Source organism: Budorcas taxicolor, chromosome 12 (assembly GCF_023091745.1).
Source record: "Budorcas taxicolor isolate Tak-1 chromosome 12, Takin1.1, whole genome shotgun sequence".
NCBI classification, from domain to species: domain Eukaryota; kingdom Metazoa; phylum Chordata; class Mammalia; order Artiodactyla; family Bovidae; genus Budorcas; species Budorcas taxicolor.
In genome coordinates, this window is record NC_068921.1 from 72,310,039 (window position 1) to 72,550,397 (window position 240,359).

The window sequence follows — 240,359 nt, forward strand, 5'->3', positions numbered from 1 at the left end:
ATCTTATTCCGCAATGGCATGTGTAAAATATCCTTTTGCATTGTTATATGGGAATTGGACCTAAAATGATACTGTGGGGTCTGTGTCAAGTAACTATTGTAATTTAACTCAATGTATAAATGTCTTGGTGGGAAAAATTTAAAAGACAAGCCTTTAACTCCAATTTCTCGCTAGTAATTGTTAAAGCTCGGACAGAAGTATGGTTGTCTATAAATCTGACTCAGCCATGGTCAGATCCTTTTGCTGCTTCTCATCTAGTAACCGCTGTACAGATTTTGCTACACCGATCTCGACGTATGCTTGCTGTGGTCATTGCTTCGATTCTCGCAGTCACATCAGTAACTGCAACAGCAGCTGTAGCAGGCCTTGCATTACACCAAGGAATTCAAACAGCTGATTTTGTTCGGGACTGGCAAAAAGACTCTCATTTGTTATGGCAACAACAGCGAGATTTAGATGCACAATGCTACCGACGTGCTTAATCTTCAAACACACCGTTTCCTGACTTGGAGATCAATTGGCTGTTTTATCTACACGAAGTGTGTTAAAATGTGATTGGAATTCTTCTGTTTTGTATAACATCTGTACCATTTAACATGAGCCCTTCAAGAGATTAACCGAGACATATAAATAAAAAGTTCTAGATGCCCATCATCTAGAGAGATACCGCCTAGCCCCCAAGAGGTGGCTAGATAGCCAATGACAGATAAGACCCTCAGAGGAGGGCAACCTAAGACAGGCACAACCGCAAGAGGGGCTGGCGAGGCTGGAGGTTGGCCGCCTACAGCTTTACGCCTTGCTCTACAAAACATCAATACAAATGTCTCGAGGGCTTAAATAAAATAAAAAAGGGGGAGATGAAGGGTTAATAGGGTAGCAGAGATGTGCCTGCAAACGGGTCTCTCTGCTCAGGCTGAGCGTCCTTGCATATGAGGCATTCTGCCAAAGAGTCTGGATACAGCCTTGAGTTTAATGGTCCCTTGCAAACGAGGGAGCATTCCCTTCTTGAGATAAGAGGGAGATGAGGGCTTTGTGCAGACTCTGCAGTAGACAGAGATTTCACTCCCCTTTGCTGTACGATAACATGTATGCACCTGCACTGTACTGAAAAGGCTTATTCTTACAGTCTGGAATTCTGCCTAAGGAGGGCTTTATAATAATAAATGGCAATTAGTTTGCCCAGTTCTGTTCCTCTGGCCAGAGTGGTGTCCTGTCTGTCTCTTGTGTGTCTTGTATGTTCTGTGTCATTTCACTCGTAGTAACCAACATGTTCCAATGATCACTGCTTCCTTTTCTAAATCATCACAAGCCAATGGTTTAATACTGCAGGTGGGCTTCCCTTGTGGCTCAGCTGGTAAAGAATCCACCTGCCATGCGGGAGACCTGGGTTCAATCCCTGGGTTGGGAAGATCTCCTGGAGAAGGGAAAGGCTACCCACTCAAGTACTCTGACCTAGAGAATTCAATGGACTATATCCATGGAGTCCCAAAGAGCCCGACATGACTGAGCCACTTTCACTTTCTTTCACACTTTCTTTGGAATTTTACATGAGGGCAGTTTCTGGAATGATTTATTTCTTCCCTTTGAAACACTGGATAAAGAGCTTCAGTCTTTTCTTGATGCCACTCCTTTTCTTTTGTCATTATTATGCAATAAGCTAATGAGATAATTTTCCACCCAACAAATGGAGTCAGATAATAAACATCAGTTTGAGGGTTTCCCTGTGGTTCAGATGGTTAAGAATCTGCCTTCAATGTGGGAGACCTGGGTTTGATCCCTGGGATTGGGAAGATCCCTTGGAAAAGGTAATGACGACCCACTCTAGTCTTCTTTCCTGGAGAATCCATGGACAGAGAAGCGTGGCAGGCTACAGTCCATGGGGTCACAAAGAGTAGGACATGACTGAGTGACTAATACTTTTACTTTCACTTTGAGGAGAGATAAGAACATACCAAAGACCTGCAGTATATTGGGAGGGGCTGCCAGTGACAGGGAGGTCAGGGGCCAACAAAGGTACATTTTCCTCCCTGTCACAGGTGTAGGGGATCTGCTTCTGATGAAATACTGTGATGTTTGCCTTTTCTGTGTGTTAAGTGCCCCACACCCTAGTTTAAAAGTGAGATAAGAAACTAAGCAACACCTCAGACCCTCCTGCCTTTTCCATACTCCCTGTTCTCCCCTTGTCCTCCTGAGTGAAGTCACTCAACTATCTAGGGATAAGCTTTTAAACAACAAAGAAGATGGCTTAAGAAAATTTCAGCTCTGAGACAGAACTCTGGGGAGCCCTGAATGCATATGAGAGGAAATCCAAGGGCAAGTACAAGAGCAGAGGGAATGGAAGGGTGGAGGTGCTGGGGGCAGGGCAGGAGGAGGACTGGCTGTGGGACCAGAGGACACTCATTCATCTCACCCTCCTCCCCACCTCTCAGTCACGGGCTCACTCAGCAGTCATGGGGCTGGGGATGGAGACACGATAAACCTTCTCCTCCTCTCAGTTCAATTCAGTCACTCAGTCCTGTCTGACTCTTTGCAACCCCATGAATCGCAGCATTCCAGGCCTCCCTGTCCATCACCAACTCCCGGAGTTCACTCAAACTCATGTCCGTCGATTCGGTGATGCCATCCCACCATCTCATCCTCGGTCGTCCCCTTTTCCTCCTGACCCCAACCCCTCCCACCATCAGAGTCTTTTCCAATGAGTCAACTGTTCACATGAGGTGACCAAAGTACTGGAGTTTCAGCTTTAGCATCATTCCTTCCAAAGAACACCCTGGGCTGATCTCCTTCAGAATGGACTGGTTGGATCTCCTTGCAGTCCAAGGGACTCTCAAGAGTCTTCTCCAACACCACAGTTCAAAAGCATCAATTCTTTGGCACTCAGCTGTCTTCACAGTCCAACTCTCACATCCATACATGACCACTGGAAAAACCATAGCCTTGACTAGATGGACCTTTGTTGGCAAAGTAATGTCTCTGCTTTTGAATATGCTATCTAGGTTGGTCATAACTTTCCTTCCAAGGAGTAAGTGTCTTTTAATATCATGGCTGCAATCACCATCTGCAGTGATTTTAGAGGCAAAAAAAAAAAAAAAACTCTGACACTGTTTCCCCATCTATTTCCCATGGAGTGATGGGACCAGATGCCATGATCTTCGTTTTCTGAATGTTGAGCTTTAAGCCAACTTTTTCACTCTCCTCTTTCACTTTCATCAAGAGGCTTTTTAGTTCCTTTTCACTTTCTGACATAAGGGTGGTGTCATCTGCATATCTGAGGTTATTGATATTTCTCCCAGCAATCTTGATTCCAGCTTGTGCTCTTCCAGCCCAACGTTTCTCATGATGTACTCTGCATAAAAGTTAAATAAGCAAGGTCACAATATATAGCCTTGACATAATTCTTTTCCCATTTGGAACCAGTCTGTTGTTCCATGTCCAGTTCTAACTGTTGCTTCCTGATCTGCATACAGGTTTCTCAAGAGGCAGGTCAGGTGGTCTGGTATTCCCATCTCTTTCAGAATTTTCCACAGTTTATTGTTGATCCACACAGTCAAAGGCTTGGCATAGTCAATAAAGCAGAAGTAGATGTTTTTCTGGAACTCTCTTGCTTTTTCCATGATCCAGCAGATGTTGGCAATTTGATCTCTGGTTCCTCTGCCTTTTCTAAAACCAGCTTGAACATCTGGAAGTTCACGGTTCACATATTGCTGAAGCCTGGCTTGGAGAATTCTGAGCATTTTCTCTACTAGAGTGTGAGATGTGTGCAATTGTGCAGTAGTATGAACATTCTTTAGCATTGCCTTTCTTTGGGATTGGAATCAAAACTGACCTTTTCCAGTCCTGAGGCCACTTCTGAGTTCTCCAAATTTGCTGGCATATTGAGTGCAGCACTTTCACAGCATCATCTTTCAGGATTTGAAATAGCTAGACTGGAATTCCATCACCTCCACTAGCTTTGTTCCTAGTGATGCTATCTAAGGCCCACTTGACTTCACATTCCAGGATGTCTGGCTCTAGGTGGGTGATCATACCATCGTGATTATCTTGGTCATGAAGATCTTTTTTGTACAGTTCTTTTGTGTATTCTTGCCACCTCTTCTTAATATCTTCTGCTTCTCTTAGGTTCATATCATTTCTGTCCTTTATTGAGCCCATCTTTGCATGAAATGTTCCCTTGATATCTCTAATTTTCTTGAAGAGATCTCTAGTCTTTCCCATTCTGTTGTTTTCTTTTATCTCTTTGCATTGATCGCTGAGGAAGGCTTTCTTATCTCTTCTTGCTATTCTTTGGAACTCTGCATTCAGATGCTTATATCTTTCCTTTTCTCCCTTGCTTTTCACTTCTCGTCTTTTCTCGGGTATTTGTAAGGCCTCCCCAGCCAGCCATTTTGCTTTTTTGCATTTCTTTTCCATGGGGATGGTCTTGATCCTTGTCTCCTGTACAATGTCACAAACCTCCGTCCATAGTTCATCAGGCACTCTATCTATCAGATCTAGTCCCTTAAATCTATTTCTCACTTCCACTGTATAATCATAAGGGATTTGATTTAGGTCATACCTGAATGGTCTAGTGGTTTTCCCTACTTTCTTCAGTTTAAGTCTGCATTTGGCAATAAGGAGCTCATGATCTGAGCCATGGAAAGTGAATGAAGAGTTCTCAGAGGTTGAAGGGTAGGACCAGGGATAACCAGTCCTTCTTACCTTGGGAGTGGATGAGAGATTTGGACACTGTAAAATGTGTGATGTCCCTATTTAAGTGGCTTGTTTGTGGGTGCAGAGTAGCAACCATTTATACAAAGAGACGCAGCACGTGTTTCCCTTAAGTTGAGCTTCCATTCACAGTCTTGACCGCAGAGCCTCAGCATATTAGAGAACCACCCAGAGTGAGCCCTCAGGGAACGTCTCCATGGTACGTTCATCCTGGGAGCCTCTTTCACAAACACACGACAGGCTTTGTGCGAATCATGGCAACTGGCTATCGGCCATGCTCTTCCTGAACTTCCCAGTTCTTTTCTCCCTTCTCTCTCCAACTATCTTCTATTTAAATCATGCAGGTGTCCTTACCCTCCCCCCAAACACCTGGAGTTTATTAGCCACTAAGTCCTAAGTCCAAGGGGAAAAGAGAAACAAGTGGACACATTTGAGACTTGGAAAGTTGTTCATCTACCGCCTGGGTGCTTTCAAAGTCAGCCACCAAATACTGAGCCCTCCTGTGCCCAGGCTCCCAGACAAGTGCTGGGGCCCCTAGAGGAGACACAGCTGCCACTCTTCCAGGCTAAAGGAGAGGAGAAAGGAGCCAACACAGGGGAGTCAGGAGGGGGGGCGGGGGGACAGGGAAGGGGGGGTGCCTCATCTCAGGGAGAAGGAGTCCTGCTGGGTATAGCCATGTCTCACTTGTGACCTGAGAGGAGAGTAAGAGTCAGTCAATAAAAAAATGCAGCGGGGGGTGGGTGTTCCTTGGTAGAAAAAGATAGGTCCAAAGGTCCAGAGCAAAGGAGAGGTTAGTGGATTTGAGAAACTAAAACAGTTAAGACATGTTGGAGTTCAGGCTAGAGTGAGAGAAATTCTGGAGATGAAGCAGGAGAAGAGGCAGAACTCAGCTGGTGGAGGCCTGTCCTTCTGGACAGACTAGAGTCCCTCCCACTTCCTCCTGTGGACACAGTCTTCTGCCCTAAAGGAGTCCTTCCCTAACTTCTTACAGTCCCCATTAGGGTTTTTCACTGAGTAGTTAAAATCCAACCTTCCTCAGCACCTACTAGGGCAGGCCTGGGACTAGACCTGGAGGAAAACAGTGATAACACTCAGTCCTCCTAATAAGGGGGCCATGTAATTATGTTCTTTTTGTAACACCAAATATTAACCACAACGAATATACCTAAGACATAGAAAAAATTAAAGACTACAAAAAATAAATTAAAAACCCCAAATAATCAACTCCTTTCAGTTCAGTCACTCAGTCGTGATCAACTATTTGCAACTCCATGGACTGCAGCACGCCAGGCCTCCAAGTCCATCACCAACTCCCAGAGCTTACTCAAACTCATATCCATAGAGTAGGTGATGCCATCTAACCGTCTCATCCTCTGTCGACCCCTTCTCCTCCTGCCTTCAATCTTTGCCAGCATCAGGGTCTTTTGAAATGAGTTGGTTCTTTGCATCAGATGACCAAATTGTGAGTCATTCCAATGAATATTCAGGACTGATTTCCTTTAGGATGGACTGGTTGGGTCTCTTTGCAGTCCAAGGGACTCTGAAGAGTCTTCTCCAACACTACAGTTCAAAAGCATTAATTCTTCGGTGCTCAGCTTTCTTTATAGTCCAACTCTCACATCCACACATGACTACTGGAAAAATTATAGCTTTGACTAGACGGACCTTTGTTGGCAAAGTAATGTCTCTACTTTTTAATATACTGTCTAGGTAGGGCATAACTCTTCTTCCAAGGAGCAAGTGTCTTGTAATTTCATGACTGCAGTTACCATCTGCAGTGATTTTGGAGTTCCCCAAAATAAAGTCTGTCACTGTTTCCATTGTTTCCCCATCTATTTGCCATGAAGTGATAGGACCAGAAGCCATGATCTTCATTTTTTGAGTGCTGATTTTCTTTTTTTTTTAATTGCCTTTTTTTTAAATTTTTATTTTTACTTTATTTTACTTTACAATACTGTATTGGTTTCGCCATACATTGACATGAATCCACTACGGGTGTATACAAGCTCCCAATCCTGAATCCCCCTCCCACTTCCCACCCCATATCATCTCTCTGGATCATCCCCGTGCACCAGCCCCAAGCATCCTTTATCTTGTATCGAACATAGACTGGCGCTTCGTTTCTTACATGACAGTATACATGTTTCAATGCCATTATCCCAAATCATCCCACCCTCTTCCTCTCCCTCACAGTCCAAAAGTCTGTTCTATACATCTGTGTCTCTTTTGCTGTCTTGCATACAGGGTCATTACTATCTTTCTAAATTCCATATTTATGTGTCAGTATACTGTATTGGTGTTTTTCTTTCTGGCTTACTTCACTCTGTATAATTGGCTGCAGTTTCATCCATCTCATTAGAACTGATTCAAATGTATTCTTTTTAATGGCTGAGTAATACTCCATTGTGTATATGTACCACTGCTTTCTTATCCATTCATCTGCTGATGGACATCTACGTTGTCTTCATGTCCTGGCTATTATAAACAGTGCTGCAATGAACATTGGGGTACATGTGTCTCTTTCAATTCTGGTTTCCTCGGTGTGTATGCACAGCAGTGGGATTGCTGGGTCATAAGGCAGTTATATTTGCAATTTTTTAAGGAATCTCCACACTGTTTTCCATAGTGGCTGTACTAGTTTGCATTCCCACCAACAGTGTAAAAGGGTTCCCTTTTCTCCACATCCTCTCCAGGATTTATTGCTTGCAGGCTTTTGGATCACAGCCATTCTGACTGGTGTGAAATGGTACTTCATTGTGGTCTTGATTTGCATTTCTCTGATAATCAGTGATGTTAAGCATCTTTTCATGTGTTTGTTAGCCATCCATATGTCTTCTTTGGAGAAATGCCTATTTAGTTCTTTGGCCCATTTTTTGATTGGGTCGTTTATTTTTCTGGAGTTGAGCTGCATAAGTTGCTTGTATATTTTTCAGATTAGTTGTTTGTCAGTTGCTTCATTTGCTATTGTTTTCTTCCATTCAGAAGGCGGTCTTTTCACCTTACTTATAGTTTCCTTTGTTGTGCAGAAGCTTTTAATTTTAATTAGATCCCATTTGTTTATTTTTGCTTTAACTTCCAGTATTCTGGGAGGTGGATCATAGGGGATCCTGCTGTGATTTATGTCTGAGAGTGTTTTGCCTATGTTCTCCTCTAGGAGTTTTATAGTTTCTGGTCTTACGTGTAAGGCAGTTTTTTCACTCTCCTCTTTCACTTTCATCAAAAGGCTCTTTAGTTTCTCTTCATTTTCTGCCATAAGCATGGTACCATCTGCATATCTGAGGTTACTAATATTTCTCCCAGCAATCTTGATTCCAGTTTGTGCATCTTCCAGCCTGGGATTTAGCATGATGTACTCTGCATATAAAATAAATAAGCAGGGTGACAATATACAACCTTAATGTACTCCTTTACCAATTTGGTACAAGTCCGTGTTTCCATGTCTGGTTCTAACTGTTGCTTCTGCCCTGCATACAGGTTTCTCAAGAGGCAGGTTAGGTGGTCTGGTATTCCCACTTCTTGAAGAATTCTACACAGTTTGTTGTGATTCACACAGTCAAATGCTTTGGCATAGTCAATAAACCCAAAGTAGATGTTTTTCTGGAATTCTCCTTTTTCTATGATCCAATGGATGTTGGCAGTTTGATATCTCATTCCTCTGCCTTTTTTTAAAGCCAGCTTGGACATCTGGAAGTTCTTAGTTTACGTACTGATGAAACCTCTCTTGGAGAATTTTAAGCATTACTTTACTAGTGTGTGAGATGAGTGGAAATTGTGCAGTAGTTTAAGCATTCTTTGGCATTGCCTTTCATTGGGATTGGAATGAAAACTGACCTTTTTCCAGCCCTGTGGCCACTGCTGAGCTTTCCAAGCAGTGGAAAGGAATGCAGCACTTTCACAGTATCATTTTAGGATTTGAAATAGAGCAACTAGAATTCCATCAGCTCCACTAGCTTTGTTCATAGTGATGCTTACTAGGGTCCACTTGACATCACATTCCAGGTTGTGTGACTCTAACTGAGTGATCACACCATTGTAGTTATCTGGGTCTTTAAGATCTTTTTTGCATAGTTCTTTGTATTCTTGCCCCCTTTTCTTAATATCTTTTGCTTCTGTTAAGTCCATAACTCTTCTGTTCTATATTGTTTCCCTCTTTGTTTGAAATATTACCTTGGTATCTCTAATTTTCATGAAGAGATCTCTAGTCTTCCCCATTCTGTTGTTTTCCTCTATTTCTTTGCACTGATCACTGAGGAAGGCTTTCTTTTTGCTCCTTGCTCTTCTTTGGAACTCTGCATTCAGATGGGTATATCTTTCCTTTTCTCCTTTGCCTTTAGCTTCTCCTCTTTTCACAATTATTTGTAAGGCCTCCTCAGACAGCCATTTTGTCTGTTTGCATTTCTTCTTCTTGGGGGTGACTTTGATCATGGCCTTCTGCACCATGTTACGAACTTCCATGCATGGTTCTTCAGGCACTCTGTCTATCAGATCTAATCACGTGAATCTATTTGTTACTTCTACTGTATTTGAATTAGGTCATTGGGATTTGATTTAGGTCATACCTTAATGGTTTTCCCTACTTTTATGAATTCAAGTCTGAATTTTGCAATAAGGAGTTCATGATCTGAACCACAGTCACCTCCCGGTCTTATTTTTGCTCACTGTATAGAGCTTCTTATCTTTGGCTGAAAAGAATATAATCAATCTGATTTCAGTATTGACCATCTGGTGATGTCCACGTGTAGAGTTGTCTTTTGTATTGCTTTGAAAAGGGTGTTTGCTATAACCAGTATGTTCTCTGGGCAAAACTCTGTTATCCTTTGCCCTGCTTCTTTTTGTACTCCAAGGCCAAATGTGCCTGTTACTCCAGGTATCTCTTGACTTCCTACTTTGCATTCCAGTCCCCTATGATGAAAAGGACATCTTTCTTTGGTGTTAGATCTAGAAGGTCTTCTAGGTCTTCATAGAACCATTTAACTTCAGCTTTAGTGGTTGGAGCATAGACTTGGATTACTGTGATATTGAATGGTTTTCCTTGGAAATGAACGAGATCATCCTGTCGTGTTTGAGACTGTGCCCAAGTACCTGCATTTCAGGCTCTTTTGTTGACTATGAGGGCTACTACATTTCTTCTAAGGGATTCTTGCCCACATAGTAGAAGTAATGGTCATCTGAATTAAATTCACCCATTCCGGTCTATTTTAGTTCACTGATATCCCAAAGTGTCGATGTTCACTCTTGCCATCTCCTGTTTGATTACTTCCCAATAACTCTGATTCATGGACCTAACATTCCAGGTTTCTATGCAATATTGTTCTTTACAACATCAGAGTTTACTTCCATCACCAGTCACATCCACAGCTGGGCATTGTTTTCTCTTTGGTTCTTCATTCTTTCTGGAGTTATTTCTCGGCTCTTCTCCAGTAGCGTATTGGGCAGCTATTCATCTTTCAGTGTCCTATCTTTTTGCCTTTTCATACTGTTCATGGGGTTCTCAAGGCAAGAATACTGAAGTGGTTTACCATTCCCTTCTCCAGTGGACAACGTTTTTTCAGAAATATGAATGAAAGTGTTTGCCATTTGGGAAGAAATGAGATCTTTTGCCTCCAACAGTGGTTCTCAGTTAGCTGCAGGGTGGAATCACCTGTGGGGTTTTATTAATAAAAAGTGTTGACTCCTGCCTCCCCTCCCCAAGATTCTGATTTAGCTGAGATGAGGGTTTTATACAGTTCTCCTGGTGATTCGAATTTGCAGCTAAGTTTACAAACCACCAGCCTTTGCCATAATGAGGATATAAAGGACTGTACCTGGAGGAGATAACTGAATATACAGGGATCAGGTGATTCTGCAGGAGCAGGAGTGTGTGTTTCTGTGTGTGGAAGGTGGCGTGAATGAGGGTGAGGCAATGCTAGAGGCCCCACCCCTCTTGCCTGCTGTGAGGCCTTCCTGACCCTTCACTCATTCCCTGGCCTTTCCACTCTCCTCACCTGGACTCGTGGATTCTGCTGCCCCCTGGTGGTGATTTTCAGTATGGTACCGTTGCCCCTGGAGGTTTCATTCAAGCCCAGCCTCGGTTCATCACAAACCTATGAGCAGGATTCCCAAGATGTGGTTTGCCAGGAGGGAAATCCTGGGAACCATACATAAGGAGCAGCTTGGCAGTAACTTAAGGAGTCGCTCTTGCACAGGGAAGCTCAGGGAGCTCTAGGTCACTGGCCAAGCATGGGTCTGACACATGCCTGTGACTGGAGCCTTCCTGTGCCTGTGGTCTGAGGAAATTGGTCTTCTCAGCCAGAGACAAGTGCATATGATATCAAGCATCAGGAAGTGCAGATGTGTAAGGTGACAAGCTTCACAGTAAACAGCAACCACCCTGCTGTATATTCTGCCCTCCTGTATAGCAAAGTTTGTTTTTACTTAATGACCATGTTGACCTGTAACGGAAGCCAAAAGGATGTTAGGATCCCCATCTCACAGACAAGGAAACAAGCCTACAGAGCTTAAGGAAATTGCTCAAGGTCATACAACTCGTAACTGACAGATGCGGCCTCTGAGCCCAGGCAGGTGGGACCTCACAGTCTGTCCCCGCTCCTCCCATGTCCTGGCAGGACCCGGAGTTCTCTCCTGTCCAACGATCTTCCCAGCCCTTCAGCCCAACTCCCTGGGTAGGTCTGGGTGGTGCCTCCAGGCTCCCACAGCCCCTTTGCTCCTATTGCCCCTGATTTGGATCTCTCCTTCTGCAGGGCAACCCCACCCACCCAACCAACGAGAGCCCCACAGTTGGCAGGAAGACACACTTGCCCTGTTCTAGCAGCTTCTCCCTACAGCCAACTCCTGGGGGTGGAGTCAGGCCAGGTTGTGAGGAAAATCATGAGAGAAGCAGGAAGGTGTGAGCTGGTGGTCAGCGCCTTCCTCTGACCTGGGACCTCCATCACTTGTGGCAGCTCCCCTCTACATCCTCCTCCCACATTACAAGTGTTCCTACAGCTCTGCTGTGGATCAGTCACCAGGGGAGGGATCAGAATGCAGGTTACTGGGCTCCAGCCCCAAAGATGTAATCCAGTGGGTTACACAAGTGGGGCCTGAGAATTTGAATTTTTAACCAACAACCCAGTCGGTTTTCATGCAGGGGGTACTCTGAACACATGCTGAGAAACATTTAACAGACCTGCCACTCACATCTGTGAGCCCTGGATCAAGACTGCAAATATTTAAAAGTTATAAATCAATTAAACAAAACTGTCAAGTACACCTACATAACTATTAAAACCTGGCAGACTAGGATTTTGGATACTGAGCTCTAAGCCAGAAGGCAGGACAGCAGAGGGAGGGGCCGACCCCAGCCCCCAGCCCTCCCCCTGCTCTTCCCATCTCCGGCTCTGACTCTCTCTGTGCCCTGAGGAATCTGCTGCTCAAGCAAGAGCGCCCCTAGCCTTCAAGTCCAAGCTTAGGCCACTCTCTTCTCACCCATAAACAGCTATATCTTGACCACCTGTTGGGCTGGGACATGGGCTCCGAGAAGGAGGCCTGCAGTGGCGCTGGGAGCAGGGATGCTAGGGTCCAGGTGCTCAGAGCAGGGCCTGGAGGGGCGGGGCTCCAGGTGGCCACACCCCCTTGTCCTCTCTGGCTGCCTGCACCTGGGCCGGCGGGGGTGGGGGGTGTGGGGTGTGGGGGTTGGGGCATGCAACCATGGGATGACCAGAGTAGGGCCTCTAAACCAGTGTTTCTCTAACTGTACTGTGGGCAGGACTCACCTGAGATCTGGAGATTCTGAGTCAGTGGGTCTGGGGTAGAAACAAGATTCCGTGTTCTAAAGGCCCCCCAGGCCAGCCGATGCTGCTGGTCCGCAGGCCACACTTAGAACAGCAGGGCTCTGGGGCAGGGTGGGCAGAGTTTTCCTGTAAAGGACCAGGAAGTACATTCCCAGGCTTTGAAGGCCTTATGGTTTCTGCTCAGAAAAACATCTACTTCTGCTTCATTGACTACGCTAAAGCTTTTGACTCCACAGATCACAACAAACTGGAAAACTTAAAGAGACAGGAATCCCAGACCACCTTTCCTGTCTCCTGAGAAACCTGTACGCGAGTGGAGAAGCAACAGTTAGAACTGTACATGGAACAACCGCCTGGGTCAAAACTGGGAATGGAATATGACCTGCATATTGTCACCCTACTTATTTAACTTATATGAAAAAAATGTATGTATATGTATAACTGAATCACTGCTGTTGAGCAGAAATTAACAACAGCATTGTAAATTTAATGATACTTAAATTTTTAAAGCAACAAGAAAAAAAGTTAAGGGTGTCAGCAGGTTCACTATTAATAATATTTACTATGGTTACTTGCTTAGCCATGTATTTGCCAGATATTTCTACTTTGAAAATATAATTCTTTCCTAAAGAATTAATTTGAGAAGATACTTAGAGTCCATGAAAATGCTGTCTCCTCCAACCCCCAAAATTTCACTGTACATTCAATGATGAATTTTGTCTGAATTATTTACGACAAAGAAGGTTGCTACTTTTCTGTCAATCTGTCTACATTTGTTAATTGACCTTCTACTACAAAAAAGGGCTTTCCCTTCCTACTATCTATTTTATGTCTTATAGAAATCAGTATAAACATGGATTTTTAAAATTTTTAGCGTTGTAAAATGTAGGGTTTAAAAGCCATCAGTCCTCTGTTTATCATTATTTACTTATGACACTTCTAATGTGAGATAAACTCCATCTCAGAGACTCATTTTTTGTCTGGGTAGTCTGTAAAATTTAATTTTAAAAATGTTTTCCATGTAATGTCCTCCAGAATTAAATATGATAAGCTTTAGGATCAAACAGTGTTTTGGAATACCCAAGGCTTCCACCTATTGGGATGGACACTTGTGAGCATGGTTGCTGAGTAAAAGAGTGAATTTAGTCAGAACCATCCAATGTGAACTTCTTGTAAACATTCCCAGTGTGTCTAAGTCTTAACCTTGGTTCTTCTTAAAAAAATAAATAAATAAATGACACAATCCCAGTTTGACTCCTAAGGCAAGTCAGATCGACCTGGAGTGCAGATGGAGGTCTCACAGGGCTGGGGCGTGTGATTCCTACTAGTAGTGTTATTTTTTAGGTCTAAATTCAAATAAATATATATTTCTCCCTGTTTTTAACACATATTGCTGTTTTAGTTTTTGAAAAAAATAAATAAATAAACACTTTTATTAGAACATTAGGTTTAAAAAACAAAAGCTCAGTTAATTCGTAGTCTTTCTGCGTTTAAAGGAAAATTAATAGCTTACACTTAAAACCTTGTATTTTAAAAATCTCTGAAGGTTTAAAAGTGGTCTATTCTGCTTCCAGGGACCTTCTTCAACCTTAGGACCATGCTGTTGATTCAAGAATAGAATCGGTAAAAATACATGCACAGTTTTTAGACTTGAAACAAACCCTTTACACTTAAATAGAAGTTTACTTATTTCTCACTTTTTAATGCTATTAAAAATCTGATCATGTGGACCACAGTCTTGTCTAACTCAATGAAATGAAGCCATGCCTTGTGGGGCTTCCCAATGGATGGGTCATGGTGGAGAGGTCTGACAGAATGTGGTCCACTGGAAAAGAGAACGGCAAACCACTTCAATATTCTTGCCTTGAGAACTTCAAAACAATATGAAAAGGGAAAAAGATAGGACACTGAAAGATGAACTCTCCAGGTTGGTAGGTGCCCAATGAGCTACTGGAAATTAGTGGAGAAATAACTCTAGAAAGAATGAAGGGATGGGGTTAAAGCAAAACAAACAAAACAACAACAACAACAACAAAAAACAGCCAGTTGTGGATGGGACTGGTGATAGAAGCAAGGTCTGATGCTGTAAAGAGCAACATTGCATAGGAACCTGGAATGTTAGGTCCATGAATAAAGGCACATTGGAAGTGGTCAAACAGGAGATGGCAAGAGTGAACGTCGACGTTCTAGGAATCAGCAAACTAAGATGGTCTGCAATGGGTGGATTTAACTCAGATGACCATTATATCTACTACTTGGGCAGGAACCCCTTAGAAGTAATGGAGGAGCCCTCATAGTCAACAAAAGAGTCCGAAATGCAGTACTTGGATGTAATCTCAAAAACAACAGAATGATCTTTGTTCATTTCCAAGGCAAACCATTCAATATCATCGTAATCCAAGTCTATGCCCCAATCAGTAACATTCAACAAGCTCTGAAGTTGAATGGTTTTATGAAGACCTACAAGACCTTTTAGAACTAACATCCAAAAAAGATGTCCTCTTCATTACAGAGGACTGGAATGCAAAACTAGGAAGTCAAGAAACATCTGGAGTAACAGGCAGATTTGGCCTCGGAGTACAGAATGAAGAAGAGCAAAGGCTAATAGAGTTTTGCCAAGAGAATGCACTGGTCATAGCACACACCCTCTTCAAACAGCACAAGAGAAAACTCTACAAATGGACACCACCAGATGGTTAACATAGAAATCAGATTGATTATATTCTTTGCAGCCAAAGATGGAGAAGCTCTATACTGTCAGCAAAATCAAGACTGGGAGTTGACTGTGGCTCAGATCATGAACTCCTTATTGCCAAATTCAGACTTAAATTGAATAAAGTGGAGAAAACCACTAGATCATTCAGGTATGATCTAAATCAAATCCCTTATGACTATAGAGTGAAAGTGAGAAATAGATTTAAGGGACTAGATCTGATAGACAGAGTGCCTGATGAACTATGGACAGAAGTTCATGACATTGTACACGAGACAGGAATCAAGACCATCCCCAAGAAAAAGAAATGCAAAAAATCAAAATGGCTCTCTGAGGAGGCTTTACAAATAGCTGTGAAAAGAAGTGAAGTGAAAAGCAAAGGAGAAAAGGAAAGATATACCCATTTGAATACAGAATTCCAAAGAAAAGCAAGGAGAGATAAGAAAGCCTTCCTCAGTGATCAATGCAAAGAAATAGAGGAAAACAATAAAATGGGAAAGACTAGAGATCTCTTCAAGAAATTAGAGACACCAGGGAATATTTCATGCAAAGATGGATTCAATAAAGGACAGAAATGGCATGGACCTAACAGAAATAGAAGATATTAAGAAGAGGTGGCAAGAATACACGGAAGAACTGTACAGAAACGATCTTCATGACCCAGATAATCACAATAGTGTGACCACTCACACTCACCTAGAGCTAGACATCCTGGAATGTGAAGTCAAGTAGCCCTTAGGAAGCATCACTATGAACAAAGCTAGTGGAGGTGATGGAATTCCAGCTGAGCTATTTCAAATCCTAAAGAAGAGGCTGTAAAAGTGCTGCATTCAACATGTCAGCAAATTTGGAAAACTCAGCAGTGGCCACAGGACTGGAAAAGATCAGTGTTCATTCCATTCCCAAAGAAAGGCAATGCCAAAGAATGCTCAAACTACTGCACAATTGCGCTCATCTCACATCCTAGTAAAGTAATGCTCAAAATTCTCCAAGCCAGGCTTCAGCAATACATGAACCGTGAACTTTCAGATGTTCAAGCTGGTTTTAGAAAAGTCAGAGGAACCAGAGATCAAATTGCCATCATTCGCTAGATCATCAAAAAAGTAAGACAGTTCCAGAAAAAAACATCTATTTCTACTTTATTGACTATGACAAAGCCTTTGACTGTGTGGATCACAATAAACTGTGGAAAATTCTGAAAGAGATGGGAATATCAGACCACCTGACATGCTTCTTGAGAAACCTGTATGCAGGTCAGGAAGCAACAGTTAGAATTGGACATGGAACAACAGACTGGTTCCAAATAGGAAAAGGAGTACGTTAAGGATGTATATTGTCACCTTGCTTATTTAACTTTTATGCAGAGTACATCATGCGAAATGCTAGGCTGGAGGAAGCACAAGCTGGAATCAAGATTTCTGTGAGAAATATCAATAACCTCAGATATGCAGATGACACCACCCTTGTGGCAGAAAGTGAAGAGGAACTAAAGAGCCTCTTGATGAAAGTGAAAGAGGAGAGTGAAAAAGTTCGCTTAAAGCTCAACATTCAGAAAACTATGATCATGGCATCTGGTCCCATCACTTCATGGCAAATAGATGGGGAAACAGTGGCTGACTTTAGTTTTTTGGGCTCCAAAATCACTGTAGATGGTGATTGCAGCCATGAAATTAAAAGACACTTACTCCTTGAAAGGAAAGTTATGACCAACCTAGACAGCATATTAAAAAGCAGAGACATTACTTTCCCAACAAAGGTCCGTCTAGTCAAGGCTATGGTTTTTCCAGTGGTCATGTATGGATGTGAGAGTTGGACTGTAAAGAAAGCTGAGCACTGAATAATTGATGCTTTTGAACTGTGGTGTTGGAGAAGACTCTTGAGAGTCCCTTGGACTGTGAGGAGATCCAACCAATCCATCCTAAACTTACTTGAAAAAATAAAGTCACATCCAATGGTACATCAAAATAAATAAATAAATAAAATAAAGGACATCAGTCCTGGGTGTTCATTGGAAAGACTGATGTTGACGCTGAAACTCCAATACTTTGGCCACTGGATGCAGAGATGACTCATTTGAAAAGACCCTGATGCTGGGAAAGATTGAGGGCAGGAGGAGAAGGGGACGACAGAGGATGAGATGGTTGGATGGCATCACCGACTCAATGGACATGGGTTTGAGTTAAACTCCAGGAGTTGGTGATGGACTGGGAGGCTTGGCGTGCTGCAGATCATGGGGTCGGAAAGAATTGGACATGACTGAGTGACTGAACTGAAATGAGAATATTGATAATGTATAGTAGGGCCTTTTGGAAGCCTGTGTGCTCTAATTTTAAGTTAAATATGATGGTAATAATTAATAAAGAGGATAATGCTAGAGAGGATAGTACTGATTGACAGCTTATCACATATACAGCATTGTTCAAGAGCATTGAACATATCCAGCATTGTTTCTTACCTGTCTGGGATTAAATATCAGTTTTATCTAATTTTATATTTTCAGCCCATTGCTACCTAATCAATGATCCATTGTGCATGGCTAGTGTGCAGCCCAGCCACGTGCCCTTCTCCCCCATAGTGCAACCCTCACACTGGTCCCCAGGGTGTTCAGGATCCCACCCATCCTGAGGGTGGATGTCACAGCAATACAGATGGTTGTGCATTTCTAGCTTTCTTGAATTTCCTGTACTTACTTCTAACTGGGTTACAAACAGGTCAGGGACTGACACTAGTGCACAGACCACACTGGCAGTATCATTCTCATAGTTAATCTTTGCAGTAGCCCTCTGAGAATCATACTATATCCACCTCAACTTTCAAAGCCACTGAACCACAGTGGGCTTCCCAACCCTAAGAGCCCACACTTACCAGCTAGCAGAACTTTAATCCAAAGCCAGCTAGTGTCCAGAGGAGCCAGTATTTGTCCCGACTCCAGAGCTTGTGTTTCTCCCCGTGTGCTTGTGTCATTTTAACTACACGTGGAGGAGGAACAGTCTGGTTTAGGCCATCAGATGAGGACCTCCTCAAGTACACCTTCTACAGCCTACAAACCTCCTTCATCCACACCCATCTTGTACCCCTCTCCTGGTGATAAGAATCTCCAAGGTCAGTGATTCCACCCTGTGTCTTTGGATGCTCTTAGTTCATCCATCATCCCAACCAAAGCAATGGTTCAAGAGCAGAAACTATATTCATTTTTCAGACAAAGAAGCTGAGATTCAGAGGTTGAGAGGCTTACCCGAGCATGTAACTAAGACTACATGACTATAAGTGTCCAGAGCCTATTTTGTAAAGGATGGTGCCATTCTAATGTCCTGGCACCTTGGGTGATTACTGCTTGCCCACACCCACACTGCTAGTGAGTAGTAGAGAAAGAACCGACAGATCAGTGTGACTGACTCCAAAACCAGGGCTTTCTGTTATACCAGGCTACCTCTTAAAATCTCAAAATTATAACACTGAGAAGGAAGGCTTGCTCTCAGTCATCATTTATTCATTCAACAAACATTTACTGAGCACCCTCTGTGCACAGACCCTCTGCTGGAAGCCATAATCAAACAGTGAATACGGTGCAGTTTCAAGTCTTTTTCTCACTTAGTTTAGTGAGAAAATAGACCACGTGTTAACACTCACAGTCAGGGCAGGCTACACGCACAACAGAAAGAACAGGCCCCTTGTTTAAAAATCAAGTATCTCAAGATGGTGAGAACAGGACACTAACCTAGTATGGTTCAGTTTACCATGAGAGGTGCTCAGGGTAACACACAAATCCGAGTTACCTAGGATGATGACTGATCTTAACGTGACTTCCTAGAAGAGGCGACAACTGGGCTGACCCTGGACAAGGATGATATCTCCCCTACATGGACCTTCTCCTCTATTTTTTAGACCAGAGGGTGTTCAGGAGAATCACTGAGTCATCATTTTGACTTAAACATCAGTCATCAAGAGTTTCCCCCAGAGTACACCCTCATCACCGACCTCTGGAGCTGTGATACATGCCGAGCAGGGACACGGAGATGTGCTGTCCTGACCTCCCTTCAAGGACTCATTGTCCAGCAGCTGTAAGTGCTGCCAGTGGGCAACCTTAAACTACCAGCCCCTCTGGGGGCAGCCTGCATGCAATGACCCATCCAGGTGGAGGTTTACAGGCCTGGTCATTGGATGTGTCAGGGCAACCTTGAAAGGCCAACGTCACTCCAAACTCCCATGGAGTCAGCTCAGGTCGTCTGGCCAGTGATCCAGCTTGATCCTTTCCGCTGCCTTACCCTGTTTCTTCCCTCCTGATTCCACAGTGTGGACCCCTGGGGCAACCCCGATACACATCCAAGCACTAAACTCCATCTGAGTCTGCATCCCAGAGAGCCAGCCTGCAACACGTATCAGAAAACATTCCAGTATTTGGGGAGGATTATTATTGAAAATTACTGGTTACACATGTACTTATAACATTTTAAAACCCTTCCAATAAAATACAAAACAGTAGAAACAAGAACCTTTAGTGTGAATGTGGTTACCTTTGGTTTAACCTTCACAATCTAATGTTGTCTGACCAAATGAAATTAAGTTATATATTAAAAACAAAAGAAAACTATATGTTAAACCATGTGAACCTGCCACTTTATAGCTTATAAAAAAACTGAATGTTAGCAGTTCCACATGGCTGAATCTAATTTTAAAAAGTCCATTAGCATTTGAAATTTAGAGAACATTATACTTATGAATAACTCATGGTTTAAAGATATATTAATGAATTAAATTAGTAATTAGAAAATACATAGTACTATGGCTATTGATGGTGGTGCGTACCAAAACTTGCAGGTTGCAGCTCAAGTGGATCTTAGGGAAAAAATTCAGCTTTCTTTATTTATATTAGAAAAATAAGGACATTGATAATCTCTTTTCAATTTAAGAATTTAGAGGAAAAACCTCAAAGTTAAGGAAAAGTTGAAGGAAAGAATCATATGATGAACTAAGGGAAAAAGAGAGCATCAATCAAGCAGAAAGGTGATTCTTTGAAAACAGGAAGAAATTATGCAAGATTATTCATAAAAAAGAAGGCTAAAAGAAAATTAAAAAGCCAAAAGAACACAGTTAGAGATGCTGCAGATATTAAACATATAAGATACTGTGAATAAATTTATGCCAATCAAGCTCAAAACTCACAGGAAACAGATTCCTTCTAGAAAAATGAAACTTATCAAAATGACTCTGCAGAAATAACACACTGAAGAGGAAGCATATAATTACCAAAAGTTCCCCAGAGAGTGCGGCTGCACAACACTGTGAATGTAATTAATGCCACTGGATTGTGTGACTAGAAACGGTTATACAGTAAATTTTATGTTACATATACTTTACCACAATTTGTAATGTAAAAAAAAATAAAATAAAATCCTCTCTCTAGAAGACAGTCTAGCACACATCTGTCCTTCATTAGCAAACCCCCTAGAAGGGCTCCTATTTTGAGAAAGCATATTTTCTCTTCCTTCTCTTTCAGAACATATTGTCCTTCTGTATTTATATCCTTTTTTTTTTCTTTTTTTTTTTTTTTCTTTTTTTTGGTTACTTAAACTATAGTATATTATATGTTTTTCCTATCAGTTTTCTCTGTAGCATTTTAACCAGAGGTGTTTCGGTGGAAAAATGGATCCTAGTCATGTTAAAGGAAGTGGACACAAAACAGTAACTTTACACAGTCTTCAAGTATACAGAATCCCTGATATAACTGGAAAGTAATAGTTAATTCTGGGGACAGTAAAAATACATCTGTGACAACTTTGTCTCAAATCTTAGAAAATGAGTTTGGCTCTGGAGTCTCTCAAGACACAATTGTTGGTGGCCTGAACCTCTGATTTGGATAAGAAAGCAAGTAATATAACATTTAAATAAACATAATAAATCCTTTTTCAAGAGCTTGAAGTCATTGAGGTGGGAGAACTCACATTTTGTAATGTGTAAATATTTGTTACTGGTATAAAAAAAAAGTAGAATATAGTTTATGCAGTGCAAAACCTATTGGAAAAAAAGCCTTTGGAATAGACATAAACTCATGGTAGAATCACAGTGTTGACGCAAAAATTGTGAAGGCTGAGGGCTGTCCACTGGAAACATTCATAACCACAAGGTCACTGTGGGTAACATCTGGCTGTCTCCTTTTGAAGTACACCTGAGGGAGAAAAAGACAAAAACATGTTTAAGAGTTTTAAAGTCCTCCTCCTAAGGCAACACATTTCTAGGTTTCCTTCTTCATGTGAGGCAATCATATTACTATTGGAGACATAGTTTTAGAAAACCAGGGCTGTATTTATTCTATGGAGGAAGTAGCCCCATTAAAAACCCCCAGTGGGGCTGGATGTAATGCCAAATAACCTATAGATCTCCTAGATATCTGATCATTCTGATTCAGAGATATGCTTTATCACTACAGTAAATTGATACACAAAATCATTTTATTCCCTGAAATAAATTAAAAACAGGGTAACAAAGAGGATAGGAAAACTAGCATCGGAACAGGGTTTGTCATTTTCACATGTAAAAGGAGCACAACAGATTTGGATGTTAATATCGGGTTATTACCTTTATATGTTATAAACTCTGATTGGCAAGCACTGAAACACTGGCATATATGTATGAAATATCCTGGTATTTAATTTGTGTGGCAAAGCAGTTATAGGTCCTATAGAAATGTGATCTGTGGATAGTGGGTCCCAAGAATGAAAAGAAAATCAAATGCTTTAACAATCACTCAACCAAGAGACTTCTCTAAAATGTAAGATGATACCCAATAACAGGACAGATCTCTGCCAGATGTTTGAGCTCTTGAATTCTACCAAATTCTAGCTGAACTGGAAGAGATACAGCTATATCAGTATTTTTCAGTATATCAGGTATATCAGTATTTTTTCAGTGTATAATCAGAACACAGAAGAAAGGAAGTGCTGTCAAGTTCCACAATCATCAGTTTTTAGTAGCTGTATTGTATCTCAGTTCCTTACAGATGCATGTAACAAAATAAAATAATGTCAGGGCTTGTGAAGCCTTATCTCTGAACATGTTTGGGCAAAAAACAACTTCAAGTGTAACTCTTTTTCCTCAAAGAAGAATGTGAAAAGTTCCCTTTGAGTCTTTAATACAGAAAATTTATAGTCTATCAGAGGCTAACTCATGTCACAAACTGGGCTGCTTAGACACATGATTACAGATCTCTTTCATAGAACCTGACTGCAAGTGCATTTGTGGGTGCTGTAAACAGAATTATCATGAGAGAGAATGAACTTCACACATGAAACAGAAAAGCACTAGGACACCTACCTTCGCAGTAAGTGCACTTCCTTACTCTCTTGTTGCTAACATATCCTGCTACCCCCAAACAGCTCTGCATACAAAATGCTATATATTTAAATGTAACTTAAGGAGAAAAATAAACTCTCCAAGAATGCTTGGGCCCAATGGCTGAAATCTGAGACTATTTCCACTGTAATGGAAGCACTTAAGAATAAAGCCTTTGGTGGGAGTGGAGGGGGAGTTGATTACACATCATCACCCTCCTCCATTTTCTTAAGCTAGACATATTTTGTGATTATATATGTATGTACTCTTTTGGTGAAACTAAAAAGAGTTAAAGGAACAAAAGAAAATTCATTTTCTACTGCTTAACATTCTTTCCAAAATCATCTGGTTCCTTTCTCTACAACTCTTCTCCATACAATTTTTTATAAAGACAATATTATTTTTAGCAACTTTTAACTGAAAAGGACTTTGCTTCATGGTCTGAAATACCTGAACTGAATACTGCAAAGGATATTCATCAGTTGGGGGCCCCTGATTTCGAGTCTCAAAAGTGACCTAGAAGAACTATGGGTATATTTGTTTTATTATTGGGAGGCAAGGTTTCTATCCACAGCCTTTTACAAAATGACCCCACTTTTATACTGTAAAATTCTCTATATTCTCAAAGCACTTAAGCATCTGCTCTCTCATTTGATCCCTGGGATAAGTGTGAAGAAGACAGCAGGGCTGTCATCCTGCTCTACACACAGGTGAGGACCAGAGTCTCAGAGGCCCTGGGGGACACAAGGCCACATGGATGCTAAGTGCCTCCTCCATCTATCCAATTGGACCAGGCTCCTAGAGCTAGGATATGAGAACTTCATAACTGCTGGGCTGTATTAGGTGATTTCACGAATAGACAAAATGACACCTCTGTTACACCCTGCGAACAAAGAAACTTCAAAAAACCTCAACCAGGTCTGCTTAATCACAGAACAGAATGGATGGCAGGCATTTATTCCTGGAGGTGAACTGTGTCCCCTCTGAAAGGCTGTTGCTGAACCATGAAAGATGCCATGATTCTTGGCCTCCACAGAAGAATTCAATTTGGGGCCAGTGATGAGGCTTGATCACTCAGAGCTTTTGTGTAATAAAGTTTTATTAAAGTATAAAAGAGATAAAGAAAGCTTCTGACACAGACATCAGAAGGGGACGGAAAGAGTGCCCCTGCTAGTCTTTAGGCCGATGTTATATGGCTACTAGTAGTAGCAGTGTTAGTCGCTCAGTTGTGTCCGACTCTTTGAGACCACATGGACTGTGGCCCACCAGGTTCCTCTGTCCATGGGATTCTCCAGGCAAGAATACTGGAGTGGATGGTCATTCCCTTCTCCAGAGGATCTTTCCGACCCAGGGATCTAACGCAGGTCTCCTTCATTGCAGGCAGATTCTTTACCGTCTGAGCTACAGGGAAGATCCATATAGCTACTAGCAGTCTGCTAATTAGAGAAAGGAAATGTCTCAAAACTCAGAGACTGGTATCAGGCCCCTCACACAACATGCATTTTAAGATAACATTGGCACAAGGTGAACTGTCCCTGGACCTAAAATGATTGACATAAATCTTGAGGAAACTCAGGTTTCCAAGCAAATATAGTCTCACTGACTTAGCTTAAGAGAATATTTGCATGAATAAAACATACTCATTGTCAAGTCTGTTCTGAATCTTAGGGAGAACTGACTTGAAGACAGAGTCTAGGGTAAATACATAGTTCATTAACATAGCTTTTAAGACAAAGATTTCAATAAGAAAAATGCATTGATTAGCTCAAAGTTTGAGAAAAGTTAAGTTCAGATGGAACCAGGTATCTTCATGGTAAACAGAATTTTAAAAGAAAACTCTTTTCAAATTTGCATCAGTTAAGTTCAGTCCCTCAGTCCTTCATACTCTTTGCGACCCCACGGACTGCAGTATACCAGGCTTCCCTGTCACCAACTCCCAGAGCTTACACAAACTCATGTCCATTGAGTTGGTGATGCCATCCAACCATCTCATCCTCTGCCATCCCCTTCTCCTCCCATCTTTAATCATTCCCAGCACCAGGGCCTTTTCAAATGAGTCAGTTCTTTGCATCAGGTGGCCAAAGTATTGGAGTTTCAGCTTCAACGTCAGTCCTTCCAATGAATATTCAGGACTGATTTCCTTTAGAATGGACTGGTTGGATCTCCTTGCTGTCCAAGGGACTCTCAAGAGTCTTCTCCAACACCACAGTTCAAAAGCATCAATTCTTCAGTGCTCAGCTTTCTTTACAGTCCAACTCTCATATCCATACATGACTACAGGAAAAACCATAGCCTTGACTAGACGGATCTTTGTTGACAAAGTAATGTCTCTGCTTTTTAACATGCTGTCTATGTTGGTCATAATTTTTCTTCAAAGGAGCAAGCGTCTTTCAATTTCATGGTTGCAGTCACCATCTGCAGTGATTTTGGAGCCCAAGAAAATAAAGTCTGCCACTGTTTCCATTGTTTCCCCATTTATTTGCCATGAGGTGATGGGACCAGATGCCATGATCTTCGTTTTCTGAGTGTTGAGTTTTAAGCCAACTTTTTCACTCTTGTTTCACTTTCATCAAGAAACTCTTTAGTTCTTTGCTTTCTGCCATAAGGGTAGTATCATCTGCATATCTGAGGTTATTGAAATTTCTCCCAGCAATCTTGAATCCAGGTTGTGCTTCATCCAGCCCAACATTTCTCATGATGTACTCTGCATGTAAGTTGAATAAGCAGGGTGAAAATATACAGCCTTGATGTACTCCTTTCCAGATTTGAAACCAGTCTGTTGTTCCATGTTAAGTTTTAACTGTTGCTTTCTGACCTATATACAGATTTCCCAGGAGGCAGGTAAGGTGCTCTGGCATTCCCATCACTTGAAGAATTTACCACAGTTTGTTGTGATCCACAGAGTCAAAGGTTTTGGCATAGTCAATACAGCAGAAATTGATGTTTTTCTGGAACTCTCTCGCTTTTTAGATGATCCAGCAGATGTTGGCAATTTGATCTCTGGTTCCTCTGCCTTCTGTAAATGTAGTTTGAACATTTGGAAGTTCACAGTTCATGTACTGTTGAAACCTGGCTTGGAGAATTTTAAGCATTACTTTGCTAGCATGTGAGATGGGTGCAATTATGTGGTAGTTTGGGCATTCTTTGCAATTGCCTTTCTCTGGGATTGAAATGAAAACTGACTTTTCCTGTCCTGTGGCCACTGTTGAGTTTTCCAAATTTGCTGGCATATTGAGTGCAGCACTTTCACAGCATCATCTTTTAGGATTTCAAATAGCTCAACTGGAATTCCACCACCTCCACTAGCTTTTTTTGTAGTGATGCCTCCTAAGGCCCACTCGACTTCGCATTCCAGAATGTCTGGCTCTAGGTTAGTGATCACACCGTCGTGATTATCTGGATCATGAAGATCTTTTTTGTATAGTTCTTCTGTGTATTCTTGCCACCTCTTCTTAATATCTTCTGCTTCTGTTAGGTCCATACCATTTCTGTCCTTTATTGTACCCATCTTTGCATGAAATGTTCCCTTGATAGCTCTAATTTTCTTGAAGAGATCTCTATTCTTTCCCACTCTACTGCTTTCCTCTATTTCTTAGCATTGATCACTGAGGAAGGCTTCTTAGCTCTTCTTGCTGTTCTTTGGATCTCTGCATTCAAATAGATACATCTTTCCTTTTCTCCTTTGCCTTTAGCTTCTCTTCTTTTCTCAGGTATTTGTAAGGCCTCCTTAGACAATCATTTTGCCTTTTTGCATTTCTTTTTCAGTGGATATAAATTTGTATAGAGAAGGGGGAAAAGTATATCACTAGTAGTTTGTTTCCTCCTGCAGCTTAAGAGAGAGATAAAAGATGTCTGGCACTTGCAGCCTACTCCCTCCATTTGGAGACCCCTGGCCTTCCTTCCTCCAATTTTACATGTTGAAATCCTAAACCCTCCAGTACCATAGAATGTGACTGTACTTGGAGACAGTGTCTTTAAAGAGGCAAGAAAGTTAAAATGAAATCATACAGGTGTGTCCTAATCTAACAGACTGGAGTTCTCATATGAAGAGACCAGGACACAGGCTCACACAGAGGGAAGAGCATGTGAGACACAGAGGGAAAATGGAGTCTACAAGACAAGGAGAGAGACCTCAGAGGAAACCAACCCTGCTGACACCTTGACCTCAGACTTCCAACCTCCAGGGCTGTGAGGATATAAGTTTGTGCTGTTTAAGTCACCTACTCTTTGGTCTTTGTATGGCAGCCCTAGCAAACTACAGCCCCATTTAGCTTTATGTATCTAAGTGGTATTTGCTCTACTATTTCATGGATCATCCATAAAGGGTCAATCAGACAGTGATCTGCTCACCTGAGCTAGGAGTTCAAGAAAATGTGATGTGGAAGCATTTCTCCCAGATGTTGGGTTTTCTTTTCAGATGAATGAATTTTGTTCCATTAGAGTGAAAACCTTGTGACTTAGGCTAATCCTCCTGGTGTTATATCTCTGAACAATACATTGATACCTGATGCTTGCACATTCAAAAAGCTGATAATCTGACAGTTTATCCTCCTAAGAGGATGCAGAATATGCAGAAATAATGTCAAGATGGGATGAGAATTAAGAAAAATATTTCTTTCTGTACAGGTGACCTGAGCCAGTGGTAGGACTGAAATCCAAGAGTGAGGTTCTGTCACCCTGTGAACTTTGGTGACTGGCCCTACCTTAGCTACCACGTGACAAGAGCAGTGTTCTCAGGCTCGACACAGGACACAGTACCTAGGACCGCACCCAGCCTCCCCAGCAATGCCTACTCTGTGCTTCCTGGACCAGCCCTGTGACCTTGGGTGAGCCCTGTAACCACTCTCCTCATCCATGACATGGGATAAAAATGGACCTTCATGAGATTACATGAAATCATACATGTGAGAACTGTATAAAATAAATTATAAAGAACTACACAAATATAACCTACCATTAATATTGTTAGAGTATGTGCAGGGTTACTAGACCTGGAATCACATGATTTCTAATTCTATGACCTATGTCTGCTTCAGTATATGTTACACTTGATTTAAAATATTTACTAAAAGACCAAATTTCTCATTCTGTGTCTGCTGCAAACTAGCTTAACACCAGTTATATACATAGGACCACCTTCCTTCTAAAGTACCTTAGTTTCCTCACCTGTACAAAGAGAGCCTTGAGTCCTATTATCTTATTATCTGGACCAATCTAAAATTCTGTGTTCCTTTTCTGATTACTCAATGTCATGATAATATAGTTTTAAAATGAAGACTTTGACATACAGGTGGGAACACCTCTTTTTGATGTGAAATGCCTAAGGTCAAAAGAGCAAAACGGTTTGGGAGATTCCTGGCTCTCGAGTTATCAGGAGGGATGGTCTGACTGGGAGACACTCTGTGAATTTCAGGCATAAAAAAATACAAAGTTCCTTGTTCAGCTTGTCAACATTTGCACACAATGTGAGTACTCATGAAAAGTTCAGAACAGAGACTTCCTTGTCTGTAAGCCTAAGCATGAACTCTAGCTCTGTCAACTCTTCAGCCAGCTCTGGGACCCAGGAAGTCTCCTACCTGATGAGCAGCGGAAGGTTCTGCTCTGCATTTCCTCATTTCTAGAGAGGACTGAGAAGAGACAGTGATGAACTAAGGCTACATTTTATATAAATCTTTCATATACAAGTACTTAAGATACTGGGCCATGTTTACTTTAAGACATTTTAAATACAACACAAATAATCTTATTCTATTTACAAGTGAAAATCTGGGAAAGGCAGAAAAGTATGAAGAATGGAAAATACATCCATAATTTAACAGGCAGAGATAAATTTTCAATGGGGAAGCCACATCCCACCCTGAGCCACACATGTTAAGGGGTAAGAACACCAGACCTTCCTTCCCTCCCTCTATCTTCCTATCAACCCCAATCCTACTCCCATCTGGTTCCAGAAAGACTTACAGATGGCATGATAATGGCTAAGCCTCTTAAACCAGACCTTGGCTACCACTACACCTCTGTTAGGAAGATACCATGTGACCTGAATGTTACTCACTGAGCCCCTTCCTCACACCACACACAGTGCTTAGTGTCTCAGACATCTCATCTCTGTGAAAGTGCTGTGTAAACCTTCAGGCACCATTCAGACTACAGTGTGAAGCTATTGTGAGTTCTTGATTTGTACTGATGACAATTTCATTGTCTAGAAGGTAGAGGAAGCTGGGGGTGGTGGGGGGGGGGGGGGGGGCGGCGGTCGGGGAGGGAGGTGGCAAATGGACCTAATTCTAAACAACAAAGAATTAGGGAGAAAGTGATAATTTCAGTTAAGAGTTTTCTTTACAGGTTAGGAAACAGAAGAGACCTACACCTTTCTCTGGAAGATCTTCCAAGAATCGAAATATTCCAAGTTGGGTTTTTTTTCCCCCTTAAACTCTCAAATTTCCTGGATATTATTTGATGGAACTTGTATCACAAATGTAATGAGCACCAATCAGAATGAATGTAAAGGGTCTGCAAAATGAAAATATTCTATGTTCCATGAGAATCTGAACCCAGAGTCCAAACATGTGGGAAGTCGAATCCAAAATCTCTGTCTCAGGCACCGGTGCACGCACACAGAAGGGTTCACACATCCTGACCCCACCTCCAGCACCGCTGCAGATTCTCAGCAGACCTGCCTTCCACCTGCCCTGTGTTGTTAAAGACCCAGTCATGACGCTTCCTCTATGGAGGCTTCTACTGAAAAGAACACAGAGTGCTTGTTCCTAGACCGTTGGTGGTGATCCTGTGAAGAGTGAATCCTGGAGGTGGATTTTAATTACAGCTTCCCGCAATAGCCTCACCTATTTTGCCCTTTTAGCAAGGACAGCAGCCTCTTCCTTGCCCAGTTCTTGCACCATCTTGTAAAATTGGCTGTTTCTATCTTGCAGCAAATTATTTGGCTGATTATGTTCTTTCCGTTTCCCTGAATCCAAAACCTGTTAACAGCAGAAAGGAACCCATTAGCACAAAATGTCTCCCAGTAACACTTAATTCAGACAATACTTCAAAAAGGGGCAGGACAGGGAGAATTTGGGCAGTAGGACTGGTGATATTTACATGGTTCGATTCCCCTGTTTCACTGGGAGACAAGGGCCCAGCCCAGCCTTTCATCATTGTATGGTTGTAGCAAAGGAAGAAAACGAAAGTTCTTTCATTTTCAGAAAACAAAAGTTCTTTCATTTTCAGAAAACGAAAGTTTTAATCATGACTATGATTACTGGAACTGAACAGTCTGTAGCATTTTATATTCTGCCCAGGGCCTTTGGGGTTGTTATCATTAGTTAGTGCTTTGAGCTCTCAGACTCTGAGCTTTGAGGGCTATTTATAAGATACACAGCGTTGGGAAATGTCTTGATTCAAGAAAATCAAACATCTGTCACTTCCTCAGCCGCTCCTCCAGGCTGGCCACCTGCCCTCTGGAACATTAGACTTTGTAGTAGATTGACCTGTCTGTATGTCCTTAAAGCTTTCAGAACACACAATCACTTGCCTTCCAGAAAGGAAACAGGTACAGTCATCCCTCAGAGCTATTGTGGGTTCAGTTTCAGAATACCAGAATATAATGAACATCATAGTAAAGTGAGTCACATGAATTTTCTGGTTTCCCAGGGCACATAGAAGCTATGTTTACATTATACTGTACCCAAGCATGTGTGCAATAGCATTATTGCACAATAATGAAAAACAATGAGAAAAACAATGTATGTATATATGTCTGTATATATATATATATATATATATATATATATATATAAAGTATTGCTAAAAAATCTTATCATAAGAGACTTCAGTAAGTCATAGTAGTAATATCAAAGATCATTGATGTTACAGATCACCAGAGCAACTTCAATGATAGTGAAAATGTATGATATATTGTGAGAATTATCAAAAGGTGACACAGAGACACAAAATGAGTAAATGCTGTTGGAAAAAATGGCACCCATAGACGTGCTTAATGTAGGTTTTTGACAAACTCTCAATTTGTAAAAATAAAACAGTATCTGGGAAACACAATAAAACAAGGTATGTCTATATTTCTAAAGCAAGCAATAAAAATAACATTGCCTCAAAAATTAAAGTTTTGAGAAAGAACATTCCTGGTGATGTTTTTGCTGAATTGAAAGCCAACTGGTAATCAGAAGCTCTAGAAAAATATACAAGCTTTATACTTGGGGTGAATGGAGCACAGAGGACAATCCTCAACTCTAACTGAGGAATGCAGAGGTCCCCTGAGGTCTAATCCTGCCATTCCTACCAGAGGAGTCAGCAACCACAACCAGTTCAGAACAATATATAAACAAGTAGCCGAGTTTACATCTCCTGGTGGGATCTGCCTGTGACATCACTGATGAACGCAACCAGGGAGCCCTACCTTGAAGGTCTCCCAACACAGGAGTGAGAAGGGAAGCTTCACAGTGAAGGGTAAGATCCTTTCCTAGAAACAAGGTCATTCATCACAAAGGTGACAGGCTCCAAAGAGAACCCTAGCATCTCCCTTCTCCCTCTGTCTTCCCTACTCACCCAGATGCTCAGTCTCTGTACCCAGAAACCAACATCAACTTCTTTCTCTGCCCTCAGATCCCATGTTCAATCCATCATGCAGTCCATTTGGCTTCACTTCCTTATCTACCCCAAGTCCCACCATCTCACCATTGCCATCACAGGCACCTTAGACTAATCCAAAAGTCTAGAGAGGGCACACTGTAAGACAGTGAATACTGAATTTGCAGAACTGAAAGACCATCAGTGTGATTTTGGCTGTAAAGGAAGGAGGGAGAGCAGAGTGGGACAAAACTAGAAAGTTGGGGAGGGACTGGCCAGACATTGCTTCATAAAAGTTCTTTAAAGATTTGTTCATAGACATTGATCAAGAGAGAAAATTTGAGATTATAGAAATTTACCAGGAGATATTGGTAAGTAAAAGACACTTGCTCTTTGGAAGAAAAGCTATAACAAACCTAGATCGTGTATTAAAAAGCAGAGACATTGCTTTGCTGACAAAGGTCCGTCTAGTCAAAGCTATGATTTTTCCAGAAGTCATGTATAGATGTGAGAGTTGGACCATAAAGAAGGCTGAGCACTGAATACTTTCGAACTGTGGTGCTGGAGAAGACTCTTGAGAGTTCCTGGACTGCAAAGAAGACCAAACAAGTCAATCCTAAAGGAAATCAACCTTGAATATTTATTGAACAGACTGATGCTGAAGCTGAAGTCCAATACTTTGGCCACCTGATGTGAAGAGCTGACTCACTAGAAAAGACCCTGATTCTGGGAAAGATTGAAAGCAGAAGGAGAAGGGACAACAGAGGATGAGCTGGTTGGATGGCATCACTGACTCAGTGGACGTGAGTTTGAGCAAGCTCTAGAAGATAGTGAAGGACATGGAAGCCTGGTGTGCTACAGTCCATGGGGTCACAAAGAGGTGGACAGGACTGAGACTAAACAACAAATCGGTAAGTAAAGCATTAAACAAATGAGCATATTTTGATAATAGCAACAAAGCTGCTTTGTTCAGAGGAAACAGATGTTCACATCTGCAGATCAGGTGCTGAGTGATAACACTTTAGGACTGACCAGGTGACAGTTCAGCTCAGTTCAGTCACTCAGTCGTGTCTGACTCTTTTCAACCCCATGGACTGTAGCATGCCAGGCCTCTCTGTTCATTACCAACTCCCAGAGCTTGCTCAAACTCATGTCCATCAAGTCAGTGATGCCATCAAATCATCTCATCCTCTGTCATCCCCTTCTCCTCCTGCCTTCAATCTTTCCCAGCATCAGGGCCTTTTCAAATGAGTCAGGTCTTCGTATCAGGTGGCCACAGTATTGGAGTTTCAGCTTCAGCATCAGTCCTTCCCATGAATATTCAGGAATGATTTCCTTTAGGATGGACTGGTTTGATCTCCTTGCAGTCCAAGGGACTCTCAAAAGTCTTCTCCAACACTACAGTTTAAAAGCATCAATTCTTTGACACTCAGCTTTCTTTATGGTCCAACTTTCACATCCATACATGACTACTGGAAAAACTCTGCTTTTTAATATGGTGTCTAGGTTGGTCATAGTTTTTATTTCAAGGAGCAAGTGTCTTTTAATTTCATGGCTGCAGTCACTATCTGCAGTGATTTTGGAGTCCAAGAAAATAAAGTCTGTCACTATTTCCATTGTATTCCCATCTTTTGCCACAAAGAGATGGGACTGGATGCCATGATCTTAGTTTTTTGAATGCTGAGTTTTAAGTCAGCTTTTCACTCTCCTCTTTCACATTCATGAAGAAGTTAGTTCTTCAGTTCCTCTTTGCTTTCTGCCACAAGGGTGGTGTCATCTGCATATCTGAGGTTATTTAAATAGCTGATAAATGAAGAGAAGCTAAAGGAGAAAAGTAAAGATATACTTATCTGAATGCAGAGTCCCAAAGAAAAGCAAGGAGAGATAAGAAAGCCTTCCTCAGTGATCAATGCCAAGAAATAGAGGAAAACAATAGAATAGGAAAGACTAGAGACCAGGTGACATGTCCAAATTCTGTCCTTCCTCAGTTTCCCTAACCAACCACACATTCCAAGGTGACAGTATTTCTAAGAATTAGATAATAAAAAGAATCTGCTACCATTAATGACATTAATGCTATAATACCAAAAACCAAAACTAAATCTTCAGGGTACATTTAGGAGCAAGGAATTTAATTGAACAGACCCTTAACTGAGCTGGAGATCAAGCCATCTTTCTGCTGCTACGTCTAAAGCCTGACAAAGGGCTTGAAATAGGTCAGCATCATTTATTTATAATGGAAGAATGGTGCTTTAGGGGATAATCTCCGAAATGCAATGTTGAGGGGTAAGAACAAAGAGACAGGTAAAATCTAGCAATAAAAGGTTACTTTGTCAATTAGCATCAAGAACACAAAATGAACGACTAAGGATGCCTGACACAAAACATTTCTAGAAATTAAGAGTCAGTGTTGGGCAATCTTGAATGTAACCCTATTCCTCATGAAAGTCTGCATGTAGAGCCCACTTCCTGCTGTGATGTCTAGTCCAGGAAAACAGATGCACTGTTTGGAGCCTAGAGCATCCCTTTGGTTGGGGATGCCCCACTCCCATCATCTGCCTCCCCAGAGCTCACTCCTGTGCACGTCCAGCTCAGGGAGTGAGGCTACAGGCACTGCCTCAGTGCTGACAGGCTGGTATCTACTCATTGTCCCCACTGATGTCCCATCTGACAATGCATGTGAGGTAGGGTGGGAGGTGATATTCCAGGAACTGCCCAAGTCAAAAGAGACAGTTCTATTATCATCAGACATGAAGAACTGCGGGTACTACTGACCACTCATTAGTGATTATTGCCCGTTTTGTATGGACCATCAAAATACCTCAAAGTATCTTGCATTCCTTGAGATTATTTGCTGCCAAAGTTTATCTATGAGGAATGCTTTTCTTGTTTTATAAAGCCACATCCTAACATGTATTGAAACTGAGCAAGCAACAGAGGAAAAGGACAAAGAAAGAGAGAAAATGAAAAAGAGAGAGAAAAGGAATAGACACAGGAAGGAAATCAAGCTAAGGAAGGAAATATTAAATTACTAAGAAAGAAAGAGCCAACCAAACCTGGAAGGAATATACTAGACAGATATCCAGAGACAAAAGCCTGGAGCTTGCCATGTGTGCAGAACAAAGCTATTGTTAAGAGACTCGCTGATTGTTTATTTAGTCTCTCATCCCTGATTGGCCTTTCTTTCCAAACTCTCACCTGTGAAGCAGAAGTCACTGCAACAGTTCAGAGACCCTGTTGCCAGGTGGCCTTTGTTAGGTTCTGCCAGTAGGGGGCACTAAAGGGAGACTGAAGGTGGAAACAACGCTAATGCTCTACCTGATCCTGCTACTACCGGCATCTCAGCACTGGGACCTGACTCCAGCTCCCGGCTATTAGCACCTGGAGAACCAGCCCCATCCTGCCCCCTCACAAATATGACCACAACCGAGCAGTGACCTCTCCTTGGAGGTCTTAGCATCAATTCCTTAGGGCCTCTTTTCTGAGATTTCAGGTCTGGAGATCTGTCCTAGGATATGGTAGCTGCTTTCTAAAATCGTTACCCCAGTGTTTCAGTTTTCTAGCCCTCTAATCCCTATGTAATAAATTCCTTATATTAAATCCTTTCAGTTAAAATACTGTTTTTCTCACTAGGCCTTTTCTTCTCGTGGACTCCTGAGAAAATCTGCAACTTTAGCCATAAACCTCCTGTCTAAACTAGAGGCTAATTTTTTTATAAGGGAATCCAAAAATGCTGAAACAACTATGACACAGTGAAAATGACTGTGTTCTACCCCACTAAAATATGGAGCTAAAACTTGGGTTTGGAATATTTTAATGGTTGGCCATTATAAAAAAGACAATTCAAATAAACTTTTAATATGAAAATATAAGATTATTGGATATATTATTTAATAATGCATTCTAAAAGTATAGTTAAGTACTTTAGTAACTTCCAGGAATGAGAAAAGAAACTAACAGAAAAATTAATAGAGGTTCCTATCAAATTTTACACAGAAGGATACATTGAAAATTGAACATAAATGGAAACAACTACAATGGAGAGGGTCTTACCAGTATCCATTCACAGTCAATAATGTTGCTCAACCTGTGTGCAATGGTCAGCACAGTGCACTGGGCAAATCTCTCACGAATTCTTTTTTGTATGAACTTATCAGTTCTAGAAACAAAGAAGTTGATTTAATTCAGTAAAGACAGGAAAAGCAGACTTAAGACTTAAAAACATCCTATGATATTTTTACAATGTTTTTTAAAATCAATACTTTAACGTATAGTCTTATTCCTAAAAAAACTATAAAAAGTCTACTTAGAAATTTACTATTTTTCATAAAATGAGGGAAAGTTAGTCTTTCCTCAAAATTGCTTGAAACTATCAGGAGCTGGATTTAGGAATTCAGCTTTCTTAGGGTTCCTCATAACAACATTAACACCACATAACATGTCTTGGTTTTTTCCTTTGTTTTCTGGAATTAATATTATCAACAGATATCCATGAGGCCAAACGAGCACTTAGAAACATTTTGAAGATTCACTAAATGTTTTCCATTTACCACATTTACAAGTCAGTTCAAGATTTCCTGGGGCTCAGCTCCACACCTTGGATCCACATATGATGTGGCTTTGTCAAGAATCAATATCTGATTCTTCCTGAGAAGAGCCCTGGCAAGGCACACCAGTTGTTTCTGACCAGCACTCAAGTTCAATCCAGATTCTACTAATTCAGTATTCATTTTAGCAGGAAGACCTTCAATGGATTCTTTGAGTTGTACCTGTGGATACAGAAAGAATGACATTTTTCTAAGCAAACTGCTACCGAAGTAGACAAGCGTCTTAGACATTAGAGTTTTGACATCCTCAGGACTTCTTACGTATCTTACATGTACAGTCAGGTAATGGGGAGAGCCCCTTCCAATGAGTGTTCACTGAGAAAGATGGTGTAGTCAACTCAGTACAAAAAGATCTCAGTGTCCCCCTTTCCCACCACAGGACATCCACCAGAAACTCTGCCCCCCAGGGGTTAGTTAAGGAAGTTTCTCAAAATGTGAAGCTATTTCTCCCAATATGATTGAAACAGAAAAGTTAAAAGGATCTTTATGGTTGAGTCAAGTTTCCCAAAGTACATTTTGCATAGGAATTGGTACACTAGAGAAAAGCTTTCAAAAATTTTACAGAAAATCTGGTTCTCTGAAGATATAAGCTTATTGGCCCTTTACTATTTTCTAAAGTTTAATATATGCAAGTTCAAGCAATAGCAAACTGCCACTTATACATTAGTATTCCTGGAGCCCATTCTGATGATGGTTCTTTCCCAAGTTTAATCCTACAAATAGTGGACCAATCAAATGCATTTTCTTCAGTGTCTTCAATGCATTGTTTGTGAATGAAAATGCACGAAAAAGAAAACACAACATCTTATTTCTCCCAGCATATGGATATAGGTTGTTGTTGTTCAGTCACTGAGTCATGCCCAACACTTTGCAACCCCATGGACAGCAGCATACCAGTGTTCCTAGTCCTTCACTATTGCTTGGAGTTTGCTCAAACTCAAATCCATTAAGTTGGGGATGGTATCCAACCATCTTGTCCTCTTTCATACCCTTCTTCACATGCCTTCCATCTTTCCCAGCATCAGGGTCTTTTCTAATGCGTCATCTCTTCACATCAGGTGGCCAAAGTATTGGAGCTTCAGCTTCATCATCAGTCCGTCCAAAGAAAATTTGGGTTGATTTCCTTTAGGATTGACTGGTTTGATCTCCTTGCTGTCCAAATGACTCTCAACAATCTTCTACAGAACCACAGTTCTAAAGCATCAGTTCTTCAGCGCTCAGCCTTCTTTGTGGTCCAACTCTCACATTGGTACATGACTACTGGGAAAACCATAAGTTTGACTACATGGACTTTGTAGGCAAAGTCATGTCTCAGCTTTTTAATATTCTGTCTAGGTTTGTTATAGCTCCTCTTCCCAGGAGCAAGCATCTTTTAATTTCATGGCTGCAGTCACCATCTGCAATGATTTTGGAAATAATGTCTGTCATTGTTTCCACTATTTCCCCATCTATTGCAATGAAGTGATGAGACAGGATGCCATGATCTTAGCTTCTTGAATGTTGAGGTTTTTTTTTTTTTTTTTAATATAAAAGAGACACAGATGTATAGAACTGTCTTTTGAATGTTGAGTTTTAAGCCAGCTATTTCACACCCCTCTTTCACTTTGATCAAGAGGTTCTTTAGTTCCTCTTCACTTTCTATGATTAGGGTGGTGCATAGACCTGGATTACTGTGATACTGAATGGTTTCCCTTGGAAATGAACCGAGATCATTCTGTCATTTTGGAGACGGCACCAAAGTACGGCATTTTAGGTTCTTTTGTTGACCTTTTTTTTTTTTTTTTTCTTGAAGCCAAACAAAAATAAATTGGAGACTTGAAGCCAGGCAGCCTGGGGATTAAGTCTTGCCTAGCTGTACCAACTGGGCAAGTTCCTGAACCTACTCTATCTTAGCTTCCTAAACTCTAAGACTATAATACCATAATTATAAAGGTGTGTGCCTCCTAACATTGTTAAGAATATTAAATGAGTCAGTACATGCAGAATTTGTAACAGACCAATATATATTGCCCATTATTAATAATGCTATCAGCTCGCCCCTCCTCAAGTTCTGCTTCACTTTTCTCCTTTGCACGTATCAGCACTGAGATTTTGTTACATATGTACATTTTGTTACATATGATTGGCTTGATTTTCAACTTCTCCAGGAGAATTGCAGCTCCAGAAGGACAGGCATTTTGTCTCTTGATGACTGTGACAGCCCCAGAATCTGCAGCATTGCCTAACAAGCTCTTAGTAGACATTTGTTGGCTGGATGAAGGTGGGCTTCCCTGGTGGCTCAGTGGTAAAGAATCCACCTGCCAAACAGGAGACTTGGGTTCGATCCTGGGTGAGATCCCCTGGCTAAGGAAATCGCAACCTACTCCAGTATACTTGACTGAGAAATCCTATAGACAGAGGAGCATGGCAGGCTACAGTTCATGGGGTTGCAGAAGAGTCAGACGTGACAAACAGCAACAACGTGAATGAAGGCATAAGTGACTCTAATTGCATGACATATCTGTTTCTATAAATTAGAAACTAAATTCATATGGATAATTAATTTATATATAACACTGTTTTCTTATAAGTGTAATTCTAAAAAGATATATTTTTATAACAATTAACTGGCTCCAAAATATCATATCACACTTTAAATAAAGGAAAGCTCTGAAAAAGTTATAATTTAAGGAAAATAGAACAAATAACTACTATTCAAAACTATACATTTCAGTATAGAATACTTTAGATTGTTTTTGAGCTTGGGAGAATAATAGAATACAGAAAAACTGAAGAATAATACACTGGACTTTAAGGCGCCCTGCCTCCATCATCGCTGTGTGCGCTCTGTGTAGTGGGTACTGACGCCCCTCACAGGAGGGGAACACAGAGGTCAGGTGGTTTCCACATTTTGTGGAACTTTCTTACTTTTCAAGAAGAAAATCTGGTGTAGATCAGAAGGAGACACTGAAATGCAATCAACAGATGGGGAAGAGCTTTTACCAGAGCAGGGCCAGCAGTAAAGGAAGTTCACCTAACACAAGGCCCCGGGAAATGGACATGTGACCTGTCTCCACCGCAAGGACTGAACCATGTGGTTCCTGATGCACAGGCTGCTGATGCCCAGGTTTCTGTATCTTTGTTTCCTGTGTGATAAGACACATTTGTGTCCTAAAAGAGACACTATCAATGTCAGACATTTAACTATACAATTTCTTCCCAGTTTCAACAGGACATTTCTGTTATTGTTTAGTTGCTAAGTCATGGACCTTACAGACTGTAGCCTGCCAGGTTCCTCTGTCCATGGGATTTCCCATGCAAGAATATTGGAGTGGGTTACCATTTCCTCCTCCAGGGAATCTTCCCAACTCAGGGATCAATCCCATTTCTCTCCATTGCAGGCAGACTCTTCATCACTCAGCAACTGGGGAAACCCCCATACTATACTCTTAATTCCAAATCTTAGTATCTAAGGTGTTTTGTTTTTGCTTTTTGATGGAAACAACACATCAATGATTCACTTCCAGAGTTTTATCTACTATGACCTTTAAACCTCTGAGTGATAAAGTGCTTCATCTTCAGGCACTACTCATGTTATATTTTTGGAGCTGCCTTTGCTTTTTAGCACCCCAATAGCACTAATTTCTGATGACCTTTTATCAGTTTACAGTAAGTTGGAAGTTTTCAGTACATGAAAAATGTATTTTAGGCATATTTAGGAAAATAACAAAAATGAGACAGGCAGCATCCATAGGACTGTCTTCCTTCTGCGTGTCCACCTCTGCCATGGAAAAAGAAAGAAACAGAACTAGAGGACCTTAAAATTTTTTTATGCCATCTTTTCCTTTTAATTGAAGTTCATAGAGGAAACTAGTGGTTTCCTCCTACTCATTCTCAGGTTAACTCGGTAAGTTTGGGTTCACATATCCAGTTAGGCATCATTTACAAATTAATAACTAAGGGTTTTGGTTCATTTAAAAACTGACTTCATTGATTTAGTGATACCTCTTGATGAGGGTGAAGGAGGAGAGTGAAAAAGCTGGCTTAAAACTCAACATTAAGAAAACTAAGATCATGGCATCTTGTCCCATCATTTCATGGCAAATGGAAGGGGAAAAGATAGAAGCAGTGACAGACTTCCTCTTCTTGGGCTCTAAAATCCGTACAGATGGTGACAGTAGCCTTGAAGTTAGAAGATGATTGCTTCTTGGCAGGAAAGCTATGACAAAACTAGACAATGCGTTAAAAAGCAAAGATATCACTTTGCTGACAAAGGTCCATATAATCAAACCTATGGTCTTTCCAGTAGTCATGTACAGATGTGAGAGCTGGACAATAAAAGAGCACTGAAGAATTGATGCTTTTGAACTGTGGTACTGGAGAACACTATTGAGAGTCCCTTGGAAAACAAGGGATCAAACTGGTCAATCTTAAAGGAAATCAACCCTGAATATTCTCTGGAAGGACTGATGTTGAAGCTGAAGCTCCAATATTTTGGCCACCTGCTGTAAACTCATTGGAAAAGACCCTGATGCTGTGAAAGATTGAAGGCAGAAGGAGAAGAGGGAGACGGAGGATGAGATGGCTGGATGACATCACCTATTCAATGGACATGAACTTGGGCAAACTCCAGGAGATGGTGAGGGACAGGGAAGCCTGGTGTGCTTTAGTCCATGAGGTCACATAGAGTCAGAGGTGACTTAGCAACTGAACAACAATAACTTAGACTGATAAATCATCCCTTTATCCAGATTCTCTATGAATTATTTATCACATTTGTATGTTTTTCAATGAATGATTTCATAAGTTTTTATTTAAAACAGTCATAAGGAATCAATTCCTAGAGAAACACAATGATGGGATGATTTCTCTAAGTGATATCACCAAAGTTAACAGGGTTAATTCCAGAAGCATCACATGGAAACCACATACTTCACTTTGTGAAATAAACTCACATTTCTTTCTTTTTATAGAAAGTTCCAAATGTAGTTTAAATAGAAGTAGATCTTAGTATTATCTACCACTTCAGTATTTTTATAATTTAGATTAATATTGCTTCTCTGTCCATGGAAAAATATATTCTAAAATTCTAGAGTAATGCTATCTGAGAATCTGTGCAAAAAGGTCTAAATCTGGGAAACAAATAGGAAAAATAATTTACCAGTACTTCCAGTTATTTTTTAAATATGTGTCCCAATTTCACCGTTAAATTTGTCCTATGAATTCAAGAGTAGTGGATCATCCTATCGTTCTTTATATTTAATGGTTAAATGCTCTACACACCTCTTCTCTTTCAGAATTTGTAAAAGACTCACAGACTTAAATGAAATCAGAGGTGCACAGGCAGGAGAAGGTGAAGCAATCAACCCAATTTAAGAAAACAAAACCCACATGTTGCTGAAAAGCAGGGTAGATGTATAAAGACTCAGTGGTGATATCCTTCAGAAACCAGAATTACTGACTGGAAATGGTCATACCTCCAAATCTGCCTGCTCACAGTCAAGGCTCATCTGTATATTACAGATTTCAGAGCTTCCATGAAAGGGTGACACTAAATGACAAACATACCAATTCAAACCAACATGAACAATCAATCTCTCAGATTTGTGTAACAACAAAACAAACAAAAAAAAAAGATTTTTAAAAATATGCCACACTTCTCTGAAATCAAAAGATCAGTCAAACATTTAGTAGTTATTTATGTAGAGTGTTTTCCCTGTGTTTTCCTCTAAGAGACTTATAGTATCTGGTCTTACATTTAGGTTTTCAATCCACTTTGAGTTTATTTTTGTATACAGTATTAGGGAGTGTTCTACTTTTCTTCTTTTAAACATAGCTGTCCAGTTTTCCCAGCACCACTTACTAAAGAGACCACCTCTTCTCCATCATATATTCTCACCTCATTTGTCACAGAATAGGTGACCACAGGTGTGTGAGTTCATCTCTAGGCTCTCTAGCCTGTTCCATTGATCTATATTTCTGTTTTTGTGCCAGTGCCACACCATCTTGATTACTCTAGATCTGTATTGAACTGGTCAAAAAGTTCATCTAAGTTTTTCCATAAAATCTTATGTAACAAATTTTTGGCCAACTCAGTAATATATTATGAAGTCAGGGAACCTAATTTCTCAAGCCTCATTTTTCTTTCTTAAAACTGCTTTAGCAACTTGGGGTCTTTTGTGTTTCCATTAAAACTGTAAAATTTTTCGCTCTAATTCTATGAAAAATGCCATTGGTAATTTGACGGGGATTGTATTTAATCTGAAGATTCTTTGGGTAGTATAGTCATTTTCACAATATTGTTTCTTCCAATCTAAGAACATGGTATATCCCTCCATCTGTTTTGCATCATCTTTTATTTCTTTTATCAGTACCTTGTAGTTTTATGAGTACAAGTCTTTTGCCTCCTTAGGTAGGTTTATTCCTAGGTATTTTATTGTTTTTGTTGCAATGGTAAATGAGACTGTTTTCTCAATTTCTCTTTCTGATCTTTCGTCGTTAATGCATAGGAATACTCATTCTTACTTTGTAAAAGCAAAAGACTGAGCTAGATCCTAGGAGAAATTAGAAGTCTATCTATGGCTTAGAAGTCTAGGGTTTCTTCCAACAGTAGAACTGATCTGTAAAATGAGTGCAAATACACAAAATAATTTGTATTAAAATACAAACTGACAGCAACTTAATAGTCAAAATTATTTTCATGCAAGGGTGAGGAAATTCAAAGAAGTGGGGCAAGGGAAAACATGACACAAATAACAGAAAATTCTCTAGAAATGAACCTATTCCTATAACAACTGAGCAGATGTTCCAGGGTTCTGTTATCTGCATTAATGCTAGAGCATTAAAATGATATAATTGCCAATAAATAATCATTATCAATTCCTACTATATAATTTACCTTTATAAACACTTTCCTATGGAACTTCTACACTTTATTAGTGTGATCTTGTTTATATTTTTTAGTCAATAAGGAAAAACTACTATTGTCTCCACTTAATAGATGTTTCCTAAGACCAGAGGAATTGATGCTTTTGAACTGTGGTGTTGGAGAAGACTCTTGAGAGTCCCTTGAACTGCAAGGAGATCCAACCAGTCCATTCTGAAGGAGATCAGCCCTGGGATTTATTTGGAGGGAATGATGCTGAAACTGAAACTCCAGTACTTTGGCCACCTCATGCAAAGAGTTGACTCATTGGAAAAGACTCTGATGCTGGGCAGGAGGAGAAGGGGACGACAGAGGATGAGATGGCTGATGGCATCACTGACTCGATGGACGTGAGTCTGAGTGAACTGCGGGAGTTGGTGATGGACAGGGAGGCCTGGAGTTCTGTGATTCATGGGGTCGCAAAGAGTCGGACACGACTGAGCGACTGAACTGAAGATCAGAGGAATAAAATGAATATTGGAGTGTAATGGAGTAATTAATTCACTGCTGCTACTGCTGCTAAGTCGCTTCAGTCGTGTCCAACTCTGTGTGACCCCATAGACGGCAGCCCACCAGGCTCCCCCGTCCCTGGGATTCTCCAGGCAAGAACACTGGAGTGGGTTGCCATTTCCTTCTCCAATGCATGAAAGTGAAAAGTGAAAGTGAAGTCACTCAATCGTGTCCAACTCTTAGTGACCCCATGGACTGCAGCCCACCAGGCTCCTCCATCCATGGGATTTTCCAAGCAAGAGTATCGGAGTTGGGTGCCATTGCCTTCTCCGAATTAATTCACTAGGTCACTAATAGAATTTGATCCCGGAGTTTTAACGTCTAATTGAGTACTCTAGGAAAAGATAATGTATCTGTTTGTTCAGGGTTCTAGGGAAATAGATAAAATGAAGACGTGTCACATTATATTGTTGATTTTTCATCATCATCAATACATACTTTTTTTTCTTTTTTTAAATATAAATTTATTTATTTTAATTGGAGGCTAATTACTTTACAATAGTGTATTGGTTTTGCCATACATCAACATGAATCCACCATGGGTGTACACATGTTCCCCATCCTGAACTCCCCTCCCTCCTCCCTCCCCATACCATCCCTCAGGGTCATCCCAGTGCACCAGCCCCGAGCATCCTGTATCATGCATCGAACCTGGACTGGCGATTCATTTCACATATGATATTATACATGTTTCAGTGCCATTCTCCCAAATCATCCCACCCTCGCCCTCTCCCACAGAGTCCAAAAGACTGTTCTATACATCTGTGTCTCTTTTGCTATCTCGCATACAGGGTTATTGTTATCATCTTTCTAAATTCCATATATATGCATTAGTATACTGTATTGGTGTTTTTCTTTCTGGCTTACTTCACTGTATAATAGGCTCTTTTCATCCACCTCATTAGAACTGATTCAAATGTATTCTTTTTAATGGCAGAGTAATACTCCATTGTGTATATGTACCACAGCTTTCTTATCCATTCATCTGCTGATGGACATCAAGGTTGCTTCCACATCCTGGCTATTATAAACAGTGCTGCAATAAACATTAGGGTACATGTGTCTCTTTCAGTTCTGGTTTCCTCGGTGTGTATGCCCAGCAGTGGGATTGCTGGATCATATGGCAGTTCTATTTCCAGTTTTTTAAGGACTCTCCACACTGTTCTCCATAGTGGTACTAGTTTGCATTCCCACCAACAGTGTAAGAGGGTTCCCTTTTCTCCACACCCTCTCCAGCATTTATTGCTTGTTGACTTTTGGATAGCAGTCATTCTGACTGGCGTGAAATGGTACCTCATTGTGGTTTTCATTTGCATTTCTCTGATAATGAGTGATGTTAAGCATCTTTTCATGTGTTTGTTAGCCATCTGTATGTCTTCTTTGGAGAAATGTCTGTTTAGTTTTTTGGCCCATTTTTTTTATTAGGTCATTTATTTTTCTGGAATTGAGCTGCATAAGTTGCTTGTGTATTTTTGAAATTAATTCTTTGTCAGTTGCTTCATTTGCAATTATTTTCTCCCATTCTGAAGGCTATATTTTCACCTTGCTTATAGTTTCCTTTGTTGTGCAGAGTTTTTAATTTTAATTGGGTCCCATTTGTTTATTTTTGCTTTTATTTCCAGTATTCTGGGGGGTGGATCATAGAGGATCCTGCTGTGATTTATGTCAGAGTGTTTTTGCCTATGTTCTCCTCTAGGAGTTTTATAGTTTCTGGTCTTATGTTTAGATCTTTAATCGATTTTGAGTTTACTTTTGTGTATGGTGTTAGAAATTGATCTAGTTTCATTCTTTTACAAGTGGTTGACCAGTTTTCCCAGCACCACTTCTTAAAGAGATTGTCTTTTCTCCATTGTATATTCTTGCCTCTGTTGTCAAAGATAAGGTGTCCATATGTGCATAGATTTATCCCTGGGCTTTCTATTTTGTTCCATTGATCTATATTTCTGTCTTTGTGCCACTACCATACTGTCTTGATGACTGTGGCTTTGTAGTAGAGCCTGAAGTCAAGCAGGTTGATTCCTCCAGTTCCATTCTTCTTTCTCAAGATTGCTTTGGCTATTCGAGGTTTTTTGTATTTCCATACAAATTGTGAAATTATTTATTTTAGCTCTGTGAAAAATACCGTTCATTGGTAGCTTGATAGGGATTGCATTGAATCTATAGATTGCTTTGGGTAGTATACTCATTTTCACTATATTGATTCTTCTGATCCATGAACACAGTATATTTCTCCATCTATTAGTGTCTTCTTTGATTTCTTTCAACAGTGTTTTATAGTTTTCTATATATAGGTTTTTTCTTTCTTTAGGTAGATATATTCCTAAGTAATACACACATTTTTAAGTGCACACATGTCATCAGTGTTTTCCTAGGAGGTAAATGAAGTCAGTGAAACTGATATGCTCCCCTTAATTATCTGCAATGCTCTAAATGTAAACACACAGATACTGATGCTAACAAGTTACTATTAATAAATTACCTCTTCTAAGGCATTCCACAGTTCGTTATCCATATGCTCATTAAAGGGATCCAGATTTTTCCTCATTGTTCCAGTGAATAAAGCAGGTTCCTAAATACCCCAAAATAGTGAATGTTATTACCTTAACCTTTTTTCGTTTTATTCCAATGTGTACAGAATGTCAAAATTAAAATGCAAAAACATCTAAATTCATTAATTATTCATAATAAAGTTGAAAACGTATGTTTACAAAACAGTATCTCTAAAATAATTTTCCATTGTACATAATGTGCTATAAAATATCTTCTGGACTACTGAACACTAACAGAAGAAAGTGTTGAAAGTGTTTTCATCTTAAGGAAAAAACTGAAGACAAAGGAAGATTTGATTTTTTTTTTTTTAATACTACCCTGGCAATAAATATCTGCTTAAACACTCACACAAACTGAGGAAATAATTACACGAGAAACTTAACATCAAGATCTACATAAATTAACTGTCAATGCTGGTATGACTGGGAAATACCAACAGCATGATTAGTAGAGGTTTATGCCTCAAAGCAAACCATTAAATATTTACACATTAGCACTGAAGAATAAACTAGGCTATTTTCCCCACTGGTCAGACTGTCTTCTAGGATCTGGAATCTCTCCACATGTGTGAAATGAACATCCCCACATGTGTAAGGGGAACGTCAGCTCCTAGGGTCTGCAGCACCTCTGTCCATGGAGAGATCATCTCTGATTTTGGCATCAGCTGGTCCCCACGTTCTCTCACCTGTGTGTCAGGGAGACCTGCCTCACAGAACCTCGTTACTAACTGCAAGGCCAGGAGGACCTGAAACCCACCGTGACCTGTGTCATGATACTTTAAATCATTCTTCCTATTCATCTGCTTCAGGAGGAGCCATAAGCAAATCACTCTAGAAATATATGAGTCCTCAGGTTCAAGAGAGAATCCTGTACATAAGCTCATGTAAGCCATTTACATTTTCTTCTGGAAGGCTCTAGTAAGCCAGATCATAAGAATATGGGCAGCAGTGAAGCGCCCAATAAGCTCCTTTCAGTGAAGAGGACAGGACAAGGGAATGCACTCATGTGGGAACAAGAGGAGACCTGACTCTTCCACAAGTGCCTGGAACTTCTCCGAATCACCACATTCAAATCCCACCTGGCCTTGGGGCTGGACTTTCCTCCTCACTTCACAAAAGCCTGAGAGGAAAGATGAAGACAGATATTTCTTTCCCCTAATCATGAGGAAGAATGATACTCAGGAAGCCTTCCAAACCTTCCTTTAATATGGTCTCAGTTTTAAGTCTGGTGAGAGAGAAAAGAAGACAGAAAACTCAGGGTGTGCCACCAAAAAAGAGGTATCTCTGAGCAAATCCATAATTAAAAAAACATAAAGGGAGATTTATGCACACAAAGTTGATTAAGTGGCCCATATGCCTCCAAAGCAGTGATGGGATGAGCCTGGGAGGAAGAGAGACCACCATGGAAGCTCTGTGCTGCTTCCAGGATCACAGGGACCAGGGATCCAGGGAAGATGGTGTGGGCCTGGCTCAGCTAAGAGAGGCAACTCAAAGAAACAGCACTGGACTCACCCCCCGCAAAGTCTGCTCTCAGCTTCCTAAGTTCCCTACATTGGGGTGTTAAGACACAAGCATCGATGCTTCCTACTCATTTGGAGGGGAGAGGAATGTAAGATTTGCACTTAGACAAGTAAATTCTAGTAACCAAACTAACAGAATTTCTCCACCTCTGCAGCTAGCAAGACACTGTAAAGACAAAGGGCTCTTGGTTGGGGAGGGATAAGATTTTGAGTATCTTCTCCTAAAACATATTAGCCCATGACATATAAGTGCATAAACCCATTTCTAAATTGATATTTCCAAATGAGGGACAGAGCAAGAGGAGTAGTATCTTCTGGCTTTGTTCTATACTTATTCACTCTTGCTATGGTTTGGGGAGTCCTTTCAAGTGGGATGGTAGGAAAAATGGGGAAAATATATAATGAGTACAATACAGCTGAAGAATTGAAGCTTTTGAATTGTGGTGTTGGAGAAGATTCTTGAGTCCCTTGAACAGAAATGAGAGATACAGGCCCTGTCCTCAAAGAGAGAAAGAAAATAGTCAAGAGTGTGGGGAGGGCTGAGAAAAAGGCTAGAGGTCTTGGTGAGGGATTGGAAAGAGTTTGTACAAGGTGATAGTCAGGAAAGAAGCTAGTGGGAGGAAAGCCAGAAGTCAAAATACAAAAAAATTTTAGTCTGATTTCTTGCTCTTGGTGGAAAACGTTATATACAGTTCTCTGTTATGCCTTTCCCAAAAATTCCTATTGTGTTTTTTTGTTTGTTTGTTTGCTTTCATTTTCTGTTTCTTGGCTTTACTATTCATATTTATGTAAACAATTAAGTTTTTATTATTAGACAATAAATATAAAGAAAATCACCAAAGACCATGAACACATAAACAGAAATTAAAGAGTAAAGTCATTTCAGAAGGTGTTACTCTCTTACTTAAGTAGAAATAATGCCCAAAAGGCCAGTGCCCTGATTCTTATGAATAATAACAGTTCCTGATGACTGAGCATTCCTAAGAATGAGACATGGAAACAAACATTATCTCACTAAGTTACATCTTCACAACAAATCTGTGGGGCAATGATTTCCAGGCTGGGTTTAAGAATGAGGACGTTGAAGCTTGGCAGCCAAGTGACATTATCAAGGCCCCACAGTTGATGAGGAAGAGCAGGAATAAACTCCGGGTCACTGACACCTGGTCTACACTCTCAAACATTCTAGCCCTCTCTGCCTCCTGAATGGCTTCCTGGGAATCTTTACACATTCCAAGCTCTCTCCAGATTATTTCTCTTTAATCAACCAACACTGCACCTTGGAGACAAAGGCATATAAATTGGAATCTTCATGGATACAAAGCTAGCACTAATTTGTAAACATGCTCTCTGGAGAGAGTACCTAGAACATGCTCAAAGGAAGGATAGAAACCAACAGAAGAGAACTACAACATGCTGATGTCAAGGTATGTTTAGTCTTTGCTCAGATGTGCTTCCAAATATTATTGGCAGAGCCAAGAATCATCTAATGTTATTTATTTACAGAGTTATTTTATGTACACAAGCATACAACTTTTTCCTATTAAGAAACATTAAAAAGAATGCAGGGCATGTTTCGAAAGCTTTGTATCCAAAGATATGAAAGGACTTTATAGACATGCCCTTTATTTCTACTAACTAATCTCACATGGCCATTTCAGAGATGAGTACCATCAAAACATAAAACTTGGGAATCTAAGCTCATTTATTTTCTATTGTAACCACAAGTAATAAATCTAATAGCCACAGGAAATCTTTAAATATGGGGACTATCCATTTTTCCTGAAAGGGATACTTTTGGGAAAAAAATTTTTTAATTGTGATAAAATACACCTAATTTTGCTAGATTAACCACTTTAAGTGCACAGTTCAGTGGTGTTAAATACTTTCACATTGTTGTACAGCCATCACCATCATCCAGCTGCAGATCTCCTTTCATCTTGAAGAACTGAAACTCTGTACCCATTAAACAACAACTCCCCTCTCCTGGCCACTCCTGGTACCTACCATTCTATATCCTGTATCCATGAATTTACTATTCTAGGTAACTCCTATTAGTAGAATCATACAGTATTTGTCCTTTGTAAATGACTTATTTCACTTAGCTTAATTTTTTCAAGGTTCATCTGTGCTATAGCATGTGTCAGAATTTTCTTCTTTATTAAGGCTGAGTAATATTCTACTGTATGTATGCGCACCACATTTTGTTTGTCGATTCATCTCTCAATGGACACTTGGGCGCCTCCACCTTTTTGCTGTTGAGAATAATACTGCTATAACATGCATGTTCCAGTATCTCTTCAAGACCTTTCTTCCAATTCTTTTGGGTTTATACTATAAAGTAGAATTGCTAGGTCATATGATAATTCCATCATTAACTTTTCAGAGCAACCAACAAGTTGATTTCCATAGTGGTTGCATTATTTCACATTTCTATCAGCAATGAACAAGGGTTCTAATTTCTCTACATCCTTGCCAACACTTGTCATTTTCTTTTTTTCTCTCTCTTTTCTTTGATAGCAGACATCTTAAGGGGTGTGAGGTGGCATTTCACTAGAGTCTGAAAAGAGTATCTTGGTTTAAAAATTCCTTAGAGTAATTCCAAGTATTTTCGAGGTCACGGGTAGGTAGCAACAGCTGCACCCAACTCCACATTCACCTTCCTTTGGGTGCCATGTTGTACATGCTTCCTGATAAACAGGTATTTCAAGACACACTGCACCCACATTCCAGGAAGCCCATTTGCCTGGCTCATTCTGTCTCATCTCCTCTCTGTTTCTCATCTCAAGAGGATATTTTTCTGAGCTTCCTTTGACAGGCAGATGATTACTAAGTATATAAATAAAAACTCGATTTTTTTTTAAATCAGCAAGCCTGTCAAAGCAGAGGGCAGGATGATAGATGAGGACACAGGGCCTATGTTCCCCTTGGCTCTATACCTGGAGGATAGTAATTTCTCAGTAAATTTCACAGAATTATGTTGAGTGAATGAACCACAGGAATGATAGGAGTGTCTACCATGCATATAATCCAGTCTCCAAAACTCTCCCTGAAAGTTATACTGCTTTATGAAGAAGAAGAAAAGAAAACAGAATCAGAGCCCAGGAAGAGATGGCCAACTCAACACTCCACCATCACAGCAGGCACATATGGGTCTACATGAAACGCTTCATACTCATTGACCTATTTTATCCTCACAACAGATTGAGGGGGTGATACTGTTATCTGCCTTGTAAGACAGAGAAAACCAAGGCACAGAGACAGAATTCTGAGTCCCCTGCTCTTCCTCACTATTCTGTATTGCCTCCAAATTGTCAAAGTCTCCCCAAAGCATCTGTATATCCTATAATTCTCAAAGCCCTGCAATTTCATGGAAAGTTCTCCAAGGAGATAATCACTTTTTAAAAGATGTCCTGGTTTCCCACAACAAAATTACATCTGTAAGACAAGACAAGGAGCTGACTGTGGCTCATCATGAACTCCTTATTACCAAATTCAGACTTAAACTGAAGAAAGTAGGGAAAACCGATAGACCATTCAGATATGACCTAAATCAAATTCCTTATGATTATACAGTGGAAGTGAGAAATAGATTTAAGGGTCTAGATCTGATAGATAGAGTGCCTGATGAACTATGGAATAAGGTTCATGACATTGTACAGGAGACAGGGATCAAGACCATCCCCATGAAAAAGAAATGCAAAAAGGAAAATGGCTGTCTGGGGAGGCCTTACAAATAGCTGTGAAAAGAAGAGAGGATAAAAGCAAAGGAGAAAAGCAAAGATATAGGCATCTGAATGCAGAGTTCCAAAGAATAGCAAGAAGAGATAAGAAAGCCTTCTTCAGCGATCAATGCAAAGAAATAGAGGAAAAGAACAGAATGGGAAAGACTAGAGATCTCTTCAAGAAAATTAGAGATACCAAGGGAACATTTCATGCAAAGATGGGCTTGATAAAGGACAGAAATGGTCTGGACCTAACAGAAGCAGAAGATATTAAGAAGAGGTGGCAAGAATACACAGAAGAACTGTACAAAAATGATCTTCATGACCCAGATAATCATAATGATGTGATCACTAATCTAGAGGCAGACATCTTGGAATGTGAAGTCAAGTGGGCCTTAGAAAGCATCACTATGAACAAAGCTAGTGGAGGTGATGGAATTCCAGTTGAGCTATTTCAAATCCTGAAAGATGATGCTGTAAAAGTGCTGCACTCAATATGCCAGCAAATTTGGAAAACTCAGCAGTGGCCACAGGACTGGAAAAGGTCAGTTTTCATTCCAATTCCAAAGAAAGGCAATGCCAAAGAATGCTCAAACTACCGCACAATTGCACTCATCTCACACGCTAGTAAGGTAATGCTCAAAATTCTCCAAGCCAGACTTCAGCAATACATGAACCGTGAACTCCCTGATGTTCAAGCTGGTTCTAGAAAAGGCAGAGGAACCAGAGATCAAATTGCCAACATCCGCTGGAACATGGAAAAAGCAAGAGAGTTCCAGAAAAACATCTACTTCTGCTTTATTGACCATGCCAAAGCCTTTGACTGTGTGGATCACAATAAACTGCGGAAAATTCTGAAAGAGATGGGAATACCAGACCACCTGACCTGCCTCTTGAGAAATCTGTATGCAGGTCAGGAAGCAACAGTTAGAACTGGATATGGAACAACAGACTGGTTCCAAATAGGAAAAGGAGTACATCAAGGCTGCATATTGTCACCCTGCTTATTTAACTTATATGCAGAGTACATCATGAGAAACGCTGGACTGGAAGAAACACAAGCTGGAATCAAGATTGCCGGGAGAAATATCAATAACCTCAGACATGCAGATGACACCACCCTTATGGCAGAAAGTGAAGAGGAGCTAAAAAAGCCTCTTGAAGAAAGTGAAAGAGGAGAGTGAAAAAGTTGGCTTAAAGCTCAACATTCAGAACATGAAGATCATGGCATCTGGTCCCATCACTTCATGGCAAATAGATGGGGAAACAGTGGAAACAGAGTCAGACTTTATTTTGGGGGGCTCCAAAATCACTGCAGATGGTGACTGCAGCCATGAAATCAAAAGACGCTTACTCCTTGTAAGAAAAGTTATGACCAACCTAGATAGCATATTAAAAAGCAGAGACATTACTTTGCTGATTAAGGTCCGTCTAGCCAAGGCTATGATTTTTCCTGTGGTCATGTATGGATATGAGAGTTGGACTGTGAAGAAGGCTGAGTGCCGAAGAATTGATGCATTTGAACTGTGGTGTTGGAGAAGACTCTTGAGAGTCCCCTGGACTGCAAGGAGATCCAACCAGTCCATTCTGAAGGAGATCAACCCTGGGATTTCCTTGGAAGGAATGATGCTAAAGCTGAAGCTCCAGTACTTTGGCCACCTCATGTGAAGAGTTGACTCATTGGAAAAGACTCTGATGTTGGGAGGGATTGGGGGCAGGAGGAGAAGGGGACGACGGAGGATGAGACGGCTGGATGGCATCACAGACTCGATGGACATGAGTCTGAGTGAACTCCAGGAGTTGGTGATGGACAGGGAGGCCTGGCGTGCTGCGATTAATGGGGTCGCAAAGAGTTGGACACAGCTGAGCGATTGAACTGAACTGACTAAAGACACTTATTAATAAAATTCATGTTTCCCTATAGGAACCTCTCCAGCAATAAACAAACCATTTATCCTTCTGTTCTCAGAATTGTGTGATTATCAGTGAATAAAATTGTGGAAACTGAGGAAGTCTGAGTCAAGAAATCTATCTCAGTAAGTTATTAAATCACATACACAGAAAACTAACAAATGAACAAAAACACAAAACCTGGTATCTTATGAAAGTATCTGTTGAAAATACCTGCTGCTAAAAAGATGTTCTATTGGGAAAAAAAAAGGATCAACTCATTCACTTAATTTGAAAAAAAAAAATCAATTAAAAACACTTAAACTTAGATACCTTATAAAAAGAACATGTGAGAATGCTCTGCTGTGCATACCTGAAGTGCAACTGACATTTTCTTCCTTAAATCATGCAGTCCAATGCCAGTTGTCAGGATTCCATCAATATAAATGCCACCTTCAGGTTCTGACAATCGAAAAAGGGCAGCAATGAGGGAACTTTTTCCAGCTCCTGTTCTTCCCGCGATGCCATACTGTAAAGAGAGCCAGAGGGGTGAAGGATTAACAGGATACACAAAACCCAGGAGAACCTTGACTGTTGAAAACAAATTTTTAAAGTTCTATTATATATAAAGAGTAGTCTATAAGCTTCCCAGGACTTTCCTGGTGGCTCAAACAGTAAAGTGTCTGGCTGCAGTGCAGAAGACCCAGGTTCAATCCCTGGGTCAGGAAGATCCCCTGGAGAACGACAAGACAACCCACTTCAGTATTCTTGCCTGGTGAATCCCATGGACAGAGGAGTCTGGCGAGCTACAGCCCATGGGGTCACAAAGAGTCAGACATGACTGAGCAACTTCATAAGCTTCTCAAGCATGGCCCTGCTGGCATTTTGGACCAGGCAATTCATTGTTGAGGGTTGGGGGCTTGTCCTTATATTGTAGGATGATTAACAGAAGCCATGAACCCACTAGACACCAGATGCAACCCCCAAATTGTGGCAACCAAAAATGACAGAAATTCACAAATGTCCCTGATTGAGATTAACATCATCCCAAGAATACACAACATAAACTATAGTGATCTTCATTCCTTCTAAAAATGTCAGGCAATTTTATTCAGATTTCCCTGAATAAATGTTTAATATGCTGAAAATTGTTTGTTTTCTATAATTATCATATAAGGATCAGAAGGGGAGAACAGAGGATGAAATGGTTGGATGGCATCACTGACTCAATGGACATGAGTTTGAGTAAACTTTGGGAGTTGGTGATGGACAGGGAGGCCTGGAGTGCTACAGTCCATGGGGTCTCAAAGAGTTGGGCATGACTGAGTGACTGAACTGATCATTATGTGGTATGTTAAAGGGGGAGACAAATATGTGTATGCAGTGTGTGTGTGTGTGTGTGTGTGTGTGTGTGTGTGTGTGTGTGTGTGTGTGTAACTAACATTCATAAGTAAAGGAAGAAGACCTAAAAAATAATCTGCCTGCAGTGAAAAACTAGTAGTCTCCTAAGTGGTCCATAAGAAGTCAGCTTTTAAATTAGTTTTATTCCTACTCCCTGGATAATTTGACCTTGAGTATTACATGGGTAATTTTACAGAGATGTCTACAAGTCAAGTCAGAGTGTTATACACAAACAAGTGCTCACTTTCTGTGTTATTTATTTAAGAGGAATTATTCTTTGGTAGAAAAATGAAATCACTTCCTGATATTAAATATCTTAATTATATTCTATCTCAAAAGGAAACATCTTCAAATATAAAATGCAGGTCTCAGTCTTGAAAGAGGCCAGTAGACAAAATTTCCATAATGAGATCAACAATGATACAAATAACGTTTGCTATTTACATGGGACCTTTCATCAGAGCAGTTCAAAAGGGATTTTATCAATACATTAATACTTACAACTGAACCTTGGAAAGACACATGTCAGGTGTCAGTCTATTTAATAAAACCAAAGCAGAGAGAAAGTAAATGCACTAACAGTAAGATTAAAGAATCAGTACAATGTAGGGTAAATGCTGGTGGCTAGTGGTTTAGTCGCTAAGTCGTGTCCAACTCTTGCGACCCCATAGACTGTCGCCTGCCAGGCTCCTCTGTCCATGGGATTCTACAGGCAAGGACACTGGAGTGGGTTGCCATTTCCTTCTCCCACGTAAAATGCCGGTGTGGAATAAAACTGCATTCAAATATATATGCAGAAACTGGCCGTTTTTACCAATGAATTTTTAAGTGAAAGAAAGTATTAGTCAATCACTTGCGTCCAACTCTTTGTGACCATATGGACTGTAGACTATCAGGCTCCTCTGTCCACGGAATTCTCCAGGCAAGAGTACTGGAGTGGGTTACCATTTCCTACTCCAAGGGATCTTCCTGACCCAGGGACGAATCCCAGGTCTCCTACACTGCAGGCAGATTCTTTACCATCTGAGCCACCAGGGAAGCCTAACTGCAAATTCTCTAAAGGAAGCTTTCTAAGAGATGATTTCATCTCTATTTAAAATCTGGAATTGATGATAGTGTAAGATATGTTTGGATCATTTGTAAATCAGTAAAGTTTTAAAACTCATGGCCTTAAAAAAAGAACTACTAAATCTTTCTGAGCAATATAATCAGAATGCTTGGAAGATTTCATGTTTTCTGATTTGAATGCGTCTAAAGTCTCAAATCTTAGTCTGTCAAATCAATCATGGCATTTCAAAAATGAATTTATCTTTATAGAGATTAAACATAAGAAAAGTGGGTTTACCTAATTTTATTATATTTTTAATATAAATTTCTTTATTTTATTTGGAGGTTAATTACTTTACAATATTGTATTGGTTTTGCCATACATCAACATGAATCCGCCACAGGTATACATGTGTTCCCCATCCTGAGCCCCTCTCCCTCCTCCCTCCCCGTACCATCCATCTGGGTCGTCTCAGTGCACCAGCCCCAAGCATCCAGTATCATGCATCAAACACCAATAGAGTATAATTTTATTATCTTATAAAGATAATACAATGACTATAAGACATTTTATTGTTGTTCAGTCACTCAGTTATGTCTGACTATTTGCGACTCCATGGACTGCAGCATGCCAGGTTTCCCTGTCCTTCACTATCTCCTGGAGCTTGCTCAAATTCATGTCCATTGAACTGGTGATGCCACCCAATCATCTCATCCTCTGTCATCCCGTTCTCTTTCTGTCTTTAATCATTCCCAGCATCAGGGTCTTTTCCAGTGAAATGGTTCTTCACATCAGGTGGCCAAAGTATTGGAGCTTCAGCTTCAGCATCAGTTCTTCCAATGATTATTCAGGGTTGACTTCCTTTAGGATTGCCTGGTTTGATCTCCTTGCTGTCTGAGGGACTCTCAAGAGCCTTCTCCAGCACAACAGTTCAAAAGCATCAGTTCTTCAGTGCCCAACCTTGTTTGTAACCCAACTCTTACATCCATACATGACTACTAGAAAAACTATAGCTTTGACTAGATGGACCTCTGTTGGCAAAATAATGTCTCTGCTTTTTAATTTGTTGTCTAGGTTTGTCATACCTTTCCTTCCAAGGAACAAGCGTCTTCTAATTTCACGGCTGCAGTCATCATCCATAGTGATTTAGAGCATAAGAAAATAAAGTCTATCACTGTTTCCATTATTTACCGATCTATTTGCCATGAAGCAATAGAACCAGAGGCAATGATCATAGCTTTTTGCATGTTGAGTTTTAAGCCAGCTTTTTTCACTCTCCTCTTTCACCTTCATCAAGAGGTTCTTTAGTTCCTGTTTGCTTTCTGCCATTTGGGCGATATCATCTGCATATCTGAGGTTACTGATATTTCTCCTGGCAATCTTGATTCCAGCTTAAGCTTCATCCAGCCCAGCATTTCACATGCTGTACTCTGCATGTAAGTTGAAAAAGCAGAGTAACAATATACAGCCTTGAAGTACTCCTTTCCCAGTTTTGAACCAGTCCATTGTTCCATATCCAGTTCTAACTGTTGCTTCTTGATCTGCATACAGGCTTCTCAGGATGTTTTGTACCTCATGTTAAACTCTAATTCATATAATATAGATGTGCCATTCTCCTCATGCAGGCAGGTCGTAGTGTGTATATATGTGGCTCATCTGTTCTGTGTACAAGCAGGCCTCAAAGATATTTTGTATTTGCCTCCAGACCACCTCAACAATGTGAATATCAAAATAAAGCAAGTTATATGAATTTTTTGTTTCTCTGTGCAAATAAAAGTTGTGTTTATACTATATTGTAATCTAATGAAGTACAATAGCATTATATAAGGTAATAGTACATACCTTAATTTCCCATACTTTATTGCTAAAAGAATGCTAACCATCTGAGCATTTATAGGGTAACATTAAAAACCACTGATCACAGATTAGAATAATAAATATAATAATAACAAAATGGTTTGAAATATTGCAAAAATTATCAAAATGTGACAGAGACATGAAGTGAGCAAATGCTATAGGAAAAATGGTGCCATTGTACTCGCCTGACAAAGCATTGCCATAAATGTCCAATTCTTTTTTAAGTATTATCTGTGAAGCACAGTTAAACAGGTGTGCCTGTATTTCTGTGTGTTCTCACACAGAAATCAACACACATCAGGACACAGGTGAGGACTGATCTGTGAGAATGTGTGTATGTTCCCGTGTTATCAGCTCCACTGTAACTGACCCATCTATGCAAACAGGAATATCTGTAAAGTTTAGGCAAATAGACTGAGATATGTTAGGGCACCGAGGACTGCTCATGACCACAGGACTGTGAGTTCCAATCTCCAGTGAAGAGAACTAAAAAACCAGGGGACTTCCCTGGCATTCATTCCAGTGGTTAACATTCTGTGCTTCCACTGCAGGAGGCATGGATTCGATCCCTGGTCAGGGAACTATGATCGCACATCCTGCATGGCCCCAGACTCCCCAAAAAAGAAAAAACCCAAAGAAAACCTGACTTTGATTATTCCAGAGTTCAGTCTTCAAAGCTATAGTCTGAATGTCTTTTCTGAGTAACCAAAGGGTTTTACCAATTGCCCATGGAGAGTGTCACCAGTATCAGTAACCTTACATTCTTCAATCTAAAGACACTTGGGGGCTTCCCTGGTGGCTCAGTGGTAAAGAAGCTGCCTGCCAATGCAGGAGACATGGGTTCAATCCCTAATCCAGGAGAATCCCACATGCTGTGAAACAACTAAGCCTGTGCACCACAACTATTACGCCTGCGCTCTAGAACCCGGGAACCACAACTGCTGAGCCAACATGCCGCAACTATTGAAGACCTTGCACCCTATAGCCCATGCTCTTAACAAGAGAAGACACCACAATGAGAAGCTCACATGTGGCAACTAGAGAAAAGCCCAAGCAGCAACAAAGACCCCGTGCAGTCAAAAATAAATAAATAAAGAAATAAAATTATAAAGACTCCTGAAGAAAATCTTCTGTTATTGGCTTTGCAATGGCCCCTTTCTGTTTTTCCAACCAGGTTGGTCTCTGATGATGACACAACTTATTAGACACTTGCTTTCAGATCTCCCTTCACACATCAAACTCAACATATTCAACACCCAATGCCCCACATAAAACAACCCCTTCATTCATCTTCCTTACTTTATTCTCATTTCTTCTTTCCCAGGATCACAGTGTTTAAAAAATAAATTAAACTCCTTAATCATGATCAGTGCAAATGAATTTAAAAAGTAAATAAATGCTAGCTATAGCCCAGCACTCTGAAAAAAAATTCTTAAAATCATATTTTTACTTTCTAAGCTGCTGTATGTGTTCTTTTTGATGTTTCTGTATTTTTTTTGTATGTGTTCTTAAAGACACAGTTCACATATTTAAGCAAAATGAGATTAATGTGAACATACTGTTATATGAGTTTTCATTCAGTATTTCATAAAAATATTTATTTTACTGCTTTCATAATATTATGGTCATGTGATCATTTATTTAACAAATCCTCTACTGCTGGATATTTAGGCAGTGTCAAATAGTTAGCTACTATAAATAACTGTGTTAAATATCCCTGAAGCTAAATCTTTGCAAAAAATCTTAAGCATTTCCTTCCCATAAATTCTCAGATTTGGAACTGCTGAGAGTCAAGTATGAACCCCTTGGACAGCAAGTATGAACCCCTTGGACAGCAAGTATGAATCCCTTGGATAGCAAGGAGATCAACCAAGTCAATCCTAAAGGAAATCAGTCCTGAATATTCATTGGAAGAACTGATGCTAAAGCTCCAATACTTTGGCTACCTGACACAAAGAACCAACTCATTAGAAAAGACGCTAATGCTGGGAAAGACTGAAGGCAGGAGGGGAAGGTGACGACAGGATGAGATGGCTGGATGGCATCACTGATACAATGAGCATGAACTTGGGCAAACTCCAGGAGATGGTGAGAGACAGAGAAGCCTGGTGTGTGTCAGTCCATGGTGTTGTGAAGAGTCAGACACAACTAGGTGACTGAACAACAACAACAAAGTATGAACATTTTCAGAGGAAGCTGTTAAGCTGCTAACCCGCCCTCCAGAAGTATGATACCATTTCTTACTCCCGCCCAGTTCCCTGCACACTCACAAATCCGGGTGTTATAGCTTTGTTTTAATCTACATCAATTTGATTCCAAAAAGTGGCATCATTTTCTCACGATGTTTTACTGGAGGCAAAACAGCTCCTGACTCCCTACCTCCTGCACCTGCCCACTCTGGTCCATGTGCTCTCAACTTCTCAGACTAAACTCCCGAATGCCAGCTCAGCATCCAACACTACACCCCAGGATGTCTCTTCTACAAAACTGTCTTCTCACACTTCATGTACATGAGTCAGCTTCCTTGGCATCACTTGTTAATTGTGAGGGTTAAATGTAAAAATGTGTGTTACACCCTTGGTAGTTCATTTTCCTGAGTGCTTTGCCGGTGTCCAGGTCTTCATTCACTGGATCAGGGCATCATGCTTTTGCTTATGCTGGTCTCACCTCCTGGAATGTCTTTCACATGCATTTCCACCTGCTGAAACCCTAACCACACACCACTAAGTCTGTCTCACATGCCTAATTCCTTGAAAATGCTCTCCCTGTCCCCTCATGTGGGCTTGCTCCAACTCTAGCTGATGTTATGTCATTTTATATAAACGTCTATAAAAATTGTGACCTCCTTCTAGCTTACAAAGTTAATATAGCTATTTTCTTGTTTCTTCAACTAGACTGTGTACATTGACATCAGGATCTGTATTGGATGTAACTTTTTCTTATTTGTATTACTTGTGGTGTCCTGAGACAAAGAAACTTCCACTGGGAGATGAGATTTTTAACTCAGGCCAGAGAAATTTATGGAAAATCTATTACCATATTATTTAGGTATAAGATAAATCATACAGAGACAGACACAGCAGATGGATCCTATACCCATAAATACAATTTCAAATGGCCAGTAGCTCATTTTCATGGGACAGACAACACTTTCTGCAATGCAAGTGGTTATGGTCATTTTACACCCTATGAAAATGATGACCATTTTGTCCAAGCATTTACTCTGGGTGCTTTACATGTCTTATGTTGTTTAAGTTGTACATCAACCCTACAGTTTACATCGTATCACTTCCATTTTGCACAAGAAAAGATTGAGGCTTAGATGACTTAGTCTGTCTGAAATATCAGAGCCCATAAATAGCAGGATGGGACCCAAATCCACGTCTTTTGGCCTCTTTTCCATCTGCTGATGGGACTCTTTATCACCTGGATAGCCTGACACCTTATCATGTCCCTCTGTGTAGCCAGAACACAGAGTGGGGAGAGATGTAGTTGCAGTTAAAGAAACAGGCCTACCATAAAGAACTTACAGTCAGAGAGTTAAAGCATGACATGGACACAAGTGTATATGTGAACAGGAGCAAAGAGGGTACCTGAGGTCAGGTGGACCTGCTGTCAGCAGAAAGAACCAGTACCCACAGCCAGATTGAGAGAGAAACCTGCAGCTAACTGGGACACATGATGCCTGGGGAACAGGCCAAACAGACCTCATGCACTGCTTGGGGAAGCAAGACTCATTTTTTATCCCATCAGGTGGTGAAACAGCCACACATACACTGCTGCACTGGGCTGTCTCTGACTCCAGGTCCAGACAGGGCTGAGCCTGTGGGAAATCCCTCCAGTCCCTGCAGGAGGCTGGTGTGGGAAAGGCGGGACAGCAGAATGAAAAATGTCTGTGATGGAAGACAGACTCCACTGAAAAGGCACAAATAATGCAGCAGAATCACACAGTATTAGATTACAATGTAAAAGTGCAATTTATAGAGCACAAAGGTAAGGAAATCTAGTGGCACAGAATATTCTAGAGCCTCCTGCTCAGTCACAACAGAGATTTGGGAATTCTTGAGTTCAATTTCAAACTGTCAAAGCACATTTCATGGGAATCACAGGTTATCACTCATCAAAAACTGCCCATGAGAGGGAAAGGAGGAGGTTATGTTCAGATGCAATGCTGAGTCAAGAGGTCTGGGTGAGCCTGAGACTCTGAGTTTCTAAGAAGCTCCAGGAGATGCAGGTGCTGCTGGCTCTGGTACCACAGTTTGAATCACAAGGAATTAGGAAGCCAACAGGGGAAGGGGGACAATCTGAGAGTAAGGAGAGTGGTCTTTAAGAAAATATTATGTAAAAAAGGAGAAAATGTAAGAAACTAATACATTTGCACATTATAGCATGGTCTACTAAGCATCTGTAAAAATGTATCATCCAAATAATAGCTGTGAGCAAAAACAAAGCAAAATCAATTTACCTCAAGAGCTGGAAAATACTTTATTGCCAAGGATTCTCTAAAATGATCAAATCGACCACAAAATCATCTAAATGAAAAATGTAGCCAGTTTTCAGACTCTAACCAGGAAGTCTAGGGTCTTATTTACTTCATGTTGGCTTTTATGTTTGGCTGTTCTGGGTCCTGATTGCCTGGGAAGAGCTGTCTCTAGTTGTGATGACTAGGGGCTACTCCCTGTTGCAGTGCACAGGATTCTCACTAAGGGGGCTTCTATTGATGCTGAGCAAAGACTTCAGTAGTTGTGGCACATGGGCTCAGTAGTTGTGGTGTAGGGCTTAGTTGCTTTGCAGCATGTGGAACCTTCTCAGACCACGGATTGAACCAGTGTCCCCTGCATTGGCAGGCAAATTCTTATCCACTGCACCACCAGGGGAGTCCTCAGTTCAGTTCAGTTCAGTCGCTGAGTCCTAGTTCCTTATTTTTACTTGCTATTTCTTCTGTGAATTAAAATCCTGCATCAGTTCAGTTCAGTCATTCAGTCATGTCAGACTCTTTGCGACCCCATGAATCACAGAACTCCAGGCCTCCCTGTCGATCAACATCTCCCAGAGTTCACTCAAACTCATGTCCATCGAGTCGGTGATGCCATCCAGCCATCTCATCCTCTGTCGTCTCCTTCTCTTCTTGGCCCCAATCCCTCCCAGCATCAGGGTCTTTTCCAATGAGTCAACTCTTTGTATGAGGTAGCCAAAGTACTGGAGTTTCAGCTTTAGCATCAGTCCTTCCAATGAACACCCAGGACTGATCTCCTTTAGGATGGACTGGTTGGATCTTCTTGCAGTCCAAGGAACTCTCAAGAGTCTTCTCCAACACCACAGTTCAAAAGCATCAGTTCTTCAGTGCTCAGCTTTCTTCACAGTCCAACTCTCACATCCATACATGACCACTGGAAAAACCATAGCCTTGACTAGAGGGACCTTTGTTGGCAAAGTAATGTCTCTGCTTTTTTAATATGCTATCTAGGTTGGTCATAACTTTCCTTCCAAGGAGTAAATGTCTTTTAATTTCATGGCTACAGTCACCATCTGCAGTGATTTTGGAGCCCCCAAAAACGAAGTCTGACACTGTTTCCCCATCTATTTCCCATGAAGTGATGGGGCCAGATGCCATGATCTTAGTTTTCTGAATGCTGAGCTTTAAGCCAACTTTTTCACTCTCCTCTTTCACTTTCATCAAGAGGCTTTTTAGTTCCTCTTCACTTTCTGCCATAAGGGTGGTGTCATCTGCATATCTGAGGTTGTTGATATTTCTCCTAGCAATCTTGAATAGTACCTACTATACTTTCCTATTGACTCTAGCTTCCAGGAATCAGGACAGAAGAGGAAATAAGGGAAAGAGAATAAAGCCCCACTTCTGCTGGGCTGGCTCATTCCCATGTCCCCTGCCCACCACACCCCTCTCCCCACCTCCACAACATTCTCTCTCAATCAAATCCAACACCAAAGGGGTGTTCTGGAGCGACAAGGGCTGGGACAGGTGAGCAGGAGAGGGAACCTGGGAGGTAGACAGGTAGAGTGAAATCATTCATGAACATACTGCCCGGGTATCACCTCCAAACACAGAAATGAAGCTAACAGTGATACTGAGTGGACCAAGACACAGATCAAAAATCAAGTTACTGCAGTTATTAATTCAGTCTCCAAATTCAATTTTCCCTCAAACATTTCAGAATCTCAGTCTCATGATTTTCAGGTTTTAGAAGGAAGAATAAGACTCTGTTATATTCCTAAGTTGTACTACAGAGTATTTTAGATAAGTCATATTTTATGGCTTTGGGGGAAATTTAAGACAAGTGCAGGTTAACTGAATTACACTTACAACAGAAAATCTAACAGACACAGTATCTGAGAGTAAGTGAACTTCACCTACAATGCTCTCAGGGATAAGATTCGTTAATGTTTTCCTGACACAGCAGTTCACATTTTTCCTGACCTACACTGAAACTGGAAATAATTAGGAGTGAGTTTTTGCCCTGTGACTAACTGAAGCTGCTCCCTGGGTAGCATTCAGGCATTACGTTGAATATTCTTTCATGTTACAAGGGTTTCATTCATTAAATTACAGCTACAGCCATTCGAGGGGTCTGGGATGGTAAGACTTTTTTTCTTAATATAAATTTATTTATTTTAATTGGAGGTTAATTACTTTACAATATTGTATTGGTTTTGCCATACATCAACATGAATCCGCCAGGTATACACGTGTTCCCCATCCTGAACCCCCCTCCCTCCTCCCTCCTCCCTCCCTGTACCATCCCTCTGGGTTGTTTCCGTGCACTGGCCCCAAGCATTCAGTATCATGCATCGAGCCTGGACTGGCGACTCATTTCATATATGATATTACACATGTTTCAATGCCATTCTCCCAAATCATCCCACCCTTGCCCTCTCCCACAGAGTCCAAAAGACCGTTCTATACATCTGTGTCTCTTTTGCTGTCTCACATACAGGGTTATCAGAGTTTTAAAGAGCAGTTCTTTCAGTTATTTACAGAGTTGTCATGTGTGTGTGCTGGTTCCTGCTTGCTCACACCTGTGTAACTCACTCACCCTCTCAGCCAGCAGTCCCTCGGCACCCTCTCTGTGCCCTGCAGAATGCTTTATGGGAACAAGAATGGAAACAAGATGCTCCCTGATTATAAAAAGCCTCAAAGTACTATGAGATACAGATTCCAAATTACAAAGCATGCCACAGGTGCTATCTTTTAATTATGATGAAATTCACATAACATAAAATTTAACCATTTTTAGGTGGATAGTTTGGTGTTCAGTACATTCACACTGCTGTGCAACCAAGCTTGAGATTTTTTTTTTTTCTGCCTCACAAAACTGAAATTCTTACCCATTAAAAGCAACACCCCATTTCCTCTGCCCCAGTCCCTGGAAACCACCATCCTACTTCCTGTCTTCTTGGATTTGACTACTCTAGGAATCTCACATAAATGGAATCAGAATGTTCATTCCTTTTGTGTCTGGCTTATTTCATTTAGCAAAATGTCATCAAGGTCTATCCATAAGTCAGAATTTTCTTCCTTTTTAAGGCTGAATAATAGTTCATTGTAAGGATTTAGTTCCTTCCAACTTTTGGCTGCCATGAACATAGATGTACCATAAATGCAATCTTAAAAGAATATATAAGACACTAAGGGTAAATTAGTGTGTGTGTGTGTGTGTGTGTGTGTACGTATATATATTAGTATATTAAGTATATGTTAGTACATTAAGTATTGGTATATTAAGTATGTATATTAAATATATATTAGTATATATGAGGGTATATTAAACTGAGGGTCTCGAAGGTGCACTAGACTTGACTCAGAAAATGAGGAGATTTTCACCATCCAGATGGCAGAGGGCCTGGGTCTCTGAGGCTGAGGGGCAGCATGTGCACTTGGAACAGGGAGGACGTGGTGCTTTGGGAGAAACTACACACAATCTGAGTGCAGGGGGGTGTGTATGTCAGAGACATACTGACTGCAGAGGGGGGTGGGGAAGAGCTCCTAATGCCTTGTCTGTTCTGGTTTAGTCTCTTCTTCAAGACTCTGTCCTGGTCCCAGCTGAGGGCCCCAAGCTGAGTGTGGAAGGAACGTCACCAGCAGACGTGGACACTAGCAGGTCCAGGTCACAAGCCTCTCTGCTGTCTCTTAAGTGGATCTTCTCTGCTCCCTGCTATTTGCTTTTGACTTTGAGCCAGTCTCTAGACCCTGCCTCCATCTGAGGCCCTGGTTCCTCACTCCTGACTGGGTCATTATTGAGGCTCTTCTCTGGTGGATACAAGGTCACCCCACAGCCCCTGCTTGGGTGGACTTGAGGCTATGCTATGGTTCCAGCAGCAGCTCACCCAGACCAATAAGGACCAGATCTGGGCTAAGAAAGAAGCAGTCTGTGTGGGGAGGGCAGGAGGATGGCAGCTCAGTGTGGGTGAGTGGAAGACAAGGCCTCAGGAAGGGCTAAGGGACAGGGAAGGAGGCTGCAACCAGAGGGAGGAAGAGAAGAGAAGATTTCAGAAATACAAACAAGAAAAGATGGAAAGGAATGAAATATTGGAGAGTTAGGGCCAGGAAGACAAGGCTGACATCCCAGACTTTGCATGAATAATCAGGTGTCACATATAGTGTCCTGAGTCAGGTTAAGATGGAACCCCGGATTCCAGGACCCATCAACCATCATGAGGGAGCTCACAACACAGGGGAAAAATTGCTGGTATCCCCATCCCATGGTTAGTTTCCAAGAAAGATTCACCTACAATGTCACCAATCTAATCTGCATCCATTAGGAGCAAACAGTCCCCCTGACATAATGATAAGGAAGCCAAGAACAGATGTGGTGCTAAATCTTTAGCTGGATTTAAAGAGGCAAATGACTTAAACTAACCTTTTCTCTTGGGTAAATAGATGCTTCAAGGTTCCTCAATACCAGAGGACTGTCCAAGTTATACCTGAAGTTCACACTGGAAAAGGAAATCCCTCCATTTGGGGGCCAGAATGGTGGTGGACGATACTCAAGTTCCCAAGGTGCTTCTTTCTCAAGGTCTGTATATTCAATCACCCTTTCTACTGAAATCATCTGAAAGACATATGACATCACATGAGTCAGTATCAGAGGATCTAGTTTATGGATGTTCAGACATTGTAAATGAAACCTCCTGCTTTTCTATGGTTCAGAGTATCTCAGGTCTCAACGTCCACAAAGGACAGACGTAGGAGTCTGATGAGGCCTTAGATGATTTGCAGACTTGTTCATCATCTTCAACATTTTTACACATGACTATTTCCTTCCATTTTATATTAAAGCTAAAAAATTAGAGAAATAAATGGTAAGTTTTTTTGATCCACCTTTCACATCTGAATTAAAAAAAACACAAGAATTTTTTAAAAGAAAAGAAGAACACTTATGGACATCAATCAGTATGTGTGGCTACAGAAGGGCCATGTGTTACAGATGAGCAAAACTGGGCAGTCATCAAACATCATTTTAATAATTAGTCACTTTCTACTCCGTTAGAAGAAATAAATGGAAAAACTTCATTTTTATTGTTTTTCTCCCTTTAGGAGAAGGTACAAATATTCAGAAGTGTATAATTTTCTTATTGACTAAGGCCTCTTAAACAACCATAACTAGCCTATCCTACCAGAGAGAATGGCTGCCAGCAAATTCAGGTGTTCAATACACACAAGAATAAGTCATAAAATGGGGGGGGGGGGGGAGGGGGGAAGAACATATTAATTAAACAAACCTTAAAACACTGGATTTGATTCTTTTACCAGAAATAAGGAATTACCCATTAAGATGCAAAATAAACAAGCTGCTAAGAAATTAGCTTATATTGTCTCCAGAATTTCAGAACCTCTCTCCTACAGAGACATTTATTGTATTTGAAGACAGTTTGTGATGAATATAAAACCTTCTGATGTGGCATACATATGTGGGGAAATACATACATATTTTTATTAACTTTAAGCAGATGGAATGTGAAAGGGAAAGTCAGTCAATGGTGTTCAGCTCTTTGCAACCCCATGGATGCCTGCCAGGCTTCTCTGTCCATGAGGATTCTCCAGGCAAGAATACTGGAGTGAGTAGCCATTCCCTTCTCCAGGGGATTTTTCCAACCCAGGGATAGAACCTTTGTCTCTTGTGGCTCCTGCATTGCAGGCGGATTTTTTACCATCTGAGCCACCAGGGAAGCCCTTAAGCAAATGGGGGAGAACATAAAAAAAACTTTGTAAGATAATGTTAAAAAAAAAAGTTTTATTATTTTACATAAGAATTGCTTTTATGCCATATAACAGCAAGGAGACCTGGAAAGGCTAAGAACAGAAAGATAAACATCACCATGTTCTCAACTTCGGCACTTTGCCTGACGCACCACTGGAACATCCCCGTGAGTGTGAGCGTGAGAGACAGGACCAGGCCAACCTGCCCGGGAGTCAAAGCTAAATGAGGAAGAAGAGGAATAAGGTCAGTCTACTTCTCAACCCTTCACACAGTTCCTTCTGTCACTTTACAAAGAAGACTCCTTTACGATTTTTATTGGAGTATAGTTCATTTACAAAGTTATGTTAGTTTCAGGTGTACAGCAAAGTGAATTAGCCAGATATATACATATAATCTGCTCTTTTAAAATTATTTTCCCATATATGTCATTACAGAGTATTAAATAGAATCCCCTGTGCTATACAGTAGGTCCTTTTTAGTTATCTATTTTATTATATAGTAGTGAGAAGACTCCTTTATAATATTTAAATCATTTTCATGTAATGATAGTATCACTCATAATATTGCTTCTGTTGTATGAGACAATAATACAGTAAAAAAAAAAAAAAAAACCACTATGAGGGACTTCCCTAGTGGTCCAATAGCTAAGACTCCGAACTCCCAATGCAGGGGGCTCAGGTTCGATCCCTGGTCAGGCAACTAGACTCCACATGCCACAAATAAGAGTTCACATGCTGCAACTAAAGTCCTGCCTGTTATAATTAAGACTGAAGATCCCACATGCCCCAGCTAAGACCCAGCAGAGCGAAATAAATAAGCAAATTTTTTTAAAAAAAATATGAATTTAGAAAGAACTAACAAAGTTGTTGTTGTTAAGTCACTAAGTCATGTCTGACTCTGTGACACCATGGACTGTAGCACTACAGGCTTCCCTGTCCTTTGTTATCTCCCAGAGGTTGCTCCAATTCATGTCCATTGAGTTCATGATGCTATCTAACCATCTTATCCTCTGCCACCTCCTTCTCCTCCTGCCTTCAATCTTTCCCATATCAAGGTCTTTTCTAATGAGTCAGCTCTTCGCATCAGGTGGCAAACGTATTGGAGCTTCAGCATCAACATCAGTCCTTCCAGTGAATATTCAGGGTTGATTTCTTTAGGATTTAATGATGTGATCTCCTTGCTGTCCAAGGGACTCTCAAGAGTCTTCTCCAACACTACAACTTGAAAGCATTAATTCCTTGGCACTCAGCCTCCTTAATGGACCAAATTTGACATCCATTGACAACTTTTACATGACTAGTGGAAAAAACATACCTTTCACTATATGGAACTTTGTGGGCAAAATGATGTCTCTGCTTTTTAATATTCTGAATAGATTTGTCATAGCTTTCCTTCCAAGAAGCAAATATCTTTTCATTCATGGTTGCAGTCATGGTTTGCAGTGATTTTTGGAACCCAAGAATATAAAACCTGTCACTGCTTTCAATCTTTTCCCATGAAGTGATGGGACTGGATGCCATGACCTTATATCACTGAATGCTGAGATTTAAGCCAGCTTTTTCACTTGCTCTTTCAGTTTCATCAAGAGGCTCTTCACTTTCTCTTCACTTTCTGCCATTAGGATGGTATCATCTGCATATCTGAGGTTATTGATATTTCTCCTGGAAATCTTGATTACCGCTTGTGCTTCATCCAGCCCAACATTGCTCATGATGTACTCTACATATAAGTTAAATAAGCAGGGTGACAATATACAGCCTTGATGTACTCCTTTTTCCTAGTTGGAACCAGTCTGTTATTCCATGTCCAGTTCTAACTGTTGCTTCCTGACCTGCATTCAGATTTCTCAAGAGGCAGGTCAGGTGGTCTGGTATTCCCATCTCTCAGAATTTTCCACAGTTTATTTGATCCACACAGTCAAAGGCTTTGGCATAGCCAAAAAAGCAAAAATAGATGTTTTTCTGGAACTCTCTTGCTTTTTCCATGATCCAGTGGATGTTGGCAACTTGATCTCTGGTGCCTTTTCTAAAAGCAGTTTGAACACTTGGAGGTTCACAGTTCACATATTGCTGAAGCCTGGCTTGGAGAATTTTGAGCATTACTTTACTAGCATGTGAGATGAGTGCAATTGTGTGGTAGTTTGAGCATTCTTTGGCATTGCCTCTCTTTGGGATTGGAATGAAAACTGACCTTTTCCAGTCTTGTGGCCACTGCTGAGTTTTCCAAATTTGCTGGCATATTGAGTGCAGCACTTTCACAGCATCATCTTTCAAGATTTGAAATAGCTCAACTGGAATTCCATCACCTCCACTAGCTTTGTTCATAGTGATGCTTCCTGAGGCCCACTTGACTTCACATTCCAGGATGTCTGGCCTTAGATGAGTGATCACACCATCGTGATTATCTTGGTTGTGAAGATCTTTTTTGTACAGTTCTTCTGTGTATTCTTGCCACCTCTTCTTAATATCTTCTGTTTCTGTTAGGTCCAGACCATTTCTGTCCTTTATCAAGCCCATCTTTGAATGAAATGTTCCCTTGGTATCTCTAATTTTCTTGAAAAGATCTCTAGTCTTTCCCATTTTACTGTTTTCCTCTATTTCTTTGCACTGATCACTGAGGAAGGCTTTCTTATCTCTCCTTGCTATTCTTTGGAGCTCTGCATTCAGATGCTTATATCTTTCCTTTTCTCCTTTGCTTTTTGCTTCTCTTCTTTTCACAGCTATTTGTAAGGCCTGCTCAGACAGCCATTTTGCTTTTTCGCATTTCTTTTTATTGGGGATGGTCTTGATCCCTGTTCCTGTACAATGTCATGAACCTCCATTCATCAGGCACTCTGTCTATCAGATCTAGTCCCTTAAATCTATTTCTCACTTCCGCTGTATAGTCATAAGGGATTATATTTAGGTCATGCCTGACTGGTCTAGTGGTTTTCACCACTTTCTTCAATTTCAGTATGAATTTGGCAATAAGGAGTTCATGATCTGAGCCACACTCAGCTCCCAGTCTTGTTTTTGCTGACTGTATAGAGCTTCTCCAACTTTGTCTGCAAACAATATAATCAATCTGATTTCGGTGTTGACCATCTGGTGATGTCCATGTGTAGAGTCATCTCTTGTCTTGTTGGAATAGGGTGTTTGCTATGACCAGTGCATTCTCTTAGCAGAAGTCTATTAGCCTTTGCCTGCTTCATTCTGTACTCTAAGGCCAAATTTGCCTGTTACTCCAGGTGTTTCTTGATTTCCTACTTTCACATTCCAGTCACCTATAATGAAAAGGACATCTTTTGGGGGTGTTAGTTCTAAAAGGTATTGTAGGTCTTCATAGAACCATTCAACTTCAGCTTCTTCAGCATTACTGGTTGGGCATAGATTCAGATTACTGTGATATTAAATAAAAATAGTGACAACATACAGCTTTGTCATACTCCTTTCCCAGTTTTAAACCAGTCCATTGTTCCATGCTTATTTAACTTCTATGCAGAGTACAACATGAGAAATGCTGGGCTGGAGGAAGTAGAAGCTGGTTCAACATTGCCAGAAAAAATTTCAATAACCTCCAACATGCAATTGATACCACCCTTATGGCAAAAAGTGAAGAACCAAAGAGCCTCTTAATGAAAGTGAAAGAGGAGAGTGAAAAACCTGGCTTAAAATTCAACATTCAGAAAACTAAGATTATGGCATCTAGTCCCATCACTTCATGGGAAATAGATGGGAAAACAATGGAAACAGTGTCAGACTTTATTTTGGGGGGCTCCAAAATCACTGCAGATGGTGACTGCAGCCATGAAATTAAAAGACGCTTACTCCTTGGAAAGAAAGTTATGACCAACCTAGATAGCATATTAAAAAGCAGAGACATTACTTTGCCAACAAAGGTCTGTCTAGTCAAGGCTATGGTTTTTCCTGTGGTCATGTATGGATGTGAGAGTTGGACTGTGAAGAAAGTTGAGCACAGAAGAATTGATGCTTTTGAACTGTGGTGTTGGAGAAGACTCTTGAGAGTCCCTTGGACTACAAGGAGATCCAACCAGTCCATCCTAAAGGAGATCAGTCCTGGGTGTTCACTGGAAGGACTGATGCTAAAGCTGAAACTCCAATACTTTGCCTACCTGATGTGAAAAGCTGACTCATTTGAAAAGACCCTGATGCCGGGAAAGATTGAGGGCAGGAGGAGAAGGGGATGACAGAGGATGAGATGGTTGGATGGCATCACCGACACAATGGACTTGGATTTGGGTGGACTCCGGGAGTTGGTGATGGACAGGGAGGCTTGGCGTGGTGCGGTTCATGGAGTTGCAAAGAGCTGGACACGACTGAGCAACTGAACTGAACTGAACTGAATTGTTCCATGTCCAGTTCTCTTTCTTCTTGATCTGCTTACAGGTTTCTCAGGAGACAGGTATGATGGTCTGGTATTCCCATCTCTTTCAGAATTTTCCACAGTTTATTGTGATCCACTGAGTCAAAGCCTTTCAACATAGTTTATGAAGCAGATGTTTTTCCTGTAATTCCCTTGCTTTCTTTATGATCTGATGAATGTTGGCAATTTGATCTCTGGTTCCTCTGCCTTTTCTAAACCTAGTTTGTATAGCTGGAAATTCCCAGTTCACATACTGTTGAAATCTTGTTTGAAGGATTTTGCTCCTGCTGCTGCCAAGTCGCTTCAGTCATGTCCGAATCTGTGCAACCCGATAGACGGCAGCCCATCAGGCTCCCCCGTCCCTGGGATTCTCCAGGCAAGAACACTAGTGGGTGGCCATTTGCTTCTCCAATGCATGAACGTGAAAATTGAAAGTGAAGTCGCTCAGTTGTGTCCAACCCTTTGTGACACCATGGACTGCAGCCTACCAGGCTCCTCTGTCCATTGGATTTTTATTATAACCTATCAGCATGTAAAATGAGTGCATTTGTATGACAGCTTGAACATTCGTTGGGATTGGAATGAAAACTGATTTTCAGTCCTGTAGCCACTGCTGAGTTTTGCAAATTTACTGGCATATTACATGAACAGCATCATCTTTTAGGATTTGAAATAACTAACCTGGAATTCCATTACCTCCACTAACTTTGTTTGTAGTGATGCTTCCTAAGGTCCACTTGACTTCACTCTCCAGGATGTCTGGCTCAAGATGAGTGACCACACAGTCGTGACTATCCAGGTCATTAAGATCTTTCTGGTACAGTTTTTCTGTGTATTCTTGCCACCTCTTCCTAATCTCTTCTGTTTCTCTTAGGTCCTTAACATTTTTGTCCTTTGTCATTTAATCCCACATGGATTGAGATACACTTGGCAGTATAATATAGTTGAGGATGCCATTGTTCAGATTTTTGTCCTTATGCTTCAATTATCATTATGTAACTTCACTTTCTACGCCCGATGTAGCTGCAGTTGAAATCACAAAAAGAAGGCAATGGATTCTAAGAGCCAGTGCTTTTAAATTTAAAATATTACTCTCATTTTTCCATTATTAAAGACTGTGATACAGGGCTATTTCTATGGATAGTGAGGGATGGTGAATTCATGCTACACATTCCAACAACTGCTCATCTGGGGCCCACACAGCAGTGAGGATACTGTTTTTGCTATAGAGAATCTTCCTCAGACCCCTACAACCAAGGATTCCAAGTAGCCCAAAAACTAAAACCTAAAACCTAATCTGTACAAAAAGCTTAATAGTAAACCTGGTTCTCTCCATCTAGATATAGGACACTACCTGGGATGTTCAGAAGGTCATCTTGCTACAGTTATGTAGATCTCAACCCATTCAAAGAAAAATAAAAAGATAAAAGATCTCAATGAAGACATACTGTAAACAAGCAAACAAACAAGTAAACTACTCAAAAGCAATCTACAGATTCAATGCAACCCCTATCAAATTACCAATGGCATTTTTCAGAGAATTAGAACAAAGAAATCTGTATTTTGTATGGAAACACAAAATACCATGAATAGACAATGTAATTGTGAGAAAAACGAAGAAAAATGAAGCTAGGCGGAATCACGTGCCCTGTCTTCAGACTATACCACAAAGCTACAGTAATTGAAACAGTATTCTACTGGCACCAAAAACAGAAATATAGATCAATGGAATAGAACAGAAATTCTGGAGAAAAGCCCACGTACCTGTGTCACCTATGGCAAAGGAAGCAAGAATACACAATGGAGAAAAAACAGTTTCATTAATAACTTGTGCTGGGAAAACTGGACAGCTACATGTAAAAGAATAAAATCAGAACACTCCCTAAAATCATAAACAAAAGTAAACTCAAATAGATTACAGACATAAATGTAAGACCAGACACTAGAAGACTTTAAGATGAAAACATAGGGAGAACTCTCTCTGATATAAATTGCTGCAAGCTTTTTTACCCACCTCCTAGAGCAATAAAAATAAATAAAACACACACACAAAAAAAAAGGGACTCAATTAAGCTTAAAAACTTTTGAACAGCAAAAAAAAAAAACATAAAAAATACCAAAGACAACCCGTAGAATGGGAGAAATATTTCCAAATGTAGTGACTGACAAGTGATTACTCTCCAAAATATACAAAGAGTTCATGCAGTTCAATATCAAAAATAAATAAGTAAACAGTCTAATCAAAAAAAGGCAGAAGATTAAAACAAACATTCTCCAAAGAAGACATATCAATGGCCAAAAAGCACATGAAAAGATGGTCAACATCTCTAATTACTAGAAAAAGGCATATCAAAACTACAGTGAAAAAAAAAATTTTTTTTAAGTGAAAAACTACAGTGAAGTTTCTCCTCACACCAGTCAGAATGGGTTCAGGATGGGGAACACATGTATACCTGTGGCAGATTCATGTTGATGTATGGCAAAACCAACACAATATTGTAAAGTAATTAACTTCCAATTAAAATAAATAAATTTATATATTTTTTAAAAAGTCTACAACAATAAGTACTGAAGAGGATGTGGAGAAAAGGGAACCCTCCTGCACTGTTGGTGGGAATGTAAACTAATACAGCCACTATGGAGAACAATATGGAGGTTCCTTTAAAAAACTAAAAATAGAGCTACCATAAGATCCAGCAATCTCACTCCAGGGCATATATCCAGAGAAAACCATAATTTATAAGGATACATGGCACCCTAATATTCACTGCAGGACTATTTACAACAGCCAGGACATGGAAGCAACCTAAATGCTTGTCAACACAGCAATGGACAAGGAAGATACGGTACCATACATACAATGGAATGTTACCCAGCCATTAAAAAAAAGAAAAGGGCAAAATAATGCCATTGGCAGCAACATAGCTGGACCTAGAGATCTGCACACTGAGTGAAGCAAGTCTGAGAAAAATAGAATATGATATTGCTTACATATGGAATATAACAAAAGGCTACAAATGAACTTATCTACAAAACAGAAGTAGAGCAACAGGTGTAGAAAATAAACTTATGTTTACCAGGGGATAAGGGAGGGGAAGGATAAATTGGAAGAGTGGGACTGACACAGACATACTACTATATATAAAATATTAAAATAGATCATTAATAAGAAACTACTGTAAAGTACAGAGAACTCTGTATTGATCTATATGAGAAAAGAATGTAAAAAAGAGTGGGTGTGGATCACAATAAACTGTGGAAAATTCTAAAAGAGATGAGAATACCAGACCACCTGACCTGCCTCTTGAGAAATCTGTATGCAGGTCACAAAGCAACAGTTAGAACTGGATATGGAACAACAGACTGGTTCCAAATAGGAAAAGGAGTACGTCAAGGCTGTATATTGTCACCCTGCTTATTGAACTTATACGCAGAGTACATCATAAGAAACGCTGGACTGGAAGAAACAAAAGCTGGAATCAAGATTGCCAGGAGAAATATCAATAACCTCAGATATGCAGATGACACCACCCTTATGGCAGAAAGTGAAGAGGAACTAAAAAGGCTCTTGCTGAAAGTGTAAGAGGAGAGTGAAAAAGTTGGCTTAAAGCTCAACATTCAGAAAATGAAGATCATGGCATCTGGTCCCATCACTTCATGGGAAATAGATGGGGAAACAGTGGAAACAGTGTCAGACTTTATTTTTGGGGTCTCCAAAATCACTGCAGATGGTGACTGCAGCCATGAAATTAAAAGATGCTTACTCCTTGGAAGAAAAGTTATGACCAACCTAGATAGCATACTCAAAAGCAGAGAAATTACTTTGCTGACTAAGGTCCGTCTAGTCAAGGCTATGATTTTTCCTGTGGTCATGTATGGATGTGAGAGTTGGACTATGAAGAAGCCTGAGCACCGAAGAATTGATGCTTTTGAACTATGGTGTTGGAGAAGACTCTTGAGAGTCCTTTGGACAGCAAGGAGGTCCAACCAATCCATTCTGAAGGAGATCAGCCCTGGGATTTCTTTGGAAGTAATGATGCTAAAGCTGAAACTCCAGTACTTTGGCCACCTCATGCGAAGAGTTGACTCATTGGAAAAGACTTTGATGCTGGGAGGGATTGGGGGCAGGAGAAGAAGGGGACGACTGAGGATGAGATGGCTGGATGGCATCACGGACTCGATGGACGTGAGTCTGAGTGAACTCCGGCAGTTGGTGATGGACAGGGAGACCTGGCGTGCTGCGATTCATGGGGTCGCAAAGAGTCGGACACGACTGAGCGGCTGAACTGAACTGATAGCAGATTTAATTTGCTGTACATCAGAAACTAAGACAACAGTGTAAATTAACTATACCCCAATAAAACTTAAAACAAAAATTAAAGAATGGCCCGAGTGAGCCAAAGCAGTGGCCTAAGACACCACATGTCTGCTGGAGCAGGCACGTCATACCTGGGTTTTGCTCCTAAAGATTCCGAAAGTGAAAATCAGAAATTCTTTTCTAAAGGACTATTCATTTGAAGTATTAATCAAAACACAAATTACTAAAAAAAAATACAGGCACCCCAATGTTTATGGAGTATGGAAAAAGAGTCTTTAAAAAAGTGGATATATGTGTAACAGATTCACTTGGCTATACACCTGAAGTCAACACAACGTCATAAATCAACTATATGCCAACCAAAAAAAATTTTTAATGATCTCAATAGGACCTACTGTAAATAAATAAGAGTTAAAAAAGATAAAAGTTCTCATCAAGACACACATTACTTCACATGGACACACTGTGGAGTCACATGATGCAGACACTTTAATACAACTCATTAGAACCAAAGAGTATATATTAGACAAGGTGAAAACAGTTTAATAACTACAAACAAAGATATAAAATGTAAACATACCACAAATATTCACATTTGTACTTACATTCCACCATAATCAGGGCTCCAAAGGCAACAACAGTGACAAAGATGGCACAGGTGACATCCAGATACACAGCGAGCCATCGGGACGTCGTCAAAAGCAGGAACCAAGCCTCTGGATTTGTGAATCATAACAAGTGTAATACATAAACAGGAAAACAATGTTAGCTGCTTTTCATGAGGGAGAGCATTTTCTTCAGTTAAGCTACAGAAGATTTTACACAAGGTAGAACAGCAAAGTTACACACCTGTAACTTCAAAGGAACCTGAAGATTCCAGAAAACTAGGTTCAACACAAAACAGCATATGGGACATGCAGGAATCGGTCCAGGAAGCATGCTTTGAAAACTTCAACCCATGGGTTATCAAGAAAAATACCATCACAGGAAAGAAGATGGAAAAACATCTCATTGGTGTGTTCCCTGCAGTGCTGGGCCTCAACATGAAGATCCTCTTCTCAGAGAGTCAGCTGTTCCCAGCTCTGACAGCAGAGAGCATAGCTCCAGCACCTTCTGCCCTCTCTACAGGGCCTGAGGTGGTTATTCTTAGGAGCCAGTGTCCACACGACCATCAGCTAACAGGATCTGCATGTGGCTTTCAAATGCCATGTTATCTTCAAAATACACTAATGATTGGAAAGTTTGGCCAGGATTTTATAGACTTAGAGGAAATTCTGAATTTTCTTCCTAGATGGAAAACAAACAAACTTCACTGATACAAAGCATAATCAAGTGGATAGCAAATCAGGAACTTATTTTCCTCAATACTTCTACTACCTTCAATGTCTGCTCTCGAAAGAATCGGCAAAGCACACCCTGAGGGGCAAGAACAGCCACCACCTGGTTCTGAAAATAAAATTTTATTGGAATACAGCCATTGACTAATGTATGATCTTTGCCTGTCTCTGTGCTACAATAGCAAAGATGAGTAGTTACAATAGAGACAGCACACAAAGCCTACAGTATTTTCTATCTGGACCTTTGAAAAAAGAAAAGTTTACTGACTCCTGCCTTAAAGAGACAGACGTCCACAGGGCACAGTGATGGAAGGACAATGCAGGCTAGTCAGGGGAGAAAAGCAGGGCTGTGAAGGGGGGAAGAGGGGAACATAGAGGAGATGCTGAGAGGGAGGGGTGGGGGAGACAGGTGTTCAGAGGGCCACGTGGGCTGACACACAGAGAGGTGCTGGCCAGCCAGGCCACCTGAATGGGAGTCAGCCTCAGAAGGCAGCACATCCCATCCTTAGCAGTCATCTCCAGAAACGTACAGACCTGAGTGCAAATCCTGGTGTGCATCAAACAGCTCCTGAAACTTCTTTTTTGCTTTGTATGCCCGGATGGTCCAGAGTCCCTGGAGAGAAGATGATAGGTGGGAAAACACCAGGCTCCGAGCTGGGGAAGCAGAGACAGACACACGACAGAGAAAGTCAGGGAGGCTGGATGAGAGGAAACCAACTGCCTCCCAGGCTCTGTGGTCACATGTCCTGCCAAAGGAAATCCTCCACGTGACCCTCAAACTCCTGCTCACACCAAGCTTCACTTTAATGATCTGGGAATGAGAGATTCTCTTTGAAACTATCTTTGATCAAATTCAAAATCCCAGCTAGATTTAGATAAAGAAGTTCTTTACTGGTTCTTTCATCAAGGTCCTCTCAAATATTCCTCCCTCCATATTCTTCTGGCATCTTTCCAGATGGACATTGCTCACAATTTTTTTAAAGTATATTGAAGTATATTTGATTTATAATAATCTGCTAGTTTCAGGTATGTAGTATAGTCATTCACTTCTTTTCTCTGATTATATTCCATTATAGGTGATTACAAGATACTGAATAAAATTCTCTGTGCTTTACACTTAATCCTTGTTATCTATTTGATGTATTAATAGTAGTTTGTCTATTAATCCCATATTTCTAATTTGCTCCTCACTCTTTCCCAATGCCCTTTGGTAACCACAAGTTTGTTTTTTATGCCTCTGAGTCTATTTCTAGTTTGTGTATAGATTCATTTGTATTATTTTTAGATTCCATGTATAAGTGATAACATATGTGTCTCTCTCTGACTTATTTTACTAATAATAATATTCCCTAAGTCCATCAGTGTTGCTGCAAATGGTAATATTTCATTCTTTTTCATGGGTGAGTAATTACTGTTCACTAATTTTTGAATCAGTAGCATTTTAAAATTTAATTCCTCATTAGAGTCCTCACCACACTGAACTTTGGTAAGCTACCTGTGTTTTGTTCCATCTTAGATGAGTAACCTAAGGGCTGGGATAGAGTCAGTACATGCCCCACCCTGGACCAGAGCCAGACCCAAGACAGGGTGAGACGAGTAAGGGAGGGGACAGTCTGCCGCCTCCCACGTCCTGGGCCTCTCCCTGCACCTGTGCCAGGAGCCTCTGTGTGGGTCACGGAGCACCTGGCACTGCACTGCCCTTGTGCCCAGAGGACCCGACAGATGAAGAGCCTTTGAATGGTCTTGACTTCTGCCCTGGGAACCTGATAGATGTTTTTATATCTGCATGCTGAACACCTGTCCTGTTGTTTGGAGGGCACTGTGGCACATGACACTGACATCACCCTATTAGAATCTGACAGCGGCCTCAGTGTCCATCTTTTGAGTGACTTCATGTGGTTTGGGGCCTGATGTCACATGACTGCCCATTCATTTCCTGCCATCTTCTCTAAGAGCACACTGACCATGAGCACCAGGGTCAGGCTCTTGCCTGTCAGGGAACAGCTGGGCTGCAGGCTGCCAGGCAGGAAGGACCCTTACATTTCTCATTCCCCACCATGAAAAAGGATGTAACTTGCTATTGCCAGAGGCACACAGTGAGCCTCTGACCTCTGTCTGGGATGAGTGATAACTTGTGCTGTATCAGCAGGAAATAGTGACATCACTTTGTTACCTGTGTGTATCCTAGAGAAGATCTGTTAGTACAACTAGGTTGTTTATGGGAAGTTAGTAATGCATCTTACATGAGGCTACATAGATTTTATAAAATGATGGGGGAAAGAATCCAGGGGAAACTCCAGACTAATTTCAGGTCCTCACTCCTTAGTCCAGTATCTGAATGCCTGTCTGGTGACAGTTCAGTCAGTACAGACGTGCACCTGGGCACTGCACGTTTGGAGGAGTTGAGGTACAAACAAGTAAAAACACAGAACCTGCTCTTGTGTTTAGTGTCCCCATTTCTATAAAGAAGGAAGGAGCAGGGGTGGTCCTAAGATGGCAGAGGAATAGGAAGGGGAGACCACTTTCTCCCCCACAAATTCATCAAAAGATCCTTTGAATGCTGTACAAATTCCACAAAACAACTTCTGAATGCTGGCGGAGGACAGGCACCCAGAAAGGCAGCCCATTCTCTTTGAAAGGTGGTCACCTCTATCTCCTCCCTCCCTCTTCTCTTCTCTGCCTAACTCTGTGGATCTCTTTGATGTTCCAGGCTGTAGAGAACACTTAGGGAACTGATTACTGGTTAGATGGTTTCTCTTCTTTTGACTCCCCCTCTTCTCCTCCTGGTCACCTCTATCTCCCTCCTCCTTCTTCTCTTCTCCATGTAACTCTGTGACTCTCTCTGGGTGTCCCTCACCATGGAGAATCTTTTCACCATTAACCTAGATGTTTTATCATTGGTGCTGTATGGATGGAAAAGTCTTGAGGCTACTGTAAGAATAACTGAAAGCCAGAGGCAGGAGGCTTAAATCCAAAACCTGAGAACACCAGAAAACTCCTGACTCCATGGAACATTCATCAACAAGACCTCATCCAAAAGCCTCCATACCTACACTGAAACCAAGCTCCACCCAAGAGCCAACAAGTTTCAAAGCAAGACATACATACCAAGGTAATTCTCCAACAATGTAGGAACATAATCCCAAGCATTAAAATACACGTGGCCAAAAGTCACACTAAACCCATGCTGCTGCTGCTGCTGCTGCTAAGTCGCCCATAGACACCTCAAAATTCACTACTGGACAGTTCATTGCACTCCAGAGAGAAGAGATCCAGCTTCACCCACCAGAATACTGATGCAAGCTTCCCTAAGCAGGAAACCTTGACAAGCCACTCGTCCAACCCCACCCACAGGGAGGAACCGTCACAATAAAGAGGAACCACAAACTTCCAGCATACAGAAAGGCCACCCCAAACACAGCAATCTAAACAAGATGAAAAGGCAGAGAAATACTCAGCAGGTAAAGGAACATGATAAATGCCCACCAAACCAAACAAAAGAGGAGGAAATAGAGAGTTTACCTAAAAATGAATTCAGAATAATGATCTGAATGACCAGTAAAAGTGATCCAAAATCTTGAAAATAAAATGGAGTTACAGATAAATAGTCTGGAGACAAGGACTGAGAAAATGCAAGAAAATTTTAACAAGGACTTAAAAGAAATAAAAAAGAGTAAATCAATAATGAATAATGCAATAACTGAGACCAAAGCACCCTAGAGGGAACCAACAGTAGAATAACTGAGGCAGAAAACAAGATAAATGAGGTGGAGGAGAGAATGGTAGAAATAAATGAGGCAGAGAGGAAAAAAGAAAAAAGAATTAAAAGAAATGAGGACAACATCAGAGACCTCTGGGACAATGTTAAACACCCCAACATTCGAATTATAGGAGTCCCAGAAGAAGAAGACAAAAAGAAAGGCCATGAAAAAATGCTTTAGGAGACAATAGTTGAAAACTTCCCTAAAATGGAGAAGGAAATAGTCACCAAAGTTCAAGAAACCCAGAGAGTCCCAAACAAGATAAAACCAAGGCAAAACACCCCAAGACACATATTAATCAAATTAACAAACATCAAACACAAAGAACAAATATTAAAAGCAGCAAGGGAAAAACAAAAAATAATACACAAGGGGATTCCCATAAGGATAACAGCTGATTTTTTAATAGAAACTCCCCAGGCCAGAAGGGAATGACAGGACATACTTAAAGTGATGAAAGAGAAAAGCCTACAACCCAGATTACTATACCCAGAAAGGATCTCATTCAAATATGAAGGAGAAATCAAAAGCTTTACAGACATGCAAAAGCTGAGAGAATTCAGCACTGCCAAACGAGCTCTTCAACAAATGCTAAAGGATTTTCTCTAGACAGAAAACACAGAAAAGGTTTATAAACTCAAACCCAAAACAACAAAGTAAATGGCAACAGGATCATACCTATCAATAATTACCTTAAATGTAAATGGGATGAATGCCCCAACCAAAAGACAAAGTCTGGCAGAATGGATACAAAAACAAGACCCCTATATATGCTGTTTACAAGAGACCCACCTCAAAACAAGGGACACATACTGGCTGAAAGTGAAGGGCTGGAAAAATATATTTCATGCAAATGGGGATCAAAAGAAAGCAGGAGTAGCAATACTCATATCAGATAAAATAGACTTTGAAATAAAGGCTGTGAAAAGAGACAAAGAAGGACACTACGTAATGATCAAGGATCAATCCAAGAATAAAGCATAACAATTATAAATATATATGCACCCAACTAGGAGCACTGTGGAGAAGGCAATGGCACCCAACTCCAGTACTCTTGCCTGGAAAATCCCATGGACAGAGAAGCCTGGCAGGCTGCAGTCCATGAGGTCACTAAGAGTCGGACACGACTGAGCAACTTCACTTTGGCTTTTCACTTTCATGCATTGGAGAAGGAAATGGCAACCCACTCCAGTGTTCTTGCCTGGAGGATCCCAGGGTGGGCCGCCGTCTGTGGGGTTGCACAGACTTGGACATGACTGAAGTGACTTAGCAGCTGCAAGAGCACAGCAATAAGTAAGGCAAATGCCAACAAGTATGAAAGGGGAAATTAACGGTAACACAACAGTCAGAGACTTTAATAAACCAGTCACACTTATGGATAGATCAACTAAACAGAAAATTAGCAAGCAAACACAAACTTTAAATGATACAATGGACCAGTTAGACATCATTGATATCTATAGGACATTTCACCCCAAAACAATGAACTTCATCTTTTTCTCAAGTGCACACGGACCCTTCTCCAGGATAGATCACACCCTGGGCCATAAATCTATCCTTGGTAAATTCAAAAAAAATGAAATCATTCCAAGCATCTTTTCTGACCACAATGCAAAAGATTAGATCTCAGTTACAGGAGAAAAACTATTTAAAATTCCAACATATGGAGGCTGAACAACACGGTGCTGAATAGCCAACAAATCACAGAAGAAATCAAAAAAGAAATCAAAATGCCCATAGAAACAAATCAAAATGAAAACACAACAACCCAAAACCTATATGATTCAGTAAAAGTAGTGCTAAGGGGAAGGTTCATAGCAATACAAGTTTACCTCAAGAAATAAGAGAAAAATCAAATAAATAACCTAACTCTACACCTAAAGCAACTAGAAAAAGAAGAAATGAAGAACCCCAGGGTTAGTAGAAGGAAAGTAATCATAAAAAAAAAAAAAAATAGGGCAGAAATTAATGAAAAAGAAACAAAGGAGACTATAGCAAAAATCAACAAAACTAAAAGCTGCTTCTCTGAGAGGATAAATAAAATAGACAAACCATTAGCCAGACTCATCAAGAAAAACAGGGGAAAGAATCAAATCAACAAAATTAGAAATGAAAATGGAGAGATCATGACAGACAACACAGAAATACAAAGGATCATAAGAGACTACTATCAGCAACTATATGACAATAAAATGGGCAACTTAGGAGAAATGGATAAATTCTTAGAAAAGTATAACTTTCCAAAACTGAACCAGGAGGAAATAGAAAATCTTAACAGACCCATCACAAGCATGGAAATGGAAACTGTAATCAGAAATCTCCAACAAACAAAAGCCCAGGACTTCACAGGTGAACTCTAACAAAAATTTAGAGAACAGCTAATACCTATTCTACTCAAACTCTTCCAGAAAATTGAAGAGGAAGATAAACATCCAAACTCATTCTATGAGGCTGCCATCACCCTAATACCAAAACCAGACAAAGATGCCACAAAAAGAGAAAACTACAGGCGAATATCACTGACGAACATAGATGCAAAAATCCTCAACAAAATTCTAGCAAACAGAATCCAACAGCATATTAAAAAAATCACACATCATGACCAAGTGGGCTTTATCCCAGGGTTGCAAGGATTCTTCAATATTCACAAATTAATCAATCAATGTGATATACCACATTAACAAATTGAAAGATAAAAACCATATGATTATCTCAGTAGATACAGAGAGAGCCTTTGACAAAACTCAACACTCATTTATACTAAAAATCCTCCAGAAAGCAGGCATAGAAGGAACATACCTCAACATAATAAAAGCTATATATGACAAACCCACAGCAAACATTATCCTCAATGATGAAAAATTGAAAGCATTTACCCTAAAATCAGGAATAAGACAAGGGTGCCCACTCTCACCACTACTATTCAACATAGTTTTGGAAGTTTTAGCCACAATACTCAGAGAAGAAAAAGAAATAAAAGGAATCCAGATTGGAAAAGGAGACGTAAAACTCTCACTGTTTGCAGATGACATGTTCCTATGCATAGAAAACCCTAAAAACACCACCAGAAAATTACTAGAGCTAATCAATGAATATAGTAGAGTTGCAGAATATAAAATCAACACACAGAAATTCCTTGCATTCCAATACAATAACAATGAGAAAAACAGAGAAATAAAGGAAACAATTCCATTCACCATTGCAATGAAAAGAATAAAATGCTTAGGAACAAATCTACATAAAGAGACAAAAGACTTGAATATAGAAAACTATAAAACACTGATGAAAGAGATTAAAGATGACACAAATAGAGGGAGAAATATACCATGTTCATGGATCAGAAGAATCAATATAGTGAAAATGAGTATAGTACTCAAAGCCATCTATAGATTCAATGCAATCCCTATCAAGCTAACAACAGTATTTTCCAGAGAACTACAACAAATAATTTCACAATTTATATGGAAATACAAAAAACCTCGATAGTCAAAGCAATCTTTTTTTTTTATTTATTTTTACTTTATTTTACTTTACAATACTGTATTGGTTTGGCCATACATTGACATGAATCCACTAAGGAAAGAAGAATGGAACTGGAGGAATCAACCTGCCTGACTTCAGGCTCTACTACAAAGCTACAGTCATCAAGACAGTATGGCACTGGCACAAAGTACTATAGATCAATGGAACAAAATAGAAAGCCCAGAGATAAACCCATGCACTTCTGGATAACTTATCTTTGACAAAGGAGGCAAGAATACACAATGGAGAAAAGACGATCTCTTTAACAAGTGGTGCTGGGAAAACTGGTCAACCACTTGTAAAAGAATGAAACTAGAACACTAATACCATACACAAAAATAAACTCAAAATGGATTAAAGATCTAAATGTAAGACCAGAAACTATAACACTCCTATAGGAAAACATAGGCAAAACACTCTATGACATAAATCACAGCAGGATCCTCTATGACCCACCTCCCAGAGTAATGGAAATAAAAGCAAAAATAAACAAATGGGACCCAATTAAAATTAAAAGCTTTTGCACAACAAAGGAAACTATAAGTAAGGTGAAAAGACAGCCTTCAGAATGGGAGAAAATAATATCAAATGAAGCAACTGACAAAGAATTAATCTAAAAATTATACAAGCAACTCCTGCAGCTCAACTCCAGAAAAATAAACGACCCAATCAAAAAATGGGCCAAAGAACTAAACAGACATTTCTCCAAAGAAGACATACTGATGGCTACCAGACACATGAAAAGACTCTCAACATCACTCACTATCAGAGAAATGCAAATCAAAAGCACAACAAGGTACCATCTCATTCCAGTCAGAATGGCTGCTATCCAAAAGTCTACAAACAATAAATGCTGGAGAGGGTGCAGAGAAAAGGGAACCCTCTTACACTGTGGGTGGGAATACAAACTAGTATAGTCACTATGAAGAACAGTGTGGAGATTCCTTTAAAAACTTCAAATAGAACTGCCATATGACTCAGCAATCCCACTGCTAGGAATACATACTGAGGAAATCAGAATTGAAAGAGACACGTGTACCCCAATGTTCACTGCAGCACTGTTTACAATAGCTAGGACATGGAAGCAACCTATATGTCCATCGGTGGATGAATGGATAAGAAAGTGTGGTACATATACAAAATGGAATATTACTCAGCTATTAAAAAGAATACATTTGAATCAGTTCTAATGAGGTGGATGAAACTGGAGCCTGTTATACAGAGTGGAATAAGCCAGGAAGAAAAACACCAATACAGTATATTAATGCATATATGTGGAATTAAGAAAGATGGTTACAATGATCCTATATGCGAGACAACAAAAGAGATACAGATGTAAAGAACAGACTTTGGACTCTGTGGGAGAAGGCGAGGGTGGGATGATTTGAGAGAATAGTATTGAAATGTGTATATTACCATATGTGAAACAGATCGCCAGTCCACGTTCAATGCATGAGACAGGGTGCTCACGTCCAGTGTACTGGGATGACCCTGAGGGATGGGATGGGGAAGGAGGTGGGAGGGGGGTTCAGGATGGGGAGCACATGTATACCCTTGGCTGATTCATGTCAATGTATGACAAAAAACACTACAGTATTGTAAAGAAATTAGCCTCCAATTAAAATAAATTAATTAATTTAAAAAAAAAAAGATGGAAGGAAGGAGCTGGCTTCCTCTCGTAAGTCACTGGGGCTCAGAGAGGGTGGAAAGCCCTGGGCTAGGGGAGGACAGCCTGGGCTAGGGGCCAGGTGACCATCCATTCAGCCCTGAGTGGGACTCTTTCCTGCCTGGGACATCTCACCAGGAACCTAACTGTTAGGGACCGTCAGCTGTAATATTGCTTTAAGGAAAAACCCTTCTCTGAACAGTGACACATTCTAACCTTTCCCCTTTTTACTTCATTTAGGCACAGAGTTGAAAGTGATTCAGTGATGCTTTTGATCATCCAGTTGGGTACCTGTGATCTCATTTCAGCATCCACACTGCTCTCTCTCTTCACTCTATTGAGTAACTTTTTAGCTGCCTATAACTTTGTGTTGTAAGAGCAACATAAACTCAGATTGAGCTCAAGCTCCAAATAAGAAATTCTGGGAGATCTGTTCAGGTCTTTTCTGCATCCCTACAGATGTCCCAACCACCCCCAGAACTCAGCCAGGCTGGACACTGGGTGCTCACAGGGATGATACAGGTGAATTCTGGGGCCCATCACCCTGTCAGGAGGATCTGAAAACCCAGCTCCAGAAAGTGGAGAAAACTCACTAGAACCAGGCTCCCATTTCCACTCCACAGAGAGCGACATCAACACTGTTCATCACAGACAGGGCTTCCGAGCAGGAAGCAGACGTGGAGGTTCCCCCAGGGAGAGTCCTGGAGTGAACTCTTCAGTGTGGCCTCCCTCATCTGCTTCCCTGTCAGGAGATCAAAGTGCAGCTGATTCTCTCCAGCAGGGATGGAAGGTGGGGTCAACTTTAGAAGTCAGGTATTATCTCAGCCTGGAAAACCAGGGAACCCAAACACCCCATCACCTACTTCACCTCAAAGCCAAGAGTTATAGGCCAAGGGAATCTGGACCCATGAAAATCTATCCTGTTTCTTTCAAATCTCACTTAGGGCTAAGCAGAATGCCAGCATGAGTGAACTGGAAGGTCTGCCAAAGAGTTAAGTAGTACAGCGGGAGAGGGGATGTCAAGGCTCTGTTGTTATATTGCCCAAAGTAGCATCTTTTTGCCACAAGCACTGAGCTCGCTATCCTGAAGCAGACTATGTCACAGCCATAGCATCAGCCCACAGTCACAGACGTGTAAACCTATAGTTCACAGGACTGACAGCTGTGTTTCCCATAACCCTGAGGACATTTGGGGACACACCCCACAAGTGTGGGGTGCAGATCTTCCTTGGAAGGGGGACCCTCGGGCTGATAGCCCTGATGCAGGTTATTATTCAAGCTATGTGAGACCTGCTAGTTGTGAATAAGTTCTCAATTGCCTCTTATTCAAGGTTCTAATGCCTTTGGTAGTGGCCAGCAGGCATTTTACAAGAATCTACTCAAGAAATCCTCTTGAGATCCCCAGAGACTAAGGGATTAAGAGCACTGACTGCCCAGTTATTAACTATATTAACCCACCTAACTGATAGACCTGGGCATGAGACCCACACTATCTTATTCCCAAGGTTGTGCTTTTAATCACAGCTGCAGTGTCTCAGAGGGAGAATAATCAAGGTTAAGGATGCCTGTGTGTGATGATGCGCATTTTTCTCCAGACTTTGTTATTTGTGTTCAGAAAACCACCAAATCTTACTCAGCTAATATCCAACAGTCTTAGCATTATTGCATATTTTAATAAGATATGCAATATCTTATTAATCTTAATAATCACCTTGTGCTCAGTCGCTTCTGTCATGTCCAGCTCTTTGCAATGCCATGGACTGTAGCCCACCAGGCTCCTCTGTCCATGGAATTCTCCAGGGAAGAATACCTAGATCTTCCCAACCCAGGGATCGAACCCACATCTCTGACATCCCCTGCATTTACCACTAGCTCCACCTGGGAAGCCCCATTAATTACCTTATGTTGAACAAAGTCCCTGGGAATCTGGCATGAGAACCCCTTAAAATAGCAGACTTGATGATCCATGGTATTAGGATCCATGTATTAGGATCCATGAACCTAATACGCCTGACACATGTGCTAACTCTCCACTAACAATGGCCATGGCAGACACTGCTAGTTGATCCCAGCATCTTTCAGATAGAACTTGGATATGGCTTCATCATTGAGGCATTGGCAAATGCAAAAAGTTGACTAGAGAAAGGAAAGCAAATGCCATCCTGGTTTTATCTACTTGTCCATGATTGACCATTGCTATGCTCACTTTTCCAAAACTGTGCCCCCAAAGTCCCATAATAATCAGATGCCAATATGTCATCAAATAAAAATGTCAGCATAAGTTTCCAGGGGCAGTTAGGCCATAGCACCTGAAAATAAATGTCAGGACATCAGTAGTCCTTGGAACACATCTGAAACCTACTTCATATGAAGCAGGCTTATGCCTTCTGGGCACACCAGTCAGGTGTCCTTCCTTTTGTTGGTGGCTACAGCAGTGACCTTTAAGATACACTCTTGCTTTCTCAGTTGCTCAATCATGTCTGACTCTTTGAGACCCCATGGACTGTAGTCTGCCACACTCCTCTGTCCCTCGGATTATCCAGGCAAGAATACTGGAGTGGATTGCCCTGTCCTCCTCCAGGGGATCTTCCCAACTCAGGGATTGAACCTGTCTCCTGTGTGTCCTACATTGACAGGTGGATTCTTTATCAATGAGACAACTGGGAAGCCCTAAGATACACTCTTAGTTACTATTTAGAGGAAGCAGCAGTGTTATTATTTACAGCACAGACCTACCCTACAGGTCGGTAGGTGCCCAATATGCTATTGGAGAAGAGCAGAGAAATATCTCCAGAACGAATGAAGAGGCTAAGCAAAAGCAGAGACAATGCCTAGTTGTAGATGTGTCTGGTGGTGAGAAAAAGTCCGATGATGTAAAGAGCAACATTGCATAGGAACCTAGAATGTTGGGTCCATTAATCAAGGTACATTGGAAGTGGTCAAATAGGTGATGGATGGCAAGAATGAACATTGGCATTTTTAGAATCAATGAACTAAAATGGATGGGAATGGGAGAATTTAATTAAATGACCATTATATCTACTACTGTGGGAAAGAATCTATTAGAAGAAATGGAGTCAAAGCCACAGTCATTAAGACAGTATGGTAGTGGCACAAAGACAGAAATATAGATCAATGGAACAAAATAGAAAGCCCAGAGATAAACCCCATGCACCTATGGACACCTTATCTTCAACAGAGGAAGCAAGAATATACAATGGAGTAAAGACAATCTCTTTAAAAGTGGTGCTGGGAAAACTGGTCAACCACTTGTAACAGAATGAAACTAGATCACTTTCTAACACCACACACAAAAATAAACTCAAAATGGATTAAAGATCTAAACATAAGACCAGAAACTATAAAACTCCTAGAGGAGAACATAGGCAAAACACTCTCCGACATAAATCACAGCAGGATCCTCTATGATCCACCTCCCAGAATACTGGAAATAAAAGCAAAAATAAACAAATGGGATCTAATTAAAATTAAAAGCTTCTGAACAACAAAGGAAACTATAAGCAAGGTGAAAAGACAGCCTTTGGAATGGGAGAAAACAGTAGCAAATGAAGCAACTGACAAACAACTAATCTCAAAAATATACAAGCAACTTATGCAGCTCAACTCCAGAAAAATAAACCACCCAATCAAAAAGTGGGCCAAAGAACTAAATAGACATTTCTCCAAAGAAGACATACGGATGGCTAACAAACACATGAAAAGATGCTCAACATCACTCATTATCAGAGAAATGCAAATCAAGACCACAATGAGGTACCATTTCACACCAGTCAGAATGACTGTGATCCAAAAGCCTACAAGCAATAAATGCTGGAGAGGGTGTGGAGAAAAGGGAATCCTCTTACATTGTTGGTGGGAATGCAAACTAGTACAGCCACTATGGAAAACAGTATGGAGATTCCTTAAAAAATTGCAAATAGAACTGCCTTATGACCCAGCAATCCCACTGCTGGGCATACACACCGAGGAAACCAGAATTGAAAGAGACACATGTACCCCAATGTTCATTGCAGCACTGTTGATAATAGCCAGGACATGGAAACAACGTAGATGTCCATCAGCAGATGAATGGATAAGAAAGCTGTGGTACATATACACAATGGAGTATTACTCAGCTGTTAAAAAGAATACATTTGAATCAGTTCTAATGAGATGGATGAAACTGGAGCCGATTATACAGAGTGAAGTAATCCAGAAAGAAAAACACCAATACAGTATACTGACACATATATATGGAATTTAGAAAGATGGTAATGATGACCCTGTATGCAAGACAGCAAAAGAGACACAGATGTATAGAACGGACTTTTGGACTCTGAGGGAGAGGGAGAGGGTGGGATGATTTGGGAGAATGGCATTGAAGAAACGAAGTGCCAGTCTATGTTCGATACAGGATACAGGATGCTTGGGGCTGGTGCATGGGGATGATCCAGAGAGATGATATGGGGTGGTAGGTGGGAGGGGGATTCAGGATTGGGAGCTCGTATACACCCGTGGTGGATTCATGTCAATGTATGGGAAAACCAATACAGTATTGTAAAGTAAAATAAAGTAAAAATAAAATTAAAAAAAATAAAATTTAAAATAAATAAATAAATAAAACATATTTTAGCAAATTTCCAGCACTTGGGCATATCAAGAAAAAAGTACCACAGAATGGTGAAAGTGGAAAATATCCCATCCTTTACATAAACTATATCAGTAAAAAATAAAAAAAAAAGAAATGGAGTAGCACTCATAGTCAACAAGAGTCCAAAATGCAGTACTTGAATGCAATCTCAAAAATAAGAGAATGATCTCCATTCATTTCCAAAGCAAACCATTCAATATCATGATAATCCAAACTTAAGCCCCAACCACTAATGCCAAGGAAGCTGAAGTTGAATGGCTCTATGAAGACCTACAACACACTCTAGAATTAACACACACACACACACACACACACACACACACACACAAAGTCATTTTCATCATAGGGGACTGGAATGTAAAAGTAGGAAGTCAAGAGATACCTGGACTAACAGTTTGACCTTGGAGTACAAAATGAAACAGAGCAAAGGCTAACAGAGTTTTGCTAAGAGAACACACTGGTCATAGCAAACACCCTCTTCCAACAACACAAGTGAAGACTATACATAGACATCACAAGATGATCAACACTGAAATAAGACTGATTATATTATTGGCAGCCAAAGATGCAGAAGCTCTATACAGTGAGCAAAAACAAGACTGGGAGTTGACTGTGGCTCAGATCATGAACTCCTTATTGCAAAAATCACACTTAAATTGAAGAAAGTAGGGAAAACCACTAGACCATTCAGGTATAACCTAAATCAACCTAAATCAAATCCCTTATGATTATACAGCAGAAGGGAGAAATATATTCAAGGGATTAGATCAGATAGACAGAGTGCCTGAAGAACTGTAGACAGAGGTTTGTGACGTTATACAGGAGGTGGTGATCAAAACTATCCCTGAGAAAAAGAGATGTGAAAAAACAAAGTGGTTGTCTGAGGAGGCCTTACAAATATCTGAGAAAAGAAGAGAATCTAAAGGCAAAGGAGAAAATGAAAGATATACCCATTTCAATGCAGAGTTCTAAAGAATGTCAAGGTGAGATAAGAAAGCCTTCCTCAGTAATCAATGCAAAGAAATAGAGGAAAACAACAGATAAGAAAGACTAGAGATTTCTTCAAGAAAATTAGAGATCACAAAGGAACAGTTCATGTAAAGTTGGGCACAATAAAGGACAGAAATGGTATGAACCTAACAGAAGAAGAATACATTAGGAAGAGGGGGCAAAAATACACAGAAGAACTATACAAAAAGATATTAATGACTTGGATAACCACTATGGTGTGATCAAAAACCTAGAGCCAGACATCCTGGAATATGAAGTCAAGTGGGACTTATGAAACGTCACTACAAACAAACCTTGTGCAGGTAATGGAATTCCAGTTGAGCTATTTCAAATCCTAAAAGATGATGCTATATAAGTGCTGCACTCAATATGCCAGCAATTTGGAAAACTCAGCAGTGACCACAGGACTGGAAAAGGTCAGTTTTCATTCCAATCCCAAAGAAAGGCAATGCCAAAGAACGCTGCCACAAAATTGGACTAATCTCACACACTGGAAAAGTAATGCTCAAAATTCTCCAAGCCAGGCTTCAACAGTACGTGAACCATGAACTTCCAGATGTTCAAGATGGATTTAGAAAACGTAGAGGAACCAGAGATCAAATTGCCAACATACACTGGATCATCAAAAAAGCAAGAGAGTTCCAGAAAAAATATCTATTTTTGCTTTATTGACTATGCCAAAGCCTTTGACTGTGTGGATCACAATAAACTGTGGGAAACTCTGAAAGAGATGGGAATACCAGACAACCTTACCTGCCTCTTGAGAAATCTGTATGCAGGTCAGGAAGCAACAGTTAGAACTGGACATGGAACAACAGACTGGTTCCAAATAGGGAAAGGAGTACATCAAGGCTGTATATTGTCACCCTGCTTATTTAACTTACAGGCAGAGTACATCATGAGAAACGCTGGGCTGGATGAAGCACAAGCTGGAGTCAAGATTGCCAGGAGAAGTATCAATAACCTCAGATATGCAGATGACACCACCCTTATGGCAGAAAGTGAAGAACTAAAGAGCCTCTTGATAAAAGTGAAAGAGGAGAGTGAAAAAGTTGGCTTAAAGCTCAACATTCAGAAAACAAAGATCATGGCATCCAGTCCCATAACTTCATGGCAAATAGATGGAGAAGCAGTGGAAACAGTGGCTGATTTTATTTTTCTGGGCTCCAAAATCACTGCAGATGGTGACTGCAGCCATGAAATTAAAAGATGCTTGCTCTTTGGAAGAAAAGCTATGACCAGCTTAGACAGCATATTTAAAAATAGAGACCGCCGGGGTCCAGCCCCGGTGGGTCCAGGGTAATTCAAAGTGGGGACGGAGTCATTGTCCTAGGAAAAAACTTATTTAATTACAGATATATAGAGAGATTGGAAACAGATAGTGTAGTAGGAAATACTAGTGGAGAAAAAGAGGCTGAATAACTTGGTTTACGTGAGATACCAATAAAATTCCAAGACAAGGAATTTGCACCATCTACGTTGGGCCACTGGCGCCACTTGAATATCGGAAGGTCCCCCTCCTTGGGCTCCTTCTCACATGGAACTTAAAAGCAGGGGCAAGTAAGTAGACATGGCGAGCACCCACGCTCCAGATGGGAATTCAGCCAGAAAAACGTGGAGTGAGAAAGAACGACACGGGGGAACAAGCCTTTCCAGAAACTGATCCGATTTCTTTATTTTTTAGGTTTGCTTATATTACCTTTGTTACACATAGAGACAAATGGAAATTTTAAAGTCACGCGGGGGTCAGCAGTTCTGACCTTTATCAAAATCAGGTGCTTCATATAAATGTATAAAAGAAAAAGGTCTTAGGGGTTTTACATCACCTTCTGGCCATGAGGCCTGCGGACATTTTATGATCCCTTCTTTCAGATAACCAAAAAACTTATTTCTTCCAAGGGTGGTTTTTCTTAAACCAGGCACCACCCTCTGAAGGTACCAGATAAAGTTGCATTCCTATAGGGTGAGGGTGTAGTGGTTACAGCTAAGAAAGGAGTTTATTTAACCTAAGGTTAACATGATTAATCTTAAAGGTTAATACTTATTTCTCCTATATGCTAGTTATATTCCTTATCAGTTCAATTCAGTCGCTCAGTTGTGTCTGACTCTTTGCGACCCCATGAATCGCAGCACGCCAGGCCTCCCTGTTCATCACCATCTCCCAGAGTTCACTCAGACTCACGTCCATCGAGTCCGTGATGCCATCCAGCCATCTCATCCTCAGTCGTCCCCTTCTCCTGCCCCCAACCCCTCACAGCATCAGAGTATTTTCCAATGAGTCAAGTCTTTGCATGAGGTGGACAAAGTACTGGAGTTTCAGCTTTAGCATCATTCCTTCCAAAGAAATCCCAGGGCTGATCTCCTTCAGAATGGACTGGTTGGATCTCCATGCAGTCCAAGGGACTCTCAAGAGTCTTCTCCAACACCACAGTTCAAAATTCTTTGGCACTCAGCCTTCTTCACAGTCCAACTCTCACATCCATACATGACCACAGGAAAAATCATAGCCTTGACTAGACGGACCTCAGTCAGCAAAGTAATGTCTCTGCTTTTCAATATGCTATCTAGGTTGGTCATAACTTTTCTTCCAAGGAGTAAGCGTCTTTTAATTTCATGGCTGCAGTCACCATCTGCAGTGATTCTGGAGCCCCAAAAAATAAAGTTTGACAGTGTTTCCACTGTTTCCCCATCTATTTGCCATGAAGTGATGGGACCAGATGCCATGATCTTTGTTTTCTGAATGTTGAGCTTTAAGCCAACTTTTTCACTCTCCTCTTTCACTTTCATCAAAAGGCTTTTTAGCTCCTCTTCACTTTCTGCCATAAGGGTGGTGTCATCTGCATATCTGAGGTTATTGATATTTCTCCCGGCAATCTTGATTCCAGCTTGTGTTTCCTCCAGTCCAGCGTTTCTCATGATGTACTCTGCATGTAAGTTAAATAAGCAGGGTGACAATATACAGCCTTGACGTACTCCTTTTCCTATTTGGAACCAGTCTGTTGTTCCATGTCCAGTTCTAACTGTTGCTTCCTGACCTGCATACAGATTTCTTTAGAGGCAGGTCAGGTGGTCTGGTATTCCCATCTCTCTCAGAATTTTCCACAGTTTGTTGTGATCCACACAGTCAAAGGCTTTGGCATAGTCAATGAAGCAGAAATAGATGTTTTTCTGGAACTCTCTTGCTTTTTCCATGATCCAGCGGATGTTGGCAATTGGATCTCTGGTTCCTCTGCCTTTTCTAAAACCAGATGGAACATCAGGGAGTTCATGGTTCACATATTGCTGAAGCCTGGCTTGGAGAATTTCGAGCATTACTTTACTAGCATGTGAGATGAGTGCAATTGTGCGGTAGTTTGAGCATTCTTTGGCATTGCCTTTCTTTGGGATTGGAATGAAAACTGACTTTTTCCAGTCCTGTGGCCACTGCTCAGTTTTCCAAATTTGCTGGCATATTGAGTGCAGCACTTTCACAGCATCATCTTTCAGGATTTGAAACAGCTCAATTGGAATTCCATCACCACCACTAGCTTTGTTCGTAGTGATGCTTTCTAATGCCCACTTGACTTCACATTCCAAGATGTCTGGTTCTAGATTAGTGATCACATCATCATGACTATCTGGGTCGTGAAGATCTTTTTTGTACAGTTCTTCCATGCATTCTTGCCACCTCTTCTTAATATCTTCTGTTTCTGTTAGGTCCATACCATTTCTGTCCTTTATCGAGCCCACCTTTGCATGAAATGTTCCCTTGGTATCTCTAATTTTCTTGAAGAGATCTCTAGTCTTTCCCAACAGGGAATATGGAGATTTAGCAGCAAACATCAGCCTGACAAATGAAAACCCTTCACCAATGTTCCCCTTAAGATCTATTTAGTCTTAAGATAGTGATAAAGTTACATTTTTGCATAGCAAGGACACAGTGATTTATAACAAAGCACAGTGATCTATAACAAAAGTGAAAATCCATTAACTCAAAAAGTCTAGTATTACTAACATCAAAAACTACTATATTTCCTTTTCTATATTCCAAATACATTAATATATTCCCAGGTGCCTAAGGACACGGAGGCCTGGTGGCAATCATTGACTCAACAATGAGAAAAAGCCCTATGCTAATTAAGATTTTCAAAATACTCCAAACTCTCTGTGATGTTTATGGTTGAGAGGTTGTCTGTCAGCAGAGAGGTTTAATCTGAGATACCCTTGTCACACCCAGGGCAGGGAATTAGCAGCAATTATTGGCACAACAAATTAAAAACCCTTCACGAATACAATTCCTAACCAACCCACTATACTAATAATTTCTAACTTCCCAAAAGAATCTGCCTTTAGTAAGTCTAAAACATCTCATGCCTCTCACAGTTGGGAGGCTGTAAACAATCACATGTGGCCAGACGAACTTGTAAGGCAGGCTAGATAACCTTCAGTGGAGTTCGTAAGTTGAAACACTCCTGTCACGCCCAGGAATTTTTATTGACTTGGAGCTGTAAATTAACTCCTTCTCCGAGAGAGGTAATGGGGGTCAGCCCCCCATAAAGTCAGAGGTATAGGTGAGAGCATGAAACAGTAAAGTAGGTAGACTCTGGTTTTGGGGGTAGATGCTAGGGAACAGGGGGTTTCCTAAGGCTCGATCCACCTTTGCGTATGCCGACGCCTCCTTCCTCCTGATATTTGCCATGGGCGGAGGTCCTCACGCTGGCTCCTGGCAAGAAACATTACTTTGCCAACAAAGGTCCATCTGGTCAAAGCTATATTTTTTCCAGCAGTCATGTATGGATGTGAGAGTTGGACTATAAAGAAAGCTGAGTGCTTAAGAATTGATGCTTTTGAACTGTGGTGTTGGAGAAGACTCTTGAGAGTCCCTTGGACTGCAAGGAGAGCCAACCAGCCCATCCTAATGGAAATCAGTCCTGAATATTCATTGGAAGGACTGATGCTGAAGGTGAAACTCCAATATTTTGGCCACCTGATGCAAATAACTGACTCATTTGAAAAGACCCTGATGCTGGCAAAGATTGAAGGTGGGAGGAGAAGGGGATGACAGAGGGTGAGATGGTTGGACGGCATCACTGACTCAATGGACATGAATTTGGGTAAACTCCAGGAGTTGGTGATGAACAGGGAGGCCTGGTGTGCTACAGTCCATAGGGTTGCAAAGAGTTGGACAGGACTGAGCGACCAAACTGAACTGAACTGAACTGATGGTTTTCTAGTAGTCATATATGGATGTGAGAGTTGGACCATAAAGAAATCTTAACATGGAAGAACTGATATTTCTGAACTGTGGTGTTGGAGAAATCTCTTGAGAGTCCCTTGGACTGCAAGAAACCAGTCAATCCTAAAGGAAATCAACCCTAAATAGTCATTGGAAGAAACTGATGCTCAAGCTTAAGCTCTAGTACTTTGACTGCCTGATGTGAAGAGCCAACTCATTGGAAAAGATCCTGATGATGGGAAAGATTGAAGGCAGGAGGGGAAGTGTATGACAGAGGATGAGATAGTTGGATGGCATCACCAACTCAGCTGACATGGGTTTGAGCAAACTCCGGTAGGTAGTGAAGGATGGAGAAGCCTGGTGTGCTGCAGACCATGAGGTCTCAAAGAGTTGGACTTGAATTAGGGACTGAACACTACCACCACCAGCAGCTAGAGAGAAAACATAAACAGTTCTAATCAACTGGCCACCACATGTGGTTATCTGGGGTGTGCATGAGGAGTACCTGGATTAAATTCATTGTCTAACTTACTGCAGCCTACTAGGTGCAAAAAATCCAAATATTACACCGTGATGGTGCCAAAGTCCTCAGACTCTCCAGATCAAATATTGAGAAAATTCTGTACTGCTTCTTGACAAAAGCCTCAGGAGAAACTCTTCTCTCCACTTTCATATGAATGGGCAATGGCCCTTGCCCCAGGCAAATATCTCTGTCAAACATTTTTTATGGAACAAACCCTCTTTGAACGTACCATAGACCTGCTTTGCAACAAAACTGTTGAATGACTCCCTTTCATGGGTGGCCTCAAACTATAAAACATCTGAAACCTTGACTACACAGAAGATTGGATGGAGCTCATCGCTTCCTCTTCTGCCTCCCCTGGTCCTACCATCCTAGCAAGTCATCAGCAGAATGTCACACACACCTGGACTCTACTGTTCCCCCTCCATCGAAACACCTCACAAGACCAAACCCCATGGGAGGTCACCTGCTTCTCTTGATGAATGAACATTTCTTTTATAGATTTTATGAAACTGATGATCACTATCCTTTTCACAAAAAAAGATAAGTACCTCAAGTGTTTACTATTAAAAACAAAACACACAAATGCTACACACACACCAAAAAAAAAAAAAAAACCCTCCTTTGAATGAATGAACTGAGACTTTTTCCATTTAGTAGGTACAGAGAACCATAGGATTCAATATGCTTCTGTTCTTGGCTTGGTTTCTAGAAAGTAAAGTTGGTATTAATTTGCAATAATTATTCAGGTTTGAGGTCTCTGCTACAAACATTCCCTCCTTACTTTTTAGCTATTGTTTTCATAACTTAAAAAATATGTAACAATGTATTTTCCTTATTTTTAATATTAATGAAATGTATGCATTAAGAATAACATAAATTTGGTTCTTTCATCATCTGTGGTTACCTGTAGAATAGAATAATTAATCATAAAATGTGTTCCCCATTATTTTGTTTTTTGGCTGCACCTTGCAGCCAAACCCAAGACCTTGCAGGGTCTAGTTCCGCAACCAGGGACTGAAGTGGTGGCTCCCACAGTGGAAGCACAGAGTCTTAACCACAGGACTTCCAGGGAAGTCCTTGTTCCCCATTATTCTAAAACTAGGAAGGTGTATGGAGTAATCAACTAAATGCATACTGAACAGATCCCTATCCTGTGTCCTCACAGGGGATTATTTTCAGCATCATTTATATAAATAGTTTTGAGAAAGGGGTACACAAACAGTGTGGTATCACCCCAAATGCTGATAATGATAAAGAACAAACCTGAAAATAACAGGGCTTATCTTTTCAACAGGGCTTCCCTGGTGGCTCAGACATTAAAGAATCCACCAGCAATGCAGGAGACCTGGGTTCAACACCTGGGTCAGGAAGATCCTCTGGAGAAGGGAATGGCTACCCACTCCAGTATTCTTGCCTGGAGAATCCATGGACAGAGGAGCCTAGTGGGCTACAGTCCATGGGGTCACAAAAAGTCGACATAACTGATGATTAACACACATCTTTTCAATACATTTAACAATTACAACTTACTTGAATGTGTACAACAATGTATTTTTCAAATATACCACTTCTGACACGTATTTCCTGAGGTCGCCTTTCCTTTTCCTAATCTTTTCCTTTCATTGTCATGTCTGGTAACTTCAGAAGAAGAAAAATTCTCTATGTTAGTTCCTTCTAATTAATTCCTTCTACATTGGTTCCAACATGATGAAATACTTTTAAGAATGGTATTAATAGAGTGGATACTCAGCTTTAGGAAGTAAGTTATGAACAAGACAGAAACGGTCTGTGTCCTCATGGTGCTCACATCCATCCTCTTTGTGCTAAAATGCAAACTGCAGCCGACCCACAATCCCCTCCATTTGCTTTAAGGATTCAAAGGGGCCACACTGATTCAAAGCGGCAGAACATTCAATCACCTAATGTTAACACAGTGAGAAATTTCACAAGACAGAGTCTGCAGAACTTCAGGGGTCTGGTTAATTGCAGTACAAATAGAAGCCAGCATGCACTGTCATCCCAAACTGAGAGCCCAGGTACTCACTTGTACATTCCAGGCGTTTCACATCTTGTGACGTCTCTAAGAAATATCGCTGAAGAATAACGAAAAGGATGCCAAGGGGAATTGCAGGTATACCAATCCAAGGAATTGCAGCCACCATCACACCCACCACACCAATCACAAGTAGAAATGTCTGAAATAGCAAAAATACAGAGGCCTTCATGTCAATGATACTTTTCAAAGATAAACTTTAATGATTTGCTCTGTTAGGATTAAACTCCTTTCCTTGAAAAACTTGTTGGAACAGCAGGGAATGCTTTCCCTTCAAAAGAAATAAAATTATAGGTGGCCCTCATATTTGTTGCATGTGCCAACACTTTGATAAGAACTTTCTAGGTATCAGCTCTTGTGATACACTCAGTAATCCTTTGAGTCAGGCATGACTAGTTTTAACAGATGAGAATATTTGAGGTTCAGAGAGTAGGAGTTCACTTCCAAACTATCAGGAGTCAGCTGCTGCTGCTACTGCTGCTAAGTCGCTTCAGTCGTGTCCGACTCTGTGTGACCCCATAGACGGCAGACCACCAGGCTCCTCTGTCCTTGGGATTCTCCAGGCAAGAACACTGGAGTGGGTTGCCATTGCCTCTCCAATGCATGAAAGTGAAAAGTGAACATGAAGTCGCTCAGTCGTGTTCAACTCGTATCGACCCCATGGACTGCAGCCTACCAGGCTCCTCTGCCCATGGGATTTTCCAGGCAAGAGTACTGGAGTGGGTTGCCATTGCCTTCTCCAATCAGAAGTCAGCAGGTGTTACTAAAAAGATGAGTGAACAGGTATCACAGATGAGGAATCCAGATGCCTTAGCTACGCATTCAGGGATAAAGAAGTGGTTAATTACAAATTCAGTGTAAAATATCTAGTAACAGTATTATCTAATTTTAGAAATGGAGGAGTGAGGCACAGGGTGAGGAGAAGCAACTTGATGGAGACTAAGTCACAGAGCTGGGAAGCCCGTGTCATGAGCCATTAGGACACATTTAAACTGCCAACATACAGCCATCTTTATATCCATAGTCTAAGTATTAAATTCAGTTCAGTTCAGTCACTCAGTCATGTCTGACTCTTTGTGACCCCATGGACTACAGCATGCCAGGCTTCCCTGTCCATCACCAACTCTTGGAGCTTGCTCAAACTCATGTCCATCGAATCGGTGATGCCATCCAGCCATCTCATCCCCTATCATCCCCTTCTCCTCTTGCCTTCAATCTTTCCCAGCATCAGGGTCTTTTTCCAATGAATCAGTTCTTTGCATCAGGTGGCCAAAGTATTGGAGCTTTAGAATCAGTCCTTCCAATGCATATTCAGGATTGATTGCATTTAGGATTGACTGGTTTACTCTCCTTGCAGTCCAAAGGACTCTCAAGAGTATTCTCTAAGCTCAGCTTTCTTTAGAGTCCAACTCTCACATCCATATATAACTATTGGAAAAACAATAGCTTTGTTGTTGACTAGAAGAACCTTGGTGAGCAAAGTAATGTCTCTGCTTTCTTTTTTAAATTGGAGGTTAATTACTTTACAATATCGTATTGGTTTCACCATACATCAACATGAATCCACCACAGGTATACATGTGTTCCCCATCCTGAACCCCCCTCCCTCCTCCCTCCCCGTACCATCCCTCTGGGTCGTCTCAGCGCACCAGCCCCAAGAATCCAATATCATGCATCAAACCTGGACTGGATATTCATTTCATATATGATATTATACATCTTTCAAAGCCATTCTCCCAAATCATCCCACCCTCGCCCTCTCCCACAGAGTCCAAAAGACCATTCTATACATCTGTGTCTCTTTTTCTGTCTCGCATACAGGGTTATCGTTACCATCTTTCTAAATTCCACATATATGCATTAGTATACTGTATTGATGTTTTTCTTTCTGGCTTGCTTCACTCTGTATAATAGGTTCCAGTTTCATCCACTTCATTAGAACTGATCCAAATGTATTGTTTTTAATGGCTGAGTAATACTCCATTGTGTATAAGTACCATAGCTTTCTTATCCATTCATCTGCTGATGGACATCTAGGTTGCTTCCAGGTCCTGGCTAATGTAAACAGTGCTGTGATGAACATTAGGGTATACGTGTCTCTTTCAATTCTGGTTTCTTCAGTGTGTATGCACAGCAGTGGGATTGCTGGGTCATAAGGCAGTTCTATTTCCAGCTTTTTAAGGAATTTCCACACTGTTCTCCATAGTGGCTGTACTAGTTTGCCTTCCAACCAACAGTGTAAGAGGGTTCCCTATTCTCCACACCCTCTCCAGCATTTATTGCTTGTAGACTTTTGGATCACAGCCATTCTGACTGGTGTGAAATGGTACCTCATTGTGATTTTGATTTGCATTTCTCTGATAATGAGTGATGTTGAGCATCTTTACATGTGTTTGTTAGCCATCTGTATGTCTAAACGTAAGACCAGAAACTATAAAACTCCTAGAGGAGAACATAGGCAAAACACTCTCCAATATAAATCACAGCAGAATCCTCTATGACCCCTCCCAGAATATTGGAAATAAAAGCAAAAATAAACAAATGGGACCTAATTAAACTTAAAAGCTTCTGCACAACAAAGGTAACTATAAGCAAGGTGAAAAGACAGCCTTCAGAATGGGAGAAAATAATAGCAAATGAAGCAACTGACAAACAACTAATCTCAGAAATATACAAGCAGCTCCTGCAGCTCAATTCCAGAAAAATAAATGACCCAATCAAAAAATGGGCCAAAGAACTAAATAGACATGTCTCTACTTTTTAATATGCTGTCTAGGTGGGTCATAGCTTTTCTTCCAAGGAGCAAGCAACTTTTAATTTCATGGCCACAGTCACGATCTGCAGTGACTTTGGAGCCCAAGAAAATAAAGCCTGTCACTGTTTCCATTGTTTCCCCATCTTCCGGCCATGAAGTGATGGGACTGGATGCCATGATCTTAGTTTTCTGAATGTTGCGCTTTAAGCCAATGTTTTCACTCTTCTTTTTCAATGTCATCAAGAAGCTCTTTAGTTCTTCTTTGCTTTCTGCCATAAGGGTGGTGTCATCTGTATATCTGAGCTTCTTGATATTTCTCCTGGCAATCTTGATTCCAGCTTGTGCTTCACACAATCTAGCATTTCGCATTATGTACTCTGCATATAAGTTAAATAAGCAGGATAACAATGTACAGCCTTGACATACTCCTTTCCCGATTTGGAACCAGTCGGTTGTTCCATGCCCAGTCCTAAATGTTGCATTTTGACCTGCATACAGATTTCTCAGGAGGCAGGTCAGGTGGTCTGGTATTCCCATCTCTTGAAGAATTTTCCACACTTTGTTGTGATCCATACAGTTAAAGTCTTTGGCATAGTCAATAAAGAAGAAGTAGATGTTTTTCTGGAACTCTCTTGCTTTTTTGATGATCCAAAAGATGTTGGCAATTTGATATCTGGTTCTTCTGCCTTTTCTAAAACCAGCTTGAACATCTGGAAGTTTATGGTTCATTTACTGTTGAAGCCTGGCTTGGAAATTTTGAGCATTACTTTACTAGCATGTGAAATGAGTGCAATTGTGTGGTAGTTTGAACATTCTTTGGCATTGCCTCTCTTTGGGATTGGAATGAAAACTGACCCTTTCCAGTCCTGTGGCCACTGCTGAGTTTTCCAAATTTGCTGGCATATTGAGTGCAGCACTTTCACAGCATCATCTTTCAGGGTTTGAAATAGCTCGACTGGAATTCCATCACCTCCACTAGCTTTGTTTGTAGTGATGCTTTCTAAGGCCCACTTGACTTCACATTCCAGCATGTCTGGCTCTAGCTGAGTGATCACACCATCGTGATTATCTGGGTCATGAAGATCTTTTTTGTACAGTTCTGTGTATTCTTCCCACCTCTTAATATCTTCTGCTTCTGTTAGGTCACTACCATTTCTGTCCTTTATTGAGCCCATCTTTGCATGAAATGTTCCCTTGGTATCTCTAATTTTCTTGAAGAGATCTCTAGTCTTTAACATTCTATTTATTCTCTCTATTTCTTTGCATTCATCACTGAGGAAAGCTTTCTTATCTCTCCTTGCTATTCTTTGGAACTCCACATTAAAATGGGTATATCTTTCTTTCTCTTCTTTACTTTTCACTTCCCTTCTTTTCACAGCTATTTGTAAGGTCTTCTCAGATAGCCATTTTTATTTTTTGCATTTCTTTTTCTTGGGGATGGTCTTGATCCCTGTCTCCTGAACAATGTCACGAACCTCCGTCCATAGTTCATCAGGTACTCTGTCTATCAGATCTAGTCCCTTAAATCTATTTCTCACTACCATGGTATAATCATAAGGGATTTGATTTAGGTCAAACCTGAATGGTCTAGTGTTTATCTCCACTTTATTCAATTTCAGTCTGAATTTGGCAATTCATGATCTGAGCCACAGTCAGCTCCCAGTCTTATTTTTGCTGACTGTGTAGAACTTCTCCATCTTCGGCTGCAAAGAATATAATCAATCTGATTTCAGTGTCAACCATCTGGTGATGTCCATGTGTAGTCTTGTTTTATTGGAAAAGATGTTTGCTATGACCAGTGTGTTCATAGCAACGCACTTGGCAGAACTCTATTAGCCTTTGCCCTGCTTCATTCTGTACTCTAAGGCCAAATATACCTGTTACTCCAGGTGTTTCTTGACTTCCTACTTTTGCATTCCAGTCCCCTATAATGAAAAGGACATCTTTTTAGGGTGTTTGTTCTAGTAAGTCTTGTAGGTCTTCATAGAACTGTTCAACTTCAGCTTCTTCAGCATTACTGGTCAGGGCATAGACTTGGATTACCATGATATTGAATAGTTTGCCTTGGAAATGAACAGAGATCATTCTGTCATTTTTGAGACTTCACCCAAGTACTGCATTTTGGACTCTTTTGTTGACTATGATGGCTACTCCATTTCTTCTAAGGGATTCCTGCCCACAGTAGTAGATCTAATGGTCATCTGAGTTAAATTCACCCATTCCAGTCCTTCTTAGTTCCCTGATTCCTAGAATGTATATGTGCACTCTTTTCATGTCCTGTTTGACCACTTCTGATTTACTTGATTCATGGACATAACATTTCAGGTTCCTCTGCAACATTGCTCTTTACAGCATTGAACCTTGCTTCTATCACCAGTCCCATCCCCAACTGGGTGTTGTTTTTGCTATGGCTCCATCCCTTCATTCTTTCTGGAGTTATTTCTCCACTGATCTCTATTAGCATATTGGGCACCTGCCAACCTGGGGAGTTCATCTTTTAGTATCCTATCTTTTTGCCTTTTCATACTTTTCATGGGGTTCTCAAGGCAAGAATACTGAAGTGGTTTGCCACTCCCTTCTCCAGCGGACTACATTCTGTCAGAATCACAGTTGATGGAAATTTTGACCAAAAAGGAGCTGGAATAAGAAGGTTGAGATGCTTGTCTGAGTTAACACTGGTTGTTCTGAGTCCTCTCAGCAACAGCACCTGAATCCCATGCTCACCAGCCCAGGGCCTCCTCACCTTGTCACCCAGGGACGCTGGCCCTGGTGCATCTCTAAGGGATGGGTTGGTGGGTAATGCCTGTATCACAGAGATTTGGGGTTTATCATTTTACAGCTCTTCCTGATCAGCTTTCTCAGAGGATCCTCACAACTACCTTGTGAATGAGCAACGTAAGTACTATCATTTCTATTTAGATAGGACATGAAGTTGGGAGGGAAAGTGGTATCCTAAGTATTCCCAAGATATTGCAGGTCATGGAGAAAGCCAGGAATGGTTTGTACTCATGGAATTCCAGAGCCACCACTGAAGGAAGAGGAGCCTGGAAAGAGGAGGAAATGTCCAGAATTGTGACTCTGTGGCCAAGAACCCTTGTGAACCAAACTGCACTATCTGGAGACGCATGTGTTTTTCCTGTTTCTCTCATCTGTGTCATGGTATCAATATGAAAAAAAGTGAAGAGGATGGAATTCCTAAAGAATAAATTCTAATCATCAGTCAGTTCAGTTCAGTCACTCAGTCGTGTCTGACTCTTTGTGACCCCATGAATCACAGCACGTCAGGCCTCCCTCTCCATCACCATCTCCCGGAGTTCACTCAGACTCATGTCCATCGAGTCAGTGATGCCATCCAGCCAGCTCATCCTCTGTCGTCCCCTTCTCCTCCTGCCCCCAATCCCTCCCAGCATCAGAGTCTTTTCCAGTGAGTCAACTCTTCACATGAGGTGGCCAAAGTACTGGAGTTTCAGCTTCAGCATCAGTCCCTCCAAAGAATTCCCAGGGCTGATCTCCTTCAGAATGGACTGGTTGGATCTGCTTGCAGTCTGAGGGACTCTCAAGAGTCTTCTCCAACACCATAGTTCAAAAGCATCAATTCTTCGGCACTCAGCTTTCTTCACAGTCCAACTCTCACATCCATACATGAACACTGGAAAAACCATAGCCTTGACTAGATGGACCTTTGTTGGCAAAGTAATGTCTCTGCTTTTGAATGTGCTGTCTAGGTTGGTCATAACTTTCCAAAGAGTAAGCGTCTTTTAATTTCATGGCTGCAGTCACCATCTGCAGTGATTTTGGAGCCCAGAATAATAAAGTCTGACACTGTTTCCACTGTTTCCCCATCTATTTCCCATGAAGTGATAGGACCAGAGGCAATGATCTTCATTTTCTGAATGTTGAGCTTTAAGTCAAATTTTTCACTCTCCACTTTCACTTTCATTAAGAGGCTTTTTAGTTCCTCTTCACTTTCTGCCATAAGGGTGGTGTCATCTGCACATCTGAGGTTATTGATATTTCTCCCGGCAATCTTGATTCCAGCTTGTGCTTCATCCAGCTCAGCGTTTCTCATGATGTACTCTGCATATAAGTTAAATAAGCAGGGTGACAATGTATAGCCTTGACGTACTCCTTTTCCTATTTGGAACCAGTCTGTTGTTCCATGTCCAGTTCTAACTATTGCTTCCTGACCTGCATATAGGTTTCTCAAGAGGCAGGCCAGGTGGTCTGGTATTCCCATCTCTTTCAGAATTTTCCACAGTTTATTGTGATCCACACAGTCAAAGGCTTTGTCATAGTCAATAAAGCAGAAATAGATGTTTTTCTGGAACTCTCTTGCTTTTTTGATGATCCAGCGGATGTTGGCAATTTGATCTCTGGTTCCTCTGCCTTTTCTAAAACCCGCTTGAACATCAGGAAGTTCACAGTTCACATATTGCTGAAGTCTGGCTTGGAGAATTTTGAGCATTACTTTACTAGCATGTGAGATGAGTGAAATTGTGTGGTAGTTTGAGCATTCTTTGGCATTGCCTCTCTCTGGAATTGGAATGAAAACTGACCTTTTCCAGTCTTGTGGCCACTAGGTTTTCCAAATTCGCTGGCATACTGAGTGCAGCACTTTCACAGCATCATCTTTCAGGATTTGAAATAGCTCGACTGGAATTCCATCACCTCCACTAGCTTTGTTCGTAGTGATACTTTCTAAACCCCACTTGACTTCACATTCCAAGATGTCTAGCTCTAGGTGAGTGATCACACCATTGTGATTATCTTGATCGTGAAGATCTTTTTTGTATAGTTCTTCTGTGTATTCTCGCCACCTCTTCTTAATATCTTCTGCTTCTGTTAGGTCCATACCATTTCGGTCCTTTATCGAGCCCATTTTTGCAGGAAATGTTCCCTCGGTGGCTCTAATTTTCTTGAGGAGATCTCTAGTCTTTCCCATTCTGCTGTTTTCCTCTATTCTAATCATAAATGGGGAAATACAGGGCTGTCTGTTCTCTCTTCTATTAGACCTACAGATGAACAATTTCTTAACAACCACTGGTTTAACTGTGCATTTGACCCTTCTACAACCTTCATATTCATGGAGAGGGGTCCTTCCAGCTCCTTCCACATCTGAGCTTAAGTAAAGTCACTCGGGGTGTTATCAGTGGTTGTCAGGGAAAAAATCTGCTGAAATTTCAATTAGGAAAAAACCCCAAATTACAGTTTTTTAGCAGATTCACATTATTTGATTGGACAATATTCACAGTTGAAATGGACAGTTTCAGTAATCTGTTTTTCTATATAATTTAAAGCCTTTAATGACTAACCCAGCCTGGCAGATAACCTGGGAAGCAGAGGTAAGATCAAAATGAAGGGAGCTGTGCCAATGCTCTTTCCTTGAATACCCATTATAGACTGGTAACTTGTTCTCAAAAGCTCCCTAGCTTAGGTTAAATCCTTCAGATTTCATGCCTCTAAATTCTGTAGCAATTCAAATAGACTTTCTCTAAGATTTTTTTTTCTACGTGCAGATCATACTATATCCAGTCTCACAGAGGGTTGAATATCACATTATTCAAACATATGCATACAATATATGGATTTACATCTATATTTCTGTGTGTGTATATATATATATACACATATGTATATGTGTATATATATATATATATATATATATATATACACACACACACAAACATACACATTTGTGCATCTTTTATTTATTGCCAGCTCTCTCAAAATCTTTACAGAAGTTGGTAGAAGGCGAGAATAGTATCTAAGCAAAATGTCAACACTCTTGAAGAAGGAAACAAAAGTTTTCTTGGGTACAGTAAATATCCCTTCCTTGAAGCCCATTTTATTTCTTCCTTCCACATTCCTGGGAATTCCAAGGAGCCCAATCCAAGCTACACACACAATTCTCCCCATCTGATTGGATTTCAGGCCCATCTGATGGCCCACCTCACCATGGCCAATGCTTCTGCACATCTGTCTCACTATGGCACAGAGACAATGATGTGTACACAAGAAACATGTTGACCCAGAAGCAAGTGACCCTAGTCCTGATGCCCCAAGAAATAAGGGGAATCATTATTTAATATGTTTATAACCTATTTGGACCATACCAGTTGAGAATTCTAGCCAAAGTCTATGATTCCATATGAATAAGTGCAAAAATTCTAAGATAAATTCACTGAGAGTACATGGTGATTTTCATCAGTCAGAATAATTCTTTAGTTTGCAGAGAATGACAACCTACACCTAGAGCAGAAATCCCCATTAGCCAAATATTTAGGTGTCTGAGACAGGGTTTAGGGCTCATTCTCTCAAAAATTGACAGAGATGGGCGGGCTCGGCCGGTGAGGAAGTGCCTGGGCACGGCCTGCTGAGGCGCCTCATAGACGCCTGGGCTCGCCCGCCACCCACCAGCTTCGTGCACTTCCCGTCCCACATGGCCAGGCACGGGGCAGGCCCGCCGGAGCCATGGAGGACGAGGTGATTCCCATTGCCAAGAAGATGGACAAGATGGTGCAGAAGAAGAACGCGGCTGGAGCATTGGATTTACTGAAGGAGCTTAAGAATATTCCCATGACCCTGGAACTATTACAGTCCACAAGAATTGGAATGTCAGTGAATGCTATTCGCAAGCAGAGCACAGATGAAGAAGTTTACATCTTTAGCAAAGTCCCTCATCAAATCCTGGAATAAGTTATTAGATGGACCATCAACAGATAAAGACTCTGAAGAAAAGAAAAAAGATACTGCAGTTATGTCACAGAATAGCCCTGAAGCAAGAGAGCAAAGCAGCTCCAGTGGCAACATGAGCAGCAGAAATGATGGGACCAATGCCCGGGACACGGACGTCTCATCTTTCCCTCGGGCGCCAAGCACTTCTGATTCTGTGCCGTTAAGTGCAGGGAGATGCTGGCTGCTGCTCTCCGAAGAGGAAATGACTACATTGCCATTTGAGCTGACGAGGAAGAATTGGGATCTCACACTGAGGAAGCTATCTATCAAGAAATAAGGAATACAGACATGAAATACAAAAATAGAATACAAAGTAGGATATAAAATCTTAAGGATGCCAAAAATCCAAATTTAAGGAAAAACGTGCTGTGTGGGAACATTCCTCCTGACTTGTTTGCTAGAATGACAGCAGAGGAGATGGCTAGTGATGAGCTCAAAGAGATGCGGAAAAACTTGACCAAAGAAGCCATCAGAGAGCACCAGATGGCCAAGATGGGCGGGACCCAGACGGACTTGTTCACGTGCGGCAAATGTAAAAAGAAGAACTGCACTTACACCCAGGTACAAACGCGGAGTGCTGATGAACCCATGACAACGTTTGTTGTCTGCAATGAGTGTGGAAACTGGTGAAAGTTCTGTTGAGTTGTAAGCGTTGGCAAAACATCTGGACCATTAAGAAGATGGATTTTCTAATTAGCTTTAAAGACTAGGTCAACTAGCTAGTTTTCCGGCAAATCAGATTTTTAAAGTAACTTGCCTCCCTTGGGTTAGTCTCTGGTTTTGACATAGTGTCCCTTCCTTAAACACCTTCTGTAATTTCAGGTCAGTAGGGAGACCACATAATGGTATCTGTTTCAAAACTTCTTTTTTTTCATTTTTATAAACTTTTGGCAGTTAATTTTTACCTTTTTTTTCTTCTTAAAAGAAAATGTAACAACTTTTTTACAATATAAAACATACGCAGTAGAATGTTACTCTTCTCAGTTAACACACAAGTGGAAATTACATTTTTTTTCCTATATTGGCATGTACCTGCAAATATTAAAAAAGGATAAGAGGCAGTGTAATTATAAGTTTATCAGACATGGTGTATATTCAAGTAATACTTGACCAGCTTATCTAAATTGTATATAATATTTGAACTAGCATATGAAATTCATTTTAATTATTCTGTTCACAAGTCTGGGATAATTAGATATTATTTTGCATTTGTAACTAACTGTGATCCTCATTTCTTGTAATTTCTTGTACATGTGTATTACTTGTTCTTAATAGATTTTAGCTCTTGGAAATATGACTTGACTTTGTTGAAATCAGTTTGGTTTGTTGTTTATTTACCTGTTTGACTTTGTAGTGTATTTTAGTTTTGCAGAACACCGTCATAATTTGGTATGCTTTTCATAAATCCCAGACAGGCAAAGAGTGGAAAGTTTGGACCATTTTTACCTTTTGTAGGAAGACACACTGGGAGGAAGATGTTAGCATTTTAAAATAGTGTGGTTCCTGTGAACAGTTCCTGACTTGACTTTGATTTGGAAATCTGTCCTGACTGAGGACTTTAAGGCTTAAATAGATCACTAAGCTGTGGTCTTTCCATATGGAGACTGATGGAGCACATTTTGACTTGCTGCCTCTGTTACACAGGAGTAAGGCTGAGGGACAGATGAGTGTGTGGGCTATAACATGGCCCACGTTTATGGGACAGACCTTGCAGTTAAGTGTGTGCCATCTGCTTGGTTGGGAATAAGGAAGAATGATCTCACACTGGCTGTAGCACATCTTGAATCCCCAGTTACGAGGACCACATCTCATCCTGCTCCATCGCCACTCTCCAACCTCTATGGAAAGACTTCAGCACCAGCTTGTATGCCCCTCCTCCCTCTCTTTCCCCACTGCTCACCGCAGGTCAGTTTGATGCAGTAGAGAAAACATCCAGAAGTCTACATGAAGACCCCACATGTAAGAATTTGCCACTGGTGCCATCCCACCCCCACTTTGTCAGGTCACAGAGTAACCTTTTATCACTTGGAAAATAACATGAATTTTTGAAAGAATGAGTGTAAGATTAAAATAGTCCCACTTTTAAGTGAGCCATTTTTAAATCTGTAATTCAATAAAGTTTCTTGTTATTAAAAAAAAAAAATTGACAGGGATGGTAAGACCATACACCCACTCTTAATTTTAGGAAAATCTGGGATATATCAACACTTTAAAAGGATGGTGGTGAGAATTAAATGAGATTATGTATATAAAGTGCTTACCAGTCTATGTATGACAAATAGAATAGAAACTCTAAGCCCATTGTTACCACCCTTCAGGGTATTCTGGGCGCCATCAATCGGGAGAGGAAAGATGGTGTATTAATAGATTTAAGGCCCAAAGGGCTTAAGAATCCCATGAATTTGGACCCTTAGAGGCCATTCAAGCTCACCACTAGAACACCCTAGTATATCCAAGGATATATCTGAGTGGTGGTGTTCTTTTCTAGATGTGGTGATGATGTCACATGTATTAAAGTGACTGTTGCTTTTCTCTGGCCACAAAGAGAATTGAATCTGAGGTCTATTTTGTTTGTACTTTCAAAAATACTATGACCAATAATCCTCATGCCTACTACAGTTTTTGTCCTCTCTATATTTTCTTCTCAGCTCTAGGCCTTCCAAAGATTGATCACCTTAGGAATATGACAGCAAGTCAACATTTTTGGAGAAGTTTATTTTCTTATTCCATATTCTCTGTTTCAAGCTCTGCTTCTTCTTGGTAAAGACTTACTGTTATGACACTCTTGAGCATTTATGGGAGACTAAGATGACACCAGCCCTATGACAGAAAGTGAAGAGGAGCTCAAAAGCCTCTTGATGAAAGTGAAAGTGGAGAGTGAAAAAGTTGGCTTAAAGCTCAACATTCAGAAAACAAAGATCATGGCATCTGGTCCCATCACTTTATGGGAATTACATGGGGAAACAGTGGAAACAGTGTCAGACTTTATTTTTTGGGACTCCAAAATCACTGCAGATGGTGACTGCAGCCATGAAATTAAAAGACGCTTACTCCTTGGAAGAAAAGTTATGACCAACCTAGATAGCATATTCAAAAGCAGAGACATTACTTTGCCGACTAAGGTCCGTCTAGTCAAGGCTATGGTTTTTCCTGTGGTCATGTATGGATGTGAGAGTTGGACTGTGAAGAAGGCTGAGCGCCAAAGAATTAATGCTTTTGAACTGTGGTGTTGGAGAACTCTTGAGAGTCCCTTGGACTGCAAGGAGATCCAACCAGTCCATTCTGAAGGAGATCAGCCCTGGGATTTCTTTGGAATGATGCTAAAGCTGAAACTCCAGTATTTTGGCCACCTCATGTGAAGAACTGATTCACTGGAAAAGACTCTGATGCTGTGAGGGATTGGGGGCAGGAGGAGAAGGGGACGACAGAGGATGAGATGGCTGGATGGCATCACTGACTCGATGGACATGAGTCTGAGTGAACTCTGGGAGATAGTGATGGACAGGGAGGCCTGGCATGCTGCGATTCATGGGGTCACAAAGAGTCGGACATGACTGAGCGACTGAACTGAACTGAACTGAATGAAAAAAGTGGTAGACCTTTTAATTAACTAAACCAAACAAGATTATTCAATAAGATATTCCAAAGATAAGATCGATTTGACATTTTCTATTTCATGCACCATGAACTGGTATATTGATATCAATGGAAGTACAAAGGAGCTGGGATTCGAAATCAATGAAACTGAAGTTTTCTCTCCTCATTACTGAGGCTGTTTTATCCTGAAATTAGCAGTATCTATCCCTGTCCTACATCATACAAAAACATGCAATTGATTCTGATTATAAGGGCTAATGAACCATGTGCTAAGCACACAGCAGGCCAGTCAGCTTTAGAAAACCAACCTTGGCCTAGCTTGTTGTAGCTAAGGAACAGAACTTTCACAAAATCTTTTCAAAGTAATTAGCAATCACTGTCAAAATGTGACACCTCTTTACTGAAAGACTGCTTCTGAGGATAAGTAACATAGCTGAACCCAACAGGACACCTTTGTAAAATAAGTTTGCCGAGAAGAAAAACTAAAAAGATGTATCTTTGCAGTAAGAGTACTCTGCCTCTGAGACTCAGCTTACTTCTCACTGGGAACAGTGGAAGCCTTTGCCCATAGGTTGCACTGCACAGAAATTCATTGCTGCATTTCTGTGTGTAGCCTTTGATAAATGCATTTCACTTCCAAAATGAACACGTGGAAAGTTGCCACAGCTTGAATCACTAAAAAGCATACAGAACTAAACCACAACAAAAAAGCATTCCAAATGAGCATTCTAAATGAGGAGATGAGAGCTGAGAGGACCCAACACCGTTCTTTAGAATCTCAAGTTCACAGATAAAACAAAGGCTGGATAGAAGGTATGTCTATGGTATTTCTATCTTTTTGTTTTAAAGACACCTTACAACAGAGCAATTGCCACTTAAAAAGAAATTCTTACAAAAACAAAAAAGACATTTTCTGAGATGACTTTGATCCCTTACTTGAATTATTGGCTTAAAGGCTTTGTATCCTCAATAACTGCTCTTTATTTTCCTTGTTCAGCTATTACTTTTCAACTTATCATTTATTAATCTTTTCTTTGTAAGTAACCACACCTGGTCTTATCAAAAAAAAAATGGTACAACAAATACTTGTCTTCTGTGGTAATGGGTTTCCCTAGGGGCTCACAAGAAGAAACCCTGGAGAAGGGCATGGCTAAAAGAAAGCTGAGCACCGAAGAACTGATGCTTTTGAACTATGGTGTTGGAGAAGACTTTTGAGAGTCCCTTGGACTGCAAGGAGATCAAACCAGTCAATCCTGAAGGAAAACAGTCTTAAATATACATTGGAAGGACTGATGCTGAAGCTGAAGCTCCAATACTTTGGCTAACTGATGCAAAGAACTAACTCATTGGAAAAGACCCTGATGCTGGGAAAGATTGAAGGCAGGAGGAAAAGGGAATGACAGCAGGTGAGATGGTTGGATGGCATCACCGACTCTACAGACATGAGCTTGAGCAAGCTCTGGGAGTTGGTGATGGACAGGGAGGCCTGGCTTGCTGCAGTCCATGGGGTTGCAAAGAGTCAGACATGACTGAGTGACCGAACTGAACTGAACTGAACCCACTCTAGTATTCTTGCCTGAAGAATTCCATAGACAGAAGAGACTAGTGGCTCCTGTTTATCGGGTCACAAAGAATCAGAAATGACTGAGCAATCAACACTTTCTCTTTTCTGTGGTAATAAGACACATAATTTAGTTCATCTAGGCTATCTTTCCATGCGAGGTGATTCTGTTATTAAATGCCCTCACAGTAAAGAGAATCCATGCCAGACACCTGGAAGGCAGAGGGAGAACCACTTACCCAGCATGTCGCTGCTTCAGACCAACCTTGACGTGACTGTGTAGACACTCCTGCCCCAGGTGATCCTCATGTTAACTCAGCCTCCCAATCACAACTGCACCTTTCTCTTACAAACATGACCTTTCACTTAAGATAACAGGACACATTGTCAGGCTGAAAGGATCACCCTCAGCCCCTGTGAAAAGACCTTAAGAAACAGACTCTGTGCTCTTCCTGTGAGAACTGTGACAGGACTGTTACATTACCTGGATGAAATCAAGAAATGTCAGGGGCAGCAAGTCATCCATATCGCCAATGTCTTTAGAGAAACAATTCATAATTCTTCCTGCAAGAACAGGACACAAGTAATTACTTCCCCAGATAAGTAAGCCCTTTAAGAGAAACAATTCATGAACAAACCAAAACAATATTTTTAAACTATATGCATTTATTATAGAGTCATATGAAATAAGCTGATGTCAGTGGTAAAGAAAGAGAAAATAGGATGATATCTAAACAGAGATAAAATTCTACCAAATAGCAGTGGGTGGGATGTTGAAATTGAGCCCTGATTTTTAAAAGAATGGGGGGAATCTTCTTGGCAGCATCAAGAAGAGTTGGTGAATTTGAGAATCTTCTCCCTTTTTAGATCCATCCTAAGACTCATTCCAAGTGCTAAGTCAGTAAATAAACACTTGCAAAATACTTCAATTAATCCCAATCATTATACTAATTTTGCTTTAGTTATCAAAATTAATTCTGATGTGATACTTTTAAAATAAACATTATTATTATCTCTCTGTAAATTTTTTTTCCCACAAAATGGTTCACAACAAGTCACATTTCAGGAAATTGTAGATTCCTGTAGTCTTCATGTTGTGAGTTTACTATCATGGTAATGTCATTATTTTCACAGGTGTACCAGATGTGACAAACATAGACTCATGCTTAAGCATCTAAGAAGACCAGAGGGATGTAGGCAGGAAAATGGCAATATTATGTAATGATTAAAGATCACTTATCATTATTGATTTTATTTCCCTTCTCAAAATCCACAAAAACAGTATATCCTAAAGGCTGCAAGACTGGAAGACTAGAACTAATTTCTAATGAATATCTAGTCCTTTAATGATCAAATTTTAAAAAATTGAAGCTACACACACACACACACACACGCACGCACACACACGACTTTGGTGTAGCAACTCCTGTTACCTAGACCCCTGAATTTCTTTTATAACTGAGACTCCAGGAAGCCAGCCTGCAGATGAGACATGGGAACCTGACCTGCTCTTCCTGACCTCTGTCAGAGATGACTTCCTCCCAAGGCCTGCACAGCAAGCCACAGCTGGACCGTGAATGAGCAGCAGCTGAGGGCTGAGTTTCTGTGGCCTGACTGTGGCTCTGCTGTCCTCCACAGGGCACCTGGCTGGCAGAAGCACAGGGTCTGCCCATGCCAGGAGCTGGAGCTACTGGAATATTTCACCCTTACCCAGGCTATCACAGCCTGTGTCTCAATTTTCCTTTCTCAGGTTTAGGAAATACAGACTCCAGAAACTGTCTCTCAGTGACACTTTTGCAGGCCCAGTGACAACTTCTCTGAGCCTCTAGGAATGCCTGCTTTAGAGGGCAAATCTCAGGATTTAACAGGCTCATGCAGGTGAAAGAACCCAGTCACGATGCCACAGTGTAAGATGATGACTCTGAGCCCCAGGTTCTGCAGCATCACGTCCCCTGGGAAAGTCCACCAGGAGCTGCAGGAGAAACTTGGTAAAATGCAGATTCTGATTCAGGAGTGCTGGGGGAGCCAGAGAGTCTGCATACCCTCCAAGCTGGCAGGTGACACCCTTTCTGCTATTGTCCAGGCGGTTTAGAGGGGCAAGAAACCGGGTTATTATTTAATCAGTTGTGCTTCAGGAACATTAAAATCAGATGGGAAGTTTTGCAGATATTCTTACAAAAGTTGTGACCTCTCTGGTCATTTTTATACTTCTCAAAGTAGCAATTTTGAAATAAATAAAATACATGTCAAAAATGTTAAAAATGTGGTTTAAATACTTGTAATTTCTTTGAAAAATGCTACTTTTTAACATTGGCAAGATTCAGAAACACTACAAGTATGATTTGGCTTAGAAAGTATTGAAGGCAGTACTGAAAATTTTTAAAATAAAGTGAACAGTATGTAAAAACTACCCCTTTACCTTTCACCGGATATGTGAACCTTAAGGTCTGAGAGACCAAGGGTTGGCAAAGAGTGTAGAATACAAGAATAGAAACAATGAGAAAAAAACATCTCCCCACATAGTGACTACACAAACTGAACCTAATATCAAAGATCATCAAAAAACTAAGCACTTATTCACCAGTGAGCTGAGTGTAAAAAAATGTGAGATCAGAAAGTTCAACAGTTTCTTCCTTGCTCTAAGAAACATTAAGAGAACATATGGTGTTTGCAGAATATTTCCTCTGGCTTTGGGATAAACTGGGCTTCCTAAGGGGCTCAGTGGTAAAGAATCTGCCTGCCAATATAGAGAGAAGCAGGAGACAGGGGTTCAATCCCTGATTCGAGAAGATCCCCTGGAGGAGTAAATAGCAACCCACTCCAGTATTCTTGCCTGAAAAAATCCCATGGACAGAGGAGCTTGGTGGGCTACAGTCCATGGGGTCATATAAAGGACACAACTGAGCTACTGAGCACACTTTAACTACAGCTGTGATATCAAGTTCACAGCCTTGTAGTAATAAAGTTTTCTCAGAAGTCTCCAAATGAAACATTAAATCCTTATCATGAATTCCTTTCACATACATGCCATAACTCTTCATCCAAATAACATGAGGTCCCTGATGGAAGATCTCCAGGGATGTAGAGGGAAGAGGGATTCAGATGAACAGGGGCAAGCCAATCCATTTTCAGACTGGTCTGTGTTAGAGGATTTCTCACATTAAACTGAATCTTGTCTTCCTAAAACATCCTTACTTATTCTGCCCTTATAACCGTACAAGGTGCATCTAATTTCTCTTGATATGACAGCCTTTCAAATACTTGAGTGAAATGAATCATATTCTTTGTAGCAACTATTCCTTGGTGCCTCAATGATCCCTCATAAGGCATGGTCCTATATTGTCTGCAGTCTCTTGACCAGACCCAGACAGCCAGTGTCAGTTAATGCCTTGTGCCCAAGTCTTGATTACTTTAGGGTAAAGTGGTATCACCACCTCCCCTCATCCTGCATAGACAGTCACAAAGCTACAACCACAGTAAATTCCAGAGGCCAGATCATGTTTTGGACACATCACTTCCATCTGTAAGCACAGGTAGATTTGGGGGGAACAATTTAACAATATGCGTAAACTACTCTAAGAGTGCATCCCTTCCGACCCAGAAAATCCATGTCTGGGATTACATCCCCAGGAGTCAGTAAGTGCATCAATCTGTTGAATGTGGCATATTTATAAAGTCATCTGAGCAAGTCTGAAACAAGTCTGTAATGTATTACGTGCAACTTTAATTTTTTTTCTGCCCATTCTTATTTCTCTACACTGTGTATTATTTGTGTAAAAATGTAAAGTAGAGGGAGGACAAGGAGGAGGAGGAAGAAAGGGGTGATAGAGAGGATCAGGGGAAGGGGAAAGAGAAAGGCAGAGAGAAACAGGGGCAGAGAGATAACCCCCCTTGAAGACCATGATAGCCAAGAACCAATTAGTGTCCTCCTAACTGCTCTGGTTCACAGTTTTCTGTCTTGTCCACAAGACATAATATCACAAAAGATGCCATTGAACTTGTCAAAATACAAATTCATGATGATTGTATTTTAAGAACCGAGTCTACTCTAAGCTAGATTCAGTCACCTTTAAAATTCTGACACTTGACCCACAACTAGAATGTCTCAGCTTAGTTATAAACAAACTGTTTCTTAAAACTTTGAAGTTCCTACATCTGGTCTTTGCTATATCTTTTTAAGCAACAAAAATTAAATATTTATGTATCATAAAATATCAAGGTATATTTTTACTGAGGTATATTTTACATCTCATAAAATTCACCCATTTCAGGTGCACAATTCAATTGGACTGGATTTTAGTAACTTTACTGAGTGATGCAACCACTATCAAAAATCAGTTTTAAGATATTTTGATGCTCCAATTAAGATCTCTCCTGCAATTTACAGTGATTCCCTATCCCCCTTCCACCCTCAGGCAACCACTACTCTACTTTCTTTCTCTATAAATTTGCTTTTTCAGAACATAACATCCAAATGGAATTGTATAATATGGGGTCTCTGGGTCTGGCTTCTTTCATTCAGCCTAAGGTGCCTAAGGTTTCTGTGGTTCACCAGTGACATAGTATTTGTCTTTTTGAGTGCTATTTTTTTTTTTAACCAAAGAACTAGTCTTATATAATTATAGTTAAGTCACTCAGTCATGTACGACACTTTGCGACCCCATGAATCACAGCACACCAAGCCTCCCTGTCCATCACCAACTCCTGGAGTTCACTCAAACTCACGTCCATCGAGTTGGTGATGCCATCCAGCCATTTCATCCTCTGTTGTCCCCTTCTCCTCCTGCCCCCAATCCCTCCCAGCATCAAAGTCTTTTCCAATGAGTCAACTCTTCGCATGAGGTGGCCAAAGTACTGGAGTTTCAGCTTTAGCATCATTCCTTCCAAAGAACACCCAGGACCAATCTCCTTTAAAATGGACTGGTTGGATCTCCTTGCAGTCCAAGGGACTCTCAAGAGTCTTCTCCAACACCACAGTTCAAAAGCATCAATTCTTCAGCACTCAGCTTTCTTCACAGTCCAACTCTCACATCCATACATGACCACTGGAAAAACCATAGCCTTGACTAGACGGACCTTTGTTGGTAAAATAATGTCTCTGCTTTTTAATATGCTGTCTAAGTTGGTCATAACTTTTAGTCATCAGAAAAAAAAAACTCCATATCAGGTCACGCAAGTAAGAGCAGATATGTTCTGTGACTCTTCAATATTGTGAACTTCTTTATACGTGTCCATGGTTAGATTCATTAATGGTTCCTGAACCTAACTTTTTTGAAAAGAATCAGCCATTGGTTTGACAGCCCTGCAGAAAGTCAGATGCCAGGAGTGCAGTGCCAAAGCCAGGCTTTGAGTCCAGTGAAGTGTAGAGGGGCAGGGTGGGGAGGATAATAAAAGACTCACTGTCCCACTGAGAAGTTGGATCTACATCCATGCAACATATTGAAAAAGAAGCACAGTCTCTCCAAAGAGGCATAGCAAACATGCCATGCAGGGGCATGGATTAAAACTGGGCCAAAGAGGAGTAAAGCCTGCAGATGATCACCAGGCTGAAAAGGATCCCTGTGTGCATGAGAGAGCCACTAAGGGAGGTGGGCCAGCATGGACTTCCTGCATCATTCTACATAAACTAATTCAGCTTGGGTGAGCCTGAGACTAGGACCTCAAGCTATAGAAGTCGTAGTTTCATATTTTCTTTGTTTTTGTTAAAATTAACAAAACTTAATTGCTGTTAGAATAGGTCATCAATACGGTGGCTGCTCAAAGAAGTTTATGAAACTAAAAGAGCAACAGAAATATTAATAGGAAACCACCAGTGGAAAACCGCCAAGTAATGGTCCTCCTCTGGCCTTCAGCAGCAAGACGCCTTTAGGTAACTCATTCAACCTCCACTGAGAGGAAAATCCCTCATCTGTAAAAGGGAGATGATGAAAATCACAGGATAAAAGATCATGAAGATGAAAGAGATTATGTGTATGCAGATACCATCTAAATTACGAAGTTAAGTTCAGTTCAGTCGCTCAGTCATGTCTGACTCTGTGATCCCATGGACTGCAGCACACCAGGCCTCCCTGTCTATCTCCAACTCCCAGAGCTTACTCAAACACATGTCCATCGAGTCTGATGCCATCCAACCATCCCTTCCTCTGTCATCCCCTTCTCCTCCTGCCTTCAATCTTTCCCAGCATCAGGGTCTTTTCCAATGGGTCACTTCTTTGCATCAGGTGGCCAAAGTATTGGAGCTTCAGCTTTAGCATCAGTCCTTCAAATGAATATTCAGGACTGATTACCTTTAGGATGGACTGGTTTGATCTCCTTGCAGTCCAAGGGACTCTCAAGAGTCTTCTCCAACACCTCAGGTCAAAAGCATTAATTTTTTGGCACTCAGCTTTGTTTATAGTCCAATTCTCACATCCATACATGATTACTGGAAAAACCACAGCTTTGACTAGATGGACCTTTGTTGGCAAAGTAATTTCTCTGCTTTTTTTTATTATTTTACTTTATTTTACAATACTGTATTGGTCTTGCCATACATCAACATGAATCTCTGCTTTCTAATATGCTCTCTAGGTTGGTCATAACTTTCCTTCCAAGGAGTAAGCATCTTTTAATTTCCTGGCTGCAATCACCATCTGCAGTGATTGTGGAGCCCAAAAACTAGTCTCTCACTGTTTCCCCATCTATTTGCCATGAAGTGATAGGACCAGAGGCAATGATCTTCGTTTTCTGAATGTTGAGCTTTAAGCCAAATTTTTCACTCTCCCCTTTCACTTTCAGCAAGAGGCTCTTCAGTTCTTCTTCACTTTCTGCCATAAGGGTGGTGTCATCTGCATATCTGAAGTTATTAATATTTCTCCTAGCAATCTTGATTCCAGCCTGTGCTTCATCCAACCCAGCATTTTTCATGATGTACTCTGCATATAAGTTAAATAAGCAGGATGACAACATACAGCCTTGACATACTCCTTTCCCGATTTGGAACCAGTCTTGTTCCATGTCCAGTTCTAACTGTTGCTTCCTGACCTGCATACAGATTTCTCAAGAGGCAGGTCAGGTGGTCTGGTATTCCCATCTCTTTCAGAATTTTCCAATTTGTTCTGATCCATACAGTCAAATGCTTTGGCATAGTCAATAAAGCAGAAATAGATATTTTTCTAGAACTCTGTTGTTTTTTAGATGATCCAATGGATGTCGGCAATTTGATCTCTGGTTCCCCTGCCTTTTCTAAAACCAGCTTGAACATCTGAAAGTTCACAGTTCACGTACTGTGGAATCCTAGCTTGGTGAATTTTGAGCATTACTTTACTAGCGTATGAGATGAGTGCAATTGTGCGGTAGTTTGAGTGTTCTTTGGCATTGCCTTTCTTTGGGATTGGAATGAAAACTGACCCTTTCCAATCCTGTGGCCACTGCTGAGTTTTCCAAATTTGCTGGCATATTGAGTGCAGCACTTTCACAGCATCATCTTTTAGGATTTAAAATAGCTCGACTGGAATTCCATCACCTCCACTAGCTTTGTTCATAGGGATGCTTTCTAAGCCCACTTTACTTCGCATTCCAGGATGTCTGTCTCTAAGTGAGTAATCACACCATCATGGTTATCTGGGTGGTGAAGATCTTTTTTGTATAGTTCTTCGGTGTTGTCTTGCCACCTCTCATGTGAAAGGTGTTATCCTTATTGTCGTTTGAGGACTTTAGAGCTTTGAAGGGCATGAAAGAAAACCAGGCCTAGTCTTCCCAAATTTTATCCTGGGAAGCATCTGAGATTTAAGAGTTGCCTTGGAGAATGAAGGAGAAGTAGAGGAAAAGACACCCCCTCTGTCTCCCTTATTGTCCATCCCTTGCAAACAGAGCCCTTTTCATTCATCTGGATGTTCACCTTAGAGATGGTAATTTAAGAAGGGGGTTCTATAGCAAACAGAAATATTCAAATTTGTTTGTAGACCAAGCTTCTGATGTTGGAGGAGACAAGTTCCCACCTTGCTCAGGATGATGCAATAGTATTAAGCATACAATATTTCATCATAGGGCGGGTGCTACTGCCAAGCCATCCTGAGATTTCCATCCAGCAGAGAAAGGAAACAAGGAACCTCACTTTTCAGGGCAACTTCCTGCAATATTGTTTGCTGCCTCTTATTTTCACTAGGGATAGTGCCCATCTTACCTCCCATCACTCTTGATTGTATACCCTTATTCTGATAAAATTTTTTTTTCTCCCCTCTGCTTACCGACTAAGAAGGTTCTCAGTCCCCACACACCCTGTCTAGATCTCAACCTTAGCCCTTTCTTTTCCTGAGACTCTTGATGACAAATATTGCTTCCAGGAATCTGCCACTCACTTGAACTCCTTTAACTTTATCAGACAGGCTGGGAATAATTACTCCTCTCCCAGGAAACTGCTAGAGCCTTGACCACAGCTAATGGAGCAAAGTACCAGGGGGTCCTAATCCATGACGAGCCACCAAGTCATTCTGATTTCCCCTCCTGAGTATTATAAGGCCAGGAAAAACCAGAAGAGTAGAGCAGAGTCACCACACCCAGCAAAGGTGAGAGACCAGGGAGCTTGGGCACATGCACGCATCCTGTGACAGTGGCTCCAATACCCATGAGGACCCCAGTTTCTAGCTCCAGGAAAGTCAGCATTGCTCCAGGTGTGCAAGACGCCCATTTCCTTTCCATCAAGCCCTCTTTCTTTGAACTAACCTGGGTAGATTCTGCCACTAGCCACCCAAAAGCCTTGACTAGAACAGTCACCACAGGTAAAACAAAAGACTGCATACTAAAATTAGTTGGGGAAATGAGACTTTTTTGTAAAGTTAAATTTTCAAATTACTACTTAGGAAGAAACTATTAGTGAGAACTTTTTTTCATAAGGACTACAGACTACAGAGTTTTGTCATCTTAAAAGCTGACAGAAATACATCTTTTCTTGAAACTCAGATCTAAAATTTGGAGCACCAATGGTCTCATTGGGTTTTCTCTTTTTTTTCCCCCTCTGGTCTGATTTAATTGTTTTTAAACATGGCAGTGTCCTTTGGGGTTACTATTGGTTGCCTAAAATGCACTCCAACCCCCACCTATCCACTATTTTCTTTAAAAAATTTAAAACACTGTGCTTTCAACTGATACACTTTGCTGTTGCCAACATCTTACTCCACCCTCAATCTTTATGTTTATAGCTGAGAACCAAGGATACCCTGCAACCAAGTGGGGCCCAGAAGAAGACTCCACAGGCTCTTAGCAAAGCCATAAGCAACTCTCATATTTAAAGACATAGTTTTTCTGACACTTTGTTTGATGAGGAACTGTTTCAGTGTCCTTTCAGATTCCACCAGAGACCTGGGTCTATCCTCAGAACATATTATAATATAATCTATTTAGTGGTTTAACTACTGTCTATGTCTACTAGCCTTGAATTCACGTCTAGATTATACACCTTTTGTAAACATGGACCACATTTCACACACAATCTAAGACATTAAGCCTTCTGTGCTTCTGGACTCTTACACAAAAATAGGAAACATATTAGTAAAATGAGTAATTTTAAAAGTGGCTCTTACTGAAGTAAGACTGTAAGATATATAACCCACTTAATGACCATCTTGGTACATGTCAATATGTGGAAAAGTTGGAAAGATTAATTCTGATCACTACGGAGTCTACCAATGCTCATGTCTTCCTTAGATCTCCCAGGGATCTGCTTAAAATGTAAATTCTCAAGAGCATGTGTGAGGTCTGAGATTCTGGATTGCTAACAACTCTACGGTGATGCTGATGTTGCTGGGTCCAGGGACCACACTTTGAGTAGCAAGGAAGAAACTGAACATTTCTGTCACCCATACCCACCCCTGGGAGCTAAATAATCTTTGTCCTAATTTACCTCTGTGTTTGTTTTTAAAGCATCTAGTATTTGACAGAGATATTTTGCAGCTATGCTTTGAGAGATATGCTGTGGCCAACCACCCTGAACCACCTCTGACTTAACTACAGGAATGGCCATGCACAGATGAGACTGGAACTATCTGAAAGTTATTTTTGCTTCATTACCATGTTAAGATTTCTACCCAAGGTGGGAATTTGTACTGGACTAGGCACAATTCCCGCCATGTGCAAAGGAGTGTGGAAGACTGCACATGTTCCAGCTAACCTGGCTGTTTCCAGAAATCTCTGCCCCTTTCCTAGAGCCCCAGTGACATGCCTGCCTCCTATCCCTTAAAGTTCCTCTACTCCCACCTCCCCTTGGGGAGAAGGTGTGTTTTGAGCATAAGCTCTCCCTTTATTCCTTAATCAATGAATAAAGTTTCTGCTCTACTATACACAACCAGGTTTAAAAAGTAGCATTTGTGATTCCAGGCAAAGAACCCATTCAGGAGTCACTGACCCAGTGGGAATCATCTATACCTTCTATCCCAAGAACACTTAAATTGATCTTGTCTTATCTACATGTATAACTATTGCCCTTTTAAATTCCATTGTTTACTTTCAGGGGCTAACAACCACTTGTCTTCTTTTTATTCACACAAATTAAATTAGAATATAGAGTAGGGGACGACAGAGGATGAGATGACTGGATAGCATCACCAACTCAATGGACATGAGTTTGAGCAAATTTGGGGAGACAGTGAAGGACAGGGAACCCTGGTATCCTGCAGTTATGGGGTTGCAAAGAGCCGGATATGACTTAGCAACTAACAATAACAGACATTGCTAGGACAGAGATTTTGTCTATTTTATTCACTGCTGTTACCCCCGTGCCTGGACCAATGCCTCACTGCTGCTGCTGCTGTCACTTCAGTCGTGTCCGACTCTGTGCGACCCCATAGATGGCAGGCCACCAGGCTCCTCTCTCCCTGGGATTCTCCAGGCAAGAACACTGGAGATGCCTCACTGGAACACCTCAAATAGAAGGCACATGAATATTCTGAGTGAATCAATAAAACAAGCTCTTCTACTATAAATAAGTGGTTTGTCCTCAAATTCCAGTCCCTATTGATATTTTGAACAATCTCTCTTTTTATTTTTAAGCTGTTGTTTTCTAACCTGGCAAAATTCGTTTCAAAGTGAAGCATCTGGTCCACCATATTATCATCAACAAAGCTCATCATGTTGATATATGGCAAAACCAATACAGTATTGTAAAGTAAAATAAAGTAAAAAGAAAAAAAGAAATAAAGGTAGAATCTGCTGCTTCTGCTAAGTCACTTCAGTCGTGTCTGACTCTGTGTGACCCCATAGACGGCAGCCTACCAGGCTCCCCGTCCCTGGGATTCTCCAGGCAAGAACACTGGAGTGAGTTGCCATTTCCTTCTCCAATGCATGAAAGTGAAAAGTGAAAGTGAAGTCGCTCAGTCGTGTCTGACTCTTAGCGACCCTGTGGACTGCAGCCAACCAGGCTCCTCCATCCATGGGATTCTCCAGGCAAGAGTACTGGAGTGGGGTGGCATTGCCTTTTCTGGTAGAATCTGGGAGATGAGATAAAGTCTAACTCCTTTTTCCCTTTCAGTTTAGTCAAATTTCATGTGCTTATAGAGTATTATGTGCAGAAGCCTTGCACCTAACTCTTCAGATCAGACTGCCTAGAGGGAAATGGCTTTAAGATGGTGGTGGGGGGCAGGTGCAATGACAAGAAACCTGTAAAGCACCCTTGCTTAGGGCTGCCTTTAGGGGAGAGAACAAGAACTTTAGAGTGCAAGCTCGTACCTCTCCATTCTCTGATCAAGGAACAAAGATTTTCTTTACTTCTGAACTGAACTCAGCCTCATTCTGTTGGCACAAGCAACACCAGGTAGAAAGACACATGTTGGAGACAGATTCACCCAGGTTATAGAGACTCAGATAATTCATATCAACACATCTATAATACACAGCCATTTTACTGGACACACTGGAAACCCCTATTAAATATCTGCTACTAAAGATAAACCAGTAACATCATAGGTAGGGCTGGTGTTAAGTTGATATGAACAGTGATGGCCAACCAGCCTTTGATAGCCTGGGCCCTTGATTGGGTACTGCCTGCTCCACTGGATGCTGAATACATTAAATATTCAAAGAGTTTTAAAAAGTTACAGGAATTCTCTCTTACCAAACCATAATTAAAGTAAAACATTTAAAATAACTCCACTTCAAAATTATATTATGTAAATTACTGGCAGTTGAATGAATTGATAAACAAATGAACAAATGACTGAAAGAATGCATTGGGACAGATGGTCTAAAAAAAAGCATAATTGATTAGGAAAGTCCAGGACTTGAGAGCCCCCTCATCCCAGGTCTTGTTCTGTTCTGTAACTTGGGGCAAGTCACATTGCCTGTTGATAAATATGGTAGGAGACTGACCTTGAAGGAGTAGACACACCTCACACATGGCCCCAGGGAACCCCTCTGCCACAGCCACCATAAGAGCTTTGCAACAGGGTGTAATTGATACTTTACTCTTCCTAAGTATCAGAGGCAGGGGTAGGGTACTGGGAAACTAGACCAGATTAGTTCCTTTACCTGTGGATCCCATCCATATGTAACATGCACTATCACATAGGAGTTTAGCTAACAGCTCAGTCACTGTCAGGAATGAACAGTAGAGAAATTAACAGGCAGAAATATCTCTGAGTGACTCTGAAACACTGCACATCTGATGAAAGCTATGGAGCATGTCTGCTAGAAAATGCTCATGGACTCAGCTTCATGATTTCTGAGGATTCCTAAACCATGAACCACAGGAAGTGGGGTGGCCACAGAGAGATGTGGACCAGGTAAGAATTGCTGATTCTGAGGGAACAGGACTCCACCTGCCACGGGACTCCTCCTGCCACAAGAATGCACGACTATCTCCAAGAAGGGTATTTTTCCTGGCCTAGTGCACCTCAACTATCTTTCAAGGCAAAATGCACAGTCTCCATCTCATACCTCTGGGAGAATTTTAACTGCCAACAGATGAAACCTCTGTCCTGCAGCAGATCTCTGAAACATTAGATAGTGTACAGAAACTATCATCACAAAAATCCTCTGAAGTCCTTACAACCTATTTTGGCTTTCTTTTTCACCAAATTATTTCCAAGTAAGTTCTGCAGGATGATAGAATTACTGGATTTCAGAGCTTCAGGCCTCTCAGATATGACTGAGGTCAAATATCAAGACTCACTTCCTGCCTGATTAACACAGCTACTAGCAGCCAGGCGTTAATGAAGTAAGTGCTCTCTATCTTCACTCAGAACTCTTAACCAAGAACTATATATTTCTTCATCTCCCTCAATACCACTATATAACCCAGCCAGCAGTTTGCTGCATTTAAATGATTCATTTATTAATGCTAATTGGGCAGTATTTATAGGAGAGTTGTATTTGTTCTGTTGTGTACATTATGTCTTTAACAGCTTTAAATATATAATCTACAGTTTATAAGAACTAACCAAGAATCCTATTTTTGTCCCAGGCTGTTTTAACCATATTTTACCGAAGGAGAAGTTCTGAAGTATCAGAATGCCCATCTAATAGAAATGTAGAAGAGCTGCCTGAAATTAACTGGAGTGAACAAGCATGAAATGTCTCTAAAAACATTCTGTAAATAACATTTGAAGGCTTGACAATCTAAAATTCAGTTCAGTTCAGTTCTGTTGCTCAATCATGTCCAAGTCTTTGTGACCCCGTGAGATACAGCTCACCAGGCCTCCCTGTCCAACACCAACTTGCGGAGCCTAAACAAATTCATGTCCATTGAGTCAGTGATGCCATCCAGCCATCTCATCTTCTGTCGTCTGCTTCTCCTCCTGCCTTCAATCTTTCCCTGCACCAGGGTCTTTTCAAATGAGTCAGCCCTTTGCATCAGGTGGCCAAAGTATTGGAGTTTCAGCTTCAACATCAGACCTTCCAATGAACACCCAGGACTAATCTCCTTTAGGATGGACTGGTTAGATCTCCTTGGAGTCCAAGGGACTCTCAAGAGTCTTCTCCAATACCACAGTTCTAAAGCATCAATTCTTCAGCGCTCAGCTTTCCTTATAGTCCAACTCTCACATCCATACATGACTCCTGGAAAAACCATAGCTTTGACTAGATAAACCTTTGCAGGCAAAGTAATGTGTCTGCTTTTTAATATGCTATCTAGGTTGGTCATAATTTTCCTTCCAAGGAGTAAGCGTCTTTTACTTTCATGGCTGTGGTCACCATCTGCAGTGATTTTGGAGCCCAAAAAAATAAAGTCTGCCACTGTTTCCACTGTCTCACCATCAAAGAGGAACTAAAAAGCCTCTTGATGAAAGTGAAAGACAAGAATGAAAAAGTTGGCTTAAAGCCCAACATTCAGAAAATGAAGATCATGGCATCCAATCCCATCATTTCAAGGGAAATAGATCAAAAAAGATCTTCATGACCCAGATAACCATGATGGTGTGATCACTCACTTAGAGACAGACATCCTGGAATGTGAAGTCAAGTGGGCTTAGAAAGCATCTCAATGAACAAAGCTAGTGGAGGTGACAAATTCCAGTAGAGCTATTTTAAATCCTAAAAGATGATGCTGTGAAAGTGCTGCACTCAATATGCCAGCAAAACTGGCATTTGGAAAACTCAGCAGCCGCCACAGGACTGGAAAGGGTGAGTTTTCATTCCAATCCCAAAGAAAGGCAATGCCAAAGAACATTCAAACTACTGCACAATTGCACTCATCTCACATGCTAGTAAAGTGATGCTCAAAATTCACCAAGCCAGGATTCAACAGTATGTGAACTGTGAACTTCCAGAAGTTCAAGCTGGTTTTAGAAAAGGCAGGGGAACCAGAGATCAAATTGCCAACATCCATGGATCATCTAAAAAACAACAGAATTCTAGAAAAATATCTATTTCTGCTTTATTGACTATGCCAAAGCATTTGACTGTATGCATCAGAACAAATTGGAAAATTCTGAAAGAGATGGGAATACCACACCACCTGACCTGTCTCGAGAAACCTGTATGCAGGTCAGGAAGCCACAGAACTGGACATAGAACAACAGACTGGTTCCAAATCGGGAAAGGAGTATGTCAAGGCTGTATGTTGTCACCCTGCTTATTTAACCTATATGCAGAGTACATCATGAGAAATGCTGGGTCGGATGAAGCGCGGGCTGGAATCAAGATTGCCAGGAGAAACATCAATGACCTCAGATATGCAGATGACACCACCCTTATGGCAGAAAGCAAAGAAGAACTGAAGAGCCTCTTGATGAAAGTGAAAGAGGAGAGTGAAAAGGTTGGCTTAAAGATCAACATTCAGAAAACTAAGATCATGGCATCTGGTCCCATCACTTCATGGCAAATAGATGGTGAGACAGTGGAAACAGTGACAGACTTTATTTTTTGGGCTCCAAAATCACTGCAGATGGTGACCACAGCCATGAAATTAAAAAATGCTTACTCCTTGGAAGGAAACTTATGACCAATCTAGACAGCGTATTAAAAAGCAGAGACATTACTTTGCCTTCAAGGGTTTATCCAGTCAAAGCTATGGTTTTTCCAGTGGTTATGTATGGCTGTGAGAGTTGGACTATAAAGAAATCTGAGCACCAAAGAATTGATGCTTTTGAATTGTGATGTTGGAGAAGACTCTTGAGATTCCTTTGGACTGCAAGGAGATCCAACCAGTCCATCCTAAAGGAGATCAGTCCTGAGTGTTCATTGGAAGGTCTGATGCTGAAGCTGAAACTCCTATATTTTGGCCACCTGATGCAAAGACCTGACTCATTTGAAAAGATCCTGATACAGGGAAAGATTGAGGGTGGAGGAGATGGGGACTACAGAGGATGAGATGGTTGGATGGCATCACCGACTCAGTAGACATGAGTTTTGGCAAGCTCTGGGAGTTGGTGATGGACAGAGAGGCCTGATGTGCTGCAGTCCATGGGGTCGTGAAGGGTCGGATATGACTGAACGACTGAACTGAGCTGATCTGAACTCCCATTAGTCTGTCAGCTGATTTCTCAACAGAAATTCTACAAGGAAATGGCCTGATACATTTAAAGTAATGAAAGGGAAGAAAGTAAAACCAAGAATACTCCACCCAGCAAGACTCTTGTTTAAGATTTGATGGAGAAATCAAAAGCTATCCAGATAATCGAAAGTTCAGAGAATTCAGCACCACCAAACCAGCTTCACAATAAATGCTAAAGGAACTTCTGTAGGCATGAAATTCAAGAGAAAATAAAGACTTACACAAAATAAACCCAAAGCAATTAAGAAAATGGTAATAGGATCACATATATTGATAATTACATTAAATATAAATGGATTAAATGCACCAAAAAAGACAGAGACTCACTGAGCAGATGAAAACATGTTGCATGGATGCATTTCCACTTACAATGTTACTCTGCTTGATCCCCCCAAATTGTATGTGATTATTGTATATTATTAAGTTAATCATGTTCCCTTTATGACTTGCAATTTTAATTATCTTTTTTTTTTTTTTGGTCTGGCTATTGATTTATTTGATAAACACCTTTTACTATTGTGATTATGTAACCATTACTCACATAATACCATTGTATCAGGATTGGTCAACAGAAAAATAATAGAAATCTGTATCATCAAAACTGCTATTTAATACAAAAACCTGTAATCACTTTTTAAAATCCAGATGCATATCAGAATTATCTTGGAATTTTTTGAAAAATATAAATACCCAGGTATTGCTTTTTTTCTCCAGAACTCCAGATGTTTCTAATAAGCAGCCATGTTAAAAAACAACTGGACTATATGGTGATCTTTTAATTTTACCTAGCTTGTTTCACTCCCATTTCATTTGTTTTCCAATTTATCTCTCTTTTTTATTGATGTACTTTCTCAACCCCTTATCAATCATAGTAGAAAAACTTGTGTATACCTATATATAAATATGTATAATATATGTATTTCAGAAAACTGAACAATTCTTGCCTAACTAAAAACTTTATGACATCTTGATTCTACTTGTTTGACTTAGTATGAATAGAGTGCTAGATGTCTAATTTTAAAAAAAATAGACATGCAACAAGTAACAGAGGTTTACTATATAGCACAGGGAACTACAGTTAATATTTTATAACACCTGTAATGGAAAATAATTTCAAAAATAATATATATGTATAACTGAATCGCCTTGCTGTGCACCTGAAACATTGTAAGTCAACAATGTTTCAATAAATAAATATATATATATATATTAAGAAAAGCATTAAAAATAAACACTTCAAAAAAAGAAAGAGGTCCAACAGCCTAACACCACAGTACTAACAATGACATCCCTCTTGTGTGAGTGTCAAGTGTTGGGAAACATGGTTTTTCCCAGTCACCTGCTCTCGGATGCTCTTGGATGGTCTTTTGCAAATTGTTTTCAGCCCAGCACGTTGATATCACTACTTCCTTGTTTCCAAGTTTAATAATGGAATCTTTCTTTCTCTCTCTCATTTAGACACATTATCTTTATTTGGGGAGAAGAAAAAATAACTTTCTAACTATCTATTTAACAATGGGCCACATCTCAATAACCTTCGCACATGATGACTTTAACTGGGGGCACTTTTTTTGCATGCAGTATAATTAAGGATTTATTTGGAATACCTTATGTTATAAACTGAAATAAACCTGGAAAACTACAAAAAAAAAAGAAAAAAGAATAAGAAGAAGGACAGGGACTGTTTGTCTCAATGCTGGGGACCACAACTTACAACCAGTAGATGATCAGTAAATGCTTGATGAGTGGAAAGGCCCCCTCTTCTTACCTGTTAGAACCTGAGGCCAAGAGAAGGGGCTGGCACAGCTCTTCCAAGGCTCTGCTCCAGCAGAACCAGAACATCTAACATCTCCACCTACATCCCAACTCCCTGTCCAATAATAGTTTTTAAATGTCTACTTATGTTTAAAAATGGCTGAATTCCTCATTATTTCTTAATGGCCTTTAGTTTGTAAGGCAAAACTATTAGGTACCAAATATTTAACCCACATAAGCACCATGATTTGCCTTCAATACTCAGCTAAACCCTAGGAAATGTATTACATGTCTGACGGTTCCATTTCCTTGATTGACAGACACAGAACTTAGAAGCTTGGATAGTCTGGTTCTAGGAACCAGAGCTTCCAAAGTATCAATACATGTGGTTTTCTCTTCATGTGATCACAAACCAGCAATAAAATCCACCATAAATAATCTACTGTAAATTTTACTTTGAAAATAAACTATAGGAAAGAGTTCAACTGAATATACCACTGAAGCAGTAAAAAACGCATGGCCCTGAATCCTTTTGGGCAAAGCAGGCGTATAATCTTTGCAGTATAATACTTATTTGGGCTTCTATTTTCCTGAAGAAATGAGATTCTGCTAAGAGATAGAGGAAGGGGAGGAAAACAAGCACCGGTGTGCCGACTGCTCTAAGATTAGTGACTTTGAAGATTTAAACTTGATCCCAAATCCTTGAATAATAAATAAATCAGCATCTGGAGACCCTACAGGTCTTGAACATGAAGAACCTGGTTAACCATGGTCATGAGCACCCAGAGGCTGAAATAACAGAAATCCAGTCCCACTTAAGGCTCCCAACTTGATGACCATAGTTTTTACGTTAACTGACAAAGTGGAGCAACTTCACAGCCATAATAGTATGGACTTCTCCAAATACTTCCTCACTACAGCTTCATAATAAAATGAGATCTGTATGGGCCTTTGTAGTTAACCATTCTGTGCTTGGCTCACTGCCTGGACCAAACAATATGTTTTGAATACATCTACACAAGATGCTCCCCTGAATAGTTTGCATTAATCCTCACAAGAAGGGCATGTGAAATTACTCTCATTTAACAAGAAAGGAGGTTCCCAGATATCATTTCCTCATCATCAGTAAGGTTCACTAGTCACTGACCATGAGCTAAGTGTTGTGAGTATATTAATAAGCTTATTTCTAACACAGTCAAAAAGTATATTAATAGAATCCTCATTTAGAGATAAGAAAACGGACACAAAGAAATTAAGTAACCAGCACATAAGAATTATATTAATATAGCTATAACCTGCTATTACCATTTGTAACTAGCACCAGGACTGAACCCAGGCAGCTGGCTTCAGGCAGAGCCACACTTTTAAACCAAGACAGACCACATCCTGCCTTGAGATTTGCCTGCCCAATAGGAACCATCTGCTTTGGCCTTGGTCACATGGTGAGTTGATGGCCAGGCCAGGACTACTGCTGTCCTCCCTCCAGTCCACATACCACATACCTGCTTCAACAAGTCCTGTCAATCATCACCTACAAAAACAAAGCTTCCCTGGGCCTCAGCACAAGTCCAACCAACTGAACAGAGGGGCATGTGCACTGATATACTAATGCTTCATAGAAACCCATGGCAGGAGGCTACCTTCAGAAGCAAAACAAGCCAAAGGCCTCAAGGTGAAAGAAAAAACTACAGAGAAACCTCCAGGGACACTTATATTGGGAAACTTACTACTGAAGATTCATGTGCTATGTACTGTAAAGGGTCTTACCTGTCACCAAGTGTCCACTGTAAAACTATAAAGTTAGTTTCTTTGAAAAATATGCTTACATTTTACCAGTTTGGTATTTTAATAAATTTTTATTACTATTTTTATGTAAACCTCAATGCATGGGCATATGTCAGAGTTCTGTGATTCCAGAAATGGATGGGAAAAGAAAGAAACACACAGCCTGTCTCTTGAAGATTCATTGTAACATGATCCTATCTAGACAACAGCCTAACTTAACACTATATGACACAGCCAGCTTTTAGAAACTGGTCAACAACATTAAAGCATGTTTGCATCTAACATAGGATATGTTATATGCCACATAACAAACGGGCTTCTAAATCATTCTGCAAAGTGAACATTTATCTTTACACACACACACAAATTGGAATAAAAACTTATATGCCCCTATATTCAGATCAGTACATTTTTTTGTAGAAAATAGATCAATATGCACAGTGATTATCTTCTAAGTATCTCATCCATTTTCAAATATCAAATGTAATCAGGAACTAAATGCATTAATAAGACATACTGAGAAAGTTGGTATCTGACTTACCTATTGGATTTCTATCGAAGAACAGCATTGGAGCTCTGAAAATGGACTTCAACATTTTGTTGTGCAAAGTTTGTGAAGAATTAACAAGGACGTAGAATATCAACAGAGATCTTGTGATGCCATAAAGGATGGTACCTTCAGTTAGAACTGAAATAAAGTAACATCACTCAGCACAAGATCTCTACCTTTCCTTCTATTATGTGAAAGCATGGCAGACAGCTTACAAAAATGTTATGTGTCTTATTCTATAAATATAATTTATATATAAATTCACCTATAGACTATAAAATAAATATATAATGGATTCTATGAGAGTTTAATACTTTCACTAGGTACATTTACCAAGAAGAATATAAAAATAAGTATGGTTCTCTTATTAAATAGAAACATGAGAAAAAAAATCAGGTGTAAAATACCATTTCAGATTTTCCTAATCCAATTACAAGTACTAATAAAAACTCAGAAGAAAGAAAATGATTTAAAAAAAAGTAGTATCTTCCTTTTGCCATATTTCAAATCCTTTTGCCATATTTACATGTCCCATAATCTAAAATTGAGAAATGTTTTAATAACACCATGAATTAAAAGGGAATAGGAAAGATGACTTACCATTTCCTTATAAATGGTATATGTATATGGAAATTTACTTCCATGTAAAGTAACAATTTCCATGCCCAAGCAGCTTTAAAGAGTATAAAAAGACGATATTGAGTTGCAAGCAGACAATCTCTTCAATAATTGAATTGCAAGAAAACATGTACTATATTTTCAGTCAGTTCAGTTCAGTTGCTCAGTCGTGTCTGACTCTTTGCGACCCCATGAATCACAGCACGCCAAGCCTCCCTATCCATCACCAACTCCCAGAGTTCACTCAGACTCATGTTCACCGAGTCAGTGATGCCATCCAGCCATTTCATCCTCGGTCGTCCCCTTCTTCTCCTGCCCACAATCCCTCCCAGCATCAAAGTCTTTTCCAATGAGTCAACTGTTCGCATGAGGTGACCAAAGTACTGGAGTTTCAGCTTCAGCATCATTCCTTCCAAAGAAATCCCAGGGCTGATCTCCTTTAGAATGGACTGGTTGGATCTCCTTGCAGTCCGTGGGACTCTCAAGAGTCTTCTCCAACACCACAGCTCAAAAGCATCAATTCTTCGGTGCTCAGCCTTCTTCACAGTCCAACTCTCACATCCACACATAACCACTGGAAAAACCATAGCCTTGACTAGACGGACCTTAGTCGGCAAAGTAATGTCTGCTTTTGAATATGCTATCTATGTTGGTCATAACTTTTCTTCCAAGGAGTAAGCGTCTTTTAATTTCATGGCTGCAGTCACCACCTGCAGTGATTTTGGAGCCGCCAAAAATAGAGTCTGACACTGTTTCCACTGTTTCCCCATCTATTTCCCATGGAGTGATGGGACCGGATGCCATGATCTTAGTTTTCTGAATGTTGAACTTTAGGCCAACTTTTCACTCTCCTCTTTCACTTTCATCAAGAGGCTTTTTAGTTCCTCTTCACTTTCTGCCATAAGGGTGGTATTATCTGCATAGCTGAGGTTATTGATATTTCTCCTGGCAATCTTGATTCCAGCTTGTGTTTCTTCCAGTCCAGCATTTTTTATCATGAGATAATTAATCAAAATGAGCAAGTAATCTTTCACTTTATAGAAACACAAAGCATGGGGGTGGTCCTAAGATGGCAGAGAAATAAGACAGGGAGACCACTTTCTCCCCCACAAACTCATTGAAAGATCATTTGAACGCTGAGCAAATTCCACAAACAACATCTGAATGCTGGCAGAGGACACCAGCCACCCAGAAAGGCAGCCCATTGTCTTCGAAAGGAGGTAGGACAAAAGATAAAAGATAAAAAGAGACAGAAGAGGTAGGGACAGAGACCCATCCTGGGGAGGGAGTCGTGAAAGAGGAGAAGTTTCCAAACACCAGAAAACCCTCTCACCAGTGGGTCAGTGGGGAGTTTTGGAATGTCATAGGGCAACATAACCAGGAGGAAAATAAATAAAGAAATAAAACCCACAGATTACGTGCCTAACCACAACTCCCAGCAGAGAAGTAGCCCAGATGCTTGCAACTGCCACCAGCAAGCGGGGACTGAACAGGGAGGTGTGGGCTCCATGGCTTAGGGTAAGGACCAGGCCTGAATGCTCTGAAGACAATATGAGGGAACATGCTGCGATTCATGGGGTTGCAAAGAGTCGGACACGACTGAGTGACTGAACTGAACTGAACTGAACTGAACGTGAGACAGCAACCCAAACTGTGGGATAGCCAGAGAGAAAAAAAGAAAGAGAGAGAACATTCCCATGAAAAGCTCTAACCTAAGGCACTGCCAGGCCCACTCACAGAACAAAGGACTGAGTGAATACAAGAGGAGAGCTAGCCAGCTGCAGACCGGCCCATACCCCACTAGAGGCAGAGAGGCAGGCGGGCAGCAGCCAGAGCTAGAAAGGGACAATCTCGGTCCCAGAGACCACATCCTCCACCAAACTGCAAGCAGACTCCCAGTTGCTAACCTAATGTTCCTGGGATCCTGGACAGTTGACAGGCACCAGGAGGGTCACAGCCAGAGATCAGCTCCCCAGAGGAGACACACAGCACACCAGCACACATGGGACGACGCTCCCCCTGAGCTCCCAGGAAGCCAGTGGCTAGGACCAAGGAGGTGATAAGACCCACCACACACCTGGGGAGAGTGCACTCACCAAGCACCTGGTCACCTGAGCTGCTTGGACCTGGGAAGGGCACAAAACACAGGCCCAACCAAGTATGTGCCTTTGTGGAGTACCCAAGAACCTGAACCTGAGCAGCTTAGACCTGGGAAGCGCACGCAACCCAGGGCCCACTTTAGACAGTTCCCCTGCAGAGCAACCTGAAGCCTGAGCAGTGTAGACAGGGAAAGCACAGGCACCATGAGTGGGGGCAAACCCAGTGTGGTCCAGACAATGTGAGCACTCCCCACACATGCCAGTGATATTTGTTTGCAGTGTTCCTCCCTCCCCACAGCACAACTGAATGAGTGAGCCTAAATAAGTGACCACCTTCACCCCCTTGTGTCAGGGCGGAAATTAGACACTGAAGAGACTCACAAACAAAAGCCGCCAAAATAAACAGAGGGAACCGCTTTGGAAGAGATCGGTGCAACAGATTAAAACCCTGTAGTTAGCAATGACTACATTGGAAGGGGCCTATAGACCTTGAGAAGAAGTATAAGCTGGAACAAGGAATTATCTGAAAGTGTACTGACCCCACATTGCCCGCAGTACCTCCAGAGAAATTCCTAGATATATTTTACTATTATCATTTTTTTTAATTTTTTAATTTTATCTACTTTATTACTCCATTAATTTTCATTTTTATAACCTACTATCTTGCAAAAAAAGAACCTATTTTTAAAGCAAATTTCATATATGCTTTTTATAATTTTTGTGATTTTGTTTTTTTTAATGTTGTATTTTTGAGACTTTAACCTCTACTCTTGATTTTTAATCTTTGCTTTTTTGTATTTGTTATCAATTTTGTACCTTTAAGAATCCAATCTTCAGTACCCATGTTTAGTTAGGAGTGTGATTACTGGCTTGTTTGCCCTCTCCGTCTTTTGACTCTCTTTGTTCTCCCCCAGGTCACCTCTATCTCCTCCCTCCCACCTCTTCTCTACCCAACTCTGTGAATCTCTTTGGGTATTCTGAGCTGTGGAGAACACTTAGGGAACTGATCACTGGCTAGATCTGTCTCTTGCCTTTTGACACCCCATGTTCTCCTCTTGGTCACCTCTATCTCCTTCCTCCCTCTTCTCTTCTCTATGTAACTCCGTGAACCTCTCTGGATGTTCCAGGCTGTGGACAGAACATAGGAATTTGATTACTGGCTAGATTGCTCTCTTCCCTTTTGATTCATCCTCTTCTCCTCCTGGTCACCTCTATCTCCCTTCTCCCTTTTCTCTTCTCCATGTAACTCTGTGAACCTCTCTGTGTGTCCCTCACTGTGGAGAATCTTTTCTCCTTTAACCTACATGATTTATCATAGGTGCTGTATGGATGGAGAAGTCTTCAGGCTACTGTAGAGTAAGACTGAAAGCCAGAGGCAGGAGGCTTAAATCCAAAACCTGAGAACACCAAAAACTCCTGACTCCAGGGAACATTAATGAACAAGAGCTCATCAAAAAGCCTCCATAACTACAATGAAACCAAGCTCCACCCAAAAGCCAACAAGTTCCAGAGCAAGACATACCAAGCTACTTCTCCAACAACACAGGAACATAGCCCTGAGCATTAAAATACAGGCTGCCCAAAGTCACACCAAACCCACAGATGCATCAAAATTCACTACTGGACACTTCATGGCACTCCAGAGAGAAGAGATCCAGCTCCACCCACCAGAACACCGACGCAAGTTTCCCTAACCAGGAAACCTTGACAAGCCACTCGACCAACCACACCCACAGGGAGGAACCTCCACAATAAAGAGGAACAACAAACTTCCAGCATACAGAAAGGTCACCCCAAACACAGCAATCTAAACAAGATAAAAAGGCAGAGAAATATTCAGCAGGTAAAGGAACATGATAAATGCCCAACAAACCAAACAGAAGAGGAGGAGATAGGGAGTCTACCTGAAAAAGAATTCAGAAAATGATAGTAAAGATGGTCCAAAATCTTGAAAACAAACTAGAGCTACAGATAAATAGTCTGGAGACAAGAATTGAGAAGATGCGTGAAATGTTTAACAAGGACCTAGAAGAAATAAAAAAGAGTCAATCACTAATAAATAATGCAATAACTGAGATCAAAAGCACTCTGGACCGAGCCAACAGTAGAATAACTGAAGCAGAAGATAGAATAAGTGAGGTGGAAGATAGAATGGTGGAAATAAATGAAGCAGAGAGGAAAAAAGAGAAAAAATTAAAAGAAAGGAGGGAAACCTCAGAGACCCCTGGGACAATGTCACATGCCCCAACATTCAAATCACAGGAGTCCAAGAAGAAGAATACAAAAAGAAAGGCCATGAGAAACTACTTGAGGAGATAATAGTTGAAAACTTCCCTAAAATGGAGAGGGAAATATCCACCAAAGTCCAAGAAACCCAGAGAGTTCCAAACAGGATAAACCCAAGGTGAAATACCCCAGACACATATTAATCAAATTGACAAAGATCAAACAAAAAGAACAATTATTAAAAGCAGCAAGGGGAAAACAACACACAAGGGGATTTCCATAAGGATAACAGTGGATCCTTCAATAGAAACTCTACAGCCAGAAGGGAATGGCAGGACATACTTAAAGTAATGAAAAAGAAAAACCTAAAACCCAGACTACTATACCCAGCAAGGATCTCATTCATATATGAAGGAAAAATCAAAAGCTTTACAGACAAGCAAAAACTGAGAAAATTCAGCACCACCAAACCAGCTCTTCAACAAATGCTAAAGGATCTTCTCTAGACAGGAAACACAGGAAAGGTGTATATATTCGAACTCCAAACAACAAAGTAAATGGCAATTGGATTATACTTATCAATAATTACCTTAAATGTAAATGGGTTGAATGCCCCAACCAAAAGACAAAGACTGGCTGAATGGAAATAAAAGCAAGACTCCTATAGAAGCTGTCTACAAGAGACCCACCTCGAAACAAGGGACACATACAGACTGAAAATGAAGGGCTGGAAAAATATATTTTATGCAAATGGAGACCACAAGAAAGCAGGAATGGCAATACTCACATCAGATAAAATACACTTTGAAATAAACACTGTGAAAAGAGACAAAGAAGGACACTACATAATGATTAAAGGATCAATCCAAGAAGAAGATATAACAATTATAAATATATATGCACCCAACATAGGAGCACCGCCATATGTAAGGCAAATGCTAACAAGTATGAAAGGGGAAATTAATAGTAACACAATAATAGTGGGAAACTTTAATACCCCACTCACTTTAATACACCTATGGATAGATCAACTAAACAGAAAATTAGCAAGCAAACACAAACTTTAAATGATATAATGGACCAGTTAGACTTAATTGATATCTATAGGACATTTCACCCCAAAACAATGACTTTCACCTTTTTCTCAAATGCACACGGACCCTTCTCCAGGATAGATCACATCCTGGGCCATAAATGTAGCCTTGGTAAATTGAAAAAAAAAAAATGAAATCATTCCAATTATCTTTTCTGATCACAATGCAGTAAGATTAGATATCAACTACAGGAAAATAAAGACTATTAAAAATACAAACATAAGGAGGCTAAACAACACACTTCTGAAAAACCAACAAATCAGAAGAAAGCACAAAAGAAATCAAACTATGCATAGAAACAAATGACAATGAAAACATGACAACCCAAAACATCTGAGACTCTGTAAAATCAGTGCTAAAGGGAAGGTTCACAGCAATACAAGCTTACCTCAAGAAACAAGAGAAAAATCAAATAAATAACCTAACTCTACACCTAAAGCAACTAGAAAAGGAAGAAATAAAGAACCCCAGGGTTAGTAGAAGGAAAGCAATCATAAAAATTAGGGCAGAAATTAATGAGAAAGAAACAAAGGAGACATGGCAAAAATCAACAAAGCTAAAAGCTGGTTCTTTGAGAAGATAAATAAAATAGACAAACCATTAGCCATACTCATCAAGAAAAAAAGGGAGAAGATTCAAATCAACTAAATTAGAAATGAAAATGGAGAAATCACAACAGACAACACAGAAATACAAAGGATCATAAGAGACTGCTATCAGCAACTATATGCCCAAAAAAAGGACAACTTGGAAGAAATGGACAAATTCCTAGAAAAGTATAACTTTCCAAAACTGAACCAGGAAGAAATAGAAAATCTTTTTTTTTTTAAGTATTTATTTATTTTTGGGTGCACTGGGTCTTCATTGTTGCAAGCAGGCTTTCTCTAGCTGCAGTGAGTAGAGGCTACTCTCTAGTTGCAGTGTGCAGACTTATTGTGGTGGCTTCTCTTGTTACAGAGTACGGGCTCTAGGGCACAAGGGCTTCAGTAGTTGCTGCACGTGGGTTCGGCAGATGCAGCTCCCGGCCTCTAGAGCACAAACTCAAGTGTTCTAGCACCGGGTCTTAGTTGCTCCATGGCATATGGAATCTTCCCCGACCTGGGATCGAACCCGTGTCCCCTGCATTGGCAGGAGGATTCTTAACCACTGGACCACCAGGGAAGTCCAGGAAGAAATAGAAAATCTTAACAGACCCATCACAAGCTTGGAAATTGAACCTGTAATAGAAATCTTCCAGCAAACAAAAGCCCAGGACCAGACGGCTTCACAGCTGAATTCTACCAAAAATTTAGAGAAGAGCTAGCACCTATCCTACTCAAACTCTTCCAGAAAATTGCAGAGGAAGGTAAACTCCCAAACTCATTCTATGAGGCCGCCATCACCCTAATACCAAAACCTGACAAAGATGCCACAAAAAAGAAAACTACAGGCCAATATCACTGATAAACATAGATGCAAAAATCCTTAACAAAATTCTAGCAAACAAAATCCAACAACATATTAAAAAGATCATACATCATGACCAGGTGGGCTTTATCCCAGGGATACAAGGATTCTTTAATATCCACAAATCAATCAATGTGATACACCACATTAACAAATTGAAAGATAAAAACCATATGATTATCTCAATAGATGCAGAGAAAGCCTTTGACAAAATTCAACATCCATTTATGATAAAAACTCTCTGGAAAGCAGGCATAGAAGGAACATACCTCAACATAATAAAAGCCATATACGACAAACCCACAGCAAACATTATCCTCAATGGTGAAAAACTGACAGCATTTCCCCTAAAGTCAGAAATAAGACAAGGGTGCCCACTCTCACCACTACTATTAAACAGCACTCAGAGAAGAAAAAGAAATAAAAGGAATCCAGATTGGAAAAGAAGTAAAACTCTCACTGTTTGCAGATGACATGTCCCTCTACATATAAAACCCTAAAGACACCACCAGAAAATTACAAGAGCTAATCAATGAATATAGTAAAGTTTCAGGATATAAAATTAACACACATTGCATTCCTATACACTAACAATGAGAAAACAGAAAGAGAAATTAAAGAAACAATTCCATTCACCATTGCAATGAAACAGATAAAATACTTAGGAATAAATCTATATAAAGAAACAAAAGACCTATATATAGAAAATTATAAAACACTGATGAAAGAAATCAAAGATGATACAAATAGAGGGAGAAATATACCATGTTCATGGATTGGAAGAATCGATATAGTAAGAATGAGTACACTACCCAAAGCAATCTATAGATTCAACACAATCCCTATCAAGCTACCAATGGTATTTTCCAGAGCACCAGAACAAATAATTTTACAATGTGTACGGAAATACAAAATAACCTTGTAGAGCCAAAGCAATCTTGAGAAAGAAGAATGGAACTGGAGGAGTCAACCTGCCTGACTTCAGGCTCTACTACAAAGCCACAGTCATCAAAACAGTATGGTACTGGCACAAAGACAGAAATATAGATCAATAGAACAAAATAGAAAGCCCAGAGATAAATCCACACACCTACGGACACCTTATCTTTGACAAAGGAACCAAGAATATACAGTGGAGAAAAGACAATCTCTTTAACAAGTGGTGCTGGGAAAACTGGTCAACCACTTGTAAAAGAATGAACTAGAATACTTTCAAACACCATACACAAAAATAAACTCAAAATGGATTAAAGATCTAAATGTAAGATCAGAAACTATAAAACTCCTAGAGGAGAACATAGGCAAAACACTCTCTGACATAAATCACAGCAGGATCCTCTATGACCCACCTCCCAGAGTAATGGAAATAAAAGCAAAAATAAACAAATGGGACCTAATTAAACTTAAAAGCTTTTGCACAACAAAGGAAACTATAAGCAAGGTGAAAAGACAGCCTTCAAATGGGAGAAAATAATAGCAAATAAAGCAACTGACAAAGAATTAATCTCAAAAATATACAAGCAGTTCCTGCAGTTCAATTCCAGAAAAATAAATGACTCAATCAAAAAAATGGCCCAAAGAACTAAACAGACATTTCTCCAGAGAAGACATACAGATGGCTAACAGATGCATGGAAAGATGCTCAACATCACTCATTATCAGAGAAATGCAAATCAAAACCACAATGAGGTACCATTTCACACCAGTCAGAATGGCTGCTATCCAAAAGTCTACAAATAATAAACGCTGGAGAGGGTGTGGAGAAAAAGGGACCCTCTTACACTGTTGGTGGGAATGCAAACTAGTACAGCCACTACGGAGAACAGTGTGGAGATTCCTTAAAAAACTGGAAATAGAACTGCCATATGACCCAGCAATCCCAGTGCTGGGCATACACACTGAGGAAACCAGAATCGAAAGACAGACGTGTACCCCAATGTTCATTGCAGCACTGTTTACAATAGCTAGGACATGGAAGCAACCTGGATGTCCATTGGCAGATGAACAGATAAGAAAGCTGTGGCACATATACATAATGGAATATTACTCAGCTGTTAAAAAGAATGTATTTGAATCAGTTCTAATGAGGTGGATGAAACTGGAGCCTGTTATACAGAGTGAAGTGAGCTAGAAAGAAAAACACAAATACAGTATATTAACGCATATATATGGAATTTAGAAAGTGGTAATGATGACCCTATATGCGAGACAGCAAAAAAGACGCAGATGTATAGAACAGTGTTTTGGACTCTATGGGAGAAGGCGAGGGTGGGGTGATTTGAGAATAGCATTGAAACATGTATATTATCATATGTGAAACATATCACCAGTCCAGGTTTGACACATGAGACAGGGTGCTCAGTGCTGGTATACTGGGATGACCCTGAGGGATGGGATGGGGAGGAAAGTGGGAGGGGTGTTCAGGATGGAGAACACATGTACACCCATGGCTGATTCATGTCAATGTATCACAAAAACCACTACAATATTGTAAAGTAATTAGCCTCCAATTAAAATAAATTAATTTTAAAAAAGAAACACAAAGCATTTGGAAATGAACACAATAACCTAAATTTAACTTTATTAATGATATAAATGAGTACCTGCTATGCATACAAAAATGAAAATAGCCCTCCTAACATCTCTTGAATTCACAATGCCAAAGAGAGTGGAGAAACCTCTGTAATATACATTCCATCAAATATTTTGTTTTCCTCTTTAGCTGATGAATCATTGTAATTTCAGCTTTGAAAGCTGTTCAAATTCCTGAATTCCATCAATAGGCATTTGCCTTAGGCTACTGGGCTTCCCTGGTGGTTCAGATGGTAAAGAATCTGCCTGCAGTGCATTGCAACCCTGGTTCGATCCCTGGGCCAGGAAGATCCCCTGGAGTAGGAAATCACACCCCACTCAAGTATTCATGCCTGAGAAATTCCATGGACAGAGGAATCTGGCAGGCTACAGGCAATGGGGTCACAAAGTCAGACACAACTGAATGACTAACACACCATCCTATATGAATATATAACATAAGTCCATCTTTCTTTCTTTATCTTACCATAGTTCCTCAATTCAGAAAGTAAACAACTAAGGGATTCACATTTCTTAGCAAGTGATCAACATAATAAATACCAATTTTCAATGAGTGGGTTCTAACAAAGATAACACACTCTACCTTTGTAGAAAGCTTGTATGAGGGTTTCCTATGAGAATATATAATATTTTAGGTTTAAAAAGTATATAACACTACATATATTCTAAGCACTCCTGTGAAAACACAGAGAGCTGTGTTAATATTGGCGTGGCAAGCCAGATATTAATCACATAGTTGAGGACACAATAACATTGTGATCTCAAGGGAAGAAAGAAAAGGAATTCTAATTTCTAGACACTGGATTTCTCCCTGCTTAACTTCTTTCTTAAGTAGTGAAGCCCAAGAGATGAGTGTGGTGAAGGGGAGTTTGCATACCTGCAAGGGAATAACACTTTTATGTGGGACACTTTCTGCCAAAGGATTTCATTCAGGATCAATAAAAGCCATGGTTTATTCAGAAAGAATTGAAACAATCCAAACAACAGGGTGGGATCCGTTTCTAATCCCCTTGCCCATTCATGTAATGATGTAGGCTTTAGCTAAAGCAATCTATTAGAATAGACAGTAGTACATATTTCAAGTCTCTGATTTTCTCAATATGCAATCCTGGTTTAACTACCAAAATCCAGTACAGAGCAAATTAAGAGTCTTCATGCACCCACTTTCATCAGAGCAGAAAAAGAAATAAAAGGAATCCAAATTGGAAAAGAAGAAGTAAAACTCTCACTGTTTGCAGATGACATGATCCTCTACATGGAAAACCCGAAAGACTCCACCAGAAAATTAGTAGAGCTCATCAATGAATATAGTAAAGTTGCAGAATATAAAATCAACACACAGAAATCCCTTGCATTCCTATACACTAATAATGAGAAAGTAGAAAAAGAAATTAAGGAAACAATTCCATTCACCATTGCAACGAAAAGAATAAAATACTTAGGAATATATCTACCTAAAGAAACTAAAGACCTATATATAGAAAACTATAAAACACTGATGAAAGAAATCAAAGAGGACACTAATAGATGGAGAAATATACCATGTTCATGGATCGGAAGAATCAATATAGTGAAAACGAGTATACTACCCAAAGCAATCAACAGATTCAATGCAATCCCTATCAGGCTACCAGCCATATTTTTCACAGAATTAGAACAAATAATTTCAAGATTTGTATGGAAATACAAAAAACCTAGAATAGCCAAAGCAATCTTAAGAAGAATGGAACTGGAGGAATCAACTTGCCTGACTTCAGGCTCTACTACAAAGCCACAGTCATCAAAACAGTATGGTACTGGCACAAAGACAGACATATAGATCAATGGAACAAAATAGAAAGCCCAGAGATAAATCCACACACATATGGACACCTTATCTTTCACAAAGGAGGCAAGAATATACAATGGAGTAAAGACAATCTCTTTAACAAGTGGTGCTGGGAAAACTGGTCAACCACTGGTAAAAGAATGAAACTAGATCACTTTCTAACACCGCACACAAAAATAAACTCAAAATGGATTAAAGATCTAAATGTAAGATCAGAAACTATAAAACTCCTAGAGGAGAACATAGGCAAAACACTCTCAGACATAAATCACAGCAGGATCCTCTATGATCCACCTCCCAGAATACTGGAAATAAAAGCAAAAATAAACAAATGGGATCTAATTAAAATTAAAAGCTTCTGCACAACAAAGGAAAATATCAGCAAGGTGAAAAGACAGCCTTCTGAATGGGAGAAAATAATAGCAAATGAAGCAACTGACAAACAACTAATCTCAAAAATATACAAGCAACTTATGCAGCTCAACTCCAGAAAAATAAACGACCCAATCAAAAAATGGGCCAAAGAACTAAATAGACATTTCTCCAAAGAAGACATACGGATGGCTAACAAACACATGAAAAGATGCTCAACAACACTCATTATTAGAGAAATGCAAATCAAAACCACAATGAGGTACCACTTCACACCAGTCAGAATGGCTGCAATCCAAAAATCTGCAAGCTATCAATGCTGGAGAGGGTGTGGAGAAAAGGGAACCCTCCTACACTGTTGGTGGGAATGCAAACTAGTACAGCCACTTTGGAGAACAGTGTGGAGATTCCTTTAAAAATTGCAAATAGAACTCCCTTACGACCCAGCAATCCCACTGCTGGGCATACACACCGAGGAAACCAGAATTGAAAGAGACACATGTACCCCAATGTTCATCGCAGCACTGTTTATAATAGCCAGGACATGGAAACAACCTAGATGTCCATCAGCAGATGAATGGCTAAGAAAGCTGTGGTACATATACACAATGGAGTATTACTCAGCCGTTAAAAAGAATTCATTTGAATCAGTTCTGATGAGATGGATGAAACTGGAGCCGATTATACAGAGTGAAGTAAGCCAGAAAGAAAAACACCAATACAGTATACTAACACATATATATGGAATTTTGAAAGATGGCAATGACGACCCTGTATGCAAGACAGGAAAAAAGACACAGATGTGTATAATGGACTTTTGGACTCAGAGGGAGAGGGAGAGGGTGGGATGATTTGGGAGAATGGCATTCTAACATGTATACTATCATGTAAGAATTGAATCGCCAGTCTATGTCTGACGCAGGATACAGCATGCTTGGGGCTGGTGCATGGGGATGACCCACAGAGATGTTATGGGGAGGGAGGTGGGAGGGGGTTCATGTTTGGGAACGCATGTAAGAATTAAACATTTTAAAATTAAAAAATAAATAAAAGTGAAAAATAAAATAAAATACTCATTCTAATTAATTCACAGAGTAAATGCAACGCAGACTCTTCATCTGTTAAGACATTACTGAATTACTCCTGGGAGCTCTAGTTGTTCACACAGGCTCCTAGTAAACACCTCAGACTCTCGTGTAGCAGACCAGATGATTTACCTGAGTGAACTGTTAAGTACCAGCCAGAATCAGGTATTTCAACTACCCTTCCTTTTCCATATGCCATGGCATATAGGGTACTCTGTCTATTTGCCCTAGGGAAAAGAGAAGACAAAGAAAAAATATTACACTCTAGATAGAATTTAGGGAAACAACAAAAAAATTAACCTCTATTTAGGAGAGGTGTTTTACGGTGGGAAATGGTTCCCAGCTCACTAGGCCTTGTGTCTGTCTACCTTATAAAAAATCCATTTGAATCACAACTTTCAGCTCTCAAGAATGTGAGGAAGCTGCTGAGGGTCAAATACGGGGATAGTCTCACTCCACCAGCCAGATTTACTTCTTTTTCAGAGAAACTATGTGAGAATCAGAAGAGGAGGCTGAACAAGCCCCAACTATCCCCTCTGCTATGGGAAAATGAGGCTTCAAGTAGACTTCACAGCCCTTTGGGTCAGACTAGGAATCACTCACCAGTATGCAAGCCACCAATCCTGCAGGACGTAGGAAACCTGGAGCAGGAAATGACAGTCATTCAGACACTGACATCACTGAGCCTCACACCCTGCTTACTAGGTTGGGAGATGGAAAGGCTCCAGAATGTGGAGACAGTCCTTCCAGGTCAGGTCTACACCAAGTCCACACCCCAGATGACCACAGGTCAGGGGAGGGTATGCTACATTTTAATATCTTTACAAGACATTCTTTTTCTTCCTAGAAGCTCTCTGTTATGTACAAACAACACCTCACCTCAATAAGTAAGCCTCACTTATTTTCCTCACAGATTGCATTCAGTGCAAATCAAAATGGATTGCAAAGCATAATAAAAACAGTATAAAAGTCAGGACTTTTCAAAGAAAAAAAAAATTGATAGAAACTGTGATGATGCTAAAGCCTTGACTGTGTGGATCACAGTCAGTTCAGTTCAGTCACTCAGTCGTGTCCGACTCTTTGCGACCCCATGAATCGCAGCACGCCAGGCCTCCCTGTCCATCACCAACTCCTGGAGTTCACTCAGACTTATGTCCATCGAGTCAGTGATGCCATCCAGCCATCTATCCTCGGTCGTCCCCCTCTTCTCCTGCCCCCAATCCCTCCCAGCATCAGAGTCGTTTCCAATGAGTCAACTCTTCACATGAGGAGGCCAAACTACTGGAGTTTCAGCTTTAACATCATTCCTTCCAAAGAAATCCAGGGTTGATCTCCTTCAGAATGGACTGGTTGGATCTCCTTGCAGTCCAAAGGACTCTCAAGAGTCTTATCCAACACCACAGTTCAAAAGCATCAATTCTTTGGTGCTCAGCCTTCTTCACAGTCCAACTCTCACATCCATACATGACTACTGGAAAAACCACAGCCTTGACTAGATGGACCTTAGTTGGCAAAGTAATGTCTGCTTTTGAATATGCTATTTAGGTTGGTCATAACTTTTCTTCCAAGGAGTAAGCATCTTTTAATTTCATGGCTGCAATCACCACCTGCAGTGATTTTGGAGCCCAAAAAAATAAAGTCTGACACTGTTTCCACCATTTCTCCATCTATTTCCCATGGAGTGATGGGACCGGATGCCATGATCTTCGTTTTCTGAATGTTGAGCTTTAAGCCAACTTTTTCACTCTCCTCTTTTACTTTCATCAAGAGGCTTTTTAGTTCCTCTTCACTTTCTGCCATAAGTGTGGTGTCATCTGCATATCTGAGGTTATTGATACTTCTCCCGGCAATCTTGATTCCAGCTTGTGCTTCTTCCAGCCCAGCGTTCCTCATGATGTACTCTGCATATAAGTTAAATAAGCAGCGTGGATCACAATAAACTGTGGAAAATTCTGAAAGAGATGGGAATATCAGACCACCTGACCTGTCTCCTGAGAAATCTGTATGCAGGTCAGGAAGGAACAGTTAGAACTGGACATGGAACAACAGACTGGTTCCAAATAGGAAAAGAAGTACGTCAAGGCTGTATACTGTCACCCTGCTTATTTAACCAAGGCTATGGTTTTTCCTGTGGTCATGTATGGATGTGAGAGTTGGACTATGAAGAAGGCTGAGCACCAAAGAATTGGTGCTTTTGAACTGTGGTGTTGGAGAAGACTCTTGAGAGTCCCTTGGACTGTAAGGAGATCCAACCAGTCCATTCTGAAGGAGATCAGCCCTGGGATTTCCTTGGAAGGAATGATGTTAAAGCTGAAACTCCAATACTTTGGCCACCTCATGCAAGGAGTTGAGTCATTGGAAAAGACTCTGGTGCTGGGAGGGATTGGGGGCAGGAGGAGAAGGGGACGACAGAGGATGAGATGGCTAGATGGTATCACTGACTTGATGGACATGAGTCTGAGTGAACTCCGGGAGTTGGTGATGGACAGGGAGGCCTGGCGTGCTGCGATTTATGGGGTCGCAAAGAGTCAGACATGACTGAGCAACTGAACTGATCTGAACTGTGATGATCAAGTTTCTGTGTCAGCTTGGCCAGGCCAGTCTCTAGTGGTTCAACCAAACCCTCGTCTAGATGTTGCTATGAAGGTATTCAGTGGATGTGATTCACATTATCCTTAGAACTGAAGTAGAGGACATCACCCTCAATACTGTGGTGGCCTCATCCAGTCAGTAAAGGACTGAAGAGCAAAACCTGAGGCTTCTTGGAGGAGGAAGAAATTTTGCCTCAAGACTGCAGGGTCAGCTCCTGCCTGAGGTTCCATCCTGTAGGCCTGCTTTTCTGATTTCACATTCACCAGGTAGACTGCACAAGCTCATGAGCCAGTTCTCTGAAATAAACCTCTTACTATATATATTAAAAATGTTAATATTAATAAATTAAATAAATACAGTATAGATAATATGTAAATACCAAGAAGAGGGCACAAACCAAAATAAATGTTCTTATTTACCTGAGCTGCGATGTTCACTAAAATAAGGAAAATGATGATAAACCAGTGAGCACCGGCTGTGAAGTAATTCTCATAGGTCTTAAAACCAACTCTTCCAACCGAACAGCCCTCCAGTGGAAATGTAACCTGGATGGTCTCAGTCTGGGAGGGAGAACAGCAGTGAAAACAAAATTTTAAGTAAGGAACCCCCAAATTTCAAAAGTTTACAATGCCCTCCACTGCAAAGCTGTGAGGAAACAGACACATCTCATATGCTTGTAGGAGTGCAGGATGGTCCATTTCGTACAGAAAAGGGTGTGCAAATGTCTAGCCAGACCACATATGCATTTACCCTTGGACTCAGCCATCCTATTTTCAGAAATCTATTCATTTCCACGAAATTATTCACTTGTTGGGTGGCTTTGCTTAAAGTCAATCATGACTCAGCACAAGCACAACTACCTGATTCAAGTACAAATGCAGAAGCTTCTTCCAAAATAATACACGAAGTGATATGGCACTAACATATCCCTCTAAATGACTTGTATCACTTCCAGTGATAGAAACGTAAAACATACTTGGTGCTCAAAATCCTAGACAAATAGAGCAAAATAAGTTCACACAGGAAGTTGAAATAATGTGAGTCTGGACAGCACAGGACAGCATATGACCCAAATCTATTTAATTTCTGAATTTCAGGGAGTGACTCCTGAGTGTAGAATGTGAGGGACTAATCTGAATATTTATCAGAATCATCCAGGTTCCTATGTCTGGATATTGTGGGCTTGGATACCAAGGAGTACCCGTGTATATTTTTAAGAGAGAGCTAGTGCTTTTCTCCATTTCTGTCTGTAGGACCTAGAATGCATTATAGAGTCACATGAGCCAAAGATATACTCAACTCTATGCTGACCACTGGACATTCAAGGTGAATAAGATGTGGCTGTAGGTCTCAAAGGGTAATAAAAAAGGAAGACAAGAACTAACTCTAAAGTGTCTGGCCTACAACAAACTATCTAACAAAGGGGCAAAATATTACCATCAATCACCTGCAGTGCCAGAACATTCCAACATATAGGAAAAGTAGCCAATTTAATGTAGTCACAGAAAGACTCAGTCTAAGGGGCTCTTCACATTAAAGCTCTAGATGCATAAGGGAAGTTGGGAGCCACCAGAGTGAGTAGGATGTAACTATGGTAAACTGATGAGTTCTCATATCAGCGTGAGCCACAAACAGCTGGAAATTCATAGCAGTGCACCCACTACTGAGCTCCGTATGATTCTTCATCCTACACCCAAAGGAGAACACCAAGCAGGCTTGCTCCCTTCATGCTTTTCTAATTCTACCAATTCCGTGGAATGAGGCTTGGAATCTTAGGATCTACTTTGGGATAAACAAAGATGTCATGAGAGAAGCAGACTGAAGGTCCACGAGGCCACCAAGAGCAGACAGACGAGGGCATGTTGCAGGATGAGAAACTCACATCTGGGTCCTCTGGAGCTGCATCTTTCAAAGAGGGTCTGGAAGACGGTTGAGACTGAACCGAAGACTCGGAGATCAGAGTGAGTGTTCCTGGACCTGGAGATAGTTCAGCCTCCTCTGTCTCCTCCCATAAAATAATATCTTCAAAATCTATCCCAAATTTTGAACACTCAGCAAAAGTCCCCTTTTCCATAACTTTGCCCTAAAATAAAGAATTTGAGAGGAATTCATTTACATTTTATAATATTAATCCAATCTACATACTAATTAAGAAAAGTTAACTAGTTTTAAATTATTATTTTCCTACGAAAATTATCTCTAGGTTTGGAATTCTGGTGAAAAAATCTAGTTCAGTTCAGTTCAGTCACTCAGTCACATCTGACTCTTTGCACCTCAGGGACTACAACACCCCAGGCCTCCCTGTCCATCACCAACTCCCAGAGCTTGCTCAAACTCATGTCTATCAAGTCAGTGATGCCATCCAACCATCTCATCCTCTGTCATCGCCTTCTGCCTTCAATCTTTCCCAGCATCAAGGTCTTTTCAAACGAGTCAGCTCTTCGCATCAAGTGGCCAAAGTATTGGGGTTTCAGCTTCAGCATCAGTCCTTCCAATGAATATTCAGGACTGATTTCCTTCAGGATTGACTGGTTTGATCTCATTGCAGTCCAAGGGACTCTCAAGGCTCTTCTCCAACACCACAGTTCAAAAGCACCAATTCTTCGGCGCTCAGCTTTCCTTATGGTTCAATTCTCACATCCATACATGACTACTGGAAAAATCATAGCTTTGACTTGTTGGACCTTTGTTGGCAAAGTAATGTCTCTGCTTTTTAATATGCTGTCTAGGTTGGTCACAGCTTTTCTTCCAAAGAGCAAAATGAGCATGGTGTTCACTGTCAAACCCTATGCTAGATGCTTGGAGATATGAAAGAAATGTATGTTGATGTTTTAAAAATGGAGGCCATTGACATAACTACCATGGGAACTCAGGGATGCTAAAACTACAGATGTAGGTAGAAGTATAAGTACAGTATTTTTGGGCAACATGGAAATTGAGAGAAGCATCATGTTAAAATGCAAGCAAACAGTTAATTGGGGAAGATATTCCAGGAAAGAAACTTAAGGCTGACCCAGACGTGGCAACAAGCACATCTCCAGAGGTAATGGTCTCTCATCAAATTTTCACAGACCATTGTTACAGTATCATGTGCTATAGGCATGTAGGAACCAGCCCTAGACAGAGAACCCATGAGCTTTATCTTCATGGTCTTTACCACTTCCGCACAAATGCAGGAAGTTCCCAACTGAAAATTCAATATTCTACCTGCCAAAGTATTTAAACAAAGAGGCCATCAGACTGAGGTGGCTCTAAATCCTTGACCTCCCATGCCAGCAAACCAACACCTAAGAACCAATGCACTCAGATCTAACAAAAAAAAATTTTTTAATAAAAACTGCAGAACAACCAGTCACAAGCAGTCAACCAGGTATCCTCTACTCAGGCAACTGTTTATGCTACAGTCAGTCTAATCGTCTTCTTTGAACACATAACACATCATTGCAGTTTCCCTCCTTTTGTTGTTGTTGTTCCATTGCTCAGTCATGCCAACTCTTTGCGACCCCATGGACTGCAGCACACCAGGCTTCCCTGTTCCTCACTATCTCCGAGTTTGCTCAAACTCATGTCCATTGAGTCAGTGATGCCATCCAACCATCTCATCCTCATCCTTCTCTTACAAAGTCCTATAAAATAATGTGCAGATATCTTCACTATATTCTGACCCCACAAAATAAGGCTCAGCTCATTCACTCAGTGTCAAACAAAATACAGGGAAAAATCACAGGATGCAAAACTAAACAGAGGAGGGCATCTCTGGTTATGGCAGGTCAGATGGAAGAAGGTACCCCAGGACCCTAGCTGGGACCTCTTTCACCCTATCTCCTGAGGTGGTCCATTGTGAGAAACTCAACAAAGCATTTGGGTACTGTCTACACTACAGAATTAGAACATTATTCAGTGTATACTGTGCCTTGTTCCACTTGGGAGGCAAAATTCAAGGACTTTATTTAATGAAATTACCATTTTCTACATAGTACCTATAAGACACACAAGGAAACAAGTAGTGGTACAAGGATAGCAACTTCACTGAGCAGTCAAGCACAGACAACTCTGAGGGGTTGAGAGGGCAGCCATTCCCTTTCTGCTGTTAGAGAGGAACCAGACAAACAGTAAGGATAGACCCCAACTCATCCAGGGGTGCTCACACTTGGACAAATAGTTGTTCTGATAGCACTAAAATTGGGGGTAGTATCCTCAAAAGAAGCAATAAGGGACCCTAAAAGATCTAGGGACAAACTAAATAGGTTACTCTGTCTCCCACTGATCCTGTGCTAATAATACTGTCATCATTGGGGTTTTACACACTAGTATCACCCTCTTCCAACATGAAATTAACTGCTATCAAATCTGAGAAATCTGAACTCCCCATTCCTGAAAGAGGACATGAGACAGTTGACATGAGATATTTCTTCTAGAGAAGCAGAGGTTCTGCATTTAATATTTTTTCTTAGGACAGAAGTTCATTTGATAAATGAGGGATCTGACCAACCTTGACAGCATATTAAAAAGCAGAGACATGACTTTGCCGATGAAGGTCTGTATAGTCAAAGCTATGTTTTTTCCAGTAGTCATGTATGATTGTGAGAGTTGGACCATAAAGAAAGCTGAGCATCAAAAAATTGATACTTTTGAACTTTGGTGTTGGAGAAGACTCTTGAGAGTCCCTTGGACTGCAAGAAGATCCAATCAGTCCATCCTAAAGGAGATCAGTCCTGGGTGTTCATTGGAAGGACTGATGTTGAAGCTGAAACTCCAATACTTTGGCCACCTTATAAAAAGAACTGACTCCTTGGAAAAGACATTGATGCTGGGAAAGATTGAAGGCAGGATGAGAATGGGACAACAGAGGATGAGATGGTTGGATGATATCACCGACTCAATGGACATGACTTTGAGTAGACTCTGGGAGTTGGCAATGGGCAGGGAGGCCTGAATGTGTCCCTGGGTCAGCCTCCTATTCCCCTGTCCTTTGTCACTAATGGCAGCTTCAAGATGGGAGAAATAGAAGATTAAAAACAGAGGGGAAAAAACCTTACTAAATTGTGACTAACCAAGCCTGTGGATGAAATCTGCAAGGCAGCAGAGCAGTGGCTGCAGAAAGTATGCTGTGTACCACATGGGGACCAGGAGAAAAAACAATCTGTGTTGGCAATGAGAGGGGAAATGATTCACATGGTTCACACAGGTGACTGTGGGCAAAGGGAGGAGGAAACCAACATTCCTGATGCTCACCAGATCTCAGTCAGTCCTCCTGCTCTCTCCACCCACTTCCCAAACTAATGAGCTCTACATCTACCCCGGAAGAGAGTGGCCAGGAATATCCAGTCTTTCCCAAATGCTCTCCAAATCTTGGTCAAAACTGTCAGGTCTCTGGCTGAGCTCATACATCAACATAATCCAAATCAAACAATGTGACCCAAGGACACATTCAGTTTTCCTACACGGCCTCTGTACATGGCTCACTACGTCCTGAGTTCACACTACTTGTGCATATGTGCCAAGTCGCCTCAGTTGTGTCTGACTCTTTGCAGTCCTATGGACTGTAGCCCACCAGGCTCCTCTGTCCATGAGATTTACCAGGCAAGAATACTGGAGTGGGTTGCCATGTCCTCCTCCAGGGTATCTTCCCAGCCTAGGATCGGACCCAAGTCTCTTAAGTCTCCTGCATTGGCAGTCAGGATCTTTACCACACTAGCTCCACCTGGTCTCACTGCCCAATCCTCCATAGCTATCCACAGTCCAGATTTTGCCAGGGGAAGGTGGGTGTCATAGAGTGGGACAGCTAACTACACTGATCTCTACAGGGTGTTACAGGTTCATCACCCTACCCCCAGGGGACAGAAGAGAAATCTACAAAGGAACAGATGCACCATCTTTAAAGAAAAAGGCCCTTTATGTTTTGTTATCAGGAGTCTCATTTGTGAGGTCTGCTGAGCTTTCTTTCCCAGTCCTGTCTTCTTACTGGCTCCCTTTTAATATTGTAAATAGTAAGGAAAATGTTTTCACTCTGTAACTCAACACTAATTGAGAATCCTCTCTTGTTGATTGTGGGCCTTCGGAAATGTTTAATGCTTGATGGGTGGTTTGCAAGACAGGGACATTTTTTTTTAACACCTTTATTGAGGCATATTATTATAAAGTTCGCCCATTTCAAGTGTACAACTTGTAACTTGTAATAACTTTCCTGAGTGGCACAGACATACAATTCTGTTTTAGAACCTTTCCATCCCTTCAATAAGATCCTTCTTGTCTATTTACATGGTACCCATGGTACTTGGAGAAGGCAATGGCAGCCCACTCCAGTACTCTTGCCTGGAGAATCCCATGGATGGAGGAGCCTGGTGGGCTGCTGTCTATGGGGTCGCACAGAGTCAGACACAACTGAAGTGACTTAGCAGCAGCAGGGAGGCCTGGTGTGCTGCAGTCCATGGGGTCGCAAAGAGTCAGACACAACTGAGCAACTGAACTGACTGACCAAGGGCCTGTGGAACAGACAAGGGCTAATGACACAGATGCTGAAGCCCAGAGACAAAGAAGCCAAGGTCTGAAGCATGAAACAACCAGTAAGCCTGAAATATTCTCACTAATTTCCACCCCATCCCCAGTCATGCTAGGAGTTGGGGTTGATTGGTAGCCCCCCAAAAAGTAAGTCCAAGCCCTAAACATGATGCCTGTGAACATGATCTTATTTGCATTCACTGTCTTTGTAGATGTAATGAAGTTAAGATGAGGTCACACTGGAATAGGGTGACCTTAAATCCTCTATGACTGATATCCTTATGAGAAGAGACTCAGACACGGGGACAATGGCCATGTGACATCAGAGGCAGAGACCACAGTGCTGCAGCTGGAACCCAAGGAACACAAGGAAGGTCGTGACTACCACCAGCTGGAAGGAAGGATTCTCCCCTGGAGGCTTCAGGGAGATCATGGCCCTGCCAGCACCTGGATCTGGGATCTATAACCTCCAGGGAGGAGGGAGATGATAAACGTCTGTTGTTTTAAGTCACCCAGTTTGCAGTGCTTTGTTACAGCAGCTCTGGAAACTGATACCCTATCCTGAGCCCATACTTCTGCCTCCTCAGATTTACTAAGACTTCTAACTGCTTCTGCTGTCACCCCTCCAGTGACCATCAGAGGAATCTCTTAACTCCAACATCAGACCACATCACTCCTCTGCTCTGGCCCATCCAAGGCTTCAATCCCACTTCCGGGCTCACTGCCCACTGCCTGGAGAACAGCCCCCTCCATGTCCCCCTGCTCACTCTCCTCAGACACACTGGTCTTCCTGCTGTTCCTCCAACCTGCCAGGTCAGCTCCTTCCTTAGGACCCCCTGCCTCAGAACCCCTCCCCCAGGGGACTGTGTGGCCCCCACCTTCATATCGTTCAGTCCCCAAGAGGCACCAGCTCAAGGAGCCAGCCAGGATGTCACCCTCTTTGTCACATCCATCCCCATAAGAACAGGAGTCCCATGAAGGCAGGGCCTTGTCCTCCTGCTGCACAGGCTCCCACACATATCGAGCTCATAGAGACCTGGGCAGGGAGACCTGCAGAGTGGGCGTCTCTGACCCAGGTGCTTGGCTACCCAGCCTCGCTTCTAATGTTAATGGAAGACACTCTTTAGGCAAATTTTGCTTGACAATCATGTGGATACAAACAGGTCTCAGTAGCTCTAATTCCCAAGTAAAAACTTTGACTTAAGTTGAATAAGGGGAAAACACAAGATATCAATAAAATAGCATCATTATCCTTAACAAATTTCAATAGAACAGTAATATTTCAGTAGTCCTGTGGTAGCACTCCTATATGCTTTAGTGTTTATGTGGCTTCAAGTTTGATAGTGACACTTTACAGGTCTTTGGATTGATCCTCAAAGACATAAATAACATTAGCTCTGAGAAGAAAAGGGAGTTAAATTGAGGGAGAAGAGGACATTTACCATGAATCCAAGGAGAGTGACCTGCTGGAAGGTCTGGCCTTCAACACACCTGAGTTCTAGCAATTTCACAGACTTCTAGAAACTACTTACATCTCTCAGTATCAGAATCTGACTTGCATCTTTTAGGTACTGCAGCTGATGAGTCACTAAGATTGTGATCTTCTCCTTCAAGGCCTGACAAATACACCTACAAATGTAAAAGGCATAGAGTGCAAATGCACATTAGTGGGGGTGCTCCAAACTGAAAACACATATTCTGAAAACATAATGAGACAAAAACAACACAGCAAAGGTCTATAGTTTAAATAAAAAATGAATAATACAAATTAAATACAAATATATCAATGATTCTGAGCAGGTCCTCAAATTTATCAGCAGCAAATGTGAACCCAGCTCCGCTATAAAAAATTCTAAAAAACAGTCCAGTGAAGGAGGCACTTGCTAAATTTTTTCTAAAAACTCAGCTTAACAATAATTTACATTTCATAATGAAAAATAATTGAACTATACTGAGATTCCAAAACTTGACTGAACTTAATATTTTATCACTATGTGGGAATGGGAAAAGAAGCATCTATGTTATATTAAAATGTGTGCATTTTCCTTAGACAATTTTCTAGGAAATTATTTATGAGTTATGATGTACACATTAACAACAAAAAATTAATAGAATCTTGGTAACCTTTGCTAGAGTGCCTTTTCTAGACACTTCTTCCCAAATAATATTAAACAGAAAATGAATGCCAATGTGACTTCCATCAGTCTCTACAACAGTCCCAGTCCCATCCAGGAAACCAGTCTTCTTTCATAAGGACTATACACCTTCCAAATATGAAAATAAAGAACAGAATTCAGATGGCCCAAATCACAATGGGAATCATCCAACGGCCAAAAGATACACCAGTTCTCTTAGCCAAGACCCTTGTGTGATCACGCCACCCAAAACGGCTCTTCTCTTGCTCTCTATACACCCCTGCTCAACCAGTGTCTGCTTCACCTACGCCTACTTACATGACTGACCTTCCTATATCCTTGTCCCAGGGCCCAGCTAATGACTGCTCTAGGTTTAGATAACAACCTTGCACAATCTTTGTCAAAGGGGCAAGAGGAACATGACCCTCTGCTGGTTTTCATGGTGACCAATGGCCCAACCTGACATTAACTTCCCCTATAACAGGTAATCTCCCCCCTCTCCTGCCCCCTTGCCCCGGGAGCAAAGACTACCAGCATGTCCTGTTCCAATGTGGCCCTCAAATGATAGGATGCCCTTCCAAGATTTCCTTTGGACATGTAAGTCGGCCCTAATCATTAAACCATATGTGTGTCTGTCACTGATTCTGGGCTCTTTCTTAAGTCTAACCTGGGCAAGTAATAGGCCTGGCAGGTCTGGAAGGCCAACAACCTCTCTCAGTATCCAACCTTAAGTGTGTTTTTATAGTAACTTATCCAACTGCTTCACATTTTTAATGCAGACCCCTAGGAACTCAGCCCCAGTCTCATCCCACAAGGTCCACAACCCCTCCAGGGAAACAAGTAGTTGGATTTGGGGCCCTAGGTGACCATAGTCAGGGCTGCAAGCAGGTACTCTGGGTGCCCAAGTCCCTCACAGAGCAAATCTTAAGAACCTGGGCCAGAGCTCAGCCTGTGAGTAAGGTGGAGAGTGTGAAGGCAGCAGACTGCAGCTCAGTCCCTCTCATGAGCCTGATGTCGGATGAGTGACGAAACCTGTTTCTTCATCTCAAAACAAGGCCAAGGACAACTCATCCACGGGTTCTGAGCAATCAAACCACAAATGCATTCAGTAAATGTCAGCGCCCTTCTCCACTCCTCCCTAACCATGAGCAGTCATGTGCTTTGGACTCATGACAGAAAAGTCCTAAGGGGACACTCTGGACACTGGGCCTGTGATCAGAAGCAAGACACCAGGATGTAAATACACACACCATTGCTTCATTAAGTCCAAAACAATTCATTTTTGCCTTTGACATGTCTTAGTTCAGCATTTGTATCTAAGATTCCTGAGTGAGTAAACCTCTTCAGACTTAGTACTAAAGCTTTTAATGGAACTGTTTCTCCTTAATTCATAATTACTTGCCAATAGTCCCTGAAGGCAGATGTTAATCAAATCTGATGGGATTCTATGTCCAAGACAGAGCAACACAAATGTGGTAAAATGTTTGCTTTCTAACATTCCATCAGAGATGAAGTAATATAAAGAATTACAACAAAGTGACCAATTAATGACTTTGAAATTTTCGTAAATAATTGCCAACATCCACTGGATCATTGAAAAACCAAGAGAGTTCCAGAAAAATATCTTTCTGCTTTATTGACTATGACAAAGCCTTTGACTGTGTGGATCACAATAAACTGTGGAAAATTCTAAAAGAAATGGGAATACCAGACCACCTAACCTGCCTCTTGAGAAACCTATAGGCTGGTCAGGAAGCAACAGTTTGAACTGGACATGGAACAACAGACTGGTTCCAAATAGGAAAAGGAGTACGTCAAGGCTGTATATTGTCACCCTACTTATTTAACTTATATGCAGATTACATCATGAGAAATGCTGGGCTGGAGGAAGCACAAGCTGGAATCAAGATTGCCAGGAGAAGTATCAATAACCTCAGATATGCAGATGACACCACACTTATGGCAGAGTGAAGAGGAACTAAAATGTCTCTTCATGAAAGTGAAAGAGGAGAGTGAAAAAGTTGGCTTAAAGCTCAACATTCAGAAAACTAAGATCATGGCATCTGGTCCTATCACTTCATGGGAATTACATGGGGAAACAGTGGAAACAGCGGCAGACTTTATTTTGGGGGGCTCCAAAATCACTGCAGATTGTGACTGCAGCCATGAAATTAAAAGAGGCTTACTCCTTGGAAGGAAAGTTATGACCAACCTATATAGCATATTCAAAAGCAGAGACATTACTTTGCCAACAAAGGTCCGTCTAGTCAAGGCTATGGTTTTTCCAGTGGCCATGTATGAATGTGAGAGTTGGACTGTGAAGAAAGCTGAGCACCGAAGAATTGATACTTTTGAACTGTGGTGTTGGGGAAGACTCTTGAGAGTCCCTTGGACTGCAAGGAGATCCAACCAGTCCATTCTAAAGGAGATCAGTCCTGGGTGTTCATTTTACGGACTGATGCTGAAGCTGAAACTCCAGTACTTTGGCCACCTCATGCGAAGAGTTGACTCATTGGAAGAGACTCTGATGCTGGGAGGGATTGGGGGCAGGAGAAGAAGGGGACGACAGAGGATGAGATGGCTGGATGGCATCACGGACTCGATGGACGTGAGTTTGAGTGAACTCCGGGAGTTGGTGATGGACAGGGAGGCCTGGCGTGCTGCAATTCATAGGATCACAAAGAGTCGGACACGACTGACCGACTAAACTGAAACTGAACTGAATGCGTTTTATCCATCTCCAAAAAGATAGACTATTTTTCAAGTTCAGAGCAAAGATTTCCAAGTTATGTCATAAAATGATTGATTCAGAAACAAGTTAACTGTTAATTCTATATAAGGGCTGTGTTAATTCTATTTATTGGGTTGGCCACAAAGTTCCTTTGGGTTTTTCCATGACATCTTACAGAAAAACACAGCTGAACTTTTTGTCCAATCCAGCATCATTCTATATAGGGGCTGTATTAAGAGGAGACACATTCCATGGTAGAGGGGATACAAATAATTCAGAATCTGCACCTTCATCCATTCAATCTGCAGAGGTTTACTAAGGTGCCACTCCCTAGACTTACATCGCAGGTCAAGAAAGCAGACATTACTTTGCACCATGTAAAGGGGGGATACACTGAACGAGCATAGGAAATGTACTATCAGGCCATGATGTGTGCTCTGAAGAGAAAGCAAGGGGGCTGCTGTCTTAGATGGGGAGACACAGGAGCCCCGAGATTCTCTGGGGAAACATCCCTGGAAGAAGACACAGCAGGTGCAGGGGTCTGGGGCAGAACATGCTAGGCTGAGGCGCCTTGCTGCAATCACAGCTTCTTGGGGATGGGGAGACTCATAATGATCAAGTGCACCCACTGAGGGCTGTGGGAAAACAGAGGGCATGGGCACCCCCTGGAGGAGCGGGAGGGAATGGCAGGTCTCGTCTTCCATCTTCCTGCTGTGTCCTGGCACACTGCTCCCTGGCTCTGGGACAGAGGGGCCAGTATGTATAGACAGACAGGGTGAGAAAGGATCCCCACAAAGCCAGCACAGTGGAATACTGAGTAGGTGTGGGGACGAGCTGGAAAGGCTGATGGGGGCAGACGACAAAGAAGCCTGTTCTCTGAAGACCTGGAGTTGCTTCCTGAATTGGGGAGATGGGAGGGGAGGGCAAGGTGAGGTCTATGAAGGGCCGGAGCAGGAGGGTGAGCTGTGTAGACAGCAGCATGGGAGTCTGATCAGGACAGACCTGAAAAGCTGATGGCACAGGAGACAGAGGTCTGGTGATGTGGGGCTGAACCAGGAGAGGATCCATGGCTGGACACAAGTGAGACTGCATCAGTTCATCTAAGGACTCTCACCTTCTATAGGTAATAGAACCCACTTAATCATCACAAAATATAGTTATAGAAATCACAAACATTAGTAACCTGGTATATATTCATGACTAAAGGAAGCTGATAATGGCAAGTAGAAGTGTGATTCATTCACTTTTAATAGAAAATATTGACCACGACTAAGCTTCAACACGACCACCATCTCTCATAGCATATTGTTCCATCCAATTGCCTAACTCATTGAGACCATTCTCAGTCACTGTTGAGTGATTTCCTAAATTGCCTTTGTGATCCCTGCCCTAAGTTTCCATAAAGAATGTGGTTCTGATTAGCCAAAAACTCTTAACAAGCTTGCTTCTATCAAGTGTACATCCAAGGTCACTAAACTGAAAGGTTGGAGAGGACTTTATAAACATGTTATAAACAGCTCACCTTTATAAACACCTGAGAGAGTTTTTGTGTTCAGCACACTGATACATGGCAATCAGTAAGCTTTCCCTTCCCCTTCCTGTGACACAGACACAAGAGCCAGCAGAAACTGCTCTTGCAGTGATGGGGAACTTTTGCAGATACCAGACATTTGCAAGTTCAGGGTGGAGTGCTGGGAACACGGAGGCTGAGCCACTCATGATGCCAGGAGAGTGGGGGATGGAAATTCATGTCTCAGTACTAGTATCCCATCACTGAACTCATGACAAGCCACAAGGCACTTCCTGAGGGAAAAGTCATCAGTGAAAGTGTTGGTCACTCAGTCGTGTCTGACTCTTTGCAACCCCATGGCCTGCAGCCTGCCAGAACCTTCTGTCCATGAGGATTCTCCAGGCAAGAATAGTGCCGTGCCCTGCTCCAGGGAATCTTCTCAACCAAGGGATTAAATCCAGGTCTCCTGCATTGCAGGCAGATTCTTTACCATCTGAGCCACTAGGTGCTTTAAATAAGAGAAAATTTATCAAATCACAATCAAAAGAGGGTGGGAAAAGGTGGGGGGATGGTCAGATCAGAGAATGGAAGGCCATGCCACATGTCAGCTGCCCTGCTCTCTTTTGTTCTGAAAGATTCAATGCTAATGTGTAATTTTTGTGTGTGGTAAAATATACATAACATGAAATTTACAGTTCTAACTATTTTTTATGCATACAGCTCAATGACATTAAGTACATTCACATCATTGTGTAACCATCACCACCATCCATCTCCAGAGCTCTTTCATCGCTCCAACACTAAGCACCTTTCACATACAGCCTTCAGTGGCACCTGCCTCATGACCCCTGCTTAATGGATGTGGAATCCCAGCTCCTCATATCCAGAGCTCAGAGCTCCTCACATATCTTTCTCACTCACTCCACTGATCTGCTTAAGTCTCTACTTTGCTGTTAAGGATTTGCTATGAATGAATTCTGTTCCCCAAAAAATTTGTATGATGGCACATTGACAACCAGAACCTTAGAATCTGGCGACAGAACCTTTAAAGAGCTAACTGTTACCCTTAATTAGAGTTGGCCTAATCCAATCTGACTGGTGTCCTTAGAAGAGGAGACTAAGACATAAGGACAGAAACACGGAGGTGTGCGTGGACAGAGGGAGGACCATGTCCGAGGACACAGCGAGGAAGCTGTCATCAGAAGATAAGGAGGTCTAAAGAGAAACCAAACTGCCCACACCTTGATCATGAGAGTCCAGTCTTTAGAACTGTGAGAAAATGAATTTCTATTATTTTTGCATTGCTCCCCCAGCGCTGCCATCTCTAACAACCTGCTGTGACTGAATGTTTGTGTCCTCAAAATACATACATTGAAACCTAATCTCCACTATGAAGGTACTGGAGATGGGGCCATTGGGAGGTGAGGTCATGAGGGTGGAGTCTGCCTGCATGGGACTAGTGCCATTATAAAAGGGACCCACACAGCTCCCTCACCCCTTCCACCACATGAGGACACACGAATTGGGTCCTCACCAAACACCATCTCCGCCAACACCCTCACCTTGGACTTTCCCAGGCTCTGGTCTCTGTGAGAGCAGCCTGGACAGACACAGCCCCAGAAAACTAACACAGGACCTGACAGCGAGAATTCCCAAACAGCTTCTCTCTGCTGTACAGCCTGCTTCCTCCAGGCGAGGGTGTGCCTTCTGTTCTCACAGCCTCGCTTCCTGTGCTTCTACTCTTCCTCCAGCAAAGAGAACTGGGTCATCTTCTCAACCTCCACATACATACCCAGCCTGCACACCCCCAGGGCACTTTCCGCCCAGCCCGGGGCACAGGGAGCTGTCCAACATCCACTTCCATTCAGCACTTACTATCCTGTATAGAAACCTCTAAACCCTGACTCAGCTGACCTTTTCCCAGGCAACTGCCTTAACAAACTCCACATTGAGACAGATTCCTCAGAGGCTGAAATGAGAGCTGAGCATCCTAAGTCTCCCTTATGCTGCCCAATGTGGTCCTTCTCCTCTCCTGTCTCTCCGTCCTCCTTGTAAACTAAGAGGTTTCCTGCAGTAGCATCTGTAAGGGCATTGATCTCAGTGCACACAGCAGGGCATTAATAAGTGCAGCTGGAAGGCTCATTGGCCTTAACAAGGTGGACAACCGCAAGGTAAGCAACCATGGGGTAGGTGTGGATGCTGTTTTAGCAAAAGCAAGCTCATGAGGCTTTCAAAAAGGCCAGTCTAGAGTCCATCAGAGGCTTCAGTCAGCATGTATTAGGACAAGTTATTCACAGAAAAGCACAACAGTTGTTCCACTTCAGTCATTCTGTAGCCAGGCAAGAGCAATTTGTATTCCAGAAACACAAAAACGAAAGTCGAGATTTCCACCAGATTCTTGATCTCTAGTTCCACATTCAAGCTAACCCTACATCATGGTCTAAGTATTAATTCAAGTAAGCATCCATGAAGCAATACTAAACAATTAATTTCATGCTTAGATGTGGAATAAAGTAGTCTTAATTCTAGGCCTTATTAAGAATTTCCAAACCTACAGAATAATAAGCATAAACCAAGAGGGCCTTTCCACAGAACCCCTGTGTCAGTACCGAAAATTTTGCTTCTTATGTGCCTTAAACACATGATGGAGGAAAAGGACTGACACTAAGTACTAGATTACTGGGTCCAACTCTACGATTTAAAAACCATTCATCATCTTTCTTATTTCAAGGGTATGGATCCATCACAGTGTCTGGTTATCAACTGCAGGTCATGGGGAAATCTCCCATCTATTCCTCACTCCCTGAAGTACAGACCCCACTGTCCTTCACACATTGGAAACACCTTCTGTATTTTCCTGTCCTGACCTCATCGTGATGCAAAATTTCTCTACGATGGATCTTCTGTGGAGGGAAGGGAAGGAAGAGAGAGACACCAGGGCAGAGCGAGCTCAGTCTCCTGAAGCACAAAGGCTTTCCTGAGCTCTCTTCCCCAATCTCTACAGGGTTCCTGGAAAGCAGAGATGATAGAAAATAGAAGCAAACTCACTGCTGGAACAAGTGTCTGCTGACTCCTACGTCCACTGCGCTGAGCGGATCGTCCAGGAGGTAGATGTCTGCATCCTGATACATGGCTCTAGAAAACAGAGAGAGACATCAGGAGAGGACACTTCACACTCCCTGGGTCTCATCTCTGAATCATGATGGCGTCCAGCAGCTCCATGTTCATTCCAAGAGCCCAGGGAAAGAGGCAAGACCCTGCTTCACACAGACCCACCTGGTGAACAGGGTCTGTGTGCTCACGTCCAATAGGAGCCGCGGAGGAGGAGGGGCAGGATGGCAACTGAAACCCCATTTACCTGGCGAGGCTGACCCGGGCTTTCTGTCCTTCACTCAGTGGGGTTCCCCGGTCTCCTATCTTAGTTAGATCATTTTCCTTCAAAAGCTGTAAATCCTACATGGAGATAGAAAAGGAGAGGTAAAAAAAGATCTAAAATAACTTCTCCTGCCATCCTAACTTTTTAGCATCAGTTCTCCCCACAGTGATCAACAATAATGAGTATATTTCATAGTGGCTAAACCATAACAGTGAACAATTAAAAAAATCCTCAGGGCTCTTTTTTGTTTTCATTCTGTAGTTTTTCCCAACATTTATGCATCTGACCATTCTAACAGATATTTATTGTGGATCAGTATACACCAGGCATTGTTCTGGTCACAGTGAATTCAGCTATGAGGAAATAAAGCCCCTACAGTTTCTCTCCACAGTAAGAGATGGTCAATAAGGAAAATTAACTTTAGTGTAAGTACTGAGGATGAGAAGGAAAAGGAAGCCAGCTCAGGGGGATGGAGAGTGAAGGAGGGAAGTGAGTCCACACTGGGGTGTGAGGGCTCTGCTCAGAGTGGGTATGAGCAGATCCGGGGAAGGGGCTCAGGCAGACCTGGAGAGGCTGCTCCACACAGAGGGATGGGCGAGTACAGGGGCCACAGGGAGATGCCCAAGGGGTTCAGGACAAGCAAGGAGGCAGGAGAGTGGAGCTGAGTAAGAATGAGGGGAGTGAGGTCAGAGACAGAGCAGGATGAACCTGGGTCACTCCAGTAACAGGGGGAGAGGGAGAAGGGAGGATTGACCTGGTCTGTGATTTCTACAGACTCACTCCTGTGCTTTGCAGAAAACAAGCAGTAAGGGGGAATGAGTGAGGGTAGATACAAGTAAGGAGGCTACTGGAATAATCTAAGTGAGAGATGACAGTGACCAGGACCACAGTGGAAGCAGCAGGGATGGAGAGATGGAGCACACTCCAGACACATTCTGAAGGCAGAGTCTGTAAGACCTACTGATGGGATGGATGTGGGTTGTAAAAAGAGCACCATGGTGTTGGGAGCATGAGGAAGAACACGGTCACCATTTACTGAGTTGTTACTGATGAAAGTCAAAGTGAAAGTCGCTTAGTCATGTCTGACTCTTTGTGCCTCCATGGAATTCTCCAGGCCAGAATACTGGAGTGGGTAGCCTTTCCCTTATCCAGGTGATCTTCCCAACCCAGGGATCAAACCCAGGTCTCCCACACTGCAAGCGGATTCTTTACCAACTGAGCTATCAGGGAAGCTCTGCTACTGATGACTGATGCCTGTTTTCTCATTAATCCAACAGGGGGACCCCATTCACAGTGTAAATGTGACCATGAGGACAAGAAAGAGAGTGTCTCCATCATAACCCTCCCTGACAGCCACAAAGACACACAGACATACACAGGTTCCCTGCTCACTCAAAGCTTAATAAGGGAGGATCAAATGAAAAGCAGCAATTGCTCTGTCATGAAAATTCATTATTTCATCTTATTTCTTCATCAAGCTCAGAGGTTAATACCATCTCTCCCTCCCAGTTTTCATATCATTTTAAGATAGGCTCCAGCCATACATACACACACACTGTTTTCTGGGCCTCCATTTCACTGTTCACAGTCTTTGCAAACTGTTATTAGGTTTTATCCTTTAATTTTATTAATGTATCTTTCTGGTTTCCTTCCCCAAATAGCATCACATTATAGCATAGCAATCACAACATGCTCTAGAAAAAGCACTGAAATTCACTCTTTTACTTAGCACAGTCCGAGCATAAGAAACAGGCTCTCTTCAACTCTGGTGGTAGGACTTTGAGTGTGTTGCTGACTTTGCAAATTACTAATGGACAAGTCCCAGATGGGAAGGACATTTTAAAGGATTTGAGGTAAAATCCAAATCAGGCTAATTTCCCAGCCACGATTTTCTGATTAGGTTAAATGAAAAAGCCTGACTTGAGCATATATTGCAATTCTTCCCACTGACAGGAAAGTGTTCTTGTTCATGTTATTTTCCTCTAAGTTAAATTTAAACAATTTTCACTGAACAACAGATACACAAACTAGAGGCAAACTAGGAAATGAAGAAGCTGGTTTGATACCATCTCCCAGAAACATATCAAGGGCCCTTCAGCAATGGTGGAGACTTAACAGTAGAAACGCAACGGAGCAGTCGTTGAAACAGTTGATGAGCACCCTGGCAGAGGAGGGCTGGATTCCGGGGTCAAACAATGGAAGGTCACACCTTCCTTTACCGCTTGTCTTCCTTTTGGAATGGCCCCTCCTCTGACGGCCTGTCAATATCCTGCTCATCCTTCCAGGCTCAGCCCAAACACACTCTCCATGAAACCATCCTGGAGTCACTCTCTTCCTGCTGGGTTCCTAAGGCTTTGTGTACATTTCTTCTGAAGGACCTGTCCTATTATGATCAATAATTTGTATGCATGCACATAGCTTCTCTCAGCTCCTGGTGGGTAAGGTCTGTGCACCAAGCACTATGTTGCACCCTAACACTGATTATCTTTAATCTTTGCAACAAGCTATCTGGTAAGTACTGACCCCATTTCCCAGATGAGGAAACTGGGACTAAATGAGGTCACGTCACTGTTCTGAGGGTGAGTTCAGTTCAGTTGCTCAGTCGTGTCCGACTCTTTGCAACCCCATTGACTGCAGCAAGCCAGGCCTCCCTGTCCATTGCCCACTCCCAGAGTTTACTCAAACTTATGTCCATTGAGTCGGTGATGCCATCCAACCAACTCATCCTCTGCCATCCTCTTTTCCTCCTGCCTTCAGTCTTTCCGAACATCACAGTCTTTTCTAATGAGTTAGTTCTTCATATCAGGTGGCCAAATTATTGGAGTTTCAGCTTCAGCATCAGTCCATCCAATGAACATTCCAGACTGATTTCCTTTAGGATGGACTTGGATCTCCTTGCAGTCTGAGGGACTCTCAAGAGTCTTCTCCAACACCACAGTTCAAAAGCATCATTTCTTCGAGGCTCACCTTTCTTTATAGTCCAACTCTCACAGCCATACATGACTATTGGAAAAACCATAGCTTTCACTAGATGGACCTTTTTTGGCAAGTAATGTCTCTGCTTTTTAATATGCTGTCTAGGTTGGTCATAACTTTCCTTCCAAAGAGTAACTGTCTTTAAATTTCATGGCTGCAATAACCAACTGCAGTGATTTTGGAGCCCCCAAAAATAAAGTCTGTCACCGTTCCTACTGTTTCCCAATCTATTTGCCATGAAGTGAGGGGACCAGATGCCATGATCTTCATTTTCTGAATGTTGAATCTTAAGCCAACTTTTCCACTCTCCTCTTTCACTTTCATAACAGGCTCTTTAGTTCTTCACTTTCTGCCATAAGGGTGGTGTCATCTGCATATCTGTTTTTTATATCTCTCCCAGCAATCTTGATTCTAGCTTGTGCTTCATCCAGCCCAGCATTTCTCATGATGTGGTCTGCATATAAGTTAAATAAACATGGTGATAATATACAGCCTTGACGTACTCCTTTCCTGATTTGGAACTAGTCTGTTGTTCAATGTCCAGTTCTATCTGTTGCTTCCTGACTTGCATATAGATTTCTCAAGAGGCAGGTCAGGTCGTCTGGTATTTCCACCTCTTGAAGAATTTTCCAGAGTTTGTTGAGGTCCACACAGTCAAAGGTTTTGGCATAGTCAATAAAACAGAAATAGATGCTTTTCTGGAACTCTCTTGCTCTTTTGATGATCCAGTAGATGTTTGCAATTTGATCTCTGGTTCCTCTGCCTTTTCTAAAACCAGCTTGAGCATCTGGAAGTTCACAATTCACATACTGTTGAAGCCTGACTTGGAGAATTTTGAGCTTTGCTAGCATGTGAGATGAGTGCAATTGTGTGGTAGTTTGAGCATTCTTTGGCATTGCCTTTCTTTGGGATTGGAATGAAAACTGAACTTTTCTAGTCCTGTGGCCACTGCTGAGTTTTCCAAATTTGCTGGCATATTGAGTGAACCACTTTCACAGCATCATCTCTTAGGATTTGAAATAGCTCAACTGGAATTCCATCACCTCCACTAGCTTTATTCATAATAATACTTCCTAAGGCCCACTTGACTTTGCATTCCAGGATGTCTGGCTCTAGGTGAGTGATCACACCATTGTGATTATCTGGGTGGTGAAGATCTTTTTTGTATAGTTCTTCTGTGTATTCTTGCTACCTCGTAATATCTTCTGCTTCTGTTAGGTCCATACCATATCTGTCCTTTATCGAGCCTATCTTTGCATGAAATGTTCCCTTGATATCTCTAATTTTCTTGAAGAGATCTCTAGTCTTTCCCATTCTATTGTTTTCCTCTTTTTCTTTGCACTGATCGCTGAGGAAGGCTTTCTTATCTCTCCTTGCTATTATTTGGAACTCTGCATTCAAATCAGTATATCTTTCCTTTTTGGCTATTGAACAGAAGAGCTAGAATCTGACCCAGCTCATGTCAGTTCAGAGACGTCTGCTCTTTCACATCATACTGCCTCTAGTTTCCATGCTTATCCATGGTGTTGTGCTGCCTCTCAGTTGAGGAAGTTTAGAAGTAAGAATTTCTTGAAAAGTGAGCAATGGATGAAGGTGTAAAGGGGCATGTAAACAGAGACCCTGACCAGGGTGTGCCTCTTTCTTCACCAGAAAAGCAAGGTCACGAAAGAAACAGGCACACTCTGCCTGGGTCTCTGGAATTTGTTTGGTTTTTTTTTTAGAGGTTTTTTTTTCCATCTTTATTATTTATTAAAGGTTTTTCATGTTAATAAACTCACATACATTAGGTGATAAGACTAGAAAAAATAGTAATTAACAGATTCATAATTAGCCATGTGCACATATGCATGTGGTCATTCTTCAGTGAAGTTCTAAAGCTCTTTTTTTTTTTTAGGGGATTATCAGTTTATTCTTTATTTATTTTTTCACTTTACAATATTGTATTGGTTTTGCCATAAACCCTGCAGTTAGCACCGACTACATAGGAAGGGGCCTATAGACCTTGAGAAGTACAAGCCAGACCAAGGAACTATATGAAAATGAACTGACCCCACACTGTCCACAACAGCTCTAGAGAAATTCCTAGATATATTTTTACTATTATCATTTTTTAAATTTGAATCAATTTTTTATTATTTTTTAAGCCCCCTATTACTCCTTTAATTTTCATTTTTATAACATACTAAGTTCAGTTCAGTCACTCAGTTGTGTCCGACTCTTTGCAACCCCATGAATCACAGCACGCCAGGCCTCCCTGTCCAGCATCAACTCCCAGAGTTCACTCAGACTCACGTCCATTGAGTCAGTAAAGCTATCCAGCCATCTCATCCTCTTTGTCCCTTTCTTCTCCTGCCCCCAATTCCTCCCAGCATCAAAGTCTTTTCCAATGAATCAACTCTTCGCATGAGGTGGCCAGAGTAGTGGAGTTTCAGCTTTAGCATCATTCCCTCCAAAGAAATCCCAGGGTTGATCTCCTTCAGAATGGACTGGTTGGATCTCCTTGCAGTCCAAGGGACTCTCAAGAGTCTTCTCCAACACCACAGTTCAAAGGCATCAATTCTTCAGCGCTCAGCCTTCTTCACAGTCCAACTCTCACATCCATACATACCACAGGAAAAACCATAGCCTTGACTAGACGGACCTTAGTCAGCAAAGTAATGTCTCTGCTTTTGAATATGCTATCTAGGTTGGTCATAACTTTTCTTCCAAGGAGTAACCCTCTTTTAATTTCATGGCTGCAAACACCATCTACCTTGAAAAAAAAAAAAAAAACCCTATTTTTAAAGCAAACTTCATATATATATATTATAATTTTTGTGACTCTTTTTTCTTTAATATTGTATTTTTGAGAATCTAACTTCTACTCTAGATTTTTAATCTTTGCTTTTTGGTACTTGTTCTCAACTTTGTATCTTTAAGAACCCAATCTTCAGTATCCATTTTTACTTGGGAGAGAGATCACTGGTCTCTGGAATTTGATCTGGGTGTCAGGAGCTGGAAGTGATTAAGGTAAAGAGGAAATGCCCGAAATCTGTTTACTCCAAACCCTACCTTCCATGGAATCTAGGGTTATGCAGAAACAGATCTGAACTTGAGCTGCAAATGCAGAGATGAGCTGTTTGACCCCCTCAGGTCTCAGTTTCTCCTACTATAAAATGAAGATAGGAACATCAAGGACACTCATAAAGAATTAATAAATCATATTCCTGTTTATGTGTGTGCATGTGCTACACGTGTGAGAGACAGACACAAAAATGATTTGCACATAGACTCTGAATAAATAGAAGCTATTGTCTCACTGTTTCACATTTGTTTCCCCTCTTCTTTTCTTATGCAGTCTATGCACTATTTAATAAAAATCTAGCTCATTCCTCCTAACTTCACATCATTCCTGCAAAAGCACAATCTCTCATTAACACAAGCCCAGGAGAAAGAAATAGCAGCCATTAAATGAATAATTCTGTTCTGTCCATATTATCATAAAATGCTGCTCACCTGATACCATCTATGATGTTCAAGCCATCGTTCAAGCAGAATTACTATTTCGTCACAAAGAGAGTTTGGAGCCTTTAACACCAAACCTTTGAAAGTCTGTCCCAGCCTTTTCCTCACAATATAAAAGAATAGTCAGATGTCCAGACTGCCCTGAAGAGACCAGGGGGAGCCCTTTGAAACTGTTTTTCACTGATGTTTATAACCCGAGAGAATAACAAACTATTTACCGGTATTTACATTTTTCTTTCTTTCTGCAAAAATATATTTTATCAGATAAGTTTAGTTTTCCTGATTCATTCACTAATTTCATCTAAATCCTAATATAGAGTTAAACATTTCACTTTGCCATTTTCTGTGAAAATTGATGCACTTTCTGAAAACAATCTCTTCTCCAACAAAATGATGCAGTATTAAGAAGAAACATAAGTATTCTATTTTCTTTAAATAATAAATTATAAATCAAAAATGAAGTAAAGAGGGAAACCTACAGACTGAAAGGGATCGAGGAGGCAACAACTAAGCACAATGGACAGACTTTGTGTGGAATCTGATTCCAACATCAGTGAACAAGATTTCTCAGTGAGATGTCTAACAACCTGTAAACTCAGATTAGAAGATTGATAACATTCAGGGTTATTTTTCAGGTGAAATAATGTGGTGATTATTTTTCTAAAGAGAAAAGATTTTTTTCTCTTAGAGGAAATTAATGAAATGTTGACAGTGAACTAATATGATGTCTAGGATCTGCTCCAGAATAATCTAGGTTGAGGGTGGGGCAGGCAGAAGGCAGGGGTAGAGATGCAGCAAGACCAGCCAGCAGCTAATACTGGCTGAAGCTGGGGGTGGTACATGAGGGTTCATTACACTTTGCTTGCTATTTTAGAAATTTCTGTATTTGTTGAAAGTGAATGAAACTTCACAGAATGGACTGATCCCCTCAAGGGGAAAAAAAAAAAAGGCATTCTGTGAGTCTTATCACATCAGGATTAAAACAGCAATATACCTGCGTATATACAGTATATATATATATACACACACACTGTATATAACACTATATACCTGCATATTTACCCGGAAGATCAGCTTCAAATAATCAGCAACAATCAAAGATTTTTCAAATTAAATAAATAAATAAATAAAAACTCTCAACAAATCTTGTAGGTTAAACCAATACTATCATTATTTAAAATTCAAGTATATCCAACTTAGGAGTCATTACTCACCTCTTCCAAAGCACAAGCCTTTATTACTTTTTCATATCGTTCTTCTTCATATTTCTTCCCAAATAAAATGTTACTCCTCACAGTTCCTGAGAACACCCAAGGCTGCTGAGAAACATACACGATCCTCCCGTGCACGCTGACCTGTCCCTGGCTCGGGGGCAGCTCCCCCAGCAGAGCATGTAACAGTGACGACTGAAACAGACAGCAACACACACATGTGAACAGAGAGCACTCAGGACGGAAGAATGCCGCAGCACAGCTGACCCCACCCTGGCACTTGATACATGATAGAACGCTTGTGTTTAGAACAGGATAAAGTATAGTTCTGGCTGCTGCTGCTGCTAAGTCGCTTCAGTCGTGTCTGACTCTGTGTGACCCCATAGACGGCAGCCCACCAGGCTCCCCCGTCCCTGGGATTCTCCAGGCAAGAACACTGGAGTGGGTTGCCATTTCCTTCTCCAACGAATGAAAGTGAAGTCGCTCAGTCGTGTCCAATTCTTAGCGATCCTATGGACTGCAGCCCACCAGGCTCCTCCGTCCGTGGGATTTTCCAGGCAAGAGTACTGGAGTGGGGTGCCATTGCCTTCTCCAGTTGCAACCAAAAAGTTGAAAATAACACTGTTGGTCAATGTAAACCCACAGTTGACAAGAAATACTAATAAAATGCTATAACAATCTACTGTGCCCAAGAATTTCCCCCAAATGAAGCGCTATACTCAACAAAGACTAAATAAGAATGTTTAACATTCTTAACCAGCAGAGCAGCCCAGCAGGATGTGTATTTCTTGCATCTGATGCTTATGCAGCTATTCCTACATCTGGGTATCCTTCACTTGACAAATACTTGTTCTTAAAAAGCTACATGTGAAAACTATATCCAAAGATGATTATTAAAAGAACTCTGAAGTGAGTTGTGTCCAAAGAGCAAAAGTCCATCACAGAAGAAATCATCAACCTCTCCTGTACACACTTACATTTTTTTTTTACTTTTAAATTTTTATTTTTACTTTGTTTTACTTTACAATACTGTATTGGTTTTGCCATACATTGATGATTTCTGTATTTTGTTGTACAGAACACAAGAGACTAAGTGCGTGTACACATGTCCTTCAAATCTTGTACACCACACAGATGTGGCGTGTCTGTGTCCCCACATCACAGTGCTAGGGCACTGGGCTAAAATAATCTGCCTGCATATCTGTCTCACCCCAGAACCTGGTTGTCTCTGGATGGCAGAGGTGTCAGGGCCTTGCTCACATCTCTGCCTTTAGCTCCAGCACATGGCTGCACAGTCACTACATGTGCACTGAGCAGGTCAAGTCAAGTCATGTGAGAAAATACTCAAAGCTTCCTGGAAGAGCCTTCACAATCTCCAGACTTCCTGGAGGGACCACTATCACAAAAAGAAGTCCCCACTGTCTCATTCTGTCCTGAATAGATGTCACATACATAATTTCCTTCACTGAGACGTCCAAACTCCCGACAAGCTGTTCCCAACTGTGCAACATGAAACATGAAGAAGGAAAACACAGTGTGCATTTACCCAGATTCATGTGGCCATGAAACCTTCTTGCAAAACGAATGTCCCATGGAACACACCTAGAGGAAAGCGATTCTAGATTTGCCCTGTTCAAACTGTGCTATACACGGCTTTAGGCTCAACTCTTAGGAATTTTTAAAAATATTTATTTATTTACTTTTGGCTGTCGAGTTATAGTTGCAATACTTAAGATCTTTCATTGCAGCACACAGGTTTAGTTGCCTCGAGGCATGTGGGATCTTAGTTCCCTGACCAGGGATCCAACCCATGTCCCCTGCATTGGAGGGCAGATTCTTAACCACTGGACTACCAGGGAAGTCCCTCAACTCTGAGAATTTAACAGGGGCTGTGGCGTTGCAACAAGCTGACCAAGGTATCATGACTTACCTTTCCTGCTCCCACAGGTCCAACCACAGCTAACAGTTCACCAGGTCTCACAGTAAATGAAATGTCTTGTAGGGTTGGAGTTTCTAATTCCTGCAAATTAAAGTTTATAAAGATCTGCCCATTTCAATAAAGTAACACACATTACTTCAGAAAGTGGAGAAAATAACAAAATAGTCATTGATATGCTAAACATAGCCCACATTTTTCTCCTTCCTATTTTAAGATAATGTGTTCTACAGGACTTTTCATCCAATCTTTTCTCTTCCAGGGTCTGAAACAACTTCAGTTGCCTTTAGAAGGCTCCTTTTACCAGCTATCCATATGGACACAGTATTAGATAGCCACAGAATTTAGCAGTTGAAATGACAAGTTGAAATTTGAAATGTGAATTTTCTGATGTATACTTATTAAAATAATATACTTAATAGAATAGTCATTATAGGAAGTTTTTAATCATTTATGTTTGCATTATGACCCTTGGTTTTAACTATTTCATTAATCTCCACGATGTGGCAGCTTAAGTACATCATGAGCCTGGCCCTCTACTAATAAATTGAAACCTCCACTATCTCTCCATTTTCATTTGATAAAGAATGAATCTCAGTAATGCTAAGGAAGCAGGTCACTTTGTATGATGAAGTCTTTCTTAGCAAAGTAACTCATAAATACTCGTCAAAGCTCTAACTTCACAAGAGCTCTAATTTAACACCAGCAATGACAAAAAAAAAATAGGGAATTAAGAAATTAATTATGACTTTGTGGGTCAGAGTAATAAAACCTCAATTTTAATATGTGTCACATGCGTTACCTGTCCTGGCTAAACAGGGGCCATAAAGTACTTCTGCTGTAAGAAAGCAAAAAAACATGGAAGTACATGCAACAGCACACAATCCAATGTGAGGGAGGTCATGCCAATTACAGGTCATATTCCTGAGAGACTTAAGGGTGTGTGTAGGTATTTACATGTTCTTAGTGTTAAGAAAATTGTCAGTAACTGATAATTTTTGTTTTTAAAGAGAGGTTACAGTTCATCAGTAAAATGCCCAAAAAACTAAAAGTACAAAGTCTGGACAAACTATTGGGATAATCTTCAAAATGAAAAATATTCTCTGGGAAGAACTGAATTATAAAACATTAACTTTTTTTTTCTTTTCTTTTTTAGAAATTTTTTGCCATGGGTGTACATGTGTACCCCATCCTGAACCCCCCTCCAACCTCCCTCCCCATCCCATCCTTCTGGGTTGTCCCAGTACACCTGCTTTGAATGCCCTGTTTCATGCATTGAACTTTGACTGGTCATCTATTTCACATATGGTAATATATATGTTTCAATACTATTCTCTCAAATCATCCAACCCTCACCTTCTCCAACAGAGTCCAAAAATCTGTTCTTTATATCTGTGTCTCTTTTGCTGTGTTGCATATAAGTTTGTCGTTACCATCTTTCTAAATTCCATGTATATGTGTTACTATACTGTACTGGTATTTTTCTTTCTGACTTACTTCACTCTGTATAAGCTCCGGTTTCATCTACCTCATTAGAACTGATTCAAATGTGTTCTTTTTAATCGCTGAGTAATATTGTGTATATGTACCACAACTTCTTTATCCCTTCATCTGTCAATGGATATCGAGGTTGCTTCCATGTCCTACCTATTATGAACAGTGCTGCAATGAACAATGGGATACATGTATCATTTTCAATTTTGGTTTCCTCAGGGTATATACCTCAGAGTGGGACTGTTGGGTCATATGGCCAGTACTCTTGCCTGGAAACTCCCATGGATGGAGGAGCCTGGTTGGCTGCAGTCCATGGGGTCACTAAGGGTTGGACACGACTGAGTGACTTCACTTTCACTTTTCACTTTCATTCATTAGAGAAGGAAATGGCAACCCACTCCAGTGTTCTTGTATGGAGAATTGCAGGGACAAAAGAGACTGGTGGGCTGCCGTCTATGGGGTCGCACAGAGTCGGACGCAACTGGAGCGACTTAGCAGCAGCAGCAGCAGCAGCATGGTGGTTTTATTCCTAACTTTTTAAGGAATCTCCATACCATCTTCCATAGTGGCTGTATCAATTTACATTCCCACCAACAGTGCAAGAGTGTTCCCTTTTCTACACATCCTCTCCAGCATTTATTGTTTGTAGACTTTTTGATGATGGCCATTCTGATCAGTGTGAGGTGATATCTCATTTTCATTTTGATTTGCATTTCTCTAATAATGAGTGATGTTGAGCATCTTTTCATGTGTTTGTGAGCCATCTGTATGTCTTCTTTGGAGAAATGTCTGTTTAGGTCTTTTTCCCACTCTTTTATTGGGTTGCTTGTTTTTTTGGCATTGAGTTGTACGAGCTATTCATATATTTTTGAAAGTAATCCCTTGTCAGTTGTTTCATTTGCTATTATTTTCTCCCATTCTGAAGACTGTCTTTAAATCTTGCTTATAGTTTCCTTTGAAGTACAAAAGCTTTTAAGTTTAACCAGGTCCCACTTGTTTACTTTTATTTTTATTTCTGTTACTCTAGGAGGTGGTCATAGAGGATCGTGCTTTGATTTATCTCATTGACTGTTCTGCCTGTGTTTTCCTTTAAGAGTTTTATAGTCTCTGGTCTTACATTTAGGTCTTTAGTCCATTTTGAGTTTATCTTTGTGTATGGTGTTAAGAAGTGTTCTAATTCCATTCTTTTACAATGTAGCTGTCAAGTTATCCCAGCACCATTTATTGAAGAGGCTGTCTTTGCCCCATTATATATTCTTGCCTCCTTTGTCAAAAATAAGGTACCCATAGTTGCATGGGTTTATTTCTGGGCTTTCTATCTTGTTCCATTGGTCTATATTTCTGTTTTTGTTCTAGTACCATATTGTCTTGATGACTGTAGCTTTGCAGTATAATCTGAAATCAGGAAAGTTGATTCCTTCAGCTCCATTCTTCTTTCTCAGGACTGCTTTGGCTATTTGGGATCTTTTGTTTTTCCATAAGAATTGTGAAATTTTCGTTCTAGCTCCATGAAAAATGCCATTAGTAACTTGATAGGGATTGCATTGAATCTTTGGTAGTATAGTCATTTTCACAATATTGATTCTTCCTACCCAGGAACATGGAATATCTCTTCATCTGTTTATGTTGTCTTAAACATAAACATACTAAAAAACATTCTAAAATATGTCTAAAACATTAACATATGAAAACAATGACAATTATTTTTCATCACTAAAAAGGAGACTTGGATATTATAGGAATACAAATCTATCAATAAGAAGCTAGATTTTTAAACATGAGAAATTTTTTTAAGTTTCTGCACTCCTTTCTTGTCTGATACTGAGAGTTCTATTTTACTACTTTCACTCAGTTATGACAACAAAATAATGAACCACATACATTCAGCTTCCTGTCCCCACACCTCACAGTTTCCCAGGGCCAGACACGGAGCTCCCTCCCTGTTCAGGCTTCAGAATCTGGCAATGCTCTGCCATTTTGTCTCTCCAGTCCTGTAAATTCTAACATTACAAACATATATACTCTAAGTTCAAGATATGCTAATATGTTGAAAGCTCTCTTGAAAATGAAAGAGAACATGTCAAATGTCTTAAGCTGATTTTACATGTAATCTCTGTTAGTTGCAAATTTTATCTCTGATTTTGAGAATTTTTATAACATACTTTCAGTAAATGTGCAAGTCACATTTTACACCATGTGTAAATTCTCCAATAAATCTATGTCACAGTTATCTATTAGCAGTCATGATCTAGGAATGGAGGACTTATTACCTTATCCCAAAAAGCAGTAAAATCTTTCATGTGCACGATTGTCTTATCATCTGATGGCAGTTGAGTGTTAAGCTGTGATAGCTCATCAAGTAACAAAAAGTTCTACGGAAAAGGGAAAAACATAGAGAGTTTAGTCTTCAGGATGAAATACAAACAAAATAATTGCTTCCTTGGAATTTTCAGTAAAAATCTATACAACCTACAAATTGTTTTGCCATTTGTACTTGAAGTGTTGGCTCACATCAGAACAAACTAATATATACAATAATATATACTATTATTACAGCACTTAGTATGTACATTCATAATATAGGACATATAGTATTCATAGAGTTCTTTATATAAGGGAGTGTGTGTGTGTGTATATAATGTGTGTATTTGCATGTGTATGTATGATATAAGTAGAGTGCCTGGCCATGAGTCTATCTGCAACTTTGTCAACATTTCTCAGTCTACAAGTTTTTCCCTAAGGAGAAAATATAGCTCCAAAATCCAACACATTTAGAACCTGGACATTTATATTGCTTTAGTCTTGTGTTACCAGCAATAAACATGGGAGCTGATAGGAAATTATTCCATACATATTTACTGAATAATGACCATGTGACACTGCTAGGAACATAGACAGGAAGGCCATTCCCAGGCCTTCTTCAATCAGGTGGCACAAGACAGGCTGTAAACACAAGACCTACAGAGATGCTGAATGAAAACTCTGGCTCTACTGTGGGTCATGACCCTCACGTGAGCACTCAAGACCACTCTGCTTTTCTCATGTGTGTTAAATCAATATCACTGCTTTTCATTAACTATCACTTGTTATCATTCTAAAAAGAAAATGTTCTTATTAAAATTCTACCTCTTAAAAATACTTCACAAGCATCTTTTCACTATCACTTATCTCTTCTGTTTAGTCAGTGCCTTCTCTCCGACTCAACAGGAATGGCTGCATCTTCCACTTCTTGCTATTTTCACAGCACTTAGCAGTCATTCAATGTGATTTAGCTGAATAATACCAAGTCAAAATACAAAATAATACCAAATACAAAAAAGATATGTCCTAACCCCAGCTAGCTCAAAATGTGACTCTATTTGGAAATAGGGTTGTTATAGGTGTAATCCATTAAGGTGAGATCACAGTGGAGTAGGGTGGGCCCTGAATCCAACATGATTAGTGCCCTTATAAGAAGAGAGATGCAGAGACAGACACACCAGCAAAAAACAGCCAGATGATGATGGAGACAGAGGCTGGTGTGATGGCAGTTACAACCCTAGGAAAAACAAGGTTTGTCTGAAACCATTTAAGTTAACAGAGCTGACAAAGGAGTCCCCCTTACAGTATTTAGAGAGATTGCGGCCCTGCTGATACCTTGATTTCAGACTTTCAGCCTCCAGGTCTGTGAAACAATATACTTCTGTGATTTTAGGTCTTGTGGTTTGTGTTACTTTGTAAAGGCAGCCCCAGGAAGAGAATATAGAGCCTTACAAGGACTCTTGCATGAGAGAAAAGCAAACTATCCTTGTAAGCAGCTTTAATATGGGCAATTCCAAGACCCAGAGGAAAACCAAATCCCTACTAACACAGGGGCAACTGATAAAAGCTTCTGGGGATGTTTGAGAAAGAAAACATTTGAATAGGAACCTACTCCCCTAAAATCATAAACATCCTTCAAGTCCTTGATATTCTCATCTATCATACCACAGAGCTACACGTGTGATTGCAATCTTCCTCTTCAAAAGAACAATTGGCAAAAACTGATCATGAAAACCTGCTTCTGTGGGAAAGAAAAGCAGTACCCTTGCATTTCTCTCAAAGACCAGCAGCCAGGAGATAAGATCCTCTCATTTCCTCCTCCTCTCATCCAGGCTCACTGAGAATCTAACATGGGACACAGCTACTCCTCCCTGCCCCAAGCCCGTGTCCAGCAGGAGGCAGGTTGGACAGATGGTTTTCTGAAGACTCCTCTGCAGGCTCTCAAGCACCACAGCCTGAGTTCTCTCTCCACATCACCTCTCCCATTATCAGTCATTAGCAGCTCTTGTCTATTCTGCCATAGCTCATTCATCTCCTAATTTTCCTTTTCTCTTGAAGCAACATAATTTCAGAGTCTAACTTACTATTAATCATTTCAAATACTGATACAATGTTTTTGGGTTTTTACCCTAGTTCCTTCCCTAGACACCCCCCCCCCCCCCCAACAGCACTCCTTCCTAATCTCTTTACAATACCTCTGGGAATGTTCACCATACTTAATATCCCCCAGTGATCCATAAGCACCTAAGTCCACACTCCCCAGGTAGCCTCTGCCTGGACACCCTGAGTACTAACCCACCCACCCTTCCAGTCCATCTCAAAAGCTAGTCCTCCTGGGAACCTGTCAGGACATCGCCAGCTGGCACTGTCCTTCCTACCCCTGAATCCCATGAGGGATTCTCCTATATGCCACACAGGAGATATAGACACTACATCACTCACACACTTACAGACACTAGTTCCAACTCCAACAGAGACCAAGCCTTGTACAGAGTCAGCAAATCATGGGTAAGGGAAGGAATAGATTACAGGGCTCTTCAAATCCATCCAACCTGCATTGCTACAGCTTTACATAGACTGAGCTAACACAGCAACAAGCAAAAAGTTGTATGCATATATTGTACATGCATATATTGTACATCTTCTCTAGACAGAATCAAATGCCAGTTTCAGCTTAAATATGTTACCAAGACAAAAACTCAATATTCAGTGTGCGCATGTGTTCAGTTCAGTTGCTCAGTCATGTCCAACTCTTTGCGACCCCATGGACTACAGCATGCCAGGCTTCCCTGTCCATCACCAACTCCTGGAGCTTGCTCAAACTCATGTCCATCGAGTCAGTGATACCAGACACCATTAGTGTGTACACAGTAGGACAGAAATTCCCAGCACTTCTCCACAAATAATAGGTTTGAGTGAGGAAATATGTCACAATCTTCCAGGGGTTAAATGAGATTCCAGCACATAACCAGCTTGTAAAGGTGTCAGAAGTGCTGGCTGGATTTCTTTCTAGGGCTCAGGCTGATTAAAAAAAATAAAAAAAAAAAAAAAAAGCTGAAAATAAATTACAGATGATGTGCAGACCCAGAACAGATCGTATGGGAAAATACCAAAGTCAGAACTTCAGCCAAAAAGATTGACTTCCCAGTGGCTGGTGGGGGAAAATCTAAGCCGTTTTATGAATAATAAAACTTCAGAGACACATTTTACTGGATGTGAAAGTCATTGAAGACTTATAGTGCTTTCAAGATATTTACAATCCTATTGGACTCATTCAAAGAAAAGAGCTTCAGTCCATTTTCCTTATTAAGATAAAATAGAGGGACTTCTGGGGCCTATAAAGTCACAGTAAATCATTCATATTTTGTACATGGGAAAAATGACATAGAAAAGCACATGTAAACAAGAAGACACAACACTATGAAGACCATGTGTAGGTCTGCCCTTGGGGATGGACCACCGCACCCCCTCCAAGGTGGGCAGGGGTAGTGGGTTTCCTTCCTGGGGCTGCCAGGCATGACCTGAGCAGAAATTCTGGATGATAAACCATCTGGCCTACTGAGCCCCAGGCTTCAGGAGGCTGTGGGGCAGCAGGGCTCAACACCACACTGTGTTCCAAACTCTACATGCCCACCACTCCCCCAGCCCATCTGTGATCAAATCTTGCCCAGTTCTGACCACCTGGTCAGTAAACTCAGTTGACCTTTTCTTCCACTTCTGTGGCCCTTTTCACCTTCTAGTTGGGCATCATCACATCTAAGTGAGAGGCAGGGAAAGGAAGAAAATGATTATCCGATAATTGCTGCTACTTGTTAGATAACAGGACAGGAGGTTGAATCTGGCCAATGGCTGCTCAGTGAGGTGGGTCTTACAGCAAACACTGAGTATTTCAAAAATACTCTCAGAATCCAAAACCACGTCCAGGCCAGTCATCTCCTCAGATTTGTTTCTCTCTTAGCATTCCTTATTATAGTGAATCCAGGTGATTTTACAGTCTGAAAAAGCAAAGCAGCCTGACATCCACCTCTCCTCTCCCTGCTCCTAATACCCAACTCAAAATGTGCCCCTGAGTGGCTCTCAAATCTGGCCAAGTCTCTCTATTTCACCCTAAACCAAACCACATCATCTCGTCCCTGGACCATGTTCTGCATTAGCCTCCTGACACACTCATCTTCCTGTCTCTGCTCTGAGTCCCTAACCTACCTCATTGCCCTGTTCCCCAGGCTGCAGCCAGGCTGACTTTTGAGATGATAAAAACCTTAATGTTTCCTGTAGGATCCTGTATGGGCCCCTGCTCAGGCCTCCAGCTCTCTACTCTGCAGCCTCAGACATTTCTGGTTCCTCAAATGCACGGATCCCCCTTCTTATCCACAAAAGGCCTTTGTCACATGACCATCCCCAGGGAAATGTGAAGCATCAGCCTCCCATCTCCCACACCCCTACACATGGAATTCTCCAAGTAACTTGCTTAGCCTTCCCTGCTCAAACTTCTCAACACAACCTCCAAAACTACACCAGTGACTCTGCCAAAGCAACTCATGGCCCCTCAGACTTTTCCTTCCAAGAACTATTGACACAGAAATGCACACCAGGTATCACTGTTTGATGCTTTATTACCCTCCCACTTGATGAAACATAAATTGCAAGTAGGAAGGACTTCTCTGCAGTTGCTTACCTGCCACTGTATATACTCATCTGTACCATACTCAAGGCTGCACCAGACTTGTTATTCTGTGGAATGATTGGATGAATAAATTCAAATTTGACCCCCTAAAGTCAAACATAAATCAAGACAGCTTTTTCCTCTCAACTAATTTTAGTTTTTAAATGGTCCTGTTGTCTTTTGCATTTGCTAAGGTATCTTTTAGATTTCTTTCTACAACTAGGGCAATGTTTCCCAAACATGATTTATTTTCAGGGACACAGGGGCACTTATTAAAGACATAGGTAAGTTGGACCCCAGCAAAGGAATAGTGAATCAGAGACTCCAAGATGTGATAATTTAGTTTTAATAAGCACATCAGGTGGTCCTCATGAACTAGAGACCTACATTCTTTATAGGGTAGTAAAACTAAATGGGTTGAAGAAGTTTCTATTAATAGGATCTAAAAGAAAAAAAAAAATACTTTCAAGATTACTTCAACACACCATGGAGCAGTTTCCAACACAAACAATCTCACCACACTTATTCTCAGCTATTTGCCATGCCTTTACTGCAAACTACCATCAACAGATCTCTAAATTCCAAGACCACCTTCTGGCCATGAAGAGAAAATTTAGATGTTTTTCCAAAATCAAAGGTGTGTCCTTCATCAGGACACAAAGCAGCCTGACAAAGTCAGCACCAGGAAAATTCAAAGTTCTCCCCAGGCCATAATTTTAATGTTATTGCACACACCTACACAGGTAGAAGTCTCAAGCCTTAGACATTGAGTTCATTTTAGTAGAAAAGAAATAAAAATCCACCCAAGTATTTGAGCACAATTCTCTGAAAACCTTCTACAGGACCCCTTTCCCACTACACTCTCTGGTGCATCACATCATCCATCAGAGAATCCCAGTTATCACTGTCTCCACTTCAACCATGCTTAATGGTTAGGTATTTGCAGGATCCCGGACATGATGGAGCTGGAAGGTCCCTTCAGTTACACATTTTCTGAGCATTTGCTTTTTCTGAGCACTACGAAAATGAAGAAGGCACTGTCTGCAAGAAGTCTGGAGTTCAGGGAAGGAAAGAAATCCATGAGCACACAGCTTAGTGAGGACAAAGTCACATCCAGGAGCTCAAAGGAAGATATGGAGATTCAATAGGGTGTGATAGTTAATTTTATTAACCAGACACTTGGCAGATCAGCCCCCAGACACTTGCTCAAACACATATTACAGTCAAAGCATTTTTAGATGAGATTGACATTTAAATCAGTAGAGTCTGAGTAAATAAGATTATCCTCCATTACGTGGGTGGGCCTCAGCCAGTTAGTCAAAGGTCTTAAGAGTAACTAGACTGACCAACTCCAAAGAGGAGGGAATTCTGTCTCAAGAGCACCTTCAGACTAGAGATGAATTTTAGCATAAAGCCTCATGGTATAAATCTTCTTTTATGATGGCCATCAAGACAGACTAATTGTGTTAAACAAGTAAGAGTGTTTCTAGTTTACTACAAGGCCCAGGAGCCAGGCCAGCAGGAGCTACATGAACACCTGGCTGGGCAGGGCACAGCTAGCTCCTCTCTTTAGAGAGCAGGTCCACCAAGTGCACTCAGGCTGGGTTCAGATACACAGATGGATGCACAAAACAAGCAGAAGATTCAGACCTATCCCCACACTGGATAAGATTCAGCCCCCTGATTTGACACTCCCATCAAGGCACAATGTTCCAGGAATGCCTATCTCCAATCTGCTCCCTCCTCTGCATTTCTCCAGCTTCTAGTGCAGACTGACCCACCCTGGGCCTTTGTAGGGACCCAGTCATTTTCTGTAACTGTTATCTCAGTCAATCCAGCATTTATTTGATACCCATGATGTGTCCAGCATGAACCAGGCACTACGCTAAAGAAGCACTACAGACAGTCTGCTGTCAAGGGCTCAGAACACTCCCAGGGAGTCAGCATCAACCCCACCTGACATGAGGCTGGCTGTGCACACAGATGGAAACCCCAGATCAATGTTAACAAACGTGCTGGGAGAGGGTCATAGGGCTGCTGGAGGCTCAGAAGCATTTACTTAAATCAAGGACAGAAGAGAAAGCAATCCAAGAGGCTGAACAGAGTGAGCCAAGACCTCAAAGTAGGGATGGATATGGCAAGTCACAGGCAAGCCTGTTTCCTCCTCCCCATCCCAGTCCCCATGTGCTGAGAAACAGAGACCAATGGAGCCCAGAGTTTAAAACTTGATTCTTCAAATAACAGGGACTTCAAAGGTCTTCAGAGTAAGAAAAGATGATAAAAATCATACTTAATGAGATAGTCCACATGACAGAAGGTACAGAGAAAGCAATGTAACAATGGTTAAGAAATCAGGATTCGGTCAGAATCCTATTTCTGTCATTTGCAAGCTGTGTGAGGATGGGTGAGCTATTTCAACTGATACAGGAACCTGTTTCCTTATCTGTAAAGCAGCAACACTAATGTTTACCCACTCAATTGCTTTCCTGATTAAATGAGACGGCATGATGCATAAAGGGTTCAAGAGGGCCCAGACCACAAGTAGATCACTGGTAGCCATGATCAAAGACAGCAGCTGCAGCAGCAGTAATAACAAAACCACAATAGCACAACACACATATGAACCTTCCAACTGGATAGGTTAATGTGTCACTAAGAATGTCACTACAGTCCAAGGATTTCCCTAAATGTCTTATTTCAAGATGTGAAAGCCATGAAAAAGGAATTTTTTAACAAGTTGCATGGACCAAGCCTTATAAGTGTTGCTAGAAGCCTCCATCAGAAAGAATGACAAACTCGGTGAACCAGAACTGACCCCATATGACTGATGTGTTTTATGCAAAATGGTTTTTTATAGCATAGAAACTTCCATCACAAAAAAGATTTGCTTTTATGACAAGACCCAAAAATAAAATATAATCACATGGAGAACTATCTAACTTCACTAGAGATCTATTACTAGTTGCCCATCACTGCGGAGAAGTAGAAACAAGTCAGATTTTTCATAAAGCCTAGACATTCAAGCTCATGCCCAGGCTCACTCACAGAACCAGTTTATTTAATTTTAGATTTATTCACAAACACATGAATAACTGATCACCTACTGTGTGCCAGACCCTTGTCTTGGTGATGTAAATTATTTGCCCCAGGCAATTTAGGAACAACCAGGAAAAAAAAAAAAAAAAAACCATAGTGAGTATGGTGGGAATCACAAATGTGAAGGGAAGAGTCCAGCTACAGACAGAATTAAGCAGTGAAAAGAGGCAGAGAGGAAAAGGCAGATCCGAAAGGCAAGCTCAGAAATTAACAAGCAAATCACTTATTCAGGAAAGAACCCGTTTCCAACAGAGAACTAAGTAAATCTTCCTGCCCAAGGAGCAAGGAGCTCTCAGAAAGTTTTTTCCTTCCCAGCCCAGAGAGGAATCCTGTTCACTCCAGGACTGTGCACAGTCACTATTTAGTCATTTGAGTTAGCACAGGAGAGGCAACCTGTTCGCTTCTCTTGTTTTTAGACATATTAATCACCCTGACATCATCACTTGTATGTAGAGAGTCCTGTGTTGTTGCTACTGCTGCCAATAAATGAGCAGGTAACTTATGATATTGATAATATACTCTACCAAAGAAGAGAGGGGAGTATATAAGAGATTTTGGAAGGACTACCAGCTTTGGCACAGAGCTAAACCTCATCTAACTGGCACACAGTCACACCAAATAAAAGAAGGCATTTTATGTAAAACACACCTACAACTTTAAAAAGTTATTTGTTCCCAAACCTTTATTCTTCGGATACTGACAATGGCCTCTGACACTTTCTCGATGGCCATGGGGAAGTAGAGGGTGCTTGTAAACCGCAGAGCCTCATACAGCGTCACCACCACAAACACTTGGCTGGCTGTGATCACCTTGTTGAAAGCCACATTGGTGGCGAAGGTGACAAAAATCATGATTTTGGTTACAGCAAAAAATGATGCCAAATTCATTCCTCTAAGGTAGGAACTTTGCAGAATCTTGGAAATTTCCTTCCTGCAAAAGAGAGTAGAAAATAGATTTTAAAACAATCACCTACATCCAAGGCATGAATTCCAGCGCCCTGTGTGAGTGGCCCCTTTTGAGGGAGTGGGCACAGATAAACTATCCCTCACATCATGGGGACGCTACACAGTGCACACCCGGAGGTCTGCCCCCAAACCAGGACCACACTCTGCAGCACCACTTCACTCTTCCAACTAGAAGAAGACTTAGAGTCACACTTTTTTAAACATTTTGGACCAATGAGACTGAGTTTGAACATTCATTCAACAAGCATTCAAAACCACAAGTCCTGGACCAGGCTCCTCACTGATGACAGAAAGACACAGCCCATCCCCTCCAGGAGCTCATGAACTTGTAGATGAAGAGAATAAGACACCCCAAAACTGTGACACACCAAGACATTAGACAGAGGCAGTCACACAGCCCCCACAGGAGCTCAGAGCAGAGATGTGTAACATGGAGCAGTGGAGTGAGAGCAAGTTGCACGAATGTGGATCTTGAGAAGACAAGCTGGAGTCAGGGTTGGCAGAGGCCAGAGAATAAGGAAGGTGGGAGTGTATTCCCATCAGAGGGAGGGCCCCACAAAGGTGCAAAGTAAGAAGTGACAGGGAGCTGCCAGAGAATTCTAAGTGCCCTGTGCTGGAATAAAACACTCATCAGACATTTAAATGAAAGATGGAAAAGTATTCTACAAAGAAAAAGCAAACAACATAGTGTTTTCATGGCTCTGTTTGGAATGAATAATAATGATTCATAAAGTTTTGCCTGATACAGTTACATCCAATCTCCAAAATCTCACCATTTGTGCTACATCAAACTATAGTTTTAGTTTTAATGTCATCATCTCAAATACTAGTACCTCCTGTGGAGAAGGAAATGGCAACCCACTCCAGTATTCTTGCCTGGAAAATCCCATGGACAGAGGAGCCTGGCAGGCTATACTACATGGGGTCATAAAGAGACGGACACAATTTAGAGACTAAATAATGACAACAAGTCCATCCTGTACCCTGCATTGACAACAGGCAAAAGCCACCTACTTCAAGAGAAGAGAGAAAACCAGCTTCTGCCCAGGATCCTGAAATTGTAAAAAGCAGAGGACATCAGCTGGGGCAGAGAGAGGAAATTCCTCACACACAAACTCCACCAATATAGGACAGAGAGACAGAAAATCCACTTGCTATCATCATCAGAAGAAAAGGCCTTGTACTTTTCAGCTAAAGACTGTCCAGCAATTACATACTCTGCTATCTGAAACATTTAGCCGTCAACCATCATGTCTCTGTTGATGTTTCTGTATTGGGTAAGAAAATAAAACTTACCTTGTGGAGTTCTTTTGTAATTGATTTCCATACATGACAAAACTTTATAGACAGTGAAAAAGCTAAGGAGTATTATTACATAAAAATAAATATAAAAGACAAGGAAAAAATACTAACATCTTGAAATTACTGCTTTTGGGGGGTTTCTGGTACTAAGAAATACTTGGAAATTCATTTCTATATAAGTAAGAAGCACATATAAATTTTTCCTTTAAGAAGACAGTAAGTGGAAGAGCAGGTTAAAATGACATCTCTCCTATTCTACTTAAACTTTCTGCCACATGTTGGGGGTGGAGTGCATAGAATTTAAGTTCATCGTAATGTGAAAAACTTGGTAAGACTTCAAAATTCATTCAGAAAAGCCAACTGTAGTAATGTAGGTGAACCTAGAACCTGTTATACAGAGTGAGGTAAGTCAGAAAGAGAAAAGCAAATATTAATGCATATATATGGAATCTAGAAAAACAGAACTGATGAACCTATTCACAGAGAATAAATGGAGACACAGATGCAGAAAACAATCCCAGAGACACAAAGCGGGAGGGAGAAGGTAGGACAAATTGAGAAAGTAGCATTGACATGTATATGCTGTCATGTGTAAAATAGATAACTAGCAGGAAGCTGCTATATAACACAGGGAGTCTAGCCTGATGCTTTGTGATGAGCCAGAGAGGTGGAATGGGGGTGGAAGGCAGAGATTCAAGAAGGTGGGGATAGATATATATATAATTATGACTGATTCACCTTGATGTATAGCAGAGACCACCACAACATTGTAAAGTAATTATCCTCAAAAAATAATAAGTAAATTCAGAAAAAATGTGGAGGGGAGTACAAAAATATGGTGTGATATATACAAAAACTTACCTTCTCAAGCTGGTAATGAGGTCTATAAGTGACTTTTCCCAAGCATACATTTTTACTGTTCTGATGCCACTTATAAATTCATTCATGGTCCTGATCCTGTCATCTGTGAGAGCTGCGGTCTTACTCCTAAGGGGACAGACGTGAGACATAAGCCTTAGTTATCACAGCCTAACTTTCTGTAGCATCAGCAACAGGGGACATGGGGAGGGACCAGAGATCAAACGATTCCCTACAGCTCTTCTGTGCTGACATCACAGGCAGGTCCTACTCAAAGTACAAATGGAGAAAAAGATTTCTAGGAAGTCAACAACTCAGCCTAATGCAAAGACTAACTCAGAGAACTTGCAGTATCAGCCAAGGAAGACCTGAAGTGAGTCAGATACAAACCATCTGCCCAAGAAGATGGTGGTTAAACAGGACAGGCAAAAAGGAATTTAACAGGAAGACAGTGTCTGTGCTGTAATAAAATAGGAGTAAAATTCTGGGGAACAGAAAAAATGAGGCTGTTAATAAAATCAGGAAAGGAGAACAAGAAAAACTTCAGAGACCTTGTAGCACTGGAATAGGGCCTCAAAGGATAAGGAACATCTCTCCACAGCAAAGAGAGGAAAAGAAAATTCAAGTAAAGAAAAATACCACATGTAATGGTACACACAGACATAAAAGAACTTAACTAGCTTCAAACAACACACCTTCACCACCTGACAATCTGAACAATGACCCACTCACAACCCTCTGGAACCTGCCTCAGCTCTAACTCATCACCATTAGCCCTTCATCACCAGTTACTTTTCTATCACATATGCTGCTGAGACTGTGGGACTTCATGAAAGTGAAGTCGTTCAGTCATGTCTAACTCTTTGCAACCCCATGGACTGTAGACTACCACACTCCTCCGTCCATGGGATTTTCCAGGCAAGAGTACTCTAGTAGGTTGCCATTTCCTTACCCAGAGGATCTTCCCAACCCAGGGATCGATCCCGGGTCTCCCGTATTGTAGGCAGACACGTTAGATGTCTGAGCCACCAGGGAAGTCCTAATAAAGACATAGTTAATCAAGACTGGGGGTGGTCCCAAGATGGCAGAGGAATAGGATGGGGAGACCACTTTTGCCCCACAAATTCATCAAAAGATCATTTGCATGCTGAGCAACTTCCACAAAACAACTTCTAAATGCTAGTGGAGGACACTAGGCACCCATAAAGACAGCCTAATCTCTTCAAAAAGAGGTAGGACAAAACACAAAAGACACAGAGAGAGACAAAGAGTTAGGGACAGAGACCAGTTCTGGGGAGGGAGTTGTGAAGGAAGAGAAGTTTCCACACAGTAGGAAACCCTCTCACAGGCAGGTCTGTGGGGAGTTTTAGAATCTCAGAGGGCAACATAACCAGGAGAGAGACAAAAAAAAAAAAAAAAAAAAAAAAACAGAATATGCACCTAACTGCAACTGCGAGCGAAGTAGCCCAGACACTCGTGTCTGCTACCAACAAGTGGGGACTAGACAGGGAGGCACAGGCTGCATAATCAGTACTTAGGGTAAGGACCAGGCCTGAATACCCTGAGGACAATCTGAGGGAGATAACATGAGATAGCAACCCAAACTATGGGATTGGCAGAGAGAGAAAAAAAAGAGAGAGAGAGAGAGAACTTGCCCATGAAAGGCTCTAAGGCACAGCCTGGCCCACTCACAGAACAAAGGATTGAGCTAACACCAAAGAAGAGCTAGCCGGCTGCATACAGGCCCCTCCTCCGCAGGTCCCCAGAGGCAGACAGGCAGGTGTGTGATACCCAGAGCCACATTGCAAGGGGCTGCTCCAATCTTGGCCCCAGGGACCGGCATCCTTCACCAAATTGTGAGCAGGTTCCCAGTTGCTAACCACGTCTTCCTGGGATCCTGGACGGTTGACATCTGCCAGGAGTGTCGTAGCCTGAGATCAGCTCCCCGCAGGAGACACACCTCTCACAAAGCACACCTGAGATCGTGCTCTCGCAGTGCACACGCGATACTAAGCAGCATGGACCAGGGAGGTGATTAAGACGCATGGCCCACCTGGGACAGTGTGCTCACCAAGTACCTGGTCGCCTGAGCTGCTTGGACCTGGGAAAGGCACAAAACACATGCCCAAATGAGTCTGTGCCCTTGTGGAGTACCCAAGAACCTGAGCAGCTTAGACCTGGGAAGTGCCTGTAAAGGCAGGTCCGCTTTGGACAGTACCCCTGCAGAGCACCCTGGAGCCTGAGCAGTGTAGACCCAGGAAACACATGCCACCTTGAGCTTTGGCACACCCAATGTGGTCCTTACACTGCAAACACTCCCCACACATGTCAGCAATATTTGTTTGTAGTATCTCCCCCTCCCCACAACAGAACTGAACAAGTAAGCCTAAATAAGCAACCACCTTCACCCCTTTGTGTCAGGGTGGAAATTAGACACTGAAGAGACTTGCAAACAGAGGAAGCCAAAATAAACAAAGAAGAGGGAACCGCTCTGGAAGTGACAGGTTCAACAGATTAAAATCTTGTAGTTAACATTGACTAAATATTGGAGGGAGCCGATAGACCTTGAAAAGAAGTACAAGCTGGAACAAGGAACTATCTGAAACTGAACTGACCCCACACTGCCCACAACAGCTCCAGAGAAATTCCTAGATATATTTTTACTATTATCAGTTTTTAATTTTTTAATTTAAGTTCCTTATTACTCCTTTAATTTTCATTTTTATAACATATTATCTTGCAAAAAGACCCAATTTTAAAGCAAATTCACATATATATTTTTCATAATTTTGTGATTGATTTTGTTTTATAATTTTAATATTGTATTTCTGAGAGTCTAACCTCTACTCTGGGTTTTTAATCTTTGCTTTTTTGTATTTGTTTTCAATTTTGTACCTTTAGGAATACAAACTTCGTACCCATTTTCACTTAGGTGTGTGAAATTGCTGGCTGGCTTTATTGCTATCTCCCTTTTTGACTCTCCCTTTTCTCCCCCATGTCACCTATATCTTCCCCCTCCCCTTTCTCTTCTCTACTTAACTCTGTGAATGTCTCTGGGTGTTCTGGGCTGTGGAGAACACTTAGGGAGTTGATTACTGGCTAGATTGCTCTCTCCCCTTTTGACTCCCTCTCTTTTCCTCCTGGTCACCTCTATCTCCCTTCTCCCTCTTCTCCATGTAAGTCTGTGAACCTCTCTGGGTGTCCCTCATTGTGGAGAATTGTTTCACTATTAGCCTAGATGTTTCATCATCTGTGTTATATGGATGGAGAAGTCTTGAGGCTACTGTAAGAATAAGACTGAAAGCCAGAGGGAGAAGGTTTAACTCCAAAACTTGAGAACATCAGGGAACTCCTGATTCCATGGAATATTAATAGACAAGAGCTCACTCAAAAGGATACATTCCTACACTGAAATCAGCTCCACCCAAGAGTTAACAAGTTCCAGAGCAAGATATACCATGCTAATTCTCCAGTAAAGCAGGAACACAGCCCTGAGCATTAAAAGACAGGCTGCCCAAAGCCATGCCAAACCCATAGACACCCCAAAACTCACTACCAGACACTTCATGGCACTTCAAAGAGAAGAGATCCATTTCCACCCACCAGAACGCAGACACAAGCTCCCCTAACCAGGAAACCTTGACAAACCACCAGTCCAACCCCACCCACAGGGAGAAGGCTCCACAATACAGAGGAACCATGAACTGCTAGCAAACAGAAAAGGCACCCAAAACCCAGCAATCTAAACAAAATGAAAAGGCAGAGAAATGTTCAGCAGGTAAAGCAACATGATAAATGCCCACAAAATCAAACAAAAGAGGAGGCGATAGGGAGTCTACCTGAAAAAGAATTCAGAATAATGATAGCAAAGATGATCCAAAATCTTGAAAACAAAATGGAGTTACAGATAAATAGACTAGAGACAAGGATTGAGAAGATGCAAGAAATGTTTAACAAGGACCTAGAAAAGATAAAGACTGAAAGTGAAGGGCTGCAAAAGGTATTTCATGCAAAGAGAGACCAAAAGAAAGCAGAAGTAGCAATACTCATATCAGATAAAATAGACTTTGAAAGAAAGGCTGTGAAAAGAGACAAAGAAGGACACTACATAATGGTCAAAGGACCAATGCAAGAAGAAGATATAACAATTATAAATATATATGCACCCAACAAGGGCTTCCCTCATAGCTCATTTTGTAAAGAATCTGCCTACAACAGAGGAGACCCTGATTTGATTCCTGAATTAGGAAGATCCTCTAGAGAAGGGATAGGCTACCCACTCCAGTATTCTTGGCCTTCCCTTGTGGTTCAGCTGGTAAAGAATCCGACTGCAATATGGGAGACCCTGGTTCAATTCCTAGGTTGGGAAGATCCACTGGCGAAGGGATAGGAAACCCATTCCAGTATTCTTGGGCTTCCCTTGTGGCTCAGCTGGTAAAGAATCTGCCTGCAACGTGGGAGACCTGGGTTCAATCCCTGGGATGGGAAGATCCCCTGGAGAAGGGAAAGGTTAACCACTCCAGTATTCTGGCCTGGAGAATTCCATGAACTATAAAGTCTATGGGATCGCAAAGAGTCAGACACGTCTGAGTGACTTTCACTTTCATACATCCAACATTGGAGCACCTCAATACATAAGACAAATGCTAACAAGTTTGAAAGGGGAAATTAACAGCAACACAATAATAGTAGGAAAATTTAGTACCCCACTCACACCTATGGATAGATCAACCAAACAGAAAATTAGCAAGGAAACACAAACTTTAAATAATACAATGGACCAGTTAGACCTAATTGATATCTATAGGACATTTCACCCAAAACAATGAATTTCACCTTTTCCTCAAGTGCACACAGAATTCACCAGGATAGACCACATCCTGGGCCATAAATCTAGCCTTAGTAAAGTCAAAAAAAAAAAAAAAAGAGAAAGGAATCATTTCAAGTATCTTTTTGGATCGCAACGTGGTAAGATTAGATGTCAACTAGAGGAAAAAAACTATTAAAAATACAAACATATGGAGGCTAAACAACACGCTTCTGAATAACCAGCAAATCACAGATGAAATCAAAAAGGAAATTAAAATATGCATAGAAACAAATGAAAATGAAAACCCAACAATCCAAAACCTATGGGATTCAGTAAAAGCAGTGCTAAGACAAAGGTTCATAACAATACACACTTATCTCAAGAAACAAGAGAAAAATCAAATAAATAACCTATCTTTACACCTAAACTAACTAGGAAAAAAAAACACAAACCCCAGGGTTAGTTGAAGAAAAGAAATCATAAAAATTAGAGCAGAAATTAATGAAAAAGAAACAAAGGAGACTATAGCAAAAATCAACAGAACTAAAAACTGGTTCCTTGAGAAGGTAAATAAAATAGGCAAATCATTAGCCATACTCATCAAGGAAAAAAACGGAGAAGAATCAAATCAACAAAATTAGAAATGAAAATGGAGAAATCACAACAGACAACACAGAAATAGAAAGGATCATAAGAGACTAGTATCAGCAACTATATGTGAATAAAATGGCCAACTTGGAAGAAATGGATAAATTCTTAGGAAAGTGCAACCTTCCAAAACTGAACAAGGAAGAAATAGAAAATCTTAACAGACCAATCAGAAACATGAAAATCAGAACTGTAATCAAAAATCTTCCAACAAACAAAGCCCAGGACCTCATGGCTTCACAGGTGAACCTACCAAAAATTTAAAGAGCTAACACCTATCCTACTCAAACTCTTCCAGGAAATTGCAGAGGAAGGGAAACTCCCAAACTCATTCTATGAGGCCACCATCACCCTAATACCAAAACCAGACAAAGATGCCACACAAAAAAAGAAAACTACAGGCCAATATCACTGATGAACTTAGATGCAAAAATTCTCAAAATTCTAGCAAAGAAAATCCAACAACATATTAAAAAGATCATACATCATGACCAAGTGGGCTTTATCCCAGGGATGCAAGGATTTATTAATATTTGCAGATCAATCAATGTGATACAACACATTAACAAATTGAAAGATAAAAACCATATGATTATCTCAATAGATGCAGAAAAAGCCTTTGACAAAATTCAACATCCATTTATGATTAAAAAAAAAAACCTTCAGAAAGCAGGCATAGAAGGAACATACCTCAACATAATAAAAGCCATATCTGATAAACCCACAGCAAATATTATCCTCAATGGTGAAAAATTGACAGCATTTCCCCTAAAGTCAGGGAACAAAACAAGGGTGCCCACTCTCACCACTACTATTCAATATAATTTTGGAAGTTTTGGCCACAGCAATCAGAAAAAAAAAAAAAAAAAAGAAATACAAGGAATCCAGATTGGAAAAGAAGTAAAACTCTCACTGTTTACAGATGACATGATCCTCTGCATAGAAAATCCTAAAGACACCACCAAAAAATTACAAGAGGTAATCAATGAGTGTAGTATAGTTGCAGGATATAAAATTAATACACAGAAATCCCTTGCATTCCTATACACTAACAATGAGAAAACAGGAAGAGAAATTAAGGAAACAATTCCATTCACCACTGTGATGAAAAGAATAAAATACTTAGGAATAAATCTACATAAAGAAACAAAAGACCTATATATAGAAAACTATAAAACACTGATGAAAGAAATCAAAGATGACATAAATAGATGAAGAAATATACCATGTTCATGGATCGGAAGAATCAATATAGTAAAAATGAGTATACTAACCAAAGCAATCTATAGGTTCAATGCAATCCCTATCAAGCTACCATCAGTATTTTTCAGAGAACTAGAACAAATAATTTCACAATTTGTATGGAAATATAACAAACTTCGACTAGCCAAAGCAATCTTGAGAAAGAAGAATGGAACTGGAGGACCCAACCTGCCTGACTACAGGCTATACTACAAAGCTACAGTCATCAAGACAGTATGGTATTGGCACAAAGACAGAAATATAGATCGATGGAACAAAACAGAAAGTCCAGAGATAAATCCACACACCTATGGATACCTTATCTTTGACAAAGGAGGCAAAAATATACAATGGAGAAAAGACAATCTCCTTCACGAATTTTGCTGGGAAAACTGGTCAACTGCCTGTAAAAGAATGAAATTAGAAAACTTTCTAACACCATACACAAAAAAAAACTCAAAATGGAGGAAATATCTAAATGTAAGACCAGAAACTATAAAACTCCGAGAGGAAAACATAGGCAAAACACTCTGACATAAATCACAGAAAGATCCTCTTGACCCACCTCCCAGAGTAATGGAAATAAAAGCAAAAATAAACAAATGGGAACTAGTTAAACTTAAAAGCTCTTTTACAATGAAGGAAACTATAAACAAGGTGAAAAGACAGCCTTCAGAATGGGAGAAATAGTAGCAAATGAAGCAATTGACAAAGAATTAATCTTAAAAATATACAAGCTGCTCATGCAGCTCAATACTGGAAAAATAAATGACCCAATCCAAAAATGGGCCAAAGAACTAAACAGACATTTTTCCAAAGAAGACATACAGAGGGCTAACACATGAAAAGATTCTCAACATCACTCATTATCAGTTCAGTTCAGTCACTCAGTCGTGTCCGACTCTTTGCGACCCCCTGAATCGCAGCACACAAGGCCTCCCTGTCCATCATCATCTCCCGGAGTTCACTCAGACTCACACCCATCGAGTCAGTGATGCCATCCAGCCATCTCATCCTCTGTCATCCCCTTTTCCTCCTGCCCCCAATCCCGCCCAGCATCAGAGTTTTTTCCAATGAGTCAATTCTTCGCATGAGGTGGCCAAAGTACTGGAATTTCAGCTTTAGCATCACTCCTTCCAAAGAACACCCAGAGCTGATCTCCTTTAGAATGGACTGGTTGGATCTCCTTGCAGTCCAAGGGACTCTCAAGAGTCTTCTCCAACACCACAGTTCAAAAGCATCAATTCTTTGGTGCTCAGTCTTCTTCACAGTCCAACTCTTGCATCCATACATGACTACTGGAAAAACCATAGCCTTGACTAGATGGACCTTTGTCGGCAAAGTAATGTCTCTGCTTTTGAATATGCTATCTAGGTTGGTCATAACTTTTCTTCCAAGGAGTAAGAGTCTTTTAATTTCATGGCTGCAGTGACTTCATCTGCAGTGATTTTGGAGCCCAAAAAAATAAAGTCTGATACTGTTTCAGAGAATTGCAAATCAAAACCACAATGAGGTACCATCTCATGATGATCAGAATGGCTGCTATCAAAAATTCTACAAACAGTAAATGCTGGAGAGTGTGTGGAGAAAGGGGAACCCCCTTACACTGTTGGTGGGAATGCAAACTAGTACAACCACTCTAGAGAACAGTGTGGAGATTCCTTAAAAAAAAATGGAAATAGAACTGCTATATGACCCACCAATCCCACTGCTGGGCATATACACTGAGGAAACCAGAATTGAAAGAGACATGTGTACCCCAGTGTTTATCACAGCACTGTTTACAATAGCTAGGACATGGAAGAAACCCAGATATCCATCAGCAAATAAATGGATAAGAAAGTTGTGGTACATATACACAATAGAATATCACTCAGCTATTTAAAAGAACACATTTGAATCAAGAAACCCAGAGAGTGCCAAACTGGAGCCTATTATACAGAGTGAAGTAAGTCAGAAAGAAAAACATCAATGCAGTTTATTAATGCATATAATGGAATTTAGAAAGATGGTAACAACGACCCCATATGTGACACAGCAAAACAGATACAGATATAAAGAACAGACTTTTTGACTCTTTGGGAGAAGGTGAGGGTGGAATAATTTTAGAGAACAGCATTGAATCATGTATATTGCCATATGTGAAACAGATGACCAGTTCAAGTTCGATGCATGAAACAGGGCACTCAAAGCTGGTGCACTGGGACAACCCAGAGGGATGGGATGGGGAGGGAGGTTGGAGGGGTGTTCATGATGGGGGGCACATATATACACATGGCTGATTCATGTCAATGTATGGCAAAAATCACCACGATATTATAAAGTAATTAGCCTCCAATTAAAATAAATAGATTGATTTAAAAATTAATCAAAACTGACTTTGTCCTTGGACACTTATAAATTAATGGAAACACTGAATTAAAAATAAGACATGAATATACATACTGGAAAAAACACTCTAACCCAAGCATAACAAAAATATATGCAGCTAAGATCGAGTCTGAAGGATTATTACTATTTAATAATGTTTAAATAACTTCAATATAGGTACATTGTACTCAAGGACACTCTACATATTCAGGTACAGTGCTGGGAGGGTTTGGAAAATCCCATAACTTTTCCTGCTTCAAGATTATCCTTCAGCTTAAAGCTGGAGCCACCACTGGCTAAACTAAGCCTGAAGCATCTACAACACACACAAAGAAGAGATCAGAGAACACATTTTATTTCTTAAACAAAAGCATTCAACAGATTGTAGTTTTCACCAAATATATGTTACCTATTTTTTAAACCAGTGTTTCACTTACCGGAGTGATGCAAACCACATCCCAAAGCAGCTTTGCAACAGCAGAAGGAAAATGAGAACTGCCATCCCAGCAAGACACGATATTCCTGTTTCCATCCAGAGCAGGGCAGTCACTGCAATTGCCTGCAGTGGCCCCACCCACAGATAGTGCAAGAACATCGTTACCTTAAAGAAAAAGATAAGCCTTTTTAGAATATTATAAAAAACAACACAAGTAAGGACACAGTATAGAAATAATATGCTTGTAAATGGAGCCTGGTAGGCTGCAGTCCATGGGGTCGCTAAGAGTCGGACAAGACTGAGCAACTTCACTTTCACTTTTTACTTTCATGCATTGGAGAAGGAAATGGCAACCCACTCTAGTGTTCTTGCCTGAAGAATCCCAGGGACAGGGAAGCCTGGTGGGCTGGCATCTATGGGGTCGCACAGAGTCGGACAGCAGCAGCAACAAAGAAGATACAGGAACCAAAACAGAAATGATCACAGTGGGTTTTAAACCTGCTAAAGCAGAAATCCACATCCACCCCAGATGACACTGTTCTGGGGCAGCACAGAACCGGCCAGAGAGAATCCAACCAGCAGCACTGGGAGGAAGATCTGAATTTTATCCACAACACAGATGAGCTCAGGGTTTCCCCAAACTCTCTTTGTTCCAAAATTCAGCCACCATCTCCCCAGGAGAGCCTATATTATGGTACCTACTACTCTCTCCAGTAATTACTTAAGTATTTACCTCCCTGACAGGCTGTGGCTTTTGGGGGGCAAAAACTAAGCCTAATTTATCCCTGAAACTGAGTAGAAGTCTTACTTCATGGTTTATGAATTAATAATTGAAGGAGAAGCGGTCTAGCGCAGTACAGTTCTGACCAACAGCTACGATGCCCTGGGTAATATGATCTATTCATAAAGTGGGAAAAAAGAGTACAGAGGGACGGCAGAGAGGAGGTTGTGTCTGGCTGAGGACCATCCACTTGGCATTATTCCTCACAGGCTCCCTACACCGCAGGCACTGAACAGGGAAAGAACAACCTCTGGCCCACCAGGCCTTCATCATCCAGAGGAGGAGGAAGACAGCCCAGCAATACCAACACCATGTGCCAAGATGAGCTACACCAGGAGGACCCCTAGGGACACTAACCAAGCTGGGAAAGAATCCTGCTGCCTGTCTATTATTAGAAAAACAAAATTCTCATCCACAGGACAACACACATTGTTACATCTAAGTTGCACACAGAAGAAATGAGAGTTGGATAAAAAGGACCCTTGTCTTAGGTCCTCAACAGAACCCTGGCTGACACCAAACACTGGCACCTGGCATCCCAATAAGCTACACTAAGTAAGAAGGATGGGAAATGGAAGAGGATCCCTCAGGGGCAGCTCACCTGATCAAACCTGTTCACATCATTGGACAGCAGGTTGACTATCTGTCCTGTGGTGGTCTTCCCCATGGCTGAGCTACTCAGACGAAGTACCTAATGAGAGAAAGATACAGAGAATTGGATTGCTAAGGTGATACCAAGTCAACCTTCAGTCCAGTTCAGTTCAGTCATTCAGTCGTATCTGACTCTTTGCAACCCCATGAATCGCAGCACGCCAGGCCTCCCTGTCCATCACCAACTCCTGGAGTTCACTCAGAATCACGTCCATCGAGTCAGTGATGCCATCCAGCCATGTCATCCTCGGTCGTCCCCTTTTCCTCCTGTCCCCAATCCCTCCCAGCATCAGAGTGTTTTCCAATGAGTCAACTCTTCGCATGAGGTGGCCAAAGTACTGGAATTTCAGCTTCAGCAACATTCCCTCCAAAGAAATCCCAGGGCCGATCGTCAGAATGGACTGGTTGGAACTCCTTGCAGTCCAAGGGACTCTCAAGAGTCTTCTCCAACACCATAGTTCAAAAGCATCAGTTCTTTGGCATTCAGCTTTCTTCACAGTCCAACTCTCACATCCATACATGACCACTGGAAAAACAATAGCCTTGACTAGACGGACCTTTGTTGGCAAAGTAATGTCTCTGCTTTTCAATATGCTGTCTAGGTTGGTCATAACTTTTCTTCCAAGGTGTAACAACATAGCAAAATGGAGTGTGTTTTCGTGGGGTCTTGAGCAGTCCTAGGACAGAGAGGGTGACCCCAAACAGCAGAGTTCTAGGGACCTACATTCATTCTTTGTCTCCTCAATGTGGCAGCAGCCCTGCCCACAAGAACAACAAAGGGAGGAGCAGGAGGTAGAAGCAAAATCCCCCATCCTGCTTCTCAATGAACTTGAACCTGCCTGAAGGATAAAGGAATGTTGATTTAGACTTAATAACAAACCAAAATAAATTTGAGCCAAACTAGATGAGAGTGGAAAGGCTACCTTAAAGAAAGAAATTAGAGGACTTGGACAGATTATAAATCTGGAATCGATTATTAACTCTGTGTGTGATCTCATTTAAACACTTTGGGCTTAGTTTATTCTTTCTGAAATGAGTGAGTATAATGTTCAAAACACTGTTCCTGTGAGGAACCTCTGTTCTTAATGCCAGTCTGCTGACTTTACAAAAAACACAGCCTCTGCTGCAAATTCCTCTATTTGTTAAGAAAAATGCCCTAGAGATCTGAGGAACCTGAACAGACACCATGAGCTGCTTCAAAGACCACCAACTGGATCCAAACACAGTCTCATGGTTCACAAAACTTTTTCATATAGTCCTCAGGTTAAACAGAAAAATCAGTGATAAAGTGGGAATGTAAAGCAACGTAGCTGCCGTAGAAGAGAGTATGGTTCTTCCTCAAAAAACTAAACACAAAATTAGCATATAATACAGCAATTCCACTTCTGGGAATATACTCAAAAGAACTGAATGTATGAACTTGAACAGATATTTATACACTTGTGTTCAGAGCAGCAATGATCACAATAGCCAAAAGATAGAAACAACCCAAATGTTCACTAACAGATGAATGGATACAGAGAATGCTGTATATACATATAATGGAATATTATTCAGTTGTAAAATGGAATTAAATTTGACACCTGCTTCACCATCAATGCACCCTAAAGACATTGTGCTACATGACATAAACAAGACACAAAATGACAAATATTTTACAGTTCCATTTACATGGGACACCAAGTCAAATTCAAAGATTGAAGTAGAATGGTGATGGCTGGTAGGGGTGGGGGTGGGGTGGCTGGAGAATTAATGTTTATTGGATGGATACGATCACTTTGTGAAGATGAAATTCTGGAGATGGAGAGCAGTGTTGTTTCCTCAACAATGTAAATGTTCCTAACGTCACTAAATTGTTGTTGTTCAGTCACTAAGTCATGCCCAACTCTTTGCAATGCCGTGGACTGCAGCACATCAGTCTCCTCAGTCCTCCACTATCTCCTGAAGTTTGCTCAAATTCATGTCCATTGAGTCAGTGAAGGTATCTAAACATCTCATCTTCTGCCACCCCTGTCTCTTTTGCCTTCAGTCTTTCCCATCATCAGGGTCTGTTCCAATGAGTCAGCTCTTCATGTCACTAAACAATGTTCCCCAGTTTAGTTAAAATTGTAAATTTTATGTTGTGCATATTTTATAATAATTTTAAAATCAATGACCAAAAGCCAAAAGTAACTTTACCAAATTTGTAGCAATGACGAATCATTTTATTTATGACACATCCCACAAGATCATTCAAAGTTCAGCTAAAAAGAGCCTAAAAATTTCCCAAAGGTGATATTCCAAAGTGTTAGTGGAAAGAGGAAGAAAAATAGGTGGACATGGCTCACCTGTGCAGCAAAGAGGAGCTTTGACTGAACCGTGAGCTCACACCTAACTGAAGGTTTTCACAGTGCAGTTCTGGTGAAATTTCACACATACTTATGGGAGCTAAGCACGATATGGAAAGACAAACATCTAGCTAACTTGTGGAGAAATCTGAGTACTCATCTCCTAAACAGTGAAAGGTGCAAGAGAATAACAATATATGATGGGGGACAATGAAGAACCCTGGCTAGAGTGTGCAGTCACCACTGCCATTTCCATGTCACCAGGAGGAAACCAGCTCTTGTGCCAAACACACACAGTGAGATGCCAAGGGCCCTGGGTTCATACAGCACTGAGATTAACAAGAATCTGCTCAAAGAAAGATGAGGAGAAGACACTTCACCTTTTTTTTTTTAGGTTTTATTTTTTTATTTTTTATTTTTTTATTTTACTTTACTTTACAATGCTATATTGGTTTTGCCATACATCAACGTGAATCCACCACGGGTGTACTACCCAAAGCAATCTACAGATTCAATGCAATCCCTATCAAGCCACCAGTGGTATTTTTCACAGAGCTAGGACACTTTACCTTTTGCCAAAAAAAACATTCCCAAGAAACAGAAGCTCTAGATAAGCAGCGTAAGTAGCAACTAGGTAAAAGAAACGATAATTTCAATTTAAATTGTTTGGCTTTAGCTTTTGATTAGGATTTTATCTTTTAATAAAAATTATATGTATTAAGGTGGACAACATGATTATTGTTAAAAATATACATTGGGAAATGATTTCTGTAGTAAAACCAATTAACATATTCACACTTTATGTAGTTACCATTTTGTGTGTCTCCTGAGAACACTTAGGTCTTCCCTTTTGGCTCACCTGATAAAGAATATGCCTGCAATGCGGGAGACCTGGGTTCGATCCCTGGGTTGGAAAGATCCCCTGGAGAAGGAAAGGCTACCCACTCCAGTATTCTGGCCTGAAGAATTCCATGAACTACATAGTCCATGAGGTCGGAAAGAGTTGGACACAACTGAGCAACTTTCACTTTCACACTTTCACTTGAGAACACTTCAGATCTACTCTCACAGAAATATTTAAGTATATAATACAATTAAATGAGGATTTTTTAAAGCAAATAACCCAGGGCAACAAGATACTGAGAAACAAGTTTACACAGAGCCTTTCAACAGTTGACATGGTGTATCTGTGGCGATTTCTTTGTAAAGATACCTGAAATCCTAATTCCTTTTACACTAGCTCAGATCAGGGTAAGCTATGAAATAGTTGTGTGCCATTTCTCAATATAAAAATCACTGAACATATCAAATCAGGTCTTATTAAAACTTCTATAATGCATACCAAAGAGAAAAAGGAAGCATAGTATTATGAAGATAACTTGAAAGAACAGCAACAAATTCTCTCCCAAATTACTAAAGACAATGGAAATTTTCAAGTTTTATCCAAAATAGACAATTATTGTCTTTAATGCCAATAAAACAACCATAACTATAGCATATAGCATATAGTGAGGCTGTATTTAGCCTGAGTTATATTTATATTTTTCTTTAGTTAACACAATTGTACTGAATGTGATTAAACGGGCCATTGAAAAATATAATCATTCCCTTTATCAAATCCATTCTGTTCAAGATTTAATTTTATAGATCCAATCCTGAAGTTCACTTTTAAATACAGCTTTGAAGGTTTTAATGAACAACAACAACAAAATTTCCAGAAATACCACTATGAGAATTAGGCATAAAAACATTGAAAATCAATGGGATACCTTTGATACTTTAATTTTTAATTAGATTTTATTACAGATTTAGTGGATATTATGCAACAGTGGATATTATGTGGCTAAAAGTCATAAAAGGTAGCCCTGATCCAATCTCAGTAGAAAACTTGTTATTATATATTGGGAAAGCAACAAAAAAAACTTGACTTGGTACAGATAGCAAGCTTCTCCAGTAAAGTACAAATGATCCCAGTTACAAAATTTTTAGTTTACAGAGAACTTTCCCTAAATGTTCCCGATCCTTCAGGGGAGGTACACACTGTGGAACAGAGTGACACTCACCTTGCGGTAGATCATATGGCACACGGCTACTCTCAGCCTCATCCCCACGCGCTGAATGTGATAGAAGTACAAGTGGTGCAGAACGGCCCACACGAGCACGCAGGCGCTCAGTCCTGCCGCGTAGCCGTAGGCTCCCTGCAAAGTGACAGAATCCGTGCGATTGGAGTTTTCAACATAATTAATCATTTTCCCCAAAAATATGGGCTGAACGACTCTGGTGGCTTCCTAAAAGGAAAAAAAAAGGCTTAATTAGAAATGCAAGCTCTACCAGTTTTCTTAACACAAGCTTTACTTTTACTGTTAGCATATTAAAAGGGCATTTTGGCAAAACACTACATTTATGATTCACCTGAAAAGAAAATATCTATCTCCTATTAGACAAGCAGACAGCAGTTTTAACCTTAAGCCAAAATTTTACATTCACAGACAATGAAGCCTTAGTACTTCGTACTCACTACACTCTAGAAGTTCAATAAATACTACAACCAGTGCTTTAGAATGCATTTGGCAAAATACCAAGTTATTCTTAGGGTGCTGGTGCTACATCGCTTCAGTCACGTCCAACTCTTTGTGACCCTGTGGACTGTAGCCCACCAGGCTCCTCTGTCCATGGGATTTCCCAGGCAAGAATACTGGAGTGGATTGCCATTTCCTTCTTCAGGGAGTCTTCCTCACCCAGGGATCGAACCTGTGTCTCCTTATGACTCCTGCATTGGCAGGCAGGTTCTTTATCACTAGCACCAGAAAAAGGGTAAGAAATTTGCTTCCACACAAACAAGCTCTGCTGGCAGTCCATCCCTGTCCCCCTGTTCTTTCAACATCTCAGCCTGACAGAAAGTCAAAATGGTTCATGTATGGGAGACACACTCTAATCACCTTAAGAATATTTATGAACTGAGACACTGGGACAAACGCATTCACTTGTACCCACCCCAAACTTCACACATCAGTACAACAAGAAAACAGAGCCCAGACTCTGTTGGAACATCACAAAGAAACCAGGCTGGGGAGGTTCTCAGGGTCTTAGCCCCAAGGGACACTGTGTCAATATGTGTCTACCCTCTAGAAGCTGGGCTGTTCCTTGGAATCAAGCTAAAAAATAATTTTTGTCCACGGTTTGCCATCAGCCACTTATTAAAGGTGCTGGTTTGGAAGAAATGTCACCAATCATCTCTTCCCTAAGGCAAAAGTTAAAATCCTAAACCAGTAAGGTGGGGGACACTGAGCCATCTTCCCTTGAGTAAGACTTAGGGAAAGCAATTTTCTTTCCCAAAACTAAAAGTGGAAAACTGCAACACTTGCTCACCCTGCCAAATGGCCACTCCACCCCACAACCTACTTCTTCCCTTTAGTCACCCCTTGAAGGTCCCCTTCTCTCCCATCAAAGAAAACCAATCACTCAACACAAATCCAAGTCATCGAAAGTAAATGCCATGACCCTCAACATCATTTCCCCCACAGACTTCTCAAAAGACAAAATGTCAAAACTTTGGAAATCTTTCAGGAACTTGACTTTGGAGCAAGCTTTTCCTTTTAAGCAATCCTTCCTTATTAACACAGACAGGATAAGTAACTGACAGGTTTTCCTTGATAGCACTCTTCTGTCTGTCTAAAGTTGTGGAAAGGATATGCAAGAGGAAGGGAAGGAGAATCCAAAACAACAAACACAAACAAAACTAACAAACATTATCTGCTCAACAAACTAGTGCCTGATGAGGATATATAGAGAAAGTTATCCCCATTCCTCAAATGGATGTAACATTAAGACCCTGACACTCCTGTCTTGTTCTGCACACATGAACCCACACGTTCACAGGCTACACCAACTGCCTCACCTTCCACAAGGTAATAGAAGGCCTCATCTACTACAGAGAAGAAATCACTGTTAAGCTAAAGAATTATGAGTAGGATGATCAGATCAAAGTAAGAGGATCACTGTGGCTTTGTAGTAGAGTCTGAAGTCAGGCAAGCTGATTCCTCCAGTTCCATTCTTCTTTCTCAAGATTGCTTTGGCAATTCGAGGTTTTTTGTATTTCCATACAAATCTTGAAATTATTTGTTCTAGTTCTGTGAAAAATATGGCTGGTAGCTTGATAGGGATTGCATTGAATTTGTAAATTGCTTTGGGTAGTACACTCATTTTCACTATATTGATTCTTCCGATCCATGAACATGGTATATTTCTCCATCTATTAGTGTCCTCTTTGATTTCTTTCATCAGTGTTTTATAGTTTTCTATATATAGGTCTTTAGTTTCTTTGGGTAGATATATTCCTAAGTATTTTATTCTTTTCGTTGCAATGGTGAATGGAATTGTTTCCTTAATTTCTTTTTCTACTTTCTCATTATTGGTGTATAGGAATGCAAGGGATTTCTGTGTGTTGATTTTATATCCTGCAACTTTGCTATATTCATTGATGAGCTCTAGTAATTTTCTGGTGGAGTCTTTAGGGTTTTCCATGTAGAGGATCATGTCATCTGCAAACAGTGAGAGTTTTACTTCTTCTTTTCCAATTTGGATTCCTTTTATTTCTTTTTCTGCTCTGATTGCTGTGGCCAAAACTTCCAGAACTATGTTGAATAGTAGCGGTGAAAGTGGACACCCTTGTCTTGTTCCTGACTTTAGGGGAAATGCTTTCAATTTTTCACCATTGAGGATAATGTTTGCTGTGGGTTTGTCATATATAGCTTTTATTATGTTGAGGTATGTTCCTTCTATTCCTGCTTTCTGGAGAGTTTTTAAGCCACAGTCATCAAAACAGTATGGTACTGGCACAAAGACAGAAATATAGATCAATGGAACAAAATAAAAAGCCCAGAGATAAATCCACACACATATGGACACCTTGTCTTTGACAAAGGAGGCAAGAATATACAATGGAGTAAAGACAATCTCTTTAACAAGTGGTGCTGGGAAAACTGGTCAACCACTTGTAAAAGAATGAAACTAGATCACTTTCTAACACCGCACACAAAAATAAACTCAAAATGGATTAAAGACCTAAATGTAAGACCAGAAACTATAAAACTCCTAGAGGAGAACATAGGCAAAACACTCTCCGACATAAATCACAGCAGGATCCTCTATGATCCACCTCCCAGAATTCTGGAAATAAAAGCAAAAATAAACAAATGGGATCTAATTAAAATTAAAAGCTTCTGCACAACAAAGGAAAATATCAGCAAGGTGAAAAGACAGCCTTCTGAATGGGAGAAAATGATAGCAAATGAAGCAACTGAAAAACAACTAATCTCAAAAATATACAAGCAACTTATGCAGCTCAATTCCAGAAAAATAAACGACCCAATCAAAAAATGGGCCAAAGAACTAAATAGACATTTCTCCAAAGAAGACATACGGATGGCTAACACATGAAAAGATGCTCAACATCACTCATTATCAGAGAAATGCAAATCAAAACCACAATGAGGTACCACTTCACACCAGTCAGAATGGCTGCGATCCAAAAATCTGCAAGCAATAAATGCTGGAGAGGGTGTGGAGAAAAGGGAACCCTCCTACACTGTTGGTGGGAATGCAAACTAGTACAGCCACTATGGAAAACAGTGTGGAGATTCCTTAAAAAATTGCAAATAGAACTCCCTTATGACCCAGCAATCCCACTGCTGGGCATACACACCGAGGAAACCAGAATTGAAAGAGACACATGTACCCCAATGTTCATCACAGCACTGTTTATAATAGCCAGGGCATGGAAACAACCTAGATGTCCATCAGCAGATGAATGGATAAGAAAGCTGTGGTACATATACACAATGGAGTATTACTCAGCCGTTAAAAAGAATTCATTTGAATCAGTTCTGATGAGATGGATGAAACTGGAGCCGATTATACAGAGTGAAGTAAGCCAGAAAGAAAAACACCAATACAGTATACTAACACATATATATGGAATTTTGAAAGATGGCAATGACGACCCTGTATGCAAGACAGGAAAAAAGACACAGATGTGTATAATGGACTTTTGGACTCAGAGGGAGAGGGAGAGGGTGGGATGATTTGGGAGAATGGCATTCTATCATGTATACTATCATGTAAGAACTGAATTGCCAGTCTATGTCTGACACAGGATACAGCATGCTTGGGGCTGGTGCATGGGGATGACCCACAGAGATGTTATGGGGAGGGAGGTGGGAGGGGGGTTCATGTTTGGGAACACATGTAAGAATTAAAGATTTTAAAATTAAAAAAATAAAAAACTATTAAAAAAATTAAAAAATTAAAAAAAAAAACAAAAGTAAGACGATCTATTCTCAAGAACATGAAGGTTCACTGTTACATTTCCAGCAAGCCCTATCATTCACCCATAGAGGTTCTAAGAGCTTATGGAAGAGCCCCTCAGATTGTACACTGTGAAAGACTGTATAGATTTCACTGAGATAGAAATATGGAGGCTCACACAGAGAAACAAGAATGTCAGCCCAGGCATGGCTGAGGGCAGTCCAGTGCTGCAGCCTGCAAACCTGGGGCTCTCCACCAGAAGCCCAGCACTAACACCTGCCATCCCAAATGGTCCTAAAACTTATGATTTTCTCTAGGAACCATTGTTGCCTGTTACTCAGCTCTCCTTTTGATCCTAATACCATTCTAATTACAACAGAAACAAGAGTAACATTATCCTCTAAAGAGAATACTGATAGATGCAACAAATTCACCAAAAAGTAGTACAAAAATAAAGGTACCTCATTACCATCTGACTGGATTTTTTCTGCTGAGAGACAGTATTTAATAACCAGTTGAGCAAACAGCCCCATTAAGGAATAATGCTATGGACTTCCCTGGTGGTTAAAGAATCTGCCTGCAAATGCAGGGGACACAGGTTCCATCTCTGGTCAGGGAAGATCCCACATGCCGTGGAGCAACTAAGCCTGTGCACCACAACTACTGAGCCCACATGTGCTGACTACTGGAGCCATCACACCTAGAGCCTGTGCTCCACAACAAGAGACGCCACTGCAGTGAGAAGCCCGCACACTGTAACCAGAGAAAAGTCTTTGCTCAGCAGTGAAGACCCAATGCAATCAAATTTAAAAAAAAAAAAAAAACAGAGTAATGCCAGTGGTGAAGGACAGGGAAGCCTGGCATGCCACAGTCCCTGGGGTAGCAGACACTGACATGACTGAGCGACTAAACAGCAAATGCCAGTGCTGGCTCAGAGCTTCCACTCCTTTGTCTGCTCTTTTTTAAAATCTCATTTATTTGCTTGTTTATTTATTTATTTTTTACTTTGCCGGGTCTTCGTTGACACAGACGGGCTCCTTCTTGCTGTGTGGGCCTTCTCTCATTGTGGTGAGTGAGGGCTACTCTCTAGTTGTGGTGGCTGTGCTCCTGGTTTCATTGGTTTCTCTCGTTGCAGAGCAGGGACTCTATAGCACACAGGCTTCAGTAGTTGCACCAAGTGAGCTCAGTAGTTGCAGTTGATGGGTCCTGAGGCATGTGGGATCTCAGTTCCTGGACCAGGGATCAAACCCATGTCCACTGCACTGGCAGGAAAATTCTTAACCACTGACCACTATGGAAGTCCCTCCTCTGTCTGTTCTTGATCGTAATCCTCAATGAGTAAGAAATAAAACAATTGAGAAAATGTTCATTAGCAAACTTGAAACTAACCAAATGAAAACCTTCTGGATAGCAGGAACAAGATCATAAATTGCTCCCATAAAGCCTTCATCTTTGATACCAACCTATAGCCCAGTGAATACCCTTTCCACCAAACAACTGGGAACATAGTTCTTATTCCTTCACAAGAATTCTGCATAACTGTGAAACCATAAAAGATTTTTGAAACAGTCAATATAATACTGCAACAATCATTTCAAAGCTCTACGAGAGTCTCAGTCTTTGAGGCAGACATTTCTTTGTGGAGTCCTTGTTAGTCAACCTCCTGAAAGCACTTGACATTCCGGCTCACCTCTTGCTTCTTAGGGGAACTTATAGTTTCTCTGCTACATCTCCACACTACTTGAAGTGCTTCTGGCCCAACTCTACCATCTTCAAGAAAAACTGAGTAACTCCCTAAGCCACCACCTTAAATACCATCTCCAGCTAAAGAAAGGTTGGTAGGGACACATATGAGAGTTAATAGGAAAAGCAGCTAAAATTAAAATGGCTGGGTTTGTTATGGAGATTTAAGTATTCTTCATTGACAAGATTCTTCTGTGATTTAGAGACATCGTTCTCTTTTTGGTACTGGGGGGAAGACACCTTGACAAATGGAGATTTCCTTCATCAATGTAAATGTCCCTCACAGAAGGGCGACTTCTGCTCTGTCTTTACAATTTCTCCTATTTCTCAAAAAAAAAAAAATCAGCTAAAAATAATCTTTGTGTCAAAAATGCACATTCTCAGGTGACACTTTCTACTACCCTTCAATCATAGTCAATGTCTGTAGTTTTGAAATATTTATAACACCTACAGGAGAAAAAAAAACTCTGTAGGAAGCAGGTGACAGAGGAGCACAGAGCTATTGTCAGAAAAACATCTCTTGACTCTGAGTCTCAGTGGAGGCTGTGGGAGGAGAGGAAGCCTCAGGAGAGAATGCAGAGAACACTGGCCTGGGAGTCCGAACACTGGGCTTCAGAAACCAGGTCGGCCATCTGCGAGTCACATGACCCTAAGCCCATCATGTGCCCACCTGCCCTCCAGGTCTTTGTTTACCTTGAGGAACTGTGGGACAACTAAGAGCCACAACAGCTCAAAGTACTCAAAAACCAACACTAAAAACCAAGTGTAAGCTATGATCATTGTTATGATACAGAAGTCCTGGGAAGAGACCTGCTTTATTAAGGGCAGAGGCTGGTTTCACAAAGGGCTTGGAAAACTCAGTGCTGCTCACAGGCCACCATGCAGAACAACTCTTGAGAAAAGTCATTTATAAAAGCCAACATTTCTGGATAGCAATTAAAAGTTTCACTTCTAAGCACATTTTTTTTTAATTTTTAACCATTATGAATGCAACCTTTAAAAAAGAGGCACCTACTTCCCTGACTTCTAAAAGAAAATTGAATAAGGGAGGAGTGGGGAGAATGAGTGAAATAGGTGATGAAGATTAGAAGGTACAATCTTTTAGTTAAAAAAATAAATAGTGAGATGTGATGTACAACATAGGAAATACAGTCAATAATACTGGAATAACTTTGTATGGTGACAGGGCAACTAGACTTGCAGTGATCATTTTATAATGTATACAAATATTGAATCACTATGCTATATACCTAAAACTAATATGTCAATTATACTTCATTTTTTTATTTTTAATGGGAATAAAACCTTTTTTATGCTTTTTTAAAAATGAATCCACAGGTCATTACTGTGGATATCACTAACAACAAATGGCTAATGCTATGCTCTCAAGATCCGGCAGGGTGCACACAGCAGGTCTCCTCTGCAGGTCCCCTTCTGCTTGGCTCAGTGGCCCCTCCTCCTCTCCCTTGCTGTGTGGACTTCAGTGGTTGCTCTCAGCCCACAGTAACTTTGCCACCAAAGCCTCCACTATGCCACTTTGCCATTTTTAAGCCTCCTGCGTTGAGCAGACTTAAGAGACACTTGGAAGAAAGAAAGAGTTGGGAAATAAAGGCAAAAGACTTATACAGCTCTTGGGGAACCAGTCAAAGCACAAAACCCACTGTGGGACTCAGGATTCTGTTTACCTCCTGCCCATCAGCTGAGCTCCAAAGTGAATATTTATACAAACATGTGCCTCCTTCAGCCTCCACCTAGACCAGAGACCATCAGCAAAAGTGGCCTTGGACAAACAACAAGTGACTGGACAAGGCCAGGCCCTTTCTAATGTTCCTGGGAACAGGACATAAACTCTGGTCACTACACCCCTCTCAGGGGAAGGGACTGGGTGAACCCACTCCGGTTCTCTGAGGTCACCCCACTTACACACCAACAGGTGGAGATCTCGCCTCTCAGAGAGAAGCCCTGATGACCTGGGGAGGTGTTCTCTGTGTCTCTGGTCCAGGCAGAGACTTCAGGCCCCTCCTCCCCACCCTGAGGGCCCTGGGCAGGCGGAGACCTGTCCTCCCCACCCACATTCCCCTTGGAGGTGTACAAAGCGGGGGGGCCAGACATGCTGAGAACTCACTGCCTGTTCTGTTCTAATTAGGGGTGACCTGTAAATGCCCCACGTTCAGTATCAGCCTGGTACTTGTTTCCCGAAGCATTACAGTCACTCCTCAATTCTCACAGGACAGAGGTTCACATACCTTGAAATTCTAACCCCAGAATCCTCGCCCTGGACTAGCATGGCCCTGCCTCTTCCCACTGATGCTGCCAGGAATACCTGCATTGTGGTTGGTCAGAGCACTGTCTGGGAACCACAGATAATCCATGAGTTATCCTGTGCACCAGAGGAATTAAAAAAAGGCTGGAGGTCACAAAATAAATGTGTTCATGTTTTAGAGAATCCTGAGCTGAGTTTAGATCTTCCACCATATAAAATAAAAAGCCACTTAGGGATGGTAATGAGGGGAAAGGTGGTTTCTTAAAGGGCTCCTGGGTCCATCTGAACATAGCATGATGCTACTGCTAATGTCAACATCCTAGTCACTTCTGGCACCCAGGGTACATGGTCACCTGGAATCTACCCTCAATTACAATCCCCAATCTGACTTCCTGCTCTAGGAAGTTCTTGGCATCTTATTTATTAACTTCAGGCCAAGTTCAGGACACATGTGTCTTGAAACCTGTAGACAAAGCTCTCAAGATGAGTCTTCCTGGGAATTCCCTGATGGTCCTGTGGTTAAGATGCTTTGCTTTTATTCCATGGCCGAAGTTAAATCCCTTGTTGCAGAACTAAGATCCCATAATCCACACAGTCAAAAAGAATTTTTAAATAATTTTTTAAATGAGCATTTCTGACACTGGACAAGCTATGAGTCATTGAGATGGTCAGGATGGTAAGTCAGAGTGCCTGAGACATAATGTCCCTCTGTCCTTTATGCTTTGTGAGACCATGGGCACATTATGGAATTACTTGGCACTCAGTGTCCTCTATTCAAAAACCAGGATAATATTAAGTCAGGAAGGTGGATTCCTCCAGCTCCATTTCTTCTTTCTCAAGACTGCTTTGGCTATTCAGGGTCTTTTGTGTTTCCGTATTAATTGTGAAAAATTTTGTTCTAGTTCTATGAAAAATGTCATTGATAACTTGATAGGGATCACATTGAATCTGTAGATTACATTTGGTAGTATAGTCATTTTCACAATATTGATTCTTCCTACCCAGAAACATGGAATATCTCTCCAGCTCTTGTCTAGTTTGGCTCAAATTTATTTTGGTTTGTTCTTAAGTCTAAATCAACATCCCTTTATCCTTCAGGCAGGTTCAAGTTCATTGAGAAGCAGGATGGGGGATTTTGCTTCAACCTCCTGCTCCTCCCTTTGTTGTTCTTGTGGGCGGGGCTGCCACCACATGGAGGAGACGAAGGGTAAATGCAGGTCCCTAGAACCCTGCTGTTCAGGGTCACCCTCTCCAGCTGTTTAAGTCATCTTTGATTTCCTTTATTAGTGTCTTATAATTTTCTATGTACAGTTTTTTCATCTCCTTAGGTAAATTTATTTCTAGATATTTCTCTTTTTTTGCAATAGTAAATGGGATTGATTCTATAATTTCTCTGATTTTTCATTGTTAGTATATAGAAATGCGAGTGATTTCTGTGTATCAATTTTGTATCCTGCAACTTTGCTAAATTCACTGATTAGCTCTAGTAATTTTCTGATACTATCTTTAGGGTTTTCTATACAGTGTCATGTCATCTGCAGTGAGAGCTTTACTTTTTCTTTTCTTATCTGAATTATTTTTATTTCTTTTTCTTCTCTGATTGCTGTAGCTAGGACTTCCAGAACTATGTTGAATAATACTAATATGTTGTTGAATAATAATAATAACAAGACACCCTTGTCTTGTTCCTGATCTTAGGGGGAATGCTTTCTGTTTTTCACCACTGAGAATAATGTTTGTTGTAGGCTTATCATATATGGCTTTTACTATGTTTAGGTAGGTTCCTTCTATGCCCATTTTTTGAAGAGTTTTAATCATAAATAGGTGCTGAATTTTGTCAAAGACTTTTTCTGCAGCTATTGAGATGATCATATGGTTTTTATTTTTCAATTTGTTTATATGGTGTATCACATTGATTTATTTGCATATATTGAAGAATCCTTGCATTCCTGAAATAAACTCAACTTGATCATGGTGTATGAGCATTTTGATGTGTTGCTGAATTCTGTTTGCTAAAATTTTGTTGAGGATTTTTGCATCTATGTTCATCAGTGATATTGGCCTGTAGTTTTCTTTTTTGTGTTGTTTTTGTCTGGCTTTGGTATCAGGGTGATGGTGGCCTCATAGAATGAGTTTGGAAGTGTTCCTCCCTCTGTAATTTTTTTAAACAGTTTTAGAAGGATAGGCATTAGCTCTTCTCTAAATGTTGATAGAATTCTCTTTTTTTTCTTTTTTAGAATTCTCTTGTAGAGTCATCTGGTCCTGGGCTTTTGTTTGGGAGAAATTTTTGATCACAGCTTCAATTTCAGTGCTTGTAATTGGGTTGTTCATAATTTCTATTTCTTCCTGGTGCAGTCTTGGAATACTGAACTTTTCTAAGGATCTGTCCATTTCTTCCAAGTTATCCATTTTATTGCCATATAGTTATTCATAATAGTCTCTTATAATCCTTTGTATCTCTGCATCCTCTGTTGTAACCTCTCCTTTTTCATTTCTAATTTTGTTGATTTGATTCTTTTTTTCTTGATGAGTCTGGCTAAAGGCTTGTCAATTTTGTTTATCTTCTCAAACAACCAGCTTTTAGTTTTATTAATCTTTACTATTGTTTCTTTCATTTCTTTTTCATGCATTTCTGCTCAGATCTTTATGATTTCTTTCCTTCTACTAATTTGGGGATTTTCTCGTTCTTTTTCCAGTTGTTTTAGGTGTAAAGTTAGGTTGTCTATTCAATGTTTCTCGAGGTGGGATTATATTGCTATAAACTTCCCTCTTAGAACTGCTTTTGCTGCATCCCATAGGTTTTGGGTTGTTGTGTTTTCATTGTTATTTGTTTCTAGAATTTTTTTATTTCTCTTTTGATTTCTTCAGTTACCTGTTGGTTATTTAGAAACGTGTTGTTTAATCTCCATGTGTTTGTGTTTCTTAGAGTTTTTTCTCTTGTAATTGATATCTAGTCTCATAGCATTGTGGTCAGAGAAAATGTTTGATATGATTTCAATTTTCTTAAGTTTACTGAGATTTGATTTGTGATGCGAGATGTGGTCTATCCTGGAGAATATTCCATGTGCACTTGAGAAGAAGGCGTATTCTTCTGCATTCAGATGGCATGTCCTGAAGATATCAATGACACCCATCTCATCTAATGTATCATTTAAGACTTGTGCTTCCTTATTAATTTTCTGTTTTGATTATCTGTCCATTGATGAGAGTGGGGGGTTAAAGCCTCCTACTATGATTGTGTTACTGTCAATTTCTCCTATTATGTCTGTTAGCATTTGTCTTATGTATTGAGGTACTCCCATGTTGGGTGCACAGATATTCACAATTATGTCTTCCTCTTGGATTGATCCCTTGATCATTATGTAGTAACCTTATCTCTTGTAATCTTCCTTTTAAGGTCTATTTTATCTGATATGAGGATTGCTACTCCAGCTTTCTTTTGCTTCTCATTTGCATGGAACATATTTTTCCATCCTCTCACTTTCAGTCTATATGTGTCTTTGGGGCTGAAGTGGGTTTCTTGTAGACAGCATATATATGGGTCTTGTTTTTGTATCCATTCAGCCAGTCTGTGTCTTTTGGTTGGAACATTTAATCCATTTACATTTAAAGTAATTATTGATATATATGTTCTTATTGCCATTTTCTTAACTGTTTGGGGATGAGTTTGTAGATCTTCTTTCTTCTCATGTATTTCTTGACTATATAAGTCTCTTTAACATTTTTGTAAAGCTGGTTTGGTGGTACAGAATTCTTGTAACTTTTGCTTGTCTGAAAAGCTTTTGATTCCTCCATCAGTTTTGAATGAGATTCTTGCTGGGTACAGTAATCTTGCCTGTAGATTTTTCCCTTTCAGTACTTTAAATATATCCTGCCATTCCCCTCTGGCCTGCAGAGTTTCTGCTGCAAGATCAGCTGTTAAGTGTATGGGGTTTCCCTTGTACATTACTTGCTGCTTCTCCCTTGTTGCTTTTAATAGTCTTTATTTGTGTTTAGTCTTTGTTAGTTTGATTAATATGTGTCTTGGCATGTTTCTCCTTGGATTTATCCTGTATGGGACTCTTTGTGCCTCTTGGACTTGATTGACTATTTCCTTTTCCATGTTTGGGAAATTTTCAACTATAATCTCTTCAAAAACATTTTCATACCCTTTCTTTTTGTCTTCTTCTTCTGGGACCTCTATAATTCAAATGTTGGTGGGTTTGATATTGTACCAGAAGTCTCTGAGGCTATCCTCAGTTATTTTCATTCTTTTTACTTTATTCTGCTCTTCAGAAGTTATTTCCACCATTTTATCTTCCAGCTCACAGATTCATTCTTCTGCTTCAGATATTGATTCCTTCTAGAGTATTTTTAATTTCAGTATTTGTGTTGTTTGTCTCTGTATGTTTATTCTTCAATTCTTCTTCTGCTGCTGCTGCTGCTAAGTTACTTCAGTCATGTCCAACTCTGTGTGACCCCATAGACAGCAGCCCACCAGGCTACCCCATCCCTGGGATCTTTGTTAATTAATTCTTGCAGTTTCTCCATTTTGTTTTCAAGGTTTTTGATCATCTTTACTGTCATTATTCTCAATTCTTTTTCAGGTAGCTTGTCTATTTCCTCTTCATTTATTTGGACTTCTGTTTTTTCTAGTTTGTTCCTTCATTTGTGTAGTATTTCTCTACCTTTTCATTTTTTTTTAACTTATTGTATTTGAGGTTTCCTTTTCCCAGCCTTCAAGGTTGAATTATTCCTTCCTTTTGTTCTCTGTCCTCCTAATGTTGGTCCAATGGTTTGTGTAAGCTTCGTATAGGGTGAGATTTATGCTGAGTTTTTGTTTGTTTGTTTTTCCTCTGATGGGCAAGGATGAGTGAGGTGGTAATCTTGTCTGCTGATGATTGTGTTTATATGCTTGTTTTGTTTGTTGTTTAAATGAGGCATCCTGCACATGGTGCTACTGGTGGTTGGGTGATGCTGGGTCTTGTATTCAAGTGATTTCCTTTGTGTAAGTTCTCACTATTTGATACTCCCTAGGGTTAGTCCTCTGGTAGACTAAGGTCGTGGAGTCAGTGCACCCATTCCAAAGGCTCAGGGCTTGATCTCAAGTTTTGCGTGGGTCTATATATTCTTTGCCACTGGTCAGGTACTCTTGTCCACTCTCAGCTGGTGTTCTGCATGCACTTCTGTGTCTGAAAGTGTATTCCTGATGTATTGTGGAGAGAGATGTACTCCAGGTCCACCTACTCCTCTGCCGTCTTATTATCTGCTACTAGTACTTCTAATACTACAGAAGATGAGCCCCCACATTTACCAGGTCCTCAACTTCCCACTGCTCTGCCATGACTGCCCAACAACCAACTTCCTGAAAGAGGGCCCAGGGCTCTACCAGTTGCACCTTCCTAGATCCCCAACAGGCAGTATTGCTGGCGCTGGACAACTTTGAAATCAACACTCCACCCTGCCCTCACAAGGCACTGCAGTATCTCAGTGGTCAATGCCCTCTCAAAGGTGGCACTCCACCCCACAAACCTGTCCCCATTCTCTGACACAATGGTCAACCCACCTTTGTCATCAAGGACTCCACCTCCCAGAAACACTCAGTCACCTGTGAGCTGACAGACTCTCTCGTCTCTCCAATTGTGTGGGGCAGACTTCACCTACTCTGCTGCCTGCTGCCCACAGTGCCCTTTGGTACAACACAACCTTTAAACAAGAGCCACACCCCCGACTCTAAACCACCTGGCCCACCCCCTTTATCCCCAACACAGTGGACTTATGACAACTCACCACCTTCTCCAACCCTTTCACAGCACCTGCATCTTCCATCCCTCCTGCTCTCACACACTCACAGGCCACCCATGTCCCTACGGCAGCACTAAGGAACCACCAAGAGCACGAGCCACCCAAGTGGGTCTGCGCAGACCTTGAGCAGGCTCAGCCAGGATATGTGGGCTGATGGCACTGTGTCCCCAGGGTGGAACTGTCTCTCTGGGGGATCTTGACCCGGGATCTTCAGGGTCATGAAAGCCACTAACCTCACTGCTTTCTGTCTCTGGTTTTCTACTGCACATCCCCTCCTACACCTTCTGCCAATGCCAGGCTACCAGGATCCCCCTTCAAGCAGGAAACCACCCCACATCCAGGGACAGAAACCAGCATGGATGGTGCATGGAGTCTCTGCAATTCAATGATGAAGCTGGAGCTTCTCATCACAGGGAGCTCTGGCCTGGGTGACGCAGCCTACAGGGAAGGAGGTGGCCCAGGGAAGGGTGTACTCTTGGGAGCTCTGATAGCTCCAGCCCATATGCAGGGCCACGGGTTCAGTGTCACAGGAAGGAGAGAGGTGATGATCCCTTCTTAGGAAAGCACTTATCAGATGTGAATTGGGCAATTTAACAATTACTTGCTGAGCACCTGTAAAATGTCTTATGTTATCCAGGCTCTGGTCCAAGTTTACGTTCTCCAAACCACATTTCTTGAGTTTGTAGTATATTCTTTTGGTCAAGGATCACTTTCAGCATTTATGTTATTTACTGAGCATCTTTAATATCCTAATATGGTAAAAAATGTCTTTTCCACCATACTAGGTATATGGTATAAAATGTCTTTTCCTTCCACAGCACTATGTTTTAACCTGTTAAAAGGAAAAGAGTTAATCCTTGGAGTCCTTTAAGCATCTGTCCATTCTAAAGATAAACACAACTGCTGGGCTAAATCATGATTTCTAGACATTTTATCCTCTAATCTTAAAATACTGGCCTCTCTCCCCACAGGTCCCATCCATCTCAGTACTGACCTGCATATAGTAAAAAGCAATGCACAGTATAAAAAAAGCTTTTACCTCAAGAAGTATAAAAAATCCAAAAACTAAATAGGATTTCCAGTGACACTTTAAGATTGCTTTCATTAAAGAAGGCTCCCGTGCATCTTTCTCAGCTCTCAAAACTTCTTGATCCCAGTACCTGTGATGAGAAACAAAGTAAAGAACAATATGTCCACCAGACAAAACAAGGAGGTGGCAGACTGGAGGAAAAGCCTTTACTACACGGCACTCTGTGGATGCCCCATAAATGCTGGCTAATTGTTCACTGGATGCCCGAAAGATGAGTGGTGCAGATCCTGAAGCACCAGAAAAACAGGCCTTGAGGGAAAAGTCTCAGTCTCAGGAAACAAGTTCCTGCCAAGCCTTTGCTGGATTCACAGGGTCATGAGCAGCTCAGGAGAGCAGACACCCTCCTCCAGGGACCCCACCTCGAGGGACAGAGTTCAGCCTCCGGGGTCTTGGCTGCAGGTTCTCTCCACTTCCACAAATGCACAGAGAATATAGGCTCCCCAGCTTCCAAAGTGTGTTAAGCCCAGGGTCAGCCTGAGGGGACTGAGTGTGCCATGTCAGGGGAAGGAGGCTCAGGAGAATCCAGAGGAAGGCAAAGCTCCCCACAACACAACATTAGCCACACATGGAAATTCTCAGTCTTCCTCCCCTTCTCCCTCCTGCCTGTGCTCACCCTTGTAGTTCTTCTCCAAGGTGCTGGGAGCGATCTTCCGGAAGCACGGAGTACATGTCATCTTCTTCTAATCTTCGTTTGTAACCAATTTTAAACAAGGGGTTTAGCCAACTGTTAAAAATTAAGAGAAATGGAAAGTCACCAATACAAATCACACATATCTAATTAAGTTCTAACTCTTGAGCTTTATAAAAAAAAAAAGAAGAAGAAGAATACAGAGAGAAATGGAAGAGGAAGAATCAATATAGTGAAAATGAGTATACTACCCAAAGCAATCCACAGATTCAGCACAATCCCTATTAAACTACTAAGGCATTTTTCACAGAACTGGGACAAATAATTTCAGAATATGTATGGAAACACAAAAGACCTCAAATAGCCAAATCAATCTTGAGAATGAAGAATGGAACTGGAGGAATCAGCCTGCCTGACTTCATACTACACTAGAAAAAAGCTACAGTCATCAAGACAGTATGGTACTGGCACAAAGACAGAAATATAGATCAATGGAACAAAATGGAAAGCCCAGAGATAAATCCATGCATCTATGGACACTTTCTCTTTGATAAACAAGGCAAAAATATACAATAGAGAAAAGACAGTCTCTTCAACAAGTGCTGCTAGGAAAACTGGTAAACTACATGTAAAAGAATGAAACCAGAACACTATCGAACACCATACATAAAAATAAACTCAAAATGAATTAAAGACCTGAATGCAAGACCAGAAAGTATAAAAGTCTTAGAGGAAAACATAGACAGACTCTCTTCAACATAAATTACAGCAATATCCTCTATGACTCACCTCCCAGAGTAACAACAATAAACAAAAAGGACCTAATTACACTTTAAAAATTTTGCACAACAAAGTAAACTATAAGCAATGTGAAATGACAGCCTTCAGAATGGGAGAAGATAACAGCAAACAAAACAACTGACAAAGAATTAATCTTCACAGTATACAAGCAGCTCATGCAGCTCAATATCAGAAAAAGTAACAACCTAATCAAAAAGTGAGCAAAAGACCTAAACAGACTTTTCTCCAAAGAAGACATACAGATGGTTAACAAACACATGAAAAGATGCTCAACATGACTCACTTGTTAGAAAAAGACAAATCAAAACCACAATGAGGTATCATCTCACACTAGTCAGAATGGCCATCATCAAAAAATTCTACAAACAATAAATGCTGGAGAGGGTGTGGAGAAAAGGGAACCTTCTTACACTGTTGGTGGGAACACAAACTGGTACAGCCACTGTTTTTGGAGAACAGTGTGGAGATTCCTTTAAAAACTGGAAATAGAACTGCCATTTTGAGTTAAATTGGGTGAAGTCTCTCAGTCATGTCCGACTCTTTGCGACCCCATGGACTGTAGCCCACCAGGCTCCTCCGTCCATGGGATTCTCCAGGCAAGAATACTGGAGTGGGTTGCTGTTTCCTTCTCCAGGGGATCTTCCCGACCCAGGGATCAAACCCAGGTCTCCTGCATTGCAGGCAGACACTTTAAACTCTGAGTCACCAGGGAAGCCCAGAAAACTGCCTTATGACCCAGCAAATCCCACTGGTGGGCATACACCTCAAGGAAACCAGAATTGAAAGAGACACATGTACCCCAATGTTCATTGCAACACTGTTTACAATAGCTAGGACATGGAAGCAACCTATATCTCCATCAGCAGATGAACGGATAGGAAGTTATGGTACATATATACAGTGGAATATTACTCAGCTATAAAAAGGAACACATTTAAGTCAGTTCTAATGAGGTAGATGAACCTGGGGCCTATTATACAGAGTGAAGTAAGTCAGAAATAGAAAGCCAAATCCTGTGTATTAACACATATATATGGAATTTAGAAAGATGGTACCAGTGATCCTACATGATGGGCAGCAAGGGAGACACAGATGTAAAGAACAGACTTTTGGACTCAGAGGGAAAAGGCAACGGTGGGATGACTTGAGAGAATAGCATTGAAACATGTATACTATCATATGTAAAACACATGGCCAGTGCAAATTCAATGTATGAAACAGGGCACCCAAAGCCAGTGCTCTGGGACAACCCAGAGGGATAGGGTGGGAAAAAAAGTGGGAGGTGGGTTCAGGATCAGGGGGACACATGTATACCTGTGGCCAATTCATGATGATGTATGGCAAAAACCATTATAATATTGTAAAGTAATTATCCTGCTGCTACTGCTAAGTTGCTTCAGTCGTGTCTGACTCTGTGCGACCCCATAGATGGCAGCCCACCAGGCTCCTCCATCCATAGGATTTTCCAGGCAAGAGTACTGGAGTGGGGTGCCTTTGCCTTCTCCAAAATAAATTAATTTTTAAAATAATTAGATATGTGTTTACACACACACACACACGTATACACCCTAATTCTATACAATGAGAGGCCCTGGATTAATGACATACTGGTAGCAAAGAGCATTCCGGTCCTTAGATCTTGGGGTTCTGTTTTTTTTAACATACACAATTACATTTCCTTTCTTGTGGTGAGAATTTTTAAGGTCTAATTTCTTAGCAGCTTTCAAATATGCATAGAGTATTACTAACTATAGTCACCACACCAAACATTACATCTCTAGAGCTTACTTATTTTATAACTGGAAGTCTGCACCTTTTAGGACCCTTCACCCAGATCTTAACTTTCTGATACCCTTCTTCTCTAAAAGGAGCCAAGGCTCCTTGAAGAAATAGCTGGTTCCAAGGTTGAGGCAGTTTATGTAAGCACCTAATAATCAGCTTTTTTGATTATAATATAAATGCCAGACATTAAGCTTTTTTTTTTTTTTCAGACATTAAGCTTTGGAGACATCCTTGTTGAAGACAGCCACCTCCAATGAACACGTGCCAGCTACACAACTAGATAGAGCCAGGCCACCCCACCCACGAAGTTCCCGCTTGGGAGAAAGCTCTGGTTGACCTGATAACAGACTATCTTGCTGACTGCTTGGTTCTCCCCTCTCACACTTTATTTCCTGCTCTTGTGTTTTAAATTCACCAATAAACAGTGAAACTTCAAAATCCTAGACACCCCACCCTCAAGCCCCAAAAGGCAGAATCTCAAATCCAGACTTACTCACGTGCCCTCTCCCTATTCAGGACCTGGCTGTGTCACCCCAGGTATGTCTGGTACCCTCCACGACACGTGAATGAGTGATACACCTCATCATTTCAAAGTCCCCGGACGGTTGCTGCTGACACGTGTCTCACAATCATAAGAACCACAAGAGCCAGTCAAGCCACAACATTGGCTCCAAAAGGAGAATTTCTGTGGGGGCTGCTCATAACTAGTATGAGCCCTGGTAAGCAGAGCCCCAGGCAATCCCAGCAAAAGCCTGTCTACAGCGTAAGACCTACAGGCAGAGAAAGTCCAAGAAGGAACAACTTGCACCATAAAATAAGGAAGCCCTGAAAGAATCATGAGGTTGTAAAGAAAGCATAGAGAAGCCAGCTTGAATGACTTTTACTAGACAAATTGGGGATACGTTGAGAATCAAAACAAATAAATGGCAATGAATAACAACAAATTAAACAAAGAAAGGATCTCTGAATCCATGTTGTTACATTAACAGGAAAGAAAGGAATGCTCTTGCAAACAAAGGCAAACAAACACAAAAGGAGTGATGGAGTCAGAAAATTATCAATGTAAGTTAAAATCAGTGGGTGAAAGTTTGATGTGGAAGACGGTATCCATATAATCTCAAATTCTCTCTCTGCAAATTACTTACTATATAGGGAAAAAAGCAGTTAACTATACACATGATACCCCTCAAGCCCTGTTCAAATCAATTAGGCATTATTTAAATGATAATAAAATGTAGAGATAGCCCAAAGATTAATATCGTTTTCCTGACCTTGCCAGGGTAAGGAAATTTTCAAGGTCAGACAATAATAAACAGTGAAAGCAGAGATCACACTTCTTTTATACAATTATTCCAAGGAGAGTATGTGAACAGAAGTGATGCTCAAGAATTATTTATTGAATGTATGAATGTCCATGAATCATTAAAGAAGCAATAAGAGAAGCTGAGCTTCAACTTTTACAAACTCTGGTAGGTTGGCACCTCAAAAGAACCCCAAACCAGGAGACAGAAGACTGGATCCTAATCCCAACAGTGGCAAAGAGGACCCAGGGCCTTAACTGTGCTCCTTCCTCCACTCCAGGTCAGCATCTCAGTGACCATTAATATGTCTTCAGTTTGGTTCAGTTGCTCAGTCATGTCCGACTCTTTGCGACCCCTAGAATCTCAGCATGCCAGGCTTCCCTGTCCATCACCAACTTCCGGACTTCACTCAGACTCAAGTCTATCAAGTTGGTGATGCCATAGTGTCACCTCATCCTCTGCTGTCCTCTTCTCCTCCTGCCTCCAATCCCTCCCAGCATCAGGGTCTTTTCCAATGAGTCAACTCTTCACATGAGGTGGCCGAAGTTTTGAAGTTTCAGCTTCAGCATCAGTCCTTAAAATGAACACCCAGGACTGATCTCCTTTAGGATGGACTGGCTGGATCTCCTTGCAGTCCAAGGGACTCTCAAGAGTCTTCTCCAACACCACAGTTCAAAAGCATCAATTCTTCAGCACTCAGCTTTCTTCACAGTCCAACTCTCACGTCCATACATGACCATTGGAAAAACCATAGCCTTGACTAGATGGACCTTTGTTGACAAAGTAATGTCTCTGCTTTTCAATATGCTATCTAGGTTGGTCGTAACTTTCCTTCTAAGGAGTAAGCATCTTTTAATTTCATGGCTGCAATCACCATCTGCAGTGATTTTGGAGCCTAAAAAAATAAAGTCTGACACTGTTTCCACTATTTTCCCATCTATTTCCCATGAAGTGATGGGACCGGATGCCATGATCTTTGTTTTCTGAATGTTGAGCTTTAAGCCAACTTTTTCACTCTCCTCTTTTACTTTCATCAAGAGGCTTTTTAGCTCCTCTTCACTTTCTGCCATAAGGGTGGTGTCATCTGCATATCTGAGGTTACTGATACTTCTCCCAGCAACCTTGATTCCAGCTTGTGCTTCATCCAGCCCAGCGTTTCTCATGATGTACTCTGCATACAAGTTAAATAAGCAGGATGACAATATACAGCCTTGATATACTCCTTTTCCTATTTGGAACCAGTCTGTTGTTTCATGTCCAGTTCTAACTGTTGCTTCCTGACCTGCATATAGGTTTCTTAAGAGGCAAGTCAGGTGGTCTGGTAGTTCCATCTCTTTCAGAATTTTCCACAGTTTGTTGTGATCCACACAGTCAAAGGCTTTGGCATAGTCAATAAAGCAGAAATAGATGTTTTTCTGGAACTCTCTTGCTTTTTCTTTGATCCAGTGGATGTTGGCAATTCGATCTCTGGTTCCTCTGCCTTTTCTAAAACCAGTTCATGTATTGTTGAAGCCTGGCTTGGAGAATTTTGAGCATTACTTTACTAGCGTGTGAGATGAGTGCAATTGTGCGGTAGTTTGAGCATTCTTTGGCATTGCCTTTCTTTGGGATTGGAATGAAAACTGACCTTTTCCAGTCCTGTGGTCACTGCTGAGTTTTCCAAATTTGCTGGCATATTGAGTGCAGCACTTTCACAGCATCATCTTTCAGGATTTGAAATAGCTGCACTGGAATTTCATCACCTCCACTAGCTTTCTTCGTAGTGATGCTTTCTAAGGCCCATTTGACTTCACATTCCAGGATGTCTGGCTCTAGGTGAGTGATCACACCATCGTGATTATCTGGGTCATGAAGCTCTTTTTAGTACAGTACTTCTGTGTATTCTTGACACCTTTGTCTTACTATGTCTCAATTTCCTTCCAAAACAAAAGTATAAGTCTGTGAGCTTTACCACTAAACAGATTTGAAACATGTTAAGCCATTTATCCTACAGTCATTCCTCACAGAAAACACTCAGGGAATTAGCACTGGAACATTTCAAGATGATGACAGTCTGTCCCCACACTAGTGCAGGATGAAAAGAAATCTGGAAATTGTTTGCAAAATAATGTGAATGTACTTAACAATGCTAAACCATATGCTTAAAAAGGGTCAAGATGATAAATTTTATGTTGTGTGCTTTTTTCCACAATTCTAAAAAAATGTAATGAGAAAAAAATTGCACATGATATGCCTCAGTTGGAAATCTTCCTGTGTTAGAGTCTGGACTTTGTCACTTTCTGGTTGTATGACCAAAAACTAACAACGTACCATCTCAGTATTGGCCCCTGGAAACTGAGGAGAACATGTGGAGATAACACCTCCCAAGGCTGTTGAGGTGTCAGTGGAGAAGGCGGTGTTGCTCTAAACAGAACAACATCTCACCAGACAAAGAGCAGCCATCACCACAACAGAGCTGCTTAGTAATCCCATTGTACCCGGTAGAAAACCTCTGATAATTTTGATATATGCAGTTACAATGGCAGAGACTGACAGGAAGAACAAAGACTCTGCTTCTTTCCTGGCAAGGAATCAGCCAGTGAAAAGCCTTGGACTCATTCCTTAACAGACCTGCCAACTTCCTTTCCCTTCTATAATAGTAATCTCTTTCCGTGGCCCTTTGAGGACTTGCATGTATCTCCCCACAGTTGTAAACACTGAATTACAATTTTCCATTGATACCATAAGCCTGTCTTTGCCAGAGAAATTTCTGATACTGTATTTGTTTCATGCCAACAGAGAGGAAGGTGGTTAACATGATCGGGGGACCTCTGGAAGACTCAGAAAGGCAACTTATTCCCTTGACACATCTGAAAAGACTCTAACTGACACCTCTCAGGGTGATGACGTAGCATGATCAAGATTTTAAAAAAAATCAAGAAAAAACTACAAGTGATGAATTTGTTAGGCAGTTTAGTTTTCCACAAGGACACACCACACTTCTGGGATGTTCTACATCTAGCTTGAGGCTTTAGTTATTGTATAAAATTACCAAAACTCATCAAACTAAATGCTTACAGGGAACAGATCAAGACCAGAGAAAGAGCCCTGCAGAGGTCATGCAGCCTCAATCTACAACATGGGGATCTCTGACTGTTAATGAAGAACAAGTGGTATTCTGAAAATGGTGCAAAGAATCCTAGTTTGAAATTAAACATTTCTATGTAACCATGAACTTCCAGATGTTCAAACTGGCTTTAGAAAAGACAGAGGAACCAGAGATCAAATTACCAACATCTGCTGGATCATGGAAAAAGCAAGAGAGTTCCAGAAAAACATCTATTTCTACTTTATTGACTATGCCAAAGCCTCTGACTGTGTGGATCACAGCAAACTGTGGAAAATTCTGAAAGAGATGGGAATACCAGACCACCTGACCTGCCTCTTGAGAAACCTATATGCAGGTCAGGAAGCAACAGTTAGAACTGGACATGAAACAACAGACTGGTTCCAAATAGGAACAGGAGTACATCAAGGCTGTATATTGTCATTCTGCTTATTTAACTTGTATGCAGAATACATCATGAGAAACACTGGGCTGGATGAAGCACAAGCTGGAATCAAGATTGCCAGGAGAAATATCAATAACTTCAGATATGCAGATGACACCACCCTTATGGCAGAAAGTGAAGAGGAACTAAAAAGCCTCTTGATGAAAGTGAAAGAGGAGAGTGAAAAAGTTGGCTTAAAGCTCAACATTCAGAAAACTAAGATCATGGCATCTGGTCCCATCACTTCATGGGAAATAGATGGGAAAATAGTGGAAACAGTGTCAGACTTTATTTTTCTGGGCTCCACTGCAGATGGTGATTGCAGCCATGATATTAAAAGATGCTTACTCCTTGGAAGGAAAGTTATGACCAACCTAGACAACATATTGAAAAGCAGAGACACTTTGCCAACGAATGTCCATCTAGTCAAGGCTATGGTTTTTCCAATGGTCATGTATGGATGTGAGAGTTGGACTGTGAAGAAAGCTGAGCACCGTAGAATTGATGCTTTTGAACTGTGGTATTGGAGAAGACTCTTGAGAGTCCATTGACTGCAAGGAGATCCAACCAGTCCATTCTGAAGGAGGTCAGTCCTGGGTGTTCATTTTAAGGACTGATGCTGAAGCTGAAACTCCAATACTTTGGCCACCCCAAGCGAAGAGTTGACTCATTGGAAAAGACCCTGATGCTGAGAGGGATTGGAGGCAGGAGGAGAAGGGGACAGCAGAGGATGAGGTGACTGTATGGCATCACCAACTCGATAGACATGAGTTTGAGTAAATTCCAGGAGTTGGTGATGGACAGGGAGGCCCTGCATGCTGTGATTCATGGGGTCACAAAGAGTTGGACACGACTGAGGGAATGAGCTGACTGACTGACTGATGCATTCATAATCATTAGTTACTGAGGGCCTAATAGCACCAACCTCCCTAAACCATCTCAACAATCGGCTAGTTCACATCCACCCCTCATGTCATCAGCTTCTCTTATCAGAGTCTCTGGAGAGTCTGACTTGACACCAGTGGCAGTTTCCACATCCGCACTCACTTTGCAAGGGGACAGTTCACTGACTGAGACATGGCCACTGTCAGTGGAGTGAGGATGTAACCACTCCCTGATGGGCCAAGTGCAGCTAATCCAAGACCCTGCTCCACCCTCATTTCTAGGGATAGGCCCTGAACCAACACCCAACCTGCTGGCTTCTGGGATGAGGGGGGAAAGAAATGCATAGCTCACCTCCAAGGCTGCAGGGCAAGGCAGCAGGGACATTGCCAGGGAGAGTCTCAGCAGACTGGACATGGTTCAAAAATTGTGCCACTGATTTCCAGTAATGGGAAAAAGGAAGAATCACTCAATAAACTATGATAGGAATATAGGCTGTTTGGGAAAATGGGGTCTATCTTATGCCAAATACTAAAAAAAAAAAAAAAAAAATTCTACTTTTTTGTTAGAAATAAAAAAGAAAAGAGGGCCAAAATAGAATGCTTACAGAGATTTAGAGGATGCTAGGATTTTAAAAAGACATTATGAAAGCAATAGGAGAAACCAAAAAGAAAATTCAATTAATTGTATCTAATTTAAAACCTCTAAAGAACAAATGAAAATCTGAAAAAGTATTATATGCACTATTGCAAATTATTCAAATATAAAAATGCCTCATGGGAAAAAATGTCTATGAAGAGACAATTCAAAGAAAGACAAACAGTCAATAGACATAAAGTCACAACTCTAAAAATCAAATAACTTCTTATTAAAACTGATATTGGACTTCCTTGATGGTCCAGTAGTTAAGAATCCATCTGCTAATGCAGGGACACAGGTTTGATTCCTGGTCCAGGAAGATTCCACGTGGCATGGAGCAACTAAGCCCATGAGCCAAAACTATTGAAGCCCACTCGCCCTGGAGCCTGTGCTCCATAACAAGAGAAGCCATGCACCACAACTAGGGAGTGGCCACCAGTCATCACACAACTAGAGAAAAGCACGAGAGAGGCAATGATGGCCCAGAGTGGAGAGCAATAAATAAATAACTGCTTGACATTTTTAACCTCAGGCCTATAAAAAATGTAATTCAGGTACTCACAAATAAAAATGAAATAGCACACAAGCAGTTTTTAAGCAGGCAAACCTGATGGAACAGAATTCAGCTTTCACCAGTTACTCTACTTCTAAGAAACAGCCAAATTATCAGTAAGAGTACGTGGCTAACAGAAATAAACTTTTACTCATTTCTTCTTCTGTAGTTTTAATTTTATTACAGAAATAATAAAGCATATATTATTTTCTAAAATCCACGATAATTATGTATAGCCATAATGCATGCCTTTTTTTTGACCCTAAGTCCCATCTGTGTTTTGAAAACACTAAAACTCCAGTGAGATCATTTGTATAAACACAATAAGCTAGTTACTGGCATCATTTGCAAGTTTAGAAAGCAGGTGAAACACGAGAAGAAGAGCAAACACCCAATGAGAAGATGAGAGTTTTTCTCTACAAGGCGGACTTTGTCTCTGGGCAGTACTTCCTGCCTGGGCTCATGTCAGCTTTCCCCAGAGCAGCGAGTGGGGAACACAAGGAAATCACGAGGGTACCTCAGACTTTATGTACAGGCTGGAAATTGTGGTCAACAACTAACTTCACAAAGTCTGGACTCCTTTTAAAAGTTAACATTGAAGTAGTAATGCCAGTGGGAGGGGTGGCTGAAAGCAGAAGCAAGTCTCAACCTTCCATCAGAATCACCTGGAGCTTATTTAACCCCACCCCCAGAATTTCTAACTTTACACAATTGGTCTACAAAGAGTGCAGGGGGATTTGCGTTTCTAACAAATTCCCAGGTGAAGAGGATGAGCAGGTCAGAGAGCTATACTCTGAGAACAGTCTCCCTAAAGCTTGATTATAGAGATGTTTCACATGCATCATCTCCAACAGCAAGAACTTTAAGAACTTCCCTTGAGCGACTCCTGCCAATAAGACCAAAGGTGTGTTTGGAATTGGCTTCTCTGTGCATTTACAAACAAGGACACAAATAGAACCTACTCGATACAGCACAGGGAGCCAGACTGCCTGGTCTGGGATCCAACTCTTTCACTTTCTAGCTATGTTCTGGCAGACAACTCACTCAACTTCTCTGCTTCAGCAACTTCAAGTGTGAAATAAGAGGTAATAGCTTCTCTCCTTCCAACAGGAAAACTGGAAATTGGTGTCTACCAAAATCAATGAAAAGTCTTTATCTTCCCATTTCCACACACATTTTGAAAATCCACAGACAGAGAGTTGCTTGCCCTGCCTTTAGCAGATGTTTGACTGTTTCAGCATTAGTTAGAGTAACCACACCCACATCCCTTCTTCTAAGCCCCTCTTTCCTTAAAGGCCACCAAATGACCAAGAGATGTAACTACACACTGAATACACCACCATCAGAACAAGCATAGTAGCTTCCATTCCCTGGGAATCCCCTTAGGCTGTCCCATAAAAGAAGTATCAGACTTTGTGGAAAAGATGAATAGGTTAGGTTCCAGAAACAAAAGACCTAATAATCACCCAAGAGTGATTAAAATCCAAAAGTTCAGGCCTGCCTAGTTAGTTCAGTTCAGTTCAGTTGCTCAGTCATGTCCGACTCTTTGCGACCCCAAGAATCTCAGCATGCCAGGCCTCCCTGTCCTCCCACAGTTTACTCAAACTCATGCCCATCGAGTCGGTGATGCCATCCAGTCATCTCATCCTCTGTCATCCCCTTCTCTTGCCCCCAATCCCTCCCAGCATCAGGGTCTTTTCCAGTGAGTCAGCTCTTCGCATGAGGTGGCCAAAGTACTGGAGTTTCAGCTTTAGCATTAGTCCTTCCAATAAACACCCAGGACTGATCTCCCTTAGAATGGACTGGTTGGATCTCCTTGCAGTCCAAGGGACTCTCAAGAGTCTTCTCCAACACCACAGTTCAAAAGCATCAATTCTTCAGCACTCAGCTTTCTTCACAGTCCAATTCTCACATCCATACATGACCATTGGAAAAACCATAGCCTTGACTAGATGGACCTTTGTTGGCAAACTAATGTCTCTGCTTTTGAATATGCTATCTAGGTTGGTCATAACTTTCCTTCCAAGGAGTAAGCGTCTTTTAATTTCATGGCTGTAATCACCATCTTCAGTGATTTTGGAGCCCAAAAAAATAAAGGTCCCAACTATTAGATGAAGACTTCAGGTAAGAGCTTCAGCTCTCTGCAGCGTTTTTCATTGGTGTTTCCTCACAGTTCAGGGACCCTTCAGTGGTTTCAGGACCAAATGACTTCTGGGCAGGACCACCTGCATCAAGACCATGCACTGCTTCTCTGAAGGCTAAAGATCTGTGTAAGACCCCACAGGTTTCAGGGACCACGTTCCCAGGGTTTGGTCCTCAAATGTGGAAGTAGAGGCATTCACAATAGAGAAAGGGGCTGTTCAAATACATACTCCAGTCCTGGCTGTGTGTCCCAGGCAAAAGCAAAACGCATTCAAGAATAGTATCCCCATTCGTTACATTAAAAACAAGTGTTTTTACACACATGAAACTTGTCACAAATAGATACCAGGAAATGCAGTGAGAGATGTACAGGGAGAGAGGGAGGGAGACAGAGAGACATTGTCATAGGCACAGTGACGAGGGAGCCCAGTGCAGGCAGAACTCAGCTGTGACCTAAGGAATATGGGGGGAATGGGGACGTTCTCGGAGAAGGCAATGGCACCCCACTCCAGTACTCTTGACTGGAAAATCCCACGGATGGAGGAGCCTGGTAGGCTGCAGTCCATGGGGTCGCTAAGAGTCGGACACGACTTCACTTTCACTTTCAATTTCCACTTTCATGCATCGGAGAAGGAAATGGCAACCCACTCCAGTGTTCTTGCCTGGAGAATCCCAGGTATGGGGGGAGCCTGGTGGGCTTCCGTCTATGGGGCCGCACAGAGTCGGACACGACTGAAGCTACGCAGCAGCAGCAGCAGCAGCAGCAGCAGCAGCAGCAGCAGCAGCAGCAGCAGCAGGGGACGTTCTTGGACTATGATAGCAGTGCAGGGCACTAATTGGATAAAAGCTGTTCATAACTGCTTGCTTAGGGGAAAAATAAGCATGCCGCTTTAGTTCAGAACTGCGAATTCCTGAGCGGTACTGGGGAAGCTGGCTAAGGATGGAGTGTGGGTGTGTGGTATTGGGTGTTGGGGGGGAGGAAGGCGGGGGTGGAGGGGGTCCTTCTCCCGCTTGGCGGGAGACTCCCCTTGGGCAGCCTGGGTTCTCAGCTTCCCTGCCTCCTGCTTCACTCGCCGCCCCTCCGGCTTCACCCGCTTCCCCTCCTACTAGGGCCTAAGGAGTTCGCTGGTGGGGCAGCGAGCTACAAGTCAGGGAGCCCCACCACGAGTTCCCTCTCCCGGGCTCTGCTCCCCTCGCCAGATGCCAGGGGCCACGTGGCCCCACGAGCTACAAGCAGCCAGGTCCCCAGGGCGCCAGCGGAAAGCGCTCCCTCGCCCCGACCACCCCCCTCCTCGGTCCCCAAAAGCGCAGCGGCTGCGTCAAGCACCTGCCCCACGACGGCGGAGGTGTCCCAGCCCAGGCGGGCTCTCACCAGAAGAACAGGCGCGAGCAGAAGTTCGCGTCCTGCAGCGGGTTGGGCTTCCCCATCTTGCCGGCGGGGGCGGCCGCCGGTTGGGGTCGCGCTGCTCTGGTGATGGAGCTGCTTCTGGAGGCGCCGGCGGGGAGGCTGGAGGCTCAGACACAGCGCGGTCCTCTCAGGGACACAGAACCACCTGCTTCAGGGAGTGGAGCACCGGCGGGCAGCCCGCTCTGCGCCTCTGCCTCTGGGGCCTGGAGTCGGGAGCGGTGGGAGCAGCAGGACCAAGGGGCGGCCAAGCCGGCTCTGCCGGGGGCCACGCAGGTGTGAGGAGAGGCTGCAGGCGCACTTGATGGAGCCACTTAGGGAAACTGCGGCACCCAAGGCACCGGACAGAGGTGCCTACGTTTGGGCACCGGGCTGCAAATTCTACCAAAGGGCGCGCTCTGAGCCCGGGCCCCCACCCAGAAGACGGAGGGGGAGGGGCAGGCTGCATCAGAAACGCTCCCTCAGCTGTGGTGAAGACCAGGAGAAAGCTGGCAGAAGGAGATAGCAGCCCGCGCTCTGGGCACTCTGCCCTCATCAAGACCAAATAGGGGTGCTACAGGAGGGTGTCCAGCTGTTAGGGAGAAGGACCCTGTGGGGCCTTCCTGATAGATCCCGCCCCACCCCACGCCCTCTGCCTGCCTCTTGTTTGTGCATGCGGTGCTCACTCAGTCCTGTCCGACTCTTTGCAACCCTGTGGACTGTAGCCCACCAGACTCCTCTGTCCATGGGATTATCTAGGCAAGAATGCTGGAGTGGGTTGCCATTTCCTCCTCCAGGGGATCCTCCTGAACCATAAATCTAGCCTGCATCCTGCTTCTCCTTGCATTGGCAGGTGGATTCTTTACCACTGAACCACCTGGGAAGCCCCTCTTGCTTGGAGAAAAGCTTTAATCTCCCAGGCCTCCTCTGAGCCACAGAAGGCTGGCTCAAGAATTAATGATTGAAAGAATGTGAATGTGTAGTAACAACAACAACAAAATATTAAACAATAGATCAGCCATATAGCAATCACAAAATCTTTAGTCCTTCCCTGAAGGATTTAGATCATATAGATGACAGTGTCTGATGCACATTCCTAGGTTGTTCTGCAAATACTAAAACCTCACCAGATGGAAGAATTTAACTGCATGATGACCACGAGCAGGGAGCCCCCACACCAGCTGGAGCCTGAGGACTGAAGATGTTAAACCCCATGACATGACCCTGTTACCTCATCATCAACCAATCAGAGAATAATGCTGGAGGTGAGCACCTACACTGCACTTTCTCCCTCACCTTCCCTGTAAAAACTCTCCCCTGAAATCCATCAGAGAGTTTGGATTTTTTTTTTAGCATAAACTCCTTGCTTGACTCTTTCAATAAACCTTTCTTTGCTCCAAACTTCAACAGTTTTTTTGACCTCGGACAACAACAGGGTCTAGCACAGATTATGTTTGTAGAGCTGCAAGACCTAATGAAAAGTAACAGAAAGTTAGAGGAACTCAGATGATTTTGGAAGAGATATGCATGGTGTTATTGGGGGCAGCTTTCTGGCATCTTACATGCTGCATTGTGCAGGGAACCTCTGTGAGCTTGTTGCTGCCCTGTTAGACTGGGAAAGGGAAATCTGAGGGGAGAGAGACTGTCTCATGACTTCTTTCATCATGAGCTCAGGGCCTAGACAAATAACAGTGGCATATGTTACAGAACACAGGTCATGCACATTTCTGGGGAACTTCCCTCACCTTTAACTCTAACAACACCCTATTCAGCAAGGTATTATCCCTGTTTTATGGATGAGAACGATGAGGCTCAAGGACAGCGCTTGTCCAGGGTCTTTGAATCAGTAAATGATGAATCCTGATTTGGACTCAAGTCCAAATCCAGCATGACTATCTCACTGGTGGATGGACAGTGTGCATCAAAACTGCCTAGAATGTGGTGTTTGAAAGAATGAATGACTGTAGGACTGAATGAACAAAATGTTGGGCTCCCACCCATAAATATGTATGTATATATATATACACACACACATACACATCAGTTCAGTTCAGTTCAGTTCAGTGGCTCAGTCATGTCTGACTCTTTGCAACCCCATGAATCGCAGCACGCCAGGCCTCCCTGTCCATCACCAACTCCCGGAGTCTACCCAAACCCATGTCCATCGAGTCGGTGATGCCATCCAGCCCTGGTGGCTCAACTGGTAAAGAATCCACCTGCAATGCAGGAGACCTGGGTTCGATCCCTGGGTTGGGAAGATCCCCTGGAGAAGGGAATGACTACCCACTCCAGTGTTCTGGCCTGGAGAATTCCATGGACTGTATAATCCATGGGGTCGCAATGAATCAAATATATACACATACAAGTAGGTAAATGTCCACAGAAAAATGAAGATGGAAGAGCTTGGACTGGGAAGCTTTTTGATCCCATTTGACCCCAGTGTCTGCATTTCCCGCCACTACTCTGCATTGCCTCCACGTTCTCAGCCTTCACTCACTTCCCCGGGTTTGTCATTCTGTCTATGTCCCTTGTCAGGTTGCCAGCCCCCCATGGGATGCAAGCCTGCAGAGCAGCCTGAGCCCAGCAGCCATAGCGTCTTATTGGTGCATGGCGCCATCTCGTGGCCAAACTAGGCAACTGTCAGGGTCAGTTTGACACCACTGTATTTGGGACCCTTACTGAGGTGAAAACAAAGCTCTCAATTGTTTGTTTGTTTTTTCTCTCCTCTTCTTTACTTTTCTTTAGACAGTAAATCACATACACTCAAAGAAATTCATGTTCCTATTTTAATCATCTCACTGAAGGAGCAAGAAATGCACGTGCAGATAGAAACGGAAACGGGGAGTATATCACAGGAGCAAGAGGGGTTGCAAGGAGCATTTTATTATGAACGCAGTACTGATGCCTCTTTTTCCAGTGTGATTCAAAGGGAGAACTACAAGTGTGCATCCAAAAAAAAAAAAAAAAAGGAAAGAACAAATTAAAAAGAAGAAAAAAGAGATTTCTTTGAAGAGGGGTGGAAATCTGTGAGCTCTTCCAGGCTCATACATTTTATTATATCATAAATACCTCCCTCCTAATTTAGAATGAAGATTATGACCTAAGACATGTAGAGCACAGAGAAAAGCGTTAAATAAATGTCATCTGTTGTTATTTTTATTCCCAGAAAGAGGAGGCTACTGAGAGCAGGGTGATGAACACTTTTGGTTTGCTCAGATGGTCCACACTTTAAGGTTGAATGTCCTGTTTGCTGTGGATCCACTCATCCCCAGGGACACAAATAGTTCTAGGTTTCAGCTTTTGTTGGGGTTGAGGAGGATGGAAGAAAGTGACTGAACGTCTATTTTCCACAATCAAACGATAATCTCCTGTCAGAAGCCCAGCAGTTCCTATTTCTACCTTATCTTCTCCTCACATTGCCACCTGCCTGCAAAAACGAAAGAAATTCTTGTCCTGGGAGACAAGTCAGCACGTTGCACTGAAGAGGGCAGCCTGAAGTTGGACTTGGTGTTCTCTGCACCACTCAGCACCTACCAGCAGAGGGCACATTCCTATCCTGCTCACTGTATTCCCAGTTCCCCTCCCCTGACCCGCCTAGAGTTTCTGCCTTCCAGGAAATCTTAGTCCGTTCATTGCTCTTCCAAGATAGGCTGTGTTCATCCTTTTCCCTCTGCCTCCTTCCTCTCCCTCCTTCCTGCCTCTCTACCTTCCTGCCTCTCTACCTTCCTGCCTTTCATTTCCATGAGTAAAGCTGCAAGAAACGTGAGCTCACAATTACAAATTACAAAGCATCTGTTTTAACAAACCACCATGAGTAAGAAAGTCAAACTTTTGGAAATTTTAGGGAAAAACTAAAATCAATCCAACCTGCAAAAACCACAGATATGAGAATAGTGAGATACAGAATATAAAATAAGCCTCTTTAGGGACTTCCTGATGGCTCAGTGGTAAAGAATCCACCTGCCAGTGCAGGAGACATGGCTTCGATCTCTGATCCAGGAAGATCCCATATGCCTCAGAACAACTAAGTCTGTGCACAACTACTGAGCCCGTGGTCTAGATTCCGGGAGCCACAACTACCAAGCCCAGGGGCTGCAACTACTGAGCCCTCTCACCCCAGAGCCTGTGCTCTGAAACAAGAACAGCCACCACAATGAGAAGCTCATGCACCAAACCTGGAGAGGAAACTCCACTCACCCCAAAAAGAAAAAAACCCATGCTGCACCAAAGACTTAGCACAGCCAAAGATAAATAAAAATAAACAACAAACATCTCTAATACTAAAAAATAAAATATGGCTTCTGAATTTTGACTAAAGAACAAGAGGTTAGAAAAAAATGAAATAGGCAGATTTGATGAATAAAATGGAAATTCTAGAACTTTTTTTTAAGAGTTTTACATAGCCAAAGATAAATTTTTTAAAATCAGAACATATGTCTGAAAAAAAATTCCCAGAATGCAGCATGGAGCAATAAAGAGGTAAAAAATGTTAAAGGGAGTTTGAGATATAGGACAAAGTAAAAAATACATCTTATCAGAGTCACAGAATGAGATAAAGGATAAGGGCAGAGGTAATTCCTAGACAGAGAAAGAACTAACAGTTCTTCAGAACTGATAAAAGAGCATCAGTTTCAAGAAGATCAGTAAATCCTGAAGAAGATTTAAAAAAGAAAAATCCACACTTAGAAAATTAGTGAAAATGCTAAAACGAAAGAAACAATCTTAAATCCAGCCAAACATAGATTAATCTACACAGAAATGACAAATCAGGCTGTCAGTTTCTCAAAAACAACAATGGAAGTCAACTAAAAATTAGTTGTATCTTCAAAGTACTGATTCAAAACGATAGTTCAGTTCAGGTTCAGTTCAGTTTCTCAGTCGTGTCTGATTCTTTGAGACCCCATGAGTCGCAGCATGCCAGGCCTCCCTCTCCATCACTAACTGCCGGAGTTTACTCAAACTCATGCCCATCGAGTCGGTGATGCCATCCAGCCATCTCATCCTCTGTCATCCGCATCTCCTCCTGCCCCCAATGCCTCCCAGCATCAGGGTCTTTTCCAGTGAGTCAACTCTTCACATGAGGTGGCCAAAGTATTGGAGTTTCAGCTTTAGCATCAGTCCTTCCAATGAACACCCAGGACCGATCTCTTTTAGAATGGACTGGTTGGATCTCTATAACCCAGCAAAATTCATCTAATGAAATATATTCTCCTCTCATAATTTATGAACTATAGCTACATTCTGGAACACAAATAAATTTCACAAATGCAATGTGTGGGGAAAAATAGGTTACAGAAGAAAC

General features: G+C 41.1%; 1 protein-coding gene across 1 annotated transcript; it reads right to left on the reverse strand.

The window, feature by feature from the left end:
- Positions 1 to 21,247: 21,247 nt before the first annotated feature.
- On the reverse strand, positions 21,248 to 235,089 carry LOC128057493 (ATP-binding cassette sub-family C member 4-like). The gene is given in 31 exon segments (XM_052649910.1): positions 21,248 to 21,355; positions 29,361 to 29,495; positions 35,155 to 35,260; positions 35,698 to 35,870; positions 45,602 to 45,691; positions 53,180 to 53,335; positions 65,989 to 66,180; positions 67,447 to 67,547; positions 76,615 to 76,725; positions 77,881 to 78,000; positions 99,743 to 99,893; positions 114,884 to 114,963; positions 134,445 to 134,579; positions 147,934 to 148,040; positions 148,417 to 148,454; positions 150,825 to 150,965; positions 152,288 to 152,488; positions 158,439 to 158,535; positions 166,331 to 166,417; positions 166,641 to 166,735; positions 174,353 to 174,544; positions 176,280 to 176,369; positions 180,050 to 180,151; positions 188,520 to 188,769; positions 190,968 to 191,093; positions 200,472 to 200,635; positions 201,853 to 201,942; positions 206,293 to 206,517; positions 221,365 to 221,485; positions 222,029 to 222,139; positions 235,046 to 235,089. Coding segments are annotated over 30 exon segments (3,840 nt in total). The 5' UTR covers positions 222,085 to 222,139; positions 235,046 to 235,089.
- Between the last annotated feature and the right edge of the window lie 5,270 nt (positions 235,090 to 240,359).